This window comes from Neoarius graeffei, chromosome 21 (assembly GCF_027579695.1).
Source record: "Neoarius graeffei isolate fNeoGra1 chromosome 21, fNeoGra1.pri, whole genome shotgun sequence".
NCBI lineage: Eukaryota > Metazoa > Chordata > Actinopteri > Siluriformes > Ariidae > Neoarius > Neoarius graeffei.
The window spans coordinates 54404764-54693121 of NC_083589.1; the positions used below are offsets into that span (position 1 = coordinate 54404764).

Below are 288358 nucleotides of genomic sequence, written 5' to 3' on the forward strand. Positions count from 1 at the left end.
TTCAAGTCAAATCAAGTCAACTGAAGGGCAGTCAAGTAAAGTCAAGAGAAGTTACAGGAAGTCAAGTCAAATCAAATCAACTGAAGTCAAATCAGCTGAAGGGAAGTTACAGGAAGTCAAGTCAAATCAAATCAAGTCAAGTGAGGTCAAGTCAAGTTAAATCTGGTCAACTGAAGTGAAGTCAAGCAAATAAAAAAAAAAATCCAAGTCAAGTCAATTTTCATTTATTTATTTATTTATTTATTTATTTTACATTGCTTGAGAAACATAGTATGACATGCAATATAACAGCATAGCACACAGGACTAAATGAAGTGCAAATACATGACAGTGTGAAACAAAGATAAAATATACAATAAATCTAGAGAACAATAAGCAAAACAGGGCACACTAACCAGACATGACAATAAGATAATACTAGATGGATGACATAGTGTCACACAACTGAAAGGAACTGAACATAGTTTGCATTTGTGTCGTCACAGCAACATATGACTCAAAAAGCATGCAAATTTTGTGTAAACTGTAGGCTATCCACCAGGAGGTCATTTAACTGGAAAAGCCATGGCAGTGATGCACGAGGAAAACTTCTCGATTAGAAGTAGGATGGAAAAAAGCCCCCAAATAAGTACGATTTGGAAGATTGTGGGAAGATGTTAAGTTTTGGTGGGTGGTATAGTGGAGCAGCAGGTTCAGGTTGCCTCACAGCTCCAGGTTTCTTTTTGGGTTCTCTGGTTTCTTCCCACCTCCCAAAACATGCCAGTAGGTGGATTGATGAGTCTGAAATCAAATGCCTTTGTAAGAATTCAGTCACTGAATTGCACAAATGGGGAAACCATTGGCTAAAGGTTAGTGAAGTAGCTTTAGGACCAAAATGTTACCGGTTTGATTCCCTGGACCAGCAGGATTGGCTGACGTGCCCTTGAGCAAGGCTGTGGGTATCTCAGGGTCCTGCTGTACGTTGCTCTGGATAAGCGTGTCCGCTAAATGCCTGTGCTGTAACTGGATGATTCTTATCAACATCTATGAAACCTCTCATTCATTATGATGAACGTCCAACAACTGCATTTCAATGAAGATTCTTCATTTATGTTTTGAAATATTTTGCGTTTCTCTATTATCTCGCTTATTTTATCAAACAAACCTGTGCACAGAACTGCGTATGAATAGACTCCTCTTGTACTCTTTCCTAAAAGCTTGCAGGTGCAGGAATAAGACCTGGCACGGCACCAGTAAAAGCTCCTGAGGGCAACTGGATATGGCGACAGTCAAGCTGTATACAAGACTTCATTACTGCAAATACTTTTTTCCCAAGGTAATGCTGGAAACCTGATCACAGTGTGTGCATTGTTGAAATGAGAAAGCATGTCCCAGGTTTATCCTTTCTTTCTCATTCTGTCTGATTAATTTCCTCATCTTTAATTAAACTTTTTGGACCACTGCACATCGCAGTTCTTCTTCTGTATCCCTCGTGAAATCGGACGTGTCTCTCAATCGCATGCATTTCTTGTCCAGTCACTTTTTACACTGTCTGTAGCACAATCAGTGTTTGCTGACTATGGGATCACTTGGGCTATTAGATTATGGTTGATTGCTGTCCCAGTCTCTGTGCTACTGGAATGACAAACAAAACAAACAGCAAGAAGTTAGTGAAAGTAAATGCCTCCAAATACACATAGTCATTTATAGCAATGCATGGTGATTGGGGAATGTTTACATTCCTGGCGCGATAAGTACACTGGGTTAAAGGACCTTCTACACAGGAAGTGCTGGAATTCGTTCAGAAATATTTGACAGGCAAGGACGCAAGCCTCTGATTCGAAGGATATCCGGAGGGGAGTTTCAGCCTTTTCCTCTCATGCAGGACCAAGACTCTGACACCTATGTAAAGCATTTGTGGTGTTGCTTTGCCTATGTTTCCAGAGAACGACACCAAGCATGGCACGAGTTCCTGCAGTTGCTTGGTGCACTGGTGTGTATGTGTGTATATGTCTGTGCGGGGTTGATGACATATCACAACATCTACAAAGTCTATGTCACCTGAGGTTATTTGTTCGTTTATAGAAGGACCACCTAATTGTGGGGTCCAAAGGTCTGATACCACACTGAAAATCTGGGATTTTTATTTTCATCTAAACTTGGAAATTAACAGAAGGTTTTAGAATTTTGAAATATTTAAAACAAAGAAAATAAATATTAAAGATCTTGAATATTTAATATTCTGCACTATTTCTAGGTCCCTATGTAAACGTATGCAAATGTATGATACTGAACAGGTTACCGGTAACTGCTTTCTACAAAAGATCAGATTTCCTTCTTGTTTAATCTCTTCTACTGAAGCGTGTGTTCAGATATCATGCCAATTGATTTGATCTAAAACGGATCACCGGGTTTTGCACAAACTTGTAGAGTTCATGCCAGTTCAAGTGCACACTGTCATTAAAGCAAAAAAAGGGAACGTACCAAATACTAAAAAACTCAGAAATTCATGTAAATACTTCTTAGATTCTACTTTTCAAGTTCTGATCTCATCATCTCTAGCCGCTTTTATCCTGTTCTACAGGGTCGCGGGCAAGCTGGAGCCTATCCCAGCTGACTACGGGCGAAAGGCGGGGTACGCCCTGGACAAGTCGCCAGGTCATCACAGGGCTGACACATAGACATAGACAACCATTCACACTCACGGTCAATTTAGAGTCACCAGTTAACCTAACCTGCCTGTCTTTGGACTGTGGGGGAAACCGGAGCACCCAGAGGAAACTCACGCGGACACGGGGAGAACATGCAAACTCCGCACAGAAAGGCCCTCGCCGGCCACGGGGCTCGAACCTGGACCTTCTTGCTGTGAGGCGACAGCGCTAACCACTACACCACCATGCTGCCCCTTTTCAAGTTGTTAATGATGATATAATTTGTAATCAAACATCTTGTACTGAAGCTAGGGTAGGTAATTTTGGAGGGTAACCAGGAAGGGTAAGATAGATTTTGAAAGTATCTAACCGAAAAATCCCACCCTCCCTTCAGCCCTCCCTCCAAAGCCACTCCTCCAAAACACATTTTTTTTTTATTTTGAACATGTATAAAAAAAATGTATGTAACTATTTGTACATACAAAAGAAAGAAAACGAGAAAGTGACAAAAAAATAAATAAATAAAATAACATAACGAGCTAAGACATTACAATACACCGCACATTGTTCGAAAAAGGAGTGGGAAGAAGTACAATGAATACGAGTGTAGTCACTGTCATATCCAACTACAAAGACAACATATCAAATGTTGAAACTGATACATTTTATTGTTTTGCAAATAATATATGCTCATTTTGAATTTGATATGAACAACATATTTCAAAAAAGTTAGGACAGGGGCATGTTTACCACTGTGTTGCATCATCTCTATTTTTAACAACACTCTGTAAACGTTTGGGAACTGAGGAGACCAGTTGCTGTAGTTTTGAAAGAGAAATGTTGTCCCGCTCTTGCCTGATATACAATTTCAGTTGTGCAACAGTTCAGGGTCTCCTTTGTCGTATTTTGCGATTCATAATGTCCCAAATGTTTTAAATGGGAGATAGGTCTGGACTGCAGGCAGGCCAGTTTAGCACCTAGACTCTTTTACGACAGAACCATGCAGTTTTAATACTGTATCTTGCTGAAAGAAGGAAGGCCTTCCCTGAAAAAAGATTTTGTCTGGATGACAGCATATTGCTCTGAAATGTAGATATATCATTCAGCATTAATGATGCCTTCCCAGATATGCACGCTACCCATGTCATGTGCACTAATGCACCCTCATACCGTCACAGATGCTGGCTTTTGAACTGTGCACTGATAACAAGCCGGATGGTCCAGTTTGTCTCAGTCCATCGTAAAAGAGCTCAGGCCCAGAGAAGGTGGTGGCGTTTCTGGATATTGTTTATATCTGGTTTTAACTTGCATTTGTGCCTGCAGTAATGAACTGTTTGCACAGACGATGGTTTTCTGAAGTGTTCCTGAGCCCATACACTGATTTCCACTACAGGCATGTGTCTGCTTTTAATGTAGTGTGTCCTGAGGGCCTGAAGATCACAGGCATCCAGTGTCAGTTTTCAGCCTTGTCTCTTGCATTTCTCCAGATTCTCTGAATCTTTTCATGATATTATGTACCGATGTGGGTGGCACGGTGGTGTAGTGGTTAGCGCTGTTGCCTCACAGCAAGAAGGTCCTGGGTTCGAGCCCCGGGGCCGGCGAGGGCCTTTTTGTGTGGAGTTTGCATGTTCTCCCCGTGTCCGCGTGGGTTTCCTCTGGGTGCTCCGGTTTCCCCCACAGTTTCCCCCAAAGACATGCAGGTTAGGTTAACTGGGGACTCTAAATTGACCGTAGGTGTGAATGGTTGTCTGTGTCTATGTGTCAGCCCTGTGATGACCTGGTGACTTGTCCAGGGTGTACCCCGCCTTTCGCCCGTAGTCAGCTGGGATAGGCTCCAGCTTGCCTGCGACCCTGTAGAAGGATAAAGCAGCTAGAGATAATGAGATGAGATGTGTGCACTGTATGGTGAAGCTTTAAATCTCATTGTACTTGTATAATGACAATAAAGGCTTTCTATTCTATTCTATTCTATTCTATTCTACCATAGACAGCCTTGCAATGACCTGGCGACTTGTCCAGGGTGTACCCTGCCTCTCACCCATAGCCAGCTGGGATAGGCTCCAGCTTGCCTGCGACCCTGTACAGGATAAGCAGCTACAGATAATGGATAAATGGATGGATGGATGTACCTGTACCATAGATGATGTGATCCCCAAATTCTTTGCAATTTTACACTGAGGAACGTTATTCTTAAATTGTTGCACCGTTTGCCTTTCACAGAGCGGTGAACCCCTCCCCATCTTTACTTCTGAGAGACTCCACTCCTCTGGGATGTTCTTTTTATATCCAATCATGTTATTGACCTGTTACTAATTTTTTTTTAAGGATATTTTTTTGGGCCTTTTTCACCTTTATTGGATAGGACAGTGTAGAGACAGGAAATGAGCGGGAGAGAGAGACAGGGAGAGATCAGGAAATGACCTCGGGTTGGAATCGAACCCGAGTCCCCGGATTTATGGTATGGCGCCTTATTCACCTGCAAGAAGGTCCGGGTTCGAGCCCCGTGGCGGCAAGGGCCTTTCTGTGTGGAGTTTGCATGTTCTCCCCATGTCTGTATGGGTTTCCTCCGGGTGCTCCGGTTTCCCCCACAGTCCAAAGACATGCAGGTTAGGTTAAGTGGTAGCTCTAAATTGACCGTAGGTGTGAATGTGAGTGTGAATGGTTGTCTGTGTCTATGTGTCAGCCCTGTGATGACCTGGCGACTTGTCCAGGGTGTAACCTGCCTTTCGCCCGTAGTCAGCTGGGATAGGCTCCAGCTTGCCTACAAGCCTGTAGAACAGGATAAAAGTGGCTAGAGATAATGAGATGAGATGAGATGAGGTTTTGTTCAGCTTGCGCAACTTTTTCAGTCTTTTGTTGCCCTGTCCCAACTTTTCTGAAACGTGTTGCTGACATCAAATTCAAAATGCACATATATTTTTCAAAAAGCAAAAATTTCTCAATTTCAACATTTGATATGTTGTCTTTATACTATTTTCAATGAAATATAGGATTTCCATGAGTTGCAAATCTTCTTTTTTTTATTTGTTTTACACAGTGTCCCAACTTTTTTGGAATTGGGGTTGTATCTTATGCCTTGGCGGCACGGTGGTGTAGTGGTTAGCGCTGTCGCCTCACAGCAAGAAGGTCCTGGGCTCGAGCCCCGTGGCCGGCGAGGGCCTTTCTGTGTGGAGTTTGCATGTTCTCCCCGTGTCCGCGTGGGTTTCCTCTGGGTGCTCCGGTTTCCCCCACAGTCCAAAGACATGCAGGTTAGGTTAACTGGTGACTCTAAATTGACCGTAGGTGTGAATGTGAGTGTAAATGGTTGTCTGTGTCTATGTGTCAGCCCTGTGATGACCTGGTGACTTGTCCAGGGTGTACCCCGCCTTTCGCCCGTAGTCAGCTGGGATAGGCTCCAGCTTGCCTGCGACCCTGTAGAAGGATAAAGCGGCTAGAGATAATGAGATGAGATGAGATCTTATGCCTCATTTACATGTACCGTAAGAAAACACCTACCTTTGTCATAATGAATGTTATTGTTAGTATTCACAACTTTTGGCTAGCTTGCTAGCTTTAGCAATATGGCTACAATATGTCTGCTGGCTAAAACAGAAAGGTGTCAGCGTTAACTTTTTCAGCAGTTTGTGCTACAGTAGCTCTTCTGTGGGATTGGACCATATGGGCTAACCTTCGTCCCCCATGTCAGTCAGTGAGTCTTCGACACCCATGACCCTGTCACCGGTTCACCGGTTGTCCTTCCTTGGACCACTTTTGGTAGGTACTAACCACTGCATACCAGGAACACCCCACAAGATGTATCATTTTGGAGATGCTCAGACCCAGGCATCTAGTCATCACAATTTGGCCCTTGTCAAACCCTGTGTCCGAAATCACTCACTCGTTCACTACTCCCTACTCACTATATAGGGAATTACTATATAGAGGACTATATAGTGAGCTCATGAAAAAACACTTTCGGACACTACTTCATCACACCTTTATTTACGTCATTACTGTGGTACAATTAAAACATGCCAGATCGCTAGCCGTGCTTCCTGCCATGATGGTGTAATGTTTAGTACATTAAAAACAGTTAAACAAAATTCAAAAATACTCAGCATAATCATCAAAAGTAAAAAGAAAATTTACTTACATTTATACATTATATTCTCTCATTGCTGCACTGGTTGCTCCTCTCTGTCATCTGCCTTTTTTTTTTCAGCATGACTGCAATGCATAATGGTATATATTGCTTGGTTAGTGACCATCGGTTGTACACTACTTTTTGTGATGCATTGTGGGATACTTTGCGTGCACTATATCCATCCATCCATCCATCCATCCATCCATTTTGACATATCACAACAGTGACGTGGCCGCTCTGACAGCTTCAGCCATCAGAGTCTCTAGGGAACATTACAGTAGTGGTTTCCCGTTGCCTTCTACCAGATTATTATAGAGATTTTCTCCTCTCAACCATTCACACCCACATTCACACCTATGGACAATTTAGAGCCACCAATTAGCCTAACCTGTATGTCTTTGGACTGTGGGACAAACTGGAGCACCCGGAGGAAACCCACTTTTTGAGTATCTGTACTTTACTTGAGTATTATTTTTTTTGGAAACTTATGACTTTAACTTCACTACATTTGAAAGACAAATATTGTACTTTTCACTCCACTACATTTCTATCAAGGTCCTCGTTACTCGTTACTATGAAGCAGCTTTGAAAGTGGATGATTTTTTCTTTTCTTTTCTAAAACGTGATTGGTTTTTTCGCAGGTGACACTGAGACGGCCTATCAGTAATCACTAGGGTCACGTCACGTCCATAGACTGCATAAAATAAAGTTCAATGATTTCTCAACAGCATTATTTAACACGATCAGTTGATGGCAGAATGGAAGGAGGCGGTTCTTCTGGGGAATGCACGCACCCATGGCCCATGAACCCATGTTTCAGTTTTCTGAAAGGAATAAAGATTCGTTTCGTTTTAAATGTTTGCCGAAAACAAACCACATCACGGCCTACAAAAACTCCCCCTCCAACCTGTGGAAGCATCTCATCTCATTATCTCTAGCCGCTTTATCCTTCTACAGGGTCGCAGGCAAGCTGGAGCCTATCCCAGCTGACTACGGGCGAAAGGCGGGGTACACCCTGGACAAGTCGCCAGGTCATCACAGGGCTGACACATAGACACAGACAACCATTCACACCTACAGTCAATTTAGAGTCACCAGTTAACCTAACCTGCATGTCTTTGGACTGTGGGGGAAACCAGAGCACCCGGAGGAAACCCACGCAGATACGGGAGAACATGCAAACTCCGCACAGAAAGGCCCTCACCGGCCACGGGGCTCGAACCCAGGACCTTCTTGCTATGAGGCGACAGCGCTAACCACTACACCACCGTGCCGCCCCTTTTCAAGTTGTTAATGATGATATAATTTGTATTTGTAACATCTTGACAGGTGCCACTGTAATGAGTGATAGATGTTATTCACTTTGTTTTAATTTTATGGCTGATCGGTGTATATGGGTCTGTCTCAGAAACTGGGTACTGTGGGGGTCCCCCACTAAATATACTCACAGTCAATAAACTATACGGTTTTGAATGGTGATGTTGGTTTTAATATGAAATACAATGATGAAAGAAATAATACAGATAAAACTAAATCTTTGATGTGAATACTCTATTCGGAATTTGGCAAAAATTCTGCAAATTTGTGGAAAAATGGCGGCTTGATCTGGGACATGATAAATGGTCGACTACATCGCATTCCCTTAAAAAGGTTGTAGTCCACTGAAAAGTCTACAGTTATCACTAATTGTATTTTAACTTGTAACTTTATACACCTAAGGATTGGTGCGCTCACAGAATAATCATAACCAGAATAAAACATCATGCAAAATATTTGATCACCGTTGTAACTCCATTTTCTGCAGACCCAAAACTAGTATGATCGTGTGTTTTGATCTAAACGGAAAGCCTCAGGGTCGAGGTCACTACCTCACCAAAAGTAGTAACTTAAAATCACTACGCCGTATAAACATTTAGTTATAAATCTGCGATTTTGTTTTTTAAAACGAAAGCTGAAAGTTCGGGGTAGAATATGTTTCTTACAGAATATGTTACAATGGTAGCTGGTCTTGTATGAATTTCTGAGCTATAAAATGAGTTGTGGTCTATTTTTTACCGTAGCGTGTTATTTGTGTGCGGGGAAGGACACACATTAACAATTTGCATGTGTAGAATGGAATTTTCCACTCCAACAGTTAGAAGTTGATCGTGCTTCCATTTGCGGTCTTTCTGTTACGCGAGTGATCTGTTCGGACGTTATCGCTGAAAAGGTGAGTTTTGACAGTTTTATTTTGTTTTAGTCTTGCAGTATAAGGCAATAGAATGTTTCTTTTTCATCTTACTTTCATATTTCGTAGTGTTTGCGTATTTTTGGCCAATATTTTGCAACCATGGTCAATTTAGATTGAACTTTTGATAGAATCTACGGCCAGTCATTTTGCCCCACCCCCGCCTCGTGCTCCGTCCGGTGCGGTAGCGATGTCCCGTTGCTTGCGCGCCGCAGCAGAGACCCGCGCGACCTTCAGCCGGTACAGTCGCTGTTCTTTTACCACCGCCGTTATTCTCATCTTTCCGGTGTATTCTTGATTTTTCCATTGTGTCCTATTTCGCCGTATCAAATACCCAAAATGTATCATATTATTCATATTTAAGTGAATAATCAATTCAGTCATGGGCGGCACGGTGGTGTAGTGGTTAGCGCTGTCACCTCACAGCAAGAAGGTCCAGGTTCGAGCCCCGTGGCCGGCGAGGGCCTTTCTGTGCGGAGTTTGCATGTTCTCCCCGTGTCCACGTGGGTTTCCTCCGGGTGCTCCGGTTTCCCCCACAGTCCAAAGACATGCAGGTTAGGTTAATTGGTGACTCTAAATTGAGCGTAGGTGTGAATGTGAGTGTGAATGGTTGTCTGTGTCTATGTGTCAGCCCTGTGATGACCTGGCGACTTGTCCAGGGTGTACCCCGCCTTTCGCCCGTAGTCAGCTGGGATAGGCTCCAGCTTGCCTGCGACCCTGTAGAACAGGATAAAGCGGCTACAGATAATGAGATGAGATGAGAATCAATTCAGTCATCATAACTTGCCATTTTTAACCCAAGCAATCAAAAAGAGGAAATTTATTCAATATTTTCACTCATCTGTGAAGGAGGGGCTTTAGTTCAAGTTCAAGTTCAAGTCAGCTTTATTGTCAGTTTCTTCATATGCACAGGTCATACAAGGAAATTGAAATTACATTTCTCTCTATCCCATGTAAAGACATAGACAAACATAGGACTGACATTAACAAGACAAACATTAAAGCGCAAGACCGGACCAATAACAGTGTAACAAGCAATAAGTAATAATAAAGTAATGATTTAAAAAAAAGGGGGGGGGGGAATTGAAACATTTAACATTTAGAAAAAAATAATCTAGGCTAAAGACAGGAAGATAAGAACAACAGAACAAGACTAGTATACAACTTTAATTCTTCATGCTGTAGTTATCTCATTATCTCTAGCTGCTTTATCCTGTTCTACAGGGTCGCAGGCAAGCTGGAGCCTATCCCAGCTGACTACGGGCGAAAGGCGGGGTACACCCTGGACAAGTCACCAGGTCCTCACAGGGCTGACACATAGACACAGACAACCATTCACACCTACGGTCAATTTAGAGTCACCAGTTAACCTAACCTGCATGTCTTTGGACTGTGGGGGAAACCGGAGCACCCGGAGGAAACCCATGCTGACACAGGGAGAACATGCAAACTCCGCACAGAAAGGTCCTCACCGGCCACGGGGCTCGAACCCGGACCTTCTTGCTGTGAGGCGGCAGCGCTAACCACTACACCACCGTGCCGCCCTGCTGTAGTTATTTTATATGTAAATCAATTTTACAAAAGCATTTGAATTGTAATCAAAAAAATTTCCACAGTGGAGGCCAGATAAAGCAAGATACTATCTTCATTCTTATTAAACATGACAAAAGAAACATTGAGTGTTAGGGAAATGCAAAAAAAAAAAAAGTAAAATTAGAAATTTTATTTTTTGACCATAATGTCCCAAATGAGAGACCAGCTTCTGAGACGGACCCATATATGTGTTTCATATGTTTATGGCAGGAGGCACGGTGGTGTAGTGGTTAGCGCTGTCGCCTAACAGCAAGAAGGTTCTGGGTTCGAGCCCAGCGACCGACGAGGGCCTTTCTGTGTGGAGTTTGCATGTTTTCCCCGTGTCCGCGTGGGTTTCCTCCGGGTGCTCTGGTTTCCCCCAAAGACATGCAGGTTAGGTTAACTGGTGACTCTAAATTGACCGTAAATTATCCTGTTCTACAGGGTCGCAGGCGAGCTGGAGCCTATCCCAGCTGACTACGGGTGAAAAGCGGGGTACACCCTGGACAAGTCGCCAGGTCATCACAGGGCTGACACACAGACACAGACAACCATTCACACCTACGGTCAATTTAGAGTCACCAGTTAACCTAACCTGCATGTCTTTGGGGGAAACCAGAACACCCGGAGGAAACCCACGGGGAGAACATGCAAACTCCGCACAGAAAGGCCCTCGTCGGCCGCTGGGCTCGAACCCAGAACCTTCTTGCTGTGAGGTGACAGCGCTAACCACTACACCACCATAATAATAATATATAGAATAATATAGAATATTCTATAGAAAATAGAATAATACAGTATAGAATATATATATATATATTATTCTATATAGAATAATAATAATCTGCTCGTTCATTCTTGTCATGCTTCCTGTGAGCGTGTTAGTGCGCATGCGCAGGTGGGGCTGCTGTCAGGGCACGGCTGAGCTCGAGTATGGCGGCGAGCTGCTGCTGGAAGGATGCTGCTGCCGCCCAGCCTGCTGTCCGTGCCGCGTTCAGAATGTGAAGGGAAAATCTACCGCGCACGGAAAGTGGACAACAAGAAGGGCCTGTAGCCGCGGAACCGAGCATGGCCAGGCTTGCGGATTATTTCGTCGTGGTCGGCTACGATCTCGATAAGAGAGGTGAGAGAGAGAGAGAGAGACTCTGAGTCTGACTGTTTTTCCTTTCCTCTATGCTAGACTGGTCCGTTGCTATGCTAACTATGTAGCTGTGGCCGAGTGCCAAAAAGCCCTTTACTCCCTGTACAAGCGCGCTATATAGGGAGCGTCTTAATGACGTGTTTAGTGCACTAGGTTTAAAATGCGGAGGGATTTGGGATTGTTGTTAGCTAATAGCTTCTGCTCTGGAGCAGGAGGTGCGGATGGACGGAGCGGCCCGGGACAGAGCTGCGGCCCGCGCTTGCTGATTCATTCTCCGGCGGCTTGTTTAACTCTAGTCCGGGGATGTATAAGGCCTCATGGGGCTTTGAGAGAGATTGCCTTGTTAAAACGACTTTTTAAGCTTTTAAGAATGTTTGAGACGGCTGTGAGACTTGTCTAATACAGGTTTATCAACCTGCTTTTGTGTAAAATTTATAGAAATAAATAAATAAATAAATAAATATAGAAATAAAATAAGTAAGGTTTAAATGATATGCTTGTTTTGGTTTTACACTGATCTGACAGGATACTAATTTCTAAGTTCACAGCTTTGGAGAGAAAGTGCTGAATTGTAGTGAGAAATTTGCACTATTTCCCTCCCCCCCCCCCCATGCATTTGATTGATTGATTGATTAATCAGTCAATCAATCAATTTAGATGAAACATTCCTGCAGCCCATCCATCTTCCTCTTTCTGAAGCATCTCTGTTATTTTCTTCCTGTTTTTGTTGTTGTTCAGAGGATGATTGGACCGTTCAGCAATAAATAATTCACAAGCCCTCATTCGGACATGTAAATGGAAACTGTTTCCACTTCTATCCAGGTTTGTGCCTGCAGCGACTCGAAGCCCCTGTGATCTGTCGTTTTCTCTTCACGCTCCTGTCTGAAAGTATATGGCTGAAGCATGTGGCAGGATGTTACACGGCCTTGCCTTCCTGTTTCGAGTCGACAGACTTGTTTCCACACAGACCACACTACATCATTTGCACAGCAGACTTTTTTGGGGGCGTAGATCAACAACCAAGGTGTCACGAAACAACAAAACGGTGCCGATTTTCACTTTAGTTCACTCAAGGGACGTTCCTAGAATAGCAGCTGCGGCGTAGGGAAATCAGGCCCTCCGTAATCAAAGCAGACATCTGACATGCTGTAAGGCATCGTTTTGTTTGGCTTTGCTTTTTTATTTTTACATGCTGGTGTTACTAAAACCACAAAGGCTGTGCATCAGCATTGAGCGTCTTGCGCTGATTCTGCTGTTGCAGAGAAAATAGTCGTTCAGCGATCAAAACAGTAACTGTGTCTGGTACGGTATGTAGGAATAAGAGTGACTGACTGATGAGAGATGGTGCGCTCATGTTTGTCACTCCGGTCACCGTTTTTTGATGTCTGAGCCCTGGGTATCGTTCGTCAGATGATACTGATCTCACATTGATGTCGTTTCTGTCTCTTCAAGAATTTATTGGAGTGTGTTAAGGCAATTTGTGTCAGTGTGTATGTTTCAGAAAAGTGTTTGCTTTATCATCAGGGGGTCACGAGATCAAACCCCGAAGATGTCGCAGCCATCCGCGGCCGGGAGCCTAATGGAGCAAAATTGGCTGTGCTCTCAAGGACGGTGGGCTGGTTGTCTCTCTACTTTGTCAGTTACAGAAACATGCGACATTAGCCAATCATGGGCATCTCTGAGCTCATGCATGTGGAAGTAGGCGGAGAGCGTTTTCCTCTAAGTGTGTTACGCTGCCACCGAATCAGCGTTCGAATATGTCAGATCTAAGCCAATACTGACCTTATGTTCAGCATATATATTGGCTGTTACATGACTGCATGAAGATATGAAGTTTATCTTCGAGTGGTGAACATACTCATGACTGAGTCAAAATATTTTCAAGATGAGAAGATAAACTTTATCTTTGCACCACCGTGTAATGGTCTTCATGTTATATGGACACATCCAAAAAAAATGCGCAAGTTAATCAGAAGAATTTTAATTTTGAACCAGTTTGCCATTTTGACAACGCTCGTCCTTTTAGAAGGAAAACACTGGGAGTGACATCATCTGAGTGAAATATCGGGAATTGTTATACAACCCCAATTCCAAAAAAGTTGGGACAAAGTACAAATTGTAAATAAAAACGGAATGCAATAATTTACAAACCTCAAAAACTGATATTGTATTCACAATAGAACATAGACAACATATCAAATGTCGAAAGTGAGACATTTTGAAATTTCATGCCAAATATTGGCTCATTTGAAATTTCATGACAGCAACACATCTCAAAAAAGTTGGGACGGGGCAATAAGAGGCTGGAAAAGTTAAAGGTACAAAAAAGGAAGAGCTGGAGGACCAAATTGCAACTCATTAGGTCAATTGGCAATAGGTCATTAACATGACTGGGTATAAAAAGAGCATCTTGGAGTGGCAGCAGCTCTCAGAAGTAAAGATGGGAAGAGGATCACCAATCCCCCTAATTCTGCACCGACAAATAGTGGAGCAATATCAGAAAGGAGTTCGACAGTGTAAAATTGCAAAGAGTTTGAACATATCATCATCTACAGTGCATAATATCATCAAAAGATTCAGAGAATCTGGAAGAATCTCTGTGCGTAAGGGTCAAGGCCGGAAAACCATACTGGGTGCCCGTGATCTTCGGGCCCTTAGCCGGCACTGCATCACATACAGGCATGCTTCTGGATTGGAAATCACAAAATGGGCTCAGGAATATTTCCAGAGAACATTATCTGTGAACACAATTCACCGTGCCATCCGCCGTTGCCAGCTAAAACTCTATAGTTCGAAGAAGAAGCCGTATCTAAACATGATCCAGAAGCGCAGACGTCTTCTCTGGGCCAAGGCTCATTTAAAATGGACTGTGGCAAAGTGGAAAACTGTTCTGTGGTCAGATGAATCAAAATTTGAAGTGCTTTATGGAAATCAGGGACGCCGTGTCATTCGGACTAAAGAGGAGAAGGACGACCAAAGTTGTTATCAGCGCTCAGTTCAGAAGCCTGCATCTCTGATGGTACGGGGTTGCATTAGTGCATGTGGCATGGGCAGCTTACACATCTGGAAAGACACCATCAATGCTGAAAGGTATATCCAGGTTCTAGAGCAACATATGCTCCCATCCAGACGACGTCTCTTTCAGGGAAGACCTTGCATTTTCCAACATGACAATGCCAAACCACATACTGCATCAATTACAGCATCATGGCTGCGTAGAAGAAGGGTCCGGGTACTGAACTGGCCAGCCTGCAGTCCAGATCTTTCACCCATAGAAAACATTTGGCGCATCATAAAACGGAAGATACGACAAAAAAGACCTAAGACAGTTGAGCAACTAGAATCCTACATTAGACAAGAATGGGTTAACATTCCTATCCCTAAACTTGAGCAACTTGTCTCCTCAGTCCCCAGACGTTTACAGACTGTTGTAAAGAGAAAAGGGGATGTCTCACAGTGGTAAACATGGCCTTGTCCCAACTTTTTTGAGATGTGTTGTTGTCATGAAATTTAAAATCACCTAATTTTTCTCTTTAAATGATACATTTTCTCAGTTTAAACATTTGATATGTCATCTATGTTCTATTCTGAATAAAATATGGAATTTTGAAACTTCCACATTCCGCATTCCGTTTTTATTTACAACTTGTACTTTGTCCCAACTTTTTTGGAATCGGGGTTGTACATACGGGATGCTTTTTCGATGGAATAAAAACGCGTGTTTTATTCCATTCTAGCAGGTTTCATTCATTTGGTTCGAAAGCATGCAATATTGTTAGCATATCGCTTATCCTGCGTGTATTATGTCGCTCTACCCAATGGAGAACGAGCGTTGAATATGGTTTTCGATATTACATGGTTGTCAAGACAACATGACGTCACACGCTGGAGACGTATAACTTCTTCCGCGCTAGCGAGCGATCGGGACAATTTTTAAACAAACGTGGATGTCAGGTTTGTTTAATTTAAATACAGAAGATTTTGAGAGAATTTCGAAAGAGAAAGACGTGTTGAACACCCGAAAGGAATGTGTACAGTATGTTTAATATAATATTGGCTGGCTTTTTTTCATGACGTATCAGATATATTCCATTCAGCTACTCGTCTTCGACTCGTTCAGCATCATGCTAGCCGAATGGAATATATCTGATAGACCACTCGACATCAGCCAGTATTATTTAAATATGTCACTCAGATCTGTGATGTATTTCGTATGAAAAATGCAAGTTTTCCAACACGAGATTTGGTTTTCTTTTTATTATATCGATACATTCACAAACAAAAAGTTGAGGGGATTCCCGAGCAAATAATGTGCATGAAATCGCTCGGTTTGCGCAGTCAAGCAGACAGAGTAAGGCCCAATCCCAATTCTAATTTCTACCCCTCCCCCTTCCCCTCCCCCTTCCCCTTGGCCCTTCCTCTTGAAACTGAGCTACAAGGGATAGGGCTTGAAATTCAACCCCTACGTATTGGGATAGCCCTTCAACGATCGCATACGTCATCGCGTACCTCCGTCAGCGTTTACGTTAGCAAAACGCGACCAAATGCGTCATTGGCTGCGACCAGCCGCTACAGTCAGAGCCAGAACCAGAAATCTCTGCTGGCAGGGTGTGATTTGTTAACTAACACCACTGAATGGGATATCTTTGGCGCTTCGTGCACCACATCCGACAGAATGAGGTGTCAGAACACTCATGTAAACAATAAAAGCGAGAATAACAGAACAAAACGTACGCAGTCAAGCAACCGAAAACAATACTCACTCCCAAAGCTTTTTAGCAGCAGCTTGGATTTCAGAAATTGCTGCTCATTCTCAGCTCGAAAGCGAATCAAGCGGCGTGTTTCCTCTGGATAATAACTTAAAACACGTAAATAATGGAGAAAATACATTTATGACAATCTTTCGCCGCGGGAACCGCCATCTTTCTGAAATCCGCATGAAATCTTGCTGAAATCCGCATGGCATTGTGGGAAATCACTCAAACCCCTTCGTTCAGAGTCAGCTCCAGGAAAATCTCCGTTTGGAGGGGTACAGAAGCCCTACCCCTTCCCCTACCCCTCCGCGTTAACTGGGATTGGGATACCCCTTCACGTGAACGCGCAAAATGGAGGGGAAGGGCCAAGGGGTTGGTCCAAGGGGTGAAATGGGATTCGGCAGAAGTCCATGTGTGTGTACGCATGTGTAGGTTTCCCTTTGAGCGTGCACTGACCGTTCCATCATTCTGTCGCTAAACGAACAGCTGATCACACCGAGGTGCTCGCCGAGCGCCGATATTTATTAGTTCGGTCCTGCGTTTCCTCTCCTTTGTGTCTAACATAACGTCTTTTTCTTCTCGCTTTCCGTTACCGTTACCAAAACTCACTTTCCGTTTCACGTCTCCTGTTTCAAATTTGTATCCCATAATACCTTGCGTGAATGCGGAAAGCAGACCACGTGATGCATGACATCGTATCTTGAATTGGGTCATGGTGAAGCAGGAAAAAATAGCGGAGAATTTAGGGCCATGTGGCTCTAAATTCATTAATTGTTCGATTAAAAAAATAATAATTAAAGTTGGAAGTCTGCGATTCGAATTCAGTCGCTTTTGGTCCACTAAACAAAAATAATTGCGTGTCGGGGAAAATTCTTTTTTTATGACCTCCACTTGAAAAATCTGAAAGGCAGTCTAGCTTTAATAATTTGGAGATGAAGATGAAATTTAGAACTAACTTTTGGAAACACTTTTCTGGTGTTTAGATATATATATTTTTTAATAAATGGAATATAAATTTTAATCATAATAATATGTTTGTCTCACTATATTGTATATTACTTATTTTATTAGTTCTATATATTTTATGCATTTTATAATGTAGTTATAGATTATTAGCATAAGTTTATGCACATCTCCAATGGAAACCAGCGTCAGCTGAGTGGATCTTGCGTTTAATAAAGCTACGGATCCATCTCGAAACATGAACATAATAGAACAAGCACATTTAATTTAAAAACAAACAAACCTGCGATCTGAAATGTTTAAAACAACACAAAACCCAACATTTCTTTCTGACCAATCGGGTTAGAGAATTCATTTTTACGATATGTCTCATGACGTATATTCAGGTCGCCTAACAAACTGTCCGGAAAAAACATCTGGAATACATGTTTGCGTTTATAGCTTGTGAGGGGGAGCGAAGATGTTTTCAAAAGATATATCACAATTGCACCTTAATGCACCGCGATACAGGTGTTGTATCGTCACGTCTTTCCTTAAGCGTCATCGTTAAATGTTTCTTCATCTCTTTACTCGCCTGCATGACATCACAGGCTAGGTGATGTATGGAGGTGATGACGACTCGAAGAGCGAAACCATGCTCTTGGCTTGTTTCTCGGAATAGTCGCCGTGTTAGGAATTACTCGGCGTCTAACCCGAGAACGTGTCCACATCTGTGCTGCGATGAGCATAACCGGTTGTCGTCAGCGTCTCAGCTGACTGCCAGAATGGTATCGCGATAACGCATCAGATTTCTACTATTTCTATTTCTCACGGCTGGTCTACGCTCGGCGAGAACGCGTGGTCAGGGTGTAAAAGTTGTGAAACTGCAGTGTTGTTTGAGCCTCCATTCTCCAGTGCAGAATCGGATCCTCCGACTGAGGGTCTCGCAAACAGGAAGTGAGTGAGAGAGAGAGAGAGAGAGAGGGCGAGCTCTGGGGAAGGGAGAGTTAAGCAAGCCTCGACATTGTCTATATAACTCCCGGGCTGTTTCGGGTGGGGACCCAAAAATACCGCGAGCCGAGCTTGGAAGTGATGATGAAAAGCCTTTTGGGGTTTTGTTGCGCTCTTGCCCCACCCTGACCCTCTCCTCCTCCTCCTCCTCCTCCTCCTCTTTCTTCCTTCATAAAGGCTCTGAACAGTCGAGGGCTGAATAATGATAAGGACAATGGCTTTTTCGTCCAGAGCTTTTATTCTTCCCCAGACCACTCCTACTGTTCCTTACAAACACCAGTGCGGTTTTTGTGTTTCACGTAGACCTTCGCTGAGCCGGAATAATAATAATAATAATAATAATTTACTACAACGTTGTTGACTGCTTGGTGGTGCGGCGAACTTCAGCCCATCTCCCAGTCCACACTTCCTCAGACTTTCTTTCTTTCAGCAGCGAGTGAATGGACGAGAGAGCTGTGTGGCATGATTATGGGGTCCGTGCTGCGTTGCCATGGTACTCGAGTCTCTGTAACGGCACCCGGTCTGGCCTGCAGCGGATGGATGAGGCTTTTAGCATCTGCCAGCCGTCTGCTCGATGAATGCTCCTTATTCATCCGGGAATACAGGGCACTGGACGATGGCCTTGTTCTGAGAACGGATGGTGCTCTGTCGCTCGCTCGCTCGCTCTCTCTTTCTCTCTCTCTCTCGCTACACAAACACGCAGATAATGTCTAGTGATGAATGTCTTCATAAAGCTTATTTAAAGTTAAAGGCTCGCCCAGATCCGTTTAAGCACCTCGGCACTAATTGTCGTGTCGGTTGCAGGTTTGATGGTCGGTTGCAGTGCCGCAGGTGGCGTCAATCCTTTCATGGTCTTCCCTGGAATTTAGACTATGTGCTCTCCCCCCCCCCCCCCAGAGCCCTCAGGGGACACACTGAGGCAGTCCAGTTCTCACCCCTGCATCACATTATGGGGCATTCTGTGTTCAAATGCTCTTAGCACCACCCCCTTTCATTCCTAAGCTGCTACATCACACACACACACGATTTATACATTCAGAACCAATGTTGGATGTCCGAGACGACTGATATTATATGATGATATAATTTCACCAGTCATCAATCCTCGATACGATAAAACTCCACAGGTTCACATTCTGGTTACGGATCACGAGCCCGACTCTCAGGATCTCCTGTCGGCAAACAGGATCAAAACAAACCTGGCAGACAAAAGCGAATGGAAAAACACGACCCGAATAAAAGCATATGGTTGGTTTTGCTGTAACTCCACAAGGCTGGCTGTCCATCTCTTTTGTTCCATCAACGTTTCTGTTTCGCCGTCATGCTTTTGATGACTTCTGTGCATGGGAATAACGTGCATTAAGCTTCACAGGCTTTCATGCCTAGTTTTCCTGCCTTCTATTTTATCTTGCACCAGAAATGTATTTGGGGCGGCACGGCGGTGTAGTGGTTAGTGCTGTCGCCTCACAGCAAGAAGGTCCGGGTTCGAGCCCCGGGGCCGGCGAGGGCCTTTCTGTATGGAGTTTGCATGTTCTCCCCGTGTCTGCGTGGGTTTCCTCCGGGTGCTCCGGTTTCCCCCAAAGACATGCAGGTTAGGTTAACTGGTGACTCTAAATTGAGCGTAGGTGTGAATGTGAGTGTGAATGGTTGTCTGTGTCTATGTGTCAGCCCTGTGATGACCTGGCGACTTGTCCAGGGTGTACCCTGCCTTTCGCCCGTAGTCAGCTGGGATAGGCTCCAGCTTGCCTGCGACCCTGTAGAACAGGATAAAGCGGCTACAGATAATGAGATGAGATGAGAAATGTATTTGATTTAAGTTGCCGTATTTCGGCTACAATAAGCCAGGAGAGAAAGACTGGCAAAAAACCCCCCAAACAATTCAGTTCAGTGTAAAAGGACATGGATTGCACCTAAAAGGGAATCCGGTTCTGATTCCGGTCGACTTTTACCCTGTAGATTTGCGAGCTTCGGAAGGAAACCAGCAATTCGATGCCAGCCATTCTTTAAGGAAAATAAATAAATAAGCAGTTTGTAATTCTTAAGCACTGGTTGCGTCTTTATTTCTGTCCATCTGCATGAGGTTATAAATGTTCCGGGTCAGATCTTCAGTTCGAGCTGAGTGAGAGCCAGTGCGGCTGTGAAGGTGTGCTGACTGGATAGTAAAGAGCAAGAAATGCCGGGGGGGGAGAAATTCTTCGCAATTTTCAACATGAAGGTGGAATGTAAACATTGCAGATTTACGACGCTACGCTGTTAAACAGTGTTGTAGCAGAGTCACTAAACCTCGAGTCCAAGTCCAGTCTCGAGTCCCCAGTGTTCAAGTCCAAGTCGTTTAAAAAAAATGTCGAGTCGGAGAACAAAACTCCAACCGCACCATTTGACGGTGGCTGTTTTAGCACCATTACCTAACATGGCGTATGAACAGGTGAACGTGCTTCTCTTTGTCAGGGAGTGTGAAGTATTCTGTCAGGGATGGTTGGGAGACGGATGTAAGTGCAGAAGGTGTGTTTATTAATACAAGTGAAGATGGTAAACAATCCAGAACGGCAGACAAAACGATGAAACGGGCGATAGGTCGAGCGAGACACAAACAGGCTATCGTAGACTCGGCAGGATCAAAGACGAGAAACAGGAAATCAGGGATCAGGAACCCAAACAAGGAAATAAGGCTCGGTAATGTCTCAGCAGTGCAACTCAATACTTCGCAAAGTAAGTGTTTGTTTTTTTACGGTTTTTATATAGGCGCAGTGATTAGGCCTTAATCCTGTGCGGGTATGAGTTATTTACGGCACGCGCGAGAGTCCGCTTGGCACGCGCGCTGTCCGGAGTGCGTCCGAGAGTCTGTCTGATGCGTGCATCACGGCACGCAGGTGTGACAGTCTTGCGCGAAATTAGTACAAAATTAACGTCGATATAAATATCTTATGGCAAATTTATTATGGCATGTTACAAAAAATAAAGAAAAAAAATCAGTCTCCTCGTCTCCAATTTGTGAGTCCGAATGCAATTAATGCACGAGTCCAAGTCGGGTCACAAGTCCTTAAAATTAGGGCACGAGTCGGACTCAAGTACTACAAGCCTGCTGTTGAACATGAGAATTTCAGTATGGGCTCGCAGGATCATGGATTGTTTTTGTTTTTGCGCTCATCTCTACAACTTTCTAAATGAAATAATTGAAGTGACGGGTGATTTTTATTAAAAACGAAAACTGATTTTATTTATGCATTGATGCTGTACCTGTGTGGCTAAGTGAGAGCACGTTATATTCGGGCAACTCTGAGCAAGTGAACGCTGCTGAAGTTCCAGTACAGTACTCGCGTAGGTGTGTGTCAGATGTTGTCATCTACAGGCGATATGAGTGCAATTAAACACGTTCCTTACATCCTGCTGGTGTTTATATTATATTTGTTTCCCCCTGTTCATTAACAACATCGACACAAAATCTATAGTTGCAGAGAATCTTCCTCCTGCTGTGCTAAACATTCTGTGGCAGGAAGTGACACGTAATCTTTGACAAGGGCCAGTTGTGATGGCTAGATGACTGGGTAAGAGCCTCCAAAATGATGCATCTTGTGGGGGTGTTCCTGGTGGTCCAAGGAAGGACGGGGAGTGAACCAGCGACAGGGTCACGGGTACCCAAGGCTCAGTGATGTACAGATTGCTGAAAATGTTCATGCTGGATATGATAGAAAGGTGTCCAGATCCTCAGTGCATCTCGGTTTGCTGTGTATGGGGTTGCGTAACTGCAGACCGGTCAGTGCACCCATGCTGACCCCTGCCCACCACTGAAGGTGCCTACAGTGGGTACATGAGCATCAGAACTGGCCCATGAAGGTGGTCTGGTCTGATGAATCATATTTTCTTTCACAGCATGTGGTCGGCTAGGTGCGTGTGCATTGTTTACCCGGGGCACAGATGGCACCAGGATGCACTCCAGGAAAAAGGCAAGCTGGCAGAGGCAGTGTGATACTCTGGGTAATGTTCTATTGGGAAACCTTGGGTCTTAGCATTCACGTGGATTTTACTTTGACATATAACACCTAGCTAAATATTGCTGCAGACCAAGTACAGCTCTTCATGGCCACGGTATTCCCTCGAGGAGGTGACCTCTTTCAGCAGGATAATGCTCCCTGCTACACTACAGACTGGTTCAGGAATGGTTTAAGGAACATGACAAAGAATTCAAGGTGTTGAAATTCCCCAGATCTCAATCTCACTGAGCATCTGTGGGATGTGCTGGACAAACAAGTCCAATCCATAGAGGCCCCACCTCGCAACTGACAGGACTTAAAGGATCTGCTGGTAATGTCTTGGTGCAGATATTACAGCACACCTTCAGAGGTTTGGTGGAGCCCATGTGTCAACGGGTCTTAGCTGTTTTGGTGGCATCAAGCAGGACCTGCGCAGCAGTAAGCAGGTGGATTTAATGTTATGGCTGATGTTTAGTGCAGCCTTGGCTCTGTTGTGAGTAACAAATATCTGACATGTGACTGACTGACTGTCTGTCTGCATGAATGACTGACTGTCTGCTTGACTGACTATCTATGCAATTGTCTGCCTGCTTGACTGACTGACTCTGCCTGCTTGTCTGCCTGCTTGACTGACTGACTCTGCCTGCTTGTCTGCCTGCTTGACTGACTGACTCTGCCTGCTTGTCTGCCTGCCTGCCTGCTTGTCTGCCTGCCTGCCTGCTTGCTTGCCTGCCTGCCTGCTTGCTTGTCTGTCTGCCTGCCTGCTTGCTTGCTTGTCTGCCTGCTTGTCTGTCTGCCTGCCTGCTTGTCTGTCTGCCTGCCTGCCTGCCTGCCTGCCTGCCTGTCTGCCTGCCTGTCTGCCTGCTTGTCTGCCTGCCTGCTTGTCTGTCTGCCTGCCTGCCTGTCTGCCTGCTTGTCTGCCTGCCTGCTTGTCTGTCTGCCTGCCTGCCTGTCTGCCTGCCTGCCTGCCTGCTTGTCTGCCTGCCTGCCTGCCTGCTTGTCTGTATACCTGCCTGCCTGTCTGCCTGCTTGTCTGCCTGCCTGCTTGTCTGCTTGTCTGTCTGTCTGCCTGTCTGCTTGTCTGTCTGCCTGCCTGTCTGCTTGTCTGCCTGCCTGCCTGCTTGTCTGTCTGCCTGCCTGTCTGCTTGTCTGTCTGCCTGCTTGTCTGTCTGCCTGCCTGCCTGCTTGTCTGTGTGTCTGTCTCTGCCTGCCTGCTTGCTTGTTTGTCTGTCTGACTGACTGACTGACTGACTCTGACTGACTGACTTGACTGACTGTCTGTCTGACTGACTGACTGACTGACTCTGTCTGTCTGCCTGAGTGACTGACTCTGTCTGCCTGACTCTGTCTGTGTGTCTGACTGACTCTGTCTGCCTGACTGTCTGTCTGTGTGTCTGTCTGACTGACTGACTCTGTCTGTCTGCCTGCCTGCTTGACTGTCTGTCTGTCTGACTGACTGACTGACTGACTGGCTGGCTGAATGAGTGCCTGAGTGAGTGACTCAGCTACTGACTGAGTGTCTGATTGTCCAGTTGTCTGATTGACGAACTGACTCTCCGATTATCTGCCTGAGTATGTGATTTAACGTCTGTCTGTCTGTCTGTCTAAGTGACACTGCCTGCTTGAGTAAGTGATTGCGTTTCTGATAGTCTGACTGAATGTCCAACAGTGCTGTCTAATGCTGTTTAGTGGATAATCACTAATATAGTTCTGCATTCTACAACCCCAAATCGGAAAAGGTTGGGACGGTCTGTTGAAATTAAAACTATAAACACTGATTTTTGCACATCTTTGACCTCTATTGTACTAAAAAAACAATATAACAGCACATTATTTGATATTTCACTTCGTAATTTTTTTTATATATAAACACTTTTCAATTTTGATTCTTTTAACACATTTCAAAAGAAGTTGGGACGGTAAAGCATTTACCACTTTATAATGTTGCCATTCCTTCTAATAACTCTTAGCCCATGTTTACATTAGACCATATCAGCGGATCATCAGATTAACGTTTTTAAAACGATTAGTGTGCACACAGCAACACCAATACACGATTCGCCTGCACACAGCAACGCCAATACACGATTCGCCTGCACACAGCAACGCCAATACACGGATACGCTCGGCTCCGCAGGCATCCTGCGCTCCAAATCACTCCGCCCTGAACAGCGAGTGCTCTCTGGAGGGTGCGCACTCCGGCCCTGCGCAGCTCACACAGCGCGCGAGTGAAGTGCACGAGCAGTGATTCGGGACTGAGCCGCTGTGTGTGTGATCCCAGCGCATATCACTTACCACTTGCAAGTGGAAGGATGGCAAGCCTAAAGACAATCATAACTACACAATGGGCAGTATTTGCATCAGTATTTGCAGTATTTTCATACTTTTATACTCTTTAATGAAAGGTGATACAAGGCGGAAGTCCGCGCCGTTTTTCAGCAGTCGCGTCACATGACCAACGCCAGCGAATCAGGAAGGTGGATGTCACAGTGACGTTGTCCAATAACGACGCCAGCTAGAGCTCAGCACAGCGTATCCGCGTATCTCAATGTTTACACAGCACCGGAGCCGACACGATCTGGATTGAATACGTGGACGCTGGCGGATTCCCGTTTCCCGGCGTTTCCAGGCGGTTTAATGTAAACGGACAGTGCATCCGCGAAGAAAACGAGACAGATACGGTCTAATGTAAACTTGGCCTATGTGTCAGCCCTGTGATGACCTGGCGACTTGTCCAGGGTGTAGCCCGCCTTTCGCCCGTAGTCAGCTGGGATAGGCTCCAGCTTGCCTGCGACCCTGTAGAACAGGATAAAGCGGCTAGAGATAATGAGATGAGATGAGGTCTGAATCTGATAACGTAGCTCACACACGACACCCTGTAAAAGTCGATGTGCAGAATGTTATAGCCCGTGTGTGTGTGTGTGTGTTAGGGCTGTGCCGATAGACTATGCCATCGTCCATCGACGATGGTGGTCATCCATCACGATGGAGAGCCACCATCGTGATACCACGCCCCCTCCTGTCATAAACATGCATATACGGTATCATCTGGGCCTATTTAACCTAAAAAGTTAGTTTTTTGTTAGTTTAGTTAGTTAGTTTTGTTTAATATATAAATATATTATAACACGTATATAAAATTATATAAATCATTATAAAGTAATATCCTATTACCGCTTGTTCACGTAGGCTATGGTGCAGGGACGTGCTAGTGAACATAACGTGGTTACACAAATACAGTATGCTACTAATAATAAATTTTGACTTCATTTTTTAGCCTACACTATACTTTTAATGTAAAATTTGTCATGTTGTTCAAACAAATAGCCACTATTAACGACTTCAGTCGGGAAATATTGCACCTTATCAAACGGCAGTGAAGCGCAGACTTCGGCAGAAGTCAAATAACTTTAATCTGGTAAATAGGCCTACTTTCAGACACAAAATGGTCCACTCTAAGCCATAATGTCAAACCAAAGGGAAGAATGAAGGTGATTCTGATAAATGTAAAGACAGTAAAAAAAAAAAAACAATATTAAATCATGATTTTAAAAGCTGGTGCAATAATTCAAACACTAATAAATTGGAAAAATTAGCGCGTTCAAGTGCGCACTAAAGGCCGAAACGCATCTTCAATTGATATGGTGTAAATAAACAATGAGTAATAGCTTAAGTGTAGTTTCTTCTCATAGTTTGAATACTAGTCTTTCATTGTTAGAGCAGATTAATATCTTGCCGTGATCAGTGAGTGCTCGGGGAGGTTCGTTTCCACCTGCGCTTTGCGCAGCTCATTTCTCCGAAGCCAGCTGTGCGCAAACGCAGTGTTGACTGCTCGACAAACTCCAAACGCTCGGTCTGTACTGGCCCTCTGTTGCGCAAGCCAGTTGGTTATGGCCAGGTTCAAATTGTGCCCAAAACAACTTAACCACGGCCATTTCAATTGCCTGATGGCTGTGACAATATTCGCCCCGTTGTTATGCAGGCGATCTTTTTCTCCTCTATTTTCCATTCGGCAAGTGTCTCGCGCAATGCGTCTTCTAAATTGTCCGCTGAATGTGTCTCTGGCATGAAACTCGTCTGCAGGCATTTGGACTGCATTGCCCACTCTCGGTCCACATAATGTACGGTAGCTGACATATAGGGCATCATGTTGCAGCTGGACCACATATCCGTTGTCAAGGCCAAATATTCCACATCACCTAGCGCTTTTTTTTCCTTTACGTGCCAAAGCCTCGGATGAGTATCTAATACTTTTAATAATAATATATTTAATAACGTGGTATTAAAATCCCCCCCCCGCCCACGATATCATCGTCCATCACGATGTTTGCACTGTAAACATCGTCGATGCCAATTAAGGGGACATCGCACAGCCCTAGTGTGTGTGTGTTTACTCATCCGCTGCGAAAGTTTTAAGAAAGAAACACTGACTGACTGGAAAAATACCCACAATCCTGGATCATTCAATAACATCTTACTGATGACTAATCCACTGAAAACGTTGTGAGATGAAATGAGCTGTTATGGTGATGATGATGATGATGATTAAGTGCTGACTAGTTTTCTGGCTGTGTTTAATTGAAGCCTATCCTGTGGGAAAATGTGAGGAAAATAAACACACACCTTCACTTCTCTGACCTGTTAGAGAGGAAAGGGCCAGGGAATTTTTTGGACTTTTCCCTAAACTCTAGTAAACGGACGTATTGGGTGTTGATTGCTTTTCTATTGTTTTTCCATTTCCTGAAGCTCACTACAGGACTCGAGATCGGGTCTACGTGTCTCAAATGCACGAGTACGTTGCACAGAAACTCCTCAGGAGATAATTCGGTAATGAACGTTTTCCTTGATTGTGTTTTCCGAGCACGGTCTGAGCGCCGAGGCTGTGCTCTTTGAGCTCGTGAGCGTGCCGATGGTTCGGGACAAGGAGCAGAGAGGTTGCACTTGCATTGGCTAGAAGTGCAACAGGCGAGATAAAATGCACGCAAGCCTGCATACCACTTGTATAAAGCAGCAGCAAAGCATTCTGATAAGATAACGAAGGTCACCTCTGATGTGTTTCTGTAATTCAAATCTACAGTCGGCTCCAAAAGTAATGGCTCCCCTTCAAGAAATTAAGTAAAATGAATAAGAACTCGTATGCCTTTGGCTCGAATTGGTTTGAATGCGAGGAAGGCGACAAACGGAGAACATACAAGAAAAAGGAGCGAGATGCAGAAAACACCTTCGCTATCCAGCGACGTAGGGCATTTACAGGGCGAGCAGAGGGAGAAATAACAACAGTAACGACACATTAGCAACGCCGTACAGAAATAACGGTTTATGGCACAGACCCTTTTGGTTCTCGCTCATCTAGCTGCTACAATGACTGCTTAGACTGCAACAATAATACCTAACACACATTTAAGTATCCGTCGTAAAGACGTGAAACTCGTCGAGTGACGAGTGTGTTCATTGATAAGCTAACACAATCTAAAAGTAGACATACCATCACACTGCCCTGGCGCTGTGTACAGTTTACCTTCTATGGTTTGTGCACTCACTATTTGCCATTACTTTCTCCAACTGTTGTTAGAGATTACAGGGAGCGGCCTGGATTTAAGAGACAAATACATGTTCCTCTTGTTTTGAACACTTAGCCCATGTTTACATTAGACCGTATCAGCGGATCATCAGATTAACGTTTTTAAAAGCGATTCGCCTGCACACAGCAACACCAATACACGGATATGCTCAGCTCCGCAGGCATCCTGCGCTCCAAATCACTCCGCCCTGAACAGCGAGTGCCCTCTGGAGGGTGCGCACTCCGGCCCTGCGCAGCTCACAGAGCGCGCGAGTGAAGTGCACGAGCCACGATTCGGGACTGAGCCGCTGTGTGTGTGATCCCAGCGCAGATCACTTACCACTCGCAAGTGGAAGGATGGCAAGCCTAAAGACAATTGTTTTTTTTTTTTTTTTTTTGTTACATAGTCAAGAGAGGTGTCGGATCACTGTATCCAGTGTAAATAGCTGCCGGAGCCAACGCCCGAGGTTCCGGAGCGCGCTCCAGCTTGCTCCCCCTCAAATTAAGCGCTGTTTGTAGGACACTGCCTCTGATCTGTCCTACAGTCTACCAACAGCAAAGGAACACAACGCTAGCTAATGTCATTAGCTAATAGCTACGACAGAAGAACAAAGAGGTTACAATGGGTTATTTTAGCCTATTTGGTTACACACTCGCCGCCACAGAATGTTAACAGCAATGTAATGCCTTTTCTGGCTAATTTTATTCGTCTTACCTCCAACAAAGTGGTCACTGCACAAGCGTTGGTATGCCGAGGGCTGCCAATCTTTCCTGTTAATGGCCGCTATCCATCTTCTCCGTCGGGATCCGATAAAATGATAACCCTTGCCTTGTTTGTTGATGGTTACTACATCCAGGTGCACAACAATATAGTGGCATGATGGAAGTCTTGCTGAAAATAAACACTTTCTTTGCTGCCGTTCCTCAATGCTGGCTGTGGTAAACTACTGGTAGTACATGTCCAAAATGGCGGCCGCGTTTGTCGTGACGTCACGTGAAAAGGGTCCATACCAGTAGGATAGTGGTATAACTGTATCGATACAAAGTATACCGGTACAGTTTAGTGCATCTGTCCACATATAGCGAGAAATGTTTGCGGTTTTCTTTCACGGTAGTTGAAATGCGCGTGCGAGAAATGTTTCCGTGGTTACCGAGTAACTTCCTTCCAAGAATATAATGGCATCCGTTATTTCGAGATCTTGAGAAAACAAAACAATTATTTCACGATCTCAGCTGGATCACTGTATCTCCGTCGGTAGAGACGAAGCCGGGCCAGTCTTCTGCGGAGGTGCCGCGGACTAATTTTGAAATTATCCCTTATTAAAAGACTTAATGCAATCTCTCCCCGTGTCAACCCCTGATCGAAATATTGCCTTATTAGGTGATCGATTATTCCAGACATTCTAATGACCAAAGTTGCGTCTATACAGAATGAGAAACAGCCCCAAAGTCAGCATATCACAAGTCTCTTGGCGTACCTGAATGAACCATTTCTCAGCTGTTCACTCGAGATCATGAAATAATTGTTTTGTTTTCTCGAGATCTCGAATTAGTTGTGTTGTTTTCTCGAGATCCTGAATTATGTCGTTATCTCGGGATAACAAGGTGAATAAAAAAAAGGATTATATGAAGGGCCTCTCTCGGCTTCCGTACGGATGAAACGACGTGTGTGTGTGCTTTTTGTTGTCAATGTACAGTCTGTATTTCTGATGGTCATTTATTCAGTCGAATCGTATAAAACGCGCGAGGCAGTTGAGAAAGAAACGAAGAAAACGAATCTCCGTTCTTCACTATTTTATTCAGCGAAGACATCGATTGAGGTGTGTGACTTTGCGCATGCGCATTATATTTGTATCGATACAGAGCCGCTTCATCTGTCCAAACTACAGCGAAGCGCTACAGTACCGGTACGAAACCCATACATTTGTGGGTTTCGTACCGATACAGTTATACCGCTACAGTACCACTATAGTTGCTAGTGTGGACAGGTGTTGCGGTACGAAAGTAGTTTCGTATCGGTACAAAATCCCTAGTGTGGCCAGGGTATATGTGTCAGCCCTGCGATGATCTGGCGACTTGTCCAGGGTGTACCCCACCCCTCGCCCATAGTCAGCTGGGATAGGCTCCGGCTTGCCCGCGACCCTACACAGGATAAACGGTTACGGATAATGGATGGGGCAGCACTGTCACCTCACAGCAAGAAGGTTCCAGGTTCAAACCTCATGGTAAACGGAGTTTAAAAACTTCTGTCAAATCAAATATGTAGATCATGACGATCCGCTGTGGCGACTCCTAACAAGCAGCTGAAAGAATAAGAGTTATTAATCAATTTCTTGGATATGAAGTTGATTGTTAATGTGAGATGCTGTTATTTAAATCTTTCTTTATAAGTCATTCATGAATATGAAGAAATGAATAGTTAAAAATACAAAGGGAAAAGTTTTAAGAAAGTATGCACTTGTTGAAAGAAAAAAATTGCCCCGAGTCTCTATTGGAGTCTGTATTTTGATGAAACGATGTCCACAAACGTACATCCATAATTAAAACAGAAATACTTGTGGCGAATAAAGGAGTTTGAAATGTTCTGCATGAACGACTTGTCTAAGATCTCCAATCAGTCTTGTTCACCAGTACATTAAAGTGCATATCCTGGACCAAATTCGTTTATTTATTTATTTATTTATTTATTTATTTATTTATTTAATATATATGAAAGTATGTCGCTTTACACACTCATCCAGAAGGGTAATTTTGCGCAAGGCCATCTGTCTACAGCAGAAAAAAAATAAAATAACAAGACACGTCTGGAAAAATCCCAAAGGAGTCTGGAGCCAGATTCGTGACGTCACCTGCGGAAGCGCCAGCAGGCTGCGAGAGCTTGCACGGTTTCAGTGCACAGCCTGTATAGACCAAGTTTAGCAGCTAGCGATTTTGCATTGAAATATGGAATTGTCACCCGAGCGCAATATGGGAAACGATGAGCACTAATCCCATCACGATTGGTGTTGCTACACCCTCCTACGATACATCTGTTAACCATTTTAATAATTACGCGATAACGTTGAAGAAATGTGCAGAAAACCACCAGGTCGTTTTCTCATAAACAAACCAGCGCTGACGTAGGATTCAGAGCGAGGCGTCCCGCACGCGACGTCACGAAAATCAATGACTACGTTTACATGCACGTCCAAATCGAGCTGCTGTTGGTAATCGAGCAAAGGGTCCCAGCAGGGGTGCCAGAGAAATCCAATCCTACATGCACAAGTGAAATCGGGCTATTGTGCAAGGTGCATTGTGCACCCGAGCCACACGTGGCGCTACACGCCCCATCGTGTTGGTACACTTCCGGTTGTCGTCATGAAGAAGAGCTATAGTGTTGCCAGATACTGCTGACGTATCCCAGCCCAAAACATGTTCAAATCCGCTAAAATGCACTTAAAACACCCAATCTGGCAACAGTAGTAGTTCCGTGTTCAAGCTGTTAGGCTTGCTCTAACAGACTGTATCGCTACAAACTGTTTTGTAAGACAACTTATTTTGCACAATAATATTTTTCTAAAGTCCATTTTTTGCTTACAATTTAACTTATGTTTTAATAAACACACAAAAAGTTCAGTTGTTTTGTTTTTATTGACATTCTTCAGATGTTGGACATATATACACACACAAATACAATGACTTGTTTATGTACACAATTCACAGCTATGCAACAGCTGTACAGATGTATTTGGTGATACAGTAAGTGAGCTAAATTTTAACAGTGCAAACAATGCCACAAAAAGAAAAGATTCATGCCGTTGTCATGCTGACCGAGGCTGTTGTGTTTCCCGCTTGTGGTCTCGTCACTCGTCACTTCCGGAAGTAGCTCGACAACTAGCTCGATAGGGTTTACATGCACAAAGTAGCTCGGCAGAAATCGCATAAACTAGGTCGTGTAGCTCGATTCCGAGAAATCAAGTTCGGTTCAATTTCAGCCGAATTAAGGTGTATACATGGCATTTTGAACTTCGATTTCAGTCGAGCAACGGCAGAAATTCGATTCTCTCTATGTGCATGTAAAGGTAGTGAATGTTTCCCAGGAAATCCAAATGCCGAATTTTTTCAGAGGCGGACCAATTCGCCTCAAGGGCAATTCCATGTAAATGTCAACCTCACCATGCAAAAATAAAGCAACATGTAATACATCAAAACCACTCCCAGAGATATCACCTAGGCCTGTATTTTACAGATGTGAATAAGTTGAACCAATTTGTAACCAACCTAATGTGTCACTGTCAGTCTTTCTTTCTTATAATGTAAAACCCAAGCTAAAACCAACTTTGATCATGTACAATTCTATATTATTGCCACAAGCCACAGAAATGTATGCTAAAATCCACAAAACAGCAAAACAATAGCCATCCTAAATATTATTTAAAAACTTTGATAGTTTTAGCTGATATTTAGAGAGTTTTTCAAAGGGTTATGGTGGTTAAATTGCTGATTTTCTAAACATACGCCATGTCTATTTCAGACGCGTCACATCCATAACGGAATCTCGTCGCATCCATAACGCTGACTTTTCCTTCCGAAACTCTGCATGAAATACAAAATATTTTAAACAAAGATTTTTTAATATTCACCTTGGACCCCTCTATCAAATGGATATCTCCATTTCGACATTAGGTTTACAATTTCACAGAGTTTGATAAAAATGTACAGTCACCCAAGAAAAGTGATACTTTTTCTGTCACGTCCATAACGCATCTTTTATTGGCGTTTTCTGGCATGCCCTAGATGTACTATGGGAATTGTTCTTGTTCTATCACTTCTCCAGTATGGTACAGCCTTAAAATATGCAACACCTGTTTAAATACTGGGAGACAATAAAACATGCACTGGGTCATTTGTTGCCATTTTGAGTTCAAGTGTCACATCCATAACGCTGGAATTGCTCTCAAATGGCTTGATTGCAACTGGATTTTTCTGGTATTGTGCACGGTAAAAAAAAAATTGCACAAAATGTTAGATATTTGACCAACGTTTGATATAAAATAGGAGAATTACATTGATCTCGCTCCTGAATTTACCCGCGATATGCACTTTAAGCTGTGTTACACTATGCCATTATTCTCCCCTGGGGTGCCAATAATTTTGAAACCAGGTTTTGGCTGTGAAAAAATTGCCTTTTGTAAAATTGCATTAATAGAACAACTTCTAATGTTGAAAACATCATTTTGTCCAAATGTGTTTTAAGATCAAAATTCCACTCATTAGACGATTTGGTTATTTTTATTCGTGATTATTTTTGGTTCTTTTGTTTCGCCTAATGTTTATGCCGATGCGTTGGAGCAGAAGAAATTGCACTTTGGCAGGTTCTTCGCGTCATGTTGTGTCCTTGAATGTCTTGCTGAAGTGACCAGCTCGGTGTGTGGTTTAAAAATATCAAGCTATGTTTTTTATATCGCGCAGTGGGTCAGGGAGGAGCTCGGCTCAGAGCAGTTGCTTCACCGGTGTGATCTCGGACATTTTTACACTCGACGAACTTTAACTTCTGTTTTCTCATAAACTAATGATGAAACTCTGCGTCTTTCCTCGGTATCTGTGCTTTCGTGTCCTGCTGTGTGTGTTCGTGTTCATACGCTACAGGAAGGATGTGAGTTTGAGCCCTTTTTTTTTTTTTTTGCACAAAGAAAACGTCACTCATGGTCCTCCCAAACAACAGTGAGATTTCTTTCGCAGATGCTCTCTCTCTCTCTCTCTCTCTCTCTCTCTCTCTCCAACCACCCAGAGAGCCAGGGCCAAGCAGAAGACGATGGGGTGGTGGATGGGGAGCTTTTGAGGGGCCAGTGAGGAAACTGGTGAGAGAAAGGCGAGAGGCTGTTAGAGTGATCCAAGGAGTAGATCGAAAAGTCAAGCATGGAGTGATAGAAGATGGATAGGAGAAGATTGGGGGGCTGATATTGGGCTGTTGGATAATAGGAAGGGTGCTTTGGAGGGGGTGATGAGGAGACATGAAGATCTTCTCAGTAGGTGATGGAGATGCCAGTTGGGAGACTGATAAGGCAAATGGGCCTGGTGGTGACCTGGAGACTGATGGGACGACTGTCGGGGAGTGATGGGGTGACTGATGAGGGGCGTGATTGGGTTGGGCTGTGAAGTGGCTAATGGGAAGACTGACTGGGGTGGGGTTTACATTAGACCGTATCAGCGGATCATCAGATTAACGTTTTTAAAACGATTAGCGTGCACACAGCAACGCCAATACACGGATACGCTCGGCTCCGCAGGCATCCTGCGCTCCAAATCACTCCGCCCTGAACAGCGAGTGCCCTCTGGAGGGTGCGCACTCCGGCCTTGCGCAGCTCACAGAGCGCGCGAGTGAAGTGCACGAGCAGTGATTCGGGACTGAGCCGCTGTGTGTGTGATCCCAGCGCATATCACTTACCACTTGCAAGTGGAAGGATGGCAAGCCTAAAGGCAATCATAACTACACAATGGGCAGTATTTGCATCAGTATTTGCAGTATTTTCATGCTTTTATACTCTTTAATGAAAGGTGATACAAGGCGGAAGTCCGCGCCGTTTTTCAGCAGTCGCGTCACATGACCAACGCCAGCGAATCAGGAAGGTGGATGTCACAGTGACGTTGTCCAATGACGACGCCAGCTAGAGCTCAGCACAGCGTATCCGCGTATTCTCAATGTTTACACAGCACCGGACCAGACACGATCTGGATTGAATACGTGGACCCTGGCGGATTCCCGTTTCCCGGCGTTTCCAGGCGTTTTAATGTAAACGGACAGTGCATCCACGAAGAAAACGAGACAGATACGGTCTAATGTAAACTTGGCCTATGTGTCAGCCCTGTGATGACCTGGCGACTTGTCCAGGGTGTAGCCCGCCTTTCGCCCGTAGTCAGCTGGGATAGGCTCCAGCTCGCCTGCGACCCTGTAGAACAGGATAAAGCGGCTAGAGATAATGAGATGAGATGAGGTCTGAATCTGATAACGTAGGGTTACTCTTTAATGAAAGGTGATACAAGGCGGAAGTCCGCGCCGTTTTTCAGCAGTCGCGTCACATGATCAACGCCAGCGAATCAGGAAGGTGGATGTCACAGTGACGTCGTCCAATGATGACGTCAGCTAGAGCTCAGCACTGCGTTTCCTCGTATCTCAATGTTTACACAGCACCGGATCAGATACGAACTGGGTTGAATACGTGGGCCCTGGCGGATTCAAGTTGTTCCGCCTGTGGAGTCGTTTCCCGGCGTTTTAATGTGAACGGACAGTGCATCCGCGACGAAAACGAGACGGATACGGTCTAATGTAAACACCACCTTAGGCAGTGATGGGAAAACTGGTAGAGGGCAATGAAGGGGCTAACGGGGAGGCTGATAGAGTGCTGACAGGGCTTAGCCAGGACCAAAGGCAAAGCTGGGGAAAATGTCGGGGTGAACAGGAGGCTGATGGAAGGGTTAATGGAGCTGATGGAGAGGTTTCTAGGGGGCGATGCGGAGGCTGCTGGGGTCCTGACAGCGATTGGGTCTCTCACTTTGTTGGGCTTTTTAACTGTTTGCTCTGCTTTTAATCAGCATGAGTGCTGGAGGACCGTCAGTAACTTTCAGCACAATTGCTGTCTCATTCCTTCACTGCGAGTGTCAGAGAGAGCAAAAGAGTGAAGGAACGAGCATGAACGGCCACTTTTTTTTTTTTCCCCCTTTCAGAAACACAGTCATTGTGTCCAGATACTCATAAATATGCATGTCGCTTTGCAGCATGCTGCTTGTATTTTACTCTCCGAAGCCTATTTGATGTCATGATTGGTCAGAAGGTTTTGATCGGTTTTCCATAACCGCTTTGTTAGGAGTTCTGCCGTCTTCTCATCTCATCTCATTATCTCTAGCCGCTTTATCCTGTTCTACAGGGTCGCAGGCAAGCTGGAACCTATCCCAGCTGACTACGGGCGAAAGGCGGGGTACACCCTGGACAGGTCGCCAGGTCATCACAGGGCTGACACATAGACACAGACAACCATTCACACTCACATTCACACCTACGGTCAATTTAGAGTCACCAGTTAACCTAACCTGCATGTCTTTGGGGGAAACTGTGGGGGAAACCGGAGCACCCGGAGGAAACCCACGCGGACACGGGGAGAACATGCAAACTCCGCACAGAAAGGCCCTCGCCGGCCACGGGGCTCGAACCCAGGACCTTCTTGCTGTGAGGCGACAGCGCTAACCACTACACCGCCGTGCCGCCTCTGTCGTCTTATTTTTATTTTTTAAATTCTATATTAATACGCATTTCTGCTACGGCATTGGTTCCGTCATCATTGACAACGAAGAACCAAGACGTTACTTCGAGCTGTACAGAAACGCTTTTCTGCCGTGAAACGAAGCCGGTTACCACGGCCGACTCGATTCACGCAAACTAACGTACCTCGTTAGTGCACTTGGTTTAAAATGAAGTCGCTAACGTGATAAAGAAATCTCTTACGGTTATGAACATGCACGTGTGCACGTTTCATGGAAGCTTAAATGGAGGTCAATAAAGCGTCTCTGATTAAAAACAAATTTCAGTTTCGATGATTAATGTTCATTTCCCCAAAATAACCATGCATGACATTCATACTCGGCATCCTTAGTGTTAAATCGCTATAAGTCTCCAACAGTTTTGTGTTATTATTGAATTGTGTTCAGCGATTTAACTGGATCACGTTACGTCTTATCATCATACAGTATTTAAAATGTAAATATTGGCTGTTATCGGATGACACTTGATCTGACTTGTATATGTGCTGTGTGATTATCAGCTCAGTGTTACACAGCCTGAGTAATAGATTGAGATTTCCTGTAGGTCTGATCATCAGGAAGTTGCGTCCAACCAAGCAGAACTCGTCAAGACTGGCTGGGGATTTTTATTTTTTAAAATTAAAAAAAAAAAATTTATATACACCAAGGCCAACGAGGATGCATGCCATGGCTTGTTTTAATGCTTCCCACGATATTGTAATGCATCAGAGTACTTTCAGTTTGAAACCACACCTGACTAGACTTACAGGTTTCTCATCCTCTATGTTCATGTGATTTTTAAATGAGAAGCCATGTGGCAATAAATTTTATTGTTATTATTTGGAGGATCTGAGATGAGGGGAAAACCCTGCTGGGATCAGAACAAACCTCGTGGCTGGCCTGTACACACACACACTTTTGGTTCATGGTCATTGTAGGCAGATCATTCAGCTATTATTAACGGCAGTTATAGAGCAACGTACACCAAGACCCAGTTGGGGGTTAAGTGCTTTCCTCAAGGGCACTTCAGCCATTCTTGGTACAGGGAATCGAACCGGCGACCTTTTGGTCCCAAGCTTGCTTCTCTAACCATTAGACCAAAGTCACCCAGTTATGTCTATCCACTCATGACTTAGCCTGGAAGTGCGAAGTCACATGCTCATTCTCAGCTCCGAGGAACCTTGGACTTGAGGAGCCCTTCCTGATCTCCTGACCAGGAATTTCCAGTTGAAGAGGTTTTTTTGTTTTATTGTTTAAGTAATTACGAGTTACAGCCTTCAGTTGAACGCAGCCTTACTTTCAGTCCAGAAAATCAAAATGGTGCTGGTTAATTTGGTTCAACAAGTGGCTGCTCATTCAGGGCTCTACGTTAACTTTGAGACATGGTTGCCCATTCGGTTAACCAGCTGTAGAAATCTGGTTGCCCGAACTCAGAACATGGTTGCCCAAATATTACACATTATTATTTTTTTTTATTTATTATTCAACCTTCTCAGACGCTGTCTGTATCAACAAGCATTGACACTAGCGCCCTGTGCGAGTAATGCGGTAATTAGTCATGTAGTGAAGGACATACCAATAGACAGTCCCCCCAGGATTCCGCGGGCCTTTTTTGTGATTGTTGCGGGCTAAAATATCTGATGCTGCGGGGGGTTTTCCAAAAAATTGCGATGAAAGTTGCGGTGTTTTTTAGGTTTTTGTTGCGATTACATTGCGGGAGGAAGTGAAAGTTGCGAGACTTGCAAACTCCACACAGAAAGGCCCTCGCTGGCCACGGGGCTCAAACCCGGACCTTCTTGCTGTGAGGCGACAACGCTAACCACTACACCACCGTGCCGCCCCTTAAATATTAAGTTATTACCGAAAAACTATTGATTAAAAAAACAAAGACACTGAGAAATGGTCCTATAAACAACTTTACCAATATAAAAGATTACCAGGACTACAAAAATGCAGAAAAAATAGGCTTTACTTATCCAAATGCACCTGTTGGTTCAAAAGTTAAAGTGCAGAGAACCTCACAGCACAACATGAAGTTACCTTAAAATATAAATGCCTCAGCTTTCATGTAAGAAAAAAAACACTATTAATACTAGTACTGTGTGCAGGCAGTCTCTCCTGAAGACTAAGAGCCTCTGCATGCTCTTGCGACAAGGCTTTCGCAGATAGCTTTGCGCAGACAGTTGTAATTTATCGTTGAGCGGGGAGTAATAGGCGTGCGCGATGTTATTCACCGCCACAACGCAAGGGGGCGCGAAGTTGCGAAATCGCTAGGAGTAGTTGGTGGGTGTGGTTAGTGGAGTGTTTATCCTCCGGTTACTTATAATGACTAGAACTGGAGTCGTATAGATGTACGTACTTCCTCACTTCCTCGATCACCCGCTCTTCGTGCTGCTCCATCTTCGCTCGTGTTTTTAAAAATGGCGGTCGTGAAAACAAAACAAACCGGGAAAGTAGGGAAGCGGAAGTGCGTGTACAGCGGATGTAGAGTGGACCAATCAGAGCCCTCTTGTCTGCGACGCTGTCTGCGAGGCTTCTGTGGTGGTCACAATTTTTGAGAGGTGCGCGCAGAGCGTCTGCGAAGGGGAGGGGGCTACGCAGACGCCATATGCGACGCCATCTGCGAGGACTGTGTTGTCAGCATAAATTGGCCTTAAATTAAACAATAATTATAAACTAATGAAATAAATGGCTCAGGCTTCATAGAAGAAAAAAAACAATTTGAACAGAATCTCACAGTATGATGCTGAAGCTGCGTAAACAATGGAAAATAAAATACCATTTTGGCAAAAAGGTTGGCATCCATTAATTTCTTGTATTAAGTAAAAAAAAAATAATGTAAAGTGCACACAGTCCTTCACTGTAAACATAACACACTTTCAGAATTTAAGCCTACATAAACACTGACTCGCACATGCAGTGTTGCCAGATACTGCTGACGTTTTCCAGCCCAAAATATCTTCAAACCCCGCCAAAATGCACTTAAAACCGCCCAATCTGGCAACACTGCGCACATGCTGCTTCTCTTGAACATATACACGGAAGTAAGGCGGAAGGTAGTTTGTCGACGTCACCTCAAGACGACGCCAACGATTGGTCAAATTTGCGGGAAAGTTGCGGTGATAGGATATAATTGCAACACCGCCCTGAATTCGCGGGGATTGGTTGAATTTGCGTTGAAGTTGCAAATCGCAACATCGCGAAATCCTGGAGGGTCTGAATAGAACACCGAATATGCACTACGCAATAATTATTAGCAATGGGAAACTGCATTGCGAGCCTGCGACGTGCAAATGTGAATTCCGCTAGTTGTTGAACATCCTGTAATGATAACATGGGCGCAGTCTTTCGGAGTCAAAAAATTGCAAATCGTGATGGAATTTCATCATAATATGAATGAATAAACATCGTTTTTCACGTAAGTTGACATATATTTGGGTAGTTGCCCGATCGGGCAAGCATTTGTGAGAGTCTGGTTGTTCAAATCTATTGAATGGTTGCCCCGGGAAATCGGGCTACTGTTAATGTCGAGCCCTGCTCATAACTAGAAGTTTTACGGATGGGGGCGGAGATCCTCCAATACTACTAGGCTCATGAAATCGTATGCAATCTGTTGTGTTTCTGATTTGACAGTAGTGTTACAGGCTTGTAGTACTCGAGTCCAGGACTCGGACTTGATTCCGACTCATGTCCTGATTTTAAGGACTCGTGACTCAACTCGGACTTGAGCACTGATGATTCGGACTCGTAAATTGGAGACTCGGGTTTTTTCTTCATTTTTTTGTAGCATGCCGTAATAATTTGCCGTAAGATATTTATATCTGCGTTTAATTTTGGACTAATTTCGTGCAAGAGTGTCACACCTGCACGCCTTGACGCATGCATCAGATAGTAGACTCTTGCGCGCGGTCCGGACAGCGTGTGCACCAAGCGGACTCTCACGCACTCTGTAAACGACTTGCACCTGCACAGGATTAATTTGCAATCAGCGGACTGATGTGAAAACGCACTTACTTTGCGAAGTATTGAATTGAGTTGCGTTGCTGAGACATTACCGAGCCTTATTTCCTTGTTTGGTTTCCTGATCCCTGATTTCCTGTTTCTTGCCTTTGATCCTGCCGAGTCTACGATAGCCTGTTTGTGTCTCACTCGACCTATCGCCCTTTTTATGGTTTTACGATTTTGCCTGCCGTTCTGGATTGTTTACTGTCTTCACTTGTATTAATAAAAACGCCTTCTGCACTTAGATCCGTCTCCTAACCGTCTCTGACAGAATACTTCACACTCCCTGATAAAGAGAAGCACTTTTTTTTTTTTTTTTTTTTTTTATGGCTTGGACTTGACTCGGACTCGAGGTTTAGTGACTCGACTACAACACTGTCGTATTACTTGTGCCTTGAGTTTAACCTGCTTCTGTGAGCTTGCTGTAGAGACGCTACGTCAGGGCAAAAAGGGGGCGTGGCCAGACATGCATAAACGCTACGTCAGTGCAGCAAAAATACCAGAACATGGCTCTAGCTGCTAGTTACTAGTATTTGCATATACATTTTTTTAATTAATTAGCTCTTAACAGGGTCACAGATGCTTGCAAGTCTGAAGTTGGGACTGTAAATAAACCCCGTGGTCTGTCGTGAACAGCATCGCTTGTTTTATTTTTGTTGAATTAAACCCCCGGTCATGTTTTATCTGTTTAGAAAAACATGGCCAATAGTAGCGAAGATGCATCAGAGAGAGAAGTTTTGTTGCTCTGCTCGGACATCAGGCGATTTTGATATTTTTACTGATGAGAGAATTTATTGATATTTTTGTCAATCTTAAAGCCGCAGACACCACATTTTTCCAACAGATATTTAAATCATCCGACTTGATAACCTTCACCATAATCAGAACCCCTCAGCGATTCCTGATACTAAACGCCGATCATCGGAAATGTGTTGCGCTTGGAACAAACACGCAAAATGAGGAAATCTGGCTGCTGTCGTAGAGAACCGAAAGCTCCAGTCTTTCACACCTGTCGGGCTGATTTTAACGTTCTAGTGACCACTTTAAAACCTGAGGGACTCTCTGATCGTTCTGTGTTCCTCATTGCTCTTATCACCAGATGGACCTTGTGACCTCCAGCTCTGTAATGACTTCGGTAAGTTAATCATCAGCCCACAGTTTCACTTCAGCTGCTGTACGGTGAGAGGAGTTGCGTGGCCGGTGTCTCTCTCTCTCTCTCTCTCTCTCTCTCTCTCTGTATTTGAAAGTTCCTCAGCACTCATATGACTCACTAGCGCACACCAGAACCAAGGGTACGCTCTTTAACCCAGCTTTCTTAACCCTTATCCAGCTGGGGAGCTTTAAAACTCCTGTAGCTTCTTGGAGTTTTAGTGCGCAGATAAAATGTTTATGATGCGCGAGCAAAAGGTTCAGGGCATGGTGTCGATTTTCTCCGTTTAATTGGAAGAGATTAAATGAAGTAGCTGGCAGGGGCTTCAAAGTTTGGGAGAATAGGAGGGTACAAATAATTTACAGCAGGGTGCAAAATGGTAAAATGTCTGCCAGCAGCAGACATAATGCACGCAAAGCGTGCAGGGATAGATAGATAGATAGATAGATAGATAGATAGATAGATAGATAGATAGATATGCAAGTACGAATTTTTCATGGGGTGGGATGGTTTGGAACAGGCCATCTAAAATTGGGATAACATTTACCCGGGACGGGTATTTGAGGCGGGTCGTCTAGCTTAAGCTTGATTAGCGTTGTTACGCACGCCAGTGTTTCCCACAGAAATTTTGGAGACTATGGGGGCAAGCCATGGGGGAGGCGTGGGGGTTGTTTAAAATTGAGTGATATGTTAAATATTAAGTTATTACTGAAAAACTATTGATTAAAAAAACAGACACTGAGAAATGGTCCTATAAACAACTTTACCAATATAAAAGATTACCAGGACTACAAAAATGCAGAAAAATAGGCTTTACTGATCCAAATGCACCTGTTGGTTCAAAAGTTAAAGTGCAGAGAACCTCACAGCACAACATGAAGTTACCTTAAAATATAATATAAATGCCTCAGCTTTCATGTAAGAAAAAAAATATTAATACTAGTACTGTGTGCAGGCAGTCTCTCCTGAAGACTAAATTAAACAATAATTATAAACTAATAAAATAAATGGCTCAGGCTTCATAGAAGAAAAAAAACAATTTGAACAGAATCTCACAGTATGATGCTGAAGCTGCCTAAACAATGGAAAATAAAATACCATTTTGGCAAAAACGTTGGCATCCATTAATTTCTTGTATTAAGTAAAAAAAAATATGTTGCCAGATACTGCTGACGTTTTACAGCCCAAAATATGTTCAAAACCCGCCAAAATGCACTTAAAACCGCCCAATCTGGCAACACAGGTGGCAGTAATGGCTGCACTCATGTCGAGGATGTAAACACAATCTGGCAACACAGGCGGCAGTAATGGCTGCACTCATGTTGAGGATGTAAACACAGTTGACGCGGCAACGGACATACATGACATAGTGGATGTAATTTACGTTCACAACTTTTTTGCTGTCAGAAATATTTAATATTAAATTTTGTGACTCGACTGACAATAGCCGGCGGCATAACAAGCCATAGCCGGCGATTTGCCGCCGGTGACCAGCTACTTTTGAGACCGCTGAGCTGGGAGATTCAGAGGCTGTTGTAGATGTAGCGTACTATCTACAGCTACAGAGATCTAGTCTGGAGTGTTTCAGAGACTCAGATTGTTGGCGCGCCCGCGTCTAAGACGCACTATTTCGAATAATGAATGCATTGTCGAGAGGGGCAGGGGCCAATATGGACACGAGCATTTTATACCCTATTTGGAACGTTTCGTGGCGTATTACTTGACTTTATGGTCTCAATATCGAAAATCTTGCACAAATATGCAACTTCCAACATAATTATCTGGATATTCAACAGATTTCAGCATCGGATGAATTTGTTTTGACTGCCGCCATATTGAATATACGTCGGACCCATTCGTGTATTTACGCCGCCCCGTTTGTAGCGTCCCAAGCGAGTAAAACCTGATCCAAGTCTTTTGCTAGGTGGCGTCTTACGGTCTATGTACGAATATTCGAAAGAGACAAGAAAACATGGATAAGAAAAAAAAGAAAAATACATCTATTTTGTCATTCTTCGGCAGAAAGAGAGTACATTCACCTGAAAAAACTGATACCCCTGATACCCAAGGTAATTAGTCATACTAGATTTACAACAACAACTACTGCAACATCAACTACTGCAACAGCAACCACTACTACTACTGCCACTACCACTGGTAACTACTACTACTACCACGACTACTGGTTACTACTACGACTACTACCACTGCCACTACCACTGGTTACTACTACTACTACTACCACTGCCACTACCACTGGTCACTACCACTGGTTACTACTACCACTGCCACTACCACTGGTTACTACTACTACTACCACCACCACCACTGGTTACTACTACTACTACCACCACCACTGGTTACTACTACTACCACTACCACTGGTTACTACTACTACTACTACCACCACTACCACTGGTTACTACTACCACTACTACTACTACTACTACTACCACCACCACCACTGGTTACTACTACTACTACCACCACCACCACCACTGGTTACTACTACCACTGGTTACTACTACTACCACCACCACCACCACTGGTTACTACTACTACCACTACCACTGGTTGCTACTATTACTACCACTACCACTGGTTACTACTACTACCACAACTGGTTACTACTACTACTACTACCACCACCACTGGTTACTACTACTACCACTGGTTACTACTACTACTACTACTACTACCACAACTGGTTACTACTACTACTACCACCACCACTGGTTACTACTACTACCACTGGTTACTACTACTACTACCACCACCACTGGTTACTACTACTACCACTGGTTACTACTACTACTACTACTACTACTACTACCACCACCACTGGTTACTACTACTACCACCACTGGTTACTACCCCTACCACTGGTTGCTACTATTACTACCACTACCACTGGTTACTACTACTACAACTGGTTACTACTACTACTATAGACCTACACCAAACTGAAAACAAGTTAATAAATTAATGAAATTAGAAGTAGAGATGATTAGAGACGAGCAGAATTAGACTGTCACAGCATGCAAAAAACAAACCCATTCTTGTGCTATAATTTACAAGGAGGAGATAATATAGATGTGATATATAGTGGCCTGTGGTTGAATTCCAAAATATTGCCACTGATTAAACAATATCTCAATATATTTGGTTGAAGTATTGATTTTTGTCATCTACATTGCTTCATATGGCTTCTAATACCAAAAAAAAAAACAGAATTGAGAAGAAAAAAACAGCCCCTGGGCTGCCCCAGCTGTTCATTGGGCTCGCTTCGCTCACTAGGTTCGCTTCAACTGAAGGATAATCACTGGGCCCCCCATTGTAGAAATGGGGCCCCTGTTTTTTCCCAGGAGGGGCCCTGTGGGCCCCTTGACTTGTAAAACAATCTGAGTCTCTGGTGTTTAATCCATTTGACTATAACCCTGGTGTGATTTCCTGATTAGTGCGGTTCTTTCAGGAAGTGAGAATGAAGGATCGCATTCATGCTCGGATCGAGTAAGGTGGTCTTTGAGTTGAGTTGGGGAAGCCATGGCCTAATGGGTAGAGAAGCAGCTTTGGGACCAAAAGGTTGCTGGTTTGAGTCCCTGGACTAGCAGGAATGGCTGAAGTGCTCTTGAGCAAGGTACCTAAACCTCCAACTCCTCCCCAGGCTGTTCTGAGTATGTTGTACGTCGCTCTGGATAAGAGCGTCTGCTGAATGCCAATAAAGTAAGAAGTAAAGGTTTGGGTTGCAGTATTTTATTTATTTATTTATTGATTGATTGATTGAGGTTAAAACCTGAGAGTTGCCCTGAGCTCTGTGGAATCTGAGCTGTCTCTAATTTAACCTGCAGGTTGTTTCTGTGTCCCTGTGTGTGAGAACCATTTGCATGCCTTTTGCCGGAATCTTAAGTGTTCCCGGGCATCCTGCCAACTCAGCAGTGATATTTGGGAGTTGAAAACTTTTCAAGTGGAGTGAAAATGAAAGCTCGTGTCCTAGGGTTCTGGGAACAGGGTCCGGTTCTGGGATTGGGAACACGAAAAGAAAATGAGAATAAGATGATTGGTGAGCCCGTTGAAATGATGTTACAGGGTTCACTGCTGCATTGAGTCGTTTCTCAGAAAAGAGACCAGCGAAGCAACAGAAACGGCCTGAGATGAGACAATACCGTCCAACATCCAGTGTCCAGCCTCACGTCTCTCTCGGCCTTATCTTCAGCTAACCCCAGCCATGACCTGCACTCGAGAATATATTTTGTACATCAACACCCTCATACACTTGCTGCCCAGTTGCAGTGACCCCCCCCCCCCCCCTTTCTCCACTGGAGCCTCAACTTCCTGTAATTGGCTGACAGGTGGAGAACATCTGAGCCTGTTGAGATGCTTTTCTGTTCACCATGGTTATAAAGAGTGGTTATTTGAGTTCCTTCGTGTCAGCTTGAACCAGTCTGCCTTTTTGCCTCTGTCCTCGGTCTCGTTTCCGCCCACGGAACTGCTGCTTACTGGATATTTTTTGTTTTTCGCACCATCTCTATGTGAAAATCACATGAAGTCAGCCCTTTCTGACCGTAAACCAGCCCATGTTCAAAGTCACCAAGATGAGTTTTTTTTTTTTCTCATTCAGATATTTGATAGCGTTTGATACGTTGACGCGTACCTGCGTGATTTTATTTTATTTTTTAAATATTATCCACTGCTATATGATTGTACATCTACATCCACAAGTGGCCGATCAGGACCGCTCCTATGATTCCTATGTTCTTCCCAGCGTTCACAGAAGCGAGCGTGATCTGTGTCATTGACCCAGCACTGGGACACAGTGGAATTTCCTGCCTTTGAGTTCTGGCTCGAACCCAGTGATCATCCTTACCCTCGCAGATTTCCTCACTTATTACACAGCACTGAGGTTTATCTCCATGCATATGAATCATCTCCGACATCTTCTGGAGCAATCCAACCCCTAACCACACATCCATCATCTCCCCAAGGTCAGCGTCTCCTCTGAATCACAGCTGTTGATGATTATTATTTATTTATTTTATTTTTATTTGGTCACGTTCCAGAGGGACTTTCTCTGTTTGGCAGGCGTAAAATATTCTTCTTCTTACTGCACAGGGTGTGGGTTTTTGGCTTGGGTTTATGGAGATGATCGTAATTCCAGAGCATCCAGCAATCGAAAGAGAGGGAACTCTCATGTTCCGTAATCACGGATTAAAAAAATTACAGTGATGTATATTTTTGCTGTCTTAGTGAGACTTCCAGACAAAAAGAATTTTGCGGATCAGCTGTACTGCTTCTGGGAGTCGGACCAGAAGGTGCTGGATGTGTCAAAAATAGAAGGAAATGGGAAGTTTTGGCGGAAGAGTATTGAATGTGAGAATCTTTATATGTGAAAAAAAAGTAGAGGTGCCCGAGAATGACTCATAGTGAAAGAAAGATAGCGTTAACCACAGATGCCAAATATACTTTGAGGAAGAGGTTTTTTTTTTTTTTAACTTTTGTTGTTCAAACGGTTTATATACGTAGCGGTGCTACTGCTGTTACAACTGCAAATGCTATTAGTGCTAACACCGCGACTACTGCTAATACATCTCATACTGCTTTTGTTACGGCCACTATTTCTGTTGCTGCTCACTACTGTTAATACAGCTGCCGCTACGTCTATTACTGCTGCAGCTGCTGTTAATACAGCTGCCGCTACGTCTATTACTGCTGCTGCTGCTGTTAATACAGCTGCCGCTACGTCTATTACTGCTGCCGCTACTGTTAATACAGCTGCTGCTACGTCTATTACTGCTGCTGCTGCTGCTGTTAATTCAGCTGCCACTACGTCTATTACTGCTGCTGCTGCTGTTAATACAGCTGCCGCTACGTCTATTACTGCTGCAGCTGCTGTTAATACAGCTGCCGCTACGTCTATTACTGCTGCAGCTGCTGTTAATACAGCTGCCGCTACGTCTATTACTGCTGCAGCTGCTGTTAATACAGCTGCCGCTACGTCTATTACTGCTGCTGCTGCTGTTAATACAGCTGCCGCTACGTCTATTGCTGCTGCTGCTGTTAATACAGCTGCCGCTACGTTTATTACTGCTGCAGCTGCTGTTAATACAGCTGCCGCTACGTCTATTACTGCTGCTGCTGCTGTTAATACAGCTGCCGCTACGTCTATTACTGCTGCTGCTGCTGTTAATACAGCTGCCGCTACGTCTATTACTGCTGCAGCTGCTGTTAATACAGCTGCCGCTACGTCTATTACTGCTGCTGCTGCTGTTAATACAGCTGCCGCTACGTCTATTACTGCTGCTGCTGCTGTTAATACAGCTGCCGCTACGTCTATTACTGCTGCTGCTGCTGTTAATACAGCTGCCGCTACGTCTATTACTGCTGCTGCTGCTGTTAATACAGCTGCCGCTACGTCTATTACTGCTGCTGCTGCTGTTAATACAGCTGCCGCTACGTCTATTACTGCTGCTGCTGCTGTTAATACAGCTGCCGCTACGTCTATTACTGCTGCTGCTGCTGTTAATACAGCTGCCGCTACGTCTATTACTGCTGCTGCTGCTGTTAATACAGCTGCCGCTACGTCTATTACTGCTGCTGCTGCTGTTAATACAGCTGCCGCTACGTCTATTACTGCTGCTGCTGCTGTTAATACAGCTGCCGCTACGTCTATTACTGCTGCTGCTACTGTTAATACAGCTGCCGCTACGTCTATTACTGCTGCTGCTGCTGTTAATACAGCTGCCGCTACGTCTATTACTGCTGCTGCTGCTGTTAATACAGCTGCCGCTACGTCTATTACTGCTGCTGCTGCTGTTAATACAGCTGCCGCTACGTCTATTGCTGCTGCTGCTGTTAATACAGCTGCCGCTACGTCTATTGCTGCTGCTGCTGTTAATACAGCTGCCGCTACGTCTATTGCTGCTGCTGCTGTTAATACAGCTTGATGGATTAAAAAGTGTGCGTGATTCATTCTAGTTTTTGAACAGAATTAGAAATAAAATTTGAGGTGATTTATTTATTGGACAGAATTTGCGGGTGCCGGTGTATCACCTGTGTGTGGGAAATTCCATATAAACCGGAGTCCGTGCAGGAAAAGGAAGTACTTGATGGTGAGGTTTATTTGGTGAGTAGTTAAGCATGGCCAGACATAACCTCGAACAAGATCACATGCCTGGAGCCATGAGAGAGAAACTTTGGTTTTCGGAGGGGTGGGAACATGTTTGGCCGCAAACTCCGGTTTAACCTTCTGTAGGCGGAGCTTAAAGCAGGAATAGCTTTTGTCAATGAGAGTAAACATTACATCATTCAGCCAGGACGGCTGAAAATTTTCCAAAGGAGTTAAAAGCCAATCGCAGCAATTAAAAACAATGAGGTAATCGAAATGAATGCCAATCAAGCGTAGACACGAGCGCTTTGTACTCAGACTGCATTTCTGAATGATGACCTTGAAGTTGAAACCCATTTTCCCATGGTCAGATTGGCATAATTATAATAAACCTTTGATGGTATAAGATACAGGGATGTAATTTTAAGGAGCTTTAATTTGATGGAACTGTGCTTGGGCAAATTTAATACTTGGCCTTGAGTTGCGGTAAATCGCAGAGTAGCAGCTAAATTCATCCGTTCACACTGACACATTGTCCGTACGTAAATACATGAAAGTTGAATGAAATAAAGTCGCTTGACATTCCAGGCCTAAAGAGTTCATTTTCCTCAAAGATAATGATTAATAATGAACTGGATACCAACTGGAACTCTTAGGCCCTGTCTACACAGCAACGGATTCAGGTGAATCCGATACAGTTGTTTATCGTTTCGGCCTGGCGTCCACACGGCACCGGCGTTTTGGGTGCCCCAAAACGCAATCTTTTGAGAACGGGTTCCAGAGTGGAAAGATCTGGCAACGTTGCCATTGCAAAGTCGTCTGGATGAGTAGAACGGATTTGTTTACGATGACGTCACAACCACATGACTGTGAGTGCTTCACGCCGGGTAGAAGTGTAACGAACTCGATGCGAGTTGTCAACAAAACCTATAACTTGGTTCATGAAACGCGCTTACAAAATATTTTCACTGTGAATATTTGTGTCATGGTACAAAGTGAGAGAGAGAGAGAGAATAGCCCTTAGGGCAGAGTCAATCCCGCCAGCAAAAATAGGGAAAAAAGGAGCGATCTCACCTCTTCAGATGTTGGTTTAAGTCCTACAATACATTCCTCAAAAAGGGCGTAGAAGAACAAATTAATCCATCAACGTGTAGCATTCAATTTATTCCGGACCATTAAAGACGCCGCCTTCCGCGTAGAATCGTACGTCATCCTCGCCGCCATATTGGATGGGTCAAAGCGGAGAATAAAGATGCCTCATTCATGTGCTGCGTTTAACTGTACCAACAGGTTTGCCATCCAAACGAGATCACATGGGATTACCTTTCACAGGTGAGACTGGAAAAATACTTTTCATTGTATTTGGTCATTATAACGTAATTTTACGAACAGATTTTTCTGACTTTGTGGCTAATATGAAGTCTCGCGCATAATAGTTTATGCGCATGCGTCCTTACTTCTATTGTTCTGGTGTCTCCGAAGGGACCGTCTTACAGCGCCCCTAGAGGTGTGGCATGTGTATTGCATCGTTTTCAGCAAGCGTTGCGTTGCCATATGGACCTGATATTTTACTGATTGTTGCCCATGTGGACGCGATATTTTTTTAAATAACATCTCGTTGCCGTTGTCGTGTGGATGTAGCCTTAAACTTGCCTGGAAGAGGACCCAGGTTTATTTTGTTCCAACGTCTATGTGTCAGGCCTGTGATAACCTGGCAGCTTGTCCAGGGTGTACCCTGCCTCTCGCCCGTAGTCAGCTGGGATAGGCTCCAGCTTGCCCGCAACCCTGTAGAACAGGATAAGTGGCTACAGATAATGGATGGATGGATGGAGGGTACAGAGAGGGAAAGGATAAGAGAATCAAAAAAGATCTTCAAGGATGACTGTTGGTGAATTATTATAAGAAAAAGTAAAATCTTGGGGTTTCCAACTCTCCGAAACCTCCATCAGACTCCACCTTCATGCCAACAGATTATTTGGAAGGTGCTAGAACAAAGCCTTTTCTGTCAGTTGACCACAAACGTAAGCACCCGAAGTTTACAAAACGCGACCACAGTTTTGACTGGAATCGCGTTCTGTGGTCTGATGGAACAAAAATGGAGCTTTGTGGCAATAAACACTCAAGGTAGGTTTGGTGTGTAAAGAAGGATGGCGGTCATGAAAAGAACCCCATCCCAACTGTAAAATATGATGGTGTGGTGTTTTGGGGCAGTTTTTTTTTTTTTTTTTTTCCTCCAAAGGCCCTGGAAACCTTGTTAGAGTACACGGCATCATGGACTCCATGAAACACCAGGACATTTTAAATCAAACTCCTATCCGCCTCCGTCAGGAAACTAATGCCGCTTTTCCACTACCAACGCGGCTGAGTCGGGCTGAGCCGTGCCGTGCTGAGTTGGGCTGAGTCGAGCTGAGTGGGGCTGTTGGAGTTGCGTTTCGACTACAACCGCGCTGAACCGTGCTGGCTGGAAGTGGGTGGACACATTGGGTGGAGTTAGCGAAAGTGGGTGGACGTCAGGTGATGTCGTTAGGCGGCGCAAACAGTGACATCAGTGATCTTTTAAGCGGTAGTCTCACGACCCGGATAGTAAACAATAAACATGGAGGACATGGAGTCGTTAGTGTTGCTGGTCTTGGTGCTGTGGCTTGTTGTCGCCGACAACGCCAACAGATACTGGCAAGAGCGTATAGATGAGGCGAGGCGCATAAGGCTTCAGAAATTCTCGTAATTCTTCTTCTTCCGGGTTTACGGTGTTTACAGATCCCAGCGTGCTTGCGGGGCGTGTGTGGGCATGTGAGGACACGCCTCCTCACCAATCAGTGTACAGGGGAGTGTCTGCTCACGCCCCTAGCCTCACTCAGCTCGGTTTGGCTCGCTTCAGCCCCACTCCAAAACCGTGCGAGTTTTGGGTGCTGAGCAGGGCTGAAGCGAGCTGAGTCGTGCTGTTCTGAGATAGTCGAAACGCGAGCCGTGTCGGGCTGAAGCGAGCTGAAAAAAGGTAGTGGAAAAGGGCCATTATTCAGTCAAATCGTATAAAACGCGCGAGGCAGTTGAGAAACAAACGAATCTCCGTTCTTCACTATTTTATTCAGCGAAGACATCGATTGAGGTGTGTGACTTTGCGCATGCGCATTATATTTGTATCGATACCGAGCCGCTTCATCTGTCCACACTACAGCGAAGCGCTACTGTACCGGTACGAAACCCATACATTTGTGGGTTTCGTACCGATACAGTTATACCGCTACAGTACCGCTATAGTTGCTAGTGTGGACAGGTGTTGCGGTACGAAAGTAGTTTCGTATCGGTACAAAATCCCTAGTGTGGACAGGGTATTAGCCTAGATACACAAAATAAATTTAGGTCAGAAAATACGGAAAATCCGTACGACTTTGTTTGTACGCCCTTGAAATGAGCTAAAATCCGTATCATTTCCGGACAATCCGTATAGGTTGACGTATGCATCATCAAGTATAATCTCGGTGAAGCAGACTTCACACTAATGAAAGCACCATCAATATTTTGTTTTGAAAGAAGTGAAGGGATGGATGATGTCACTTCTCTTACTTTATGTTCACTAGTTATTCAGCATAGTGAAACACTTCCTTTCGAACATCCCATTTCCTTGCTTCAGGGCTTTGACCGGGTAATTTCCTCTCTCACTCGACTGCTCGTCGACTGCTGGGGACGTGTAAGCGCTCGAGTGTCTCGGTGACAGACAGACTGCACGTCTCTTCCTGCTTCGTGTGACTGAACGCTTTACGGCATGCCTGACTCATGCTTGAGTAAATAGCGCTTGCTACACGATCAGGATGATTTCACAGACTTCGAGATGGCGCATGACTCATATTGCTGCTCGCCACCTGTTGTCAGTAAACATACAACTATATACGTGTGTTTCTGACATGCGTCGGTTTTTTTCCTCTCCGGATTTCATTCCCTGAGGATTTGAGGAGGTGTGTTTTATTATGATGCTGTGGATTACGTTGTGCTCAACACCAGTGTGTGTGTGTGTGTGTGTGTTGGCTCAGTGAAACAGAGGCCTGTGCGTCCACCACACCCTACACCACAGCTGTAACACACACACACAGATGCTCACTGTTCCTCTACACACAACGCAGGCCTTTCAGCAGCGTGCTCAGTAACACGGTCGTCAAAATAAGCCGTGAGGAGAGATCTGCAGTCTGGTGCAAAAATTTGCACCCCCTTCCTTAGATTTTTAGTTTCGGAGACTATACAGTGGTGCTTGAAAGTTTGTGAGCCCTTTTTAGAATTTCTGCATAAATATGACCTAAAACATCAGATTTCCACACAAGTCGTAAAAGTAGATAAAGAGAACCCAGTTAAACAAATGAGACAAAAATATTATACTTGGTCATTTATTTATTGAGGAAAAAGATCCAATATTACATATCTGTGAGAGTCAAGAGTATGTGAACCTTTGCTTTCAGTATCTGGTGTGACCCCCTTGTGCAGCAATAACTGCAACTCAGCGTTCCCGGTAACTGTTGATCAGTCCTGCACACCGGCTTGGAGGAATTCTAGCCCATTCCTCCGTACAGAACAGCTTCAACTCTGGGATGTTGGTGGGTTTCCTCACATGAACTGCTCGCTTCAGGTCCTTCCACAACGTTTCGATTGGATTAAGGTCAGGACTTTGACTTGGCCATTCCAAAACATTAACTTTATTCTTCTTTAACCATTCTTTGGTAGAATGACTTGTGTGCTTAGGGTCGTTGTCTTGCTGCATGACCCACCTTCTCTTGAGATTCAGTTCATGGACAGATGTCCTGACATTTTCCTTTAGAATTCGCTGGTATAATTCAGAATTCATTGTTCCATCAATGATGGCAAGCCATCCTGGCCCAGATGCAGCAAAACAGGCCCAAACCATGATCCTACCACCACCATGTTTCACAGATGGGATAAGGTTCTTATGCTGGAATGCAGTGTTTTCCTTTCTCCAAACATAACGCTTCTCATTTAAACCAAAAAGTTCTATTTTGGTCTCATCCGTCCACAAAACATTTTTCCAATAGCCTTCTGGCTTGTCCATGTGATCAATGCACACCATTGTTGTTCAGTGTTCTCCTGAAGGTCGACTCATGAACATTAACATTAGCCAATGTGAGAGAGGTCTTCAGTTGCTTAGAAGTTACCCTGGGGTCCTTTGTGAACTCCCCGACTATTACACGCCTTGCTCTTGGAGTGATCTTTGTTGGTCGACCACTCCTGGGGAGGGTAACAATGGTCTTGAATTTACTCCATTTGTACACAGTCTGTCTGACTGTGGATTGGTGGAGTCCAAACTCTTTAGAGATGGTTTTGTAACCTTTTCCAGCCTGATGAGCATCAACAACGCTTTTTCTGAGGTCCTCAGAAATCTCCTTTGTTCATGCCATGATACACTTCCACAAACATGTGTTGTGAAGATCAGACTTTGATAGATCCCTGTTCTTTAAGTAAAACAGGGTGCCCACTCACACCTGATTGTCATCCCATTGATTGAAAACACCTGACTCTAATTTCACCTTCAAATTAGCTGCTAATCCTAGAGGTTCACATACTTTTGCCACTCACAGATATGTAATACTGGATCATTTTCCTCAATAAATAAATGACAAAGTGTAATATTTTTGTTTCATTTGTTTAACTGGGTTCTCTTTATCTACTTTTAGGACTTGTGTGAAAATCTGATGCTGTTTTCGGTCATATTTATGCAGAAATATAGAAAATTCTAAAGGGTTCACAAACTTTCAAGCACCACTGTATCCGTTTTACAAAACGTCATGACTGAAATGTGGGCGTGGACCACAATAAGACATTTTAACAGTTATTCCAGGAAATCGAGTCGCACATGAGCTGATGGCTCATAGACTGTATATCGTATACAAGCCATGTACAACGAGTTTGTGGAGAGAATAAAGGTTATTTCACTCATTCACTGGATTTTGAGAAACGGAGCGTTTATTTTTATTTTTTGCAAATTCGATAAATAAAAACTTTTTACAAAACGTCTGACAAAATCATTTCCATCTTAGAACGTAAACAAACCAGCAAAATGACAGGAGCAATTTCCCAAAAACGTTCTTACCATGAAATATTTCATTCCATATTTTGTTGGCTTTTTTTTTGTATTTTTTGGGGGGTTTTGTTTTGAAGTAGTTTTTATTTCGTCCTCTGTTGGTTCAGCAACACACGCCGCCATTTTTTTTTTCTCTACTCATGGTACTGTATATGAGCTGATATCCTAGTAGTAGAGCAGCCAATCAGAGCACGTGAATGTGAATAGAATAACGAGAGATTTCTGTCATATTCAGAAAAAGGGACGCATACTTATTATTTCTGACTCTTCATGTTCAAACATTACGGTTTGACCGTTTTTTGTTACTTTTAAGGGAGATCTACAGTATGAACTTTAACACTATTATAAATGATTTTGTCCCGACCCTTTGTTCACACTAGGAAACACTTGACTTTTTGTTGTGATGAGAAACATGGCCAGGTGATGTGGTGATATTGCGATATATAATATTAATCTCATGATTAATTGTTGTCGTCACAGTACGGTTTTCTGAAAGATCACGGGCATCCTGGTGACTTTTATGTTTATTAAATTTTTAAAGATTGAATTACAGACTGACTAGAAGCAGCTGATGTGATGTTAAAGTGCATATCACGGGTAAATTCAGCCGCGAGATCGATGTAATTCTCCTATTTTATTTTAAACTTGGGTCAGATATCTGTCCCATTTTATGCATTTTTTTACCTTGCGCAATACCAGAGAAATTCAGTTGAAATCAAGCCATTTGAGGCGAATTAGTCCACCTCTGAAAAAACTTGGCATTTGGATTTCCTGGGAAACATTGATTTTCGTGACGTCGCCTGCGGGACGCCTCACTCTGAATCCTACGTCAGCGCTGGTTTGTTTCTGAGAAAACGATCTGGTGGTTTTCTGCAAATTTCTTCAACGTTATTGCGTAATTATTAAAATGGTTAACAGATGTATCACAGGAGGGTGTAGCAACACCAATCATGATGGGATTAGTACTCATCGTTTCCCAAAAGACCGGACAATGAGAGAGAAATGGGAGCACTTGGTCTACACAGGCTGTGCACTGAAACCGTGCAAAGCTCGCGCAGCCTGCTGGCGCTTCCGCAGGTGACGTCACGAATCTGGCTCCAGACTCGCTTGGGATTTTTCCAGATGCGTTTTATTTTTTTCTGCTGTAGACAGATGGCCTTGTAGCCTAGTAAACTAGACCCACCCGCCTAGCGGCCAAAAATATTTTTTGCCTAGCGAGTGGGTCTATCCTCGCACCATATAAACAAAAACACCCCGGGCATCAAATCATGCCCGCCAATCACAACGCAAGGTTTTTGTTTGGATTCTTTGGGTGGGCTTTTGCAGGAGTGACAAGGCTGCGCGACGCTGGAGAAAGCACAGCAGGAAAGATGGCTACGGCTAGTGAACAGCTCGCGTTTGAGTCCACTTTGGAATCAGTTTTAGAAGAATTAGACTTGGAGTTTTCGTTGAAACATGAGCAGGAAGAGGCTCTCCGCTCATTCCTTTTCAAGAAGGACGTTTTCACTGTTTTGCCGACCGGCTATGGCAAAAGTCTGATCTACCAGCTGGCTCCGCTCGTAGCCAAAAGGATGGGGCTAGTTTGTGCAGTACGAAGAATTAATAAACAGCTTTGAAACATTACTTTTTGATTGTTTCTTATTTTCCCATTATTTTAAATTTAAGGGAAATTATTTCACCAAACACCACTAAATAAAAACTCTCAAAAACAGTTTAAGCAAACCCTTGAAAAACACTTGGAAAAAAAATGAGTGTATGTGGTACAGACTCCAAACTTGTGGTCATTACCTCCAAACTTCTTAATATCTAGAACCTGTTTATTAATTAATACGCATTTTGAAAAATTACTTAATTTCAAGGCCTCCCCCACTGCTTTCTGTCGCTCTGACTACGTCACAGTCACTGTTGCGCTGATTGGTCAGAGCGTTGGCCTATACGCACAGAGACAGTTTGAAAGACAGCGGTTTGTTCCTCCTACCCGCTTCGGAAATGTCTACGGATCGAGGCCAGACTAAATATTCACATTTAGTCTGGCTTGCCAGGCTAATGGCCTTGTGCAAAATTACCCTTCTGGATGAGTGTGCAAAGGGACGTACTTTCATAAAAAAACAAAACGAAACTGGTCCAGAATATGCCCTTTAAAATATGCGTACATGATGATGATGATTTTATTTCCTGCTACGACACGTACAACCTGCAGTATTTTTTATAAATTACGTACAAAAAATAACCGACAGGAATTTGAGTTACGATTTTTAAATAAATAATAAATACTGCAGGTTGTACGTGTGGTAGCAGGAAATAAAATTTGGGAAATAAAACGAGCGCTGTATCGTGGCTGATGTGTGTTGGGGCGAGCTGTAGGGAACACGTCGTGTCGTCTTCCTAACACGTCCACGAAGTGGTGTTTTCGCTAAAGGAAACCTCGTGACGTCACTCTTCTTGCTGCTGTTATCACTTCACATCCGTCTGCATGCGTATCTGTAGACACGTCAGATTTGTGAAGCATTGTTTATGACTGTAAAGCACTTGGAGCATCTGTCTGATTGTGTGTGTGTGCGTTTTCAGGGGGAAGTGAAGGTCAAGGTCGGATTCTCCAGCGATTCCCAGAGAAGGACTGGGAGGATAACCCCTTTCCTCAGGGCATCGAGCTGGTGAGTGAGTACACACACACACACACACACACGCACATCTAAAAGCATACTGCTTCACTTCTGATCCACAATCTCAGAGCCTAATCTAGGGCACGTAATACGTGTTTTTTTTATCTGTCTGTTGCACATCCACTTTTTGGGCGCGAGAGTGATATGGCGTATCTATTCATTTTGTCGCGCATTTATAAGTAGAGAGCGTGTAGTCGCGTTTTACTGAATCTTGTGCGTATCAATTTGTCAGCACTCGCTAGCAAGCACTGCGGTAAATACAGCGTTGTTTACACACCAATCGGAAAATATCGGAAAGGACCGAAGTATTCCGAATGGTTTATTTAGCGGGTAAAGCAGTTTTGTGAACAATTATATCATTGGTCACTGAACCGGAAGACAGTGTATCTCAACCAATCGTGTGAAGTGTTTTAAAAATACCCAAAAGCACATGGCATATCATTCTGTCTCATCCAAACATTACATTCAGACCCTCCAGGATTTCGCGATTTGCAACATCAGCGCAAATTCAACCAATCCCCGCGAATTCAGGGTTAGAAGGTACTAACACCTTCCGCGCACTTCGGCAGCGCATTGATATCTGAGCTCCGTATCAATGCTCTGCCGAAGCGCGCAGAAGGTGTTAGTACGCCTGTCATTATAGTGCGCACTTTCCATAGCATAGAAAATCTCTACGTTTCAATTTGCGTAACTGAACTTGTTTCATGTCACTGGTCATATAAACCTATGTAAACAGGAAAAACGCGGAAGAGTTTGGTCGCATCTAACTACAGCCCCAAAAAATACCATTGGCCATGCTGAGCCTAGCTACATTGCTAACAGGAGTGACAGCGCGTCTGACTGACTGGGAGGTCGCGCAAAGCTCGGAGAGGTACGGAGCAGCTCGTCTCAATTCAGATAAGAGCATATTTCATTATGGAAGTACGGTGGACTGTTCCTTTAATATTTTCTGTCCCCTGTTTCTACAACTAGTGAGGGATCTGTCCCCTATTTTCAAATTCCTAGATTAGGCTCTGAATCTAATGAGAACTACTGGGATTGTGCTCTTTCTCACAATTTAAATAAACCTCCTAAATGATTTATTATTACACTAATATAAGAGGATTTTTTTTTAGGCTTCTACAAAGCAAGTGCAGTGATTTAAAGCAGCCAGTGCGATTGCATTCGCTGTTTTTTTTAATTCATTTATTTTGAAATTATAGGTCAGGAAAAAAAAAAATCCTAGCTCCTGGTGGTACAAATAGTCTGAAATTATGTTCCACTGAGAAATAACGGCGATATTAAAGCTCGGACGCGTGATACGCACAATATCTCAGATACCATCCCCCCCCCAATTTGTATCATCATGAGCTGTGTCTCAAACGGTGTACACGTCTTTGTCCAAGTAGTGTGTTCTTAACGTGCTGTAGTGTTAATTACTTCTTACTACTTCTTAATGCTTGGATGAAGTACGAAAGCCGGTGAAAAATCAAGAAGTGGGCGGAGCCATCAGAGGGCTCTGTGGTTTTATCTTTCAGAGAATGAGAACGCTGGTACATCGCGAACTCTTTTCGACCAACAAGGAACGGGTTCTTGAACCGCTTCCGTTCAGGATTCGTTGAATCTCTGTGCCTGGTGGCGAACCGGCCCGTATTTCCTCCGGTTTTGAACGAAAAATTTGTAATCAAGGCTGGGGAAGCCATGGAAAGCTAACGGTTAGAGAAGCAGCTTTAGGACCAAAATGTTGCCGGTTCGAGTCCCTGGACCAGCAGGAATGGTTGAAGTACCCTTGAGCAAGGCACCCAACCCCCCACCCAGGGTGTGTGGATAAGGGTGTATTCAGACCAGGATAGTTCGATAGTTCACTTGCTTTGGTCCGAACCAAATGTTGTTTTTTTATTTTTTTCATTTTGGTGCGGTTCGCTTTCACACTGTACATTTTAGTAAGCGGACCAAAATCTGTCAACAAAGCCACGCGCCCTGAGGTCGTTCATCTATTGGTCAGAGACGACACGCGCACAAAGCGTTAAGTTCAAAAGTAGTCATGGAGGCTTTCCGTGCTGTTATTCTTAAAGCTATATGTTTTTTCCAGTTTTTACTGTTTTCACAATTGTGTGATTACTATGCTGTTGTACAAGTAATTTATCAACGACGACTTCAAAGGGCAAGGCGGCTACGGAGGATAGCGCTGATGAGCGCACATCATGTTGTGACAGTTCTGGCTCTTCACGCAATAGATGACTTTCTTTTTTGCGTCGCTAGTACCGCCACTTTTTGAAAGAACGTCCCTGATTTTAATGTAGGTCTGACGGAGTTTCCTCACTTTTAGCCGACATTGTTCTGGGGAGCGCGTGAACCCCTTCTCCTTCATTTTCTCACTGAATACAGCAAACACGTCGGCATTTTTGTGTGTTCTCTCCAAAAGCTCAGATATGTGGACATCTGCCCAGATATCCACAAGGGTACACGTTTCTTCCTCGGCCCACGTTTGCCCCCTACTCATTTTTTGTACTCTGTAGTCTAGCCTACCACTGGTCTGAATGACGGAACGACTGTTGTAAGGTTCCCTTGACAACCGAAACAGTGTTTGCACTTTGCGGTGGAGTGTCAAGACTCTGTTTCCCATAATGCTCGACAAACGACGGAAGCTCCCGAGGTACAAAAAAGCAAAACTGTCGGATTAGGTCCGGTCTGCTTTCACACCTCCAAAAGGTCCGCACCAGGGTTCCTTTGGTCCGGACCGAGTCCGACCTTGCAGCTCGGTCTCGGTCCGCTTGTTTGGTCCGGACCGGAGTTCGGTGGTTTGTATTCAGACCGACCCAAAAGGTCCAGACCAAGGGAAATTTGGTTCGTTTGGTCCGGACCAAACAACGTAGGTGTGAATACACCATAAGAGCATCTGGTAAATGATGTAATGTAATGATTCATTAATGGAGGGTGTTACGCAATGCACAACGGAAGTGAACAGTCGTAGCAAGGAGGCGGAGCGCACTGATTGATTGCCTGTGAGCTTTTGTTCTGTTATTGCAAATATTATTTGTTTTCATTCAAAAATGAACTTTCCGAACTAATGACGCCCAGTGATGTCATCACGTATCACAGCGGAAAAAAACTGCCGTCTTTTGGGAACCAAGTTTTCAGATTCTGGGCTCGTTTGCTTTTGGTCGAAACGTTCTGAACGGTTCAATATTCAGTGCTTGAACCAGAACAGAATCCGTTCTTTGTTGGTGGAAAAGAAAGAGGTGTGAAGGGTACCGCGGTGCTACGTGTCGTTTCCTGCCCGTGTGAAAGGTGACGCTGGAGCACTTCCACAGAGATTACATGGCACATACAGTGCTGTACTATTTGTGCGGTACACAGTGTGAGCTGCAACTTCACTTCTCATTATCGTCACTGTGCAGTGTTTTATCGGAACACAGATAACGTTGTGTGTGTGTGTGTGTGTGTCAGTTCTGTCAACCCAGCGGATGGCAGCTGGTCCCCGAGCGACAGCCTCCCTCTTTCTTCGTGGCCGTCCTCACAGACATCAACTCCGAACGCCATTACTGTGCCTGCTTCACCTTCTGGGAGACTGTAGATAACCCTCAGGTGAGAGAGAGATGGAGGAAGAGCGACAGACACTGAGATAAAGAGAGAATGAGTGAGAGACTGAGAGAACAGAGAAACGGAGACAGTGACCGAGAATGAGAGACAGAGAGCAGAAGTGAAATACAGACAGTGATGGAGAGTGAGAGATAGACAGGGAGAAAGTGGGAGAGGGAGAGCAAAAGAAAGAGAGATGGAGAGAGAGCATAAAAGGTAAAATGAGGCAATGAGAAACTGAAACAAAGGCAACAAAAAAAAGAGAGACAGTGGGAGAGCAAAAGAACATAAAAGGTAGACTGAGGCAGTGACAAACTGAGATGAAGGCAACAAAAAGAAAGACGGAGAAAGTGAGAGAGGGAGAGCAAAAGAAAGAGAGATGGAGACGGAATGAAAGAGAAGTGGGAGAGCGAGAGAAGGAGACAATGAAAGAGAAGTGGGAGAGAGAGAGATGGAGACAGAATGAGAGAGATGGAGACAGAATGAAAGAGAAGTGGGAGAGAGAGATGGAGACAGAATGAAAGAGAAGTGGGAGAGAGAGATGGAGACAGAATGAAAGAGAAGTGGGAGAGAGAGATGGAGACAGAATGAAAGAAGTGGGAGAGAGAGATGGAGACAGAATGAAAGAGAAGTGGGAGAGAGAGATGGAGACAGAATGTAAGAGAAGTGGGAGAGAGAGATGGAGACAGAATGAAAGAGAAGTGGGAGAGAGAGAGATGGAGACAGAATGAAAGAGAAGTGGGAGAGCGAGAGATGGAGACAGAATGAAAGAAGTGGGAGAGCAAGAGATGGAGACAGAATGAAAGAGAAGTGGGAGTGAGAGATGGAGACAGAATGAAAGAGAAGTGGGAGAGAGAGAGAGAGATGGAGACAGAATGAGAGAGATGGAGACAGAATGAAAGAGAAGTGGGAGAGAGAGATGGAGACAGAATGAAAGAAGTGGGAGAGCGAGAGATGGAGACAATGAAAGAGAAGTGGGAGAGCGAGAGATGGAGACAGAATGAAAGAAGTGGGAGAGCGAGAGATGGAGACAGAATGAAAGAGAAGTGGGAGAGAGAGATGGAGACAATGAAAGAGAAGTGGGAGAGAGAGAGATGGAGACAGAATGAAAGAGAAGTGGGAGAGCGAGAGATGGAGACAGAATGAAAGAGAAGTGGGAGTGAGAGATGGTGACAGAATGAAAGAGAAGTGGGAGAGCGAGAGATGGAGACAGAATGAAAGAGAAGTGGGAGTGAGAGATGGTGACAGAATGAAAGAGAAGTGGGAGAGAGAGAGAGAGAGATGGAGACAGAATGAAAGGGAAGTGGGAGAGAGAGATGGAGACAGAATGAAAGAAGTGGGAGAGAGAGAGAGATGGAGACAGAATGAAAGAAGTGGGAGAGAGAGAGATGGAGACAGAATGAAAGGGAAGTGGGAGAGAGAGAGAGATGGAGACAGAATGAAAGAAGTGGGAGAGAGAGAGATGGAGACAGAATGAAAGAGAAGTGGGAGAGAGAGAGCTGGAGACAGAATGAAAAGTGGGAGAGAGAGAGTGAGCATGAAAGGTAGAGTGAGGCAGTGAGAAACTGAGACAAAGGCAACAAAAAAAAGAGAGCCAGCGTGAGAGGGAGGGAGAAAGTGGGAGAGGGAGAGCGAAAGAAAGAAAGAAAGATGGAGACAGAATGAGGGAGAAGGGGGAAAGAGACAGAGAGAAAGAAGCAGCAGTAGGAAAATGTCAGTCCTTCACACTTCGTGATTCAGCTTACCTCATATAGTTCTCATGAACACGTGTGTGTGTGTGTGTGTGTGTGTGTGTGTGTGTGTGTGTGTGTGTGTAGTTGCAGAATGAAGAGCCCAGCGAGGCAGATGAGGATGAAAGCCCTGATGTGGTACAGCCAGCTCTGCTCTATGCCCCCAAGAGCCTGGTGCTGGTGTCCCGCCTGGACCACACCGAGGTGTTCAGGGTGAGCACACACACACACACACACACACACACACACACACACTGTGCTGTGTCATGTGGAGCTGAGCTGTGACTGTGTCTCTGTGTACAGAACTGTCTGGGACTCATCTACACCGTACACGTGGAGCACGTCAGCGTTCCACTGGAGACCGTCATCGGGAATCTCCTGACCTGCACCATTCCCATCGCTGGGGGGTCTCAGGTGGGGCTCGATGTGTGTCTCTCTCTCTCTCTCTCTCTGTCTCGCTCTCTCTCTCTCTCACACACAGTGTTTATACACACGTACAGTATGGTGTGTGTGAATTGCACTCCACAGCTGCACCAGCATGTGAGTGATGTGTCGTGCTGCACAGCTGGACTGCAGCTGGCAGGTGCTGGAGATGATCAGTGTGAACAGGACGAGTGCTGTGGTGTTACTTCTGCTTCTCCTCTTCCTGAAGTCATTCAGCCAGAATTTAAGAATTTATCGTGCCTTGCACAAGTATTTACACCCCGACCTGGAGCTAGTGGGGCGTGAATACTTATGCAAGGCACTGCAATTTTTAAAAAACCTTTTTTTTAAAAAAAAATATTTAAGTTTTTAAGCTTCACAGTCGACCAATCAGCAGCTCTGCTTTAACCTCATCCTGCGCAGGTGCCTTCGCTCCCTCACTCTCTACTCTTCATTACTTTCTATCTTTCTTCTCTTTTCTCTTCTTTTTTCATTTCTCCTTTCTGTACATTTCACATTTTTCTATTTATTTTTTTCCCCACTGTTCCTTCCTTCCTTCCTTCCTTCCTTTGTTAGTTACGTTCTTTCTTACTGAGTTACTGATTCTTTCTTTCTTTCTTTCTTTCTTTCTTTCTTTCTTTCTTTCTTGCTGTTACTGTTACTGTTACTCTTTCTTTCTTTCTTTCTTTCTTTCTTTCTTTCTTTCTTTCTTTCTCACTGTTACTGATCCTCTCCCTCCTTTTCTTTCTTTCTTACTGATACTCTCTTGTCGTTCCTCCCTGTCTTCTTGTCTCTATTCCTTCCTTCCTTCCTTTTCTTTCTTGTTACTGATCCTCTCCCTCCTTTTCTTTCTTTCTTTCTTTCTTTCTTTCTTTCTTTCTTTCTTTCTCACTGTTACTGATCCTCTCCCTCCTTTTCTTTCTTTCTTTCTTTCTTTCTTTCTTTCTTTCTTTCTTACTGATACTCTCTTGTCGTCCCTCCCTGTCTTCTTGTCTCTATTCCTTCCTTCCTTCCTTCCTTCCTTCCTTCCTTCCTTCCTTCCTTCCTTTTCTTTCTTGTTACTGATCCTCTCCCTCCTTTTCTTTCTTTTTCTTTCTTACTGATACTCTCTCGTCTTCCCTCCCTGTCTTCTTGTCTCTATTCCTTCCTTCCTTCCTTCCTTCCTTCCTTCCTTCCTTCCTTCCTTCCTTCCTTCCTTTTCTTTCGTTACTGATCCTCTCCCTCCTTTTCTTTCTTTCTTTCTTTCTTTCTTTCTTTCTTTCTTTCTTTCTTTCTTTCTTTCTTTGTGTTACTGATCCTCTTTCTGATTTTCTCCCTTTCTTCCTCTCTATACCTTGTTCTTCTTTTTTGCCCTCCCTCTTTCTTTCTTTCTTTCTTTCTTTCTTTCTTTCTTTCTTTCTTTCTTTCTTACACTCTCGTCATCCCTCCCTGTCTTCTTGTCTCTATTCCTTCCTTCCTTTTCTTTCTTGTTACTGATCCTCTTTCTTTCTTTCTTTCTTTCTTTCTTTCTTTCTTTCTTTCTTTCTTTCTTTCTTTCTTTCTTTCTTTCTTTCTTTCTTTCTTTCTTTCTTTCTTTCTTTCTTTCTTTCTTTGTGTTACTGATCCTCTCTTTCTGATTTTCTCCCTTTCTTCCTCTCTCTATACCTTGTTCTTCTTTTCTGCCCTCCCTCCCTCCTTCTTTCTTTCTTTCTTTCTTTCTTTCTTTCTTTCTTTCTTTCTTTCTTTCTTTCTTTCTTTCTTTCTTTCTTTCTTTCTTTCTTTCTTTCTTTCTTTCTTTCTGCTTTGAAGTGAAATGCCTTTGTTATCTGTGTGTTTGTGCATGTGCGCACGCAGACTCTAAAGCACACACACGCTAATCTTGAAGAATGTGAATAGTGATATTGCACACTTTTAATCTTGCCATTTGTTTGTTTATATAATGAATATTGGAACTTGTACAAATGTTAGTGGAACACCACTATACTGTATACCACTGCCATACTCCATAGTACACGTGTGTATATACAGACCATTTTCTCATTAATATTGGCCCCCTCTTTCACTGATGACATGTGTATGATGTGTAAATTGGCTCCTTTCCTCACTTTTGTGACTCATAAATGAACCGTTCCTGGTGTGTGAAGTTGAAACCCTCCTCCTGTGTGTTACAGATAAACGATCCCCCAGTCTGTAGTTTATCTGACTGGCTGCTGGGTTGTTTTCAGGTAACGGCGACCTTTTCTTCGCAGCTTTAGCCAATCACGATTCTGTCTTTTTCGATGATCAATCAATCAATTTGATTTTTTTTTTTTGGTTAATTATTTCCTGTTTATGTTACACTTGTCCAATCAGCCAATCAAAACTTGAACTCATAATGTATGGATTTGCATTGTGTGAGCTGTAAAAATGAGCTCAAAACATGTGCAGTATTGCAGAGGGCTGATTTAGATCTTGGCCTGGCAGACAGTAGAGGTGAAAGTATGGGACGGTAGATGGTTGATGAAGCAGGATGACAAACAGCCTCGGAAACACCCGCGCACAAACACACCCACACTCGTATTAGTTATTTTCCAAGCATTGGACGTCATGGCACACCCCTCTACCTCATCCATGAAGACAAAGCAGATTAGGTTAGTGGACCATTTGTTTCTAAACCCAGCATCAACGCTGAGGGGTTTTAAAACCCCGGATTCACTATTTACCCTGATACACTCGTACCTGAGCATGGCCTGACTTCATTCTCTCCTGTGAATGTTCCCACAAAGACATCCTAAAGATTTCCATTCTGCAAAACCAGTCCATCTTCAGTGGATAATCTCACCAGATACCGTCAACTTATCCGCAAGTGCTGCTGCTGTAATCGTAAAGACTCTTGTTCACAATCGGCTCATAATGAGCATCCTGGAAACACTCTTAGTACTCATCCGTTATCTGTAGCCGCTTTATCCTGTTCTACAGGGTCGCAGGCAAGCTGGAGCCTATCCCAACTGACTACGGGCGAAAGGCGGGGTACACCCTGGACAAGTCGCCAGGTCATCACAGGGCTGACACATAGACACAGACAACCATTCACACTCACATTCACACCTACGCTCAATTTAGAGTCACCAGTTAACCTAACCTGCATGTCTTTGGGGGAAACTGTGGGGGAAACCGGAGCACCCGGAGGAAACCCACGCGGACACGGGGAGAACATGCAAACTCCACACAGAAAGGCCCTCGCCGGCCACGGGGCTCGAACCCGGACCTTCTTGCTGTGAGGCGACAGCGCTAACCACTACTTCCGTAAAGCTGCTTGATGATGATGATGATGATAATTGCCGTCCCCAAACATATAAAAAAGTAGTAATCCCTTTCCAGTAAGGAAGCAAACTGTTTAGGTTGAGAAGTTATGAAGATGTTGGAACAAATCTAGCTGTATAAAAAGACTTCAGGGTTCAAACCTTTGTCTTATACAGAAGCCTGTTGCAGAAACCGTCTGCATTTTTCCAGCTCGCGTCTCATTACACACATCTGCTTCTACTTTAAAAATGGAAAAATAAGCAGTTACTGAATGAGTCATATGAAGGAGAGATAAGTGAGAGATAAAATGGGGGAAAAGATGTGAGTGTGTGTGTGTGTGTGTGTGGGAAAAGGAGACTAAGAGAAAGTGAAAGAGAGATATTTATTGGCATCATAACTTGACGGATCCATTTAGCCTCCATTGTGTTTCTCGGCATGTTGTTATTTTTCCCCCCTCTGTTCCACGGCCAGAGCTGAGGAGTTAAGAGATCTGTTCTTCTTCTTCTGTACATTTTCCCCGACCCTGAAAATCACAGCTTACTGAAAGTTCATTTTAATACCCGTAACCATTATTGTGCAATCCTGAAGAGTCATCCAGCTCTCAGTCATGTCAAACCATTTATTTAAGGAATAAAACACTACCCGATGTGCTGTTCTAGGAAAATAATCGACGACAGGCAGCCCCACACGAAGCAGAGTTCCTCTTACCATCCTGAATGATCGATCGATCGATTATTTTCCAATAACAACACACCCTAAAGTGATTTATTGCTCTTATACCACAGCAATTTTCAAGCGACTTTGTATTTTTAATTGGTTTATAAACAACATTGTACTTTTTTAAAAAAAATCTGTAGAGTTCTTTTCCAAAGTGCTATAAATCCATTTTGATTGTTTTCAGAAAAATGACATTTATTTACCCAGACCCATAAATTTTGCAAATACACTACTGTTCAAAAGTTTGGGGTCACTTTGAAATGTCCTTATTTTTGAAAGAAAAGCACTGTTCTTTTCAATGAAGATCACTTTAAACTAATCAGAAATCTACTCTATACATTGCTAATGTGGTAAATGACTATTCTAGCTGCAAATGTCTGGTTTTTGGTGCAATATCTCCATAGGTGTATAGAGGCCCATTTCCAGCAACTATCACTCCAGTGTTCTAATGGTACAATGTGTTTGCTCATTGCCTCAGAAGGCTAATGGATGATTAGAAAACCCTTGTACAATCATGTTAGCACAGCTGAAAACAGTTGAGCTCTTTAGAGAAGCTATAAAACTGACCTTCCTTTGAGCAGCTTGAGGTTACATCCACACGACAACGGCAGCGAGATGTTATTAAAAAAAATATCGCGTCCACATGGGCAACGGATCAGTAAAATATCAGGTACATATGGCAACGCAACGCTTGCTGAAAATGATGCAATACACATGCCACACCTCTAGGGGCGCTGTAAGACGGTCCCTTCGGAGACACCAGAACAATAGAAGAAGTAAGGACGCATGCGCATAAACTATTATGCGCGAGACTTCATATTAGCCACAAAGTCAGAAAAATCTGTTCGTAAGATTACATTATAATGACCAAATACAATGAAAAGTATTTTTCCAGTCTCACCTGTGAAAGGTAATCCCATGTGATCTCGTTTGGACGGCAAACCTGTTGGTACAGTTAAACGCAGCACATGAATGAGGCATCTTTATTCTCCGCTTTGACCCATCCAATATGGCGGCGAGGATGACGTATGATTCTACGTGGAAGGCGGCGTCTTTAATGGTCCGGAATAAATTGAATGCTACACGTTGATGGATTAATTTGTTCTTCTACGCCTTTTTTGAGGAATGTATTGTAGGACTTAAACCAACATCTGAAGAGGTGAGATCGCTCCTTTTTTCCCTATTTTTGCTGGCGGGATTGACTCTCTCTCTCTCTCTCTCTCTCTCTCTCTCTCTCTCACTCACTTTGCACCATTACACAATAAATATTCACAGTGAAAATATTTTGTAAGCGCGTTTCATGAACCAAGTTATAGGATTTGTTGACAACTCGCATCGAGTTCATTACACTTCTACCCGGCGTGAAGCACTGACAGTCATGTGGTTGTGACGTCATCGTAAACAAATCCGTTTTACTCATCCAGACGACTTCACAACGGCGCCGTTGCCAGATCTTTCCACTCTGGAACCCGTTCTCAAAAGATTTCATTTTGGGGCACCCAAAACGCCGGTGCCGTGTGGACGCCAGGCCGAAACGATAAACAATTTTATCGGATTCACCTGAATCCGTTGCCGTGTGGACAGGGCTTGAGTTTCTGGAGCATCACATTTGTGGGGTCGATTAAATGCTCAAAATGGCCAGAAAAATGTCTCAACTATATTTTCTATTCATTTTACAACTTATGGTGGTAAATAAAAGTGTGACTTTTCATGGAAAACACTAAATTGTCTGGGTGACCCCAAACTTTTGAACGGTAGTGTGTTTAATTTATCCAGTTATAATAGATAGTTGGTTCAGTCTGAACATTTTCAACAATAATTGACAAATCTGACAATGTTATTGATTATAAATCCAAAGTTTATTATATATATTTTTCAAAACGCTATAAATCCATTCATTTTTTCTGTCTTTCTGTTTTTAAAACAAGAGAACATGCTGTAGGTATATAATATCAGGAACTTTCATCATGCAGTTTATAATAAAATCAAATAAATTATATAAACACTTTCATTCATTTATGTTTAATCTTACCTTTTAAGACTGTCCACCACAGAAAACAACTAACTAAATAACAAATGGCCAGTTAGTTCAATTCTTCAGAACCATCAAAAGTGTTCACAACCACCATTTGCAAAAGTTATTTGTGCTCGAGAAGCTACACAAGCAAACAAAACTCCTCGCTTCAGGGCGCCGCCATGCGGGATAGTGTAGAACGCTGACCGAACTCTGATTGGTCTAGAGCAGTGGTTTTTAAAGTGGGGGCCGCTAGGGGGGCCTCAGAAAGTTGGAGGGACGATAACAAAAAAATTGCGAAAAAGAATATATACTTTTTAAAAATAATTATTATTAAATATATTGTAATTAGTTTTTAATCATTATTATAAAATATATAATTATTAATAATAATACATCATATCGAAACGTTGTTTGCCATGCTCATCTCTCCAATTGCCTGTGACATTGCGGTTTGCGCCATTTATCAAACTGCTTTGCTCCTCAAGCTAGCGTATTGCTAGCGCAAAATGGACAGGTTTTTGAAGAAGAGACCGAAAGAACAAACCAACAGCCCTGCTGTGGAGGACACTGCTGCGAAAAAAAAACTAAGAAGTCCTGGCCAACTAAAATCCGAAAATATGAGGCAGCATACATTAAGTATGGCTTTACAGCCATACAGATAAATGGCCATGATTGCCCGAAATGCGTCCTCTGTCTGGAGACCCTGTCAAACGAGTGCTTAAAACCTTCGAAACTTCAGCGCCACTTGGTACAAAAACATCCGACAGATGCCGAAAAAACAGTAGATTTCTTCAGACGCAAAGAAGAGCATTTGGTCAGGCAATCTGCTGCATTCACCCAGCAAGCTACTGTTCCCGAGCGGGCCCTGAAGGCATCATTTTTAGCCTCGTACCACATTGCTCGAGCTAAAAAACCTCATTCAGTTGGAGAAGGTTTGATTTTACCAGCCACCAAAGACATTGTCCGAGAATTGCTTGATGAGGATGCTGCCAAAAATAATCGATGCTGTCCCACTCTCTGATAACACCGTGAGCCGACGGATTGGTGACATGGCTCAAGACGTATCTGCTCAGCTGTTGGAGCAGGTGAGAGCCAGCGAATACTTCGCACTTCAGCTGGATGAGAGCACAGATTTATCCAATGAGGCCCAACTGCTTGTGTACATCAGATTTATTTCGCAGGAAAGATTTGTGGAGGAAATACTATTTTGTAAAGCACTTGAAAGAAGAACTACTGGGAAAGACATTTTTCAAGTTTTGGACGATTACATCGAGTCTAACGGATTGGACCGGACCCGTCGTGTGAGGGTGTGTTCGGACGGAGCTGCGGCAGTGACCGGGAAGATCAGTGGAGTGACCGCGCTCATTAAGCAGAAGGCCCCGCATGTAGCGGCCACACACTGCATGCTCCATCGCGAGGCACTGGTCGCAAAAAGGATGGATAACGAGTTGAATCAGGTACTACAGGAGGTTATACAGTTTATTGTTCAGTGCGAAAAAATTTGTGTTGAAAACATCTCATCTCATTATCTGTAGCCGCTTTATCCTGTTCTACAGGGTCGCAGGCAAGCTGGAGCCTATCCCAGCTGACTACGGGCGAAAGGCGGGGTACACCCTGGACAAGTCGCCAGGTCATCACAGGGCTGACACATAGACACAGACAACCATTCACACTCACATTCACACCTACGGTCAATTTAGAGTCACCAGTTAACCTAACCTGCATGTCTTTGGACTGTGGGGGAAACCGGAGCACCCGGAGGAAACCCACGCGGACACGGGGAGAACATGCAAACTCCACACAGAAAGGCCCTCGCCGGCCACAGGGCTCGAACCCGGACCTTCTTGCTGTGAGGCGACAGCGCTAACCACTACACCACCGTGCCGCCCGTGTTGAAAACATGTTAGTTAATAATATTCTTATGCTAAACAAATGTAACAATTATTGAATATTGAATAAAAGTAAGAGAAAACATTCTAAAAGTTGATGTTTCTTTACATTTTTTGTAGCATTGGCTGTGGGTTTGCAAAGGGGGTCCCCGGCCAGAAGCTAATGCCGTTTGGGGGGCCTTGGCATGGAAAAGTTTGGGAACCCCTGATCTAGAGGAAATGTCGCACTCAGCCAAAAAACAGGTGTAGCGCCTATCACGTTTTGGAGAGAAACTACAATTTGCAGCACATATAAACAAGGAAATATAGCGATTTGGTATGAAACATTCATGGAGCAGTGAATAGGCTCAGTACACAGCAGAATAGCGCGACGAACTCGTTTTTTTTACATTTGGCGTTTATCGCGTTTTGGAAAAGAGCTCTTCATCTGTTTATAGTTACGTTGAATGTCCACAAAACACGTTAGTTCCTGTTATCACTGACGTTACTGCAGATATAACCAGGTGTTCCACCACCGGTTTTTTTTTTTTTTTTTGTCTTGAATGTGAAGTAAAAAACCAGAAACCGTTACCTGAAGACTTTCCCATGGGGGAAAAACTTACTGACGCTGGAGACTCCTTCCATAAACGTCCTCACAATTCAACAGTGTGTACAGCTTGGTTGTTTCTTACGTAATACTGTTATTGCCTGTTTTATAGAATGTTAATTCTTCCGATTAATCAGATTCAGCTGTGGTATAACAAAATATTTATTCATTTATCAGCGCTTTTTTTTTTTCCATTAATACTCCCATCTTGTCTTTTGTCTTCTTGACTCGTTTGAGTGTCATGTCGCTTTCATGTCGTATTTGTTTGTGTTTCTTGGTCATTTCTAATGTCATGTTGGTATTTCTAAAGTGTGGTGTATCTAACTCCTGTGTTTTCTGTGGTGTTTTTCGGTGGTTGCGTGTGTGTGTGTGTGTGTGTGTGTGTGTTTGTATGTGCGATGTGTGTGCACCTGTGTTGCTAACCTAGCCAGGCGAGGAAGACAGAGAGGACAGCTTGGTACGACCAGTTTGCTTGTTTTTAGCTCTTTCTGTCACTGCCAGTGCTGCTGCTGCCTCTCTCAGGCTTGCACTCCTCAGATTAAAAGGCACCCTCGGCATTATGGGAACCAATCGGATCCCTTCACATCACATGTAGGAGATCTGGAGAAGGTCTTGAGCGTCACTGTGGCATTGCGTGCATGCGCTGCTGCTGCTGCTGCTATTGCTAGCTAACTGGTCATGGCCACAACAACCACAATACTGCTACGCTGTGTCTGATAGATGGACATGGTGGTGTGTGTGTGTGTGTGTGTGTGTGTGTCTGTCTAAAGGTCACATGGGCTTCTCATGAATTATTAGGCTGAATGAATTTCAGTCTTAGTACAATGTTAGCATAAAATCCTGCTAATTTGTCCCCATATTTCTACCAAAACTAACATTTTTAAAGAGTCTTGACGTTCTTTTGGTTTACTTTCTTTCAGATAAGCTGCTAAACTAACAATACGCTCTAAATTTTCATGTTTAAATGGTTGAGGGGGGAAAAAAAACCCACACCAAACAAAACAGATTAATGGAGCAGAGCTGGTGCGTGAATAACGCGGCGTTCATGTGCTATGGGAAGATGATATTTTCCAGTTGGGAAGTGGTATTTACCAGTGTGTTGTGTTCACATGCTTTTGTTGTTGTTGACAAATTAAAGATGGTGGACCAGATTCAGAATCAGGCCTGTTATTTGGCTAAAACAATTATAGATTGCCTTGTTCATCAGCTGCAGCAGGAATATGAGTTATCAAAAGTCAAAAGGTAAATAATGCTGAATATTTCCTCATCATGACAAGTAGAGATTTTCTTAACACATTGAATGCCACGCAGTTTTTGGAAATTTGGCTGGAGCCACAATGAGAGTAGCCAGTATCTAGATCATTGTTGGCGTTCTTTGGACAGCCAGAGAATATTTTGTATTAGGCTATAATATACATATTATAATATACATAACATGACTCGTTTAAAAGGTGAGAGTCAGCTTTCCGTAGGTGAAAACCACTTCTTTCTTGGTTCATAAGCTAGTCTTGTACCGCTCGCCGCCATGTTGAAAAGGTTAAAGTTCATCTCATCTTGGCAACTCGCGTATCAAAATTTTCTACAAGTTGCCCAGTGGAAAATACCACAAGAGGGGGCGTTCATGTGTGCTTTCCATGTCGGCGTTTGGTATTTACCATAATTCCCATAGCACATGAACGCACCATGAGTACTGCAGTGTTTTGGACCTCAGTGCTAGACTAGCTAGCTGGCTAAATTACTCAGGCTGCTAAAAGTTATTGTACATTTTGATAAATGTACTGTATATTGAGAATCATTAATAATAAAACTGTTTGTTTGTTTAACTTGTGACTTGACTGAAATCGCATGCGTGGCTAAATATGAGCTAGTTTATAAACAGTTAGCTGGCTGTCTAGCTAACTGTCTTAGCAAGTGGTGGTTATTTTTAAAATTTAACTTCTGTAATTGTTATATTTAGTATATTTTGATAGCTTTTTTTAAAACATAAATCAGTCCTTTTTGAGAATGTGTACATATACGGTAAATGGAGACTTGGCTACTGAAATTAACTGTGTGCTTGTTAGCTAGTGGGCGAGCTAACGTACAGTATTTACCTCAGGTTATGCTATATTTTGACGTATTTGCTTGTGTTAAATAAATGAATAGCTCACAGTATGCTTTTACTAATGGAGATACTGAAATCCAGATCGAATCTACTTGTGGTAAACTTTAGCTAGTTCGCTAAGAGTTGGTGAATGCTAATAGCTAATATGAGGTGAGCTGGAACAAAATATCATTTATGGTTACTGGCGTTTCTCGTGAGGGTAAATGTGTAGACATGCCCCCTAGAGCTTTTCTAGTATTTTAATTAGCATTAAAAAACAACAAGAACAAAAAAAAAATGCTGTGTAATTTGTAATGGATTAAAGTACCATGTTCTAGGGTTTAGTTTAATAGTGAGCGTTGAATAATTAACAATTATTCACCGAAGGCGAAGTGAATGTCGGTTACTAATTATCGAGACGAAGTCGAGGTTATTGTTGATCGATATTCACTGAGCCTGAGGCGGAGAATTTGTTTTAGTATAAATACACAGGCGATTTTATTTTTAAAAAATCGTATTTAAAAAAAAATTGATTTCACTCTTCAAGAGCGTCATGCAAACGCGCTACTTATCTACGCCAACTCGCATTAAATACGTTTTGAAATCGATAAAATAAATCATAATGCCACTTTACCTTTGAATAGTTTTAGAGCAAACTTCATAGCGTCTGTAGTGCTTTTAGGAACAACGTTTTCTTTCATAATTTGGAATTCTTCCTCGCTTATAGTGACGCAGTAGTCGCCAGCCATTTTGCCGACTCGCTCGAAGTGATTGGTCGAGAAATTTGAATCATTTCTCGATAATCAGAGCGTGAGGTTTTCTCTCCTCACCTCTGTATTTATACTATTATTGGACGAGGTTGAACAAAATATTGTAATTTGTTAGCAGCAAGCAAGCAATTACTGTAATTATTTGCTGACGCCGAAGGTAGAGACGCTAAGAAATTACGATATTTTGTGAAAACCGAGTTCAATAATTGTTTTATCATTCAAATTTTTTTTTTTTTTTTTGGAAATGCTGATTTATAAAGTTTGCATGACGAGTCAAACGATGACAAAAGTGCGAAGTAACTGCGCATGAGCAGACCATTATTTGGAGGCTGTTATTTGCAGTTCGCTCAGCCAATCAAAACGGCGTAAAAAATAATTTGAATTATGAAGCTCGTACGCAGCGGAAATGTTCTGTCCTAAATTAGCACTACCGAAGAGGGTTTTTGTTTGTTTTTTTTAGCTATTGAAACATTGTAATTTGGCTAATAATTATTAATATTATTTATTTATGAACAGCTGAGGATGCCGATCTAAAATTATGTACATAATTATGTTGGGAAAGAATGGTTTTAATGGAGGATAAATTAACGAATTCATGAGAACGTAAAAAAAAAATTAAATTGAGCTGAAATAAATAATTGTTGGTTTCAACTTTTTATTTATTTATTTCATGTCTGGCCTTAGTGAATTTATCAGGTTAATAGTGACGTTTGTGGTTTTCTTTTTCAAATCATGTAAAACTTTTACTCACTGAGTTTTGCTTAATATTCTCTTAATAGCCACTAAATGGCCAAAAGTTTGTGGACACCTGAGCATTCCAGGTTTAGTCCCCCTTTGCTGTTGTACTACCCTTCACTCTTCTGGGAAGGTTTTCCACTAGATTTTGGAGTGATGCTGTGGTGATTTGTGTTCATTCGGGAACAAGAGGTCAGGCACTGATGTTGGACGAGGTCGTCTACGGTTCATTCAAAGGTGTTCAGGGCTCTGTTACCCCTTTTCCACCAAATCAGTTCCAGGGCTGGTTCGGGGCCAGTGCTTAGTTTGGAACCGGATTTTCTGTTTCCACTGACAAAGAACTGGCTCTGGGCCAGAAAAACCGGTTTCAGGGTAGCACCAACTCTGCTGGGCCAGAGGAAAGAACTGCTTATGTCAGCGGGGGGGGGTGGAGTTGTTAAGACCAACAACAATAGCAAGACCACGAAAAGGTGCCATTTTTAAATAAGCGACGAGATATCATGGATGCAGTAAAGCAGCAGTCATCCATTATTGTTGTTGTTGCTGCTACTGCTGCTTCTTCTCCGTGTTGTAGTTGCTTCGATGTTCGCGCCAAGGTTTATGCAAACGCAGTAACGTAACTGACATATACAGTGACGTAATGACGTGGCTCCCCTTAGCACCCCGAGCTATGGAAAAGCAAACTGGTTCTCAGCTGGCTCGCAAGTTGAACGAGTTGTGAACCAGCACCAGCACTGGCCCCGAACCAGCCCTGGAACTGATTTGGTGGAAAAATAATAATAATATAATAATAAGTTAAATTTATATAGCGCCTTTCAAAAAACCCAAGGACGCTTTACAATATAGACAAGGAAAGGAAAAAAAAACATAAAATAAATAAAAAGAAAAAAGTCCACCAAGTAGGGGTCAGGATGTAATTCCCGTGGTGTAGCAGCCACAGTCCCACCAAAAGGTGTACGAAAACAAGTCCCACATCTCCAGCACCGCCGCTGTGACGCCGTCGCAACATCGCTCGAACACCACGCCATGGATCCACAAAGCGAGCAGAGAAGCTCAGCCACGCAAAGCGCTGGTGTGTCCCAAACCGCCTGCACAGCCGCCGCGACACCACCAAGCAACATCGCTCGGAACATCACGCCAAGCGTTAAAGCGCAGAGCGCTGGACAACCACGATGTAAAATGAGCAATGAGCTCACTGCAGTCCACAGCTGGGAGCACAGGCATCACCCACAGCGAACCAAGGCCTGGAGGGAACCGATGCCCAAAACTGGGTCTGGAGCTACACCACCACCGGCGGACAAAACACTCAAACATCAGACTACACAAACAGAAGAAAAATAGAAAAAGAAATAAAAAAAAATAAAAAAGCTCTGGTGAGAAGCGGCAGCCAGAACGCGCACGACGTACTCTCAACCGGAAACGAAAAAAACCCCCGTCATGATTCAACTTGAACTCATGGTTCCAAAAGGGGTATGTGTAGGCCACTTAACTTCTTCCACTCCAGCTTTGGCAAACCATGTCTTCATGGAGCTCTGTTTGTACACAGGGGCATCGTTATGCTGGGACAGGTTTGGGTTCATGTGCTTTCAAGTTTCAACTGTGGCAGCAGTTTGGATGGAGAAGGCCCACAAATGGGTGTAATGGTCAGGCGTCTACAAACTTTTGGCCATTTGGTGTATGATGGTTTTGAACTGATAGATGAACATGACGAGTTTACTTTCACCATTTCAATCATTGAAGTCGGTTTGGATGGAGCCGCTTTTCTCTTCAAGGTGCTTCTTATAGAATCAGTGTTCTGGGAACCTGAGTAACTTGTGCCAACGTTTTTGAAATGAGTTACCAATTAAAGTTGGGGAAATTGGTTGAGAAGTGAGCTCCGAGTAAAAAACAAAAGCCTCTGATCAAACTTCCCATTTGGCAGTAATAATGTGCGTTATTTTCAGGGAAAAGTGAGATCATCTCCATCCCAGCCAACATTTCAACACATCGTGATGAAACTTAGACTTTCACTTATCACACATTGCTGTTCTGAAACCGTGACTGTTCGGTGCTTTCCGAAGTTCATTTTCAGTTTTTCGGCTGAATATTCAGATCAGCGAATTAACAAAGCCTTGACGTAGAACGGATCATCCAGTGAAATGCTCTTTCTGGATGATTGCGGTTTAATTATTTCATGGACTTCACTGAGACCTCAGCATGAAATAAATAAATGAATGGAATAATTGTTGCAACATGCAACCAAATAATACATTTAGTTGAGATTTTTTTTTATTTTGGCACCCTCAGTCCTGTGTATTTATGTATAGGATTATTACTATTTACCTTTTGTCTTAAAAAAAAAAAAAAGTCCTGCTTTTTTTCAGCAAGTTGAATAATTTGTGTTGTTGGAATGTAAACTAATCTTGCATGGACCTGCTGTGTGCTGAAGATCATAATCCAGAACCGAGGCTGCCCATGTATTTCATGCTTCAAAACAGATTTGCTGATTTTATAAGCAGTGAATGGCATGGCTTAACATGCTGTGTGTAGCATAGCTGCTAATCCCTCCACTGTGTGTGTATGTACACACACACACACACACACACACACACACTAACCTGGAGCTCTTGGAACCATGCTGTCATGGGCCTGTTAAACCTCATGTGCTTTTGCTTAATACACATTTCTCATTTTCTCTCTTTCTCTCCTTCTGTCCATAAAGAGGACCATCACCTTGGGGGCGGGAGACAGGCAGGTAATCCAGACGCCCATTAGCGACTCCCTTCCTGTGAGCGGCTGCAGCGTGGCCCAGCTCTTCAGGCAGCTCGGTAAGTTTGTCTCCACCCACGTCCTGAACCTAGTGCCTAGCATTTTGCAACCTGCAAGAAACCTGTGCAAGACTGGTTATGACTAAGAGGCAAATGGCAGCAGGTGCTTCCTGTGGCTTGTTCAGATGACCAGAATAGTGCTCCACTGAGCACACTCCCTGAAAGAACTGAGCACATTTAATCACTTTTGAGAACATTTATTTTCTGAATAAAAAAAAAAATGCACTTCAGTACAATAAATCGTAGTACTGCACTCGCTATCCACTTTATTAGGAATACTTGCGCGTTTATGCGATTATCTAATCAGCCAATCATAGCTGCAGTGCAATGCATAAAATCATTCAACTGCAGGTCAACACCTTCAAACTAGACGGCCTTTCAGTTTCATAAAATCAGTGAAATTTAGTTCTCTTTGAAATTTGGTCAGTGTCAGAGCTAGAGCTGTGGTCAAAAAATCGATCCACGATTCGATATCGATTCACGCGAAAAAAAACACGATATCGATCCAACAACATGTGAATCGATTTCTTCCAGGTGCCTATAACACTATTTTCTCCAACGCGCAAGGAGCACTATAAAAGCGGGTGCCGGCAAAACGAAACTTATAAAGAAAACAAGAAGATGGACGAAGCTGCCCGGTTAAAAACACCGCCGGGGATGAAGTCGGATGTGTGGAAACACTCCGGCTTCAAACGGTATGAGGACAGAGACGAACTGGACAAAACGAATGCAGTTTGCAAGTTGTGCCAAATAGAAGTAAAATATCTAGGCAATACCACCAATCTAAAGAAACCATTTATCCAGGCACCACCCCGAGACAGCTAGTGCTAAACCTGACGCGAAGCAGACGGCACTTGAAAATGCATTTGGTGTGAAATTTCCCCCACAGTCCAAGCGTGCTATGAGCCTTACAGAGGGAGTCGGGATCTTTATTTGTAAAGACCTCTGCCCCTACAGCGTAGTCGAAAATGCTGGGTTTAGGCTACTAGTAAAGAGGTTAGAGCCACGCTACGTCTTGCCCAGCCGAAAACATCTAAGCGAGACAGTAATTTCTTGACCGATGAGCTATTTTTTTTGTGTGGTCAGAAACCCAGACCTGGGTATGTTATTTAACTAGAAGAGGGCCACCAAATGTCATAGTTTGTTACACTCTGAGACTTATCAGTCAAACATAATTTCGTGACTGATGAGCTATTTTTTTGTGGTCAGAAACCCAGACCTGGGTATGTTATTTAACTAAAAGAGGGCCACCAAATGTCATAATTTTGATTTAGACTTCAAATAAAACCTGGATATGTTTCATTCCAAAATAAATAAGCTTTCTTTCAAACTTGAACTCTTGTCTCTCTGTGTGTCCCTCTTACACATACACAGATACAAGCACAAACAGACGTGGAGCTGTTTGTCAATAGGGTCAGTTTTTATTTAAAAGTTTTAAAGTGACAATACAGCAATATGTACATGAATCGATATCGAATCGGATCGGATCGAATCGTGGATCGAATCGGATCGTGACCTAATGAATCGAAATCGAATCGATCCAGGAAATCCGGATCGATTCCCAGCCCTAGTCAGAGCCAGCGCTCGAAACTAACGGTGTCCCGACGTCCCGGGGACCATAAAAAATGTCATCGGGACACAAAATTATCATATCTGGGACAATCCCGGGACAATGGAAAAAAATAGATCTAGAAAAAAAGTTCTACATGGGGGAAATTGTGAGAGTGATGCAGTGCGCGTAGCAGTCACAATTGCAGGGCCTGAGCTGCACTCTGTGAATGAATGATTTGCGTTGAGGCGACAAGCCTGTGTGTGTCTGAGAGGGAGCTGTGTGTGTGTGTGAAAGCAAGCAGCCCCTCCCCCACCCGCACGCTGCGCTGAGAGACACAGAAAGGGCAGTAATTGCTCAGAGCGCTCCCTCCAAACAACGGGGATTTACACGAAAACGAAAGGAGATAGTCACAAAATTCTTTCACATTGAGTGCCACAAGGCTCTCCTGAACACGATGTAATTTTTTTGTCTGTAGTGTAAAAATTGAGGTCACTAGAGTGAGTTAAAAACGAGTTTTTGCATGAGAAGGCTGAAAGTGAGGAGAGGACGGGCGCTCAGCCCCATAGACTGCCATTATAAACGTGGCTGCGCTGTGACTGCAAAATCAGAAAAGTCACTGTAAATAATGTAAATGATTTCTATGACTAAAGGTTACAATAAAAAAAACTTGCATTACATTGCTTTGTTTGCACTTATACGATATGACACTTTTATCCAAAGTGACTTTACAGTTTTTTACAGTGTTACAGTCCCTGTAGCAATGTTGGGGTAGGTGCCTTGATCAAGGGCATTTCATCCATTGATGGTATGGCTGATGGCTTTCAAAACATCTCTGAATGGGGCAACAGGTATATTACATAAAAATGGATAACGGTAATGGTGAAAATGATAAGTTGGCCTTATATATGCCAACAGATATTCAAGGTATAAGTAGATGAAATGAACATAAAAGGGGTCTTATTTTCAACTAAAGTGTACTGCAGATGTAGGGAGTTGAAACATTTTCTGAATGAGCTAGTTGGCCCCGTTAAATAAACGGGTATCTATTCATACAGTGAGATCGCCAAAGTTTAATAAACTGAAAATGCAATAACTGTAATTTTGAAGTAGATGATGTATAGGACATGTGTCACTTGTGTTTTGTGACTTATTGTAAAAATGATCTAAAGGGTTCAAAATCGCATAGTTACAAATATAATAGTAACTTCATATGATAATATTAACCACTGGTTATTTCAGAGAGGAAAAAAATGGGGACACTATTGCTTCCATTCGGGACAATACAACACAGAATTCGGGACCACTGGGGGACACAAAGAAAAAAGTTAATTTCGAGCCCTGGTCAGAGCCTAATCTAGGGCGCGTAATACGCGTTTTTTTTTATCTGTCTGTCACACATCCACTTTTTGGGCACGAGAGTGATATCGCGTATCTATAGAGTGCTTCGAGGTCAGCGCGAACCCAGCGGCGGCCATATTGGAAGTCAAAGCTCGCTGTGTCAGTGCATTGTTGTTGTTCAGCGAAGCAAAAAGGGGTGACAATGCCGAATACGTGTGTCATTGTTGGCTGTAGTAGCCGGGGGGAAAAGAGTAGCAAAAGCTTCCACAGACTCCCTAAAGTCGTGACTAACCAGGGAATTGCAGCACAGGAGAAAAGCAAACGGAGGAGACGACAGTGGCTGGCTGCCATCAACTGATCAAATTTAGGACAACTTGACTGTATCCGGATTTGTTCTGATCACTTTGTGACAGGTAGGTTAATATTGTCTTGAATTTCATAGTTACTAAAATAAATGTGATACAAACTATTATCTTTTCTATGTACTTTCAGCAATGATTAATGGATATACCGTATTTTCTGGACTATAGAGCGCACCTGTATATAAGCCGCATCCGCTCTATTTTTTTAAAAAAATTTAAAAAAAGATATACAAGCCGCACCGGGCTATAAGCCGCAGATATCTATGTTGATATTTACTGCATGTACAGAATGATTTTGTACTGTAAATGTACACGTATGTACCTGAACAGATTCTTTCCGAACAGTGCCTTTTAACACGGCAGCAACTTTGCTGATTAAAACGGAACAGAACCAAGAGAAAATAACCGGTATTTATTTACCTTCATTTCTCCTGTGTTTGAAACCACAAGTCACTTTAATCATCTTCGCTGGATTTGAAAATAATTACCAGTTAGTAATTTGTCGTGCGTGTTCTATCTGCTAAAGATCTGCTAATTCTTCTTTGCATTGATTTTTCGTCTATCTTATTTTTGATTCTACTTCCGGTTAGAGCGCCCCTAGCGGTGGAAGAAAAATCCACAGAATAGCCGCACCTTTGTATAAGCCGCATGGTTCAAAACCTAGGAAAAAAGTAGCGGCTTATAGTCCAGAAAATACGGTATTTGTCACATTAGGTAGCTTATGTCTACTGCAGTGCATTGTTGCATCAAATGGCATTTAAGATCTAGGCCTAGTAATGCTTATGTACACATGCTTTAGTTCACAAAATGGACTTGGGTGAAGCACTAGATAGTTCACAAGATCGATGTATGTCACATGCGGCAACAAGCTGGGGTCAGCTTTCCATTCCTTCTCACTAACAGTGTATGGATCTACATTCCCAATGAAACGTACCTTCTCAGCATAACGCTCCCGTGCCTGCTTATCTAAACTTTCACAGTAGTGCTCCATCACTTCAGATGTCTAAATTCTTAAAAAATCCAAGCTTCTAAGCCCTCTAACGCGGAAACGAATCGGCGAATGTGTACTCTATGATGTGTACTCTATGAGCGCTCTGGAGCGAGTGACTTCCAAGATGGCCGCGCAGACCGCAGTGTTACTATTTTTAGCATCATCTCGGAGCACTCTATTCATTTTGTCTATATAGGGATCTGTCCCCTATTTTCAAATTCCTAGATTAGGCTCGGAGTGTGATTGTTTTATTTCTGTAATATCTAAAAAACAAAACAAAACAGGCCATTCTGTGGCTGGGAAGTTATTTAAATTGAGGGGATTAAAGCAAATAATGTGCATGAAATCGCTCGCTTCGCGCAGTCAAGCAGACAGAGGAAGTCCGTGTGTGTGCGCATGCGCAGGTTTACCTTTGAGCGTGCACTGACAGTTCCATCATTCTGTCGCTAAACGAACAGCTGATCACACCGAGGTGCTCGCTGAGCGCCGATATTTATTAGTTTGGTCCTGCGCTTCCTTTCCTTCGTATATAACGTAACGTCTTTTCTTCTCGCTTTCTTTCCGTTATTGTAGTCGGTCTTTCACGTTTCATTCTCATACTCACGTCCTCCATTTTTCTCTCCTGTTTCAAGTTTGTATCCCACAATGCCTTGTGCGAACGGGGAAAGCCCACCACGTGATGCATGATGTAGTATCTTGTATTGGGTCATGGTGAAGCAGGAAAAAATAGCTGAGAATTTAGGGCCACGTGGAGAGAAATTCATTAATTGTTCTATTTTTAAAACAAAAACTAATAAAATTCAACTCACCGGAGCGTTTTTAATTTTATTTTCTCTCCTTTTTTATTTTAATTTTATTTCTTTTTTCTGTGTTTGATGATTGTTTGAGTGGTTTTGGCCGCCGGTTGTGGTGTAGGTCCGGACCCAGTTTTGGGCGTCGGTTCCCTCCAGGCCTTGGTTCGCTGTGGGTGCTCCCAGCTATGGACTGCAGTGAGCTCGTTGCTCTTTTTTTTTTTTTTACATCGTGGTTGTCCAGCGCTCTGTGCTTTAATGCTTGGCGTGATGTTGCAAGAGATGTTGCTCGGTGGCGTCGCGGCGGCTGTGCAGGCGGTTTGGGACATGCCAGCGCTTTGCATGGCGGTGCTTCTGTGCTCACTTTGTGGATCCATGGCGTGGTGTTCGAGCGATGCTGCTGGCGGCGTCACGGCGGCTGTGCTGGAGATGTGGGACTTGTTTTTGTGCGCCTTTTGGTGGGACTGTGGCTGCTACACCACTGGAATGATATCCTGACCTCTATTTGGTGGACTTTTTTCTTTTCTTTTTCCTGCCTATTATTGTAAAGCGACCTTGGGTTTTGAGAAAGGCGCTATATAAATTGAACATAAGTCTGTGATTCGAATTCAGTAGCTTTCGGTCCACTAAACAAAACTAATTGGCTGTCGGGGGGGAAAATTCTTTTTATGACCTCCACTTGAAAAATTTGAAAGGCAGCCTACGTTTAATATTTTTAAGAATGATTGACTAATACGTTTTGTATTTGTATTTTCCTTAAATGTTCAGAAAAATATCAGAACAGTAACCCTTTCATTTCTGAAGCAAATTTGATCGAAAGTGAGGTTGAATTAGAAGAGAATAATTATAATGAAAGCAATTAAAGAACGAAAGAAACTCAATATAACAATTTAAATGCTGATATGTTTGGGCTTCTCTGAAGGCCTCGGAAGCCCTGACAGTTCCCGTCTGTGGCCAAGCCAATTTCTATACACAAAATATCCTTCACGTTTGTTGTTTCTCTGTCTGTGTGCAGGTATCGTGAACGTTCTCTATCTGTTCTGTGCCGCTCTAACGGAACACAAGATCCTGTTCCTGTCCAGGAGCTACCAGCGGCTCACCGACGCCTGTCGAGCTCTGCTGGCCATCATGTTCCCGCTCAAATACAGGTGTGGGTCCACTTTCGTGAGTTTGGGGATTTCTTCCATTTCCATGAAACCTCTTGAAATTGCTTCTCAAAGGGGAGATGGTTTGCTTTCATTTATTTGCATTGATGAAAAATCCCCACACTCATGATTCTTGGCATCTGGTATCCATCTGTTACGGTAGTTAGGGAATAAAACGGTTATAAAATACTGATTGATGGTTGAGTGAGACTTGGAAGTCATAATGAAACCAAAAATGATTATATTTTACTGTAACTTCAGCGTTCTGTGTTTTTTTTTTTTTTAATGAAATGCACCATTTGATGCATCTTCAAAACATCTCACTGTTCTTTTTTTTTTTTTTTCTTCCTCAGCTTCACGTATGTCCCCATCCTGCCCGGGAAGCTCCTGGAAGTCCTCAGCACCCCGACACCGTTCATCATCGGAGTCAACTCGTTCTTCCGCTCCGAGACTCAGGAGCTGGTACAAAGCTGCTCGTCCTTCTCCGTATCGAAAATCTAATGTCCATATCGATCGGTCATGAACCTGAAAGAAAGAGCTGCATGTTATGGACAAACTGTTTGATTTGAAATGGCACACGATTAATTGCTCTGGCTAATTTTTAAATTCTCGAGTATGTCCGTGAAGTGATGATTAACATCAGTGTGTGTGTGTGTGTTGTGGTTTGTCCAGTTGGACGTGATCATTGCAGACCTGGACGGAGGCACCGTGACCATCCCGGAGTGCGTCCACATATCTCTGCTGCCTGAGCCTCTTCTGCAGCACACACAGACGGTCCTCTCCATGGTAACGCATCATCACTGACATCTTCATATCGCTAACACACAAACTCCGAGTGTCTGTTATAACACACAGTACAGTGCAGAAGGACACATCAGTTCATGTCCAGGAAATTCATTTTCTATTCATAGTTCAGTAACAAGAAAATGTTTATTTGGTGTGTAGCAGTGTTTAAACTTAGTGCTGTAATTACAGTGTGCGCTAGTCGTTCCCGGTCTCACCACGTGCTCCACCACACACGTCGAAGGGCTTTTTTTTTTTTTTTTAAATATATCCCCGGGCGTCACGGTGGTGTAGTGGTTAGCGCTGTCGCCTCACAGCAAGAAGGTCCGGGTTCGAGCCCCGGGGCCGGCGAGGGCCTTTCTGTGCGGAGTTTGCATGTTCTCCCCGTGTCCGCGTGGGTTTCCTCCGGGTGCTCCGGTTTCCCCCACAGTTTCCCCCAAAGACATGCAGGTTAGGTTAACTGGTGACTCTAAATTGACCGTAGGTGTGAATGTGAGTGTGAATGGTTGTCTGTGTCTATGTGTCAGCCCTGTGATGACCTGGCGACTTGTCCAGGGTGTACCCCGCCTTTCACCCGTAGTCAGCTGGGATAGGCTCCAGCTTGCCTGCGACCCTGTAGAACAGGATAAAGCGGCGAGAGATAATGAGATGAGATGAGATAAAGCTCTAAAGGAGAGGGGAATACTGGTTTACCTCTGTCCATCCGTCCGTATCTCCGTATTTCCATCCATCCGAAACACCCCTTTTTCTCATCCACCACAAATCATAGCCACTTGGTACCAAATTTCAGCTTGGAGTTCTATACCGTGTTTTCAGGTCTGTCCCCTCATCGACTTCCTGTTTACCGACTGAATGTATTTACGAAACATGTAACATGGATTTACAAAATTTTCCTCACGCTTTTCTCAGCAGCTCCAAATCACAACTGCTTGATATTTGGTACGGAGCTTCAGCTTGGGGTTCTATACCGTGTATACCGTTTTCGGGTCTGTCGCACATCGACTTCCTGTTTACCGACTGAATGTGTTAACGAGATATATGGCGTGGATTTAAGAAATTTTCCTCACACTTTTCTCAGCAGCTCCAAATCACAACTGCTTGATATTTGGTACCGAGCTTCAGCTTGGGGTTCTATACCGTGTATACCGTTTTCAGGTCTGTCGCACATCGACTTCCTGTTTACCGACTGAATGTGTTAACCAGACATATGGCGTGGATTTATGAAATTTTCCTCACACTTTTCTCAGCAGCTCCGAATCACAAGTGCTTGATATTTGGTACCGAGCTTCAGCTTGGGGTTCTATACCGTGTATACCGTTTTCAGGTCTGTCGCACATCGACTTCCTGTTTACTGACTGAATGTCTTTACGAAACATGTAACATGGATTTACAAAATTTTCCTCAGCAACTCCAAATCACAACTGCTTGATATTTGGTACCGAGCTTCAGCTTGGGGTTCTATACCGTGTGTACCGTTTTCAGGTCTGTCGCACATCAACTTCGTGTTTACCGACTGAATGTGTTAACGAGACATATGGCGTGGATTTAAGAAATTTTCCTCACACTTTTCTCAGCAGCTCCAAATCACAAGTGCTTGATATTTGGTACCGAGCTTCAGCTTGGGGTTCTATACCGTGTATACCGTTTTCAGGTCTGTCGCACATCGACTTCCTGTTTACCGACTGAATGTGTTAACGAGACATATGGCGTGGATTTATGAAATTTTCCTCACGCTTTTCTCAGCAGCTCCAAATCACAGCTGCTTGATATTTGGTACAGAGCTTCAGCTTGGGGTTCTATACCATGTGTACCGTTTTCAGGTCTGTCGCACATCGACTTCCTGTTTACTGACTGAATGTCTTTACGAAACATATAACATGGATTTACAAAATTTTCCTCAGCAACTCCAAATCACAACTGCTTGATATTTGGTACTGAGGTTCAGCTTGGGGTTCTATACCGTGTATACCATTTTCAGGTCTGTCGCACATCGACTTCCTGTTTACCGACTGAATGTATTTACGAAACATATAGGGTGGATTTTGACGCTATTTCAAGAAGCAAAATGCTATTTCAAAATAACAGTTTAGCAGGATGCTATTTGAAATCCCTGGGGAGAGACACTGCTCTTTACTTACTCGTTTCAGGGTTCATTATTTGTTGAAGTCATCATTCATAATAAGTGTCCTATTCCTTCGATCGCTTGCATTCTGATATAAGCGAGAAGGGGGGGGGGTACGGAAGTGAGCAGTAGCTGACAGTCGATCTTGTTAGTACCTACTACGAGTCGTTTCAGTGTTTTTTTTGCAAATTCACACACCCTATCGAACGAAACAATGCAGTGCACCCTGTTTTATAGTCTATTCATGACTCTGCAGGTTTCACAGGAAAAGAAATGTTTTCTTGTATAAACACTCATCTTGATAAGCACAGAGGCTTTGTGCCAACTGCAATTAAACTCCACGGCACGTGACTCGGCTCTTTCTTCCCGCATAGGATTTACTGTAAAAAGATAACTCGCTGGGGTTTTTTTTTTATGGTGGTGATATAAAGTTCACTATACATTTTGAACTCGTGTACAAACAAGGAACAGTGGTAGGAGAGTTTTTTTTTTTTTTTTTTAAATATAAACATGGGGAATTTTTTTGGGGATTCATTTACCATCCAGAGCAGGAAGATTTAAGGAAATAGTTTAAATTTTATTGCCTTAAAGCAAACACACTACAGATAGAAAGGACCATTTGGTCATAGTCATATAAATAAATATTTGAAGTCTGTATTCATAATGTATGGCTTACATAACTGCATTAAATAGATTTTTGTATTTATTTCGTATACGAATGTATGCATAGTTAATGAGTCTTAAAGCCTCATTTGTGTAAATTAACATGCGTTTTTGGAAAGTGTTCAATACAAAAAAAGTATGTGTAAGAATCTGAGCAATTTATTTGTTATAAACTGCAACCCTGCTAAAATGAACTCATTTACTGCAAATTTTCATCGATAACAAATTAAGTTCATGGTCCCCTACCTTTAGTGACAAGGATTCGGAGTCTTAAAAAAATAAAATAAATAAATAAAATCACTGTCTCACATCCATGAGTGTTGGCAGTTGGAGCGTGCAACGCTGTGAGGCCTAATTACCATGCGCCTGTTCCAGATTAGAGCACAATCACAGCGTGCGCTTATAAGGACTTTCTAAACACACACTTAGCGAAGTATACATGCGATACCTAGTGTCTCACATTACCAAGCAGAGATGTCCACAAGCACCAGTGGTTTTCTGCGCCAGCTACTTGATCCCATAAAAAAATAAAAACTTGCCTTTCACTGTTCAAGTTTTTTATTTCTATCCTCTCCACTGCCCATAATTTGCTGCAAATCCAATTATTCCACCACAAAATTGTCTTCGACTTGGGTCTGGAAGCGAAACCATATTTGTTGATCGATTCTCGCGCTCTGATTGGCTGAGCCGGACCACGTGACCACGCCATAGCAGACGGTAAAGACGCAGTTGGTGGTAGTTGCAGTCTATTCCACTCAGTTTTCACAAAATGCCACCGAAGAAGAACCTAAAACCTTCCGTAGGCCAAATAAATGTAAAGTCCATGTTTTCTGCAGGTTTGTACATATAAATCATAATTACTATTTTCATATCGAGGAATTGTTATTTTCATATCTGTATTGAGCAAGCTGAACACCATGGTTGAAGTGTAGTTCTTGCCAGCACACTTCGAGACTCTTGGCAAACGTAAGGAATGACGGTGATGAACGTTATTGATAGTATAGACTCGCCACTGGAAGTCGTCAGTGGTAACCAAGTGGAAGAAAGCAATATCAGTCAGCTTACTGACTCTAATGACGGAACTTCGCCAAACCTGCAAAGGCGCGAAATTCCTGATGCGCTGCTAGTACCAGCTTTTTTTAATAAAACCAAAAAAAAAAAAAGACTTTAAAAATAGCAACCTTTAACAGGCTAAAGACAATTGGAGAATCCATGAACTCATACATGACATGGACAAACACGACATCTGTATTATAGCCACTGGCGCCATCTGCGGGGGGGCACGGACCTTTTTGACCCCCCAAAGATAAAGTTGGGGGGGCAAAAACACCCCAATAATGAAACGTGAAAAAGTAGTAAACAGTACAGATGAATTCATGTTAACTGACGATTGAAACCAACTAAACAAATAATAGCCTAGCTTTGAATGCAAAATAAGTAATCTATAGAAACGTCACCTAAAATGTTATGATCGGACATGACCCGCCCCCTTTTCCGCTTGCAATATTCCAGTGGCTGGCAGTGAGTGATTGACAGGTTGCACTCCGCAAAATTTACACTGCGTAGCACTAGGCCTATGCGGCCCAGGCAAAAAAAAAAAACCATAAATAAAATGGTTCGTTGCGTAGCAACCAAGGCAGCACTACTGAGGCGAAAAGTTCTGTGTGGCCTCCCGCAACCGTTTTCACTGAACAGTGAACATAGAAATGAAGCAAAATGGACAAGTGGATTATCCGAACCAGTAGGCCGGCAGCCACCAGCAATGAAGGTGATCATGTTGTGCAGAATTTGGACACTGAAGTCTGTGTTAAAGCCGATGAGGATATATGAGTTTAACGCGCTTAAGCCTTTTTATGGAGTATGGTGCACGTTTTTTTTTTTGCACTATTCTTGTCAGTTGTCTGCCGAATTCATCTCAAAGAAAATTGCATTAAACTAAATTTGTTTATTGAATAAACTGTGTTTCATACAATGTTTAAAGTCGTGAGATTTTTTTAATGCATCATAAGTTATCGTTAAAATGGGCGCTTCCCACTTGCAACGGTGAATAGTAATGAATGAAAATGACTTACAACTGAGTCTTTGATATTCAACTACATACACTGCCGACGTCATGACGTCACGGTGCAAGAACATAATTCTGACCCCCCAATGTTGGCATGAAGTTGGCGCCTATGATTATAGCAATACAAGAACATTGTCGTGTACATAAGGAGGAGATTAAATACGAGTACATCGCTGGTGGACATCTTCTAGTCACCTCCTCAGCATGGAGAAACAGTTCCCAAGCTTCAGTCAGTGGAGTTGGTTTTGTTTTGAACAGCAAAGCAGAAAAATCCCTCTGAAGTTATCAAAGTCTCAGAGTTATTAAAGCCACTTTTGCTGGAAATCCCAAGGTCACTTTGGTATCAGTTTATGCACCTACAACCAGCAGGTTAAACCAAGAGGCAACAGGTTCCTTTCATGAACAAATCCGAAACACCGTGGACCAAACGCCAAAGCACAACTTCCTTTCACTGATGGGTGATTGGAACGCCAAGATAAGTGTCTGCCACGTGAGGTTCGCCTTTGATAAAAAGACGAATGAGAATGGCAGCAGGCTTGTAGATCTTGCTTGTGAAAAGAATTTGTGTATTACAAATACTTAGCCTAGTAAACTAGACCCACCCGCCTAGCGGCCAAAAATATTTTTGCCTAGCGAATGGGTCTAGCCTCGCACCATATAAACAAAAACACCCCGGGCATCAAATCGTGCCCGCCAATCACAACGCAAGGTTTTTGTTTGGATTCTTTGGGCGGGCTTTTGCAGGAGTGACGACAAAGCTGCGCGACGCTGGAGAAAGCACAGCAGGAAAGATGGCTACCGCTAGTGAACAGCGCGCGTTTGACTCCGCTTTGGAATCAGTTTTAGAAGAATTAGACTTGGAGTTTTCATTGAAACATCAGCAGGAAGAGGCTCTCCGCTCATTCCTTTTCAAGAAGGACATTTTCGCTGTTTTGCCGACCGGCTATGGCAAAAGTCTGATCTACCAGCTGGCTCCTCTCGTAGCCAAAAGGATGGGGCTAGTTTGTGCAGTACGAAGAATTAATAAACAGCTTTGAAACATTACTTTTTGATTGTTTCTTATTTTCCCGTTATTTTAAATTTAAGGGAAATTATTTCACCAAACACCACTAAATAAAAACTCTCAAAAACAGTTTAAGCAAACCCTTGAAAAACACTTGAAAAAAAATAAGAGTGTATGTTAAGTATGTGGTACAGACTCCAAACTTGTGGTCATTATCTCCAAACTTCTTAATATCTAGAACCTGTTTATTAATTAATACGCATTTTGAAAAATTATTTATTTCAAGGCCTCCCCCACTGCTTTCTGTCTCTCTGACTATGTCACAGTCACTGTTGCGCTGATTGGTCAGAGCGTTGGCCTATACGCACAGAGACAGTTTGAAAGACAGCGGGTTGTCCCTACCCACCCCCGTCGGAAATGTCTACGGATCGAGGCCAGACTAAATATTCACATTTAGTCTGGCTTGCCAGGCTAACAAATACTACTTTTGAAAAGAGAACTGGTAAGCTTTGGACGTTTGAGGTCCCTAAAGGGAACCGTTATCTTGTTGACTACATCCTAGTAAACCCGAAGTGGAGGAATAGTGTGCTAAACTCGGAAGCTTATTCAAGCTGGATCCGACCATAGAATCGTTACAGCAAGGATTCGTCTTTCCTTAAGGTCAACCAAGTCTCCAACTTTCAAAAAGCGACATGACTGGAAAATCCTGAGACATGACGAGCATGCCCGTTCGAGTTTCACTATCGAACTCGGGAACAAATTCAGCTTGCTTTACAATGAAAATGAGTCGGCAACTAACCAACGTCAGGCCTTAATCGATGCTAAAGATCATGCTGCTGAAGACAAAAGCAACGTACTTCAATGTGGATGTTCAACCATTGCACACTATGGATGGGTTGCAAATAAATCAAGCCTTGACTGAGTGTGGCGATCAAGATTTTAAATACCTTGGCTGTTGGTGCAACAAAGAGAGAAAGAGAGAGGTCTATACTTGCAAAGCCCTTGCCTGGAAATCTCTACACAAGCTCAACAAAATCTGGACTAGTGATATGCCAAACAAGATAAAGATACAGTTATTCCAAGCAACTGTTGAAATGATCCTTCTGTATGGAAGCTCCACTTGGTCGCTGACCAATCAGGAAGAGATGTCTCTAGATGGCACCTATGTTATGCATGTTGAGGAAGGTTCTAAATTTTACCTGGAGGGACAGAGTTGACAACAAGACGCTATATGGTAAACTACCAAAAGTCTCTGATACTATTCGAATCTGTCGACTCAATCTTGATCACGTTTTCAGAGACAAGTCATCGCCTGCCCACCACACAGTCACTTGGCAGCCAACCCATGGTCCCTCGTCACGTGGAAGACCACAGTCAACATTCGTCGACACGCTCCTCAGAGACACAGGTGTGCAACACATCGACGAGCTGGAGTCTAGCATGTTGGATAGGAACGTTTAGCGTTATCATTCCTGTTGTCCTGAGACATCGACCTGAGTAGAGTAGTCGTGGTATATCCAGAAGCTACCCAGTGCCGAAGTTCCCATAGCGATGTCTGGTCCCTTAGCTAAGGCTTCATACTTATAAAGTGCAAATAATGAATTGTGTGCTGAAATTAAAACTATACAACACTCAGAAGCACATCAAGTCCATTACACATGCACCAAATAAGCTCACCATGTAGTTATGTTACAGAGCCAGGCAGCGTACTACAGAGGGGAACTGAGAAAGCCAAGCGCGTGCACATCTGGAGGGAAATTTCATATGTATTTTACAAGGAAATGGTGAGTAATTTATGAGCAGAGAATGCACCAGAAGCCAAGAGAAGGCATGTCTCATCTCATTATCTCTAGCCGCTTTATCCTGTTCTACAGGGTCGCAGGCAAGCTGGAGCCTATCCCAGCTGAGTACGGGCGAAAGGCAGGGTACACCCTGGACAAGTCGCCAGGTCATCACAGGGCTGACACATAGACACAGACAACCATTCACACTCACATTCACACCTACGGTCAATTTAGAGTCACCAGTTAACCTAACCTGCATGTCTTTGGACTGTGGGGGAAACCGGAGCACCCGGAGGAAACCCACGCGGACACGGGGAGAACATGCAAACTCCGCACAGAAAGGCCCTCGCCGGCCCCGGGGCTCGAACCCGGACCTTCTTGCTGTGAGGTGACAGTGCTAACCACTACACCACCATGCCACCCCAGAGAAGGCATGTAAATTTAAAAATTTTCTGGGCGGAGGCATGCCTCTAGACACCCCCCGCCCCCAGCATTAGCGTGCTGGCTACTTCAGATTTTCTGGAGAACCCTGACCAAGCCTTATATATATGTGTATTTCCTTTCTGGTTATTATATAGTTATACTCGTTGACCTCTGTCTGTCCATCCGTCCATTCGTCTGTCCGAAACACCCTTTTTCTCAGCAACCACAAATCACAGCCACTTGGTATCATACTTCAGCTTGGGGTTCTATACTGTGTATACCGTTTTCATGTCTGTCCCACATCGACTTCCTGTTTACTGACTGAATGTATATACGAAACATATTGGGTGGATTTTGACGCCATTTCGAAATGCCAGTTTACCAGGATGCTGTTTGAAATCCCTGGGGAGAGACACTGCTCTTTACTTACTCGTTTCAGGGTTCATTATTTGTTGAAGTCAACATTCATAATAAGTGTCCAATAGATAGTTTTCACTGACGTCACAGCATTCCAGGGAACGCCCCCTCAGCCGCCATCTTGGGGGGGCAAACAAAACGGACCATCGCCACTACCGGCTACGTTATCTCGGACGAATTTATGAAGTTATATAGTCAGTTTTCTAAAATAAAGATCAATGTCGACAAAATCAAGCAAACAGAAGAAGTATATAGATACATTAGACGACATCTCACGACAACGGTATGCAGCCAAACTGGCCTTGATTGGGGGAATTGACCCCTACGAAGTGGACAAAGATGTGTTTTCAAGTGACTATGCAGGGCTGCCAAAGCCTGAAACTGCCAAAGCCTGCTCCAAAGCCTGAAACTGACTTCATCAAACTTTAAAGGCTGTCTGATATATACAACTTTATATATTCACAGCGCGCCTTTTGGCGGATGCCGCCTTTTTCACGGCTGAATCGTGCAGATCCGATTTTTTTTTTTTTTTTTTTTAGGGGGGGCGTTGGAGTGTCTGATTATGATTTCAAAGTAAATTCTGTATTAAAATTACTAATTAAGCAAATCCGTCACAGTCCATGAAACAGGAAGTATAAGGATGAGAAAAAAAACAGTTTAAATCGTAAAGCTGCGCACATATGCGCAGTCCTGCACACCGCTCGGGCTGCGCAAATGTGCGCAGCTTTCCGATTTAAATTGTTTTTCTCATCCTTATACTTCCTGTTTCATGGACTGTAACGGATTTGCTTATTTAGTAATTTTAATACAGAATTTACTGTGAAATTATAATCAGACACTCCAACGCCCCCCCTAAAAAAAAAAATCGGATCTGCGCGATTCAGGCGGCATCCGCCAAAAGGCGTGCTGTTTGCATCCCAAACACAAATCAAATCATACAGAATAGACCTAAAATGTTTTTCAAAAATGACCCTTGCGTGAGTGAAGTGACAAGTTTCAAATAGAAACGTGACAAACGAGCGATATTAAGTGTACATTACAATGTAAACGTACACTCAGCGGTTCCAGGTAGGCATTCTCCAGAGATTGTTCACATGATGTTTTGGTTTCCAAAAACAAACTTAAACACAATTGATTGTTTATTTAAACAACTTATCACTTATAAAATGATCAGAGCAGACTTTGCTGTGTTTGGAAGGCTGATAATCCTTGCGGTTGATTCTCGCAAGCCATAGATTTCTCCTTTGTATGCTGAGTTTGTTTGCTCGCCTTCGTGCTCCTGTACAGTGGGAATTCCATAAAAGCTCCGCTTGACTTCATCATTTGACCTATTACGACAGCCGTGAATACAACAGGTGTGCACCATTGCTAGCTTTAAATAGCCTGCTTGGGTTCTTTTGAAGACTTTGTCCTCGCGCGTTACAATGTGTGCTCAGTGACCCGTACGGTAAGCTTGACCCCCAAGATGGCCGCCACTAGGGAATCCCCGACTCTGTGACGTCATGTGAAAACTATCTATTCCTTCAATCGCTTGCATTCTGATATAAGCAAGAGCGGAGGGGGGGATACGGAAGTGAGCAGTAGCTCACAGTCGATCTTGTTTTGACGTTTTGTGTATTTGTCCTCTGCCTTTCATCTTTGTCTCCGCCATTCTGTTTGTCTCATCTGACCATTGCCCGTTTCGCGACCCTGACTTTTGTCTTATGTTTTTGAACCGTTTGCATGCCCGTTTGTAAATAAACAAACACTCTTCCCGTAGTTACATCCATCATTCGCCTGCTTACATACACACTAAGCAATTAGCTCCTCCTCCTACCAGAGACAAACAATAAGTACACTACCGTTCAAAAGTTTGGGGTCACCCAGACAATTTTGTGTTTTCCATGAAAAGTCACACTTTTTTATTTACCACCATAAGTTGTAAAATGAATAGAAAATATAGTCAAGACATTTTTCTGAGCATTTAATCGACCCCACAAATGTGATGCTCCAGAAACTCAATCTGCTCAAAGGAAGGTCAGTTTTATAGCTTCTCTAAAGAGCTAAACTGTTTTCAGCTGTGCTAACATGATTGTACAAGGGTTTTCTAATCATCCATTAGCCTTCTGAGGCAATGAGCAAACACATTGTACCATTAGAACACTGGAGTGAGAGTTGCTGGAAATGGGCCTCTATACACCTATGGAGATATTGCACCAAAAACCAGACATTTGCAGCTAGAATAGTAATTTACCACATTAGCAATGTATAGAGTGGATTTCTGATTAGTTTAAAGTGATCTGCATTGAAAAGAACAGTGCTTTTCTTTCAAAAATAAGGACATTTCAAAGTGACCCCAAACTTTTGAATGGTAGTATAAATAAGTCAGCCAAGTTAACAATACGTCTTGATGCCATAAAACAAAGGCTTAATGAGCCTCACTTGGGTGTCGGTCACTAACAATTATCGAGAACGGTGATCAAAGGATCGGTAAAAGAACAAAATGACTGCCGACACCGCGAAACTTAACACCTAGTTAAAGCGTCCCGGCGGTGTTTTTATACCCCCCTGCCTCGGCCAGCCCTGCGGTGCGACATAAATGACATCATCTGTGATTTGCAACACATGAATGAACCGAATGGTGAAGGTTTAGAAAACAGAGCGAGTCAGCGGGTAGACATTGACAACAATACACCGGTCACCTCCGTCGTTTCCATAACAGATGATGAAATCTGTTTGTGATCCTTTAACTCAGTCAATGAACTGTGATAATGACTCAGAAGTTTGTGATCAGGAGAATGTGCATAAAATTTTGTGTATAACATGACAAGTGGGTCCATTTCGGTATAACAAACTATTTGGATGTCACCCATGGAGTTTGTTATAGCGGGGTCGTAGTGTATCTACTTTCTACAAGAATTTCCCTGTTCACGTGTAGCGTCATGTCTTAACTCCGGAGTAAGAGGATCTCCAGCTTGTTACTTTTCACGGAGCGGCGAGCTAATGAGCATGAACGTCATTATGGATGCATAGAAATGCTTAAAGCAGATACACAGCACCTTTATTTTTAAACCCATTTCTGAGTGGATAGTATCTCCATCCTTGACTCTTGTATGCTGTATAAATGGGAATAAAAATATATTTGAGAGTTAAAATCGACCGCAAAGTTGGCATTCGAGCTGCCCCGCTGAGCCAGCCAGCCCTGAGTGCGTGACGTCACAGCGGTAACCGGTTTTAAGGCCGAGGCCTTTGACAGCTATAGACCAAAGTCATATAAATAAAAATTATGGTGAAAGTAAGAAATAGCGTTACCGACTTGCTCAACTAAGACTGATTTGACTTCATTGATTGTGGGTTGACTCTCATTAAAACAGGATGGGTGTTATAACTTATGCAACATACATGTACATGCATGCATTTTCACTGATAAAACGTAAAAGGCTCATTAAATAATCAGATGAACTGAGACGATCACATTCTGAAGCAAATTAAATAATCTTATACCGCTAACTTAAACACACAATACAAGTTACATGGATTAATCTAAATGCGGGTAAACAATGTGTTTGTTTTTTGTTTTTTTTATCCAAATGAGAGTCGCATCTTACCCGTCTGCGTTCTCGCTTCTTGAAGGCTGACCTTGTGGCCGATTGTTTTGAAACAATCTGACTTTCAGTTGTTCGTTCAGTTCTGTGTTCATTTGCTTCTTCCACGTAAGGGCGAGATATTGCTGCTGAGGCGAGCATATCCAGCGGAGAAATCAGACGGCTGGTCCACTCATTCTCCATTTTCTCCATACTGAGTACTCCGCCATTACTGCTCGGCTCAGGCAATTACTAAAACCCGGGACGGAACGTCACCGGTTTTAGCAACAACTGCAGAAAGGTCACTGCCTGAGCGATGTCACATCCCGTTCCATCCTGGGTTTTAACAACAACCCTCGGCTCACGCTCCGGGAGAACTGGTGCAACTGAACTTACTTTCCTTTCCTTGTAGTTTTCTTTAATTGTTGGTACTGCACCCTCTTTCAGTCCGGGTGTATAGCCAACGCTCCTCAACAGATCGGAGGTCTCATACGAGTCTTCAGTAAAATGTGCAGAGCAGAGGAGAGACCACTTCGTAGGCGCCCAATGTTCCCGTGAACTTCTCGTGTTGCTGCACCCGCCACAGGCTTTCGTCTAAACCGGGGAACAGGGGCGCTGCGCCCTCTTACTCTCGGCGTGCGCCCCCTTACCGAAATGCCGATTGAACCCCAAGTCACACTTAGGCCATGCACTTATATGCTACTGCACAACATGCAATCTTTCTCAAAACGATCTTTTCTCTGTGAAAACATCCCAGCAACACCACGTGACAATGTGTCTGATCATCAAATACGTTATAATTACTCCAAAAATATTCCAGTCATAGTAGATACACCGCCAGACGGTGCAAAAACAATCCGAATTGGCGTTTTCCAGACTGAGGCGCCATGTTGTTTAGTTGTTTACTTGTCGCAGCTGCTCTCGCGAGATTTGACATGGGTTACATACAAGGTCAGCTGACTTGTAGAGCGAGATTTCTCGAGACTGAATGACCTTTCACCCACCGGCGCGGGAGCTTTTGACAGAAGTAGTTCGCGAGTTGTTTTTGTTGACACTTGGGCATTTAAAGATGTCATCCCGCGGCACGAAACGGAAGAAAGCCAAAGACTGTCCGAGGCAGAAGATGATTACTTCTTTCTTTTTCAATGTTGACAGACAATTTGTTACAATTTCCCTCTCAGATAGCCTCAGAATGTCCCATTGTAGCCTCAATTTTTCAAAGGCTTCGCACGGCGGGGGGGACGGACGGACAACCGGCACCACCCGCTTCGCTCCCTTGCCATGGTGAGCGCCCTCGTACTAGATTTTTCTCGAAAAACCCCTGCGCCAGCAACACATCTAAGTGGCATGGTGATAAATTAGCTCAAAATGGAGGATCTGCGTTGCAGTCAGCTCTGTGTTTTAGGTGGGGTTTACGTTAGACCGTATCAGCGGATCATCAGATTAACGTTTTTAAAACGATTCGCGTGCACACAGCAACACCAATACACGATTCGCATGCACACAGCAACGCCAATACACGGATACGCTCGGCTCCGCAGGCATCCTGCGCTCCAAATCACTCCGCCCTGAACAGCAAGTGTCCTCTGCAGGGTGCGCACTCCGGCCCTGCGCAGCTCACAAAGCGCGCGAGTATAGCGCACGAGCAGTGATTCGGGACAAATAGCAGGAAGTGAAAGTCCGCGCCGTTTTTCAGCAGTCGCGTCACATGACCAACGCCAGCGAATCAGGAAGGTGGATGTCACAGTGACGTTGTCCAATGACGACATCAGCTAGAGCTCAGCACAGCGTATCCTCGTTCCTCAATGTTTACACAGCACCGGATCAGATACGAACTGGGTTGAATACGTGGGCCCTGGCGGATTCAAGTTGTTCCGCCTGTGGAGTTGTTTCCCGGCGTTTTAATGTGAACGGACAGTGCATCCGCGACGAAAACGAGATGGATACGGTCTAATGTAAACACCACCTTAGTATAGCGGAAATGGCGATCAGACCGATAGACTTCCTGCTGTGATGTTACGGACGTCATGGTCATTCACTCAGACCGCTACCTATACGAATCACTTTAATCGTAAAAATGACTATATTAGATATATTGTCAACGCTTAAAACTATTCCTGTGCCATTCTTGAGGTCTCAAGGCGTTTATAAACAAAAAGTCAGGCCATGGTTCTGCGTATCTGCTTTAAGACAGACGCAGGCCTGAAATCTCAGTGTTTCGACTTTCTCAGAAATCTCATCAGCGGCATCCTCGGTTCCGATGGGTCACATTTTGAAGCATCGCAATTGTGTTGTTTAGAGCCGTGGAATGAAATGGCTTCGCTTTTTTAGTGTCAGCGCACCGATGGGAACGAGCACGCTTGCGCAGACGGGTTTTTCTGACGTGCATCGGAGCGTGTTGTGGCGATGGGAATAGACTTTGGTCTCATTTGGAGGGAATGATCTGCTTTCATATGCCAGTTAAGTGCCGTAATTGGTGCTTTTACTGAAGACGCACTGCGTTTCGTCTTGTATGTGGTCAGAGAAACTGAAAGAAGGAGTACGGAGGAGTGCTAAGTGCTTTTCGAGTTCAGAATTAGGGCCTCTGAGAGAATGGTGTGTGTACGTGTGTACAGCAGTGCAGTGGTCTGTTCTTTCTCTCACTAAACCTCTGGCAGGAGTCACTGCACTGTTATTTCTCTCTCTGGAGAAACAAATGGAAACTTTTGTTTTCTTTTTTTATTTATTTTCTCTTTTCGTTTTCATGCAAATGAGTCAAGTTGTGTTTTTGTCGTTTCTGAATACGTCATTCGAGAACAAGTAGCTCTAGAATTATTGGCACCCTCAAAAAGCGCGTTTTTCTTCAGTATTTTTCCCCCCCCCACACACACACACACACACACAGGTGGTAAAAGCCAAATGAAAAGATCGCTATGTAAACTGGTGCAAAAATCTTTTGTCATTGATCATCATGATAAACCAAATCATGTTCAATAACAAATCAGGGAGCCACACAAATCAGCAGGGTGTCCGCGGATCCTGAAAAAGTCTGATATACAGTATATGGCGTTTAAGGCCTTAAATAGCCTTATATTTTGATAATATTTCGAAGTGTGGCGTTAATTTCCATATGGGTGGCATTAAATTTCATCGGGGCACACAAATATATGTTTGTACATATTTTTTTTTTTTTTTTTTTTTCCCGTGCTAACGTTGTTCAAACAGCGCACATCAATGTGTAACAAGAAGATGGCAAAAAGACCGCTCTGTACCTAAAAGTACAGGCGTCACACAACACTTAGGGGGCAGTGTTTTCCTTATAGTGTTGTGGGAAAAGACGAAGAAGTGGTTTCTTTAGCGTGGCAGACGTGTAGGATGGGGAAGTGTAAGTTTTGGGACAAGTGGCTTGAGGACCAGAAATATAGCGGTTGGTTGTCAAAAGCAACGTCCGAAAATGAAGCTCGGTGTAAACTCTGCAAGAAAGACATAAAGTTGGGAACAATGGGCTGTACTGCCCTTGACGCTCACATGAAAGGGGAAAAGCATAAACGCTTTGCCGCCAGTCAGGTAACAACAGTTCCCATGCAGATGTTTGCAGCACCCGTTGCAAACGTTAGCGCAAAGCCCACTTTCCCTTCGGTGCCTACTTCTCCCAGCACAAGTGCCTTCGGTGCTTTCGCCTCGACCGCTACACTTAAAGGAACAGTCCACCGTACTTCCATAATGAAATATGCTCTTATCTGAATTGAGACGAGCTGCTCCGTACCTGTCCGAGCTTTGCGCGACCTCCCAGTCAGTCAGACGCGCTGTCACTCCTGTTAGCAATGTAGCTAGGCTCAGTATGGCCAATGGTATTTTTTGGGGCTGTAGTTAGATGCGACCAAACTCTTCCGCGTTTTTCCTGTTTACATAAGTTTATATGACCAGTGATATGAAACAAGTTCAGTTACACAAATTGAAACGTAGCGATTTTCTATGCTATGACTTGAAAGTCCGCGCTATAATGACAGGCGTACTAACACCTTCTGCACGCTTCGGCAGTGCATTGATACGGAGCTCAGATATCAATGCGCTGCCGAAGCGCGCAGAAGGTGTTAGTACGCCTGTCATTATAGTGCGCACTTTCCATAGCATAGAAAATCGCTACGTTTCAATTTGTGTAACTGAACTTTTCATATCACTGGTCATATAAACCTATGTAAACAGGAAAAACGCGGAAGAGTTTGGTCGCATCTAACTACAACCCCCAAAAAATACCATTGGCCATACTGAGCCTAGCTACATTGCTAACAGGAGTGACAGCGCGTCTGACTGACTGGGAGGTCGCGCAAAGCTCGGACAGGTACGGAGCAGCTCGTCTCAATTCAGATAAGAGCATATTTCATTATGGAAGTACGGTGGACTGTTCCTTTAAGGCTGAAATACTGTGGGTTCTGCAAACGATTGACCGACACCACTCCTACAATTCGAACGAAGACGTGGGCACCGTCTTCAGGGCAATGTTCCCTGATTCTGAATATGCAAAATCGTTTACTTGTGGGAAAGACAAGATTCTGTTCGTAAACTGGAGATGCACGGATTAAAATATAAATATGCTTTGACCATGATAGCCTAGAGTCTGATTTTTTAAAAATATTTTTTCCCCGCGGTAGTGGTCTTATTTTTTTATTCTCACAGGTCTTAAAATGGCCTTAAAAAGTATTATTTTTGGTTATCAGAAATGTGCAGATACCCTGATCAGGCAACCGATATTACAAATACCTAAGATAAATTGACAGCAAGCACATCCAGAGTTATAATGAAAAACAATGCACATTACTCACACTCTGTGTTTGTTTGTTTATATGGAAACTACTCTTTCTTCTTTCTCACAAATGTTCTGTAGTTTTTAATTCCAGACTCTCTTTAACTGTCCAGTAGTTCGAAAGGCTGCGTAGACAGTGTTATTGTGAGAGATTTATTTAATTAATTAATTAATTTTTGCATTCATCACTATAAAATCACTAGAAATCATTTTATTGTGTAGAACTGAGAACCTAAAAGAGAGAGAGAACAAACAATTTCCACTGTCTCAGGTTTAATGAGTGCGCATGAAGTGTAATAATATCGACAGCTGTGCAGTCGGGAGCTGCTTGCAGGCAGTGGCAGGAAAACAATAGGAAAATGGCAGAACTTTTCTTTAATCGCTTTTAATCACCATGAATATTAACTGTTGTGTATTAAATATGACCCTTCATTCTAGGTGTAGTGACTCTTCCTTTAGATCAAAACGTTTTTTTTGACGGAAATTTTTGGTAGCACCTTTTATAAATGCACCTAATTGACATTGAACAGTTATTCCACGAAATCGAGTCGTACATGAGCTGATAGCCGACGAGGCGCATAGCACCGAGTCGGCTATAATCCATGTACGATGAGATTGAGTGGAATAACTGTTTTATTCTATCCACATCCACTGGATTTTGAGAAACGGCGCCTTTTTTATTTTTTGCAAATTCGATAAATAAAAACTTTATATAAAACGTCCGACAAAATAATTTCCGCTTGGAATGTAAACAAACCGGTGAAATGACCGGAGCAATTTGTGAAAAATGCGCTAATAATAATTCTTGAAAAAAAAAAAGTTTTTACCATGAAATACTTTTATTCCATATTTTGTTGCCTTTTTTTTTTTTTTTTTTTGTATTTTTTGGGGTTTTGTTTTTGAGTCGAGTTTTTATTTCTTCCCCGGTTGGTTCAGCAATACATTCCGCCATTATTTTCTTCTTTGTCTTCTTCTTTAGGGTTTTTTTGATGGTTGGCAAACCAACTTAAAGGTGCATTACTGCCACCAACTGGACTGGAGTGTGAAACAGGAGATGTTGGGGGGGAACTATGTTCTTTTAGCTGTTTGTTTCTTTTAAATACTTAATAAAGTGTTATATCTGACTTGATGTGCTCCGCCATTTTGTTTTTCTCTACTCATAGTATATGAGCTGATAGCCTAGAAGTAGAGGCAATCAGAACGCGCGATTGCTCATATCCAGTGAATGTGGATAGAATAAATTAAATATATACAAGTGATGAACTCAAAGCGTTCTCTCTCTAACAGAAAGTGAGGGCTTCTTGAGAGGCAGAAGGGGCGGGGCTTCAGGGTTATCACCAGATTCACATGCTGGTTGGTTCATCTCGTGGCTTACTGGGGAGAAAAAGAAATGTATCTTTGAGGGAAAACTCAACTCATCGTTGCATGCTTCGATGTTAAATTACAGTGCTGTCTGTGCAAATCGCGTAAAGGTTGTCAGACGTGGTTCTGTAATATAATATCCGAGTGCATGCCCCTGGATGTTCGTGGTGTTGTCGTTTATAATTGTATAGAGAAGATTAAATCATAGCTATCTCACACAAGCCGAATAAACAGCGCAAATACAAATACTGAGATTTTGAAAGTCGTGATGTTTATTAGGCATCGGTGTTGGTTTGTATGTGTGGCGTTTTGATTCGGATTGGATGTGTTTGTGTTGTGTAGGTGTTGGATCCGGAGCTGACGGTGGCAGATCATGCCTTCCCTCCTTCCTCAACACAGCCTTCTGCACTAAAGATCCTGGTACAACACTTAACGCTCATACCTTCAGACATACAGACTCCAATAACACCGGTTTCTTCTCTTCTTCAGACAAGACAGACAGACAGACAAGTAGAGGGAGAAAGAAAAGACAAAGAGAGACAGAAAGACACACAAGTAGAGAGACAGACATAGAGACGGAAGAAGATCGATAAATAGACAGACAGACCAGAAGAGCGAGCGACAGACAAAGATGGACAAGTAGATAGATAGACAGAAGACGACTGGTAAATCAAGAAGAAAGACAGACAAGTAGAGACACAGAAGGAAAGACACAGTGGAGAGACGGGCATACAGACAGACAGAAGATCATCGGTAAATCGACAGACAGACAAGAAGAGCGAGTGACAGACAAAGAGACAGAAGTAGAGAGACAGGAAGATAGAGACAGACAAACAGACAGAGAAAAAGATTGGTAAATCAAGAAGAGAGACAGACAGACAAGTAGAGAGACACAGAAAGAAAGAAATGCAGAGACGGAAAGACACACAAGAAGAGAGAGACAGACAGAAGATCAATACATAGACAGACAAGTAGAGCAAGTGACCGACAAAGACAGAAGTAGAGAGACAGGAAGATAGAGACAGACAGAGAAGATGAATGGTAAATCAAGAAGAGAGACAGACAAGTCGAGACACACAAAGAAAGAAATGCAGAGACGGAAAGACACAGAAGTAGAGAGACGGACATACATAGAGACAGACAGATCGTGAGTAAATAGACAGACAGAAAGACGGACAAGTAGAGAGACCAGAAGATAGATACAGACAGAGAAGATTGGTAAATCAAGGAGAGAGACACACAAGTAGAGAGACGGACACAAAGACAAACAGACAGAGACAGGAAGATGGACAGACAGAGAGAAGATCGGTAATTATATAGACAAGAAGCACGACAGAAAGACAGACAAACAAAGACGGCCTGCGAAGACAAGAAGAGCGAGTGACAGACAAAGAGACCGAAGTAGAGAGACAGGAAGAGTCTCAGGAAGACTACACATGCTAGCTCAGTTGTAAAGCCTTGATGGATCTCCATGAAACTGACAGTCGTGTCCTGCGTCCTGTAGGATAAAGAGATCCGTGCCGTGTTCCTGTGGCTCTTTGCACAGCTCTTCCAGGGATATCGCTGGTGTCTGCATATCATCCGTATTCACCCAGAGCCTGTCATTCGCTTCTATAAGGTGCTGCAGCGTTCACGCGCTTTACTTCAGACAGCTTATGAATCATTCCCTGTGTTTACTTGGTGTTTTTTCTTTCTTTCTTTCTTTTTTTCACGCAGGCTGCCTTTCTGGGCCAGCGAACGCTCTCTGAGGATGACTTCCTGATGAAGGTGCTGGACGGTATGGCGTTTGCGGGCTTCGTGTCCGAGAGAGGCCCTCCGTACAGGTCCACGGATCTGTTCGATGATGTGAGATTCTGAACGAGCGCTAGAAAGTAAGATCTGACGTGGTGGTGCGATATATGCGTGTTTTGACGCTCTTCTCCTTCGCTCCCGCGTAGCTCATTGCCAACCAGGTGGAGAGGATCCGTCAGGAGCAGAACAACGTGCACAAAGTGTTGAACCACGTCAAGGAGTTGGCCGAGCAGCTCTTCAAAAACGTGCGTCTGCATTTCTAACTCCTCGATGTGACTGGCTCATGTTAGCGTAATTAGTGAATTAGTACAAATGGTAGTGTAGTGAACTTAACACTAGGTGATTGTGTTCAAGAGAAAAATCTCATGTTAATCATAGTAATAGTGTTAGCACTTGGATATTATTATTATTATTTTGTGGTGAGGTAGAGCGCTGAAGAAAATGGCCTTTATTTCCACTCTGTGACTCATGCCCCTTTTCCACCAAAGCAGTTCCAGGGCTGGTTCGGGGCCAGTGCTTAGTTTGGAACCGGGTTTTCTGTTTCCACTGGCAAAGAACTGGCTCTGGGGCCAGAAAAACCGGTTCCAGGCTAGCACCAACTCTCTGCTGGGCCAGAGGAAAGAACCGCTTACGTCAGCGGGGGGCGGAGTTGTTAAGACCAACAACAATAACAAGACCGCGAAAGATCGCCATTTTTAGGCGACGAGAAGCAGCAGCTGTACAAATGCAAACGCGAAGTCATCCATTATTATTGTTGCTGCTGCTTCTTCCGCGTTGTTTTTGCTTCGATATTCACGCCAAGGTTTATGCAAACGTAGCGACGTAACTGACGTATACAGCGACGTAATGACGTGGCTTCCCTTAGCACCGCGAGCTATGGAAAAGCAAACTGGTTCTCAGCTGGTTCACAAGTTGAACGAGTTGTGAACCAGCACCAGCACTGGCCCCGAACCAGCCCTGGGACTGATTTGGTGGAAAAGGGGTATGAAAGAACCTTCAGGATGATTAAAGACCATCTGTTTCACATCGGGGTCCTGCATCACCGCGTCAGGGTTTACTGAGCGGTAATGACCGGCTCACTGTCCCTTTATCCTTTACATCATTTTCCTTGTACCAGCTAAAATAGATTTATTCTGCGTTTGCTCTCTAACCTCATGGGGGGGGAAGGTACCCTATGGGTCCATGTGGCTACTGCTTATAAATGAAATTGTTTTCTGATCTCATGTCCATACAGTAAATATAGCGCATATATATATATTTACTCTGAGTCAGTAGCTGCAAAAATGAAGCGTAATCCAAAAATGAACAATTTAGAAATCACAGAAGTAAAATATACCAAGTGTCTGTACTTTATATTATTCTACTCTTACCTCTTACAGTTTTTGAAACTGAAACCTCTGAACCGAGGCTGACATACACACGCTGTCGCCATGACCCAAACTCTTATTTCCCGGAAATGGCCCGGCGCTAGAGCTCAGTGGTCTCAATACTCTTTTCAACAACTTCCTGTAACAACTCGGAAGTGCGTCACATCTACATGACACATGGGACCACTGGCCGAAGAAGGCGAGGAAAGGGGACGACCTGGAGTATATTTTAAAACAGGAACGCACTTTCCCTCTGTAATGAGCATAAACACGGCTGAAAGCGATTTCTTTAGTCTAGTCCATTTATTTCGAATGATGAACCGAATTGTATTCACTCACCGGCCATTTTAATCGGAACACGCGTATGTGCAGTGCACTATTGTTACACGCTTGCATTCTTACAGCACGATGGCCTAGTGGCTAGCGCCTCTATATGAGGCAGTAGACACAGCAAAAGGAAGCTTTATTTTATTTTTTGTTTGTTTCTAATCTGTCTGTATATCCATCTATCTGTCTGCCTGTTTGTCTATGTAGCTGTTTGTCTAGCTTCCTGTCTCTCTACTTGTCTGTCTTTTTCAGTCTGTCTTCTTGTCTTTGTCTTTCTGTCTCTCTACTTCTTTCTGTCTATTTACTGATCATCGCTCTGTCTGTCTCTATCTTCCTGTTTCTCTACTGTCTGTCTTTCTGTCTCTCTACTTCTTTCTGTCTGTCTGCTGCTCTTCTTGTCTGTCTGCTGGTCTATTTACCGATCTGCTTCTCTGTCTGTCTGTCTACCTATCTTCCTGTCTCTCTACTTCTTTGTCTGCTCTTCTTGTCTGTCTGTTTACCGATCTTCTCTCTGTCTGTCTGTCTGTCTGTCTGTCTGTCTATCTATCTTCCTGTGTCACTGCTGTTGGCTGTCGGTCGGTCGCGCTTCTTGTCTGTCTGTCTGTCTGTCTGTCTGTCTATTTACCGATCTTCTGTTCTCTTTCTTGTCCTATCTATCTATCTATCTATCTATCTATCTATCTATCTATCTATCTATCTATCTATCTATCTATCTATCTATCTATCACTGCTCTTTGTCTGTCTGTCTGTCTGTCTATTTACCGATCATCTGCTCTGTCTGTCCGTCGTCCCATCTTGCTACTTGTCTGTCTGTCTGTCTGTCTGTCTGTCTGTCGATTTACTTATCTATCTATCTATCTATCTATCTATCTATCTATCTATCTATCTATCTATCTATCTATCTATCTATCTATCTATCGCTGCTCTTTGTCTGTCTGTCTGTCTGTCTGTCTGTCTATTTACCAATCATCTGCTCTGTCTGTCCGTCGTCCCATCTTGCTACTTGTCTGTTTGTCTGTCTGTCTGTCGATTTACTCTATCTATCTATCTATCTATCTATCTATCTATCTATCTATCTATCTATCTATCTATCTATCTATCTATCTATCTATCTATCGCTGCTCTTTGTCTGTCTGTCTGTCTGTCTATTTACCAATCATCTGCTCTGTCTGTCCGTCGTCCCATCTTGCTACTTGTCTGTTTGTCTGTCTGTCTGTCGATTTACTCTATCTATCTATCTATCTATCTATCTATCTATCTATCTATCTATCTATCTATCTATCTACTTGTCTGTCGCTCTTCTTGTATGTCTATCTATCTATCTATCTATCTATCTATCTATCTATCTATCTATCTACTTGTCTGTCGCTCTTCTTGTATGTCTGTCTGTCTATCTATCTATCTATCTATCTATCTATCTATCTATCTATCTATCTACTTGTCTATCGCTCTTCTTGTCTATCTATCTATCTATCTATCTATCTATCTATCTATCTATCTATCTATCTATCTATCTATCTATCTATCTATCTATCTATCTATCTATCTTCCTGTCTGTCTGTCGCACTTCTTGTCTGTCTGTCTATGTACCGATCTTCTGCTTGTTCTATCTTTCTGTCTGTCTATCAATCTATCTTCCTGTCTCTCTTTCTGTCTTTCTCTCTCTACTTGTCTGTCTGTCTATTTACTGATTTTCTCTGTCTATCTTCCTGTCTCTCTACTTGTTTGTCTATCTATTTACCCATCTTCCTCTTTGTCTGTCTGTCCTCGTGTCTACCTACTTGTCTGTCAGTCTATCTATTTACCCATTTTCCTCTGTCTGTCTGTATGTCAGTCTTTTTCATTTTATTTTTGTGGACACACACACACACGCGCACACACACACACACACACACACACACGCACACAGTCTAGCCGTTTTACAAATCACCTGAATATTTTGTAGCCAGAAATATGTGGAACTTTCCGCACGCATTTATAGATTTTAACAGCAAAGAGACACAACGGAAAACAGACCTTCTGACTCGGTGATCTGGTACACGGCAACTTAAAATGGAGTTATTTGGTAAGAGAACCCACTCCTCATTAAAAGGCTTGCCTTCTCATTAACGTTTTATCTGCTGATGTTTAAGAAACCTGGCTTTTGAAACAGCAGCCGTGCTGCATCTATAAGGTTTTGGTAACGTCCTCTCTGATGGACTGGTGCAGTATTACCGCCTTCCTTCTCTCTCTCCCTCCCTCTCCTTCAGGAGAACCCATACCCTGCAGTAACCATGCACAAAACGCAGCGGTCAGTGGACAGTCCTCAGCCTTCTGTCTCCCAGACCCCGTTCCCGGTCCTGGACGAGGTCGCTGTCCAGCTGTTCATCGATCACGCAGCTGCTAAACTCAAAACGGCCCCTCCTGTGGTCAAACCTGAGCTGAAGGAGATGGTGCCCTCGGGACCTCCACTGGGTGAGTGTGAGCACCGGATACAACTCCACATGACACCAGCTCATTCTTGTCTGACCCTAACTGACCCCGCCTTCCATCACACCATCCTCTTCACATTTTCAGGTTCTAAACCCAGTAAGCAGGGATGAGAATTTTCTGCAGATATGCAGAATTCTGAGTTTTTCCCGCTGAAAATGTCATTTTTGTGAAACGTGTAAATCCGTTGAGAAAATTTCGGGGGGGTCGGCGCGAGGCGAGGCTTGTGGTAGCACAAGCAGGCAGGACCGACCGACCGCCAGCATCTTTCAGCAGCGCTCATCGCAAAATTAGTTGCAGCTGTGATAACGGAAATCGTCCTTGCTTTCTTCAATATTTATGCTAATGACAACTCACAACGATTTCCGGCAACCTTTTGGCGCTAGTTTCATCTCACTTCTACAATTCGCGGAGAAACAAGCTATACGTAGACGGTTTTGATCACTTCTTAAGTTCTAGTTATTTTGGTTAGTTTTCAAAGTTACTTCACCAATATGGCGAAAGTTTTGGACCGCAAAAATGAGGATCATGCCAGGGAAATCAATAAATCAAACGGGATAAAGAACTGTTTCCGATGGGCATGGCTCGATAGTAGCGTTACCGTGCAGATAGGGACACAAACTGTGACGACGTGCCTGACGGAACATATCCAAAAAGTGGCCGTGCCGGGAAAGGTTCTGTGTATTCTGTGCTCAGATATGATCAATTATGGAAACAGAGGAGCTAGAAACATCCAGGAGCACATCGAAACAAAAAAGCACAAAGGTACATTTTACTTAAATTGTCAAAGATGGAGTCAGGAGGAATCTAATATATCGTTACGGTTACCTCCATTATTATATATATATGAGTGATTCCACGCTTATGGGTACTGAAATGGGGACATGAACTTATTTTTAAAAATTCACCTAAAACCATTTCTTTTTTTACCATCAGGTCACAAAACATGTAATCTTTAATGAATGATATGTTAAAAGATAACTTTAATTTTCTGAGATGTAATAAAAACATATTTATATGCCAAAGTCAAGCCTATGAGTTCCAAAATGATGTCTGTTACATTACTTCTGTTACGATTGTCCATCTCGCGTCTGTTACAAATTAATTACAATCTAGCTATATACCATGTTAATCTTATTGAAAGAATGTGTATGTTTATTCTACTACACATGTTTATTAATTATATTTGCTAAAACATCACCTTCCTATGTTTCAAAAAGTAATTCTACATTGTTAAAATTGAGAATATATATGTCCACAACACTTCTGTTACGTTCTGACTTTGGCATATAAATATGTTTTTATTACATCTCAGAAAATTAAAGTTATCTTTTAACATATCATTCATTAAAGATTACATGTTTTGTGACCTGATGGTAAAAAAAGAAATGGTTTTAGGTGAATTTTTAAAAATAAGTTCATGTCCCCATTTCAGTACCCATAAGCGTGGAATCACTCATATATATACACACACACACACACACGTGTGTGTGTGTGTGTGTGTATATATATATATATATATATATATATATATATATATATATGTATATGTGTGTGTGTGTGTATGTGTGTATATATATATATATATATATATATATATATATATTTTATAAACGTTTTAAACCATCATTGAATTTGAAAACATTCATATATATATATATATACACAACCCCAATTCCAAAAAAGTTGGGACAACGTACAAATTGTAAATAAAAAGGGAATGCAATGATGTGGAAGTTTCAAAATTCCATATTTTATTCAGAATAGAAATAGATGACATATCAAGTGTTTAAACTGAGAAAATGTATCATTTAAAGAGAAAAATTAGGCGATTTTAAATTTCATGACAACAACACATCTCAAAAAAGTTGGGACAAGGCCATGTTTACCACTGTGAGACATCCCCTTTTCTCTTTACAACAGTCTGTAAACGTCTGGGGACTGAGGAGACAAGTTGCTCAAGTTTAGGGATAGGAATGTTAACCCATTCTTGTCTAATGTAGGATTCTAGTTGCTCAACTGTCTTAGGTCTTTTTTGTCGTATCTTCTGTTTTATGATGCGCCAAATGTTTTCTATGGGTGAAAGATCTGGACTGCAGGCTGGCCAGTTCAGTACCCGGACCCTTCTTCTACGCAGCCATGATGCTGTAATTGATGCAGTATGTGGTTTGGCATTGTCATGCTGGAAAATGCAAGGTCTTCCCTGAAAGAGACGTCGTCTGGATGGGAGCATATGTTGCTCTAGAACCTGGATATACCTTTCAGCATTGATGGTGTCTTTCCAGATGTGTAAGCTGCCCATGCCACACGCACTAATGCAACCCCATACCATCAGAGATGCAGGCTTCTGAACTGAGCGCTGATAACAACTTGGGTCATCCTTCTCCTCTTTAGTCCGAATGACACGGCGTCCCTGATTTCCATAAAGAACTTCAAATTTTGATTCGTCTGACCACAGAACAGTTTTCCACTTTGCCACAGTCCATTTTAAATGAGCCTTGGCCCAGAGAAGACGTCTGCGCTTTTGGATCGTGTTTAGATACGGCTTCTTCTTTGAACTATAAAGTTTTAGCTGGCAACGGCGGATGGCACGGTGAATTGTGTTCACAGATAATGTTCTCTGGAAATATTCCTGAGCCCATCTTGTGATTTCCAATCCAGAAGCATGCCTGTATGTGATGCAGTGCCGGCTAAGGGCCCGAAGATCACGGGCACCCAGTATGGTTTTCCGGCATTGACCCTTACGCACAGAGATTCTTCCAGATTCTCTGAATCTTTTGATGATATTATGCACTGTAGATGATGATATGTTCAAACTCTTGGCAATTTTACACTGTCGAACTCCTTTCTGATATTGCTCCACTATTTGTCGGTGCAGAATTAGGGGGATTGGTGATCCTCTTCCCATCTTTACTTCTGAGAGCCGCTGCCACTCCAAGATGCTCTTTTTATACCCAGTCATGTTAATGACCTATTGCCAATTGACCTAATGAGTTGCAATTTGGTCCTCCAGCTGTTCCTTTTTTGTACCTTTAACTTTTCCAGCCTCTTATTGCCCCTGTCCCAACTTTTTTGAGATGTGTTGCTGTCATGAAATTTCAAATGAGCCAGTATTTGGCATGAAATTTCAAAATGTCTCACTTTCGACATTTGATATGTTGTCTATGTTCTATTGTGAATACAATATCAGTTTTTGAGATTTGTAAATTATTGCATTCCGTTTTTATTTACAATTTGTACTTATATATAAATAATGTGGCAAAGTTGGCAGACATTTCAGAGTTTTTTTTTTTTTAAATGTCCCATTCTCATCCCTGAGTAAGGCCCAGTACATTTTTAAAATTGTGTCCACATTACCCGGTGCGCAGTGCTGCTTGGCTAAAAATAGTCATTTTGGTTGTTTGTTGTTCTGGCCATGTGATAATCACCGTGTTTAATAAAGTTAACGACGTGTGAGGAGCTGCAGCAGAGGTAGAAATGCGTTTCCTGCTGTTTCATTTGATTTGTTCTCTTCTCGTCCGATCCTCAGCTGATATCGTGGACAGAAACGGCAGTGTCCTGGTGAACAGCGCCCGGAGACTGGAGGTAGTCAGGAACTGCATCATGTACATATTCGACAACAAGCTGCTCGAGGCGAAGAAGGTACATTACACATCACATCTCATCTCATCTCATCCTGCTGAAAGTTACATCAGAACAGCTTTAGGGCTATTCTGACGTGTGTGTGTGTGTGTGTGTGTGTGTGTGTGTGTGTGTGTGTGTGTGTGTGTAGTTGTTGCCGGCAGTGTTGCGGGCGCTGAAAGGGCGTGCAGCTCGGCTGTGTTTGACTCAGGAGCTGAACCAGCACGTGCTGCAGAACAGAGCTGTACTGGATGACCAGCAGTTCGACTACATCGTGCGCATGATGAACTGCGCGCTGCAGGTGCGGCTGCACGTTCACTCTCCTTACAGATAAAACCTCATGGCTCTTTGGTCGAGACGTGTCTGAGCGGTAGATTAAATTAATGCATCCTGTGTAACAGTTTGCCTGATGTAACTGTGTGTGATATTAGGACTGCTCTCACATGGATGAACATGGTATTGCAGCAGCTCTCCTTCCCCTGGTCACGGCTTTCTGTCGGGTGAGTTCATCACAGCAGCACGGCTCAGACTGAGGCATGTTCCTAAAAAACAGTAGTGCAGACGTGTGACTTCATGACTCGAGCAGCAGTCAGACAGATTGTCGAGGACGACGTGATTCCGATGGGAACACGGTGTTACTGTGAGCTAATGATCACCAAGTGACAAAAATGTCAACAGTGAGCAAGAGTCCAGCGCGGCCACCATTTAACCATGATCAGTTCTTATTTTACTTTTTTTGTTTGTTTTTTTTTCCTTCCTTTCCTCCATTTGTTCCTTTGATTCTTCCTTCCCCTCTTCATCCCAGACTTCCTTGATCCCATCCATTACATTAGAAGCATTTAGCGGATGCTCTTATCCAGAGCGACGTACAACCAGAGCGTACATGACACAATGCTCCTAGCGCAGACAGGGTTAAGGGCCTTGATCAAGGGCTCAACAGTAGCAGCTTGTCAGTGCTGGGGCTTGAATCAGTCCTTCCTTCCTTCCTTCCTTCCTCTCTCTCTCTCTCTCTCTCTCTCTCTCTCTCTCTCTCCTTTCTTTCCTTCCTTCCTTCCTTCCTTCCTTCCTTCCTTCCTCTCTCTCTCTCTCTCTCTCTCTCTCTCTCTCTCTCTCTCCTTTCCTTCCTTCCTTCCTTCCTCTCTCTCTCTCTCTCTCTCTCCTTTCCTTCCTTCCTTCCTTCCTCTCTCTCTCTCTCTCTCTCCTTTCCTTCCTTCCTTCCTTCCTTCCTTCCTCTCTCTCTCCTTTCCTTCCTTCCTTCCTTCCTTCCTTCCTTCCTTCCTTCCTTCCTTCCTCTCTCTCTCTCTCTCTCTCCTTCCTTCCTTCCTTCCTTCCTTCCTTCCTTCCTTCCTTTCTCTCTCTCTCTCTGTCTCCCACATTTCCTTCCTTCCTTCCTTCCTTCCTTCCTTCCTTCCTTCCTTCCTTCCTTCCTCTGTCTGTCTGTCTCCCACCTTTTCTTCCTTCCTTTTTCTTTTCCTTCCTTTCTCTCTCCTCCTCACCTTTCCTTCCTTTCTCTCTCTCCCCCTTCCTTTCTTTCTCTCTCTCCCCCACCCACCCTTCCTTCCTTCCTTCCTCTTTCTTTCTCCTCACCTTTCCTTCCTTCCTTCCTTCCTTCCTTCCTTCCTTCCTTCCTTCCTTCCTTCCTCTCTCTCTGTCTGTCTCCCACCTTTTCTTCCTTCCTTTTTTCTCTCCCCCACCTTTACTTCCTTTCTCTCTCTCCCCCACCTTTTCTTCCTTCCTTTTTCTTTTCCTTCCTTTCTCTCCTTCCTTCCTTCCTTCCTTCCTTTTTCTCTCCCCACCCTTCCTTCCTTTCTTCCTCTTTCTTTCTCTCCCCCACCCTTCCTTCCCCTCTCTCTCCTTCCTTCCTTCCTTTTTCCTTTCTCCTTTCCTTCCTTTCTCTCCCTCCACCTTTCCTTCCTTCTTCTCTCTCCTTCCATCCTTCTCTCCTCCCTCCCTTCCCTTTAGTCCTTTCTCTCTCTCTCTCCTTTCCTTCCTTTCTCTCCCCCCACCTTTCCTTCCTTCTTTCCTCCCTCCCTTCCTTTTAGTCCTTTCTCTCTCTCCTTTCCTTCCTTTCTCTCCCCACCTTTCCTTCCTTCTTCTCTCTCCTTCCTTCCTTCTTTCCTCCCTCCCTTCCCTTTAGTCCTTTCTCTCGCTCTCCTTTCCTTCCTTCTTTCTCCTTCCTTCCTTCTTTCCTCCCTCCCTTCCCTTTAGTCCTTTCTCTCTTTCTCCCTTCCCCCTCTTCCTTTTGTTCTTTCTTGCTTCTTGCCTAAATTTCTTATAGTCCAGCTTTTCACAGCGTGCTGTTTGTGGGGTTTTGGGGCCTCGCTGTGTTAAAGCTCTGTATCTCTTTAAGAAAAGTGTGCACGTGGCTGTTCTGGTGTCACTCTGAGCAAACCACAGAGAACTACAGAGGACTTTCTGAAGTCGTGTAACTTAACTATGTGTATTATCCTGATATTATTCTGTTCTTGAGAACAGTTTGTGTAAAAGTGTGTGTACATGGATCCGTTTAAGCACTTAGCAAGTTAGTATTTGTTGCTTTTTTATCCGAACCACCAACCGCAGTTTCTTCATCCTCCTGCTTCCTCACATACTGGAGTCTGACTGAGTCAGCAGCTTTACTGAGACCCTTACTTTTTACACATCTGTTTCTAATTGTGTGTGTGTGTGTGTGTGTGTGTGTGTGTGACAGAAACTTGGTGGAGGCATCACTCAGTTTGCCTACAGCTGTGTGCAGGAGCACATGGTGTGGACCAACATGCAGTTCTGGGAGGCCATGTTTTACAGTGATGTGCAGAATCATATCAGAGCTCTGTATCTGGAGACAGAAGACCGAGCCGTAGACGGCCCTGTAAGAGCATAGTTTCAGCTCTACACAATAATTAAACGCATAAATAATATAGAAGTAAATTAAAATAAAAACACATTTCTAACACTCAATACAGAAAAAATAATAATAATAATTCACCAAAAATATTCAACTTCGTTTGTTGTTGCTAGTGTTTAGCTGATGTTAAATGTAGCTGCAGTTTTACAGATTACACGTTAATTCAGTCTAATAGTGAATAATTGGTTCATTAATTCGTTATAGTTAGGATTAGGGTCAGGCTAAGAAGAGATGCAGTGTATTATTCTGTCCACACTGACTGGATAGGAACAATCGCATGCTCTGATTGGCTACTGTACTACAAGGAGATCAGCTCATATACCATGAGTAGAGAGAAACAAAATGGCGGAGCGTTTTGCTGAATCAACCGAGGACGAAATAAAAACTGTACTTGAAAACAACCCCCCCCCCCCCCCCAAAAAAAAGCAACAAAATATGGAGTAAAAGTATTTGATAGTAAGAGCTTTTTTTTTTCTTTTTTCAAGAATTATTATTATAGCATTTTTCACAAATTGCTACCGTCATTTCGCCAGTTTGTTTACGTTCTAAGCGGAAATGGTTTTGTGTAAAGTTTTTATTTATCGAATTTGCAAAAAAAAAAAATTGAGGAATCAGCTGAGGTGGCTCGGGCATCTCTTTCGGATGCCTCCTGGACGCCTCCCTGGGGAGGTGTTCCAGGCATGTCCCCCCAGGAGGAGGCCCCGGGGAAGACCCAGGACATGCTGGAGGGACTATGTCTCTCGGCTGGCCTGGGAACGCCTCGGTGTTCTTCCCGAGATGCTGGCCGAGGTGTCTGGGGAAAGGGAAGTTTGGGTTTCCATGCTCAGACTGCTGCCTCCGCGACCCGGCCCCGGATAAAGCAGAAGAAGATGAGACGAGACGAGGCAAAAAAAAATGCTCTGCTTCTCGAAATCTAGTGAAAGAGGATAGAATAAAACCGTTATTCTGCTCAATCTCGTCGTGCGACTCGATTTCGTGGAATAGCTGTTAAATCGAGCTAGCACCAACCCAGATTAGCACATTATCATAATAAACTGTAATTGTGTGATTTAAAGATTATGGCTTTTATATTAATTTGTGTCTGACTCACTCTTTTAATCACTCCACTTGCGTTATTGACTGTAAGGCTACGTTCACACTGCAGGCTGAAGTGACTCAAATCCGATCTTTTCGCCCATATGTGACCTGTATCCGATCTTTTATTGACAATATGAACGACACAGATCCGATTTTTTTCAAATCCGACCCAGGCCGTTTGGATATGTGGTCCTAATTCCGATTCCTATCCGATCTTTTCATATGCGACTTCAGTCTGAACCGCCAGGTCGCATTCATCCGACTTACACGTCATCAACAAGCCACAAACGTCACTATTCTGCGCTGAAGTAGGCGGCGGGTCTCTCAAAAAAGTTACAACAACATGGCGCATAATCACGGGCGCAGATAGAGGGTGGGACGGGGGGGATTCGTCCCACCCAGATTTAAATTCACTTCGTTCGGTCCCCCCCACTTATAGGGAGGAAAAAACGTCTATGCTGTCTTTCTTTGCATAAGGCAAACCTCACGGAAAAATCAAAAGACTAATTACCATTCGGTTTATTGAGGTGCACAGCAGTACATACATAGTTGCAACAACTCACATAAAACAAAACAAAGACTGATATTCGGTTGGTTGAGCTGCGCAGACTGCACAGGTTGCGAGCTCGAGCTTGGTTGCTATGGTAACCCATAACAAGTTTGACAGGCATATCGGGGTTGGGGTTGGTTTGCTGGCAGCTTTGTCCCCCCCAGTTCAAAAAATGTATCTGCGCCCCTGTGCATAACATCAATGCGAGGGACGCTTCGGGCTGTGAAGGTTCTGAATCTTCTCAATGGAAGGACGCAGAGGTTAGGGAGCTGATTTCCATTTGGGGGGATGCAGCTATTCAAGCTAGATTGGATGGGTCATACCGCAACCGGGCGGTTTTACTTCCGTAAACACTGGCCATGCTCACTGCGTGTGACGTCGTCGTATCCTGCAATGCGCATGCGGAACACTTTTAGGTCGCTTTTCGTTCATACAGAGGATCACATACAAGTCGCATATATTTGTTAATGTGAACGACCTCACAAAAAAATCGGATTTCACAAAAAAATCGGAATTGAGCATTAAGCCTTGCAGTGTGAACGTAGCGTAACTGTGGATGTCTGACTCTCTCTCTCTCTCTCTCTCTCTCTCTCTCTCTCTCTCTGTGTGTGTGTCTGTGAGGATGAGGATGGTGCGGGCAGGCCGGAGCAGGTCAGTGCTCTGGAGTTGGCGTCGGAGCAGACGCGCCTATGGCCCACCCTGAGTAAAGAGAGTCAGCAGGAGCGTGTGCAGAAGGAAGAGAGCACCGTGTTCAGCCAGGCCATCCACTACGCCAACCGCATGAGCTACCTGCTGCTGCCGCTCGACACCAGCAAGAACCGGCTGCTGCGCACCACCGGCCTGGCCGACGTGGAGAGCGTCAGTAACAGCTTCGTTACTAACAGGTGTGAAGTGAACAGCATGCTGAAAGATACATTTAACAATTATTCAATGAAGGTGAAGGGAATATCGGTGAATTGATCGATTGATTGATTTTTTATTTGACATTCTCAGTTCTTGTATAAAAAATAAATACATGATTTAGTTTCAAATAAACCACACCACATACTTAAACTAAAAACAGAGAGTCAGGATAACACAATAAAGCTCGAAAGCTTATTTCCATTGTGGTCCTTTGATGTTGGATGGCGGCAGATGTAAAAATGACAAGAGTGGCGCTGTGACGTTACTAAAATTGTAAAACAAAATTCTATAGACGGTACACACATCAGATTAGCATTGTATACATTAGGGTGCATCAGTTGCCGTCACTTTCATAAAATCTGATGCATTTTTGTTCGGGTGTTCCTTTTCACCAATAAAGACATCCTGTAAAATTTTTTGACCATATTCAAAAGTCTAATGGTGGCACCATGAGGTTCATTTTTTGCCAAAAAACACTTATTTTATGTTTCTTGCGTAAGGTTTGAATCACAATGTTGGACTCCGTTTATTGATTTCTTGTGAGCCAGAGATCATGTTAAGAACCTTTGCAAGGGATTGAGAAGCATTAATGTGATTCATAATACATTTGTATTGTTAAAAAGCAGTTGAACAATGATTCAATGAACAGCTAAAACTCAAACTGTGCTTGAGAATATATTTAGAATATGGACTAAAAATGTGTATCTAAGATATTTGGTATACTCCAGGGCTTTTCAAAGTGTGGGGCGCGCCTCCCCTAGGGGGCGCCAGAGTTCTTCAGGGGGACGCAACGTGAGGAAAAATAAACCAGAATAAGTTACTATTGCAGACATTTAGTGAACTTCAGCTAGCCTTTGCCAGAGACAAAATGGATCGATTTTTAGTACCTAAAGCTACAGTGAGTGAGGAGACAGAGTCTGGGCCAAGCAAAAAAAAAAGAGAAGTCTGACCACGATTATTTAAAGTTTGGATTTTCATGGACTGGATCTGAAGATTCTCCACTGCCACAGTGTGTTGTCTGCCAAGAGGTGCTAGCTAACGATGCTATGAGATGTTAAAAATGTGTAAAACAAGATGTTTAAAAAAAAGCACAGATCTTTAAAATGTGTAAAAAAAAAAAAGAGGTTTTAAAAAGCACAGATGTTTAAAATGTGTAAAAAAAAAAGGTTTTAAAAAAAGCACAGATGTTTAAAATGTGTAAAAAAGAGGTTTTAAAAAAGCACAGATGTTTAAAATGTGTAAAAAAAAGTGTTTTAAAAAAGCACAGATGTTTAAAATGTGTAAAAAAAAGGTTTTAAAAAGCACAGATGTTTAAAATGTGTAAAAAAAAAGGTTTTAAAAAGCACAGATGTTTAAAATGTGTAAAAAAGAGGTTTTAAAAAGCACAGATGTTTAAAATGTGTAAAAAAGAGGTTTTAAAAAGCACAGATGTTTAAAATGTGTAAAAAAGAGGTTTTAAAAAGCACAGATGTTTAAAATGTGTAAAAAAGAGGTTTTAAAAAGCACAGATGTTTAAAATGTGTAAAAAAAAAGGTTTTAAAAAGCACAGATGTTTAAAATGTGTAAAAAAGAGGTTTTAAAAAGCACAGATGTTTAAAATGTGTAAAAAAGAGGTTTTAAAAAGCACAGATGTTTAAAATGTGTAAAAAAGAGGTTTTAAAAAGCACAGATGTTTAAAATGTGTAAAAAAGAGGTTTTAAAAAGCGCAGATGTTTAAAATGTGTAAAAAAAAGGTTTTAAAAAGCACAGATGTTTAAAATGTGTAAAAAAGAGGTTTTAAAAAGCACAGATGTTTAAAATGTGTAAAAAAGAGGTTTTAAAAAGCACAGATGTTTAAAATGTGTAAAAAAGATGTTTTAAAAAAGCACAGATGTTTAAAATGTGTAAAAAAGAGGTTTTAAAAAGCACAGATGTTTAAAATGTGTAAAAAAAAGTTTTAAAAAAGCACAGATGTTTAAAATGTGTAAAAAAAAGTTTTAAAAAAGCACAGATGTTTAAAATGTGTAAAAAAGAGGTTTTAAAAAAGCTCATATGTTTAAATAAAAAAAAATGTGTACAACAACCATTTTTTAAAATACGAATGGAATATTAAGTATAGCAACAATAAAAATTGTAAGGGGGCGCTGTTGTTTCTTTGCTCTCTGAGGGGGGCTGACTCTCCCACACTTTGAAAAGCCCTGGTATACTCTATAAGGTGCCATAATGTTTCATGAAAAGTGATTTGAAATTTTGTCATAAAAGTCATATAATAGCAGCTTTTTCCATAACTTTGAGCTCCTGGTGCCACCATTAAACTTTTGGATTTTATCAAAATATTTCACCCAGTGTGTTTTCTTACCAAAAGGAACATAAAAACAAAAATGCATCATGATCGGAGGAACTTTTCATTTTTAGGGGGCAACTGATGCACCCTAGAATGCATACTATATACAGTAAGTGCAAGCCCTACACTATCTGATCTCTAAGCCATGTTTTCACAGCACGTTTAAACCCATCCAAACTAATGATTACCTTAATATTACCTGGTAACTTATTCCACAGACTAGTTGCAACATGTAAAAAGGAATCCTTCTCTATTTTAGTTTGCACTCTTGGAGGAACAAAATCTGTGGAACACCCCCTAGTGAAGTAACTATGAACGTCCCTCACTCTACAAAAAAAAATTATTTAAATATTTAGGGACATCTCCATTTGCAATCTTATATACCATGCTCAATTCAATTTGAGAGACTCTATCCTCTACCCTCAACCATCCCAGCCTCTTAAAATGATGAGGATCAAGGTATAATAACCGAGATGAAGTCGAGATACCAATATTCACTTATCCTGACGCGGATAATTGTTTTAGTATAAATACACAGGTGGTTATTTAAAAGTGTCATATAAAGGTGATGATACACGGGGCAACTTTTTGGGCAATGTTGCCGAGCAATGTTGCTGGGCAATTGCATTTTGACTCTTTTCTATTGAGATTGGGCAACATTGTTTCTTTCTGAGGGGTGTTCACACAGCAACTTTTACTCCGGTGTAGCACCGGGGCTGCCCCGGTAGAGCGTTCACACGGTACAAAGCTGAAAGCTGCTTAAACTGGTGCAAATCTAACTCTGCTCGGGAGGTGGTTTAAGAAATTTACTCTGGAGTAAATGCTAGTTTGCGGGGCAGCACCGATATAAAATGGGCCGTCTGAACGCTACGGGGTAGACTCGCTACGCGTGAGGAGAGTTGATTACATACGGGCATTGCATAATTTGCATCCTGGTATTTTGCGCTTCCAAAATGGCGAATATCAACAACAACAGAACTGCGTGTCTTCCAGTGTTGCCAGATTGGGCGGGTTTAAGTGCAATTTGGCGGATTTGAACATATTTTGGGCTGGAAAACGTCAGCAGTATCTGGCAACACTGGTGTCTCCATCCACGTTGTTTTTCCTGGCGCTTAGTGATGCCATGACAACCAGGAAAAGGAAGTACATTTTCACGCATGCGCATATTTCATTTCCGCATTATTACTATCGTATAGCACGGTCGCAAAAACTGCCGTGTGAACGCAAGTGGGGCTGCACCGGTGCTAACACGCTTCTCTCTAGTAAGCAGGGTTGTGACGTGTGAACGCTCCACAAAATGTACACCGGTGTAAGATACGGTATATCGCAACAAAATACATCGGTGCAGCATGGATGCAAATATGTGCCGTGTGAACACCCCTATAAAAAAGTGTTGCCAGGCAAAACAAACCTCACCCAGCAGCACTTATTTTATACCTATATGTCGATAATGGTAATATTTCTCAATCATCAGCTGTCCGGTTATAGTCCTATGAAAATCCATGACCTTGAGTTTGACATTTCAAAGTCATTCAAGGTCAAACGTCATGGCGGCAACTGAAAGCCCATATGGGACTTCTGATATGTTGATAATGGTAAACATCTGGCTATCATGAACCATTTTAAAGTTATAGCCCTTTGAAAACCCATGACCTTCAGTTTGACCTTTCAAGGTCAAAGATCATGGTGCCAAATGAAAGCCCGTATGGCCCTTCTTATAAGTTGATAACGGTAAATATCCGTCTACCATCAACCGTTTTCAAGTTACAATTTTCTCTGAAAATCCATGACCTTGAGTTTGACCTTTCAGGGTCACTCAAGGTCAAAGATCATGGTGCCAAATGAAAGCCTATATGGGAGTTCCTATACGATTCATAATAGTAAAGATCTGTCTCTCGACAGTTGTCTTTGAGTTATCATGGAAAAAGTTATTTTGATCAAAAAGTTGACCTTTCCGGTGACCTTGACCTGATTAAATTTTGGGGGGTAATCTACGTATCATTGCCCACCTCCCCTGAAAATTTGAAGTCAATCAGTGCAACTGTCTAGACGCTAGATTGCTAATAGACAGACATGCAAACAAACCGCACTGATTGCAATACTTCGCCACACCTACTCCGTCACGGGCGAGGTAAATTATTTATTTCAGTCTTCAAAAGTGGCATGTAAAAGTAATAAAGGCACACAGGCTTGTGTCACTTATTGACACCAAGTCACATAAAATACTTTGTTTTGAAATCGATAAAATAAATCACAATCCCACCTCGCCTTTGAATAGTTTTAGACCAAACGTCGTAGCATCTTTAGCGCTTTTAGGAACAGCGTTTTCTTTCATAACCTGTAATTCTTCCTCACTTACGGTGACGAAGCGATCGGCCGCCGTTTTGCCGAGTCGCTCGAGGTGATTATCGAGAAATAGTCTGAATTTCTCGACCAATCAGCACGCACGATTTTCTATAATCACCTGCGTATTTACACTAAAACAATTATAATTGCTGCCAAATTGCTGTGATGTAAGAGAAAAAACACTTCAGGGTGTCCATGTATGGGAAAGTAATCAGTTTCAGTTTGGTACCAGTAACTAAGCTAGTGTTGGGACACATCTTATCGCCTGATTGATTGATTGATTATAAGGGTTTAATTCTTAATTTAGTTTAGACATGAGGTCAGATAAGGAGAGTTTGGCTCCTTTGTCACGTTCTTCTGTGTCCTGAAACACACCAAAACAAATAGATATTGCCAGCTTAGCTTAGGTCAGGATGACTGGAAAGAGACGCATGACTGGCGGGAACACGCACACATACACAAATGTCTCACGTGGACTCAAACGCTTATTCATAACACACACAGATCCACGCCTCATGAGCTTTATCACGCTAGAGCACTGTCACACTGATGTGTCCGTTCCTCCTGTGTGTGTGTGTGTGTGTGTGTGTGTGTGTGTGTAGCATTGCTGGCAGTATGGCCGAGAGCTACGATACAGAGAGCGGCTTTGAGGACGCCGAGAGCTCAGACGTGGCTAATTCAGTGGTGCGCTTCATCAACCGCTTTGTGGATAAAGTGTGTAATGAAAGCGGAGTGACCAATGAACACCTGAAGGCCCTTCACATCATGATACCAGGTAGAGACCACACAGCGTGCAACCTAAACCCTGTGGTTAGTCGGCTGAAACTGACGAGTGATCAAAGGCTCGACCTACAGTGTGTTCCATACATACCGGTTAAAAACCTTAACAAACACAGCAGCCGCATCAGACGGTTTATCAAGTGCTCAGAATTACGTTTTCTCTCAGAATATACTTAATTTCTCAAAATCATTCAAAAGTTAAAGTCCAGTCAATATGACAGTAATGTGTGTGTGTGTGTGTGTGTGTGTGTGTGTGTGTGTTATTTACCAGCTGGGAGGTCCGTATGGTGAAATACCGTGACCGAGGTCTTGAAAGTACTGAGCGAGGCCCTCTGGGCCGAGGTCAGTATTCAAGGCCGAGGTCACGGTATTTCACCATACGGACCGACCTTAAGCTGGTAAATAATATATTTATTTTTTTCTTTACCAAATTCTAACAGAAAACGAGAGCGCCCGAAAGGGAAAACCGAGCCGAGCTGCCATTTTGAATCCTCATTCACAGCTGTAATGCAAATGGCTTCCTCCTCGGTATACAAGTGCACTTCCATGGCAGGAAAAACACTACATTTTGCCGCCTATGTAGTCCCCTATTTATACAAATAGGAGTCATTCAGGATTCAGCCATGTTTTTGCTCGGTGTTAGCAACAGTTAGAGGTTTTTAGCTTTCTCCTGAAATGTTTTCTTTTATTTCTTCTTCCTCAGGGTAGTAAAACTCGCTTTTGCTGTGAACACTGTCGTTATCGCTATCCATGCTGTAAAATTAATTCTATTCTCCTGAGAAATGCTGGCAAAAATTTTGGATAATCTTATAAATAAATCTTATTAAAAAAAAAAAGGTAAATGTTGACAAAAAATGCTACTATGTTTGTTGTTGTGAAAGAGCGAGTCGCCAGAGGTTCGTAACCGGGGTCCAGAGCGCAGGATTTGATGGAAACCGGACCACAAAAAAAAAATTAACAGTTATTCCACGAAATCGAGTCGGACATGGCGACAAGACGCGTAGCACCGAGTCAGCTATAAGCCATGTACGACGAGATTGAGTGGAATAACTGTTTTATTCTATCCACATTCACTGGATTTTGAGAAACGGAGCATTTTTATTTATATTTTTTGCAAAATCACTAAATAAAAACTTCATACAAAACGTCCGACAAAATCATTTCCACTTAGAATGTAAACAAACTGGCAAAATGACAGGAGTAGTTTGTGAAAAATGTGATCATTCTTGGAAAAAAAAAAGATATGCTCTTCATATCAAATAGTTTTATTCCATATTTTGTTGCTTATTTTGGGGTGGGTTTATTTTCAAGTAGAGTTCTTATTTTGTCTTCTGTTGGTTCAGCAGCACGCGCTGCCATTTTCTTCTTCTGCTTTAGGGATTTTTGGTGGTTGGCAAACCAACATAAGATAAGATAAGAAGACCTTTATTATCCCATAATGGGGAAATTTCCTGTTTGCAGCAGCACAGTGGATACGGTAGCAGCAGAAGAGGACATATCAAGTCACACAAGTTTAAAAAACAAAAACGTACATACACATGCATTCCTTTAGCTATTTCTGTTTCTTTTAAATACTTGATGACAAAATGATATCTGACTTGCTGTGCGCCGCCATTTTGTTTTTCTCTACTCACGGTATATGAGCTGATATCCTACAACCCCGATTCCAAAAAAGTTGGGACAAAGTACAAATTGTAGATAAAAACGGAATGCAATGATGTGGAAGTTTCAAAATTCCATATTTTATTCAGAATAGAACATAGATGACATATCAAATGTTTAAACTGAGAAAATGTATCATTTAAAGAGAAAAATTAGGTGATTTTAAATTTCATGACAACAACACATCTCAAAAAAGTTGGGACAAGGCCATGTTTCCCACTGTGAGACATCCCCTTTTCTCTTTACAACAGTCTGTAAACGTCTGGGGACTGAGGAGACAAGTTGCTCAAGTTTAGGGATAGGAATGTTAACCCATTCTTGTCTAATGTAGGATTCTAGTTGCTCAACTGTCTTAGGTCTTTTTTGTCGTATCTTCCGTTTTATGATGCGCCAAATGTTTTCTATGGGTGAAAGATCTGGACTGCAGCCTGGCCAGTTCAGTACCCGGACCCTTCTTCTACGCAGCCATGATGCTGTAATTGATGCAGTATGTGGTTTGGCATTGTCATGTTGGAAAATGCAAGGTCTTCCCTGAAAGAGACGTCGTCTGGATGGGAGCACATGTTGCTCTAGAACCTGGATATACCTTTCAGCATTGATAGTGTCTTTCCAGATGTGTAAGCTGCCCATGCCTCACGCACTAATGCAACCCCATACCATCAGAGATGCAGGCTTCTGAACTGAGCGCTGATAACAACTTGGGTCGTCCTTCTCCTCTTTAGTTCGAATGACACGGCGTCCCTGATTTCCATAAAGAACTTCAAATTTTGATTCGTCTGACCACAGAACAGTTTTCCACTTTGCCACAGTCCATTTTAAATGAGCCTTGGCCCAGAGAAGACGTCTGCGCTTCTGGATCGTGTTTAGATACGGCTTCTTCTTTGAACTATAGAGTTTTAGCTGGCAACGGCGGATGGCACGGTGAATTGTGTTCACAGATAATGTTCTCTGGAAATATTCCTGAGCCCATTTTGTGATTTCCAATACAGAAGCATGCCTGTATGTGATGCAGTGCCGTCTAAGGGCTCGAAGATCACGGGCACCCAGTATGGTTCTCCGGCCTTGACCCTTACGCACAGAGATTCTTCCAGATTCTCTGAATCTTTTGATGATATTATGCACTGTAGATGATGATATGTTCAAACTCTTTGCAATTTTACACTGTCGAACTCCTTTCTGATATTGCTCCACTATTTGTCGGCACAGAATTAGGGGGATTGGTGATCCTCTTCCCATCTTTACTTCTGAGAGCCGCTGCCACTCCAAGATGCTCTTTTTATACCCAGTCATGTTAATGACCTATTGCCAATTGGCCTAATGAGTTGCAATTTTGTCCTCCAGCTGTTCCTTTTTTGTACCTTTAACTTTTCCAGCCTCTTATTGCCCCTGTCCCAACTTTTTTGAGATGTGTTGCTGTCATGAAATTCCAAATGAGCCAATATTTGGCATGAAATTTCAAAATGTCTCACTTTCGACATTTGATATGTTGTCTATGTTCTGTTGTGAATACAATATCAGTTTTTGAGATTTGTAAATTATTGCATTCCGTTTTTATTTACAATTTGTACTTTGTCCCAACTTTTTTGGAATCGGGGTTGTAGTAGCAGAGTTGCCAATCAGAGCGTGCAATTGCTCATATCCAGTGAACATGTTTAGAATAATTTATATTTGACCACCGTGCTGGTGAAGTTTCTAATCGGTTTGGTTAGAAGGTGTTGATTTTGTTTTGTGTAGCAGCAGCTTTGACAGTAGTGCTAACTGTAAGGCAAATGCTGGTTTATATGAATTCACCCGTTCTAATAGATTGTTTCTTTAGTAACACAATAGGCCATTTGCAGGAATTGGTCACGTGTCAATTTTCCCCATCGCAACAAGCCCGTGGTGGCCAAGCTAACGTGACATTCCTTGACAACCGTAAGAGTTTGACTGGCGATGCGAAGTGATCCATTTCTATAATAGCTGTTTTTACCTTTTCTACTGTCTTTTTTTTTTTTTTAACCCGAATTTTCGTGTGTACTTGGAAAAAGTTTGTGGTTTTAACTTCTGTCATAAGTCAAAAGGGGTGTTCACACGGCACATATTTGCATCGATGCTGCACCGATGTATTTTTTTGCGATATATCTTACGTCGGTGTAAATTTTGTGGAGCGTTCACACGTCACAAACCTGCTTACTAGAGAGAAGCGTGTTAGCACCGGTGCAGCCCCACTTGCGTTCACACGGCAGTTTTTGCGACCGTGCTATACGATAGTAATAATGCGGAAATGAAATATGCGCATGCGTGAAAATGTACTTCCTTTTCCCGGTTGTCATGGCATCACCAAGCGCCGGGAAAACAACGTGGATGGAGACACCAGTGTTGCCAGATACTGCTGACGTTTTCTAGCCCAAAATATGTTCAAATCCGCCAAAATGCACTTAAAACCGCCCAATCTGGCAACACTGGAAGACACGCAGTTCTGTTGTTGTTGATATTCGCCATTTTGGAAGCGCAAAATACCAGGATGCAAATTATGCAATGCCCGTATGTAATCAACTCTCCTCACGCGTAGCGAGTCTACCCCTGTAGCGTTCAGACGTCCCATTTTATATCGGTGCTGCCCCGCAAACTAGCATTTACTCCGGAGTAAATTTCTTAAACCACCTCCCGAGCAGGGTTAGATTTGCACCGGTTTAAGCAGCTTTCAGGGGCTACACCAGTATCACTTTGTACCGTGTGAACGCTCTACCGGGGCAGCCCCGGTGCTACACCGGAGTAAAAGTTGCCGTGTGAACACCCCTATACATTCAGGGTGGATTTTCTTATTAATGCTTCAAAATCTCAGATTCCTAGATTTGAATCGTTGAAAAGTGCATGAAATGACGTTTAATTGCCATGGATTTTTAGTAGTATTTTAATACAGACTTTATCCAGTGAAGGAAATAAAAAAATTTTTTTTAACATTTTCCTGAATGGGGCACTTATGTATTTTTCTTTTTGTTTTTGCAACAGTGAGTTGCTAGGGATAAATTTGATAATTCAAAGTATGCACAATTTAAATATAATTTCCATAAAGCTGCTTTGAGATATTGTTCATTGTTAAAAGCGCTATAATTGAATGATTGTTGCACACTTGAAAGATTACACAACACTGGCAGCCGCGAGATCCGTTCGGCCCCGGTCACACTGCAGCTCGTGACTGGTTTGCGAATACTTGGCGATGGAAAAACTGGTCGCGTCACCACCAATCGTGTAATGCATAACGAATGTTCTCCGAGCTTCGCGAGTTGTTTTTTGTTGTGTCTCCGCCTTGTGAGTGGCCAAAAATGTCGTGAAAAATTTCAGTGCATGCGTTGAAATTTGGTGGCGATATTTTTGCCAGGGAAAACTAACCAGCGAATACTGGCAGATGGGTTTGGGAATATTTCCCGAAGCTGGGAGAATCTTCATCGAGCCTCTTGAGATGTCTCGAATCCATGTCCCCGATGCTCGCGGAAGCATGATTAACACAGCGGCTTGGCATCGCGTCATCTTCGCCAAGACTTAAAGTGCATTTACATTCGGGCATCCTTTGGCGCGCATTGTGTGTGCTCTTGAGACCCAGTCGTTATGGGAAACACCTGATGCTGACTTGAGTGCAATGAGCACGCGCATATAAGGACGCTGTTTTCACAGAGACTTTGTGAATTATTGTGCAGCGATAGATGGATCCGAGTGCAGGAAGAGTGTTCATTTACTATCAGGCGTGATTATTTACTAAAACAAAATGTCAGGCGAGGCGAGAGTAATAAAACACAAACGAAGCCAAAAGCAGAACAGAAAGCAGAGGATTTCACCAGAGTCGTAAACATGGCGAGAAACAAACATGACCGTGATTATGATAATACTTCGCAAAGCCTCTGTGTCCTTGTATGCATGTGCTGATCGCACTCAAATCAGCATCAGGTGTTTCCCATAATGACTGGGTCCTGTGAGCGCCTGTAAATCGCCATCAAAATGCCTCATTTTCATCGATAACCCATCGCAAAGCATCACGAATTATAGTGTGACCATAGCTTTAGCAGTTTGTGTGTTCAGCGTGTTGACACTGTTTTTTTTTTTTTTTTTCCCGCACAGATATCGTTCAGATGCACATCGAGACGTTGGATGCGGTCCACAGAGAGAGCAAGAGGCTGCCTCCTATCCAAAAGGTAACCAACTCAAAATTTTACATTGGGCTGGACTCAACAGGCAAGCTAGAACCCCAGCCAGGCAGGCATGCCCACTCCCACCTATAGCACGCCCACCACAACAGAGTGCCACAGCAGGTACGTCTGTGTGACGGCACACTGAGCGGTGCATGCTGGGTTTCGTAGTATTTCCACCCTTCTCTCACTCTCCCACCCTGCTGGAATGAACACAATCTGACTGACTCTTCAATCTGCTTCTGAAACTCGGTGATTTAAAGGAAGGATTCATCCCCCCCCAAAAAAAGTGTGACACCACTAACGCTTGTGTACAAGTATGTGGAATGTGGTTGGAGCCCACCTGGTTGAAGTTTGCGTCTGAGAATTCCTCCATAAGTCGTTGCACAGCCTTGGCTGTGAGTTTGGCTGCTCTGCTAGACGTCGCATTAACTGTCCAACCCCGGACTGAACACAACACACATCACGCTCAGTCTCGTCTTTCCAAATACTATGACGAGTTTGTATTGTGTGTGGGTTTTTTTTTTTTTAATGGCAAAGGATTTCCTCAATAATCTGCTTTATACTTCACCTTACTAATCAACCAGTCATTCAAAAATGTCGATTAGTTGTTTTACAAAGCAAAAAACGCTGGATTTTGTTTTAGGTTGTATTATTTGTGCAGCAAAGATCGCAACTCAAACCACACTTCAGTTAGCAGGTGTACACAGGCTACAACATCATCGTTACATACAGTCTCAGAAAATAAAGTCCATTATTTTGTACCTTCGGTGTACCGTGAGTTGGCCTAGTGGTTAGCGTGTCCGCCTCTTGATCGGGAAATCACGAGTTCTACTCACGGGCGGGTCATACCAAAGACCACACTGCAAAAAATGATCTCTTGTTGAGAGAAAATATCTTTAATATGGGTGAATTTATCTATTATTTCTTATGAGAAGTTTACTAGAACTCAAATATAAGATCATTTAGCTTACTTTGAGACGCTTTTACTAATTTCAAGCCTTAAATTTTCTTATTCTATAGAGATCTTGCAGTCACGTGACCGGAAAGTACACAGCCGCCATCTTGTCGGTATAAAACACAGCTGAATATTGCTGCACTCGTGTACAGAATGGATCAATTTCAACCGACGGACTACACGGCTCATTTTTCTAATGAACAGATAACTAGATATATGTCTAAAATAAACGATCTACAGATTAGTGACCCTTATGGCTTACCGGACGGAGTTTTCACGACCGTGTCAGTGGATTTTGAACTGCCAGCGGAATACCCAGACGTGTATAATTACCTCATCAACTTTCCCTCGCTGTTCAGTGGAAGTGCTTATAAATCTCTGGACAGTTATCTTTACAGAAATTCAGGATTTGTCAGCCCCCCTCAGATGTGGCATCTTGTAAACAAGAAAATAACAATCCTCATTGGATGGGTAAGTCACTTAAGTATTATCTAGTATAGCACTGACCAGCCGATTATAGAATAGAATAAGGTAATTCCAGCTGTAATTCCAAATCGTCCGTCCTGTTTACCATGGATCTGGCGTTGGAGAGGTAGAGGCGGCAGTGGAGATTTGAGTGGCTGTTTTCTGAGCTTAGTCAACAGGCCGGCTCTGCCTGCAGCCTCGCTTTTGCTTCCTCTCCCGACGCCGCCTCCTTCGCCTGCCAGACCCGATAACAATCCACGGAGACCCCGCTGGTCTCGCTATCTCGTCCGGAATGTTGTGCATGCGATGGAAATCGCTACAAACCGTCATTTTCTACTGGAAACCAATGTCCAGTAAGTCCATACGGTTATAGTGGATATTGAAGTCTGGTACAGACGAACAACACGCAAAAATACACACAAAAAACATAAAAAACGTGCACAGGTAGGGAGAGCTTGTAGCCGCAGCCGTTGTAGTAGAATTGTAGTAGGGTTTCCAGAAGAAAAGGTAGAAGTAGAAGGCGGAAATATGGCGTTTGACCGACAAGATGGCGTCTGTCACAATCTGGATCGGCTGTGACGTCACATGCAAGTGCTCCATTGGCAGATAATTTTGCTTCTTTCTAGAATTGAATGCTTAAAATGAGCAAAGTTATCTGCCTATAGAATAAGAAAATTTAAGGCTTGAAATTAGTAAAAGCGTCTCAAATGCCGCTTTTCCACTACAAACGCGGCTGAGTCGGGCTGAGCCGTGCCGTGCTGAGTGGAGCTGAGCGGGGCTGTTGGAGTTGCATTTCGACTACAACCGCGCTGAACCGTGCTGGCTGGAAGTGGGTGGACACATTGGGTGGAGTTAGCGAAAGTGGGTGGACGTCAGGTGATGTCGTTAAGCAGCGCAAACAGTGACATCAGTGAGCTTTTAAGCGGTAGTCTCACAACCCGGATAGTAAACAATAAACATGGAGGACATGGAGTCGTTAGTGTTGCTGGTCTTGGTGCTGTGGCTTGTTGTCACCGACAACGCGGACAGATACTGGCAAGAGCGTATAGATGAGGCGAGGCGCATGAGGCTTCAGAAATTCTCGTAATTCATAATTATTATTCTTCCGGGTTTGCGGTGTTTACAGATCCCAGCGCGCTCGCGGGGCGTGTGTGGGCATGCGAGGACACTCCTCCTCACCAATCAGTGCACAGGGGAGTGTCTTCTCACGCCCCCAGCCTCACTTGGCTCAGTTTGGCTCGCTTCAGCCCCACTCCAAAACGGTGCGAGTTTTAGGGGCTGAGCAGGGCTGAAGCGAGCTGAGTCGTGCTGGTTTTTGGTAGTCGAAACGCGAGCCGTGTTGGGCTGAAGTGAGCTGAAGCGAGCTGAAGTGAGCTGAAAAAGGGTAGTGGAAAAGGGCCAAAAGTAAGCTAAATAATCTTATATTTGAGTTCTAGTAAACTTCTCATAAGAAATAATAGATAAATTCACCCATATTAAAGATATTTTCTTTCAACAAGAGATCATTTTTTGCAGTGCATCGTAAAAATGGCACCTACTGCCGTCTGGAAAGACGAGTGGGGAGTCAAACTCTTGCAGTTACCAGAGGACCCGCCCCCCCGACTGTAACCATAGCTATGTAATAGGTCAGAGGCCGAGGGCTACGGAAACGGAGATCAGCGCCGCCCTATGCACCACATGGCGTGGGAAGGACTTTGATTTGATTGTACCTTCAAGGGTACAATGGCTCATCACTGGGGTACTTATTTGTACCATTTTTCTGATTGGCAACATATTGCTGGGTTTCACGTGACATCACATCTGCCTCATTAGTTATTCAAAACTTCAGCTGGTGGTCTCCCAAAGCTCAGTTGACAAAGCGTTTGTACGGAGAAGCTGCATTGCTCGCATGAAAAACGCCTTACGCTGATAAGTTTCTTCAGGGTTCCCCGTGAACTAATAAAAAGAAAAAAACCTTCCAGGGTTATAACTGCTGCTGTTTTCTTAAGTTTAATAGTTCTCATTCAGGATGGTTCCAGAAACCTTTTTGTTCCTCAAAAGGTTTGTGGACCTCGATGAAAACGTGCCTGATGTGTGTGTTTTCATTTCTTTTCGTGCTGTGTGTGTCGTGGCGCGCTTGTTTTAGAGAACTCATTGTGTTTAACATGTCTGAGTATGCTTATGTTTAATATATCATGCTAGACCTTGGACCATGACGAAATATAAAATGTCTAATTGGTTAAATGTTTTTAATAAGTAATTTAAATGAAAAATTAGATCTCTCTCTCTCTCTGTCCAGCCCAAGCTCCTGAGGCCGACTCTGTTAGCAGGCGAGGAGTTGGTGATGGATGGCATGCGCGTGCACCTCCTGTCAGACGGCCGAGACGAGGCCACGGGTGTGATGGGTGGTCCACCTCTCCTGCCCGCCGAGGGTGCCATCTTCCTCACCACCTACAGAATCATCTTCAAGGGCATGCCCAACGACCATCTAGGTAGGAGAGGGTTACTCTTACAGACTCTGCTCGATGCTTCACACATACTTAAACCAGTTTAACACGGCACTCTCAAATGTAGCAAGCACACAATACTCTGTTTGAGATTCTCCATCAATATTTATACTGACATGGTGTAAAAATTTTCTTATTAGTAACCTGTTGTGCCCCATTAGCCAATTTTTTTTTTTTAACATAAAATGTGTTAATGAGCTCGTGTGAGTTTTGATTGAAAACCTATATAACGTTCAGAAATTATTAAACTGACTCTTGGGTTATGATGCAAGCAATAAAACATAACTGATGTCAAAAAACTATCAATGACGAGGCGGTGTGATTTAGAGCTGCAGAGTTAAACTTACCGCTCCGTTATCCATTTAGAATTGCATTTAAAGTCGTGAGTTTTGTAAAGTGCTCACTCTGGAGGCTCCTTCTGTCACTGTGAAATCACTCTGGTAAATAAATAGGTTGTGTTGAGCGAACGCCATGCAAGTTCCTGTGTATGATTTGGTTACTATAGAAACCATACAGTAGGAGAATGATGTCATGTCTGTCAGAGTTGCTGTTATAGAAAATTAATCACTGTGGAGACGGAGCAACGTGCACACACTCGACTTTTAGAGATGAGGAAGAATTTGAGTGTGTGTGTGTTCATTCAGCACAACATTAACCGTGTGTGTGTGTGTAGTTGCAGAGCAGGTTGTGACGCGGTCCTTTCCCATCGCTTCCCTCACGAAGGAAAAGAAGATAAACTCGAACGCTTTACCCATCGACCCGTCATATCAGGAAGGCATGCAGCTCCGCTCCTGCACCTTCCAGGTACTGAACATGAGCAACACCATTACTGTGACAGTCCCAGTGTTTCCTCTCACTTCACTCACTGATCATGTCCTCTCTCTCTCTCTCTCTCTCTCTCTCTCTCTCTTTGCTCCTTCCTTCCTTCCTTTTTCCTTTCCTTCCTTTCTCTCTCTCCTGCCACCCTTCCTTACTTTCTACCTCCCTCCCTCCCTCTCTCTCCCACCCTTTCTTCCTCCCTCCCTTGTTCTCTCTCCCCCACCCTTCCTTCCTTCCTTCCTTCCTTCCTTCCTTCCTTCCTTCCTTCCTTCTCTTTCTCTCCCCCTTCCTCTGTCTCTCTTCCCCCCACCCTTCCTTCCTTTCTCTCTCTCTCCCTCTCCCCCCACTCTTCCTTCCTTCCTCTCTTTCTCCCCACCCTTCCTTCCTTCCTTCCTTCCTTCCTTCCTTCCTTCCTTCCTCTCTCCCCCTTCCTTCCTTCCTTCCTTCCTTCCTTCCTTCCTCTTTCTCTTTCCCTTCCTTCCTTCCTTCCTTCCTTCCTTCCTTCCTTCCTTCCTTCTCTTTCTCTCCCCCTTCCTCTGTCTCTCTTCCCCCCACCCTTCCTTCCTTTCTCTCTCTCTCCCTCTCCCCCCACTCTTCCTCTCTCTCTCTCCCTCTCCCCCACTCTTCCTTCCTTTCTTCCTCTCTCTCTGTCTCTCCCTCTCCCCCCACTCTTCCTTCCTTCCTCTTTCTCCCCACCCTTCCTTCCTTCCTTCCTTCCTTCCTTCCTTCCTTCCTTCCTTCTCTTTCTCTCCCCCCTTCCTCTGTCTCTCTCCCCCCCACCCTTCCTTCCTTTCTCTGTCTCTCCCTCTCCCCCACTCTTCCTCTCTCTCTCTCCCTCTCCCCCACTCTTCCTTCCTTTCTTCCTCTCTCTCTCTCTCCCTCTCCCCCCACTCTTCCTTCCTTCCTTCCTTCCTTCCTTCCTCTTTCTCCCCCACCCTTCCTTCCTTCCTTCCTTCCTTCCTTCCTTCTCTTTCTCTCCCCCTTCCTCTGTCTCTCTCCCCCCCACCCTTCCTTCCTTTCTCTCTCTCTCCCTCTCCCCCCACTCTTCCTCTCTCTCTGTCTCTCCCTCTCCCCCACTCTTCCTCTCTCTCTCTCCCTCTCCCCCACTCTTCCTTCCTTTCTTCCTCTCTCTCTCTCTGTCTCTCCCTCTCCCCCCACTCTTCCTTCCTTCCTCTCTTTCTCCCCCACCCTTCCTTCCTTCCTTCCTTCCTTCCTTCCTTCTCTTTCTCTCCCCCCTTCCTCTGTCTCTCTCCCCCCACCCTTCCTTCCTTTCTCTCTCCCTCTCCCCCCACTCTTCCTCTCTCTCTGTCTCTCCCTCTCCCCTGCTCTTCCTTCCTTTCTTCCTCTCTCTCTGTCTCTCCCTCTCCCCCTACTCTTCCTTCCTTCCTTCCTTCCTTCCTTCCTCTTTCTCTGTCTCTCCCCACCCTTCCTTCCTTCCTTCCTTCCTTCCTTCCTTCCTTCCTTTCTCTCTCTGTATCTCCCTCTCCCCCACCCTTCCTTCCTTCCTTCCTTCCTTCCTTCCTTCCTCCCTTCCTCCCTCTTTCTCTCTCTTCTCTCTCTCTCTCTCTCCCTCTCTCCCCACCCTTCCTTCCTTTTTCTCTCTGTCTCTCCCTCTCCCCCACCCTTCCTTCCTTCCTTCCTTCCTTCCTTCCTTCCTTCCTCTCTCTCTCTCTCTCTCTCTCTCTCTCTCTCTCTCTCTCCAGCTGATGAAGATAGCGTACGACGAGGAGGTGGCGTCAGACCTAGCTGAGGTTTTCCGGAAGCACATGCACAAACTGCGCTACCCCCAGCACGTACACGGCACATTCGCCTTCACCGTGGGTCAGTCAGCTAAGATGGTGGTGGAGCACAAGACCAAGGACAAGAACCAGTCTCTAAAGTGGGTCTCGCACGTCTCTGTCTTCATTTGTGTGAACATTTCTCTCACACACACGCGCACACATCAGATAAATCAGTAGAGCCTTCAAAAAGCTTCACGCTAATCACTCACCAGAGAAAGGAAAGGAAACGCAGGACCAAACTAATAAATATCGGTGCTCGGCGAGCACCTCAGTGTGATCAGCTGTTCGTTTAGCGACAGAATGATGGAACTGTCAGTGCACGCTCAAAGGGAAACCTGCGCATGCGCGCACACACACACGGACTTCCTCTGTCTGCTTGACTGCGCGAACCGAGTGGTTTCCTGCACATTATTTACTTTAATCCCCACAAATTAAATAACTTCCCAGCTACAGAATGGCCTGATATTTTGTGAGATATTACAGAAATAAACATATATCACAATGACCAAATTTCACCAATTTTATGAAATCGAAAGGCCGTCTGGCTTTAATGGACTAATTCGTTATTTTAAGCATCAGCAACATGTCACACTTGATCCAAAAATTCACTTCCTGTGTGTACGTTTACTTGTTAGACACACAACCCACTTTGAGTGCGTGTGTGTGCGCGCTCATTTATTTCGTTTTCTTGTTTCCCCCTCTTTGGTTCTTTCTTCAGTCAGTCAGAGCGCTTTGTCCCTCATGATGATGCATTAGAGGAAGGAAACGGAGTGAGCGCTGAGTAATTTAACACTGGAGACTCTGTTTTTTATCACATCCCCTGTGGTTGTTACTTCACACCTTTAATACAGCTAGACATCAACCTGTTTCATCATTTCTGCCAGAGAATAAGCAGCTTGCTCTCTCGCTCGCTCGCTCTCAGTAACACACTCGACCTGCCTGTTTTCATTTTCCAAGAGAAAAAGCAGCTCTACGTTCCTAACCAGACTCCAGGGAATCTCAGGATGATTTATGGTTTGAAATATTCACCGTATGATAAGTTCGACTGAAATTTCAGTTTCATGGTGTTAATCAACCATTAAAAAAAGCTATTTATAGTCAGAGGGAAAACACTGGGAGTGACGTCATCGGAGTGAAATATCGGGAATTATTATACATACAGGACACTTTTTCAATAATAATAATAAGTTAAATTTATATAGCGCCTTTCAAAAACCCCAAGGACGCTTTACAATTATAGACAAGGAAAAATAAATAAATAAATAAATATATAATAAGTAAAAAGTCCACCAAGTAGGGGTCAGGATGTAATTCCCGTGGTGTAGCAGCCACAGTCCCACCAAAAGGCGCACAAAAACAAGTCCCACATCTCCAGCACCGCCGCCGTGACGCCGTCAGCAACATCGCTCGAACACCACGCCGTGGATCCACACAGCGAGCAGAGAAGCTCCGCCACGCAGAGCGCTAGTGTGTCCCAAACCGCCTGCACAGCCGCCGCGACGCCACTGAGCAACATCGCTCGGAACATCACGCCAAGCGTTAAAGCGCAGAGCGCTGGACAACCACGATGTAAATTGAGCAACAGGCTCACTGCAGTCCATAGCTGGGAGCGCAGGCATCACCCACAGCGAACCAAGGCCTGGAGGGAACCGACGCCCCAAACTGGATCCGGAGCTACACCACAACCGGCGGACAAAACACTCAAACACCAAACTACACAAACACACAGGAAAGAAAAAAAAATAGAAAAAGAAATAAAATAAGAGCTCCGGTGAGAAGCGGCAGCCAGAACGCGCACGACGTACTCTCAACCAGAAACGGAAACGAAAAAAAAATGGAATAAAAACGTGTTCTATTCCCTTCGAGCGGGTTTCATTCATTTGGTTTGATAGCATGTAATATTGTCAGCATATCGCTTATCCTGCGTGTATTGCGTCACTCTACCCAGTGCAGAATGAGCGTTGGATATGGTTTACGATATCGCATGGTTGTCAAGACAACATGACGTCACAGGTCGGAGCTGATGCGAATATCCAGCGAGAGAGTTTTCTGCTGCGCATGCACACAAGCATTTCCGCGTTCGCCGGGAAAGAGAAAGACATGTTGAACACCCGAAAGGCTACCGAAACTTCATTAGATTGTCTTCATGCATATTTACAAGAGAAAAACATACCAACGGACATCGAAAAACTGGAAAAGAGTGTGTATGTATAATAATAATAATAATATTGGCTGGCTTTTTTGGTGGTCTATCAGATACACTATATTGCCAAAAGTATTCGCTCACCTGCCTTGACTCGTATATGAGCTTAAGTGACGACATCAAATTCCTAATCCGTAGGGTTCAATATGACGTCGGTCCACCCTTTGCAGCTAGAACAGCTTCAACTCTTCTGGGAAGGCTGTCCACAAGGTTTAGGAGTGTGTTTATGGGAATTTTTGACCATTCTTCCAGAAGCGCATTTGTGAGGTCCCACACTGATGTCGGACGAGAAGGCCTGGCTCTCAGTCCCCGCTCTAATTCATCCCAAAGGTGTTCTATCGGGTTGAGGTCAGGACTCTGTGCAGGCCAGTCAAGTTCATCCACACCAGACTCTGTCATCCATGTCTTTATGGACCTTGCTTTGTGCACTGGTGCACAGTCATGTTGGAAGAGGAAGGGGCCAGCTCCAAACTGTAAAACCAGTCTGCATGCCTAAGTGCTTGATTTTATACACCTGTGGCCATGGAAGTGATTGGAACACCTGATTCCGATAATTTGGATGGGTGAGCAAATACTTTTGGCAATATAGTGTATATTCCATTCAGCTGCTCGTCTTCAACTCATCCAGTATCATGCGAGCTGAATGGAATACATCTGATATACTATGAAAAAGCCAGCCAATGTTATTTAAATACGTCACTCAGATCCGCGATGCATTTTGTATGGAAAAAAATACGAGTTTTTCAACACGAGAAGTAGGGCTGTGCGATGTCCCCTTAATTGGCATCGACGATGTTTACAGTGCAAACATCGTGATGGACGATGATATCGTGGGCGGGGGATTTTAATACCACGTTATTAAATATATTATTATTATTATTATTATTATTAAAAGTATTAGATACTCATCCGAGGCTTTGGCACGTAAAGGAAAAAAAAGCGCTAGGTGATGTGGAATATTTGGCCTTGATAACGGATATGTGGTCCAGCTGCAACATGATGCCCTATATGTCAGCTACCGTACATTATGTGGACCGAGAGTGGGCAATGCAGTCCAAATGCCTGCAGACGAGTTTCATGCCAGAGACACATTCAGCGGACAATTTAGAAGACGCATTGCGCGAGACACTTGCCAAATAGAAAATAGAGGAGAAAAAGATCGCCTGTATAACAACGGGGCGAATATTGTCACAGCCATCAGGCAATTGAAATGGCCGTGGTTAAGTTGTTTTGGGCACAATTTGAACCTGGCCATAACCAACTGGCTTGCGCAACAGAGGGCCAGTACAGACCGAGCGTTTGGAGTTTGCCGAGCAGTCAACACTGCGTTTGCGCACAGCTGGCTTCGGAGAAATGAGCTGCGCAAAGCGCAGGTGGAAACGAACCTCCCCGAGCACTCACTGATCACGGCAAGATATTAATCGGCTCTAACAATGAAAGACTAGTATTCAAACTATGAGAAGAAACTACACTTAAGCTATTACTCATTGTTTATTTACACCATAACAACTGAAGATGCGTTTCGGCCTTTAGTGCGCACTTAAACGCGCTAATTTTTCCAATTTATTAGTGTTTGAATTACTGCAGCCGCTTTTAAAATCATGATTTAATTTTTTTTTTTTACTGTCTTTACATTTATCAGAATCACCTTCATTCTTCCATTTGGTTTGACATTATGGCTTAGAGTGGACCATTTTGAGTCTGAAAGTAGGCCTATTTACCAGATTAAAGTTATTTGACTTCTGCCGAAGTCTGCGCTTCACTGCCGTTTGATAAGGTGCAATATTTCCCGACTGAAGTCGTTAATAGTGGCTATTTGTTTGAACAACATGACAAATTTTACATTAAAAGTATAGTGTAGGCTAAAAAATGAAGTCGAAATTTATTATTAGTAGCATACTGTATTTGTGTAACCACGTTATGTTCACTAGCACGTCCCTGCACCATAGCCTACGTGAACAAGCGGTAATAGGATATTACTTTATAATGATTTATATAATTATGTATTTATATATATACATGTTATATAATATATTTATATATTAAACAAAACTAACTAACTAAACTAACAAAAAACTAACTTTTTAGGTTAAATAGGCCCAGATGATACCGTATGCATGATTATGACAGGAGGGGGCGTGGTATCACGATGGTGGCTCTCCATCGCGATGGATGACCACCATCGTCGATGGACGATGGCATCGTCTATCGGCACAGCCCTAACGAGAAGATAAACTTCATATCTTCAAGCTAATGTGCGATTTGTCTTTTTATTATATCGACACATTCACAAACAAAAAGTCCCCAAATTTATCAAGACAATTCATCAATTTCCTCCTGAGTGAAGATACTGGAAAATATCACTCAAAGTCCCAGATATAGTTTGTGTGAAAAATACAAGTGGCGTATTTCCCAGTAAAACACTCTTATCTATTTAACATGTACAAAAACCACAAACCACAATGAAACAGGAATATCAAATACTTTTGGACATGAGCCAAAAAAAAAAATCCAACTGGCTTTTGATGATCTGTAGCGCTGCTTAGCTTTAAAAAAAAAAAGTTCTGGTCAGCGATGGTGTGTTTGGTAGCAGTTGTGTGTGATGAAGTCATGAATGTGTTCGGCGTGGCAGCAGATGTCGACTCTTTAATCCACTGAAAAGCCGTTTCGTTGGTTGTCCTAAAACGAACGGGATTTAACTTTGTTTCAGAACCCTCTCTAAAAACCTGGTGAAGAGCGCCAAGAAGACCATCGGACGACAATACGTGACCCGGAAGAAGTACACTCCTCCGACCTGGGAGCACCGGAGCAGTCTGCAGTCTGAAATGGACGAAGACGAGATCTCCGGTATCTCACACACCATCTTACCCTTCATACACACACGGTGGTGTTTCTCTTTCAGGGTCTGATCTCGTTTAGTCGGTTTGCGTTTTTGATGTTGAAGCGGCGCCGTTTCTTTTTAACAATATATTTGGTCTTTGAGTTCATTGTGCAGATCGATATGCACCGTATTCTCCTGCAGAGTCACGTACACGAGAACTGAGGAATGAAAAGATCCCCATTAATGTCATTGATTTTGTTTGTTTATTTAGATCCGTCACAGCATCATGTCATTGCTACGGGTTTTACTTTACAGGTTTTCAGCTAATAGAGAGAGAGAGAGATGGATAAATGGATAGATAGATGTTGTTGTTGGCTCCTTCTATCTCGAAAGATCATGGTGATCTGCACCAGGGGTCAGCCATCAGTTATTGAGTTGCAGCGCCTAGTATGACTGTATAGGCCGATGCGTGAGCCACACGGTCTGCTGCAGGTGAAGTTGCTTGGTCGGGTGTCTGTTGGTGTCGTCTGCAGTCTCCGCTCTCTCCTTTCCTCGGCTTCCCCAACGACGGCCTTGGTGGTGGACCGCCAGCCGGCGCGGTCTGAGGCCGCCGTCTCCAGGTCTGCGGGGTTGAAGCCACCTGCCTTCAGGTAGCGCTTGCACACGTCCTTGTAGCGTAGTGTGGGTCGTCCTGTGGGTCTGGAGCCTGTGGCCAGCTCACCATACAGCACGTCCTTTGGGATGCGGCCGTCGTCCAGTGAGTTTACGCCAATCCGCTCTAGGCTTTGAACTCGTAACTGCTGTCTTCCCGTGTTGTTGCTGCCGCTAGTAGCGACACTGGAGTGACCTCTCCAGGGCGCAGGCCTGGGCGATGATATGGAGATCCTGGGATGCCCAGTCGTCAGGATCCCCCTCTCGGCTTCGCTGGCAGTCTCCAACGGAAAGGACGAGCCGATACGGTTGGCGCCAGCACAGCTGCAGGAGTTGCCAGATGGTGACGCGGTGCGATGACCATCCGCCTTCGGGGCTCCACTCCGAATTTTTCTGTCGGGGTTGTCTCCCTTAGCCTTGTTCACTCCCATGACAACCACAAGGCAGTGGTGCTATCTGCCCATAGCTGGGGGTTTGGTTTGTGGGCATCAGGGCGTGTTCAACCATAGAGATGGGCCATGCATGCCGCACATCAAGGGGGCCAGACCTCCTCGCCTCGTCCCTGTAGTACAGCCAGTGTCCGATAGGTCACTGTTACCAGGGATCAGCTGCTGGTGAGAGGCTAATATGCTGACAGGACAAGACTTGCGCACTCTGCTTGCCTTTTCGCAGCGTTGCTAGTCAACGGTGAGGGCTGAAAGCAAGACGTGACAAGCACATGCACACTTCACCAACACACTAGACGCATCAACCAACCATTTCATACCTATAGATAGATGCATAGACAAATAAATGGATGGATAGATAAATAAATGGATTGATTGATCAATGGACAGACAGATAAATGGATGGATGGATGGATAAATAGATGGATGGACAGACAGATGGATAGTTGGATAAATGGATGATGAGACATAAATGGATGGCTAGATGGATGGATGCATAGATAAATGGATGGATAGATGGATAAATGGATGGATGGATAGACAGATAAATGGATGGATAGATAAATAAATGGATTGATTGATCAATGGACAGACAGATAAATAGATGGACAAATGGATGGATAGTTGGATAAATGGATGGATGATAAGACAGATAAATGGATGGCTAGATGGATGGATGCATAGATAAATGGATGGATAGATAGATGGATGGATAGATAGATGGATGGATAGACAGATAAATGGATGGATAGATAAATAAATGGATTGATAGATAAATAAATGGATTGATCGATGGACAGACAGATAAATAGATGGACAAACGGATGGATGGATAGATAGATGGATAGACAGATGGATGGATAAATAGATGGATGGACAGATGGATGGATAGTTGGATAAATGGATGGATGGATAGACAGATAAATGGATGGCTAGATGGATGGATGCATAGATAAATGGATGGATAGATAGATGGATGGGTAGATAAATGGATGACTGGATAAATGGATAGATGGATGGATAGACAGATAAATGGATGGATAGATAAATTGATGGACAGAGATGGATGGATAGATAAGACTTATAATGTAAGTATTTAACTCGCACAGGAAGGTGGTGATAAATTTTAAACTTGGTATTAAATATTTAATTTGAATGTTCATGTGTTACTTTCCTGCTTTATCTACTTTTGTATTGCTGTTTTTTTTCCATAATGACATAATTTGTTTAGTTCATTATTATTTTTTGAATGATTAATTCTTGGCCTTTTTTACATTTTTATTTTTGTATTTTCTGCTTTTTTTCTCTATGCTGCCTTTTCTGCCTTTTGCTCTTCATTCTTTCATTTCATTAAAATGCCTTTTAGCTGCGTATTGGTTAAACGTGCTATACAAATAATTTTATTTTTCTATTAATATGAATAAATGCTTTTGATTGACCATCATGGTTTCTCTGCGATGACTGACTTGTCTTCTCTTGTAACTGTGCTGTCCTGATTGCTCAGTGTCTGAGGAGCTGGAGCAGAGCTCGCTCACGCTTTCCTCCACCATCCGATCGTCCGACCGCCAGACCATGAGCAACGTGGTGGAGCGCGCTTGTTGTCGTGACTACCAGCGGCTGGGTCTGGGCACGCTCAGTAACAGCCTGACGCGCTCGAAGAACGAACCTTTCCGCATCTCCACTGTCAACCGCATGTACACCATCTGCAGGAGGTGAGGCTCGGGTAGAACAGAGATGACTACATGTTTAATCCTGTAATCAGGGTTTGCACAGGGCACTGTTTTCCAGAACGACCGGATAAAATCTTATTTCTCTTTTGTTTGCACTTCTTTAACCGTCTCTCTCTCTCTCTCTCTCTCTCTCTCTCTCTCTCTCTCTCTCTCTTATGACTGTTTGTATTAATCCACCTGTGTGTGTGTTTGTGTCAGTTATCCGGGCCTGCTGATCGTACCTCAGAGCATCCCTGACTCGACACTCCACCGCATCTCTCGCTGCTACAGACAGAGCCGCTTCCCCGTGGTGTGCTGGAGGAACTCGCGCACTAAAGCCGTGCTCCTGCGCTCGGCCGGTCTGCACGCCAAGGGAGTCGTGGGATTCTTCAAAACTCCCAACGCCCCCAGTGCAGGTCAGCAATTCTGACCAACATCCAGATTTTATAGACAAATCATAACTTTATTAGCCGTCACAGGGCAGGTCAGTGCTCCAGTGTTCCGTGTCTGTCGCTTACAAAACACTGACACTGGAGACTCCTTCCATGCGTGTTCAACAGCTCGACATTAGAAGTGCTTCCTGTCTGTGTTCCTAACTGAATTTAGTTGTTGTTAAATTCTGTGATTTAAAATATCAATGCAGAATCTTTTGAAGGAATTTTAATAATTATTCAGTACAGCCATAAGTAATGGAAGAGGGTTTGAAGTGAAGAACACATCCTAGCCTGACTCGTGTGTGTGTGTGTGTGTGTGTGTGTGTGTGTGTGTGTGTGTGTTTTTCAGGTCCTTCTCAGGCTGATTCTACCAGTCTGGAGCAGGAGAAGTACCTGCAGGCCATCATCAGCTCCATGCCCTCTTATAGCGAGGCCAGTGGAAGAAACACACTGAGCAGCTTCTCGTCCATGCACATGAGCGCCTCAGGTCAGCAAAACACACACTCGGGAATCTCAGTGTCATTCTTAATACAGGGACTAGCCGAGAAATTCGCCAGATTAATACCAAGTGTGTGTGTGTGTGTGAGAGAGACAGCGAGAGCGCGCATGTGTGTGTGAGACAGCGAGAGTGTGTGTGTGTGTGTGAGACAGCGAGAGCGTGCGTGCGTGTGTGAGACAGCGAGAGCATGCGTGCGTGTGTGAGACAGCGAGAGCATGCGTGCGTGTGTGAGACAGCGAGAGCGTGCGTGCGTGTGTGAGACAGCGAGAGCGTGTGTGCATGTGTGAGACAGCGAGAGCGTGCGTGCGTGTGAGACCGCGAGAGCGTGCGTGCGTGAGACCGCAAGAGTGTGCGTGCGTGAGACCACGAGAGTGTGCGTGCGTGCGTGCGTGTGTGACAGCGAGAGCGTGCATATGTGTGTGACAGCGAGAGCGTGCGTGCGTGCGTGTGTGAGACAGCGAGAGCGTGCGTGCGTGTGAGACAGCGAGAGCGTGCGTGCGTGTGAGACAGCGAGAGCGTGCGTGCGTGTGAGACAGCGAGAGCGTGCGTGCGTGTGAGACAGCGAGAGCGTGCGTGCGTGTGAGACAGCGAGAGCGTGCGTGCGTGTGAGACAGCGAGAGCGTGCGTGCGTGTGAGACAGCGAGAGCGTGCGTGCGTGTGAGACAGCGAGAGCGTGCGTGCGTGTGAGACAGCGAGAGCGTGCGTGCGTGTGAGACAGCGAGAGCGTGCGTGCGTGTGAGACAGCGAGAGCGTGCGTGCGTGTGAGACAGCGAGAGCGTGCGTGCGTGTGAGACAGCGAGAGCGTGCGTGCGTGTGAGACAGCGAGAGCGTGCGTGCGTGTGAGACAGCGAGAGCGTGCGTGCGTGTGAGACAGCGAGAGCGTGCGTGCGTGTGAGACAGCGAGAGCGTGCGTGCGTGTGAGACAGCGAGAGCGTGCGTGCGTGTGAGACAGCGAGAGCGTGCGTGCGTGAGACAGCGAGAGCGTGCGTGCGTGAGACAGCGAGAGCGTGCGTGCGTGTGAGACAGCGAGAGCGTGCGTGCGTGTGAGACAGCGAGAGCGTGCGTGCGTGTGAGACAGCGAGAGCGTGCGTGCGTGTGAGACAGCGAGAGCGTGCGTGCGTGTGAGACAGCGAGAGCGTGCGTGCGTGTGAGACAGCGAGAGCGTGCGTGCGTGTGTGTGAGACAGCGAGAGCGTGCGTGCGTGTGTGTGAGACAGCGAGAGCGTGCGTGCGTGCGTGTGAGACAGCGAGAGCGTGCGTGCGTGTGTGTGAGACAGCGAGAGCGTGCGTGCGTGTGTGAGACAGCGAGAGCGTGCGTGTGTGAGACAGCGAGAGCGTGCGTGCGTGAGACAGCGAGAGCGTGCGTGCGTGAGACAGCGAGAGCGTGCGTGCGTGTGTGTGAGACAGCGAGAGCGTGTGTGTGTGAGACAGCGAGAGCGTGTGTGTGTGAGACAGCGAGAGCGTGCGTGTGTGTGACAGCGAGAGCGTGCGTGTCTGAGACAGCGAGAGCGTGCGTGTGTGTGTGTGAGACAGCGAGAGTGTGCGTGCGTGTGTGTGAGACAGCGAGAGCGTGCGTGTGTGTGAGACAGCAAGAGTGTGCGTGCATGCGTGTGTGAGACAGCGAGAGCGTGCGTGTGTGAGACAGCGAGAGCGTGCGTGTGTGAGACAGCGAGAGCGTGCGTGTGTGAGACAGCGAGAGCGTGCGTGTGTGAGACAGCGAGAGCGTGCGTGTGAGACAGCGAGAGCGTGCGTGTGTGAGACAGCGAGAGCGTGCGTGTGTGAGACAGCGAGAGCGTGCGTGTGTGAGACAGCGAGAGCGTGCGTGTGTGTGACAGCGAGAGCGTGCGTGTGTGTGAGACAGCGAGAGCGTGCGTGTGTGTGAGACAGCGAGAGCGTGCGTGTGTGTGAGACAGCGAGAGCGTGCGTGTGTGAGACAGCGAGAGCGTGCGTGTGTGTGAGACAGCGAGAGCGTGCGTGTGTGTGAGACAGCGAGAGCGTGCGTGTGTGTGAGACAGCGAGAGCGTGCGTGTGTGAGACAGCGAGAGCGTGCGTGTGTGAGACAGCGAGAGCGTGCGTGTGTGAGACAGCGAGAGCGTGCGTGTGTGAGGCAGCGAGAGCGTGCGTGTGTGAGACAGCGAGAGCGTGCGTGCGTGTGAGACAGCGAGAGCGTGCGTGCGTGTGAGACAGCGAGAGCGTGCGTGCGTGTGTGAGACAGCGAGAGCGTGCGTGCGTGTGTGAGACAGCGAGAGCGTGCGTGCGTGTGTGAGAGACAGCGAGAGCGTGCGTGCGTGTGTGAGAGACAGCGAGAGCGTGCGTGCGTGTGAGAGAGACAGCGAGAGCGTGCGTGCGTGTGTGAGACAGCGAGAGCGTGCGTGCGTGTGTGAGACAGCGAGAGCGTGCGTGCGTGTGTGAGACAGCGAGAGCGTGCGTGTGTGAGACAGCGAGAGCGTGCGTGCGTGAGACAGCGAGAGCGTGCGTGCGTGTGTGAGACAGCGAGAGCGTGCGTGCGTGTGTGAGACAGCGAGAGCGTGCGTGCGTGTGTGAGACAGCGAGAGCGTGCGTGCGTGTGTGAGACAGCGAGAGCGTGCGTGCGTGTGTGAGACAGCGAGAGCGTGCGTGCGTGTGTGAGAGACAGCGAGAGCGTGCGTACGTGTGTGTGAGACAGCGAGAGCGTGCGTGTGTGTGACAGCGAGAGCGTGCGTGTGTCTGAGACAGCGAGAGCGTGCGTGTGTGTGTGAGACAGCGAGAGTGTGCGTGCGTGTGTGTGAGACAGCGAGAGCGTGCGTGTGTGTGACAGCGAGAGCGTGCGTGTGTGTGACAGCGAGAGCGTGCGTGTATCTGAGACAGCGAGAGCGTGCGTGTGTGTGTGAGACAGCGAGAGTGTGCGTGCGTGTGTGTGAGACAGCGAGAGCGTGCGTGCGTGTGTGAGACAGCGAGAGCGTGCGTGCGTGTGTGAGACAGCGAGAGCGTGCGTGTGTGAGACAGCGAGAGCGTGCGTGCGTGAGACAGCGAGAGCGTGCGTGCGTGCGTGAGACAGCGAGAGCGTGCGTGCGTGAGACAGCGAGAGCGTGCGTGCGTGAGACAGCGAGAGCGTGCGTGCGTGTGTGTGAGACAGCGAGAGCGTGTGTGTGTGAGACAGCGAGAGCGTGTGTGTGTGAGACAGCGAGAGCGTGCGTGTGTGTGACAGCGAGAGCGTGCGTGTCTGAGACAGCGAGAGCGTGCGTGTGTGTGTGTGAGACAGCGAGAGTGTGCGTGCGTGTGTGTGAGACAGCGAGAGCGTGCGTGTGTGTGAGACAGCAAGAGTGTGCGTGCATGCGTGTGTGAGACAGCGAGAGCGTGCGTGTGTGAGACAGCGAGAGCGTGCGTGTGTGAGACAGCGAGAGCGTGCGTGTGTGAGACAGCGAGAGCGTGCGTGTGTGAGACAGCGAGAGCGTGCGTGTGTGAGACAGCGAGAGCGTGCGTGTGTGAGACAGCGAGAGCGTGCGTGTGTGTGACAGCGAGAGCGTGCGTGTGTGTGAGACAGCGAGAGCGTGCGTGTGTGTGAGACAGCGAGAGCGTGCGTGTGTGTGAGACAGCGAGAGCGTGCGTGTGTGAGACAGCGAGAGCGTGCGTGTGTGTGAGACAGCGAGAGCGTGCGTGTGTGTGAGACAGCGAGAGCGTGCGTGTGTGTGAGACAGCGAGAGCGTGCGTGTGTGAGACAGCGAGAGCGTGCGTGTGTGAGACAGCGAGAGCGTGCGTGTGTGAGACAGCGAGAGCGTGCGTGTGTGAGGCAGCGAGAGCGTGCGTGTGTGAGACAGCGAGAGCGTGCGTGCGTGTGAGACAGCGAGAGCGTGCGTGCGTGTGAGACAGCGAGAGCGTGCGTGCGTGTGTGAGACAGCGAGAGCGTGCGTGCGTGTGTGAGACAGCGAGAGCGTGCGTGCGTGTGTGAGAGACAGCGAGAGCGTGCGTGCGTGTGTGAGAGACAGCGAGAGCGTGCGTGCGTGTGAGAGAGACAGCGAGAGCGTGCGTGCGTGTGTGAGACAGCGAGAGCGTGCGTGCGTGTGTGAGACAGCGAGAGCGTGCGTGCGTGTGTGAGACAGCGAGAGCGTGCGTGTGTGAGACAGCGAGAGCGTGCGTGCGTGAGACAGCGAGAGCGTGCGTGCGTGCGTGAGACAGCGAGAGCGTGCGTGCGTGTGTGAGACAGCGAGAGCGTGCGTGCGTGTGTGAGACAGCGAGAGCGTGCGTGCGTGTGTGAGACAGCGAGAGCGTGCGTGCGTGTGTGAGACAGCGAGAGCGTGCGTGCGTGTGTGAGACAGCGAGAGCGTGCGTGCGTGTGTGAGAGACAGCGAGAGCGTGCGTACGTGTGTGTGAGACAGCGAGAGCGTGCGTGTGTGTGACAGCGAGAGCGTGCGTGTGTCTGAGACAGCGAGAGCGTGCGTGTGTGTGTGAGACAGCGAGAGTGTGCGTGCGTGTGTGTGAGACAGCGAGAGCGTGCGTGTGTGTGACAGCGAGAGCGTGCGTGTGTGTGACAGCGAGAGCGTGCGTGTGTCTGAGACAGCGAGAGCGTGCGTGTGTGTGTGAGACAGCGAGAGTGTGCGTGCGTGTGTGTGAGACAGCGAGAGCGTGCGTGTGTGTGAGACAGCGAGAGTGTGCGTGCGTGTGTGTGAGACAGCGAGAGCGTGCGTGTGTGTGAGACAGCGAGAGTGTGTGAGACAGCGAGAGCGTGCGTGTGTGAGACAGCGAGAGCGTGCGTGTGTGAGACAGCGAGAGCGTGCGTGTGTGAGACAGCGAGAGCGTGCGTGTGTGAGACAGCGAGAGCGTGCGTGTGTGAGACAGCGAGAGCGTGCGTGTGTGAGACAGCGAGAGCGTGCGTGTGTGAGACAGCGAGAGCGTGCGTGCGTGTGTGAGACAGCGAGAGCGTGCGTGCGTGTGTGAGACAGCGAGAGCGTGCGTGCGTGTGTGAGACAGCGAGAGCGTGCGTGCGTGTGTGAGACAGCGAGAGCGTGCGTGCGTGTGTGAGACAGCGAGAGCGTGCGTGCGTGTGTGAGACAGCGAGAGCGTGCGTGCGTGTGTGAGACAGCGAGAGCGTGCGTGCGTGTGAGACAGCGAGAGCGTGCGTGCGTGTGTGAGACAGCGAGAGCGTGCGTGCGTGTGTGAGACAGCGAGAGCGTGCGTGCGTGTGTGAGACAGCGAGAGCGTGCGTGCGTGTGTGAGACAGCGAGAGCGTGCGTGCGTGTGTGAGACAGCGAGAGCGTGCGTGCGTGTGTGAGACAGCGAGAGCGTGCGTGCGTGTGTGAGACAGCGAGAGCGTGCGTGCGTGTGTGAGACAGCGAGAGCGTGCGTGCGTGTGTGAGACAGCGAGAGCGTGCGTGCGTGTGTGAGACAGCGAGAGCGTGCGTGCGTGTGTGAGACAGCGAGAGCGTGCGTGCGTGTGTGAGACAGCGAGAGCGTGCGTGCGTGTGTGAGACAGCGAGAGCGTGCGTGCGTGTGTGAGAGACAGCGAGAGCGTGCGTGCGTGTGTGAGAGACAGCGAGAGCGTACGTGTGTGCGAGACAGCGAGAGCGTGCGTGTGTGCGAGACAGCGAGAGCGTGCGTGCGTGTGTGAGACAGCGAGAGCGTGCGTGCGTGTGTGAGACAGCGAGAGCGTGCGTGCGTGTGTGTGAGACAGCGAGAGCGTGCGTGCGTGTGTGTGAGACAGCGAGAGCGTGCGTGCGTGTGTGTGAGACAGCGAGAGCGTGCGTGCGTGTGTGTGAGACAGCGAGAGCGTGCGTGCGTGTGTGAGACAGCGAGAGCGTGCGTGCGTGTGAGACAGCGAGAGCGTGCGTGCGAGACAGCGAGAGCGTGCGTACGTGTGTGAGACAGCGAGAGCGTGCGTGTGTGTGAGAGACAGCGAGAGCGTGCGTGTGTGTGAGACAGCGAGAGCGTGCGTGTGTGAGAGACAGCGAGAGCGTGCGTGTGTGAGAGACAGCGAGAGCGTGCGTGTGTGTGAGAGAGCGTGCGTGCGTGTGTGTGTGTGAGACAGCGAGAGCGTGCGTGCGTGTGTGTGTGAGACAGCGAGAGCGTGCGTGCGTGTGTGAGACAGCGAGAGCGTGCGTGCGTGTGTGTGTGAGACAGCGAGAGCGTGCGTGCGTGTGTGAGACAGCGAGAGCGTGCGTGCGTGTGTGAGACAGCGAGAGCGTGCGTGCGTGTGTGAGACAGCGAGAGCGTGCGTGCGTGTGTGAGACAGCGAGAGCGTGCGTGCGTGTGTGAGACAGCGAGAGCGTGCGTGCGTGTGTGAGAGACAGCGAGAGCGTGCGTACGTGTGTGTGAGACAGCGAGAGCGTGCGTGCGTGCGAGACAGCGAGAGCGTGCGTGCGTGTGTGAGACAGCGAGAGCGTGCGTGCGTGTGTGAGACAGCGAGAGCGTGCGTGCGTGTGTGAGACAGCGAGAGCGTGCGTGCGTGTGTGAGACAGCGAGAGCGTGCGTGCGTGTGTGAGACAGCGAGAGCGTGCGTGCGTGTGAGACAGCGAGAGCGTGCGTGCGTGTGTGAGACAGCGAGAGCGTGCGTGCGTGTGTGAGACAGCGAGAGCGTGCGTGCGTGTGTGAGACAGCGAGAGCGTGCGTGCGTGTGTGTGAGACAGCGAGAGCGTGCGTGCGTGTGTGAGACAGCGAGAGCGTGCGTGCGTGTGAGACAGCGAGAGCGTGCGTGCGTGTGTGAGACAGCGAGAGCGTGCGTACGTGTGTGAGACAGCGAGAGCGTGCGTGTGTGTGAGAGACAGCGAGAGCGTGCGTGTGTGAGAGACAGCGAGAGCGTGCGTGTGTGAGAGACAGCGAGAGCGTGCGTGTGTGTGAGAGAGCGTGCGTGCGTGTGTGTGTGTGAGACAGCGAGAGCGTGCGTGCGTGTGTGTGTGAGACAGCGAGAGCGTGCGTACGTGTGTGTGAGACAGCGAGAGCGTGCGTACGTGTGTGTGAGAGACAGCGAGAGCGCGTGTGTGTGTGTTAGACAGCGAGAGCGTGCGTACGTGTGTGTGAGAGATAGCGAGAGCGTGCATGTGTGTGTGTGTGAGACAGAGAGAGAGAGAGGGCGCGCTCAAAAGTGAGAGTGAGTGAGAGAATGTGAGAGGGAGAGAGAGAGCGCGAGAGTATGAGAGGGAGAGAGTGTGCGTGAGAGAGAATAGTTTTTTGCACACTTCTGGCCACGAGCTTCACAATTTGAATCTTCAGAATTTACACACAGTCTATGTGCCAACTTCTAATGGATGCACAAACTTTTGCACACACAACACTAAACTTTTATGAGCAATTCATAGAGCAACAATTAGAAAAGTTCACAGCTTAATGTTTTTTTTTTTTTTTTATTTATCAAAGAAACTTAGCAGCAGGTTCCAGGAAACGGTTGTGATTGGCTGGTTGTCAGTCACATGACCTTTTCCTGAGGCTGTAGGTGATTTTTGGCCACGTTTAGTGACGAAACTAACGCAGAAGCGAGAGATCTGCATTGTGAGACGACGACAGATCTAACTGGTGTAACGTCTGTGTTTTAGACTCGTCTGACAAACTGAGACAACCGAAAATCGGAGCTCTTATGAAGCAAGTTATGGGCACTAAAGAAGATCTGCCTGGAACCTTCAGTCGAGGAGGTAAGGGAGCGCTTAATTAGTGTGCGTGAGAACCAGAAACGTGGGTTCTGTCTGGAACATCCACTTGAGTTTCATATAAAGTCTGTACTAGCATAGTTGACCCAACCTCATAGAGAGAGAACAGTAGCGATAGCGTAGTTCTATTTCGTTTCTACTGACCGCCAGAGGCGGTGCTTTCAGCACATGGATATCCATCACACGAACGTGCAGGTCGAGTAATAGTAACAACAAAGTCACGTGTGACCTGGGTGACGTCACCCCGTGACCCCGGCATAAAAGACCGGTAAACCCAGGAAGTGACCTCTTACATCTTCTCGCGTTTGCAGGTTGCGAGTTGGATTGAAATTTGGACAAAGCGCTGTGGTAGTTTCGTTACCCGTAGGGTTGGGGCTGTGCTTATGCACCCTCCAAGAAACTGCGCTAAGTCCACCAACTCTTTTCTTCTTGTCGTTATATTCGTATTGATTTATTACTCCGTAAGCTGAGCGCTCTCGCTCGGTGGAGTTAGCTGATTAGCCCTCCGGGGCGGTGTCCTCACCGCTGGAGGCCGGCTTGTTTTCGCTTCAGGTAAGCGGGTTTCATTTATTTAAATTAAAGCGGCGTTCCTCTCGCCGCTGTTTATCAGTTCTGCGGCGCTCGGCGCCTATCCTTGTTAATATTATTAACCACCTTGTTTTGTGTAGCCTCGCCGCCGGCCTGTTCACAGGCCGGCTGTCTTGTGTGTTGTATTCGTATTGATTTATTACTCCGGAAGCTGAGCGCTCTCGCTCGGTGGAGTTAGCTGATTAGTCCTCCAGGGCGGTGTCCTCACCGCTGGAGGCCGGCTTGTCTTCATTCAGGTAAGCGGTTTTCATTCATTTAATTTAAAGCGGTGTTTCTCGCCGCTGTTTATCAGTTCTGTGGCGCACTGCGCCTATCTTGTTAATATTATTAACCGCCTTATTTTGTGTAGCCTTGTCTCCGGCCTGCTCACAGGCCGGCGGTCTTGTGTGTTGTATTGTTTGTTACTCCGTTAAGCTGAGCGCTCTCGCTCGGTGGAGTTAGCTGATTAGTCCTCCGGGGCGGTGTCCTCACCGCTGGAGGCTGGCTTGTCCTCATTCAGGTAAGCGGTTTTCATTTATTTAATTTAAAGCGGTGTTCCTCGCCGCTGTTTATCAGTTCTGTGGCGCACTGCGCCTATCTTTGTTAATATTATTAACCGCCTTATTTTGTGTAGCCTTGTCTCCGGCCTGCTCACAGGCCGGCGGTCTTGTGGGTTGTATTCGTATTGTTACTCCGTTAAGCTGAGCGCCCTCGCTCGGTGGAGTTAGCTGACTAGCCCTCCGGGGCGGTGTCCTCGCCGCTGGAGGCTGGCTTGTTGTCGCCCAGGTAAGCGGTTTTCATTCATCTAAATTAAAACGGTGTTTCTCGCCGCTGCTTATCAGTGCTGTGGCGCACGGTGCCTATCCTTGTTAATATTCCCGACCACGGGTGTGTTCGCCCGGTCGTTTTTCATTACCGCCTGATTGTTTATTTTGGGCTGCTTACTTGGGGTGTTCTCGCCCTATTTTTTAAGTTCCCTTCTGCCAGCCAGGCGTCATGGACCTCTTCTCTCGCTGCGCCAACTGCCGGTCCCCCTCGAACCGGAGGACGGCCACCGCGAGTGCCCCTCATGCCTGGGTATTGATCACCTGCGGCAGGGGCTGACGGACATGGCCTGCGCAGACTGCATGTGCCTGAGCGTGGCTGCGCGGACCGCCAGGCTGGCTCGGCCGGATTCTCCGTCTGACATCCCCCGGGCCTCGGGGGGACAGGACACGGTGTCGGCTGCAGCAGCGGGGCCCAGCAAGCGCCGTGGGTTCCCCCACACGTCTTCGCTTCTAAGGCGAAAAAGAAGCGCTCGGGCGATTTGGCTCAGAAGGTGGAGGTGATGTCCACCGAGCTGGAGGAGATGAAGGCCCTGCTGGCGAATCTTCAGCCTCCGCCACAGGGGGCAGTGTTCCCGCAGCCACCCCTTCTGCCTGGCAGCCCGACTGTTCACCATCACCACCGCTTCTGTCACCGGCCGTTGATGCACGCGGCCTGGATGAACTGTCGATCCGGGCTTCGGAGAGCCTTGACTGCGGTGGGTCCGATGGTCACGGCTCCACCTCTCCGGCCGGTTCCCAGGTCACCAGCCATGGCACCGTGGCAGCGTCGGAAGGCGGATGCTCATCCATCCAGCCAACGCTGAGGGCTGCATTGGCCCGTCTGAGGTTGGACACGCCCCGGTGGCCCAGCATCAGAGTGCTTTCTTCAGAGGTCCCACATAGCCTTCCTCGTTGTCTGTTCCGCCCTCGGCCTCATACATCGAGGAGTTACAGAGGTGTTGGGCGGACCCTAGATGCCTTCCCACCTCCCTAGTGACTGCAGGGCCCTGGCGGCAATGCAGGACACCCCTACCTATGGCCTCCTGCAGATGCCCAACATTGAGAAGCGGCTTTCATTCATTTAAATTAAAGCGGTGTTTCTCACCGCTGTTTATCAGTTCTGAGGCGCACAGTGCCTATCCTTGTTAATATTATCAACCGCTTGTTTTGTGTAGCCTTGTCTCCGGCCTGCTCACGGGCCGGCTGTCTTGTGTGTTATATTCGTATTGGTTGTTACTCCGTTAAGCTGAGCGCTCTCGCTCGGTGGAGTTAGCTGACTAGCCCTCCGAGGCATGTCCTCGCTGCTGGAGGCCGGTTTGTTGTCGCTCAGGTAAGCGGTCTTCATTCATTTAAATTAAAGCGGTGTTTCTCGCCGCTGTTTATCAGTTCTGTAGCGCACGGCGCCATCCTTGTTAATATTCCCGACCACGGGTGTGTTCGCCTGGTCGTTTATTTTTTATTTCCGCCTGATAGTTTATTTTGGGCTACTTACTTGGAGCGTTCTCGCCCTATTTAAGTTCCCTTCTGCCAGCCAGGTGTCATGGACCCCCAGACGCTGGAGGGGACGAGCGCGGCATCACGGGAGCTGTGTGACGCGGCTCCAGGCCTTTGCCTACTCGTCGCGGGAACTGGGCCGGCTGATGTCGTATCTCACCCTCGGTCGCCAGCAGATATGGCGGGCACAGTCCCCTCTGGCCGAGCCCGACCGGCATGTGCTGCACTCTCTCCCTGTTGTCCCCGGGGAGCTGTTTGGCGAAGCCACTCAGCAAGCCCTGGATCGGAGTGCCCAGGTCATCTAGGCGTAACAGCAGTTCGCTGGCCCCCGCCAGGCCCACCACCATGGCAATGCTGCCCAGTCCTTCAGGGGGCCCACACCGACTCTGTCTCGGCCACGCACCCGCCAGGAGACCAGATGGGTTGATGACTTTCGCCGCCCCACTACCTCCCGAACCCGCGGTGCCGCCCCCTACACCCAGTCCACTCCTCGTCGCCCCCATGGTGACCGACGGGGGCGCTCTGGACGGCGCTGACATCAGCGCGCCGGCGGTCGGCCGCTTTTCCAGCGAACAGCTCCAAAGCTGGAGAGCGTTGACCCCTGGGTGCTGGTGACCCTCACCGAGGGTTACCGCATCCAGTTCTGCCGCCGTCCACCACGTTTCATGGGGTCAAACACACCACCGTGAGCCATCCGGGGAAGTCTCTCGTCCCCTGGCAGGAAATCACCACCCTCCTGGAGAAAGGAGCAGTCTCTCCCGTCGACAGGCAGAGACAGCAAGGTGGGTTCTACTCCAGGTATTTTCTGGTTCCGAAGGACGGCGGTATCCACCCGATCCTCGACCTGAGGTCCCTCAATTCCCACTTGAGGACCATGAGATTCCGCATGCTGCGTACAGTGGATGTCTTACACCACATCCAGGCGGGCGACTGGTTTGTCACCTTCGACCTGAAAGACGCCTACTTCCATGCTCCCATTGTGCCACACCACAGGCAGTTCCTGCGGTTTGCCTTCGAGGGCCAGGCTTTCGAGTTCAATGTTCTGCCCTTTGGGATATCGCTGGCACCCCGTGTGTTCACCGGGTGTGCGGCAGCGGCATCAGCACTACTTCAGGCAAGGGGTTTGCGTGTCCTGCCTTACCTGGACGACTGGCTTGTCTGTTCACGGTCAGCAGCTCAGGCCCGCACCAACATCGCGACTGTGCTCTCGCATGTCGTAGAGCTGGGGCTCAGGGTGAATTACAAGAAGAGCTCGCTGGTGCCCAGCCAGGAGACGACTTTCTTGGGCATGCACCTGGATTCGAGGTCGTTGATGGTAACTCCCTCCCAGACCAGGATCCACAACATCCGCCTACTGCTTGGCCGCTTCGGACGGGGTAGGTCACTCGCCCTGAAGACCTTTCAGCGCCTGCTGGGCATGCTTACGGCAGCCTCCTCTCTGGTCCCGCTGGGACTTCTGGACTTACGCCGCTTCAGAGGTGGTTCAACGGTCTCCACCTCCACCTGGTGCTGCACGGGCGCAGCACATGAACGTGCTGGAGCTACGGGCTGTGTTCCTCGGCCTACAGCACTTCCTCCCAGGCCTGACCGGCAGACACGTTCTGGTGCGGACGGACAATGCTACGGTAGTGTACTACATCAACCACCAGGGAGGCACAAAGTCCCTCCAGTGCTTGGAAGTGGCTGGCCAACTTCTGCGGTGGGCCCATCGACATTTCTTGAGCCTGCGTGCCATGTACTTGCCAGGCACTGCCAACAGGGCAGCAGATCTGCTGTCCCGCCAGGACCCCGATCCCGGGGAATGGAGACTCAACCCAGCGGTGGTCCTCGCCATCTGGGAACGTTTTGGCAGGGCAGAGGTGGACCTCTTTGCCTGCCAGGAGTCGACACACTGCCCTCTGTGGTTCAGCCTCCACGGCCCCAGTCCCCTGGGCTAGGATGCGCTGGCGCATGCTTGGCCAAGGCAACTGCTGTATGCCTCCCCCCCTCTGCTGCTGATCGTGCCAACCCTACACAGGGTTGCGATGGACCACCACGGGCTGCTGCTTGTCGCCCCCCCGGTGGCCGGGCCGAGTGTGGTTCCCAAGTTGCTGCAACTTCTGAACAGCGACCCCTGGTGCCTGCCAGTGAGGACTGACCTGCTATCACAGCTGGGAGGGCAGATCTGGCACCCGGATCCAGCCCGTCTGCAGCTCTGGGTATGGCCGCTGAAGGGCCGGACCCCCTGCGAGGTCCTTGTGAGCCGGCAGTGGTCAATACCATTGCAAGCTCTCGGGCACCCCCCACCAATGCCCTCTATGCCAACAGATGGAGGCTTTTCTCCAACTGGTGCTTAACTCGGGGGGAGGAGCCTACATGCTGCCCCCTGCCGACCATTCGACTGTTCCGCCAGTCTCTGCTTTGATAAGGGTCTTACCCCCGCCACCATCAAGGTCTATGCAGCTGCCATCTCTGCTCAGCATGCCAGAGTTGGGGGAAGGACCGTGGGGTCCCACGCCTTGGTGGCACGTTCTTGAAGGGTGCTCTCCGGTTGAGACCCCCCCGACGGAGCCGGGTACCCACATGGGACCTTCACTTGGTGCTGCAGGCTCTCTGCGACGCACCGTTTTGAGCCCCTGCTCACGGCAGACGTTTCAGGGCTCTCCCTGAAGACTGCCTTTCTTCTGGCCATTACATCAACGAGGCGCGTCGGGGAACTACACGCGTTGTCAGTCAGTGGGGAGTGCCTGCAGTGGCACTCTGGCGACAGTGGGGTCACCCTGTGGCCTAACCCCTCTTTCCTCCCGAAGACCCTCTCTGCTACCTTCGTCAACCAGCCCCTTAGCCTTGCGGCGTTCGAGGCGGGCCATGGTGAGAGGTCGGAACTTTTGTGCCCAGTTCGCGCCCTCAGGGTGTACGTGTCGCGTACAGAGGGCTTCCGTAGGAGTGACGCCCTGTTTCTGTGCCACACAGGACCGACGAGGGGTCTGGCGCTCTCTAAGCAGAGGCTATCCAAGTGGATAGTCGAGGCCATATTACATGCCTACAGGCACAGTGGCTTCCCGATTCCTCCGGCTGTCAGGGCGCACTCTGCACGGGGCGTGGTGGCCTCATGGGCATCACTGAAGGGCGTGCCCCTTTCAGACATATATATGCAGCGCAGCCTCCTGGGCTTCCAGCTGCACCTTCACCAGGTTTTACCGTCTTAATGTCGTCCCACATAATCCTGTGGCGACGGCTGTCATTCCAGGCCCGTCGCAGCAGCACTGGGTACGGGTAGGCACTCCTCATGACCTGGTTGGTATTAGTCATCCATGTGCTGAAAGCACCGCCTCTGGCGGTCAGTAGAAACGAAATAGAACGAGGGTTATGTATATAACCGCGGTTCTATGAGTTTCGGATGACCGCCAGAGCTTGGCAGTCACTCGGAGTGTACACGAGAAGATTTGCCAAGAGGTCACTTCCTGGGTTTACCGGTCTTTTATGCCGGGGTCACGGGGTGACGTCACCCAGGTCACACGTGACTTTGTTGTTACTATTACTTGACCTGCACGTTCGTGTGATGGATATCCATGTGCTGAAAGCACCGCCTCTGGCGGTCATCCGAAACTCATAGAACCGCGGTTATATACATAACCCTCGTTGTCCGACAGCATAGCTGTGCTCTGTGTAAGGTGTAAAACACTTCAGGGCACGCTGTTATGGGAAAGTAATTAACAATATCGTACAGTTAGTCTTACCATCCCGAAGTGAATTATTTTCTCTCTTCTTTTTTTTTTTTGTTGTAATATTCCTCTTTTACCACAGCAGTTTTACAACTTTTACTTTATTAATGAACGACACGTTTGCATTTTATCCGTTTCTAGTTACACCTCATGTTCCCTCACCAGCCTCTCACTTCCTCTCTTTCCTGTGGCGCAAATCTCGCTGACTGTTCCAAAGCACTAATGCCTCGGTCACAGCCGGCCGTACGTGCTCCTACAGCCGGTCTACGTGCAAGAAACGCACGGAGGGCGCGCATGTGACGTGCTGATTTTCGAGCCGCAGACCGGCCGCAGAGATTATTTGTCATGTCAAACAAACTCTACGGACGCTTACGTTTTTTCAGGTTGCAAGACAAACTTACGGCCAACGTGCGTCTTTCTCCACGAACAAAAAAAAAAACGCAGCGATTTGGGAAACGCCAAAAATCGCACGTCCGGTTGTGACCTAGGCTTAACACTGGTGACTCCTTCCATAAATATTAAATAAACATCTTTTATCGACTTCAACACACTTGTAATCTTCATCTCACTACATCATAGATGAGTTGTTACTATAGAAACGATAACGATCCTTCAGCAGAGGGTCATTTATGCGAGTGTAGTGGTAGTTGTAGCGGAGCTGTGCTAGAATATGTGCCGACAGTAACGGGTATCTCTTTATTCTCTGGCCCTAGCACGGGGTCAGAGGGCAAAGGTCATCTCCCTCTCTCAGCCTAAGGTTTCAGTCAAGGCCCGAGGCTCACCCCGAGGTACAGTACAGTCCGAAACAGCCTGACCCCCTGCTCTCCAATCTAACCAATCAGGTTTCTTAACAGTGATGTCAGCGTGTGTGAGCTAGCGCCCACCCAGGATCGCTGTCCTTTCCCCTGGGCTAACCGTTCACTTTGACATTCTGTGTCCTAGTCCTCATCTCTGTTTTTGTCCGTCTAGCCTGGCATCTCTTTGCACGTCACCCACTGTGTTCTGAAACTCTGGCAGTGCTCTTGTTGTCTGACATGCTGTTTGATTGATTGATTGATTGATATGTTCTGACTGCATCGAACAAACCATTAATTTGCAGCTGATATGTGAATGTAATGAAATGCAGTCGATCTTTACGTCAGCACAGCCTGCATGTCCTGTCCGGTGAAGTAAGAAGTGTATCGCCTTTGTGAATGCGTTGTGTGTGTGTGATTCAGGAAAATGGGGCAGTATCCGGGGCAGCGGGCGACTCACCGGCTATAATCCTGAAGTGGGGAACCGGCTAGCAGGAAAAGACCCCCCTCAGGCAAACGGTGGGCCGGCTGAGCCGTACTTCCTCCGCCAGCAAAGAGCGTATCTCTACATCATCGGGGACAAGAACCAGCTCAAGGTATTGTGAAAACGCTACACAATGGGCTGAAATGACTTGAGCATTCTGTTGTGCTGTATGGTGAGCCAAAAATTGCGACTCTTAATAAGACAAGATTTATCCTGGAACATTCTGGAATAAAACACGTCGACATGTACTGTTATAGGAAACTAATCAGTGACCACTCATGCAGTGCTGTCTGTCAGCATTATTTAACGATTATTCACAGGAGGCGACGTGATTATCGGTGAATAGTATCCGAAGTCGAGGTTATTTTTTAAATAATATTGTCTGATGTTGAGTGGTCTATCAGATATATTCCATTCAGCTAGCATGAGACTGAACGAGTCGAAGACGAGTAGCTGAATGGAATATATCTGATCGACCATGAAAAAAAGCCAGCCAATATTATTATTATTATACATACACATTCCTTTCGGGCGTCTTTCAAAATTCTCTCAAAGTCTTCCGTAGTTAACGAAGCAAACCTGGCGGCCATGTTTGTTTACAAATTGTCACAGTCGCTCGCTCGCTAGCACAGAAGTTTTACGTCTCCGACGTGCGACGTCGTGTTGTCTTGACAACCATGCAGTATCGGAAACCATATTCAACACTCATTCTCCATTGGGTAGAGTGATGTAATACACGTAGGATAAGCGATATGCTAACAATATTGCATGCTATGAAACCTGCGAGAGGGGACTAGAACACATGCTTTTATTCCATCGGAAAAGTGTCCTGTATGTGTAATCACCGATGTTCACTGAGCCTCACGCGGATAATTGTTTTAGTATAAATGCACAGGTGATTTTTTTTTTTTAAACTAATTTATTTCAAACTTCAAAAGTGGCATGTACAACCCCGATTCCAAAAAATTTGGGACAAAGTACAAATTGTAAATAAAAACGGAATGCAATGATGTGGAAGTTTCAAAATTCCATCTTTTTTTCAGAATATAACATAGATGACATATCAAATGTTTAAACTGAGAAAATGTATCATTTAAAGAGAAAAATTAGGCGATTTTAAATTTCATGACAACAACACATCTCAAAAAAGTTGGGACAAGGCCATGTTTACCACTGTGAGACATCCCCTTTTCTCTTTACAACAGTCTGTAAACGTCTGGGGACTGAGGAGACAAGTTGCTCAAGTTTAGGGATAGGAATGTTAACCCATTCTTGTCTAATGTAGGATTCTAGTTGCTCAACTGTCTTAGGTCTTTTTTGTCGTATCTTCCGTTTTATGATGCGCCAAATGTTTTCTATGGGTGAAAGATCTGGACTGCAGGCTGGCCAGTTCAGTACCCGGACCCTTCTTCTACGCAGCCATGATGCTGTAATTGATGCAGTATGTGGTTTGGCATTGTCATGTTGGAAAATGCAAGGTCTTCCCTGAAAGAGACGTCGTCTGGATGGGAGCGTATGTTGCTCTAGAACCTGGATATACCTTTCAGCATTGATGGTGTCTTTCCAGATGTGTAAGCTGCCCATGCCACACGCAGTAATGCAACCCCATACCATCAGAGATGCAGGCTTCTGAACTGAGCGCTGATAACAACTTGGGTCGTCCTTCTCCTCTTTAGTCCGAATGACACGGCGTCCCTGATTTCCATAAAGAACTTCAAATTTTGATTCGTCTGACCACAGAACAGTTTTTCACTTTGCCACAGTCCATTTTAAATGAGCCTTGGCCCAGAGAAGACGTCTGCGCTTCTGGATCATGTTTAGATACGGCTTCTTCTTTGAACTATAGAGTTTTAGCTGGCAACGGCGGATGGCACGGTGAATTGTGTTCACAGATAATGTTCTCTGGAAATATTCCTGAGCCCATTTTGTGATTTCCAATCCAGAAGCATGCCTGTATGTGATGCAGTGCCGTCTAAGGGCTCGAAGATCACGGGCACCCAGTATGGTTTTCCGGCCTTGACCCTTACGCACAGAGATTCTTCCAGATTCTCTGAATCTTTTGATGATATTATGCACTGTAGATGATGATATGTTCAAACTCTTTGCAATTTTACACTGTCGAACTCCTTTCTGATATTGCTCCACTATTTGTCGGCGCAGAATTAGGGGGATTGGTGATCCTCTTCCCATCTTTACTTCTGAGAGCCGCTGCCACTCCAAGATGCTCTTTTTATACCCAGTCATGTTAATGACCTATTGCCAATTGACCTAATGAGTTGCAATTTGGTCCTCCGGCTGTTCCTTTTTTGTACCTTTAACTTTTCCAGCCTCTTATTGCCCCTGTCCCAACTTTTTTGAGATGTGTTGCTGTCATGAAATTTCAAATGAGCCAATATTTGGCATGAAATTTCAAAATGTCTCACTTTCGACATTTGATATGTTGTCTATGTTCTATTGTGAATACAATATCAGTTTTTGAGATTTGTAAATTATTGCATTCCGTTTTTATTTACAATTTGTACTTTGTCCCAACTTTTTTGGAATCGGGGTTGTAAATACAGTTAGGTCCATATATATTTGGACACTGACACAAATTTTGGTTTTTTTACCTGTTTACTGAAACATATTCAAGTTATAGTTATACAATGGACATAAAGTCCAGACTTTCAGCTTTCATTTGAGGGTATCCACATTAAAATTGGATGAAGGGTTTAGGAGTTTCAGCTCCTTAACATGTGCCACCCTGTTTTTAAAGGGACCAAAAGTAATTGGACAATTGACTCAAAGGCTATTTCATGGGCAGGTGTGGGCAATTCCCTCGTTATGTCATTCTCAATTAAGCAGATAAAAGGCCTGGAGTTGATTTGAGGTGTGGTGCTTGCATTTGGAAGATTTTGCTGTGAAGAAAACATGCGGTCAAAGGAGCTCTCCATGCAGGTGAAACAAGCCATCCTTAAGCTGCGAAAACAGAAAAAAAACATCTGAGAAATTGCTCCAATATTAGGAGTGGCAAAATCTACAGTTTGGTACATCCTGAGAAAGAAATAAAGCACTGGTGAACTCATCAATGCAAAAAGACCTGGGCACTCACAGAAGACAACAGTGGTGGATGATCGCAGAATAATTTCCATGGTGAAGAGAAACCCCTTCACAACAGCCAACCAAGTGAACAACACTCTCCAGGAGGTAGGCGTATCAATATCCAAATCTACCATAAAGAGAAGACTGCATGAAAGTAAATACAGAGGGTTCACTGCACGGTGCAAGCCACTCATAAGCCTCAAGAATAAAAAGGCTAGATTGGACTTTGCTAAAAAACATCTAAAAAAGCCAGCACAGTTCTGGAAGAACATTCTTTGGACAGATGAAACCAAGATCAACCTCTACCAGAATGATGGAAAGAAAAAAGTATGGCGAAGGCGTGGTACAGCTCATGATCCAAAGCATACCATATCATCTGTAAAACACGGCGAAGGCAGTGTGATGGCTTGGGCATGCATGGCTGCCAGTGGCACCGGGTCACTAGTGTTTATTGATGATGTGACACAGGACAGAAGCAGCCGGATGAATTCTGAGGTATTCAGAGACATACTGTGTGCTCAAATCCAGCCAAACCGATTGGTCGGCGTTTCATAATACAGATGGACAATGACCCAAAACATAAAGCCAAAGCAACCCAGGAGTTTATTAAAGCAAAGAAGTGGAATATTCTTGAATGGCCAAGTCAGTCACCTGATCTCAACCCAATTGAGCATGCATTTCACTTGTTAAAGACTAAACTTCAGACAGAAAGGCCCACAAACAAACAGCAACTGAAAACCGCTGCAGTAAAGGCCTGGCAGAGCATTAAAAAGGAGGAAATGCAGCGTCTGGTGATGTCCATGAGTTCAAGACTTCAGGCAGTCATTGCCAACAAAGGGTTTTCAACCAAGTATTAGAAATGAACATTTTATTTACAATTATTTAATTTGTCCAATTACTTTTGAGCCCCTGAAATGAAGGGATTGTGTTTAAAAAATGCTTTAGTTCCTCACATTTTTATGCAATCATTTTGTTCAACCCACTGAATTAAAGCTGAAAGTCTGAACTTCAACTGCATCTGAATTGTTTTGTTCACAATTCATTGTGGTCATGTACAGAACCAAAATTAGAAAAATGTTGTCTCTGTCCAAATATTTATGGACCTAACCGTATAATAAAGGCGCGGTGCAGACTTGTCACTTATCTACGCCGAGTCACATAAAATACTTTTGTTTTGAAATCGATCAAATAAATCACAATTCTTTGAATAGTTTTCGACCAAACTTAATAGCATCTGTAGCACGGGCGATTGCTCTAAGACAACGAGGGAGGCTCAGCCTCCTCTAAAAATGACGAACATCGTGTAGGATGAATTGCGCTAGGCTTATGTTATAGCCGACCTTATAACATTGCTATTTCAGATCCAGAATCATAGAAATATATGTGCTGAACCCACTACAGTGCGAAATCATTCCGTTATAACTTTCCCCAGTTCGCCTAATGTGTGCGTGAGTTTCTCCCCCTCGTGACAGCGCGATGCAGCCCAGCCTCAGTGGACTTCAATGGCATTTGGGAGCTCTGCGCTTTTCAATATCAAAATGCAAGATGATTATTGGACAAATACTGCGAAAATGCCCGCCTACGGACTCCGAGCCTCACACTGGGAGGGACATGGCAGTTTCCGCGAGGAGACTGGTGATTGGTGAAAGCGGCCGGATATTTTCTTTGATTGACAGCTCGTTTCAAATATAGACAGGCAGCGGTGAATTTCAGTTCAGTCCCATGCAGATTCGCAAGAGCTGTGGTGTATTGTAAGAGATCAGCTTACATTTCGTTTTCATTCATTACATACGGTTTCTACCAGCTTTTTTAGTTTGTATATATTTTCATTGTAAATAAAGTGTAAATATAGTGTTGTCAAGTTTGCTATCTTAGTTCCAGAAATTTCGTTTATTCGAGTGACTGAACTTGAACTTGAGGGGGCTAGTCAGCTAGCAAGAAAGCTGCGCACGGATGCCAAGCATTGCTGATTTAATTTTGGCGAAGCCATTTGCCAGTCTTCCTTTCGAGGAAAAAATTAAAATTAAAGAGCAGCGTAGACCAACGCCTCAAATTGACTTGGTGAAAAAGGTAGGGAATAATACTCGTTCCTTTCAGCTCTCCTGGTACGAGAAAGTGAATTGGCTAACAGCAAGTGACCCACATCAACAACAGTAAATAGGCTACTTTAGTAATATGTCATGGATGGACCAAAAATATAGAATCTATTTAAAATGTTTATGCTGAGTATATTATATTGGAATATATATTTTTCTGGATATGAATTAAACACAGCTACAATTTGGAAAACATTTTTAAACAAAAACACAGCCGAGAACATTTCACACTACAGACCTGGATTAAAAGTGAAGGGTTATCAAAATTGTCAATAAAACATTTCTCAGTCAAAATAAGTAAAATATAGGGAAAGTGTCATTGAATGAAATGTGTGGCACCCAGCTCCATGTTTGGCTCCCCAAGGTCAGTGCTTGTGCCTATTCCAGAACACTCTGCTGTTACTGCTGAGGGTCCTGACAAAGAGATGCTTTCAATAATGATCAATTTTTAAACAACATGCCACAATTTTAAAATATAAAATGTTAAAATATACCCCCCCCCCAACACCACCATCATGTATATTGGACAGTAGGCTAATGGGCCAAAAGAACCTGTTATTTCACAGTTTGTGACGCTGTCAACAATCAGCCAGATCAGAGGCAAGAGTATGGGCAAAATTGATGTTTTTTTCTTTTAAAATCTGGAAATATCGTAACCGACCAGCCTCCCCTGTTTGAAAGACTACCAGCCGCCACTGATCTGTAGTGCTTTTAGGAACATTTTCTTTCATAATTTGTAATTCTTCCTCACTTACGGTGACAGCGATTGGCCGCCATTTTGCCTATTTGCTTGAGGTGATTATTGAGAAATAGTCCGAATTTCCCGACCAATCAACACACGCGATTTTCTATAATCACCTGTGTATCGATATGACCAAAGGAAGGCTGTCTGTCTGTTCACCTGTGCAAATCGTCATGGTTGGACACACGTACTCCATACTTGGCAGATGGATTGGTGACACCCCAGAGGGGCCCAAGACACCATTCTCGATTTTCCAAAACATGCTAATCCAACACACTATTCATTTCCCATAGGCTACATGCTCGCACTAACACACTGCGCGTAGCCTCAGCAGGGAATCCCCTCCCCCACTCGCCCGGGAGCTTTGATTGTACGGGACCTCACAATTCTGCTAGGGCCAAGTCTCCGTGTCCTCCGTGACGGGCGATAACTGCTAGTTTAGACTAAAATAAAATAACCTTGAGCTCGGGTGTGTGTGCGCAGGGAGGAAAGCAGGACTCGTTCCAGCAGTGGGAGGTGGTACCCATCGAGGTGTTCGACGTGCGGCAGGTGAAGAACAGTTTTAAGAAGCTGATGAAGGCCTGCGTTCCTTCCTGTTCTTCCTCTGAACCCAATTTGTCCTTCCACCGCTGCTTAGAGGAGTCTGAATGGATGAATCTGGTAAAGCACTCACGCACTTTTCATACGGTTACGTATGTTCTTAACCTTTTATTTGTTATTTTTATTTATTTGGTGATTTGTTCTAGAATGTAATTTTTGTTTCAGGAACTTTTTATACAGATTCAGTTCAACTCTATTTATTGTGTTTGTGTTGTAGCTTCACAGGCTCCTTCAGGTGTCCGTTCTCGTGGTGGGGTTATTGGACTCCGGTTCCTCGGTCATGGTCAGCTTGGAGGACGGATGGGACGTCACCACTCAGGTACGGTTGAAGCAGTGGTGCTGTGTTTGTAGCGTTTCAGCATTGTGTCGGTGCCGGATCTGAGCTCTGTGCGCTGTTCTGCGTAGGTGGTGTCTCTGGTGCAGTTGCTGTCAGACCCGTACTACCGCACGTTCGATGGCTTCCGGTTGCTGGTGGAGAAGGAGTGGCTGTCGTTCGGCCATCGCTTCAGCCACCGCGGCGCTCAGACGCCAGCTAGCCAGAGCAGCGGCTTCACTCCAGTCTTCCTGCAGTTCCTCGACTGTGTACACCAGGTACTGTTAAATCCTTTAACGCTTTTCCGGAAACAAAGTCCTGGACTTCAGGCAGGTCGGGGTCCTGAAACATATGGACCGTGTACAGTCAGTTAAAGAAGCTTGTTATTTTATTTTAAAAGTGCTTCACACTCTGCTTTTTCCAGATCCATCATCAGTTCCCGATGGAGTTTGAGTTCAGTCAGTACTATCTGAAGTTCCTGGCTTATCACTATGTCTCGAATCGCTTCCGGACCTTTCTGCTGGACTCTGATTACGAGCGTATAGAGCTGGGTGGGTCTCAAATCCCCTTTACCTAAACCTTCATCATTCTACTGAATAGGAAATGTTTTGAAGTCGCTACTTTTTTTTTTTTTTTTTAAGGCTCATTTCAGACTGGAGAGCTGAAGTGAAATTTCTGAGCACCAGGGCATCAGTGTATTTTGGAAACGATATCTTACCATGTTGTGAAAGTGAAAATACATCAAATTAAAATTATGTGAAATCAGTGACCTTAAGTGTTAAATAGTCTTATTATATGACATGAGCTACTTCCTGTAAAATCGTGCGCTCTGATTGGTTCCTTGGCAGGCAGAATTTTCCCATAATGCCTGTCGGCGTTTACGGACTTTCCTTCCAAGGCGCCGTCTTTCAACGTTGCAAAAAAAAAAAGACAAAAAAAAGATTAATTGGAAATCAAAACGGAATCAAAAACAGCCAAAAGACAAACGAGTCATTCAAGAAATGAGCAACGAAGAGCATTATCTATATTTTATACATAAGAGCATTATCTATCTATCTATCTATCTATCTATCTATCTATCTATCTATCTATCTATCTATCTGTCTGTCTGTCTGTCTGTCTGTCTGTCTATTTATCTATCTATATATATGTTATTTACCAGCTGGGAGGTCCGTATGGTGAAATACCGTGACCGAGGTCTTGAAAGTACTGAGCGAGGCCTTCTGAGCCGAGGTCAGTATTCAAGGCCGAGGTCACAGTATTTCACCATACAGACCGACCTTAAGCTGGTAAATAATATATTTATTTTTTCTTTACCAAATTCTAACAGAAAATGAGAGCGCCCGAAAGGGAAAACCGAGCCGAGCCGCCATTTTGAATCCTCATTCACGGCTGTAATGCAAATGGCTTCCTCCTCGGTATACAAGTGCACTTCCATGGCAGGAAAAAAAAAAACTACATTTTGCCACCTATGTAGTCCCCTATTTATACAAATAGGAGTCATTCAGGATTCAGCCATGTTTTTGCTCGGCATTAGCAAATTGGAGGTTTTTAGCTTTCTCCTGAAATGTTTTCTTTTATTTCTTCTTCCTCAGGGTAGTAAAACTCGCTTTCGCTCTGAACACTGTCGTTATCGCTATCCATGCTGTAAAATTAATGCTATTCTCCTGAGAAATATGAAAATGTGTTGACAAAAATTGCTACGATGTTTGTTGTGAACGAGCGAGTCGCCAGAGGTCCGTAACCAGGGTCCGTATCGTAGGATACGGACCCGCTCGCCAGCCAATCAGAGTGCAGAATTTGGACCGCGAATAAAATAAAAATATATTTTTTTTCCTTTTTTTAATGTAAATATTTTTATCTGATTTTAGAAGTAAGGTGAGAGAGAAACGGCATTTCGATTCTCCTATATGTCCTGGATATATAGTGAATTGACACTAAAAATCTTTGAATTCAGAAACCGTGAACAGAAATTCAGTTTTGAAACCGCTAGCCGTTTATTCTGCATGCGTGACTGAACTATGCTACAAATATCTCGTGACTGAAAGCAGCGTCACGCCTTGTTATAATGACTGTTTATTTTAATCTTAGAAAATTTTTTTTTTTAAAAAGCCAGATAATAAACTCCTTATTAACCTCGCTTGCTCGGTCTTTATGGGAAAATATCAGACCGAGGTCTTGACAGTACGGACCGAGCCGTGGGCGAGGTCTGATATTTTCCCGTAAAGACCGAGTCGTTATTCGTGTGGAATTTACACAATTTTTTTTTCCCTTTTTATTCTTAATCTGTTGTTTGAATCACATACAAAACCAAATCAATCAGTTTGATGTTATTTTTCACCTAATGATTTAAATCTCTGCACCCAGGGATGAGAATTTTCCGTGGATCTGTGGAATTCCGAGTTTTTCCTGCTGAAAATGTCATTTTTGTGAAACATGTAAATCCGTTGAGAAAATTTCGGGGGGTCGGCGCGAGGCGAGGCCAGGGTTCCCGTGGGTCCTTAAAAAGTCTTAAATACAACTTTCGGTTTTCAAGGCCTAAAAACGTCTTAAATTGTTTGTAATGACTGGAATTTTCGAAAGGGAGGTATTAAATTTAATATTGACCGAACGAGTGAAATGTCTCCATCCGGTTTGGGGTATTTTTTTTAAACTGTAATTTTAAAAGTGACCAGCGTACCTTTTGGGGGCAGCATTGGTTCTGTGCGTCTTCTGTGTATTCCGTAGATCAAAAACTAACGTTAGGAGGCTACTGGAGGCAGTGTGGTGTGGTGTGGTGTGGTGCGGTGGTTGTGAAGAGTGAGAGATGCGCAGGTAGCTTACATGGGTGCTATAAAGCGTTGATAATTATGGAAAGATGTCTGTTTAACAATAAGTGGTTGGGGGATGACAAATACCCCCAAAATAAGGAGAAGAATCGTTTGCGATAAAAAGCGCTGGATCGCACAAATGTGTTTAAAGCCGGTACCGCAGCGCTGGGGACACGCCCACTGGGAAACTGGTTTTTCATGGACACGAGGCGCGCGTGTTAGAGGTCGAGCACTCCGGAGTGAAACGCAGGGGGGTTCGCGCATCCGCACAAGAGTCAAGTGGAAAATGGGGCTCAAAGGAAATAATAATAATGATTAGCATCATTTTTTTTTTACATAATTAACATTTGTTTATTGTACCAAGTTTAATATAAATATATAAACAACCTTTATTTCAAAACTCAATTAAAAAGAACTCCAGAAAATACAATAATCCTAAATATAGTACAGTATAAATAATTTGTACAAAAAGTTTGTTTTATTACTTATCGTCTACAACAGTGTTTTTAATATGATAAGAATAATATTAACAACCACTAATAATAATTAGTAGTAATAGTAATTATTATTGATTATTAATCATTACTACTTATGAATTAGTGATTAATAAGTACTAGGGATTATTAAATGTTATAAAAGTAAGTTTATAAAAATTTTAAACCATCATTGAATTTGAAAACATTCATATATATATATATATATATATATATATATATATATATATGGGAAAGTTGGCAGACATTTCAGAGTTTTTTTAAATGTCCCATTCTCATCCCTGTGCACCGAATGCTTCATGTCCTCTCTATAGGTGTTATGTATGAGGAAAAAGGAGAGAGGAAGAACCCTCAGGTGTGTAAGTCCGTGTGGGATTACATCGACCGTCTCCACAAGAAGACCCCCATCTTCTACAATTACATGTTCTCTCCAGAAGAAGAGGAGGTAAAGATGTTCAGATGATACGCACGCCTTCGAAGTGCCACGTCTTTCAGAGAGCAAGCCTAACTCTCGCCACCTTTTCTTACTCCCCTAGGTCTTAAAGCCCTACAGTTTCATCTCCAACCTGAAGGTGTGGGACTTCTACACGGAGGAGACGCTCTCGGAGGGGCCGTCCTACGACTGGGAGCTGGTGCAAGGCAAAACCGAGGCGCCGGATGAAGAAAGAACCGAGACGGCCGCTCCTAAATCACAGAGGCAGGTGGTGTGGCCCTGTTACGACAACCTGAGCAAGGTGCTGCCGGACGCCATCACCAAACTGCTGCAGGTTTGTTCTGAGATCAGGGAGATCAAGTGCTCATGGGACAAGGACGACACTGTTGGATGTGCAGCCCTGATGTATGTTGTATTTTCATGTCCTTGTGTGTGTTTAGGATGTGCAGAGCCTTGAGGCTGAGCTTGGACACACCTCTGAGAAGTGGAAGGAGACGTGGGATAAGATAAAGACCACGCAACGCACCGAGACCAGACTGGAGAGTCGGGTACGGAACAAAGACGTGCATTAGGGAGACTATTCAGATAGGATATGTTTGCATGAATCACAGAGTTGCTCACACACACACCTGGACCTTAATACGTCATCTTTTCTCCCCTCTGGACCATCAAAAGCATATAAAACGCACACGTTTTATGTAAACAGTCAGAATGCAACAATATAAGTTGATTCTGTATATAAGTGCACTTTATCACGACTTGCACGGTCCAGCTACTCACTTTATCACTTTGCTCATGCTACGTTACTTCCTGATTTCCTAAGCTACGGGGGAGGGGCACAGAACATACATGAGTTAATCGTGCATCAAAAAAAAATTATTGGTGTTAAAAGGAATTTGCGTTAATGCGTTATTATCGCATTAACTTTGATATTGATTGATATTCATACAAACTGACTGGTCTTTAAGAGTTTGTTGTAACTCTGGCAGACGCTTCAGTTTGCGCTTGATCGTTTGTAGGTCACATGACCATAACGTGTCTGTAGGTTTTACCTGTTTATCTTACCTGAACCTCCCAGAAGCATCACTTCTCTGACCGTTCCTTTTAAACATCCTTTTTAAAGATACAGTGCTGTCCATGTTGTGCACTTTCATGTGAACAAATATCATTCGGGTCCATCAGGGAATTCTAGATCCTGTCATGAGCGGAGTCTTGAGTTAAATCGGGCGGGAAATAAAGTGCAGCGGAAAAGAGCACTTGTGGGGAAAAAAGTGCAATAGAAGAGAAATCATTCTCTCTCTCTCTCTCTCTCCCTCCTGTCTGTCTGTCTGTCTGTCTTTCTCCCTCCCTCTCTCTCTGTCTGTCTATCTGTCTCTCTCTCTGTGTCTCTCCTCCCCTCCCTTTTCTCCCTCTGTCTCTCCCTGTCTATCCGTTTGTCTCCCTCCTCCTCTCTGTCTGCCTCTCTGTCTCTCTCTCCCTCTCTCTTTGTCTGTCTGTCTCCCTCTCTTTCTATCTGTCTGTCTCCCTCTCTTTCTGTCTGTCTCTCCTCCCCTATCTCTCTCTCTCCCTTCTCTCTCTTCCCCCTCTCTGTCTGTCTCTATCTCTCCTCTCTCTGTCTCTTCTCTCTCTCTCCCCTTTCTCTCTTTTCTCTCTTTCCCCCTCCTCTCTGTCTGTCTGTCTATCTCTCCCTCTCTCTCTCTCTCTTGCTCTCTCTTTCCCCCTCCTTTCTGTCTGTCTGTCTATCTCTCCCTCTCTCTCTCTCTCTTGCTCTCTCTCTCTCCCCTCCTCCTCTCTCTTTTGCTCTCTCTCCCCCTTTCTCTGTCTCTTCTCTCTTTCCCCCCTCCTCTGTCTGTCTGTCTGTCTGTCTCTGTCTGTCTCTCCCCTCCTCCTCTCTCTTTTGCTCTCTCTTCCTCCCCCATCTGTTCCTCTCTCTCTCTCTCTCTCTCTCTCTCTCTCTCTCTCTCTCTCTCTCTCTCCTCCTTCTCCTCTTCCTCTCTCCCCCCAGCCGTCGTTCTCCAGCTCGCTCCTCATGTCGTCCAACCTTACCCACCAGAGGTGCACTCAGGGCGTGTATCTGCAAGAGAGCGGCGTCGGCTCCTCCATCAACCTGGCGCTGGAGTGTGAGGCCAGCGCAACCTCCACACCCGCCACCAGCCGCACCAGCACCAGCGCACTCTACTCCCAGTTCAGAAGCACTGAGAGTGAAAACCGGTGTGTAACCTGCTGTCCAGACATGTTTTGGTTTACTAAATATAAATAACACCATGCTTTCACATTCGCTTCTCATTAATCTGAGACGATGTGGAGCATCTTGCATATAATTCACTGTAGAAACGAGTGCTTTAATATAAACCCCCGATTTGCGGTCAGAACTGTTGTCCGAGCTGCTGTTTTAGAAAATACATCAACACCTTCTGTCCAATCAGAATCACAAATTCAAGAACGTAAAGTCAGTTCTCAATATGTAGCGAAGTTCGGAGCTCCTATGTTGGCTACGTATTCATTAACGTTGTCGTGACTCTTGAACGTAACTCTGATCCACCATTTTGTCCCTGTGTTGCTTTTATTCTCAGGAGCTTTGAAGGAATTTTATTTAAGAAAGGAGCTTTGTTGAAGCCTTGGAAGCCACGCTGGTTTGTGCTGGACAAGACCAAGCACCAGGTACGTGCAGCATGTTAGAAATGTCAAGATGATTGGTTACTGATGACATGAAATCAGGAAATGGCAGGAATGCCAACTTGGACTCACTGTCTTTTTTTTTTTTTTTTCCCCCCCGTCACTCTTCTTTACTTTGATCAGTTGAGATACTACGACTCGAGGCAGGATAAAGAGTGCAAGGGGGTTATTGAACTGGCCGAGGTGGAGTTCGTCATTCCGGGTGCTCCTGCCATGGGAGCTCCAAAAAACATAGAGGAAAAAGCCTTCTTTGATGTGAGTATTTCTGGTTGTCAGGAACTGATTTTGCACTCAGGGCCGTATTCGTAGTTGGACAGAGTCCCACCCCACCCCAAATTAGGGCTGTGCGATATGGGGGAAAAAAATGAATATCCCAATACATTTTCTCCATTTCACGATATACGATATACATCTCGATATATTTAAATCTCCTCTAAAGGACCCCATGAAATCTAACTTTTACTCTTTACTGTTTTCACTACAATCCCTGCAGATTAAATAACATTCTTGGTTAACTTTACAGGTGGTTTTCAACAACACATTTTAAATTTTCATGTTAGTGATTTAATCACAATTGAATTGAAATAAGACTATTTTTTATTCAACAAAGATGTGGCACAAACTGCAAAAACAATCTTGAAAATTGCAACAAAGGGGCAACACAACCAGGGCTTTGAACCGGTTCAAGGAACGAAAACGAAAACCGGGAACTTTTTCTATTTCACATGGAACAGAAACGAAACCAGAAACTTTATTATTTTTTATGTTCCGGAACAGAAACGCTTATTAAAAATAATGGTAACCGGTTAATACCGGTTTTTATTTCGTTCCTCAAAGTTTCCGTAGCCTACAAATAAAGTCATTCTTCTCCTGCGCAAGTTTCTATGACCCGCTGGGTAGGGTTGGGCGGTATCCAAATTTAGATACCTTTAAACTGTCTCTGTGTTTTCCCGGGGTATACGGTATTACCGAGAAAAAAATAATATTTTGTTTCGGCCTACTGTGTAACGTGCGCCTATACCGGCGGACCTTGTCCAGACCTGCGCCTATGCCTCAAATGTACTATTTAAAAGCAGCATAACGAATTGTGTGCATTGTGGTATGGATTAAGCAGCAAAGCGAATTTTGTGCATTGATGAATGGATTAAGAGATATTTCAAAGCATCACGCAACTCTTCCTTCATCTTGAAAATAGCATTCAACTGTCGTTTACACATGTCTGCGTTGAAACGCCATTTGCAGCACTATTTCACCTACTCCATCAAAAAAAAGTACACGATGAGCAGGATCATACCCTTTCAAGCATGGGAAATAAAAAAAAGAAAAAGAATCAACCAACACCCAAGTCCGTTTAGACTGCGCGATAAACCATATTCTTCAGCGCAAATGAGGCGAACCTAATTCAAATGCGTGATAGCTGCACAAGGCAAAATCATATGGGCCCACGTCATGCCATGGCGGGGAAATTAATAATCAAATGGCCTTACCTTGCTTAAAACGTTGTCTTGATCACATAACTCCTTACAATTATTCCACTTAAATCCATACGGTTTAACACACCCAACAAAGATAGCAAGCGCATTGCTAATTCCCACCAGAAACCTAACAGTTTACGCTACGATGTTTTCTTCCGTTTCTTCAGTAGATGACATTTCAAACGTTTATTACCCACATCCCAAATGTCATACGTTATATTATTTTACCTTGTTGTTACTCATGTAACCTACTCAAAACACAACTCATTGGATCTCGTGGAAGTGGAGTACCCCAGGCTATGGGGTGCCTTAAAGGACATATTAGATTTTTTCGATTTTTCTTCTTACATACTTTACACACAGCTTCATCTGTGTTTGCTGGCTCTCCCTTTTCGTTTGGTTTGAAACCAAAATACTGCCACACTGCCGATGTTGTTTTTTTTTTTTTTTTTGCCACTAACTCGTTATCTTGACTTGCCATCTTTCAACCGCGGTCTCAGTCTCTTGCGAAGCTTTCTGTCAAACTCCAAATGTCACGCAGGGTTGCCATGGTAACGACATAAACAACCCTGCACGCGATGAGAACTTCTTTAGGAAATTGGTAGAATTAGTGAAAATACGATCACACAGTTATTCGGGATGATCTTCAATTTATTATTTTATATTATGACCTCGTACTCCATATTTATTTAGATATTATATATTTTTTTTAAATGACGGTAATGAGACCGATACCGTTGGTACTTTTGGATACCTCGGGATACCTTCTTACCGTAATACTGCCCAACCCTACCGCTGGGGTTCACTTCCTGTGTGACGTTCGCTGACTGAATGGAGAGAGCGGGAGGGTGGACTACTATCACGTCTCCACATCTTAAATAAGAGGTAAATATTGCAGTCTATCGTTATTCAAAAACATCAATTTCAAACACGATATCAATATATTTGTCCACGTTAATGAGAGGCTCGCGAACATTAAATGACGTTAACCTCTGTTAGCCTATCAATGCATAGGGCCTGACTAGCCTTTGGTAACACACTAAACGAATTCTCTTTCATTTTTGGCACTTTTTCTGTTTGTGTAGATGGGAAGACATACTGAGAATCCAAATCGCCAACATTTGAAATAATAATTGTTTTGAATTATTTCTTGTCTTATTTAATGAAGGTTGTAATAGAATTAGCCTACATTTGGCTTAAGCCGGATGAGACAGAGACATAATTTTATAGCCATTTGTTAAACAGCTGACAGGGAACGTAATTAACCGTTCCAGGAACGAAATTTTTTTGTTCTAGCCGGTTCGGGAACGTCTGTTTAATGGTGGAACCCAAAACCGGAAACGTTAAAATTCCGTTTCTGTTCGGAATGAACCAATAGGAAAAAAATTCTGGTTCAAAGCCCTGAACACAATACAGAGCTGCTCAGAGCTCAAATCAATAAAGTGCAGCTCAACACTGAGAAAGACATTTAGCCTAAATAAGAAAAGTGCTCATTCATTAAATTATTTTTAAAAAATAGATCTCCAAGCTATTAACCTGACTACTGAGAACCACTGGAACATTCACAATAGAGAGAGAGAGATTGAGGGAGAGAAGAGAGAGATCTGCAAAACATTTTTCTCTTTGCACACTTTTGAACTGAATGTTTTCTGGCTCTGCCTCTCAGATGTGTATAATTCCGGAATTGCCTTCTCTGTAAAATGTCTGCGACCAGGCAACTCATATTTGGGATCGAGTGTGTTTAGTAATTTTTGGAAGCCTGGTTTTTCCACTATACTAATTGGGATCATGTCTTCGGCAATGAAGTTAGTGATTGCATCCGTTACAGCTCTCTATCTCTGACTCGTTTTCTCCTATGGGGTGGCTTTGGAGAGCGAGGCCGCTATGGTCATTTGTTTAGCTCGTGGGCAAGTAGTTCGGAGTTTAAGAGACTCTTCATACTGTACCGGGTGAGTTTTCAGGTGATGGAACATATTTGTAGTGCTGCTGCCTTTCGTGATGACAGGTTTTTTTTGCACACTTTACAAATTGGCATTTGCTGTTCCACGTCCTCCTCGCGATATCCAAAAAAATGCCGGATGACTGACCCCTTACTAGTTCTTTTAGGAACCAATTCGTCCGCTTCCATTTTTAATTTGTCGCTGAAATTGACAGAGCTTACACGGTAGCCTATGCAGCACCAGCGATTGCACGAACTGAGTCAGCGCTGTAAACCGGAACCAGGAAATCTTCCCGCAAGTTCCTTTCAGCACCGAGATGTCGCCCGGGATTGGTTGGCGAGTGCGTGACGTTATTGGTTTTTTGTTTTTTTTTTTACCCTTAGGCAGCCTCACGTTACTGCCTGAGGGACAGGGAGAAAACCACCGGGAAATGTTTTAAACAAACACGAAACAAACGCAAGTCGGAAGATGACCATAAAATACTCAATAGTTACGATATAATCATTTTATGTATCTCACACAGAATTTTCGGAGATATATCGAGTATATTCGATATATCGCACAGCCCTACCCCAAATCAAATCAGAGGCGCGTCTCAGTTACTCATGCTTCTGAAGCCTATTTTTCTTGCACGATATCAACTTCAGCAGGGTGCAGTATTTAGGTTAGCGCCTTTAAAGTGCACGAAATGTTTTCCACACAGTCATCAGAAACATCGCTCATCTCAAAGACGATTCTTTTTATGGCTAACGTTATGAACAACACTCAGGGTGTTTTCACACTTAGTCCCTTTCAGCCATCTAACCGAACTCAGATCGATGACTCAGCATTTTTTGCGCATATGTGAACACTCCAACCGTACCCAGACCCCTTTAAAGCGAACCGAACTGAGACCACCTCAGGAGGTGGTCTCAGTACGGTTCGCTAAAAATCAACGGTACGGTTTGCCTAATCTGCGCATTGTGAACAAAAAGCGCACCGGGTTCACGTCGCCTTTTTCACTGTCGTTTAACCTTCTTCGTTTGCCGTAGTTGGTCATGTGACTGTAGCAGGGAAACTCAACTTCCTTTTGGAACTTACCACAGCCGCTTTACAGTTCTCTGAACTTACTGACTGACGAGTCGGCCACAATAATATAACTATATTATAAATAAATAAATAAATATATATATATATATATATTTTTTTTAATAAATATACAATATAATAAATTTATTTTCCTTAATCCGCACTATTTTGATCAAAGAATACAGCAGGGCAAGCATGGCAGCAGACATTTTGATTCAAGAGAAAATTAGCCAGAATTCCGTGCACTGGGGGTCTGAGGGCTCTAGAGGACCTGGTGTGAACAGAAAGAGGACTGAGGCCCCATCAAAGCTTAACTGGACCAGAAAGAGAACCCAGTCCTCTTTGTAATAAATTCACAGTGTGAACACAAAAAGAACTGAGTTCTTTTTCTGTTGGTCCACTTTTTGGTCCACTTAAAGAGGACTGAGTCTGGTTCCTTTAAAGGGGACCAGGTGTGAAAACACACTTAAAGAGACCTGTGAGCACACGAGTGTTTGATCGGTTTATCCTTTAAACTGTCTGCATGTAGCCTGGGAAATCCCATGCTGCTTTGCACAATCGTTCCGATCTGAAAAGACAGCATGGAAACTATGGTCTAAAGGCTCGCCTGAGTTAGGGAGCCAATCAGAGAGTGGGGAGGGGTGGAAAGACGGTGACGCGTACTACTCGACAAACGGAAGCTTGTAGTTTATTTGGGACTGTTTACGGATCACATTTAACATGGCGGCGAGCGATACGAACCAAACTAACCAAACCAGCTTCTCTCATATTTGTCTTGCACAAACGGCAGTAATCGTTCGGTGCCATTGTTTTCCTATTTTTGTTTTGCCTTCTCTTTCCTTCTCTTCTTCTCCTCTTCGTCGCTCTAACTACGTCACCGGGTACAACTGCCATGATTGGCCATGGGCTACGTATACGCCAAATGATAGACATTTGCAACGTCCAATAAACGGCCGTTGACAATCGTAAACCACACCTCCCCTACGAGAAATTCAATAGGCGGATTCCAGACCATATTTCACTTGTGATATGGTCTGGTGTTAACCAGACTAGTCTGCATGTGTTCCTTACAGGAAAGAACTGTGTATGAACAAAAACACTATTACTCTATTCATTTGACTCAAAATAGCAAATTAACAGCACGATAATTAAAAAAATACCATTTCATGACCTAGATTCGTATCCTGTGTGAACAGTTAACAAAATATAGGACTAATTTTTTTAAAAAAATGCTCGATCAAGTACTATTTTATACGCTGATGAGGCAGGAAGCCGCCATTTTGTTCAAGGTACTGACTGCAAAGTCATCTGAAATTCTTAAATCGTTTTAATCTGCATGGTATTTTCCTGTCTCGCAAGAACAATATCATGCGGACGAGATGTGATCATTTTGATGTCCCGAGGTTCGCTTTTCTCCATTTTGGGACCGTTTTCGTCCCTCTTGAGGTAAAACCGTACAATCCTGCGGAAACAGCTGAACACAAGGAGCTTTAATTATGGAACTGTGTCACATTAAGATGGCGACGCACGGAAATCATCGTAACTCTGCTTCGACCTCGGAGAGTTTTGAGTCGCAGGGATGTAATCTGTGGTTGACGTTCGCGAATAGATCCGTCAAACAAAAGACGAATATACTGTATCTTTTCTCTGTTACTGCTTTTGTGTTCTCGTTTCTTTCTCTGTAAGATCAAAACATTCTGTGTAGAACTCCATACTCGCCACCGTGGAATCGAGACCATGCATTCTGAGGCGAAGATAGCTAAGCGCTAGCTAGAATGATTTAGTTATCGGTCCAGAAAAATGACACGTCATGTAACCTTGCTGTATCTTGCAGTCGCACTCACTAGGCAGGCTTTCCTTTTCCTTTCCGCTGGCTGTTAGCTGGAGTGAGGGCGGAGTCCGCCACGTTTGCCCACGCCGACTTGTTTTGGTTAAAAGTAGGTCAAATACGCCCCACGGTGGTCACGTGATATTGTTGCTCACTTGCTTCGGCAAACTCCGGAATCGTAAAACATGGGACGCTTTTTATCTCAGCAGAACATTTACACGCAGGATACACGGTGTGTGTGTGCGCAACAGCGAAACATCTCGAAACTCCAGCAGCAATAGAAATAGAACATTTTTGCCCAGAATTCAACTTTGCACTCAGAACTTTTAAATTGAACCAGATTTGCAGTGATTATTGTGATAATTGCAATAAAAGCATTACAGTCAGCAGAACGGAGAATCGTGATCTCGCGATACGAACGGTTGATCTCGCGTTACCAAAGGTACACAAGAACGAGTGGCGAAGCTACGATGTCATCGTGTTGGAAGAATGAGCGTAACAAGAGTGAAACTTCGTAACTAATCAGCACTTATCCTGATCAAGTTCGACCTTTTTTTAACGAACATACACCGTAGAAAACAGCACTGTCGCCTCACAGCAAGAAGGTCCGGGTTCGAGCCCCGTGGCCGGCGAGGGCCTTTCTGTGCGGAGTTTGCATGTTCTTCCCGTGTCCGCGTGGGTTTCCTCCGGGTGCTCCGGTTTCCCCCACAGTCCAAAGACATGCAGGTTAGGTTAACTGGTGACTCTAAATTGAGCGTAGGTGTGAGTGTGAATGGTTGTCTGTGTCTATGTGTCAGCCCTGTGATGACCTGGTGACTTGTCCAGGGTGTACCCCGCCTTTCGCCCGTAGTCAGCTGGGATAGGCTCCAGCTTGCCTGCGACCCTGTAGAACAGGATAAAGCGGCTACAGATAATGAGATGAGACACCGTAGAAAACAATGAACAACAGTGTGTGAAAAACGAACCAATCCATTTTTGTGGCTACTGCCTCATAGAGGCAAAGCGAGGCGGTAGCCGTTGTGTCACTGTGTTGTAAGAATGAGTGTAACAATAGCGTGCTGCGCATGTGCATACCGTACGCATAAGCATTACAATAACCAGAACGGCGAATTGTGATCTCGCGATACGAACAGTTGATCTCGCTTTATCAAAGGTACACAAGAACGAGTGGCGAAGCCATGATGTTATCACGTTGTAAGAACGAGTGTAAGAATAGCGAAATTTCATAACCAATCAAGCTCGATTACCCGTTCTACTTCTTGATAAACTTCGGAACCAATCAGAACCAGAAACGAAATAAGAGAAACCTCGTTATAACTTCATAGTATCGGAAGATAATCGGCAGATAAAAAGATAAACGAAATTCACCTCGTGGTTCGCCAAGGCTACTGATTCGATATCAAGTATGTGGTGTTTATTTTAAGAAAATTGACCTTTTGATTATCACAGCTTTTGTTTGGTCCTTCTGAAAGGTCAGATGAAAGGTTTTGTAAGTGTTGGGTGGTTGTTGTTTTTTTAAGCTTTTTGGCAGATATATTGAAAAGCCGATATCAAACTTCTGCTATTCGCGTTAATTTTTTAATCTTATTTTCGAGTCTTTACACTACACTTGTGAAACAAAATGTGGTCATTAGTACTAAATAATGCTTCTAAGACCATTCATGAACAAGTGCTTGCTTTCTTACTATTTTGAAAATAGATCGAGTTCACAGCACTGTATTTTGAACAAAACACAGTAAATAAAATTAGTAACCAAAATACTCCAAGCCCTGATGCTGCTCACAGCTTGGTGATGCTTGCAGGAGATGAGGCGAGTATAAGTGATAACATGTATACGGGTCCGTCTCAGAAACCGGTCTCTCATTTGGGACATTATGGTCAAAAAATAAATTTTCTAATTTTACTTTTTTTTTTTTTTTTGCATTTCCCTAACACTCAATGTTTCTTTTGTCATGTTTAATAAGAATAAAGATAGTATCTTGCTTTATCTGGCCTCCACTGTGGAAAATCTTTTTGATTACAATTCAAATGCTTTTGTAAAATTGATTTCCATATAAAATAACTGCAGCATGAAGAATTAAAGCCCCTCCTTCACAGATGAGTGAAAATATTGAATAAATTTCCTCTTTTTGATTGCTTGGGTTAAAAATGCCAAGTTATGATGACTGAATTGATTATTCACTTAAATATGAATAATATGATACATTTTGGGTATTTGATATGGCAAAATAGGACACAATGGAAAAATCAAGAACACACCGGAAAGATGAGAATAACGGCGGTGGTAAAAGAACAGCGACTGTACCGGCTGAAGGTCGCGCGGGTCTCTGCTGCGGCGCGCGAGCAACGGGACATCACTACCGCACCGGACGGAGCGCGAGGCGGGGGCAGGGCAAAATGACTGGCCGTAGATTCTATCAAAAGTTCGATCTAAATTGACCATGGTTGCAAACTATTGGCCAAAAATACGCAAACACTACGAAATATGAAAGTAAGATGAAAAAGAAACATTCTATTGCCTTATACTGCAAGACTAAAACAAAATAAAACTGTCAAAACTCACCTTTTCAGCGATAACGTCCGAACAGATCACCCGCGTAACAGAAAGACCGCAAACGGAAGCACGATCAACTTCTAACTGTTGGAGTGGAAAATAGAGGTTTGCGCGGGTCAGATTTTTCAGTCCCGCCCGCGCCCGCATTGTGCAGTCCCGCTCCCGCCCGCGCCCGCAAAGAATTATGATTTTCAGTCCTGCTCCCGCCCGCACCCACAAAAAAATTATGATTTTCAGTCCCGCTCCCGCCCGCGCCTGCCATATTTTGTCCCGCTCCCGCCCGCAAATCCCGCATGATGCAGACGTTTGCGTTATTTCTCAGGAAAGTTCTTGTCTTGACACAGCGTGATGGTGCCCCGCCCCCTACTTTGAGTGGATTTGAGCATAAATATCTACAGCTCACGTTTGTTACTGTTTACCTTGTTTCTGAATTCAGCATGTAGTATCTCTAATAATAATAATTAGTGCTGTCAAATGATTAAAATATTTAATCGCAAATCACACTTTTATCATATGAGAAACCATTGTAATTCTCTGATCAGCATAAAAAAGTGAATGGGCTTGCTTTGTACCAATGTTTTTTTTTTTTTTTATTGCAAAGCAGAGCTAGTAAAAGAAATGAATTGATTTACTGCTTGCGTTAGTCTACAACTTTAATCAGAGAGACATGTTACACAGTGACGGTAGGCTTGACTCAGTGCTGTCCCAGAAATCCTTCCTGTAATATGCAAATTTGGCTGTCCAATCAGAGGCGGCCAAATTTGCATATTACAGGAAGGATTTCTGGGATAGCATTGAGTCAAGCCTACCGTCACTGTGTAACCTGTCTCTCTGATTAAAGTTGTAGACTAACGCAACAATTAAATCAATTCACTCATGGTTCTCTTGCTAGCTGGGTGTGAACTGCGAGTCATTAGAGTGATCAAAGAATTTCCCCTTAGGGTGATCAGTGGCAAGTTTAAGATGCCATTTCTCACTCAATCTGGCAATCTGACTCTCTCTGCAAATTTAGGCATTTTAAAATGTTTTTATTAATGCCAAATAAAATATCCAGCACAAATTATATATGATAGACATAAATTAATAATTTATAAATTTTATTTCAAGCACGTTTTTAGTTAGCGGGACTGCAGCTTATCACCACTCCCACCCGCGCCGCATATGTGCACTCCCGCTCCCGCCCGCGCGCGCATATGTGCACTTCCGGTCCCGCCCGCGCCCGCAATGAGCTTTCAAAATTTGTACCGCGCCGCACTGCTTTGCGGCGGGTCCCGCGGGACTCCCGCGGGAGTGCAGGGCTCTAGTGGAAAATTCCATTCTACACATGCAAATTGTTAATGTGTGTCCTTCCCCGCACACAAATAACACGCTACGGTAAAAAATAGACCACAACTCATTTTATAGCTCAGAAATTCATACAAGACCAGCTACCATCGTAACATATTCTGTAAGAAACATATTCTATACCTAACTTTCAGCTTTCGTTTTAAAAAACAAAATCGCAGATTTATAACTAAATGTTTATACGGCGTACTGATTTTAAGTTGCTACTTTTGGTGAGGTAGTGACCTTGACCCTGAGGCTTTCCGTTTAGATCAAAACACACGATCGTATTGGTTTTGGGTTTGCGGAAAATGGAGTTACAACGGTGATCAAATATTTTGCATGATGTTTTATTCCGGTTATGATTATTCTGTGAGCGCACCAATCCTTAGGTGGATAAAGTTACAACTTAAAATACAATTAGTGATAACTGTAGACTTTTCAGTGGACTACAACCTTTTTAAGGGAATGCGATGTAGTCAACCATTTATCATGTCCCAGATCAAGCCGCCATTTTTGCCAAATTCTGAATAGAGTATTCACATCAAAGATTTAGTTTTATCTGTATTATTTCTTTCATCATTTTATTTCAAATTAAAACCAACATCACCATTCAAAACCATATAGTTTATGGACTGTGAGTATATTTAGTGAAGGACCCCCACAGTACCCAGTTTCTGAGACAGACCCATACGCGATATTTACTGCATGGACATGGGATCAGAAAACAATTTTATTTATAAGCAGTAGCCACATGCACCCATAGAGTGAGTATTTTTTTTTTTTTTTTTAATTGTCTTGTTTCTGCTGTACTATATTACATTTGAGGAATTTGCAAGGAGGAAAAAAACTGATTTGCTTCTTAAGTCTGTATTTTCTATCCCTGAATTTTTGGGGGGCTTAAAGGCAAGTGCTGGTGTTTTAAAGGTGAGATCTAGACGCTATTGGAAAAACTCAGTCTCGGATACTTTGTACTTAAGAAAAACCTGGCAACCACTGAGGCATACACGTACAGGTCCTCGTGTAAATACTGACTTAATTATTGAACTGGAATTGAACTCTGAATACTAAACGGAGTGTGTTATTGTACGTATTCCAGGTTTATGTGAATCTCATCAGCTCTTTTCTCTTTCCTCAGCTAAAAACGACCAAACGAGTGTACAACTTCTGTGCGCAGGACAGCCAAAACGCACAGCTGTGGATGGACAGTATTCAAAGTTGCCTATCTGATGCATAGATGAGGGGTGTGTATGTGTGCGTGCGTGTGTGTAAGAGAGACTTTACTGTGATTGGACACATGGGTGATGGCCATGGCTCTCAGCCGACGATGGAGTAGAGAGAAAATGATGTTGCTGATGTATAAAAAAAAAAAAAAGTTGCACCTCACCACATTTCAGTGTTTTGTTTTTTTTTTTTGTACAAAATAAATGACAAAAAGAAGAATTCCCTGAAAGACTGACATGGACACGAGTAGTCTAACCACTATACACACCTCCTGGATGTTCTCTTGTGCTCTGTGGATACAAGGCATGGCATCACTAATAAAAATCTCTCGCTCCCTTTCTCCCTTCCAAACTACTGCCAGATAAACGAATGCTATGCAGGGGTGTGAGCATGCCCGGTCCAGCACCTCACCCAAGCAATGACTTTTTATTATACTGGTCGCATCACTTCTTCAGCTCTACACTGTCATATTCCACTTCACGTTTAAGACACGCCCATTTCCCTCGAATCACGGTTCTTCTCCGCACTCGGATTCCTTTTCGCTCATCACTCCTCGGACGATGCCGAAGCGCACAGAAGCACGACGTCCTTTCAACGGTTCATGAAGGAGCTTTGATTTCGTGTACAGTGATTTAAAAAATGATCAGTATATATCCAATGTTAGTCATTAATCCCTCCACATGCCAGTTCTCACATTAGCGTGTTTACAAAAAGCATCTGATACCAATAAGAACCACTATTAACTTAAAAAAATGTAAGGATTTGTTGTGTTGAGGTGATTAACTTATGCTTAAAATATATATATATATTTTTTTTTAATATGACATGCACATTAGAAGGTTAAGTGGTCTCTTAATGGATGTCCATTTCAACAAGTTTACACCGGTTACGGGATCCACAACCGTCTATCAGCTGATATTTACCAGTTTTAAAAACATTAGAAAATTGAAGGAAGTTAGCCAGAGTTGCAAATTTGGATTTTTTTTTAAATGATCTATGTGGATCTAAAGGTTTAATAACCTTTTTTTTTTGTTTGAATTGAACTGACGCCATCATTACAGTACGGTGGAGTTTTAATAACTCTGGCAACCTGCTCTTATTTTCTCTATGGACCCTACATTAAAATAGCAGTTTTTTTTTTTTTTTTTTAATTAGAATTGTTAATCGGAAGCTTGGGGTCACCTGATCTCTAATCTCACACCCTGTCATTGTCAGAACTAGTGTTTTTAGCTACAGTCTGTTACTTTCTCTCGAACCCTGTACATAGAGGAGTTTCCATCTGTATTATTTAGAAAGAGTTTATTTCGTTGGTCTTGGTGAGGATGCAAATAAGTGTCACTTTTTTTTTTCCCCCGTTTTTTATACCGAATACAAAATACAAAACTAACACACCCACATATATGTATGTATGTATGTATGTACACACACATACAGTGTAAAATAGGGTAATACCGCTGTCATGTTGAACATAAAATTTGAATTGTAGATTTATTTTTTTTTGTTCTGATAACTCCCTTTGTACATAATATCCAGATTTCTATGTTTGTTAGTAATTTATTTAACTTTGTCTCCTCAAAACACCACTTAACGTTTTGAATTAGAAACTCCAATATGTGCCATTTGTTTATTTCTGTATTAACTATTGACTAATGCAGTTTTTTTAAATCCTCCAGATATGATTCAAATAAATCCTCAGTGTCTTTTTTTTTTTTTTTTCCCTTTTTCTTCTCCCTCTGCCATGGTGGTCCTCTTGTAGTACAAGTCTGTCCATTGTGTGAGACCGTACACCTTCTCCTGAGGTGGACTGGTGTTATATGAATGGGATTACAGAGGATGTATTGTTCTCATAAACAGTACACTAATCCATTCATAGGGGAGAGCGGGGAAACTTGGGACACGTTTTCAGCTTTTGTAGACTGTGTGAAATTCTTTGCAGGTAGCGTCACATTCGTATTGCATTAGAGAGGATTTACTCGACTCTCTTACCACAACGTTAGTTTCTCAGCTCGTCACATATCCTGGCCTTCAGGACTCGCCTTTTTTTTTGTTATTTTGTGCAGGGAGACATGAGACGAAAGCAAAATACCTCGCTTAATCCGACAGGTTTCACTTTTGTTTATCTTGTAAACTTGTAACATCTGAACTGTATGAGCACACAATGCTGGTACGGCGACGGAAAAACGTCCGTTTACCCAAAACCTGACTCGACGAAACGGTTCCATTCTCAAGAAGGAATTAAATAAGTTTAATCCTCATGCAGGGACACGCCCACATTTTTCACAAACATTTTTGAGCTATTTTATATTTGTAAACCATAAGAAAAAACTGTAATATGATGAACTGTCCCAACTCTCCCTGTCTGGACATTTAGAAAGGGGAAAAAAAAAAATCCTGAAATGTTTTTCCCCTACGGAAGCCGCGAGAGGCCCTTCATATAATCTTTTTTTATTCAGCTTGTTATCCCGAGATAATGACATAAATAATTCAGGATCTCGAGAAAACAAAACAATCATTCCGTGATCTCGAGAAAACGACAATTATTTCATGATCTCGAGAAAACAGCTGAGATTTCTAGCAGAGCTGCGCCCCCTGTGGGTCAGACAACGAAGACCTAAGGCCAATTTATACTGACAACCCAGTCCTCGCAGATAGCGTCTGCGTAGCCCCCCCACCTTCGCAGACGCTCTGCGCGCACCTCCCAAAAATTGTGACCACCGCAGAAGCCTCGCAGACAAGAGGGCTCTGATTGGTCCACTCTACATCTGCTGTACACGCACTTCCACTTCCCTACTTTCCCGGTTTGGTTTGTTTTCACTACCGCCATTTTTAAAAACACGAGCGAAGATGGAGCAGCACGAAGAGCGGGTGATCGAGGAAGTGAGGAAGTACGTACATCTATACGACTCCAGTTCTAGTTGTTATAAGTAACCGGAGGATAAACACTCCACTAACCACACCCACCAACTACTCCTAGCGATTTCGCGACTTCGCGCCCCCTTGCGTTGTGGCGGTGAATAACATCGCGCACGCCTATTACTCCCCGCTCAACGATAAATTACAACTGTCTGCGAAAAGCTATCTGCGAAAGCCTTGTCGCAAGAACATGCAGAGGCTCTTAGAAATTGTCGGACATGTAACAGAGCAGAAATGGCTTTTTACGATGCCTTGAGAGAGAGGGGGGCCAGTCTTCTGCGGAGGTGCCGCGGACTAATTTTGAAATTATCCCTTATTAAAAGACTTAATGCAATCTCTCCCTGCGTCAACCCCTGATCAAAATATTGCCTTATTAGGTGATCGATTATTCCAGACATTCTAATGACCAAAGTTGCGTCTATACAGAATGAGAAATAGCCCCTAAGTCAGCATATCACAAGTCTCTTGGCGCACCTGAATGAACCATTTCTCAGCTGTTTACTCGAGATCTCGAAATAACGTTGTTTTCTTGAGATCCTGAATTAATTATGTCGTTATCTCGGGACAACAAGGTGAATAAAAAAAGGATTATATGAAGGGCCTCTCTCGGCTTCCGTATTCCCCAGAATTGAAGTGTAATCAATTATCCTATCCCTGATAACTCCAGGCTTCTAAACTTCTTTAATTCCTAACAAATCCCTGATTCACCAGCGTACATTATACCGTAGAATGGAAATGGAGGCGAAGTAGGAAATACAAGTTTTGGTTGGGAGAAATATTGACCTGCACAAACCTTACTGCAGTGTCCAAAGGAACTCGGTTACTCTCAGTGGCGACATCGAACCTCTGATGTCATCTTAAATCTGATTGGTTGAATTTATTTCTGGGAATACAAACTATCCCAAGTCTCCCATATCTCTCAGTTCTCCCCGACTGTTGCAATAAATCATATCCAGCTCAAAGAATCCCCTTAAAGAGAGGTTTCAGGGGGCCAAGCACAATGTATTGGGAAACCAGTTTCTAATTATTTTTATGCCTTTTTTTAAAATACATTTTTCTCCTTCCAAGCTAGGTTCTGTTGTTAATCATGTAATGTTCTATAGGATTAAATCAAGAAACACTGGGTTTCATTGCCCCTTGATTTTGCTAATTATTCATTTGGTTTGTGCTGTGGGTGCAGGATATTTGTATACATCTGGGAAGTCTGGGAACACAATGGAATTTCATAGTATTGGTTAAATATGTAAGTTTAGAAAATGTTTCTGAAGCAGGAATAGACATTCTTTTGTCAAAGATAGCTGTAAAATTTAAAAGTCAATCAGAAGTTAGAGTAATTAACTGTTTTGGTTATTTATTGGTCACAAAGTTCACTGTTACAATATTCCTGCAGCTTGCGACCAATAAATACTGTCAAGACACGACGGTGAGAATGAAGTGAAAATGGCAAATAACATGAGAAAATAATCCTGTTTCAACAACTGTCCAAAACAGAAAGGAAGTATTGTACAGCCTTTGTGTTGGTATAATAATGATGACGATGATGATGGATAGATGGAAAGAAAGGAAGAAGACCTATACGAAAAAGAAAAATACACTGTATAAAAGAAAAACTGAAATGATCTATGTAAAAATAACCATAGTAGTAAAAGTTCGAAAAAAATGATCAGAGACTGGACTAGAAAAGGGAAAAACAGAACAGGGAAGGAGAGCGCTATAAAGATATGTAATGAATGTAGGTAAAGTTGAAAAAAATAAGATGAAGTAATGAAAGGGAAAAGAAGTCAGATTACTACGTTTCTTGGGGTAAGTTTGATCGGATATAACGGTTTAACACAAGCCAAATATGGGCGGCACGGTGGTGTAGTGGTTAGCGCTGTCGCCTCACAGCAAGAAGGTCCGGGTTCGAGCGCCGTGGCCGGCGAGGGCCTTTCTGTGTGGAGTTTGCATGTTCTCCCCGTGTCCGTGTGGGTTTCCTCCGGGTGCTCCGGTTTCCCCCACAGTCCAAAGACATGCAGGTTAGGTTAACTGGTGACTCTAAATTGACCGTAGGTGTGAATGTGAGTGTGAATGGTTGTCTGTGTCTATGTGTCAGCCCTGTGATGACCTGGCGACTTGTCCAGGGTGTACCCCGCCTTTCGCCCGTAGTCAGCTGGGATAGGCTCCAGCTTGCCTGCGACCCTGTAGAACAGGATAAAGCGGCTACAGATAATGAGATGAGATGAGATGACAAGCCAAATACACGCGATGCGAGTGGTAAGATGGCGGACAGATGGCTTCACTCTGACGAGCCTATAAGCTCTTCAGATTTTATATACTAGTGCATCTCAAAAAATTAGAATACCATGAAAAAGTTCCCTTTTTTCATAATTTAATTCAAAAAGGTAAACTTTCATATATTCTATATTCATTACATGTAAAGTGAAATATTTAAAGCCTTTTTTGTTTTAATTTTGATGATTATGGCTTATAGCTCTTGAAAATCAGAAATCCAGTATCTCAAATTATTAGAATATTCCCTAAGATCAATCAAAAAAAGGATTTACAATACAGAAATGTCCAACTTCTGAAAAGTATATTCATTTATACACTCAATACTTGGTTGGGGCTCCTTTACCATGAATTACTGTATCAATGCGGTGTGGCATGGAGGTGATCAGTCTGTGGCACTGCTGAGGTGTTATTGAAGCCCAGGTTGCTTTGATAGTGGCCTTCAGCGTATCTGTGTTTTTGGGTCGGGTGTTTCTCATCTTCCTCTTGACAATACCCCGTAGATTCTCTATGGGGTTCAGGTCAGGCAAGTTGGCTGGCCAATCAAACAGTAATATCATGGTCAGCAAACCATTTGGTCGTAGTTTTGGCATTGTGGGTAGGTGCGAAGTCCTGCTGGAAAAGGAAATCAGCATCTCCAAAAAGCTCGTCAGCAGATGGAAGCATGAAGTGCTCTAAAATCTCCTGGTAGACGGCTGTGTTGACTTTGGACTTGATAAAATACAGTGAACCAACACCAGCAGATGACATGGCACCCCAAATCATTACAGACTGTGGAAACTTCACACTGGGCTTCAAACACCTTGGATTCTGTGCCTCTCCACTCTTCCTCCAGACTCTAGAACCGTGATTTCCAAAGTAAATACAAAATGTACTTTCATCTGAAAAGAGGACTTTGGACCACTGAGCAACAGTCCATATCTTTCTGCCCTTAGCCCAGATAAGACACTTCTGACATTGTCTCTGGCTCAGGAGTAGCTTGATATTAGGAATACTAAAGTTGTATCCCCTTTCTTGAAGATGTCTGTTCGTGATGGGTCTTGATACACTGACACCAGCCTCAGTCCACTCCTTGTGAAGCTCTCCCAAGTTCTTGAATCAACTTTTCTTGACAATCCTCTCAAGACTGCGGCCATCCCTGTTGCTTGTGCACCTTTTCCAGCCACCCTTTTCAGCAATGACCTTTTGTGGTTTACCCTCCTTGTGCAGGGCATCAGTGATCATCTTCTGGACAACAGTCAAGTCAGCAGTCTTCCCCATGATTGTGGTTGTGTGTACTGAACTAGACCGAGAGATACACTGTGTTCATACTGTTTTACTCAAACTCGAAATGAAATATTCTAATATTTTGAGATGGGTTTTTTATGTTTTTGTATTGTATGCCATACTGATTAAAATTAAAATAGAAAAATGCTTGAAACATTTTAGTTTATGTGTAATGAGTCTATAATATATAACATTTTCACTTTCTTAAATAACTGATGGAAAATATTGAACTTTTTCACAATATTCTAATTTTTTGAGATGCACTAGTAGAGCTCAGTGGGGGCACATCAGGGCACTTGCCGTGATCAGCAAACTGCATTTATTTTTGGGGTTTGTTTGACTTTAATGATTTTCTCTGCTCGCTTCCTGGTTTGTGAGATGTAGAAGTCCTGGAGGCTGGGCAGGAGCGCTCCAGTGATTCTTACTGTTGGCTGGAGTTTGTCCCTATCCTGTTTTGTGGCTGCTCCAAACCAGACTGTGATGGATGTGCACAGTATGGGTTCAGTGATTACGGTGTAGAACAGAGTCAGCAGCTCCTGTGACAGACCAAACTCTCTGAGTTACTGCAGAAAGTACATCCTCTGCTGGGCTTTTTGAGGATGGAGTTGATGTTTGACTCCCACTTCAAGTCTTATGATTATCATCATCATCATCATCATCATCAGATTTTTAAATCTTGGAATATCGAAATTGGTCTCTGTCTTTAAAAATCCCAAATCAGTCTGACTCGAGGCGGCACGGTGGTGTAGTGGTTAGCGCTGTCGCCTCACAGCAAGAAGGTCCTGGGTTCGAGCCCCGGGGCCGGCGAGGGCCTTTCTGTGTGGAGTTTGCATGTTCTCCCCGTGTCCGCGTGGGTTTCCTCCGGGTGCTCCGGTTTCCCCCACAGTCCAAAGACATGCAGGTTAGGTTAACTGGTGACTCTAAATTGAGCGTAGGTGTGAATGTGAGTGTGAATGGTTGTCTGTGTCTATGTGTCAGCCCTGTGATGACCTGGCGACTTGTCCAGGGTGTACCCCGCCTTTCACCCGTAGTCAGCTGGGATAGGCTCCAGCTTGCCTGCGACCCTGTTGAAGGATAAAGCGGCTAGAGATAATGAGATGAGATGAGATGAGATGAGTCTGACTCGAATATATTATACACTCACCGGCCACTTTAAGAAGAACAACTACTTTATTCATCACACGCTTGTGAAATTCCTCTCTGCATTTAACCCATCTGAAGCAGTGAACACACACATGCCCAGAGCAGTGGGCAGCCATGCTAACAGCGCCCACGGAGCAGTTGGGAGTTAGGTGTCTCGCTCAAAGGGTGCCGTCCCATATTAACCTAACAGCGTGTCTTTGAACGGAGCTCCTGGAGGAAACCCACGCAGAAAGGCCCCCACCAGCCACTGGGCTCGAACCTAGAACCTTCTTGCTGTGATGCGACCGTGCTAACCACTTACACCACCATGCCACCCAGTGGAAACAGGAACATGTTGTTGATTCTAAGATTTCTGTTGTTGGCTGCAGGACTGGAACCCAATGTGTTGTTCTGCTGTTACATGCTGAGATGCTTTTCTGCTCACCATGGTTGTAAAGAGTGATTATATGAGTTGCTATATTTTTCCTTCCTGGCAGCTCGAACCAATCTGGCCATTTTCCTCTGACCTCTCTTATCAACATGGCGTTTGTTTCCACCCACAGAACTGTCGCTCGCTCACTGTGTTTTTTTTGTTTTTCGCACCATCCTGCGTAAACACTAGAGACTGTTGTGTGTGAAAACCCCAGGAGATCAGCAGTTTCTGAAATACTCGAATAAACCAGTCCATCCGGCACCATGTTTCTGATGTTTGAAGAAGTGAACATTCCAGCTCTTGATTTGTATCTGTATGATTTTATGCACTGTGCTGCTGTCAAGGCACTGGGTGATTAAAGAACCGCATAAAAAAAAAAAGAAAGAAAGCACAACTTTATTCATCACACACTTGTGAAATTCCTCTCTGCATTTAACCCATCTGAAGCAGTGAACACACACACATACCCAGAGCAGTGGGCAGCCATGCTAACAGCGCCCGGGGAGCAGTTGGGAGTTCGGTGCCTCGCTCAAGGGCACCTCAGCCCAAGGCCGTCCCATATTAACCTAACCGCATGTCATTGGACTGTGGAGGAAACCCACGCAGACACGGGGAGAACATGCAAACTCCACACAGAAAGGCCCTCGCCGGCCTCGAACCCAGAACCTTCTTGCTGTGAGGTGACCGTGCTAACCACTGCACCACCATGCAGTTGGGTGATGGATGGGTATTCCTGTGTATACTTTAGAGAGAGAGGAGGAGAGAGAGACAGACAGAAGAGACAGAGAAAGAGGGGAGAGAGAGAGAAATACAGAGAGAGGAGGGGAGGGGGAAGAGTGTGTGAGAGAGAGGAGAGATACAGACAGACACAGGAGGAGGAGAAAAAGAAGGGGAGAGAGACAGAGAGGAGGGGGAAAGCGAGAGAGAGAAAGACGGGGAGAGAGAGAGAGAGAGGAGAGATAGAGACAGACAGAGAGGAGGGGGAAAGAGAGAGAAGAGACAGAAAGGGGGGAGAGCGTGAGAGAGAGGAGAGATACAGACAGAGAGGAGGGAGAGAAAAAGAGGGGAAGAGAGAGAGATAGAGAGAGGAGGGGGAAAGAGAGAGAAAGGGGAGAGAGAGCAAGAGAGGAGGGGGAGAAAAAGACAGGAGAGACAGACAGAAAGGGGGAAGAGAGAGTGAGAGAGGAGAGAGAAAGAGAGGAGAGATAGAGACAGACAGAGAGGAGGGGAGAGAGACAGACAGAGAGGAGGGGGAAAGAGAGATGCAGACAGAGAGGAGGGGAGAAAAAGACAGGAGAGAGAGAGGAGGGGGAAAGAGAGAGAGAAGAGACAGAAAGGGGGAAGAGAGTGAGAGAGAGGGGTGAGAGAGAGAGAAGGGGAAAGAGAGAGAAAGACAGGGGGAGAGAGAGAGGAGAGACAGAAAGGGGGAAGAGAGCGAGAGAGAGGGGGAGAGGGAGAGACAGACAGAGGAGGGGGAGAAAAAGATGAGAGAGAAGGGGGGAAAGAGAGAGAGAAGAGACAAAGGGGGAAGAGAGTGAGGGAGAGAGAAGAGAGAAAGGGGGTGAGAGAGTGAGCGAGAGAAAGACAGGGGAGAGAGGAGAGCAGGGGCGTATCAAGCTTTCCAAAAGTGGGGGTGTTCTGGAATGGGGAAGCCATATCATTAGAAATGGGTTTATGGCTCTATACACGCCCGGCGTGGACACTGTGATGGACTGTCAATGACCGATATGGAACTTTTTCATCCCCATGGTCCACGGATGCAAATGAAAGGGAGGACAGCAGAAAGCCTATAAATCCAGTTGACTCCAGCCAAGTTCTGCATTTGATGCAGAGATCTATCATGTTGGGTTTTGGTGTTGTTACTGCCAGGGCTATGCAATTATTCAGTAAGTGAAGGCAAAAAGTATTGAGTGATAATTCTAGGTAACAGGATACTGTTCTATAACAGAGATGTCAGTATTGCTGCCTACACTGGTATACACTGATCTAAACAAAACCAAAAACTTCACATAGCCCAAGAAGTCATACACAGTGTATAGATCATACACCATCATGCATAACAGTTTGGACTGGGATCGCTTTGTGTGAGCAGGAGGCATGGCTCATCAGTTCATGTTGGAGAAGCGCAGCATCCTGGAAGGACCTCTTTAGTATAGCATTCAAATAAGACGGGGCAGTTCCTGCTTTTAATGTCTTTAATTATTCAAACTCGTGTACAAAACTTGTTTGCATCATGCATTACATCAGGTTTAATGCATAAAATTTGAAAATGATGCGATAGACTACACATACAACAAACACTTAATGGCCAAATAACATTACTGTACAACATTTATTGAACATTCATTCGATTTGAAATGCCTTTAAATCTCAATTGAAAAACTCTTCTAAAAAGTGATAAGCAGTTATAATGCATGAAAAGTAGACTTGGTACAAACACACACACTCGTAACAAAAAACTTGCCTCAACTGACTTTACAACTAGTAACTACTATTAACACAATCTTTTAGGGCATGGCACCTGGGACAACTGTTTGAACGACGGCATCGCAAGCGCTTTGAGAAGGGTCTGTCTGCAGAGCCGCAGAGCCAGGCACAGTAAGCACCGCATGCGACGTCAAACCTGGAACGGTGAATCAGGAGCGGGAAAACTGGGGTTGGCTCTGCAGCTCTGCAGACAGATAGAGTGGGGGAAAAAGCCCCCGTGGGGTAATACGCCCCCGACCTGCTTTACCCAAAATAACCACCAGATGGCGCAAAGTTACATTTCTATTGTTGATATGGACTGGCTTGACAACGGGGATATACAAATATCCACTGTGGATCGCATATCAGCAACGCAGGGGAGAGAAATCAAATTTCATGGTAAGTGATATAATTTTCAGATATCAGTAAAACTGTAGGGCGGCACGGTGGTGTAGTGGTTAGCGCTATCGCCTCACAGCAAGAAGGTCCTGGGTTCGAGCCCCGGGGCCGGCGAGGGCCTTTCTGTGTGGAGTTTGCATGTTCTCCCCGTGTCCGCGTGGGTTTCCTCCGGGTGCTCCGGTTTCCCCCACAGTCCAAAGACATGCAGGTTAGGTTAACTGGTGACTCTAAATTGACCGTAGGTGTGAATGTGAGTGTGAATGGTTGTCTGTGTCTATGTGTCAGCCCTGTGATGACCTGGCGACTTGTCCAGGGTGTACCCCGCCTTTCACCCGTAGTCAGCTGGGATAGGCTCCAGCTTGCCTGCGACCCTGTAGAAGGATAAAGCGGCTAGAGAATAATGAGATGAGTAAAACTGTATTTAGATAGCTGCTATTTCGTCAGATATCACAGCTGTGTATGTGGTACTGGATGAGTAGACAAGTCAGTACGTCAAAAAAATACATTAGGTATAAAAAGTTGAATCACATTTTGAAAGTAAGACCCTTTTTTGTAAAAGTGTAGTCTGTGGGGTAAAACGCCCCCTTAATGGCGGGGTAAATGGCCCCCAGGGGGCATCGTTTCCTTTTATCATACACTGTAAGAAGTGATTTTGGAGAGTGGTAAATATAATCTAAGCAAACCAGATAAAATTTACTCGATTATTGCAGTCAGCCAAGGAATATTTAGGAATTATTGCAGTCAGCCAGGGAACTCTCGGACTGCCATCTTCCTCTCTCCGGCTGTTACGGTAGTTTAGTGAGCTACGGTATACCGTAAAACAGGTTCATTACTTGAAATGTTGTGTGAAGCTGTTGTACTGCACTTTATTTTGTGTTTTTTGATCATTTGGTGCATCATTGCTGCATATAAACAAGGCGGTTCAGTTATTTGTTGTATAAATGCACCTGGACTGCAGATTTGGTCAGTCCAGAAACAACATTTGAAGCTGTTAGTTAGTGAGTTATAAAGCAGGTTCATTACTTGAAATGTTGTGTGAAGCTGTTGTACTGCACTTTATTCTGGTTTTTTTATGATTTTATGGATTAAAAACATTGAGATGATGAACCATCTGAAAGTCTTTTTTTGGGGGGTACATCTTACCTTCTCCGAATAAGTAATGGTTACTAAGTGATATTAATTACATTTGATTAGTAATTATCAGGTATTACCTACTAGCAAACAAGATAATTTTACCCAATTTCAATGAGAAAGTAGCTGTTGAATTGATACATATAAATGTGAGGTAAATTTTACCCAATTTAAGTATTTCATAGCTTTTTATTTCAGTTATTTTATACTCAATATATGGAATTAAATCTACCCCAAACAAGTCAATGCAAATTGTTACCTCAGATTTATTGGGTAAATTCTATACGGTAGGTTACACTTTTCAGTGTAATTACTGTATTTCATACATTTCTGAATAGCAGATACATAGTTTTTAATAACATCTCGCTTACCTGATTGAGTAAAGCAAGTAATTTGAACTTAATATTAAAAAAAATTAATATTAGCATTATTTATTGATGCACTTGTTCTTTGTTAATTCATGTTCAATCCACACAAAATTATATTGAAATTAAAATGCGAAATATAATAAAATAATGCATCTATTCATTAATTCAGGGATATTTTCTTGTTTCTTTCACATTATAGGCTTAAGTAAACACTTTTGCTATCCAAACAGCTTTTTTTGAGTGAGGGGGCCTATTGCACCACCTCAGGGAGCCTTTTACCCCACTGGGGGGGTAAAAGGCCCCCTTGGCACAATGTTTGTTTTTGTTAAAAAAAAATTAAGTATTAACTTTAGGCAAACTTTAGGTGGCATTATTGTTCATGTCACTGTTGTCAAAAACTATGATAAAAGTAAACACATGGTTCATTTCAACTTGGAGAAAAACTGAATTTTCCTTAAGGGGGGCTTTTTCCCCCACTCTACTCTACTGTATTATTGAGCGCTTTCGGCACGCTACGCAAACTGGCTGTTATATTCACGCAACTGCTGATTGGTCGGGTGAGAAAAACTGTTTTGAGTCCGTTGCGTGGCTGTTTTTTGTCTAACGTTATGGCAATAGTAGCCCTGTGATGACCTGGCGACTTGTCCAGGGTGTACCCCGCCTTTCGCCCGTAGTCAGCTGGGATAGGCTCCAGCTCGCCTGCGACCCTGTAGAACAGGATAAAGCGGCTACAGATAATGAGATGAGATGAGTTATGGCAATAGTTTACTTCCTTGTTACACATTTTATAGTAGCTGTATAATTTTCATAATGATGTCATTTTAATCTGACAAAAGTGCGGGGGATGAAATTGTGTTTCAACAAAAGTGGGGGGGATGAAACGTACGCATCCCCTGCGGGTGATACGCCCCTGGAGGAGAGGGAAAGAGAGGAGAGATAGAGACAGACAGAGAGGAGGGGGAGAAAAAGACAGAGGAGAGACAGACAGAGAGAGGAGGGGAAAGAGAGAGAGAAGAGACAGAAAGGGGGAAGAGAGCGAGAGAGAGAAAGACAGGAGAGACAGAGAGAGGAGGGGGAAAGAGAGAGAGAAGAGAGAAAAGGGGAAGAGAGCGTGCGAGAGAGAAAGACAGGATAGACAGACAGAGAGAGGAGAGAGAGAAGAGACAGAAAGGGGGAAGAGAGCAAGAGAGAGAAAGACAGGAGAGACAGACAGAGAGGAGGGGGAGAGAGAGAGAGAAGAGACAGAAAGGGGGAAGAGAGCAAGAGAAAGACAGGAGAGACAGACAGAGAGAGGAGGGGAAAGAGAGAGAAGAGACAGAAAGGGGGAAGAGAGAGAGAAAGACAGGAGAGACAGACAGAGAGAGGAGGGGGAAAGAGAGAGAGAAGAGACAGAAAGGGATAAGAGAGCGAGAGAGAGAAAGACAGGAGAGACGGGGGAAAGAGAGAGAGAAGAGACAAAGGGGGAAGAGAGCGAGAGAGAGAAAGACAGGAGAGACAGACAGAGAGGAGGGGAAAGAGAGAGAAGAGACAGAAAGGGGGAAGAGAGCAAGAGAAAGACAGGAGAGACAGACAGAGAGAGGAGGGGAAAGAGAGAGAAGAGACAGAAAGGGGGAAGAGAGAGAGAAAGACAGGAGAGACAGACAGAGAGAGGAGGGGGAAAGAGAGAGAGAAGAGACAGAAAGGGATAAGAGAGCGAGATAGAGAAAGACAGGAGAGACAGACAGAGAGAGGAGGGGAAAGAGAGAGAGAAGAGACAGAAAGGGGAAGAGAGCGAGAGAGAGAAAGACAGGAGAGACAGAGTGAGGAGGGGGAAAGAGAGAGAGAAGAGACAGAAAAGGGGAAGAGAGCGTGCGAGAGAGAAAGACAGGATAGACAGACAGAAAGAGGAGGGGAAAGAGAGAGAGAAGAGACAGAAAGGGGGAAGAGAGCAAGAGAGAGAAAGACAGGAGAGACAGACAGAGAGGAGGGGGAAAGAGAGAGAGAAGAGACAGATAGGGATAAGAGACCGAGAGAGAGAAAGACAGGAGAGACAGACAGAGAGAGGAGGGGAAAGAGAGAGAGAAGAGACAGAAAGGGGGAAGAGAGCGAGAGAGAGAAAGACAGGAGAGACAGAGAGAGAGAGGAGGGGAAAGAGAGAGAGAAGAGACAGAAAGGGGGAAGAGAGCGAGAGAGAGAAAGACAGGAGAGACCGAGTGAGGAGGGGGAAAGAGAGAGAGAAGAGACAGAAAGGGGGAAGAGAGAGAGAAAGACAGGAGAGACAGACAGAGAGGAGGGGGAAAGAGAGAGAGAAGAGACAGAAAGGGGGAAGAGAGAGAGAAAGACAGGAGAGACAGACAGAGAGGAGGGGGAAAGAGAGACAGAAGAGAGAAAGGGGGAAGAGAGAGAGAAAGACAGGAGAGACAGACAGAGAGAGGAGGGGAAAGAGAGAGAGAGAGAAGAGACAGAAAGGGGGAAGAGAGTGAGAAAGACAGGAGAAACAGACAGAGAGGAGGGGGAAAGAGAGACAGAAAGGGGGAAGAGAGCAAGAGAGAGAAAGACAGGAGAGACAGAGAGGAGGGGAAAGAGAGAGAGAAGAGACAGAAAGGGGGAAGAGAGAGAGAAAGACAGGAGAGACAGACAGAGAGAGGAGGGGAAGAGAGAGAGAAGAGACAGAAAGGGATAAGAGAGCGAGAAAGACAGGAGAGACAGACAGAGAGAGGAGGGGAGAGAGAGAGAGAGAGGGCTGACCCAGTGGCCGGTGGGTGTATCTCACTCACAGGTTTGGTTTGGTTATGTTCAGCTGAAAGTGGGATTTTTTTGTTTATAATTGCACCATAATCATTCATCATCATTCATCACCACACAGCCGGGATTCCGCGCAGATCATCAGATTATTAATGTAAATCAGGAAAATTGCGGTTTGCTTGTATTTTGATGAGGTAAATAATGATGGCAGCCATTTTGAAATTCTCTTCCTGTGCCTGCCTTCACCCTCTCTCTCTCTCTCTGAAAACAATAGACTCTCTTTGCTTTCATTTGGGCAGAAGTTGAGGAGGATAAAATGTCCATCTACTCGCGGGTTATCCTCCACGCCACCAGCATTCTGTGCAGCCATAAGGGCTCGCTGGAGCTCTCTCAGCTCTACAGGAAGGTCTACCAGCGCTTTGATATCGATGATGAACATTTCCTGTACATCCTGAGAAGATGTTCGAGGTTCGCCATGGTCAGGACCAAGCTGGGTCCAGAAAAAGGCGAGACAGGTTGTACTGTAGTGGCCAAAACCTCTCTGTGCCTGTGTAAGAACTACGCCAAGGAGAACTGCTTCGGCTGTCAGGACCTGCATCTGTGCAAATACTTCGTGTACGGAAACTGCCGCTATGGGAAAGGGAGGTAAGAACAGGAGATCAGCACACACCACCCGGGAGCCAATACTTTTAGAGCTGCACCGCCTGGTTTCCATTAAATAGGACTGTAATAGTGTTAGAGAGATTTTATAAAACACATCATGAGCTGTTTGTTAGAATTAAAGGATATTCTTCAGTTCAGAGTGGAATTAAACCACAAGGTCCTCTTTTAGGGCCCCTTATTGTTCTCCCAGCTCCTCCCTAACCCTGACAACACCCTCCAGATGTGCCCCTGTTTCCCATGGAGGTTTCCTATGCAGTATGTCGTAAAAGATATGTTATTATCTCATCTCATTATCTGTAGCCGCTTTATCCTGTTCTACAGGGTCGCAGGCGAGCTGGAGCCTATCCCAGCTGACTACGGGTGAAAGGCGGGGTACACCCTGGACAAGTCGCCAGGTCATCACAGGGCTGACACATAGACACAGACAACCATTCACACTCACATTCACACCTACGCTCAATTTAGAGTCACCAGTTAACCTAACCTGCATGTCTTTGGGGGAAACTGTGGGGGAAACCGGAGCACCCGGAGGAAACCCACGCGGACACGGGGAGAACATGCAAACTCCGCACAGAAAGGCCCTCGCCGGCCACGGGGCTCGAACCCGGACCTTCTTGCTGCGAGGCGACAGCGCTAACCACTACACCACCGTGTCGCCCATGATGGGAACATTTATCTCATAATTCTGAGATACGAAGTCATAATTATGATGTCATGATTACAGTAGGATTTCATTATTATGAGATTGAAACTCATAATTATGATGAAGTCATAATTGTGCAAAAAATTCTCATTATTATGAGATATTAAGTCATAATTATGAGAAACCTTCATTATTTTTGGTAGCAGAAACAAGCTTCCATAGTTTCCTGTCTTTTCAGTATGAAAACGTTTATTTGTCCAGACCTTAACAAAGAAAAGCACACCCAGAACTAAAGGGACCAAACTGTAGATTTCCTTGTTGCTGATTTGTTACCACCAATGGTAGGTACATAATTTGTACCTTCAGTTTGTACCTTTTATACTCGTATAATTTAAGGTATATAACAAGAATGTAAAAACCAATTATGTACATTAGGAGTAATGGCAGGTTGAAGTCGGTACAACGGAGTAAAAACTCTGCTGCCGTGATGTTGGGAAACTGCCGGTGCTTTTCTTTTTGAGTCATGGGAAAGCGGTCAGGCTCTCTCTCTCTCTCTTCTGATCGGTTTCCGACCGGGTTACTCGTCAATATCAATCAGATAACTTTTATAGGGACGTTCTCTCGCTCTCACTCTTTCTGATGAAGGATTCGGCAAAATTTTCCGTCTGCTAGTTTTGATGTTATGATTTACGGGAGACTTTTGAAGTGGGTTTTCATAGCTTTACCTACTTATTTTTTCCAATTCAAACTGATTCATGTCAATAAATAACTATATTTTAGAATATAACTGTAGTTGTTTTGATGAAAAATATTGAGATCTTAGTGGTCGGAATGAGATTTAAAAAAAAAACCGCAAGTCAGAAACGCGAGCGTCAATTTCAGTTCAGTTAATGTGAATTGTTTATTGGATGTGGATCAGACAGGTTCTCCTTGAAAGCTGTGAATATTAATCGAAATAATAACTTATATTCTTTTATATAAACACTAGTACACCCGACTTTTGAGAAATACAGAGCACAAAGAGGGGATTAGAAATAATCTTTTATTGTTTTTTTTTAAATTTTGATAGAGAATGGTAGATGTGAATGACGTTCAATGCTTATTTATGCATATTTTAGCATTAACATTGATTTCTCCTTCTTTGTGATGTATAAATGAGAGTTAAGATCAGCTTTATATTGCACAAATAAAGCCATTTGGTGAAACTTTTGAAGAAGAGAGTGGACCGATTTAACGTTTTTACCTAATTAGCATCATTAATTTGCACAATTTGTTTTTGTTCACTCTTCAAACTTTGTATTCGGTATACAACCATCTACGTGCCTGCAAATTTCCATGTAAATATCTTGGAAAAAAAAAAGTTATTAAGAAAAAACATTTGATCTCATTGGTTAATGAGGCCTGTCTTGGACCATGTGATCCTCATACAGAATATTACGGCCGTTTTCTAAAAATAAAGCCATTTTTTCAATCTTTGATTTGTAACATCTCAAGAACGGATAAACAGATTTTAATTCCGTAAAAAGTACGTTGTTTAGCGTTCAATTCTGAATTCAGTGAGTGAGAGCAGTTTCAAGCAATTTGGATTGAGTTTGAATATTCATCTGATATGCCTACATGAGAAACCAACTATTGCATGTATTTTACATACTGAATAGGAATATGGAGTTGCGACCGCATGATGAATTATAAAACGTTTCTGGTTCCCTGTTTTTGTGCCGCATGTCCTACTTCATTTCCCCTTTTTGGATTTTCCACATGAATCGAGAACAAAACAGCGCTCGTTGTAATATATTATAGTGTCTGTAGGGGCGTACACAGCAACTTGTACGGCAGACACGCCACATAAACAGATTTTTAAGACAAAAACATTATGGAATTGTTGATCTGGTGTGTATTATTTCAGCATTTTGTTCTCGATGTTAAGCTGTAACTTTAAATTTTCCACCACAGGGTAGGGCTGCACAATATATCGAAAAAGTATCGATATCGCGATATCATAGTTTGCGATACACATACCGCAAAAATTACTTAAATTTCGATAAAAGGCACATTCTGTGCCGTCCAATCACATTTGAATGTCAACAAGCGCCGCGGGATAACTCCGCCCCCTATTGCAAAACAAGTAAAAGCCTCGTGGTGATGGCGGAAGGTGGGAGCGGTAGCAAGTGTGGTGAGACAAACTTGTGTGAGGAGGAACTGGTTTCCAAAAAAAAAAATGCACGTCTGCTATTTGGAAGTACTTTGGATTCAGGAGGGATGACGTACTGCAAACTCAGGTACTTTGCAAGACATGTAAAACAGTGGTGGGGCGGCTCACTGGGACAAACACTGCTGTACAGCAGCATAAAAACATAAAACCGCGCTCTCTCTCTCGCACACACAACCGCTCTTAGGCTACGTTTACATTACGTCGAATCAGCAGATCATCAGATTAACGTTCTTAAAACGATTCACGTTTACACTAAAACCGTTAGCCGTGCACACAGCAACGCCAATACGCGGATACGCTCGGCTCCGCAGGCATCCTGCGCTCCAAATCACTCCGCCCTGAACAGCGAGTGCCCTCTGGAGGGTGCGCACTCCGGCCCTGCGCAGCTCACAGAGCGCGCGAGTGAAGTGCACAAGCCACGATTCGGGACTGAGCCGCTGTGTGTGTGATCCCAGCGCATATCACTTACTACTTGCAAGTGGAAGGATGGCAAGCCTAAAGACAATCATAACTACACAATGGGCAGTATTTGCATCAGTATTTGCAGTATTTTCATAAATTTAATACTCTTTAATGAAAGGTGATACAAGGCGGAAGTCCGCGCCGTTTTTCAGCAGTCGCGTCACATGACCAACGCCAGCGAATCAGGAAGGTGGATGTCACAGTGACGTTGTCCAATGAGACGCCAGCTAGAGCTCAGCACAGCGTATCCTGAATGTTTACACAGCACCGGAGCTGACACGATCTGGATTGAATACGTGGACGCTGGCGGATTCCTGTTTCCAGGCGGTTTAATGTAAACGGACAGTGCATCCGCGAAGAAAACGAGACAGATACGGTCTAGTGTAAACGTAGCCTTACTCTCTCTCTCACACACACACACACACTCACACACTACCGCTCGCTCACTCACACACACACCACTGCTCTCTCACCCGCATGTGTTATTAACAGATTGTGTTTGAGTTTATGGTGAATCTGTGTCGCTCATCTTCATCTCCCGGGAGCCGCTGAAATTGCCATTTTGAATGCTTTATGTTAATGTAATGTAGTTTTCAGTTTTTTGTTTACTTCAACTTAAGACATTTTCTGCTGCGCTCAGAAAAATTAAGAGATTTAAAGATGATTGATGGACACCATTGCAGGTGTAGCCATGTTTTTCCAATAAAAAATAATGTTGGAATGGAAGCGATGCATTGGGTGTTTTTTTTTAAATGCTAGATACAGGGCAGAACGGCGAGTAGAGGTAAGAAAAACATTATATATTTAATTATCGTGATACATATCGATATCGAGATATTCAGTCATGTTATCGAATATCGCATATTTTTCTGATATCGTGCAGCCCTACCACAGGGTAGTGTTTAGTGTGGAGGGCTTTCTGGTTTCTGTGTAACACGACAAGCTGCATTTTTGTCTTGTCGTCTTGAAGAGATTGAAAAAAATACAGATTATTGAGAGAATGACTGAATGTTTATAGCTCCTGCAACAGAACTGATAACAAGAACAACTTTTTGTGGACGTTTTACACCATTAAATGGACTTGTACTTGGATAAAAGCATGTTCTTTAATTAATTAAATGTCATCATTGGCGAATTGCTGTTGGAAAAGAGCAATAAAACCTGCACGTCCTGAAGCGTACAGGAACATGGTCCACTTGTACAGTAGATCCGAATGCCTCACTTCGTTATTGATCATTTTCCTGTAGCTATGCATCCCATTGTGTTTTATTCCTTACCTAGTTATATACAGAACCAGTCAAAAGTTTGGACACGCCTCCTAATTTCATGTTTTTTTTATTTTTATTAATTAAAGTAGACTTCATGTCTTAAAGTAATGATGGATGGACATAATATGGATTACTACAGTTGTAGAATAGGGCTATTTATTTGTTTTGTATTTTTATTAATTACTATTTACGGTTTGATCTCGGACACATAAAGAAGGCAAGAAATTGATTCGCTAATAATTAACTTTTGACGAGGCACAGCTGTTAATTGAAAAATGTTCCAGGTGACGACCTCATGAAGCTGGTTAAGATAACGCCGATAGTGTGTAAAGCATCATCAAGGCAAACGCTGGATACGCTGAAGAATCTAAAATATGAAACTTTGGGGGGGTTAACAGTTTTTGGTTTGTTTACCTTATTTTCCAGATGTTATTTCATAGTTTTGATGTCTTCAGTGTTGTTCTACAATGTAGAAAATACAAAATACAGGAAAACCTATGAACGAGTAGACCATGATACTTTGTGAATGTAATGTTGAAGTTGAAATCTAGAGTCATCTCGAATGTTGTTGTTGTTGTTGTTCTTGTGTGTATGATTTAGACAGAGAAGTGCTTTCATCTTATTTGACAGACCGTTTCCTGTTTGTTTGATTCAAGTGAGATACTTTTGAGCCTTAAGAGTGCAGTGTGGTGTCCCACAAGGTTCTCTTTGAAGCCCTTTTTTGTTGTTGTTTTATTTGAAGCTCCTTGGACAATTCACAAATATTATATGTACAATATTTGTGTGTGCGCGCACCATTTAGGAAGGAGTGCAAGTTCTCCCATGACATTCAGTCTGAGCATAACTTTCCCATTCTCCGCGACTGCACGCTTCACGAGCTTCATGAGGAAGATCTTTTCCTCCTCCTGCTACAGAATGACCCTGCGCTACTGCCTGAGGTGAAGGCACACACACCGTTCAAACAAAATCTGCATGTTCGTGCGCACACACACACACACACACACACACACAACCAACCTGTGTAACTAGATCTGAGTTACAGTAATTCTGTTTTGACTTCACTGCTCTTCTTCTTCATCATCACTGTTGCACTCAGAAGTTTAATGACTCACTGAAGTATTCCTGGCTCTCTGTCCAATTTGCATATTTGTACCTAAACTTCAACGAATGAGCGCTTTTAAAGTACACCATTGTCCATATCTCAAATATTGCTTATACAATCGAGTGCAAAAGTTTGCATCCCCTCAGGTCAGGGCAAAATCTGAAGAAGAAGGAAATGACGTTTTTAGCACCGCCACAGTGAGCGTGTCAGGTTTTACAGATGCTACTTTACTATCGCAGGTAATGAACTGGTCGAAATGAGATATTAATAGTGAAAGGATATCACTTCAGAGCTTCATGTCTCTTTCTGAATGTGATAGAAATGTTATCTGAATTGTATGAACGCCCTTTGCTTTTATACCTTCGTTTATATCTTTTGGATCATTTTATTAGCTCATCCGGCTGATGAGTTTAGGCCAGCGTGCGTTGTCCGTCGTCCACATTTCATGAAAATCGCTGCTTCTTCTCTCTTAATTCTTCACCAATTTTTATCCTCCACTGGCTGAAAGGCCCGAAGGGGGATTGTATCGTGGCGATGTCCGTCCGTCCCGCCCTCCCTCCCTGCCGGGATGGGCGCTCACCTTCTGAAATCGACTCCTCTCACAATTTTTAGAGGAATTTCACAAAACTTGGTAGGATTCTTTGTTCTATGTCGGTAATACGCATATTGTAATTTCGTTAAATTGGGTCACATTTTACCAGAGTTACAGCCCTTGATTTAACAAAATTATACTTTGACAATTTCATGAGGGCATGTTTTCCTTCTGAAATCAACTCCTCTCACTATTCGTGGAGGAATTTCACTAAATTTGGCAAAAGGCATTGTTATATGTCGGTAGTACGCAGATTGTTGCTTTCACAATTCCATGAAGGTGTGCTCGCCTTCTGACATCAACTCCTCTCACAATTTTTGGACGAATTTCTCGAAGCTTGGCAAAAGGCCTTGTTATATGACGCATATTGCGATTTGATTTCGTTTGTGAAAATTTTCCCAGAGTTTTGACCCTTGATTAAATAACTTGTACTTTGACAATTTCATGAGGGTGTACGTTCTTCTGAAATCAACTCCGCTCACAATTCGTGGATGAATTTCACCAAACTCAGCAAAAGGCTTTGTTATATGACAGTTATACGCAGATTGAAATTTCATTTAATTTGGGCAAATTTTCCCAGAGTTATGCCCTTGATTATTAACAAACTTGTACTTTGGCAATTTCATTAAAGTGTGCTTGCTTTCTGAAATCAACTTCCCTCACAATTTTTATCCCCCGCTGGCCGAAAGGCCCGAAGCGGGATTATGTCGTGGTGATGTTCGTCCATCCGTCCGTCCCAGGAAGGGTACTCACCTTCTGAAACGAACTCCTCTCACAATTTTTGGACGAATTTCACAAAACTTGGCAGGATTCTTTGTTATACGTCGGTAATACACACATTCCAATTTCATTCAATTCAGTCACATTGTACCAGAGTTATGGCCGAGTTACCAGCGGGGGATATTGCGCTAGCAGAGCACTTTTGTTATTCTTTTTTGGCAGGAAGGTAGGTCTGCCTGGGGTGTATATATGTAGCTTCTACCCAAATGTGCATAATTGCAATTAATAATGAAGATATGGAGTAATTAATCAATTCCTAACAAGCAGTTTCCACACAAATCGCTTGTTCTCCCTAAATTCTTCACCGATTTTGATTCTTTCTGGCATGAAGGTAGGGGGACCTAGGGTGCACGGAACTTCTACCCAGATTTGCTTGACTACAATTATTAATGAAGTAATGGACTAATTAAGCCTTAATGAGCAGTTCAACAAAAATCGCTTCTTCCTGGTCAATTCCTCACCGTTTTGGATTCTTTCTGGCAAATAGGTCGGTCTTCCTAGGGTGCATATCGCTTCGATATATAGCTTCTCACAACATTCATTGCGCTTTAGATCGTTCCTTCTGGACTAGACGGCGCCGGAGTGAGCTACAGTACGCTGTCATCGATGGTCTCGTTTATAATAATAACGCTGTTGAATTCATGTGCAGAATACAAACTATTGAGTGCAACACTGATGCTAAAACAGATGATGATGATGATGATGATACACTAAGTTGCATATGACTGAATGTGAGGACATTTAGACACACTTACAAGGCGGGACACCTGAATGTGTTGCTGGTACTGGCTAGGAATTCTCCCCAAGTGTAAAAGTAAATTGCTGATATTTGCTGTGTGTGTGTGTGTGTGTATATATGACTGAACTTTGGGCATTATTAAAGTTTCATTTCAAGATGAGCTATTTCTGCATTCTAGGTACCGCCCCTGCTGTTCGAAACGCCTCTCTCAGTGCTCTCAAATGAGAAACGGTTTTCAGAAAAGGATAAAATACAACCAGTTTTATAACAAGAGTTACACTTTGATGTACAGGTGTAGATTGTAACCTGTTGCCAATGCATTGGTGTAAAGATGGCGAGTTACCCTGCTGAATTTAAAAAAAACAAAACAAAAAAAACCAAGGTTCCCGTTCCAGTCGCTTGTGCACCCAGTGACCGTTTCTTGTGATTTTAAATAGAAGTAAAACAGACCAAAAAAAAAAATACAAATGAAGGAAAACAAAACCAAAAGAAGGAAGGTGTGTCCACTTGGATGAAGAGTTGCAGATGAACGGATTTTGGTGGATGTGTCAAAGTGAAGAAGCCCCAACCTGTGCAATGTGTGGGAGATGACTTACGACGCATTTAAACCAAAAAAAAAAAAAAAAGACCTGTTGAAAATATTGGAGATGAAAGCCCTGTAAGTCTTGAGGTAAAGTAGAGGTTTGGAAAAGAACTTTGTAAGCATTGTGGTGTAAATGGTAATATGGTAATGAATTTACTTTACGATGTGTGTGTTTGTGTGAGAGTACGTGCATGTGCGTCTCTACTTCCTTTTTCCACTCCTGTTTTCCGTTTCGTGTCTTGACGCCGCTTTGTCCGTGTGCAGGTGTGCTCCCACTACAATAAGGGTTCAGGGATGTTCGGGGCCTGCACCTTTAAGGAAAACTGCACTAAAGTGCACCTGTGCCAGCACTTTGTGCAGGACAACTGCATCTTCGGTACCAAGTGCAAGCGGCTTCACCACGTAGACGAGTACAGCCGCAGGATGCTGGAGGAGCGCGGCCTCGGCAGTGACCTCATCGACGACTTGCCCTACCTCTACCAGAACGTTTACCGCCTGAACGCCATCGCTGCAGAATCAGGTGCGTGTGAAGATCCGGAAGGGCTGAGCTTGTGGTTTTCTTACGCAAGTAGGTAAATAGTGAGGGTTATTAGTGCAGACAGACGTACAAGTGCACGTACAGCAAACTGATGGCAGCATTTAACACCATTAATCATGATATTTTAATGACATGGCGTGAGAATGTGGCAGGTTTCGACAGACACGAGGTCTGCTTTAGGTGTTAAATGATAAATTATTTAGCTCGTATTAATGGAGATGAATAAAAGAGCCTAGAGAATGAAATATAGTCGACGGGTTTTGTGTTTAGGCCCCTTTTTATATCCAGCCCTCTGGCTATATATTCAACTTCCAGACTTGACATCTTCTATGCATTTTTCATCGGAGCTTCAGCTTTTATTATCGCAGTACGCTGGGACGAGTTATCACTAAAAAAATGCATGAAAAGTGTCCAGAGTCGGGAAACCTGTTCATCAGGAGATCGCAAGTTTGAATCCCAGTGAAGCCAATGGAGAAAAATTGGCTGTGCTGTCTGGGTGGGAGGGATGGCGGCATCTCTTCTTCTTCCTTCTTATCTCTTACTTTTTTCTTCTTATCTCTGCTCTCTTCTTCTTCTTCCTTCTTATCTCTGCTCTCTTCTTCCTTCCTTCCTTCTTATCTCTGCTCTCTTCTTTTTCCTTTCTTCTTATCTCTGCTCTCTCCTTCCTTCCTATCTCTGCTGTCTTCTTCTTCCTTCTTATCTGTGCTCTCTCCTTCCTTCCTTCCTTCCTTCCTTCCTTCCTTCTTATCTCTGCTCTCTTCTTCCTTCTTACGGTATCTCTTCCTTTCTTCTCTTCCTTTCTTTTCCTTTCTTCTTCCTCCTTTCTTCTTATCTCTTCTTATCTCCTTCTTCCTCCTCCTCTTCCTTTTTCCATCTTCTCTCTTGTCTTTTCTTCTTCTCTCTTCCCTCTTCTTTCCTCTTCTTCCTCTTCTCCTCCCTTTTCCTCCCTCTCTCCTCTTTTCTTCTTCTTTGTCTCCTCCTCCTCCTCCTCTCTTCTTCCTTCTCTTCCTTTTTCCTTCTTCTCTCTTCTTGTTCATCTCTCTTCCCTCTTCTTTTTATCTCTTCTTCTCATCTCTTCTCTCCTCTTCTTCCTCTTTCTTCTTCCTCTTCTCCTCCTCTCTTCTTCCTTTTCCTTCTTCTCTTCTTCCTCCTCTCCTCTCTTCTTCTTCTTCTTATCTCTTTTTTCTTATCTCTGCTCTCTTCTTCTTCTTCCTTCTTATCTCTGCTCTCTTCTTCTTCCTTCTTATCTCTGCTCTCTTCTTATCTCTGCTCTCTCCTTCCTTCCCATCTCTGCTGTCTTCTTCTTCCTTCTTATCTGTGCTCTCTCCTTCCTTCCTTCCTTGCTTCCTTCTTATCTCTGCTCTCTTCTTCCTTCCTTCTTACCGGTATCTCTTCCTTTCTTCTTCTCTTCTTCCTTTCTTCTTCCTCCTTTCTTCTGATCTCATCTTATCTCCTTCTTCTTCGTCCTCTTCCTTTTTCCTTCTTCTCTCTTGTTCATCTTCTCTCTTGTCTTTTCTTCTTCTTCTCTCTTCCCTCTTCTTCCTTTTCCTCCCTCTCTCCTCTTTTCTTCTTCTTTGTCTTCTCCTCCTCCTCCTCTCTTCTTCTTTCTCCTCTTCCTTCTTGTTCATCATCTCTCTTCCCTCTTCTTTTTATCTCTTCTTCTCATCTCTTCTCTCCTTCCTCTTCCTTCTTCTCGCTTCTCTTTTCTTCTTCCTCTTCTCCTCCTCTCTTCTTTCTTTTCCTTCTTCTCTTCCTTTCTTCCTCCTTTCTTCTGATCTCATCTTATCTCCTTCTTCCTCCTCTTCCTTTTTCCTTCTTCTCTCTTCTTGTTCATCTTCTCTCTTGTCTTTTCTTCTTCTCTCTTCCCTCTTCTTTCCTCTTCTTCCTTTTCCTCCCTCTCTCCTCTTTTCTTCTTCTTTGTCTTCTCCTCCTCCTCTCTTCTTTTCTCCTCTTCCTTCTTCCTTCTCTCTTCTTCTTGTTCATCATCTCTTCCCTCTTCTTTTTATCTCTTCTCATCTCTTCTCTCCTTCCTTCTTCTTCCTCTTCTCCTCCTCTCTTCCTCTTCCTTTTCCTTCTTCTCTCTTCTTCTTCCTCCTCTCCTCTCCTCCTTTCTTCTTTCTGCTCCTCCTCCTCGGCTGCCACAGCAGATAACATCCCTCCATCTCCTCCTGTCCTCTGTATCTTTTTCTGTCGCACCAACTGTCCTCATGTTCTCCTTCACCACATCCATAAATCTCATCTTTGCTCTTCCTCTTTTCCTTCTACGTACTTGGCAACTCCAACTCCAGCATTCTTCTCTCAATATATGCGGATCGCATCCTCTCTGTCGCTTGTAACTCAGTGACATGAGCTAATCCTGAGTGTGTGTGAGCTCATGCATGTAGAAGTGGTAGTGTGTGTGTGTGTGTGTGTGTTATTGCACTGTGACGCAGCATGAACAGCAAGCTGACAAAAAGAGCAGTTTAACCCCCCCCCCGACTGAGAGTTGTGTGGGTGTTTTAAACCCTCTGACATGAACTGACCCTCGAGAAGCCATTCTTTGACCGAAAGAAAAAGTAGATAATTAATTTGTACTTTGTTTGTTTGTTTTTTAGGGGCGATTTCTGAGCCAGCAAGCAGATCTCTGGAACTGGCAGAAGAGAAGAATGAAATTTGTCTCCACTTCATCAGAAGAAACTGCAGATTTCAGGGTCTGACTCAGACTTTTGCCCTTTCAGTCTGATTTTCTTCCCCCTTTTTTAATTCTTTAGTCCTCTTTTGGTTTCGTGTCGTAAGAAAATAATCGTCTGATCTGTGTTTAGATCAGTGCAAACTGGTGCATTTTAATCTGCCGTATAAATGGGAGGTGAATGAGGGGGACGGATGGAGGGATCTGCGAGGGATGGAGGAGATTGAGCGAGCCTTTTGTGACCCTAAGAATGCATTTGGGTCAGTAAACACACACAAAGATACACAAACTCTGTCGTTTTTATTGCAAGTTATTTTTGTTTTCTGAACTTCCCTCGTCTTCTGCTCGCTGCTCCAGTCCAGGCTCGAAGCCGGTGGATTTTCAGACAATGACCAGGTCTAGGTATCCAGTGCGCCGTCTGTCCACGGTCTCGTCCATCACTAAACCCTCCCACTACGTCCTGACCACACAGTGGCTGTGGTACTACAAGGGCGACCATGATAACTGGATCGAGTACGGCAAGCCGGTGAGGGACGACAGCGAGGTTAACAAAGCTGTAGTGTCCTGCTGTGTGCTTATGATTGTGTGTGTGTGTCAGGACGATAAGGACCGCGTGACATCTGTGAAATCCGCTGATCTGGAGGAGATGTTTCTGAAGGACAGCAAAGTTGAGGTCGAGGTTAAAAAGGGCAACAGAAAATACTATCTCAGTTTCGAAGGTAAACACACACACACCACACACACATCATGTGTTCAGATTGTAATCAAAACAGGAACAGCTTAGCATCATCTCATTTGCATGATCCTGTCTACTTGTATTTATTTATTCATTTTAAAACGTATCCTTCAGTCATTAGGGGTGTTCACACGGCACATATTTGCATCGATGCTGCACCGATGTATTTTGTTGCGATATATCTTACGCCGGTGTAAATTTTGTGGAGCGTTCACACGTCACAACCCTGCTTACTAGAGAGAAGCGTGTTAGCACCGGTGCAGCCCCGCTGGCGTTCACACGGCAATTTTTGCGACCGTGCTATACGATAGTAATAATGCGGAAATGAAATATGCACATGCGTGAAAATGTACTTCCTTTTCCCGGTTGTCATGGCATCACCAAGCGCCGGGAAAACAACGTGGATGAAGACACCAGTGTTGCCAGATACTACTGACGTTTTCCAGCCCAAAATATGTTCAAAACCGCCAAAATGCACTTAAAACCGCCCAATCTGGCAACACTGGAAGACACGCAGTTCTGTTGTTGTTGATATTCGCCATTTTGAAAGCGCAAAATACCAGGATGCAAATTATGCAATGCCCGTATGTAATCAACTCTCCTCACGCGTAGCGAGTCTACCCCGTAGCGTTCAGACGTCCCATTTTATATCGGTGCTGCCCCGCAAACTAGCATTTACTCCGGAGTAAATTTCTTAAACCACCTCCCGAGCAGGGTTAGATTTGCACCGGTTTAAGCAGCTTTCAGGGGCTACACCGGTATCACTTTGTACCGTGTGAACGCTCTACCGGGGCAGCCCCGGTGCTACACCGGAGTAAAAGTTGCCATGTGAACACCCCTATTAAAGTGGGAAAAGGGTGTAGTTATGAATCCGGACCCCCACACACACATCCTGAGCGTGTAAGAGGTTAAGTATTTTATGAAAAGTATTACATTCTTAATTTTTGTTTGTTCTGACCAAGCAGCAGTCTCCGCTCCTGAAAAGTGAAGTCAATGCGGAAGTGGTAATTTCTGCAGTTCCTCAAATGGCCACTTGAGGCAGGCTCCAAAAGCGAGTCACTTCCCAAAGACCCCCCCATGTTAAAATGTCCAAGTTTACAGCAAAAACAAACATGATTACAGTCTGGTTCAAAAAACAGTTTCGGTTTCTATAGCTAGTTTCCCCCTTCAGGACAACCGTGTTTGCGGGGCGAATTTTTATATCATTCAACAGTTTCAATTATATCGAGCCGTACATTTTATGCATAATTAGGGGCGGGGCCGATTTGACTGGCAGCTGGGTTTGTGGCCTCTTGTTAGCCGCTAGCTGGCGTTACATTACCTCAGAACTCAAGCCAAATTCACCACAGGTGATGGATTTATGGAAATAATTTACACAACCACGACTTTTACACACGACTACACCTGTAAGTTACTTTAATTTGCTTTATTAGATTGTACTCGCCTTTCAATAATTTTGATGTAGTTGCTGCCGATGAAGTTTATCGGGGTCTCCCCTTCTGTAAATCAGGCTCAGATTCAGACTGACAATTTGACAGCTTAAGTGACTAAAAAAAAAATTACATTTTGGAGTTTGACATAGAAATAATATCCATTCAGCATGAAGATTCACGTAGCAACAGTCAGTCGTTCACCAAGAGACGCATCTCTTAACTAAATCACGGGTTTGGTCAGTTGTTTCATATCAAATCCACTGACCATCTAACAGTAGCTGCTATCGACCTCAGTCACTATATCGCCAGCAAGCTAGCTATTAACCAAGCTAACGCTAGTTATCTAAGCTATCAGGGGAAATATTCTCGCTTATGTTGTTTTTTTTATTAACAGTTGTGGTTACACGCTTAGTGATTATTTATTTATTTATTTATTTATTTGGGTAAACTGGCTGTTGAGGTTATGGTCTGTATCTTATGGAGCAGCTTCTTTTAGTTTAGCCAGTAGCTTGTTGGCTAGCTTGCATAGCTAGCTTGTTAGCTTTGAGGTTAGTAGGCATGTTCCAGCCATACTATTCTAGCAGCCAGGCTTCACTATCCCCGCCCCTTTCTCCATTTATGGACTAGCTGGGAGTTAGGCGGAGTCAGGCGCTTCCAAGATGACAACACCTGTAGCCTCCTTATTTGAGTTTCAAACCCGCTTTTCAGAAATCCTACGAGTGACGTCACAAAGGCTTTGTCCGTCTATGGTTTTGACCACAACATAATGCGTAGGTGTTTCCATCAACGTTCTCATTTCACCAGGAAAAAAAAAAATGTAAGAACAAAAATACTACTCGGGGGGGTAAACTTTTGCACAATGCCGTAAACATGAAGATACTGCAGCAAAGTAGCTAACAGCACTTATTATTATTATTATTATTATTATTATTAATACCACTTGTACCATATTTTGGATTTCTACTTTCTGATTGGTCAGATGGTGTTGATTAATTTCCTATAACAGCAGCTCTGACAGTAGTCAAACCACAGGTTTCTATCAATGCATTCCTCCTTATACATTATTGTTTCTGTAGTAATAAGTTACACACAGACTTGTAAGTTGGACACTTCAACAGTAAATGTAACCGTAAACAGAATAAACAATATGATTGAATCATGTTAATTTTGGCAAATTGTTGCGGTTGAAGAGGAATAAAACACTTCGACACGCTGTTATAGGAAAATAATCCACTGCATGATTAACATGGTAGCAGTAATTCTGTTCTATATTAACCCACATCACAACACCGTCACTGATTAATTAAAGCTTTCGATTTCATCAAATCGGTGAAATTTAGTTCCTTCTGAAATTTGGTCATTGTGATTTATGTTTATTTCTGTAATATAAAAAAAATCAAGCCATTCTGTGGCTGGGAAGTTATTTAATTTGAGGGGATTAAAGCAAATAATGTGCATGAAATCGCTCAGTTTGTGCAGTCAGGCAGACAGAGGAAGTCCGCGTGTGTGGGTGCGCATGTGCAGGTTTCCCTTTGAGCGTGCACTGACAGTTCCATCATTCTGTCGCTAAACGAACACCTGATCACACCGAGGTGCTTGCTGAGCGCCGATATTTATTAGTTTGGTCCTGCGTTTCCTTTCCTTCGTATCTAACATAACGTCTTTTCCGTTACTGTAGTCGATCTTTCACGCTTCATTTGCACATTTTTCTCTCCTGTTTCAAATTTGTATCCCACAATGCCTTGCGTGAGCGGGGAAAGCCCACCACGTGATGCATGACGTAGTATCTTGAATTGGGTCATGGTGAAGCAGGAAAAAATAGCAGAGAATTTAGGGCCACGTGGAGAGAAATTCATGAATTGTTCTATTTAAAAAGACAAATAAAATTGGAAGTCTTTGATTCGAATTCAGTCGCTTTCGGTCCACTAAACAAAAATAATTGGGTGTCGTGGGGAATAACCTACACTTGAAAAATCTGAAAGGCCGTCTAGCTTTAATTTCCTCCAGCCGCATGCCTCAAAGTGGTTTTTTTTTTTTTTTAAAGATTTTTTTGGGGGCTTTTTTCATCTTTATTGGATAGGACAGTGTAGAGACAGGACAGGAAATGAGTGGGAGAGAGAGACAGGGAGGGATCGGGAAATGACCTCGGGTCGGAATCGAACCCGGGTCCCCGGATTCACGGCACGGCGCCCCAGCCACCCAAGCCACGACGCCCCGCCTCAAAGTGTTTTATTCCTTCCATATTTCTGATAGAAACACATGATCAGGAAACTTGTGATTTTTATACCGGAGCTTTAAAATGCTGTATTTAATTTACAATAAGGACTGATTACAGTTTTAGCACAAATGGAATTAATTTCCTGTGGATTTAAATTAAATCTGGCCCGCTCTTATTAACACTAAAAACTCTGTGTTGCAGATATGTACCAGAGAAACCCCAAACACAACACCAAGAGGAAAGTACGCCGGCGGCCGTACTTCATTTCCATCAGCGAGGTGGAAAACCAAGTTGCACAGTGAAATCACACACACACACACACACACGCGCGTATCTCATACTGATATGATTCTGTCGGGCACTGAACAACACTCCGTGGTGTTTCCTTATTCTTTGAGTACTTTCTCAGTGCACAGTGACTGACTATAACGGTAATGACGTACATAACAATTTACAATAAAGATGTTATTATGAGCCATGAGGTAAGTCCTGTTGAAGTGTAACTGTCTTTTCTTGGTGCGGTTTAGGTTGGAGTAGCACTGATCTGAAGTGTGCCAAAATATTACACTACCGTTCCAAAGTTTGGGGTCACTTTGAAATGTCCTTATTTCTGAAAGAAAAGCACTGTTCTTTTCAACGAAGATCACTTTAAACTAATCAGAAATCCACTCTATACATTGCTAATGTGGTAAATGACTATTCTAGCTGCAAATGTCTGGTTTTTGGTGCAATATCTCCATAGGTGTATAGAGGCCCATTTCCAGCAACTCTCACTCCAGTGTTCTAATGGTACAATGTGTTTGCTCATTGCCTCAGAAGGCTAATGGATGATTAGAAAACCCTTGTACAATCATGTTAGCACAGCTGAAAACAGTTGAGCTCTTTAGAGAAGCTATAAAACTGACCTTCCTTTGAGCAGATTGAGTTTCTGGAGCATCACATTTGTGGGGTCGATTAAATGCTCAGAAAAATGTCTCGACTATATTTTCTATTCATTTTACAACTTATGGTGGGAAATAAAAGTGTGACTTTTCATGGAAAACACAAAATTGTCTGGGTGACCCTAAACTTTTGAACGGTAGTGTATATGATCAAACTTTAAAAAAAAAAAAAAAAAAAAAAGTATATTTTAAATGGTGTATGGGTTAAACCAAACATTTATTGATGCAAAACTGAGTCACTGCCCTGTTACAGGTCTGAATCATTGTGTTACTAATGAGTAGAAATAGTTAGATGTATCAGTATATGATAATTAAAGGATCTTGAGTGGTGCAACAGAAAAAGCATACGTCTGTGGACTCGAGCAAAAGGAAGCAAAGTTGTGCTGGGAGGGATGGGATGCTGTCAATCACAGTGACACGAGCCTGTTGTGGCCTTCAGTGAGCTCAGGTATGAGGAAGAAGGCTGACTGCACTTAGCTCTGACACGGCATGAGCAGCAGGTTGAAAAGATCCGGTTGGCTGGCTTCAGGTCTCGGAGGACACAAGTTTTAGCCCTCACCCTCACTGATGATTGGTAGCTGTCTTGTGATCGATGGATGGGAATTAGCAGGTGATTAATTCGGAAGAGAAAATGAGGGAATGCTTGCATTGTGGGAATTTTCTGGTTGTTTGTTTTTTTCTTTTCTTTTTTTTTCTCCTCAACTTACTGTATCACAGGTCAAATCGCTATGTCAGGTGAACGCAGAGTGAAATACTGTTATGTTGCCGAAATAAGTTGATGCTTTGATTTGTAAGAATGCGTTGGGGTATTTTTAATGAGCAATCTTTCATTTTCTTTACTCTGTAACCATCAACAATAAATTTTTCCTGCCATGATTGACTCTCTCTCTATTTATTCAGTTAAATTGAATTTTATTTGTATAGCACTTTTAACAAAGGACAGTGTCACAAAGAAACATGTAAATTCCAGATATACATTTTACATATCTCTTTTTCTTTCAGCTGTTCCTGTTTTTTCTTGGTTTTTCTTCAAGCTAGACTGCCTTTCAGATTTTTCAAGTGTAGGTCATAAAAAGAATTTTCCCTAGCACTCAATTATTTTTGTTTAGTGGACCGAAAGCTACTGAATTTGAGTCACAGACTTCCAATTCTATTAGTTTTTTTAAAAATAGAACAATTAATGAATTTAGAGCCACGTGGCCCTAAATTCTCCGCTGTTTTTTTTTTCCTGCTTCACCATGACCCAATTCAAGATACGACGTCATGCATCATCACGTGATGGGCTTTCTCCGTTCGCTCAAAGCATTGTGGGATACAAATATGAAACAGAAAAATGGAGGACGTGAGTGTGCGAATGAAACGTGAAAGATCGACTACAGTAACGGAAAAGACGTTATATACGAAGGAAAGGAAACGCAGGACCAAACTAATAAATATCGGCGGTCAGCAAGCACTTCGGTGTGATCAGCTGTTCATTTAGCGACAGAATGATGGAACTGGCAGTGCACGCTCAAAGGTAAACCTGCGCATGCGCACACACGCACGGACTTCCTCTGTCTGCTTGACTGCGCAAACCGAGCGATTTCATGCACATTATTTGCTTTAATCTCAAATTAAATAACTTCCCAGTCACAGAATGACCTGATATTTTGTGAGATATTACAGAAATAAACATGTATCACAATGACCAAATTTCAGAGGGAACTAAATTTCACCGATTTTATGAAATCGAAAGGCCGTCTAGCTTTAAAGCATGTACAGTGGTTACCCATCAGAGTGAGAATTGATTTCAAGAGCCTTCTCTTAACCTACAAGTGCCTCCACGATCAAGCACCAGAATACATTGAAGAACTCTTGACAAGTTACAAGCCTCAGTGTAACTTAAGATCATCTAACCAAAGTCTGCTCACAGTACCATCATCAAATTCAAAGAGCTACGGAGACGGAGCATTTATGGTTTGTGCCTCAAGACGATGGAGTTTGGGCGGCACGGTGGTGTAGTGGTTAGCGCTGTCGCCTCACAGCAAGAAGGTTCTAGGTTTGAGCGCAGAGGCCAATGAGGGCCTTTCTGCGTGAAGTTTGCATGTTCTCCCCATGTCCGCGTGGGTTTCCTCCGGGTGCTCCGGTTTCCTCCACAGCCAAAAGACATGCAGGTTAGGTTAACTGGTGACTCTAAATTGACCGTAGGTGTGAATGTGAGTGTGAATGGTTGTCTATGTGTCAGCCCTGTGATGACCTGGCGACTTGTCCAGGGTGTACCCCGCCTTTCGCCCGTAGTTAGCTGGGATAGGCTCCAGCTCGCCTGCGACCCTGTACAGGATAAGCGGCTACAGATAGTGGATGGATGAGATGGACTTTGGAATTCAATTCTAATTAACATCCGCACTGCGGAGAGTTTAAACAATTTTAAATCCCGACTCAAAACATTTCTGTTTGTAAAATCCTGTAGATTTTGAGTTTCTTTTACTTTAAGTTTGTAAGAGCACTGAGACTTAGTGTGGAGCTCCTAAAGCAATATTATTATTATTATTATGTCCCTCCATCTCCTCCATATCTGTTTCTGTCACACCAACCGTCCTCATGTCCTCCTTCACCACATCCATAAATCATATCTTTGGTCTTTCCTCTTTTCCTTCTACCTATTTATCTTTTCTAAATTTTACATATATGAATTTATATAAATTTGCAGCATCCAAATATCCCAGTTTACCAAATTACTCTGTCCATGAACCCTTTAGATCTGATTCATTACCTAACAGAGCTATTTACACAAGTCTCATCTCATTATCTCTAGCCGCTTTATCTTGTCCTACAGGGTCGCAGGCAAGCTGGAGCCTATCCCAGCTGACTACGGGCGAAAGGCGGGGTACACCCTGGACAAGTCGCCAGGTCATCACAGGGCTGACACATAGACACAGACAACCATTCACACTCACATTCACACCTACGGTCAATTTAGAGTCACCAGTTAACCTAACCTGCATGTCTTTGGACTGTGGGGGAAACCGGAGCACCCGGAGGAAACCCACGCGGACACGGGGAGAACATGCAAACTCCACACAGAAAGGCCCTTGCTGGCCACGGGGCTCGAACCTGGACCTTCTTGCTGTGAAGTGACAGCGCTAACCACTACACCACCGTGCCTCCCTACACAAGTCTTGATTAAGCAAACATGTTTTCAGCCTAGTCTGAGTCTTAAACACTAATTGGAAGGCTGTTTCATAACTGTGGAGCTTTGTAAGACCCCTGCTGTTGCCTTCATTATTTAAGGTACCAACAAGTAACCTGCACCTTTTGATCTAAATCTTTTATTTTAACATTTATGCCTAATTAACATTGCCACTGCTCTTTAATTATGATTCTGACCCATTATTTAATTAGTCAGTATTCATGAGATGGCTCAAAATGTCATACCATAACCACTAGGTGGCGTTGGTGCACAGATTGAAGAAAGCAGACCAAGATGGTAGAAATGAACACATGCTAATACTGGAAAGTGGAATTTCTGTTAACACTGATGGTCATGATTTTTGTCTAAGATGTATTTGGTTTACAAATGCAGAGTGAGGACATTGTAAAGGTTGGCATTTTGGGAAGTACAAATCTGTAAGGTTTTTCTTTTTATTTTATATTGTATACTTTAAAAAAAGTGTAATTTAAACCATTATTTTTTAAAATGCAGCATGAATATTAATAGGGATTTGTTACCTAGCCTAAATATTGCGAGTTGTACATCGTGACTTTTTCCCCCCATTGTATTATTATCAAGTATTGTGACGACGTTTCCCAATATCATTCCTCTACAAAAAATTATTACTTGTGGTAGCAGTTGCTTCTCAATCACTCACTCTCAATAATCACTTGATCCTGGTCAGGGTCATGGGAGACACCGCAGGAATACACCTTGAATGGTACGGCAGTCCATCACAGGGCACCACATACACACACACACACCATCCATCCATCCATCCATTATCTGTAGCTGCTTATCCTGTTCTACAGCGTTGCAGGCAAGCTGGAGCCTATCCCAGCTGACTACGGGCGAAAGGCGGGGTACACCCTGGACAAGTCGCCAGGTCATCACAGGGCTGACACATAGAGACAATCAACCACCCACACTCACACCTACAGTCAATTTAGAGTCACCAGTTAACCTAACCTGCATGTCTTTGGACTGTGAGGGAAACCTGAGCACCCGGAGGAAACCCACGCGGACACGGGGAGAACATGCAAACTCCGCACAGAAAGGCCCTCGCCGGCCATGGGGCTCGAACCTGGACCTTCTTGCTGTGAGGCGACAGCGCTAACCACTACACCACCGTGCACTCATTTACACCTAGGGGCAATTTATTTGAGCTAATTGACCTAATGGCATATTTTGGGAGATGGGAGGAAACCAGAGGACCTGGAGGAAACCCATGGTTGCTTCTTAGAATGCTAAAGAACTAATATTAACTCTTTTTGAGTGGGCATGCTTCCACCCATAATGACAGTTTTTCTGAAAGTGATGATACTCCAAACTAAAAGTTTGTCACAGATGTGGTGTTCTTCAGGATCAGGGTTGGGAGCTATAGAACTGCAGAGGAAACTACAAAGATGAACAGCTGATAATAATTTCAAGCAAGTTATCAAAGTCAGAGCAGGGTGGTGCAGTGGCACATTGGATAGTGTTGGTGTTTCACTGCCAGGGTCTTTGGTTCAATCCCGAGCTCAGGTTAACCCAGTCTGTACTGAGTTTTTGGGCATGTGGTTTTCTTTTGGGTTCTCGGTTTCCCAGAGGTGGACAAAGTACCCAACTTCATTACTTAAGTCAAAGTACAGATCCCACTGGTCACATGTTACTCCGATGCAAGTGAAAGATGTCCAGTCAAATTTTTACTTAAGTTAAAGTACTGAAGTACTTGCTTTTAAAAATACTTAAGTATTAAAAGTACGTTTTCTGTCAACGCATCGTTGTATTATTGCTACAATGCTTACAAAACCTAACGCTGTTACCAAGGACAGAAGTGTGAATTCACAAAATGAACGCATGCTGTGCCATCATGGTGGTATCAGTGATGCTCCACCTGACATGCTAGCAAACTCTTTTCAAACTTGAAATCATATCGGGTAGCTAATGTTACGAGAAAAGAAAGATTTCTACATTCTGTTTATTTGGCAAGATTATGCTAAAACATATTTCTGAAAGGACTCCAGATAAGTTAATGTTATTCATGTTAGCGTAACTCCATTTTTACATGCTAAGTGACAGTGTCCAAGTTAACTCACTATGTGTAAATGTTAGCCGTGGACAAGGCTACGACAACTTGGCAGGCAAATCCATAGAAAGTCATTTGACTAACCAGACTGCATAGCTATTGCAATGTTATCGCTATCTCTAAAAGCGCAGACAACTTCGTTGCAAGCTTTCTCTTGGAATAAAACCTTTACAGTATATACCTCAATATGCTTCCGCAGGTTGGACGGCGAGTTTTTGTAGGCCGTGATGTGGTTCGTTTTCGGCAAACAAAGCAAACATTTAAAACAAAATGACACTTTATTCCCTTCAGAAAACTGAAACATGGGTTCATGGGCCATGGAGGCGTGCATTCTCTAGAAGAACCACCTCCTTCCATTCTACCATCAAATGATCGTGTTCACATAATGCTGCTGAGAAATCATTGAACTTGATTTTATACAGTCTCTGGACGTGACGTGACCCGAGTGTCACCTGCAAAAATACAATCACGTTTTAGAAAAGAAAAAAAACCCTCCACTTTCAAAACCGCTTCAGAGTAACGAGGACCTTGATAGAAATGTAGTGGAGTGAAAAGTACGATATTTGTCTTTCAAATGTAGTGAAGTTAAAGTCATAAGTTTCCAAAACAAACAAAAACCTCAAGTAAAGTGCAGATACTCAAAAAGTGTACTTAAGTACAGTACTCAAGTAAATGTACTTCATTACTGTCCATCTCTGCTGTTTCCCCAAAACATGCATGGTGGATTGGCGAAGATAAATTGGTGAACCATGGCCTAATGGTTAGAGAAGCAGCTTTGGGACCAAAAGGTCACTGGTTTGAGTCCCTGAAATGCCCTTGAGCAAGGCACCGAACTCCCAACTGCTCCCCAGGCTGCTTTGGGTGTGATGTATGTCACTCTGGATAAGAGCATGTGCTAAAAATGTCATTAATGTAATGTAGATGTGAATAAGTGTGTGCGCGCATGGTACCTTGTGATCAGAGCATTTTTTTAAGGATTTTCCACTAGGAGACCAACTGGTCTGGGCAATACAATCACAGGCCCCAGAGTCCATGCGGCTGCACTGCTGCGGCATATTCTGTGATGCAAAATGGTTCACCAATCACCATACAGACAAACCCACTACAGTGACTACACAGCTATCAAGAGCAATTACCAAGCACAAATGTTATGTCAAAGACACTCAAAGTTACGGAGTAATGACATCGGATTCTGACATCAGCCATCTCAGTAACCAAATTTTAGTTTTGTTTTTCTTAACCAACATGATCTTGTGTGTATATCTTATAACATAGATCTTCATTTTCCTTGTTAAATGTATACTTACATGGTACTTGGTTAATTAATTGCAACTGATTGAACCAAGGCGGCACGGTGGTGTAGTGGTTAACACTGTCGCCTCACAGCAAGAAGGTCCAGGTTCGAGCCCCGTGGCCGGCGAGGGCCTTTCTGTGCGGAGTTTGCATGTTCTCCCCCTGTCCGCGTGGGTTTCCTCCGGGCGCTCTGGTTTCCCCCACAGTCCAAGACATGCAGGTTAGGTTAACTGGTGACTCTAAATTGAGCGTAGGTGTGAATGTGAGTGTGAATGGTTGTCTGTGTCTATGTGTCAGCCCTGTGATGACCTGGCGACTTGTCCAGGGTGTACCCCGCCTTTCGCCCGTAGTCAGCTGGGATAGGCTCCAGCTTGCCTGCGACCCTGTAGAAGGATAAAACGGCTAGAGATAATGAGATGAGATGAGATGATTGAACCAAATGATAAGACATAACTTGGTTTAAAATTTGGTCTCCCAGTGAAGCTGGTTTGGCATTGACTAGGAGACCAAATCTGGCAATGGTCTCCCAGTAACTATGTTAAAAAATGCTCTGCTTGTGATGGACGAGTATCCCATCCAGGGTGTAGTCATGCCTCAAGCTCGGTGTTCCGGAATGGGTTCCAGGTCCACTGCAACAGGATTAATTAACTAACAGTAAAGGTTAGTAGTAATTGAGTTCTATAACGAGTGAGTCATCTGGATTACAAGAAGAAACAAAGGTGTGCTCTCTCTAGGAGCTCCAGGCGCTTTTGACTGACGCTCCTGAGAGCCAATCAGAGCAGCGCTCTATTCTCTACCCTATAATGAACAGGGTAAAGGGGCGGGGCCAGGCAGCCAGTCGGTGGAATTTGAGTATACGGAGGCGATGCCGTGTTTCACCGATTTCCCTCGATCGCGTGCTGAAATGGACCGGACCGGGTCGCGTGCGTCCTTTCTCAGGGTTGAGTGAAGCGCGCGTGCGCGCATCGTGGTTTTTTTGGGAATAACGGAGAGCGCGGTACCGGGAGAGCGCAGATTGATTGTGTGACGTTTACAATCCTGTTTTTGGAAAGCCTGGGAGGGAACCGTGTGGAGACCAGGAGGTGTGTGATGATGCTGATGATGAAGATGATGATGCTGGCCCTCTGCTGCATCTCCAAATGACAGGTAACGGAAATACCATTAGTGGCCTGTTCATTCCTACATCACATGATCTCCATGAATATTATTTACTCTGTGTGTGTGTGGCTTTGAAGGTTAATGTGTTGGAGAAAAAGCATCTCTGGTCCACAGTGTATCATCTGTATGCGGGTCGGTACACCTCCTCTCCGCCCTTCTCTGTCTCTCTATCTCATGATGCTGTGAATCTGATCGAAATTCACATACAGTAGATGTCTAACCCCTAGGCCTTGCGCACACCATTTTCCGTACAACTCTAGTCAATATTTCTGTCACGAGGCTTTGCTTCATTTTTCCTGAATGAAAAGATGTAACATCGCTTCCACTCCTGAAGTAAGCTTTCAACCATTCTCCTTTCCATTTTCTACACCGTTTATCCATTGTGGGTCGTAGGTGAGCTGGAGCCAATCCCAGCTTACGTTGGGTAAGAGGCAGGGGACATCCTGGACAGATCAGCAATCTGTCACCATTCACACTCACGGGCGATTTCGAGTAGCCAGTTGACCTCATCTACATGTCTTTGGACTGTGGGGGGGAAACTCGAACATCTGCAAGAAACCCACACAGGCTTGGGGAGAACATGCAAACTCAGCAGAGAAAGGTCCCAGTTGACCAGCGGGTTCTAACCCAGAATCTTCTTGGTGTGAAGTGACCGTGCTAACCACAGCTCCACCGTGCCGCCCCATATCAAGTTCTAAGTTGTGATAGATTTAAATCCTATTCTGACGTTCCAGCATTGTAGAAATTTTTACCAAATCCCTCAGGTATCAGGAACGACCGAGTAACTATGAGAATTATAATTGGTGCACATATTGATGTTACTCTTTCACTTCGTTTACAAATGAGGTGACAAAGGAAAAAAATGTAATAAACACCATGAACGTCACCACTAGTGGGTCGTGGGCCACCACTAGCAGCCAAAACATCAATTTGAAGCCCTTGGAGTGATGATAAACACCGTTCTTCCACAGGATCTGTCCTCAGTTGGTGGTGGACAGCGCTGTCTAAGACATCACATAAAAATATCCCGTAAGTCTTCGATTGGGTTGCGATCTAGTGACTGTGAAGGCCGTTGCATGTGTTTTTACATCAGTTTTATCCTCATCAGACCATTCAGGGAACCCTTGTGCCCTGTAGATGTGGGCGGAGTCATCCTGGAAGAGACCACACCCATCATTATAGAAATGTTTCATTACAGGATAAAGGTGATCATCTTGATTTGCTTGGCTTCTCTTGAAGGGGACAAGTGGAGATACAGTGGTGCTTGAAAGTTTGTGAACCCTTTAGAATTTTCTATATTTCTGCATGAATATGACCTAAAACATCGTCAGATTTTCACACAAGTCCTAAAAGTAGATAAAGAGAACCCAGTTAAACAAATGAGACAAAAATATTATACTTGGTCATTTATTTATTGAGGAAAATGATCCAATATTACATATCTGTGAGTGGCAAAAGTATGTGAACCTCTAGCATTAGCAGTTAATTTGAAGGTGAAATTAGAGTCAGGTGTTTTCAATCAATGGGATGACAATCAGGTGTGAGTGGGCACCCTGTTTTATTTAAAGAACAGGGATCTATCAAAGTCTGATCTTCACAACACATGTTTGTGGAAGTGTATCATGGCACGAACAAAGGAGATTTCTGAGGACCTCAGAAAAAGTGTTGTTGATGCTCATCAGGCTGGAAAAGGTTACAAAACCATCTCTAAAGAGTTTGGACTCCACCAATCCACAGTCAGACAGATTGTGTACAAATGGAGGAAATTCAAGACCATTGTTACCTTCCCCAGGAGTGGTCGACCAACAAAGATCACTCCAAGAGCAAGGCGTGTAATAGTCGGCGAGGCCACAAAGGATCCCAGGGTAACTTCTAAGCAACTGAAGGCCTCTCTCACATTGGCTAATGTTCATGAGTCCATCATCAGGAGAACACTGAACAACAATGGTGTGCATGGCAGGGTTGCAAGGAGAAAGCCACTGTTCTCCAAAGAGAACATTGCTGCTCGTTTGCAGTTTGCTAAAGATCATGTGGACAAGCCAGAAGGCTATTGGAAAAATGTTTTGTGGATGGCTGAGACCAAAATAGAACTTTTTGGTTTAAATGAGAAGCGTTATGCTTGGAAAAAGGAAAACACTGCATTCCAGCATAAAAACCTTATCCCATCTGTGAAACATAGTGGTGGTAGTATCATGGTTTGGGTCTGTTTTACTGCAGCTGGGCCAGGACGGCTTGCCATCATTGATGGAACAATGAATTCTGAATTATACCAGCGAATTCTAAAGGAAAATGTCAGGACGTCTGTCCATGAACTGAATCTCAAGAGAAGGCGGGTCATGCAAACAAGACAACGACCCTAAGCACACAAGTCGTTCTACCAAAGAATGGTTAAAGAAGAATAAAGTTAATGTTTTGGAATGGCCAAGTCAAAGTCCTGACCTTAATCCAATCTAAATGTTGTGGAAGGACCTGAAGCGAGCAGTTCATGTGAGGAAACCCACCAACATCCCAGAGTTGAAGCTGTTCTGTACGGAGGAATGGGCTAAAATTCCTCCAAGCCAGTGTGCAGGACTGATCAACAGTTACCGCAAACGTTTAGTTGCAGTTATTGCTGCACAAGGGGGTCACACCAGATACTGAAAGCAAAGGTTCACATACTTTTGCCACTCACAGATATGTAATATTGGATCATTTTCCTCAATAAATAAATGATCAAGTATAATATTTTTGTCTCATTTGTTTAACTGGGTTCTCTTTATCTACTTTTAGGACTTGTGTGAAAATCTGATGTTGTTTTAGGTCATATTTATGCAGAAATATAGAAAATTCTAAAGGGTTCACAAACTTTCAAGCACCACTGTAAATACAAACCATGCCAGCAAAATAAATAAATAAACGCCCCCTACAGCGAGAGCGATGATATTTTTTCCTATCAATTGTCAAGTCAAAGTCCTTCTCATGCCAGAATCTGGTCTTTCCAGGCAGTCTCCCAGTTAGTCCCAGGACTAACCAGCTCTTTAAGGCATATGGGTGTGGCACTGATCTCCGTTTCGATAGCCCTTAGTCTCTCGTGTATACAGCTAGGGTTACAGTGGGGGGCGTGTCCTCTGGTAACCACGAGGGTTTGACTTCCCCATTCACATCTGTATTGCAGCGTGCCTTGCCAGATGGTAGTAGGTACCATTTTTATGATGGTCTTTGGTATGACCCAATCACAAGTAGAACTCGTGATCTCCCGATCAAGAGGTGGACACACTAACCACTAGACCAGCACGTGGTTATAAATTGTCACTCGTTTGTAATTAGATGGTGCCAGGCCTAAGTGTGTTCATGGCCCTCTTTTACCATCCCTGAAAACTGGACACTATGCTTCACTCACTACGTTCATTGTATGGCTCCAACAGTCCCTTTTTTTTTTTTTTTGTATTGCCACTATAATTTGTGTACTAATATCTGATCCTGATCCAATACTGAGGTCCTCGCAGTTACCGGTTCAGACTGACTGACTGTTAGCTTCTGCAAGCAATTTAACATCAAAACATTACAGGAATGATAGAGAGCTGCTTTAAGATTTTGTGCTCAGGATCTGTGCTGTCTCATTCCATGTCCCATGTGTTCATAACATAAAATACGTTCATAAGTGAATCGGACTGGAAAATAATTCAAATCCAGTCTTATACCTTTCCTGTGTTGGCATCCTTAGTATGCATTAGGTATATGGATACACGGGGCAGCATGATGGTGCAGTGCTTAACACTGTCGCCTCACAGCAAGATGATTCTGGGTTTGAACCTCACGGCCGATGAGGGGCCTTTCTGTGTGGAGTTTGCATGTTCTCCCTGTGGGTTTCATCAGGGTGCTCCGGTTTCCTCTCACTTGTCCAAAAACACGCAGTTAGGCTAATTGGCTACTCTAAACCGTCCATGACCAAAAGCATTGCAGCAGAGGAGCGGCTAACTGGCTGGACTTACTTGGCCAAGAAACCCGAGGAAAAGGGACACAACCTAGAACACACTGGATGGGTGAAGAAGAAGAAAATATGAATATATTACTCAGATTGGACAGGTAATGAATATAAATAAAAATAGGAGGTGCACTACTTCTTTTTTTTTTTTTTCTTTTAGAAAACTTGCCTGAAAGGTTCTCTGGGCACCTGAGATTAGATGCGTGCACCAAGATTAAAAATATCATCTCGCACGTATCTCTAGTTGAGACCTGTTATGAACTGGAGTGATGTAGCTGAGGTTGAGGAACTGTCAGAGCCAGAATTCGCACACTGTGCTGACAGTGTTGGTGTTTCTGACTCTGGGATTTTTCCATTGTTTCTGGTTTCTTTTTTCTTTCTTTCTTTTTTTTTTTTAATCTTCTGGTTTAGGCCACGCCCACTTAAGGATTAAATCAGATCGAGCTATTTGATTCACTCAACAGATCCAGATCCAGAGACTGGCATTGCATTACACACCTAGTATGTGTCCCTAGACTACAGATTCATATTCTGACGGACTGTTAAGGTTTTTGAAATGAAATGGGTCTTTATTTATTTATTTTTCCAGAGATGCCTGAAACTGGAAGGTAGTCACTCCAGAAGATGGATGGCTTCCCTGGAGGAAACGCATCAGGTTCATGCATTATGTCATAAAAGGCGAGCAGGATGGAGAAGTCCGAGGGAGAGAGCGCAGGTTTGAGGGCGGTGCCAGCGAAGGCTCGGCATCTGATTGGCTGCTGCGTACTCCTACTCTTGGCATTGATGCTTGTCTCCATCGCGACCACAAGCACACCTGTGTCAGGTATGTCTCTTATTCAGGTAGTCATATATATATATATATATATATATATATATATATATATATATATATATATATATATATATATATATATAATTTTTTTTTCACACATTTGTCCATTACTTTGAAAACCCCTGGGCTACATTCCATACTGTAGTGCACTACATTATTAAATAGTAAAAACAAATAATGTCAAAGTACAGCAAAAACCATACACCGAATTCAGTTGCCTGTGGCAATGTCATGGTTTGATATTTTGCTAAAATGGTAGACCTTTTGCTGAAATTTGTATTTATGTACACTTCTGTCCCTGAAGCATGAACTGGGTCAGACTGTGTGTGTGTGTGTGTGTGTGTGTGTGTGTGTGTGTGTGTGTGTGTGTGTGTGTGTCTGTCTGCAGGCCCTCAGTGTCAAATCAGGATTCCAAGAAACAACAACAAAAAAAAATCAATTTTTTTTGTATGTTTCTGATTTAAAGATGGTTCATTCCAGGCACCTGGTTATTCCTCACTGTGTGAAAGACACAAGACGGACTCGAGTCTGGGGGGAAAAAGGAGCCAAATGGTGTTTGGGAGTGTATGTGTGTGTCTGACGAGAAATTCAGAAAGAGTTTAAAAAAAAAAAAGTCAGTATTGATGACGTAATGAAGGGCAAGCAAGTCTGAGCTTGTGGTTTGATGTCTGGTCCTCCTACTCCGGTTATAAATAAGCATCATGAAGTGCTGGAGTCTATGAACGGGGTTTTTTTTGGAGGGGTAAGGAGAGCATGAGACTGCCTAGAGCGAACACACACACACACACACACACACACACACACACACACACACAGACAGACAGACAGAGAGAGAGTTCTAAAGATGGTTGAGGAGAGTGAGAATAAAAGAGGTGCCTGGAATGGTGAGAGCTTTAGACCTGTGGCTGTGTGAGAAGTCGGAATGGAAAATAGGTATATATATATATATATATATATATATATATATATATATATATATATATATATATACACACACACACAGTGGTGCTTGAAAGTTTGTGAACCCTTTAGAATTTTCTATATTTCTGCACAAATATGACCTAAAACATCATCAGATTTTCACCCAAGTCCTAAAAGTAGATAAAGAGAACCCAGTTAAACAAATGAGACAAAAATATTATACTTGGTCATTTATTTATTGAAGAAAATGATCCAATATTACAGATCTGTGAGTGTCAAAAGTATGTGAACCTCTAGGATTAGCAGTTAATTTGAAGGTGAAATTAGAGTCGGGTGTTTTCAATCAATGGGATGACAATCAGGTACGAGTGGGCACCCTGTTTTATTTAAAGAACAGGGATCTATCAAAGTCTGATCTTCACAACACATGTTTGTGGAAGTGTATCATGGCACAAACAAAGGAGATTTCTGAGGACCTCAGAAAAAGCGTTGTGTGATGCTCATCAGGCTGGAAAAGGTTACAAAACCATCTCTAAAGAGTTTGGACTCCACCAATCCACAGTCAGACAGATTGTGTACAAATGGAGGAAATTCAAGACCATTGTTACCCTCCCCAGGAGTGGTCGACCAACAAAGATGACTCCAAGAGCAAGGCGTGTAATAGTCGGCAAGGTCACAAAGGACCCCAGGGTAACTTCTAAGCAACTGAAGGCCTCTCTCACATTGGCTAATGTTAATGTTCATGAGTCCACCATCAGGAGAACACTGAACAACAATGGTGTGCATTGCAGGACTGCAAGGAGAAAGCCACTGCTCTCCAAAAAGAACATTGTTGCTCGTCTGCAGTTTGCTAAAGATCATGTGGACAAGCCAGAAGGCTATTGGAAAAATGTTTTGTGGACGGATGAGATCAAAATAGAACTTTTTGGTTTAAATGAGAAGCGTTATGTTTGGAGAAAGGAAAACACTGCATTCCAACATAAGAACCTTATCCCATCTGTGAAACATGGTGGTGGTAGTATCATGGTTTGGGTCTGTTTTGCTGCATCTGGGCCAGGACGGCTTGCCATCATTGATGGAACAATGAATTCTGAATTATACCAGCAAATTCTAAAGGAAAATATCAAGACATCTGTCCATGAACTGAATCTCAAGAGAAGGTGGGTCATGCAGCAAGACAACGACCCTAAGCGCACAAGTCGTTCTACCAAAGAATGGTTAAAGAAGAATAAAGTTAATGTTTTGGAATGGCCAAGTCAAAGTCCTGACCTTAATCCAATCTAAATGTTGTGGAAGGACCTGAAGCGAGCAGTTCATGTGAGGAAACCCACCAACATCCCAGAGTTGAAGCTGTTCTGTATGGAGGAACGGGCTAAAATTCCTCCAAGCCGGTGTGCAGGACTGATCAACAGTTACCAGAAACGTTTAGTTGCAGTTATTGCTGCACAAGGGGGTCACACCAGATACTGAAAGCAAAGGTTCACATACTTTTGCCACTCACAGATATGCAATATTGGATAATTTTACTTAATAAATAAATGACCAAGTATAATATTTTTGTCTCATTTTTATGACTGGGTTCTCTTCACCTACTTTTAGGACTTGTGTGAAAATCTGATGATGCTTTAGGTTATATTTATGCAGAAATATAGAAAATTCTAAAGGGTTCACAAACTTTCAAGCACCACTGTATATAAAAAATAGTGTATGTCAAAAAAATTTGATATTATTTGAGATGCAAATATCCCAGAAACTACATAGTCTAGGCAAATGAAACTGAACAGGCTTAATGTTGAGTGATACAAGATTTATTTCTCAAAATTTGAATGAGAAATTCAAAGGTATGTGGATATCTTGAATGATTTCACAAATTTTCGTCTTGTTCGACTGTGTTGGAGCATACTCTTGCACACACAATGCCTTTTCTTTTCCAGTCAATGGCATTTCTATACCTAAAAAGATGAAGGCAAAAAAAACATTAAACATAAAATTTTGATGATGTTTCCACATAAGCTGTTAAAATTTGAAGTCAATTTAACGAGATTTGACAGTTATTAGATTGTGAAATTATATCATTTTTGAAACACCCTGTGTGTGTGTGTGTGTGTGTGTGTGTGTGTGTGTGTGTACAAACAAAATATATACACACAGTGGTATGCAAAAGTTTGGGCACCCCTGGTCAAAATTGCTGTTACTATGAACAGTTAAGCAAGTTGAAGATGAAATGATCTCCAAAAGGCATAAAGTTAAAGATGACTCATTCTCTTTATATTTTAAGCTAAAACAATTTTTATTTTCATCTTTTATATTTTCAAAATGACAAAAAAGGAAAAGGGCACGAAGCAAAAGTTTGGGCACCCTGCATGGTTAGTACCTAGTAACACCCCCTTTGGCAAGTATCACAACTTGTAAACACTTTTTGTAGCCAGCTAATTATCTTTCAGTTCTTACCTGGGGGATTTTCACACATTTGTCGTTGCAAAAGGCTTCCAGTTCTACAAGTTTCTTGGGCTGTCTTGCATGCACTGCTCTTCTGAGATCTATCCACAGATTTTCAATGGTGTTTAGGTCAGGGGACTGTGAGGGCCCGGGCAAAACCTTCAGCTTGTGCCTCTTGAGGTATTCCATTGGAGATTTATTTTGAGGTGTGTTTTGGATCATTGTCTTATTGTAGGACCCATCCTCTTTTTAACTTCAACTTTTTTACAGATGGTGTGATGTTTGCTTCCAGAATTTGCTGGTATTTATTCGAATCCATGCTTCCCTCGACCAATGAAATGTGCCCTGTGCCACTGGCTGCAACACATCCCAAAGCATGATCGATCCACACCCATGCTTCAGAGTTGGAGAGGTGTTCTTTTCCTGGAATTTGGCACCCTTTTTTCTCCAAACATACCTTTGCACATTGTGGCCAAAAAGTTCTATTTTGATTTCATCAGTCCACAGGACTTGTTTCCAAAATGCATCAGGCTTATTTAGATGTTCATTTGCAAACTTCAGACGCTGAATTTTGTGGCTCGGATGCAGGAAAGGTTTTCTTCTGATGACTCTCCCATGAAGGTCATATTTATTCAGGTGTCGCTGCATAGTAGAACAGTGCACCACCACTCCAGGGTCTGCTAAATCTTTCTGAAGGTCTTTTGCAGTCAAACAGGGGTTTTTATTTGCCTTTCTAGCAATCCAACGAGCAGTTCTTTCAGAAAGTTTTCTTCATCTTCCAGACCCCACCTTGATCTCCACTGTTTCTGTTAACTGCCATTTCTTAATAACATTACAATCTGAGGAAACGGCTACCTGAAAACACTTTGCTATGTTCTTGTAGCCTTCTCCTGCTTTGTGAGCGTCAATTATTTTATTATTCAGAATGCGAGGGAGTTGCTTAGAGGAGCCCATGGCTGTTGATTTTAGGGGCAAGTTTGAGGAGTCAGAGAATTTATACAGCTTTGAAATCTGCATCATCTGACCTTTCCTAACGAAGAATTTGAACAAGCCACAGCTCAATAAGCTAATTAAGGTCTGGAACCTTGGTAAAAGTTACCCGAGAACTCAAATGTATTGGGGTGCCCAAACTTTCGCATGATGTTCCTTTTTTTTCACTCTCCAATTGTACAAAACAAAAATAATGCATAAATATTGCAGAAAATGCTGAAAAGAAATGTCGTCTTTACCTTTATGCCTTTTGGTGATCAGTTCATCTCCTGCTCACTTAACTATTCACAGTAACAGACATTTTCAGTAAGGGTGCCCAAACTTTTGCATGCCACTGTGTATACACACACACACACACACACACACACACACACACACACACACACACACACAGAGTAATGTGCAAAAGTCTTAGACACATGTAAAGAAATGCTGTAGACTCAAAACGGCTTAAAAAATAATGAAGTGTTTCAACATAAAAAAAAAAACACTATAAACAACAGTAAGCCATAATAAATGAAACAAAGTCCATATTGGATTCTTCTCATCCACCCAAATCTCCGTTCCTTTGAAACAGTCGAGCTGAGAGTCATAGGAAATCAGTCTTTCCTCCTCAGTCACGCAAAATAAAAGAATCAAGCATTTAGAGATTTTTAACTACATTTCTCAGAATGCACTGCAACCAGGAAACATGGGATTCCTGTTTCAGGAATTTTTTTTTTCTTGTAAATTTAAGACTTTAATTTCAGAAATTCTGAGTTTTTTCTCAGAATATTATCCACTCACTCAGCTCTGTATTTTTTTTTTAAACCTACAATGACCCTAATATACCGTCATATAAAAGTGTTATACCTTTATTTTATTCGTAAAAAAAATGCAGGCGGCACGGTGGTGTAGTGGTTAGCGCTGTCGCCTCACAGCAAGAAGGTCCGGGTTCGAGCCCCGTGGCCAGCGAGGGCCTTTCTGTGTGGAGTTTGCACGTTCTCCCCGTGGCCGCGTGGGTTTCCTCTGGGTACTCCGGTTTCCCCCACAGTCCAAAGACATGCAGGTTAGGTTAACTGGTGACTCTAAATTGACCGTAGGTGTGAATGTGAGTGTGAATGGTTGTCTGTGTCTATGTGTCAGCCCTGTGATGACCTGGCGACTTGTCCAGGGTGTACCCCGCCTTTCGCCCGTAGTCAGCTGGGATAGGCTCCAGCTCGCCTGCGACCCTGTAGAAGGATAAAGCGGCTAGAGATAATGAGATGAGAAAAAAATGCAATCGTGGGCAAATTTCAAAACACTTTGCTTCGCATAGGGCCACACCACACTCCAAAATAATTTATTCTTTTCCAATAATAGCACACCCCCAAGTGTTTTTATTCCTTATATATACAGTTATGTATTGTCACAGGCCTGGTGTTTATAAAGTATATTGTCATATTGAATCCTTTAAAAAATTAATAGTTTTCTAATAGTATTGTAGGATTTATCAACATTATCAAAATAATTTTCTTTCCTTATTGTTAATTTCTTTTTCAATTCATATCTCTCTCTCTCTCTCTCTCTCACACACACACACACACACACACACACACACACACACACACACACACACACACACGTTTGTCTCACTATCCTTGTGAGGACCTTCCACTGACATAATTATTATTACAGTTAATTAAAGGAGAACTGAAGGCAAATTTTTTAAAAATCAAAATTCTATTTATCTCATTTTATTAAATATCGGAACGCATTTTTGATCGCTATTTTGTCACTGCTATAGCAAGTTCTGAGTGTTTGAAATATGCTCTGTAATATATCAGTCCATATGTCAAAGCAATGGCTGTAAACGAGATTCGTTGAGACCTGCGCGAGACGTCGTAGGACGGAAGTAAAACGTACAGCGGAAATCAAAGTGACCAACATCTGCCAACGTTGTCAAAAGAAACGCGCGCCCTCTTTTGAATGCTGATGTAATCAAGCCGAAAGTCTTGTTTGTTTTGATAGCAATCAGGAAAGTTTGAAAAAAGTAGGCAGTAATCGTCATTTAAACTCATTTTTGTGCAATATTTCGTTTGGAAAACAGTTTTCAAAATGGCGGCACTGACACCTGGCTGACGCTTCACGTTTCGAAGTCTCGCACAAGTCTCGTGAAGATCGCGCGGATAAGCGACGCCTGCCGTGGACCAAACGAACTCAATTCAACACGGCTAAAAACCGAACAGGCCGATAAGTATAATATTTAATTGCAATTAGTTACTAATACGAATCACGATATAAGGTTACTAAAACCGAAAACGTAAATGAATAACACGTTAATTAAGAAATAAAGCGAGTTTAAAATTGACTTCAGTTCTCCTTTAATGCTGTGCCTGCACATAAACCTAACCTTTACCTCAGTCATGAAAAATAAACTTTTTGGCTCATTTATTTATTTACTTACTCATCTCATCTCATTATCTCTAGCCGCTTTATCCTGTTCTACAGGGTCGCAGGCGAGCTGGAGCCTATCCCAGCTGACTACGGGCGAAAGGCGGGGTACACCCTGGACAAGTCGCCAGGTCATCACAGGGCTATTTACTTACTTATTAAAAAAAAAAAACCTCACAACAACAGCAATTTCCCTGTGGGGACCATCCAAATGTTCACGCAAGTGTGAAAATGTCAGATTTTACCATTCTTGTGGGGACACTTTGTCCTCAGTAGTATATAAACACCACACACACACACACACGCACGCATACAGAGACTGTATTCATATGAGATGAGTTTGTGAGGTTGTATTTGTGGTCCCGTGCTCTGCTTTACCCATGCTGTGGATTTCTGCCCTGTAGTGCTCCAAGCCGGCTAGTGATGCTTGATGCTTGTATGGATGACTTGAAGAAACAGTATGACTAGCTAATTAGATGAGTCTCTCTCTCTTTCTGAAAGCTGCCATTGATCAGATTTATCAAAGCAATTGGACGACAGACAGTAAGGATGCCATTATGTGGTGCTATTCTTAGAGTCTCTTCTGGAGGTTTTCTCTCTACACCTGTGTGTGTGTGTGTGTGTGTGTGTGTGTGTGTGTGTGTGAGATCTGAATCTGCCAGAGTGAGAAATGCTGTGAGCTTGGTCTACTGTGTCTCTGGAATACTGATGAAGCAGTCGACACGTGATGCATTACTGCAACACGTACACACATACGCACTTGTGCATGCGCGCACACACACGGTATTGCCATGGAAACCACGACACAAAGCTGTCTCAGATTTTGATTCCTCAGTTCATTATGGGGTGTGTGTGTAGTACTATTCTCCATAAGGAATGTTCAGATAGTTAAGTAAGACGGATGCTAATTACCGGAGTTATTCCATGCTGTGCTGGAGACGTTCTCATTCGTTCTTATCTGCTTCACTCACACTTGATTATGATTGTTATGATCATTATGATTTGTTTCACTGTTCAAACCAGACCACATATTTTGACTCTTTGTTTTTGAATGTGACCTAAATCTGGCACTAGTCTCAACAAATCATGCTCTTGAATTCAGTCTGCAGAAGGGAATGTTGAATTGAGGTTTTTTTTTTTTTTTTTGGAGCAGCTTTTCAGAAATCCAGATGGAGATTTAATAAGACTCCCTGAGACAACATGAGGATGAAACCTGGAGGGGAACCAGGCTCAGAAGGGAATCAGGCTAATTGAAATGCCTTGTAAATTTCTGACTAAAAGTCAGATCTTGTCCTTGGTGTGTATGCTTAGAGCAGTAGGTGTCATGATTCAGAAAAACAGTTGTGCACGCAACAGCTCTGAGCAGTAGATAAACAAACTGTAGTGTTCCATTTAACCAAGCATATCAAATGAAATGTTTTCTTTTACGAAAGTCATAAAGTGTCATAAAACCTCTTTCGAACCCTGTTGAATAGCTAATGGACAGTTACAGTACGTTGGCTTAAGGCCCCGGTCCCACAACACCGATAACTAATAACTAAACCTATAACTACAACTCTGACAGTCCCTCTGCCTGAATTTAGTTCCAGCCTGGAGCAGAAACACCACAACTATAATCCCGACTATAATATCGCTTGGTCCTGACACTCAGGGAAATAAACACATGCAACTTAGGAATAGTCATGGAAGTTTTTTCCAAGAAGTAGGATTACATTATTCCGGGTCGTACTGTACAGCTTGGACTTCAAAACAACCCATGTACACACTCCAGTGGTTGATATACACTACCGTTCAAAAGTTTGGGGTCACCCAGACAATTTTGTGTTTTCCATGAAAAGTCACACTTTTATTTACCACCATAAGTTGTAAAATGAATCGAAAATATAGTTGAGACATTTTTCTGGCCATTTTGAGCATTTAATCGACCCCACAAATGTGATGCTCCAGAAACTCAATCTGCTCAAAGGAAGGTCAGTTTTATAGCTTCTCTAAAGAGCTCAACTGTTTTCAGCTGTGCTAACATGATTGTACAAGGGTTTTCTAATCATCCATTAGCCTTCTGAGGCAATGAGCAAACACATTGTACCATTAGAACACTGGAGTGAGAGTTGCTGGAAATGGGCCTCTATACACCTATTGCACCAAAAACCAGACATTTGCAGCTAGAATAGTCATTTACCACATTAGCAATGTATAGAGTGGATTTCTGTTTAGTTTAAAGTGATCTTCATTGAAAAGAACAGTGCTTTTCTTTCAAAAATAAGCACATTTCAAAGTGACCCCAAACTTTTGAACGGTAGTGTAATACAGATAGGTTACGGACTACGGAAATGTAATAAAAAATGATACAAAATACAGAGTGGTTATGGATTTTAATACGGATGCATCACAGATGCTGATAATTTACGGATTGGTCATGGACGTGTCGGTATATTACAGATTGGTTACGGATTTCATACGGATGATGCATCACGGATAAAAAAAAATTAAGAAGTCTAAAACAAATGTTTGGACTGCCGAAGTTCATGATTAAAATATCTTACCTGCGTTTATATGTTTACTTTATTGTTAATTTACTGTTGATATTTCATTGAAAATCACAGATCCGTGAATAAAAGATCCGTGCTTTGTATTATATTTTTTATTTTCCATGAATCCGTATTCCGTGACTTCATAATGCAACCAAGATGTAAAAAAAGAAGAAGAAGCCTTTATTTGTCACATGCACACTCGAGCACAGTGAAATTCATCCTCTGCATTTAACCCATCTGAAGCAGTGAAAACACACGCGCACGCGCACACACCCAAAGCAGTGGTCAGCCATACTACAGCGCCCGGGGAGTAGTTAGGAGTTAGGTACCTTGCTCAACAGCACTTCAGCCCAATGCCGCCCCATGTTAACCTAACTACATGTCGTTGAACTGTGGAGGAAACCAGAACACCCAGAGGAAACCCAAGCAGACACGGGGAGAACATGCAAATTCAAAAAAGACGCCCAGGGAAAAATAGCACATGCTCAGACAATGTCACAGGGAAACAATTACCTGATTGGTCGGATGTTTTATCGGATTAGGTCCAGGCCTGGAAAAATTGCTCCAGAATCGATCTCACTGATGCAGATAAACCCAGGCCTTGGCTATAGAGATCATTATCGGTCTGGTGTGAGCACCAACCACATAAACTGCAGGGGACTGATTTATTTATAGTTCTAAGTATTGTGGGACCGGGCCTTAAATTGTTGCATTTTTAATTTTAAGATCGATTCTTTAAAATGAACTGGCTCACACATAGACTCTCTAAAGGAGAACTGAAGTCATTTTTAAACTTGCTTTATTTCTTAATTAACATGTTATTCAATTACATTTTCGGTTTTAGTAACTTTATATCGTGACTTGTATTGGCGACTAATTGCAATTAAATATGATACTTATTGGCCTATTCGGTTTTTAGCCGTGTTGAATTTAGTTCGTTTGGTCCACGGCAGGTGTCGCTTATCCGCGCGATCTTCACGAGACTTGTGCGAGACTTCGAAACGTGAAGTGTCAGCCAGGTGTCAGTGCCGCCATTTTGAAAACTGTTTTCCAAACAAAGTATTGCACAAAAACGAGTTTAAATGACGATTACTGCCGACGTTTTTCAAACTTTCCTTATTGCTATCAAAACAAACAAAACTTCTGGCTTGATCACATCAGCATTCAAAAGAGGCCGCGCGTGCCTTTTGACAACGTTGGCAGATGTTGGTCACTTTGATTTCTGCTGTACATTTTACTTCCGTCCTACGATGTCTCGCACAGGTCTCAATGAATCTCGTTTACGGCCATTGCTTTGACATATGGACTGATATATTACAGAGCATATTTCAAACACTCAGAACTTGCTATAGCAGTGACAAAATGGCGATCAAAAATGCATTCTTATATTTAATAAAATGAGAAATAGAATTTTGATAATAAAAAAATTTGCCTTCAGTTCTCTGTTACGGGGATTCCAGCCATCATGGTTTCAATAAATTGTGGATATTCAACTCGAACCCTGGAGGAAACTGAAGAATAATTTGAAGTGCAAGCAACCCAAGATCCTTTATATCTTTTGAAAAGCTTCTTCATTTAGAAATAATTCCACAACTATAAGAAATATGTTAGGAAATTCACTAGATAGTAAAGTTTTTGTTCTAGTTGTTGATTGAGTGACAAATTAAAATTCTGGTGGCTGTTGTTCACCGTCCTGTGAATTTAAAAAAAAAAAAAAATCCATATCCATAACCTGCTTATCCTGAACACATGGGCTTGTGATTTTTCTATCACTTTCTTTAGACCTTTGAGAAAGGAATGGAGTAACAGGACCTTTCTCCACAGTGAAGCTCTGAAGCAGCGAGATTTTGCATGTTGTTTATGGACACTATTAAATACTGAAGTTCGGCTGCGTTCACACAGCAGGCAAAAGTGGCTCAAATCTGATCTTTTTCTTCAAATTGGACACAGATTTGTTACTTGCATGGCTGTGGAAGAGCAAAAAAAACCCCAGTGAATCTGACATTTGGTCACTTTGGCTGCATTCATGTTACAAGTCTTATTATTAGCTTATATGGCCTATAAGGCTGATGAGCTGTTGCCGTGGCGTCCGTCCATCATCTGTCTGTCGTCCGCAATTCAGTTAAATCGTATCCGTCAGTTCTCTATGGGTTTCTGTTCTGATTGTTTTGTTTGAAAGAACTCGTCACTCTGCACAAAACTTGGTCATTGTTTTGTCAAATGTTTTGCTTATGAGTAGGTAATTAAGCCAAATTAATGAATTTTCCCGGTCTCTCACGAAAATTGTATCTCCTCTCTCAGTTCTCATCCGATTCCAGTTCTGATCGATGTTTTGGGTTGATCTTCCCTCGACGAACAAAACTTGGTTGTTTGTTTATTGATTTTCCTGTTGTAAACAATTTGTTTATCTCCTCCAACAGATTTCAGTTTTGATTGTTTTGTTTGAAAGAACTGGTCCTTCTGTACAACACTTGGTCATTGTATTTCAAATTTTGCTAACAAACTGCTAATTAGGTCCATCGACAATGCGGGCGGCACGGTGGTGTAGTGGTTAGCGCTGTCGCCTCACAGCAAGAAGGTCCTGGGTTCGAGCCCCGGGGCCGGCGAGGGCCTTTCTGTGTGGAGTTTGCATGTTCTCCCCGTGTCCGCGTGGGTTTCCTCCGGGTGCTCCGGTTTCCCCCACAGTCCAAAGACATGCAGGTTAGGTTAACTGGTGACTCTAATTTGACCGTAGGTGTGAGTGTGAATGGTTGTCTGTGTCTGTGTGTCAGCCCTGTGATGACCTGGCGACTTGTCCAGGGTGTACCCCGCCTTTTGCCTGTAGTCAGCTGGGATAGGCTCCAGCTTGCCTGCGACCCTGTAGAAGGATAAAGCGGCTAGAGATAATGAGATGAGATGAAACTGCTAATTAGGTCACCTTAACGAATTTTGAGACTTCTTATTATTAGAATTGTATCTCCTCTCTCAGTTCTCACCCGATTCCAGTTGGAGTTGAGCTCCTTGCGAGCCAACGGCCAACATGCAATGGCGGTTCTGACAGCCAATTCGACTTCAGTTCCGTCAACAAGCAACGAGCTGCTCTGCGACCATCTCAGCGACGCTGTGTTGTCGATCAACAGGGGACCTCGCCAAGGGACGCTGCCCATGCGCCAAGCAGCGTCGTCATCATAGGTGCAGCTCCAGTTTTAATGGAATAGAGAACTTAATCTGTGGTTTTTACCCGTTTGCGGGTTATGGCGTGTGAGAGAGTTCCCTCGGGGAAGAAAACTTGGTCGTTTGTTTGTTGACTTTCCTGTTGTAAACAATTTGTTTACAAATTTGTTTATTTTCAGTTAAATTGTGTCTCCTCCCTCCCTCAGTTCTCAGTGGATTTCAGTTCTGATTGTTTTATCTGAAAAAACTAGACCTTCTGCACAAAACTTGGTCATTGTATTGTTGATGTTTTGCAAACAAATTAGTAATTAGGCCGACTTGACACATTTTCTTCTGACTAGAATTGTATCTCCTCTCTCATTTGTCATGCAAATTCAGTTCTGATCAATGTTTTGGGTCGAGACCCTTGGCAAATAAAATTTAATCCTTTTGTTGATTTTCCTGTTGTATACAATTTGTTGTGGAGGTTGGTCTCCTCTCATGTTGTCACATTTCAGTTCTGGTTGATGTTTTGGTAGTCATGGTTGTTTTGATGGCAGGCCAGATGAGCAACTATTTCCTTGACGTTCTGGTCCGATTCCGATTTTTTGCTCAAATTGGATTTGCCTATTTTAACGGTTCACATTCATATTTAGAAGTGACCTGTATCTAACTGTAATGTGAACGCGTTTGTCCTCTGAAAGAGCACATGTGCATGTTAATACATTTCTACGTGATTCATCTGTCACCGCCAACAAAAAAGTCATATTTATGGATGACTCATGGTATTAAAATGGACTAATTATACGCACTAGTAGCTAATATATGCATCGCGTTTTGTTCTGGAGGACAGCAAACAGTTCGTCAGCCGTGCATGATCAAGCTCTCGCTGTTTTCGCAGCTATTGTAGATCCCCTCCATTGTTGTTTTGCTGTGCTCAAGTCTGATTTGAAAAGATTTGTGTCCACACAGCCCAGAAAACATCAGATCTGTGTCACATTAAGGCAAAAAAAATCAGATTTGAGTCACTTCAGCTGGGTAATGTGAACATAGCCTTTGAATAAATCTAGGTTACACATGACACATGAAAAGATTAGACCCGTAGATCGGATCTGATCTGTTGTCAAATTACTAATGTGAACTGTTAATGTAAAGCCAAGAATCTGGGGGTGTTGTTTTTTTGATGTTTTTTTTTAAACCCCATATCACCAGTGACGTTTTCATGCACATATTTTTTTCATTCAGAATGAATTCATTCCAATCAATGATTCTGAACATCCCGTTTGCATTAAAGTGATCAGATAGATCTACATCTTTGTGTTCCAAGAGTACAGTTGGAATAGAAATTCTAACATGCACACAATCCCGCACAGCTGGCTTACTCTATTATGTAAAAATGGACGTTGTGCCACCACGTTTTTCCTGTCTATAAAACGTCATTACAGGTCCAGAAGGTCATCGAGGGTTGACGTTGTGTTTACACTGCTAATACTTTCCTATCAAACGGTTTATCACAGGTCTACACCATCTCTTTCAATCCAATTAAATTCCCAATCGGAATGGAGTATTTCATTGCGATTGCTGTTTACGTCAAGAAATTTGATTCTGACGGAGTTTGAAGTGGATTATTAGGGTCCGTGTAAACGTAGCTGTTGTGATCATTTCAGATTCAGCAGTACATCGACAATGCGGGCGGCACGGTGGTGTAGTGATTAGCGCTGTCGCCTCACAGCAAGAAGGTTCTGGGTTCGAGCCCAGCGGCCGATGGGAGCCTTTCTGTGTGGAGTTTGCATGTTCTCCCCATGTCTGCGTGGGTTTCCACCGGGTGCTCCGGTTTCCCCCACAGTCCAAAGACATGTAGGTTAGGTTAATTGGTGGCTCTAAATTGACCGTAGGTGTGAGTGTGAATGGTTGTTTGTCTCTGTGTGTCAGCCTTGCGATGATCTGGCAACTTGTCCAGGGTGTACCCTGCCTCTCACCCATAGTCAGCTGGAATAGGCTCCAGCTTGCCCATGACTCTGCACAGGATAAACGGCTACAGGTAATGGATGGATGGATCAATAATGAATTATTTCTTTTAAAAAATATCGGACAACCTATAGCATAGTTGCAAAAAGAGTGAACAGGTTTCACTATTAAGAGCACTCCTTTGTCAGTTTTGCCATTTTGTGGTCATGTTTGAAATCATACTGGAGAATATTCAGTGCAGTGCATAGGATTGGTGGAAGCCATGGCCTAATGGTTAGAGAAGCCACTTTGGAACCAAAAGGTCACTGGTTTGATTCCCTGGACCAGCAGGAATGGCTGAAGTGCCCTTGAGCAAGGCACCTAACCCCCAACTGCTCCTTCAGATTCAGCAGTACATCAACAATGGGGGACAGCACGGTGGTTAGCACTCTCACCTCACAGCAAAAAGGTTCTGAATTCGAGCCCAGTGGCCAACGGGGGCCTTTCTGTGTAGAGTTTGCATGTTCTCCCCGTGTCTGTGTGGGTTTCCTCCGGGTGCTCCAGTTTCCCCAACAGTCCAAAGACATGCAGGTTAGGCTAATTGGTGGCTAATTGAAATCATACTTGAGAATATTCAATGCAGTGCATAGGATTGGTGGAAGCCGTGACCTAATGGTTAGGGTAGTATCTCACTGGGCTGCAACAGCCTGCGACTAGTTGGAGACACGACAATTGCGATAAAATATGCAAATTAGTGACAATTTTCACTTGGAATCACACTGAATTGATATTAGCATATTTTATCGCAATTGTTGTGTCTCCAACTAGTCGCAGGCTGTCGCAGCCCAGTGAGATACACTCGCACTTCCTGTCTCACGGAAACTGACTTGAGACAGGTTCGTGACAGCTTTGTGACACCAGCGACACATTTGCGGCTATTTTGAGAGAACTTTTGTCGCATGTATTTTTTGAACATGTTCAAAATTTCAGCAATGAAAGAGCGACACTTTGCGACTTGAAACTCTCTTGCGAATGACGTTTGCAATTTGTCGCAAGCTGTCGCAGCCCAGTGAGATACAGGCTTTAGAGAAGCAACTTTGAGACCAAAAGGTCACTGGTTTGATTCCCTGGACCAGCAGGAATGGCTGAAGTGCCCTTGAACAACGCACCTAACCCACAACTGCTCCTTCAGATTCAGCTGTACATCAACAATGGGGGCAGCAACTTTGGGACCAAAAGGTCACTGGTTTGAGTCCTCGACCAGCAGGAATGCATGTTGTATGTCGCTCTGGATAAGAGCGTCTGCTAAATGCTGCTAATGTAATGATTAACCCCAAAATTATGTAAAATACCCATATGAAACCTTTTCTATATCGCTGTGTGTATGGAATACGGAGAAGGATATATTTAGACACAGGGTTTGTCTTTTTTTTAATTAATTAATTAGTTAGTTAGTTATGTAGTTAATCAATTAATCAATGAATTGATTTAGTTAATTTAGAATAGATTTTATTTGGTTTATTGTATATTGCTGCTGATACAAACATGGAAAGCTAATCCACTTTGGCATAACTACCTGCCTTGGATATAATATCTGTCTAAAGACTTTCTGACAATCCAGAGAAGACAGATGAGTTTGAGGCTGGCTGGCCGTCCCTCCTGTCTGAAGATGGAATCAGAATGACACACTGGCCCACAAACCATGCACAGAGCTGCCAGCTTCCTACATGCTGCCTGTTCCATTTATGCAGCCGTCCAACCCACTGAGCCTCAGACTCAATTACTGCTCTACTCTCAATGCTTCAATATCACATCGAGGAAAAACATGGATGATTAGCCCACTGCTGTTACAGCTGATATACTGTTAGTGTATTCTAGGTGTACAGTAACTCAGAGAGAAACTCTGAGTGCATCTCTCTACTATGCATTAACATTCAGGGCTAGAAGAAATTGACACTGAAGTTATGCAGAAGTGCTGGTCTAGGTTTTAACATAATTATGAATGTCTCAATGAAATTGAATCGAATGCAACTGGACTTGGTTTTAAGTCTTTGAAGATGTTTCACCTCTCATCCAAGAGGCTTCATCAGTTCACTTCATCAGCTTGTCTGACTAGACTGGGTGAGTCTGACCAGCTGGTGTGAGTACCCAGGTATTTAACCTCTGTGGAGTTGTTCTCAAGGCCACTGATGTCATAGTTTCTTTAATGCTCCAGGGTGTGATAGTCTTTGGAGTCAACTTCATTAGTGCTTCATTCTGTTGTAACGACAGTCTTTTGGGGTCATTAGAGTTGCTGGAGTCATATGAGGCCATTTGTGAATAATCGTTGTTCTTGGAGGTTAATGCCGCTTTTCCACTACCAACGCGGCTGAGTTGGGCTGAGCCGTGCCATGCTGAGTTGGGCTGAGTCGAGCTGAGTGGGGCTGTTGGAGTTGCATTTCGACTACAACCGCGTTGAACCGTGCTGGCTGGAAGTGGGTGGACACATTGGGTGGAGTTAGCGAAAGTGGGTGGACGTCACGTGATGTCGTTAGGCGGCGCAAACAGTGACATCAGTGACCTTTTAAGCGGTAGTCTCACGACCCGGATAGTAAACAATAAACATGGAGGACATGGAGTCATTAGTGTTGCTGGTCTTGGTGCTGTGGCTTGTTGTCACCGACAACGCCAACAGATACTGGCAAGAGCGTATAGATGAGGCGAGGCGCATAAGGCTTCAGAAATTCTCGTAATTCGTAATTATTCTTCTTCCGGGTTTACGGTGTTTACAGATCCCAGCGTGCTCGCGGGGCGTGTGTGGGCATGTGAGGACACTCCTCACCAATCAGTGCACAGGGGAGTGTCTCCTCACGCCCCTAACCCCACTCGGCTCGGTTTGGCTCACTTCAGCCCCACTCCAAAACCGTGCGAGTTTTGGGTGCTGAGTAAGGCTGAAGCGAGCCCAGTTGCGCCGCTCTGAGGTAGTCGAAACGCGAGCCGTGTTGGGCTGAAGTGAGCTGAAAAAGGGTAGTGGAAAAGGGCCATTAGGTGTGGAATCTCCTGGGTAGGGATGAAAGGACAGCATTATAAGTGGGGGATAGGTGGTGTCACAGACCTCCTCCTCTGTTGAGGGATGGTTTTTCCAATTTCACATATGCCCCTTTTCCACCAAATCAGTTCCAGGGCTGGTTCAGGGCCAGTGCTTAGTTTGGAACCAGGTTTTCTGTTTCCACTGACAAAGAACTGGCTCTGGAGCCAGAAAAACCAGTTCCAGGCTAGCACCAGCTCTTTTCTGGGCCAGAGGAAAGAACCGCTTACATCAGCGGAGGGGTGGAGTTGTTAAGACAAACAACAAGACCGCGAAAGGACGCCATTTTTAAATAAGCGGCGAGATATCATGGATGCAGTAAAGCAGGAGTCATCCATTATTGTTGTTGTTGCTGCTGCTGCTTCTTCTCTGTGTTATTGTTGCTTCGATGTTCGCACCAAGGTTTATGCAAATGCAGCGACGTAACTGACGTATACAGTGACATAATGACATGGCTCCCCTTAGCACCCCGAGCTATGGAAAAGCAAACTGGTTCTCAGCTGGCTCGCAAGTTGAATGAGTTGTGAACCAGCACCAGCACTGGCCCTGAACCAGCCCTGGAACTGATTTGGTGGAAAAGGGGTAATAGATGGCTTCCTTTACTCCTCTTTCAAACCATCTGTCTTCCTTGTCCAAAATGTGTACATTGCTGTCCTCAAAGGAGTATGCCTTCTCCTTTAGGTGTAGACAGACAGCAGAGTCTTGGCCTGAAGAGTTGGCCCTCCTGTGTTGGGCTGTACATTTGTTTAGTGGTTGGTTGGTTTCACCAATGTACAGGTCTGAGCATTCCTTGCTGCATTGGACAGCATACACCAGATTGCCGGTTGCGTTATTCCTGACTTCAACCTATCCGATTATGAATGAATTACTAGAGTTTCATGGATTGGCTCTGGACTTTATGCTTTTCATTTTTTGTCACAAGGGTAGCATTGCTGTACAGTGGGTAGCAAAAATGCATTGCAGCTCCAGGGTCTGCAGATTGATCCCGTGCTTGGGGGTTACTGTCTGTGTGGAGTTTTGTATGTTCTCACCATATTCACATGGATTCTCCAGTTTCCTCACACCTCTCTTGGAGGCCTCCATTGGAGACCATAACTTGCCCCTAGTTGTCGTCCAGAGTGTATTCTGCCTTGCCCCCAGTGTTCCCAGGATAGGTTAATAATCCACCATGACTGTAACCAAAACACTTAGTAAAAATGAATGAAGGACACAAATCCTTCTATTCCATTTCAGGAACCACTGAACCCTTGAATATCTGATCATTTAATATGTTTCTCAGCAACTGTTTCCTTTCCATTACATGTGGATCTCTGGTGGATCCCACTTAATGCCTTTAAGAGAATAAAACCTTTTATAATACCTTGGTAAAAGGCTAATGAAAAATCTTATTGGCCATAAAAGTGTACTCAAGAACCTCTTTGAAGTAACCCTTAAAGGTTTTATGTAGAACCTACTGGGGGGGGGTATTTCAGAAACTATGCAAAGTATAACCTCTTTAGAAAGCAACAACCCTCTAAAGATCCCATGTGGAATAGTTGGCGTGGATTTGAGCTGTCACGGGTTCCATAAATTATGGGAGGTCAACAAGAATCCTGTAGTTTGTACAACCATCTGAGGTGCAAGTAAGGTGCCCTTACTTAAGAAAGTTCTTCAATTAGAAACTGTTCAAGCTACAAGATTACTCTTAGCTTTACAAGGAGTACTTTAGGAACCAGTGTGGACAGTGACTGTGTGACACATTTAATTGGATTACTTTGGGCATATTGACAAATTCTACTCTGTTTAATTTATGTACCATGCTTGTTTCTTTCTTTGATTTCTCAGAGAAACTCCCATCCAGTCTAACCAAACGGGACTTTGGTTTCTTCCCGACACATGCAGGCTTACAACAAGCTTCATTATCCTTATCGCAATACTCAGAAAACCCCAGACACAAAGTTCATACATCATCAGATGCCAAGCATCCTGCACACCCTGTTCGCCATAGCAATGCATCCAGCATAGCTCCCACCCCATCCCTAGGTGCTGATGGTGGGTCAGGTAACCTAGGTGATAGTGCCCATGGCATTCACCTGCTGCTACGCCCACCGGACCTTCTCACACCAAGTCAGATGCCTCCTCTTCATGGTCACAGCCCACCTACACCAGCTCCTCCTACTTTGCTCACACATGAAGACTTGGACCCTGCTCAGTCTACAGAAGTGGACTGGGGTTCTGGGGATTACCTGGAGACTTTAACCTTCATGGGCTCTGATGGGGAGGACTTTTCTCTGGTCACCACCCTTCCCACACATGGATATGACTTGTATGAATCTGAGGACGACAACGCTGGAGTCCGCTACGACACCGACTTTCCATCCCGGCCCGTTCTAACCCTCTCCTCTAGGCATCTCCTCCCAAGTGTAACTCTTGGATATGGAACTAGCCTAAGGACTGCCCACCCCTTTGATCCCCGCCTCCCCCATGTCCCCAATACTCCCCAGGATGATCTGGATTTTGACTGGGCAGAAATGTACCCTATTGAGCCCACTGAAATGCTGCTTCCTGATATGAACAGTATGGAGTACTACAACACGCTACTGGCCAAAGAGAATGCTAGTGCTGCTCGTAACCAGACACACCTGACTCCCCCTCATATCACTCCTACAGCAACCCACACACAACCTTCAGGTTCCACGCACACACTTGCCCCTTCTCTGGGTGTGGACCCTCGGACAGTAATAGACCAAGTGGATACACCTCATCCCATACCTGGAGTTACCCCCACCCCTCCACAAAAACCAACTATACACAGAATTTCTCCTACAGAGCATCAGCAACCTGCTGAAGTACCTTCTTACCCAGGGAAGGAGTCTCCTTATCCAGCTTTACCAGACACTAAGACAGGTAGTGAGCAACCCTCAGCCCCACCAGTTGTCCCACGGGGTCCAGTCATCCAGGCTGTAACAGTTAAAATCCCTTCTGCTCACAAACCGCAGCCACCTACCAGAGCCACAACTACCACTACAACTACAACAACCACTGTGTCCACCAAACCAATACCCCCTGCTCCTAGAATCCCTCTTTCCATTGCACCCCGGCAATATGTCTGCAACATCACTAAGCAAGACATGTACCTGGTCAGAGTGGGTGAGTCTATATATTTTTTTTTTTGATGCAGAAAGGTACCGTTGTTGTGCCAAAGGTGCATGGTGGTTAAAGATGCTGTCTTTTTCTTTGGCCAGCTTATTAGTTATATACTGTACTATAATTAACAGCAAGCACACAATTACTTTAAGGTTATATGAGGAAACCTGCCTTTCTTGAGATTTCATTAAAATATGGAAATATGTGTCTCTTAAATGTAGAAATGTCTATATTAGCCTATATATCAAAAATTCAATATTTTAGAATATTTGTTTAACACAAACTTTTGTCAGCAGACAGTGAAGCCTGTGTTAAAATCTCCTTTGTAGCCCATGGAAGCACCGCCCATGCAACTCCACTGAAGCATGGTTTCACTGGGATTCTATGGCAGATTAGAGTACATTGGGTTTTAATGGGAGCTTCAGATTAATGCTTATTGGACCACAGGCTTTTAATGCGTCATTTTGGGTCACCCAGCTGCATGGCTTTAGTGGGAGTCAGATTGTGTGTGCAGGTTGGTTTTGCATCAATAAGATATCTGACCATTTATTGAACAATGTGCTCCTTAGTTGTCTTGCCCAGAAGCATGGCTTCTCCATATCATGATTGGGAGACCTCTCAAAGGGGCCGAATCTTGTAACCAAGTACTAATCATTGAACATGACTGACATCCCTAACGTAATGACATAACGGTGCCAGTCAAACTTGTAGAGTGTCCGGTTTTGCAATAGTGATCAGTAACCTAATCGTTAACAGTTTTATGCAACTAGTATAGCTTGATATTGTAATCTTTGTAATTGGTAATTGTTGGAAATTAATTGTAAGTATAAAGTTGTGTTCGATGATTTTGTGTTTTGTTTCAGAATTTTTGGTTTATTTATAGTTCTAGCTACTTTCTTCAGTGAAATTTAGCTAGCTAATTAGCAGCTAAGATGTTTTTTTTTTTAGCATGACATGGCAGACACTGCTAATTTTGTTGACCTGATTAAGTATGCTCATACTTATGAGGTGAGACTGAGACTTAAATAGGACGGCAGACCAATAGATGACGGGAAGTGATCCTCTATGGCTGTCAAATAATTTATGCTTGCACATGCAGCTCATATAAGAGTAGGCTTTGCTAATTGAAAACTCATCATGTGTAGGTTTGAGCAATTTATCATACTAAAAACTTTCTTCCCACACCAATGCTTCAGTCAGTGTAGTGTACTGTAGGCATAGCTAGTTTCCTTGGTCAGAAATCAGTCATCTGCTGCTTGTGTAGAACAGAACTTCCTGTTGGAGGTGAGCAGCATCATTTATAGTAGCTTTAACACCACTAATTCTCTATAGTCGCCTGAAGTGATTGGAGGAATTTCAACCTCTTATTGACCTCTGATCCCTGAAACTGCAGGCATGCCAAGTACAACCTCGGTGGCATTTGCAAAAGCTCATGTGAAGGAGATTTTGAGATGGGAGCTCAACCGGACAGTAGAGCTGCAGGTAGGTCCATTTCACTTTGACTATTTTATATTTATACTGTATTTACTCATATACACTTGCCAGATGCATTTATCTAAGGAATGTATGTGCAGCTGATGGAAAAGGTTTGTACTCAGGCTGTAGGACTGGAGTCTAATCTCAAGATATTTTCTGTATTGACTTGGACTTTTCTCAGATTTACTGGCATTTGTTCTTGGAAATGTCTCAGTCTTGGAAACTGGTCTTGCTCAGTATGGTCTTGGGCTTGACCAAGAGTTTGGCAAAATAATGTTTGTTTTTTCTTTTCATTTAGTATTCATAAAATATTAACGAGACCGTCAATGACAGCATAGCTCACTCCGGCCCCGTCTAGTCCAGAAGGAATGATCTAAAGTGGGCCACCTTGTGCAATAAATGTTGCAAGCTATATACACTATATACAGTACAAGCTATATACAGAAGCTATATCCACCCTAGGAATACCAACCAATTTGCCAGAAAGAATCCAAAATGGCGAGGAATTGACAGAGAAGAAGTGATTTTTGTTGAACTGCTCATTAAGGCTTAATTAGTCCTCCATAACTTTGTTAATAATTGTAATTAAGCAAATCTGGGTAGAAGTTATATGCACGCTAGGTACCCCTACCTTCATGCCAGAAAGAATCAAAATCAGTGAAGAATTGAGGGAGAAGAAGCGATTTGTGTGGAAACTGCTTGTTAGGGCTTAATTACTCCATATCTTCGTTATCAGTTGCAATTATGCAAATTTGGGTAGAAGCTATATGCACCCCAGGTGGATCTACCTTCCTGACAAAAAGAATAAAAATTGGTGAAGAATTGAGAGAGAAGAAGCGATTTTCATGAAATATGGACGATGCCAGATGGACAACACATGATGGCATAAACTCATCGTCTGTTGGCTGGATGAGCTAGCAAGAAGTAATTCCTTATTCCAGAAAACATAGCATAATCGTTGGTGCCATGCCCAAATGAAGGCAACTAGATGAAGTCAAGGTTTCAGTCTCGATCTTGACTCAGTCTCGCTTTCGTTTGGCCTCAAACTTGACTATGCTTCATCCCCCTTTAGGCTCAGTCTTGACTTGTTCTCAGCTAGTCCTGCTATTAGACAGTATTGATCTTACAAGGCTGTAGTACCCGAGTCTGGTCCTGGACTTGACTCTGGACTTGAGACATTTTTCTATTGTCTTGGACTCGTTGGTATTTGCACTTGGATTTGTCTCGATGTTGGATTTTGTTCTTGCCAACTCCTTTGAAACAAAATCATTGATTGGTCTCAAAGATGTTTTTTTTTTGTGTGTGTGTGTCCCGATCTTGTTTGCACCCCGACTTTCTAGATATCGGGGTACAAAAGAGGTTAGAAATCAAGCTTTTACACTTAGATTGATGACCTCTATCTGTGTGTTTTTCAGGTCCTTAAAGCTCCGCCCAATTTTGTTTTCCGGGTCGTGTCTGGCCCACTCATATACACTGCTGTGTCTATCATCAACATCCTCCGCCAATCAACACGCAGCACCTCGTCCTCCACCATCCTCACTGTTACACCCATATACCCCGTACCTGAATACATCAATCAGGTCCACTCAGGTAACTACCATATTTTCCAGGATTAAAAAATACAGCTTCTTGTGCTTCCGCAGGTGCTGTAGCTTCCTCAACCAAGCAGAAATCATGCAGCGTCAAACAAAGACATGCAGAGACAGTATGTTGGAAAAACCATGGCTGAATGCCAGCTGCCAGAAGGCTACGCTGTAGTCATCTTATGAGCAAGCTGAAAAGCTGTGAAATAAAATGCATGAGGCGACTTGTCTAGCAAAAGCTTCTATAATCCACTCCAGGATTATTGGCACACCAAGAAAATGAGCACAGATTATTGCATAAAATAAACATCACATGCGTTGATTTTGTCGGCATATGAAACGTTGCTCAAATACCCAAACGTTAGGTGAACATTCATACATTTTCTTAAATATAAATTATTCTCTGGAAAACCTTTTCTCAGAATGTGATATTTGCTTAAAAAAGGGCAAAAGTATTTACACTCCTAAAAGAAGTCAAATAAACCTAATTAAAGTGTGATCTGTGAAAAAAATCTTTATTAGTTTGAACTTATTCTCCAGATATTCCAGAAATTCATGTTCATAGAGATGTAAGCAGCTTGCTTTCTACATGAGAAAAAAAAAATTAAGCACAAAGGAGACAAATGCACAAGTAACTACACATTTTCAATGCTGTTGGAGGGGTGCGGAAATTTTAAAACCAGTATTTCCTGAAAAAAAAAAAAAGGTTGAAAAGAATTGTGTTCAAATCAAACTGTGTTATGTTGCCTGTGTTATTCATTTTATATACACTACCATTCAGAAGTTTGGGGTCACCCAGACAATTTTGTGCTTTCCATGAAAAGTCACACTTTTATTTCCCACCATAAGTTGTAAAATGAATAGAAAATATAGTCGAGACATTTTTCTGGCCATTTTGAGCATTTAATTGACCCCACAAATGTGATGCTCCAGAAACTCAATCTGCTCAAAGGAAGGTCAGTTTTATAGCTTCTCTAAAGAGCTCAACTGTTTTCAGCTGTGCTAACATGATTGTACAAGGGTTTTCTAATCATCCATTAGCCTTCTGAGGCAATGAGCAAACACATTGTACCATTAGAACACTGGAGTGAGAGTTGCTGGAAATGGGCCTCTATACACCTATGGAGATATTGCACCAAAAACCAGACATTTGCAGCTAGAATAGTCATTTACCACATTAGCAATGTATAGAGTGGATTTCTGATTAGTTTGAAGTGATCTTCGTTGAAAAGAACAGTGCTTTTCTTTCAAAAATAAGGACATTTCAAAGTGACCCCAAACTTTTGAACGGTAGTGTATTCATTTCTATTCAGTGCCAATAATTCTGGAGTTGTTTTCCTTCTTGTATAGGTGCAGTAAGAATGTATGCGTTTGTGTCCAGTTTTGCAGTTTGTGCCGAGCCACGTGGACGTGCGTGTGTGCAGCTTCAGTGAGCGTGTGGAGAGGGGGCTCCTCATGGCTTATTCAGAAGTGTGCAAGAGACTGCAGGAGAACAGAAACTTCACTGTACATGTGTGTATCGTGCGTTATATTCCATCACTAATTTAAAATGTGCCCAGGTTAGATGAAGATATCTCACTGATGATGGTGTGTTATCTTCTGGTGCAGATCTTGAACATCACCATCAGTTTGGCAAAAGGCCAGAAGCAGCAAAAAACTCCAGTGGACATCACGTTCGCCATCCGCGACTCTCACGGCTACATCAGGGGCGCCGACGTCAGTGCTCACCTGAGACAACTGCATGTGGTGGAGTTCAGCTTCTACTTGGGGTTTCCTGCAGTGCAGATTGCAGAGCGTGAGTGTGTATACACACACACACATGGTATATACAGTGGTGCTTGAAAGTTTGTGAACCCTTTAGAATTTTCTATATTTCTGCATAAATATGACCTAAAACAACATCAGGTTTTCACACAAGTCCTAAAAGTAAATAAAGAGAACCCAGTTAAACAAATGAGACAAAAATATTATACTTGGTCATTTATTTATTGAGGAAAATGATCCAATATTACAGATCTGTGAGTGGCAAAAGTATGTGAACCTCTAGGATTAGCAGTTAATTTGAAGGTGAAATTAGAGTCAGGTGTTTTCAATCAATGGGATGACAATCAGGTGTGAGTGGGCACCCTGTTTTATTTAAAGAATAGGGATCTATCAAAGTCTGATCTTCACAACACATGTTTGTGGAAGTGTATCATGGCACACACAAAGGAGATTTCTGAGGACCTCAGAAAAAGCGTTGTTGATGCTCATCAGGATGGAAAAGGTTGTAAAACCATCTCTAAAGAGTTTGGACTCCACCAATCCACAATCAAACAGATTGTGTACAAATGGAGGAAATTCAAGACCATCGTTACCCTCCCCAGGAGTGGTTGACCAACAAAGATCACTCCAAGAGCAAGGCGTGTAATAGTTGGCAAGGTTACAAAGGACCTCAGGGTAACTTCTAAGCAACTGAAGGCCTCTCTCACATTGGCTAATGTTCATGCGTCCACCATCAGGAGAACACTGAACAACAATGGTGTGCATGGCAGGGTTGCAAGGAGAAAGCCACTGCTCTCCAAAAAGAACATTGCTGCTCATCTGCAGTTTGCTAAAGATCATGTGGACAAGCCAGAAGGCTATTGGAAAAATGTTTTGTGGACGGATGAGACCAAAATAGAAAATTTTGGTTTAAATGAGAAGCGTTATGTTTGGAGAAAGGAAAACACTGCATTCCAGCATAAGAACCTTATCCTGTCTGTGAAACATGGTGGTGGTAGTATCATGGTTTGGGCCTGTTTTGCTGCATCTGGGCCAGGACAGCTTGCCATCATTGATGGAAAAATGAATTCTGAATTATACCAGTGAATTCTAAAGGAAAATGTCAGGACGTCTGTCCATGAACTGAATCTCAAGAGAAGGTGGGTCATGCAAGCAAGACAACGACCCTAAGCACACAAGTCGTTCTACCAAAGAATGGTTAAAGAAGAATAAAGTTAATGTTTTGGAATGGCCAAGACAAAGTCCTGACCTTAATCCAATCTAAATGTTGTGGAAGGGCCTGAAGCGAGCAGTTCATGTGAGGAAACCCACCAACATCCCAGAGTTGAAGCTGTTCTGTACAGAGGAATGAGCTAAAATTCCTCCAAGCCGGTGTGCAGGACTGATCAACAGTTACCACAAACGTTTAGTTGCAGTTATTGCTGCACAAGGGGGTCACACCAGATACTGAAAGCAAAGGTTCACATACTTTTGCCACTCACATATATGTAATATTGGATCCTTTTCCTCAATAAATAAATGACAAAGTATAATATTTTTGTCTCATTTGTTTAACTGGGTTCTCTTTATCTACTTTTAGGACTTGTGTGAAAATCTGATAATGTTTTAGGTCATATTTATGCAGAAAAATAGAAAATTCTAAAGGGTTCACAAACTTTCAAGCACCACTGTACATTCTAACATCTAAAATAGCTCTCTTCAGTTCAATTTAATTCAGTTAATTTCTTCTCATCTCCTTTTATCTCATCTCTCCTCATTTTTCTTTTCCTCTCTTCTCCATTCATCTCTTCTCCTTTATTCTCCTTTAATCTCTTCTGTTCTCTCCTTCTCATTTATGTTTTCCTTTCCTCTCATTTTCTCCTCTTTTCTTCTCCTTTCTTCCCCCTTCATCTTTTATTTTCCCCTTTCTTCTAATTCCTTCTCTTCTCTCCTTCTCATTTTTCTTGTCTTTTCTTCTTTTCTCCTTTCATCTCCTCTTCTCTCCTTCTGATTTTTCTGTTTCCTTTCTTCTCTCATTTCTTCTCTTCTCATTTTTATTCTCATTTCATCTCATCTCTTGTCTCCTCATTTTTCTTTTATTTTCCTTTCTTTTCTTCTGTTCTTGTCATTCTTCTCTTCTCTTCCCATCTCTTCTGTTCTGCTTTCATCTCTTCTCATTTTTCTTTTCTTCTCCTTTCATCTCTCCTTCTCATTTTTCTTTTATTTTCCTGTCTTCTCTCCTTCAGCTTTTCATTACCCGGAACTGAATGTATCTCATCATTTGCGGTCGTCCTGGGTGAAGACAGGTACGAATGGATCAGATTAATTAGATTTGGCTGCACTGCTATTGTGACGTGTTATTTGTTTTTGGTGTTCTGTTTTCTTTTGGTTTTTTTGAGCATTCAGATGTTTCTTCTTTTGTGTGATACCCAGTGATATATTTATACTTGCATCTGTTTGTGTGTGTGTGTGTGTGTGTGTGTGTGTGTTGCAGTGTTACTGGGTGTGTTAGATCAGCGTGTGAGTGAGAGGACGTTCCAGGTGAAAATGGAGAGGAGACTGGCTGTGTTGGTGGGGGAGGGGCTTGGATTCAGCGGTGGGCGTCGCTGGAGACGAGCAACCACTGTGGGCAACAACAGCGTACAGGTAATTCTGGAAATCCAGAAAGGCCATGCATTATTTCTTTTCTTTTTTTTTGTGATCTCAAGTTGTTTTACATAATGCATGACCTTTTGTGGGTTTCTGTAGGTATCCTTCAGAAACAGGAATATTTGTTCACACACACAGAAATCTGTCCTCACACTCATGTGTACATGAATGAGACGTCTTACAGTTTGTATCTCTGTTTATTTGCGTGTTTGTGTGTTAGATTGTACAAGCTTCACGCCTGGATGGGGCAGATAACCCTCTCGAGCTGGTGTATTTTGTGGAGGCGGGGTCAGGAGAGAGGCTCTCGGCCCAGGCCACTGCTGCCATGCTGAACAGACTTAACCTGCAGAGGGCAGCCATTGTGTTGGGCTACCGCGTGCATGGAATACTGGCTACACGTAAGCCACACACACGCACGTGTGCGCGCGCACACTAACTCACAGTATTTGTATAGCTAAAATATGTATTCAGTCTGCCAGTTGTACACACACAGTGTGATACACACAAGAGCAACACCCAAACTACTCTATCATGGAGAAAAAAATATTATATATCCATCTAATATAATTGTTTTCATCTTAAAGGTACAATTCATAATTTCTAGAAGTCTTTCTAGATATGTGTAGTATCTAACCAGGTGGGTGGAGCACAGAAGCATGGCAGGCCAGAACCGAGTTCTCAAAAACACTTTTTATTTTTAGCTTTTCAGCTTTTCACACTCTCCCAGCCACACACGCGCGCACACACAAGTGTTCTGGTTGGGGAGAGAGCTCCCTTTCTCTGCTCCCTCTCTCCTTTTAAAGGGAGCTGTCACTGGGGAAGACACACAAATATAGGTTAATTCCCATCAGGTGCAATGATTCCACCACTTACCTTCCCTGACTCCGCCCTCCATTCACAGACCGACGCTTGGCCATGCCCCCGCTGCCACATACCCCCACCGCCCGACTCAGGCCGGGGAGCCATCCGGCCTGTAGCTGACTCCCCCCCCCCCCCCCCCCCCCCCCGCCCCTTGAGGGGAGAGGAAATCCGCCACGACCATCTGCGTCCCCGGCCTGTGGACCACCTCGAACTTAAACTGCTGGCGTGCCAGATACCAACGGGTGATCCGTGCGTTGGCATCCTTCATGCGGTGGAGCCACTGCACGGGCGTGTGGTCCGAACAGAGGGTGAAAGGGCGCCCCAGCAGGTAGTAGCAGAGGGTGAGGACCGCCCACTTGATGGCGAGGCACTCCTTTTCTATTGTGCTGTATCTGCCCTCATGCACCAACAGCTTCCTGCTGATGTACAGCACTGGACGGTTCTCCTCCTCCACCTCCTGGGACAGAACGGCCCCCAGCCCCCTGTCCGACACGTCCGTCTGCAAAATAAAGGGGAGAGAAAAGTCAGGGGAGTGTAACAGTGGCCCCACACACAGTGCAGCCTTTACCTCAGAGAAAGCCTGCTGGCATTCCTCCGTCCACTGGACCGGATCTGGTGCTCCCTTTTTAGTGAGATCAGTCAGCGGGCTGGTGATGTCCAAATAATTAGGTATAAACCTACGATAGTAGCCAGCCAGTCCCAGGAACGGTCTCACCCCCTTTTTGGTCTTGGGCCTCGGACAGGCCGCAATCGCTGCTGTCTTATTAATTTGGGGACGCACCTGCCCATTGCCCAAGTGGAAACCCAGATACCGTACTTCCAACAGTGTCGAATAAAACCGAGCCATGCCTAGTCGATCGAGCAACTCGTCAATACGAGGCATTAGGTATGCGTCAAATTTAGACACCGCGTTGACTTTTCTATAGTCCACAGAGAAATGGACCGACCTGTCAGCCTTGGGAACCAAGACCACCAGGCTGCTCCAGTTGCTGTGGGACTTCTCGACGATGCCCATTTCGAGCATGGCCTCGAGTTCTTCCCGAACCACCTTTTTTTTTGTGTTCAGGCAGTCTGTAAGGGTGGCTGCATACTACTACCCCCGGGGGCGTTTCAATGTGGTGTTCTATGAGGTGGGTGTGGCCGGGCAGCGGCGAGAACACGTCAGAAAATTCTGTTTGCAACTGGGCGACCTCCGTGAGCTGGGTCGGGGAGAGATGGTCTCCACAGGGGACCAGAGCGGTGGGCGATGTCAATTTTCTTTTTTGAACCTCCAGCCCCAGCTCCGCCTTCTCCGGAACCACCGACACCAACGCCACGGGGACCTCCTCGTTCCAAAGTTTTAGTAGATTGAGGTGGTAAATCTGTAACACCCCACCCCTGTCCGTTTGCCTCACCTCATAGTCGACATCCCCGACTCGCTGTGTGACCTCAAAGGGTCCTTGCCACCTGGCGATCAATTTGGAACTCGACTTGGGCAACAACACGAGTACTTTATCTCCCAGTGTGAATTCCCTAAGGCGCATGCCCCTGTCGTATAGACGGACTTGACGTTCTTGGGCCTGCCGCAAATTCTCTTGGGTTAGGTGTGTGAGTCTGTGGAGTTTGGCGCGCAGGTCGATAACGTATTGAATTTCATTTTTACTCGTTGAAGGTCCCTTCTCCCAATTTTCCCGTAGCACATCCAGAATGCCACACGGCCTATGCCCGTATAATAATTCGAACAGGGAGAACCCCGTGGAGGCTTGCAGGACCTCTCGCACTGCGAATAACAGGGCCTTGAGCCATTTATCCCAGTTGCGTGCGTCTTCGCTTACAAATTTTCTAATTATGTTTTTGAGCATGCGATTAAACCGTTCGACTAAGCCATCCATTTGTGGGTGATAAATGCTGGTGCCGATAGGCTTAATTCCCAGTAACCCATACAGTTCGTGCAGTGTGCATGACATATAAACGTAGTGCCTTGATCAGTCAGAATCTCTTTGGGGATTCCGACCCAGGAGATGACGCGGAAGAGTGCTTCTGATTCCACCACTTACCTTCCCTGACTCCACCCTCCATTCACAGACTGATGCTTGGCCATGCCCCTGCTGCCACAATATGTAATAATCCTACTCTCATTAATACATTTAGGAAATCTGTTACTTTGCATTATTGCCCTCTGGCTAGTTTTTTCAGTTTAAGTTTAAAGATTTATTTACATTTTGCCAGCCATGAAAATTAGCTCTGCCCACAGTCAAAACAGTGTTTGCTTATTTCCTTAAAAGGCAAATTACAAGACAGGTTTATGCTGCGTTATGCTGAGTTTAGGTCAGAATTTGGAATCTGAAATACAAAATGGGAATAAAACATAGACACCTCTATGTTTGTCTTTTGTCAGCAACAAGCTAGTCGGCTAACTGTGATGAGTTATTTACACTGATTAGCTATAACAGTAAAACCACTGACAGATGGCGTGAATATTTAACAGTTATTCCACAAAATCGAGTCATACATGAGCTGATAGCCAACGAGGTGCATAGCACCAAGTTGTCTATAAGCCATGTACGATGAGACTGAGTGGAATAACTGTTTTTATTCTATCCATATTCACTGGATTTTGAGAAACAGATAATTTTTTTTATTTTGATTTTTTTTGCAAATTCGAGAAATAAAAACTTAACACAAAACGTCCAACAAAATCATTTCCGCTTGGAATGTAAACAAACCGGCGAAATGACGGGAGCAATTTGTGAAAAATGCGTTAATAATAATCCTTGAAATATAAAAAAAGATACGTTCTTACCAGCAAATACTTTCATTCCATATTTTGTTGCTTTTTTTCTGTATTTTTGGGGGGTTGTTTTCAAGTAGGGTTTTTATTTTGTCCTTGGTTGCTTCAGCAACACGCTCCGCCATTTTGTTTTTCTTTACTCACCGTATGAGTATATGAGCTGATAGCCTAGTAGTAGAGTAGCCAATCAGAGCACGTGATTGCTCATATCCAGTGAATGTGGGTAGAATAATATTGATTATCTCATTACAGTGGCACCTGTCAAGGGGTGGGATATATTTATTAGGCAGCAAGAGAGCAGTCAGTTCTTGAAAAAAGTTAATGCTGACACTTTTCTGTTTTCACCAGCATTAACTTTTTCAGCAGTTTGTGCTACAGTAGTTCTTCTGGATTGGACCGTATGAGCTAGCCTTCTGCTCCATGTGAATCAATGAGCCTTCGACACCCATGACCCTGTCACCTGTTCACTAGTTGTCCTTCAGATCCTTGGACCACTTTTGTTCACTACTAACCACTACATACCAGGAACACCCCACAAGATGTACCATTTTGGAGGTGCTCAGACCCAGTCATCTAGCCATCACAATTTGGCACTTGTCAAAGTCGCTCCTTTCACTTGCCCATTTTTCCTGCTTCCAACACATCAACTTCAAGAACCGACTGCTGTCTTTCTTGCTGCCTAATATAGCCCACTCCTTAACAGGTGCCACTGTAATGAGATAATCAGTGTTATTCACTTCACCTCTCAGTGCTTTTAATGTTATGGTTGGTCGATGTATTTACCTCCTCAAAACAGTGAACTGTGTCATCAGTGTTATGGATGTCATCACCTTATCCTGCCTTGACCCCAGTCTACAGGATGCCAAACCTGCACCCTGACCACAACACCAAAGAGCCAGGCTCGTTGGTATGGCCGTCAGAGCACATACTCAACTGTAGCGACGGGCACGCCGTCACACTGCCCTCCCCTTCAGGAGGCGCACCTGTGCACTTCATGCACACAGGCATCCCTCATACATCCACCAGCTATACTTCTCCCATTCCAGGGTGCCCCACCCACTTGTGCTTCACCCATCTCTGGGGTCCCTCACACAGGGGCCACCTATTCTGGGGGTCCCTCATATGGCTCACACACAGGGTACACCTCCGATGGCCTCCCGGCAAGCCATCCCACTTCTGACACCATCTGTAGCAAAGCAAGAGAACAGTCACCTTATCCTGCCTTGAACCCAGGTCTACAGGATGCCAAACCTGCACACTGACCACAACAAGGCTCGTTGGTATGGCTGTCAGAGCACATACTCAACTGTACTGACGGGCACTTTGTCACAGAAGTGTTTTACAAAAGTTTATTTACTGCTGATGCTGTGAGCAGCCATGTAGATTTGACATCACATGTTGAACACAGAGGTGAGGACGACACCTTCCTGAGTTTTTAAAGACGAGGGTGTTTTCTGGGGACTGGTGTGTTTTCAGTCAGAGGAGTTATGAGTTTTAGTCCAGGGTAGCATTAGTTTCAACATGGGGGCTGGGAGTCAAATTTTTGGAAATGTAAAACAAGGCTTATCTTCATTTGCATTCCAGTTTCAACTCACCTAAGAGAGGAATTTTTATTTTGAAAAAAGTGTGATCGATCGCTGCTACGAAGCTTGTTTAAGTGGATAGCACAGGATTACGCAAAACTCACCGGACAGTTAGAAATACAGTAGTGGCAATGGAGATATATATGAAACATGCTAATGGTCAGGAAGAACATCCTTCTTACCTCATGAGCTCATTAGAATGTTTATGCTAATCACACGAATCTCTCATTAGTCTGTGTGACTGCTGAAATCAAACCGACTTCACTCGGTTTCTGTGTTGTGTGTATATCAGCGGTGGAGAAGTTATCCTTGACCCCCTCTGAGACACAGCCCAGTAATGTGTGGCTGATCGTTGGGGTGGTGGTCCCCGGGGTGGTGGTTCTCATCATCATCATCATCCTCTACTGGAAATTGTGCCGCTCTGAGAAACTGGAGTTCCAACCAGACGCCATGAGCACCATCCAACAGAGACAGAAGGTCTGGGTCGAACCATTTCACAGTGTATGTACAACTGTGTGTGTGTATGAGTGTGTGTACATAAGTGGCTCATTCATACTACGTTACATGTAGAGTAGGCACTTGACTCTTCATTCTAGCCACCCAGTTAAGTGTGTTTTAAGATTCATATGTTAAGTGAAATTTTAACTTTGCCTTGCTGTAATGGAACATTAAACAACATTGATCTGATTGTAATATCATCTGGAAGGTAAGAAGTCTCGCCCTTGTGTGTTTAGCTCCAGGCCCCAAGTGTGAAAGGCTTTGACTTTGCCAAGCTCCACCTTGGACAGCATAGTAAAGATGACATCATGGTGATCCAAGAACCCTCCCCTATGCCACCATCTGTCAAAGAGGCCACACCCTCTGAAGGCGGAGAACTGAACACACCCAAATCCAAAAGCTCTTCCACCAAAGTGTCACGTGCAGCTCAAAGGAGGAGCAGGTACTGGATGAGTGTGTGGATGTACACGTGCATATCTGTGTTTTCTTGAAGCATGTAAAAGGCCATTTGTGACGCGTGTGTGTGTGTGTGTGTGTGTGTGTTAGATTGTCTCCATCCGATGGTGATTCATTGGCTAGTGAGGCATCCAGTGGCCGAGAGTCAGCAGAGGAAAGCACCAGACCTGCAGTTACACCCAGTGACAGCAAACCTCATCACCGCAAGAGCAAACATGGTAATAGCTACTGTTTTTACACACACAAACACACACAGAGCACAGACTAAAGAAACATGGTCAAGGATATTTGAATTTTGAACAATGGCAAATAAACCTGAAGTTGAAACAAGGATGATGACGTTGCAGTACAGGCAATTATTTCAGTGTCTTATTTCAGCTACAACCCCTCCAGACATCTCATTCATCTCATCTCATTATCTCTAGCCGCTTTATCCTTCTACAGGGTTGCAGGCAAGCTGGAGCCTATCCCAGCTGACTACGGGCGAAAGGCGGGGTACACCCTGGACAAGTCGCCAGGTCATCACAGGGCTGACACATAGACACAGACAACCATTCACACTCACATTCACACCTACGGTCAATTTAGAGTCACCAGTTAACCTAACCTGCATGTCTTTGGACTGTGGGGGAAACCGGAGCACCCGGAGGAAACCCACGCGGACACGGGGAGAACATGCAAACTCCACACAGAAAGGCCCTTGCCGGCCCCAGGGCTCGAACCCAGGACCTTCTTGCTGTGAGGCGACAGCGCTAACCACTACACCACCGTGCCGCCCCTCCAGACATCTAATTAATTTAAAACAAAAATCGTTCAGGGGTCTCCAGAAAATCTGAAGTAGCCGGCTAAAAAAAAAAAAAGTAGCAGGCAGCTAATGCTAATGCGCTAATGCTAGGGGGCCTCTGAGGAAAAAAAAAACAATTAAATTACAAGCCTTCTGGTGCATTCTCAGTTAATAAATTACTAACCATTTCCCTGTAAACTACTTGCAAAGTATGTATGAAATTTCCCTCCAGGTGTGTGTGTGTGTGTGTGTGCTTGGCTTCCTCAGTTACCCTCTGTAGTACGCTGCCTGGCTCTGTAACATAACTACATGGTGTAACATAACTACATGTGCTATGGCATGGTCATATGGTCCGGCTCAGCCAATCAGAGCACGAGAATTGATCAACAAATATGGTGTTGCTTCCAGTCATGATAGACTTGAATCGAAGACAATTTTGTGGTGAAATAATTGGATTTGCAACAAATTATGGGCAGCGGAGATGATATAAAACGCCTGAATGTTTGAAAGGCAAATTTTAATTTTTTTCTGGGATCGAGAAGCCAGTGCAGAAAACAGTCTGTGCAGGCGGAGAAAACTGCCGGTTGCTGGCGCTTCCGGACATCTCTGTCTTTATACCACAACACTGTTGAATTTTTTTTATTCGAGTTCAGTGTTTCCCCATAAGTTTACTGGCTGGGGCGTAAGGTAAAAGGTCAAAAATTAAGTAATTTTCTATGGCTACCTAACTTGAAGATGTTGACAAAGTGATGTCCTATTCCAATATGATCTCACTATGAATAATTGTAACATAACATGTTGGCTAACATAATATAGAGTGTGTCTGAAGACGTCACTCACACTTTTTTTTTTCCCTGAAAAAAATGTCGTGTGGCCTCCATCTTTTGCCGCTTTGGGGGTTCTGAAATTGAATCGTTTTTTTGAGTGCACAAGAGGAGAGTGCAGTTTGAGTAGGGGCTGTTTCTGCATGGTCCTTGTGCCTGCACCCTCTGCTCTTTCTGAGCAAGGACACTTTCCGCATGGTCCTAGTGCCTTCACCCGTTTTTATTTATTTATTTGTTTGTTTATTTAAAACTTAAAATGTGTGTGGGGGGGGGGATTTCAAGTGTGTGTGTGTGTGCAGGATCCTGTTCAGAGAATTGGTCAGGCGGTGTTGATTTAATTTTCTTTAACAGCAGCTCTCGAAGTACGGTAGTTATGACTTTATATTAAGGTGCACATTCTAACGTGTTAAAGGGGAACCGAAGTCATTTTTAAACTTGCTTTATTTCTTAATTAACGTGTTATTCAATTACGTTTTCGGTTTTAGTAACCTTATATCATGACCCATATTAGCAACTAATTGCAATTAAATATTATACTTATCGGCCTGTTCGGTTTTTAGCCGTGTTGAATTTAGTTCGTTTGGTCCACGGCAGACGTCGCTTATCCACGCGATCTTCACGAGACTTGTGCGAGACTTCGAAACATGAAGTGTCAGCCAGGTGTCAGTGCTGCCATTTTGAAAACTGTTTTCCAAATGAAGTATTGCACAAAAACGAGTTTAAATGACGATTACTGCCTACTTTTTTCAAACTTTCCTGATTGCTATCAAAACAAACAAAACTTCCGGCTTGATTACATCAGCATTCGAAAGAGGGCGCGCGCGTCTTTTGACAACATTGGCAGATGCTGGTCACTTTGATTTCCGCTGTACGTTTTACTTCCGTCCTACGATGTCTCGCACAGGTCTCAACGAATCTCGTTTACGGCCGTTGCTTTGACATATGGACTGATATATTACAGAGCGTATTTCAAACACTCAGAACTTGCTACAGCAGTGACAAAATAGCAATCAAAAATGCGTTCCTATATTTAATAAAGTGAGATATAAATAGAATTTTGATAATGTTGCTTTCAGTTCTCTAATTAATTTATTGTACAACATTTAAATGTAACTATAAATGGATAAAAAAAAACTATGACGTCCTTTTAAAAAAATTTTAATCTTTGACGATTTGCTGTGACATAAGAGGAATAACACACGTTGGTGGTCTAATCCCAACACCTTATTTTTGCTGTAACTGCACACGTCATGTTTCTTCCGTACATATCAGATTATATCCGGGAAAAATCTCACTTTTGCTGGGGGTTTTTTCTGTCTTCATTTTTTTTTACTTTTTTATTTATTATATTCTACTTCGAATCAACAGCGAAGAACAAACTTGGTAAGCTGCTTTCTTTTCACTGAGCTCACCAGTCTCATTTGGAAACTTGTAAGAGTACTTTTGACCCCTGACCTTCTGTGTACCAGGTGCAGCATCGGGCAGCGGAGCTGATGAACAGTTATCTTCCTCCTCCATTTTTGACCATGTGGATCGGCTGTCGCGAGGTTCGTCTGATGGAACGCGCCGGGTCTCGAATAAGGTCCAGTTGATCGCCATGCAGCCTGTACCGAGCCCGCCCTCTCATTTACATAACCAAGCCCTAAGCCCCGCCCTCAGTGAAAGGATGCTGGATGGAGGCAAGGTTAGCTCGGAGGTAAGAACACCGTGTTAAAGGTGCACTCAGACATGCACTGGCAGAATTTTTTTCGAAGGGTATGGGTTTTGGTTCTGTATGCTTTCAGATTCAGGTTGCTCTCAGGCACAAGTCTGAGATCGAGCATCACCGCAATAAGATACGACTTCGGGCCAAGAGAAAAGGCCACTACGAATTTCCATCCATGGAAGACATTATAGCGGTGTTCGGGGACAGCTCAGAGCAGCACAGGGTGTACCAGCAAGCCCAGGAGCAAATACACAAGATCCTGCATCCTGATACACATACACATTCATCCAACGGAGAGCCTCACAGGAGGTAACAGTAATCTTTAAATGCTTTACGCAAATATTTCTGATGTTTATTTAACTAGACCCAAGAACTGTGAGCCAAGTTGAACAAGTCAGTGATAATCTGGATTTATTCCATCCACATTCACTGGATATGAACAATCACGTGCTCTGATTGGCTCCTCTGGTACTAAGCTATCAGCTCATATACCATGAGTAGAGAAAAACAAAATGGCGGAGTGTGTTGCTGAACCAACCGAGGACGAAATAAAAACTCTACTCGAAAACAAAACCCCAAAAAATACAAAAAAAGCGCAACAAAATATGGAATAAAAGTGTTTGATGGTAAAAACGTAGCTTTTTTTATTTTCAAGAATTATTATTATAGCATTTTCACAAATTGCTACTGTCATTTCGCCGGTTTGTTTACATTCTAAATGGAAATGATTTTGTCGGACATCTCATCGCATTATCTCTAGCCGCTTTATCCTGTTCTACAGGGTCGCAGGCAAGCTGGAGCCTATCCCAGCTGACTACGGGCGAAAGGTGGGGTACACCCTGGACAAGTCGCCAGGTCATCACAGGGCTGACACATAGACACAGACAACCATTCACACTCACATTCACACCTACGCTCAATTTAGAGTCACCAGTTAACCTAACCTGCATGTCTTTGGACTGTGGGGGAAACCGGAGCACCCGGAGGAAACCCACGCGGACACGGGGAGAACATGCAAACTCCGCACAGAAAGGCCCTCGCCGGCCACGGGGCTCGAACCTGGACCTTCTTGCTGTGAGGCAACAGCGCTAACCACTACACCACTGTGCCGCCCCATTTTGTCGGACATTTTGTATACATTTTTTTTTTAATTTATCGAATTTACAAAAAATAAAAACGCTCTGTTTCTCAAAATCCAGTGAATGTGGATAGAATAAAAGTTATTTCGCTCGGTGCTACGCACCTCATCAGCTATCAGCTCACGTACGACTCGATTTTATGGAATAACTGTTAATTATACAACAGAACTGCTGAAATTTCCAATCTGATTGGTCAGAAGGTGTTGATTTTTTGCTCTGAAAGTAGTTCCAGCTGCAAGGTTTATATTAATGCGCTTGTTCTAATGCATTTCTATGCTAACAGCTTTCATGGGGACTTGTGTTTACTTGATTTTAAAAATGTGTGTAATTGTTTATCTGGTAAAGTTTTCTGAGTTGAAGGAGTGTTTTTGGAAGAAGTCTCCAGTCGTAGCACTTTATAACAGTCAGCAGTAAAGCTGTAACTTTACGTTTTCCTGACACTTACAAGTCTTCAGGACAGATGACGTTCCCCTTCCTGATTTCTCAGTAACATAACAAGCTTTGTTTGTTTGTTTGTTTCTTTGTTTTATTAAATTCAAGAAAGGAAATAAGAGATTGGTGATCAATAGAAAGACCATTTACTGTATAGCTGCTCTATAACTACAAAAGGATAAAATGCACTCACCGGCCACTTTAATAGAAACTTGTTCTTGATTCTAAGATCCCTGTTCTTGGCTGCAGGACTGGAACCCAATGTGTTCTGTTGTTGCATGCTGAGATGCTTTTCTGCTCACCATGGCTGTAAAGAGTGATGATATAAGTTACTATATCCTTCCTTGAACCAGTCTGGCCATTTTCCTCTGACCTCTCTTATCAACAAGACATTTGTTTCCACCCACAGAACTGTCGCTCACGTGATGTTTTTTGTTTTTCGCACCATTCTGTGTAAACTCTAGAGACTGTTGTGTGTGAAAACCCCCAGGAGATCAGCAGTTTCTGAAATACTCAAATAAACCAGTCCATCTGGCTCAAACCAACACCCATGCCGCAGTGAAAGAAAGTCACACTTTGAGATCACTCCCCCCCCCGATGTTCGAAGAAGCGAACATTAATTAACTGAAGCTCTTGATTTGTATCTGCATGATTTGATGCATTGTGCTGCTCTCAAGGGATCGGCTGATTAGAGAGCTGTATAAAAGAGCGGGTGGATGGAGGGGTGTTCCTAATAAAGTGGCTGTTGAGTGTATGTCAGTCTTTTAATAACTAAAAATTTTTTAACATTGGCAAATTGCTGTGGTGGAAGAGGAGTAGAAATATATTGCAATTTTTAGGTTGTGAAAAATCTAGATCAATGCTCACAAGCTAGTACAGTAATTATCTGTCAAGTAAAATCTAAACCAGTCAAGAACTTATCGATCAGGAACAAAAAAGAAACGTCCTTAATCCGAGACAGGCGGTCAGTCACCAGTCCTCATTCTGTACGATGATCCTCAGCTTTCAGTAATTAATTGATTTAGAATCCATGTGATTTTTATTTTTACAAATCATTTTGACTTTGTGTGTGTGTGTGTGTAGCTCAAGAGGCAGACGTTCTCCCAGGCAGCATCAAAGGCAGAATATGAGTGGAAACAGCAGCCTGACTGATAAAGACCGTCTCATTACTGACGGCGATGCCACGTACAGGAAGTACCCGGGAGTCAACAATGTGGCCTACATGGTAAAATCACACATTTTTAATTAACACACTGTGCTTTCATTTCATGAGCATTTATGCTATGTTTCTTTCTCTTTGTCGGAGCAGTCAGATGCAGATCAGCTCCCTGATGTCGGTAGCCCCTCCCCGACTGATGAGGTATTTGTTGACCCGGGGTCTCCACCTCCTGGCCCCGCCCCTGCTCCGCCTGCTTATGTTCCACCTCAGCCAACCATTGAAGAGGCACGTCAGCAAATGCACTCACTCTTATATGATGCATTTGCGTTGGTCTCACCGTCCTCACAGAGTAGCTCCGCCCCATTGAACCTCACTGGGGTTACGACAGTTCCTGGAGTGGAAGGGGTCAGTCCTGGTCTGCCCTCTAGTCCACCTCCGCGTTCCGTCCGCCAGTGGGGCTCATCATCCTACCCAGCAGCCCCTGCACACAGTCCTTTCTCAGCAGTGAGTATAAGAGACTATTACCACGCAGTTACACTTTTAATCTTTTAGGGGTGTATATGAACAGATTATATGGAATGAACAGATATTGGGTTTGAAACAGATACAAATACAGATCGAGGTACGAGTACGAGACACTTTTTATAAAAATAATTTTCATAGGACAAGTTTTTACCTCCATGTGGATGCAAACAAGCCGTCAGATATGAGCTTGTAGGACAAATAAAGACTGCGTGATTAATTTACATTGTTCATTCATTCGTTATCAGTAACTGCCTGTTCAGGGTTGTGGTTGTTTAAATTCAGGGCTTTGAACCGGTTCAAGGAACGAAAACGAAAACCGGGAACTTTTTCTATTTCACATGGAACAGAAACGAAACCAGAAACTTTATTATTTTTTATGTTCCGGAACAGAAACGCTTATTAAAAATAATGGTAACCGGTTAATACCGGTTTTTATTTCGTTCCTCAAAGTTTCCGTAGCCTACAAATGAAAAAGTCATTCTTCTCCTGCGCAAGTTTCTATGACCCGCTGGGGTTCACTTCCTGTGTGACGTTCGCTGACTGAATGGAGAGAGCGGGAGGGTGGACTACTATCACGTCTCCACATCTTAAATAAGAGGTAAATATTGCAGTCTATCGTTATTCGAAAACGTCAATTTCAAACACGATATCAATACATTTGTCCACGTTAATGAGAGGCTCGCGAACATTAAATGACGTTAACCTCTGTTAGCCTATCAATGCATAGGGCCTGACTAGCCTTTGGCAACACACTAAACGAATTATCTTTCATTTTTGGCACTTTTTCTGTTTGTGTAGATGGGAAGACATACTGAGAATCCAAATCGCCAGCATTTGAAATAATAATTGTTTTGAATTATTTCTTGTCTTATTTAATGAAGGTTGTAATAGAATTAGCCGACATTTGGCTTAAGCTGGATGAGACAGAGACATAATTTTATAGCCATTTGTTAAACAGCTGACAGGGAACGTAATTAACTGTTCTGAGAACGAAATTTTTTTGTTCTAACCGGTTCGGGAACGTCTATTTAATGGTGGAACCCAAAACCAGAAACGTTAAAATTCCGTTTCTGTTCGGAATGAACCAATAGGAAAAAAATTCTGGTTCAAAGCCCTGTTTAAATTAGGATACTAGATAGATTGCTTAGATTTTGGGAAATAGAACCAACTAAATTTGTTAGAAAATGTCGGTACAAACAAAATGAATAAGTTTGTGCTCTAGTTGTGACAGATTAGGAAGCTGAGGTTGAGAAACTGTCAGAAATGGTTAAAGTTTAAATAAAATTCTCACATCCTGCTGATAGTACTAGCATTTCTAGCTCTGTTTGTATACATTTTCTCTCCACATTCACTGGATATGAGCAATCACGCGCTCTGATTGGCTACTCTACTATTAGGATATCAGCTCATATACCGTGAGTAGAGAAAAACAAAATGTCGGCACGTGTTGCTGAACCAGCTGAGCATGAAATAAAAACTACTCGAAAACAAAAACCCCCAAAATTAAAGGAGAACTGAAGGCAATTTGAAAAAATTTATCAGAATTCTATTTCTCATTTTATTAAATATCGGAATGCATTTTTGATCGCTATTTTGTCACTGCTATAGCAAGTTCTGAGTGTTTGAAATATGCTTTGTAATATATCAGTCCATATGTCAAAGCAATGGCCATAAACGAGATTCGTTGAGACCTGTGCGAGACATCGTAGAATGGAAGTAAAACGTACAGCAGAAATCAAAGTGACCAACATCTGCCAACGTTGTCAAAAGACGCGCGCGCCCTCTTTCGAATGCTGATGTAATCAAGCCGGAAGCTTTGTTTGTTTTGATAGCAATCAGGAAAGTTTGAAAAAAGTAGGCAGTAATCGTCATTTGAACTCGTTTTTGTGCAATATTTCGTTTGGAAAACGAAAGAGAGCACTTTTTAGATTAAAAAAGAAAACATAATGAAGGTTACTGGGTTTTGGTGCAAAATGAAGAAGCGAGTGTGACAGTCAAAGTGTCCAGAAGAACTGTGGCTGGTTCTGTAAGATGCTCAGTAAAACCTACAGATCATTTCCGCATAAAACTGCACTCACTGGACCTCAGACTACTTTTTTTTTTTTTTAAAGCAAAGGTTCGTCTCACACCAAATATTGACTTTGTTTCATTTATTATGGCTTACTGCTTACAGTATTTTTTAATTTCATTATTTTTTTAAGCTATTTTTGGTCGACAGCATTTCTGTATGTGCCTAAGACTTTTGCACAGTATTGTACATATTATATAAAAATAGAAAAAGAAAAAAAAAAGAAAAAAATCCTTACAGCGACACCCACTTAAGTTTTGAATCTACATCCAGATACTGAGACAGATATTTGGAGCACTAAACAAATACATATGAATCTAATCATAGAGATACTATATATATTTATACATTTGAGTTGTGTGTCATTGTGTTATCTTATTTGTGTGTTTGTAGAGGTATGCTGAATTAGGAATGTCTCCTACATCTGTGCAAAACTTATTGCAGAGGTGAGCTTGAGTACGAATTGCTCTGATAAAAATCCTGAAAGCTTTATCATGTCCTGTATCTTCCACTTTAGAAAGGTTTATGTACTTATCCAGGAATACTGACTATTCACTTCACTACCAGGATAGCTGCTTTATTGAAGCTTTGACAAAAAAGTGTAAATGCTGCTGTCATGTTTAGCACATCAAAATATTTTCAAAGATTTTAAAGTGATTGATATTTGCTTGACAGGCAGGCGCTGGGTTCTGGATACCTGGCATCAGGAGAGCTCCAGTCTGATCCAGGTTACTCAGGCAGGGGGCAGTATGGAGATGATATCCCATCCTCCTCCTCCCGACCACGACCTGTAGGGGGCAGCACAGGTAGGCATCTCTATTACCACTCAGGTCGCCAACCCCTCACAGGGGACTTTTAGGACTGTTAGTAAACACACATCTAAAGCTCCGCGAATTTTTGTGCTAGAAACATTCAAATAACACCACTAGAAACCTTGAATCTTCTAGTTTTCAAAAAAAAAAAAAAAAAAAAATATATATATATATATATAAAATACTACCGTTCAAAAGTTTGGGGTCACTTTGAAATTTCCTTATTTTTGAAAGAAAAGCACTGTTCTTTTCAATGGACATCACTTTAAACTAATCAGAAATACACTCTATACATTGCTAATGTGGTAAATGACTATTCTAGCTGCAAATGTCTGGTTTTTGGTGCAAAATAGGTGTATAGAGGCCCATTTCCAGCAACTCTCACTCCAGTGTTCTAATGGTACAATGTGTTTGCTCATTGCCTCAGAAGGCTAATGGATGATTAGAAAACCCTTGTACAATCATGTTAGCACAGCTGAAAACAGTTGAGCTCTTTAGAGAAGCTATAAAACTGACCTTCCTTTGAGCAGATTGAGTTTCTGGAGCATCACATTTGTGGGGTCGATCAAATGCTTGAAATGGACAGAAAAATGTCTTGACTATATTTTCTATTCATTTTACAACTTGTGGTAAATAAAAGTGTGACTTTTCATGGAAAACACAAAATTGTCTGGGTGATCTCAAACTTTTGAACGTGTGTGTGTGTGTGTGTGTGTATGTAAAAAAAAATCTCCTTCTCACCCCCGGCAGGGGTGGTGGTATCCATGTCATCCTCAAGCTCGGGTCCTCTACCAGAGGCCTGGGAGTTTGAGGGTTCTGCGCAGTATCTTCGATGTTCCTAGTACTGCGCTCTTTTGGACTGAGGCTTCAGATGTTGTTCCTGGGATTTGCTGGAGCCACACTCCCAGTTTGGGGGTTACTGCCCCAAGTGCCCCCACTACCACGGGGACCACGCAACCCTTGACCTTCCACATCCGTTCCAGCTGCTCTTTCAACCCTTGATACTTCTCAAGTTTCTCATGTTACTTCTTCCTGATGTTGGCGTCAGCTGGGATCGCCACATCTATCACCACCACCCTCTTCTGCTCTTTGTCCACCACCACTATGTCCGGTTGGTTAGCCAGGATCTGTTTGTCAGTCTGGAAGCTGAAGTCCCACAGAACCTTGGCCCTGTTGTTCTCAGCCACCTTCTGTGGTATGGCCCATTGGGACTTGGGTACTTCTATTCCATACTGGTTGAAGATGTTCCTGTATACTATCCCAGCCACTTGGTTGTGCCTCTCCATGTACGCTGATCCAGCTAGCATCTTACACCCTGCTACTATGTGCTGGACTGTTTCAGGGGCTTCTTTGCACAGTCTGCATCTTGGGTCTGATCTACTCTGGTAGATCCTGGCCTCTATGGCTCTTGTGCTTATGGCCTGTTCTTGTGCTGCCATGATTAGTGCCTCTGTGCTGTCTGTCAGTCCTGCATTATCCAGCCACTGGTAGGATTTCTTGATATCAGCCACTTCCTCTATCTGACGGTAGTACATGCCATGTAGGGGTTTGTCCCTCCAGGTTGTCTGTTCCTCCTCCTCCTCCTCTGCGCTCTCATCAGGGTTCTGCTGCCTGAGACATTCACTTAGCAGTTCATCCTTTGGGGCCATCTTTCTGATGTATTCTCGGATTTTCGATGTTTCATCCTGGACCGTGGTCTTGACACTCACTAGCCCTCGGCCTCCCTCTTTCCGCTTAGTGTATAGTCTCAGGGTGCTGGACTTGGGGTGGAACCCTCCATGCATGGTGAGGAGCTTTCTAGTCTTGGTATCTGTGGCTTCTATCTCCTCCTTTGGCCAGTTTATGATACCAGCGGGGTATCTGATGACTGGTAGTGCGTACATGTTGATGGCTTGGACCTTGTTCTTACCATTCAGCTGACTTTTCAGGACCTGCCTTACTCTCTGGAGGTATTTGGCTGTGGTTGACTTCCTTGTGGCCTCTTCATGGTTTCCATTAGCCTGTGGGATGCCAAGGTACTTGTAGCTGTCTTGGATATCACCTATGTTGCCCTCTGGTAGGTCAATCCCCTCAGTCCGGACCATCTTGCCTCTCTTTGAGACCATCTGGCCACACTTGTCCAATCTGAATGACATCCCTATGTCATCGCTGTATATCCGGGTGGTGTGGATCAGCGAGTCTATTTCTCGCTCGTTCCTGGCATACAGCTTGATGTCATCCATGTAGAGCAGGTGGCTGATTGTTGCCCCACTACGGAATCGGTACCCGTAGCCGCTCTTCGTGATGATCCGACTGAGGGGGTTCAGGCCTATGCAGAACAGCAGTGGTGAAAGCGCATCTCCTTGGTATATGCCGCACTTGATGTTGACTTGGGCAATGGGTTTTGAGTTGGCCTCTAGGGTTGTCTTCCACATTTCCATTGAGTTCTGGATGAAGGTCCTTAGGTTCCTGTTGATCTTATACAGTTCCAGACATTCCAGTATCCATGTGTGTGGCATTGAGTCGTAGGCTTTCTTGTAGTCAATCCAGGCAGTGCACAGGTTGGTCTGTCTCTTCTTACAGTCTTGGGCGACTGTTCTATCGACCAGTAGCTGGTGCTTGGTTCCTCTGGTGTTACTGCCAATCCCTTTCTGTGCCTCGCTCATGTATTGAGCCACATGCTTACTCATTTTTGCCGCAATGATGCCTGACAGGGCCTTCCATGTTGTGCAGAGACAGGTAATTGGCCCGTAGTTGGATGGGATGGGTCCCTTCTGGGGGTCCTTCATGATTAGGACTGTCCTGCCTTGGGTTAGCCATTCTGGGTGGGTCTCATCCCTCAGCAGCTGGTTCATCTGTGCTGCTAGGCATTCATGGACTGCAGTTAGCTTCTTCAGCCAGTACGTATGGATCATATCGGGGCCTGGTGCTGTCCAGCTCTTCATCTTTGACACTTTCTTGGATGTCTGCCATTGAGATGGTTACTGGTTCTTGTTCTGGGAGGTTGCTGTGGTCAGCTCCACTAACCATTGGGCATCGGTGTTGTGTGATGCCTTTCTTTCCCATATATCTTTCCAGTATTTTTCCACCTCAGCTCTTGGTGGGTCTGACCGGTTGTTGTTCCCCTGCCACTGAGAGTACACCTTGGCTGTTCAGTGGAGAACAGCTTGTTTATTCTCCTGGCCTCTCCCTCCTTGGTGTATCTCTTCAACAGTTTCGAGTGCATCTGGTATGGAGAGTGAGTTGTACTTCCTGGGTGCCCCTTTATTCACCATGTTCCCTTTCTGTAGTTCAGCTAGCTGGCTAACTTCTCTCCATGCTGCCTTTATCTTGGCCTCTAATCGTCTCTACTGTTTATGTCCCGAGCCCACCTTGTGTCCAAGCATCTCCATGATTACTGTTGCTGTACTGTGTATCAGCTTGTTGGTCTCAGTGATGGTTCTTGTGGAGACTGTCTTCAGAGCAGCATTCACATCTACTAGTAGATCTTCTGAAGGTACTTGGCAACTCAGCTTCGTTGGGGGCTCCAGGTTTCCAGTTGGGTCACGATCTTCCTTCTCAGGTCAGCAGCTCTTGTGTTGAGGCTGTTAGCTGTTGGGGCCTGTTGTGGGGATGATGATGACATCTCGCCGCTGACCTGTCTTCCTGGCTCCCCTTGCCGTAGCACTGGGCTAATAGCTGTTAGCCTTGATTGTGGGTTTCAAAGTATCCAATGGTCCCACATTCGCTGCATGTATCCCCTCTCTTGCTTGTATAGTAGCATTCCAGCAAATCCGTATTTTCTGTCCTCGTCCATCAATGTCTGTCTTGTTCCAGTAGCCCATTTCTCATCAGTTTGCCCTGGTTCCCTAGCAACTGACACAGACCTTGTTGACCTCTGACATCTGAGCTGGTATGACTCTATCAGTTATGTCTTCACTCATTCCTGAGGTAGGCTGATATATCATGAGGGGTCTTGCCTAAGGACCCTTACTGGATGATGTTTTGCCCCGACCGGGATTCAAACCCCGATCTCCTGCATCGTAGTCAGTGAGCATTACCACTGTACTATCCAGCTGATTGATATATAAAATGTATGTATGTGTATATATATAATGTGTATATATATATATGTGTGTGTGTGTGGGTGTGTGTATATATATATATATATATATATATATATATATATATATAATTTTTTTTTTTAAAGACAAACTATCTTTAGCACTTTGTAAAGAGAATAAAAGCAAATCTTACAAATTTCAGTACTTCAGCCAGCAGCAGCCTCTTAACGACACACCCATCAGCTATTCACATGTTAAGCACATGGAACATCAGTGTCGTCATTCGCTCATTGTGTAGCAAGGGGAGGTGAGAGCACGCCCCATTTCACTGGTATAAACAAGTGCACATGCTCACTTTTTTCCATACCAACTGAGAAACTTTGAGGAAGTTTCAACAACCAAGATGGTGCTCCCCAGAGGGCGACGTCACGAAGTTCTCAGAGTCAAGTTACTTCGTCTTCTTCTTTTTCTTACTTTTTTGTGCTGAGTTAAGACACACTCTGCTAATGTTTTCTATGATCAGGCAACCTTATTACAGCTGAGAGAGTGGAGTCATTTCGGACTTTTCAACCAGAGCGCGCTGGAATCCTACCCTGAGCTAACATGCTATGCTGACTCGACACTAGGCTGGCTCCCGACAGAGAGCTCTCCTGAGAACAACAGACCGAAGCAGAGGGGCGGCAGATGGGAAGGAGCTGACCAAAGGCTCCGGTGCTTGGTTAGCGATGGAAGGCTAACCCTCCCAGTCATATTGTTTGCAAATGTTCAGTCTCTGGAAAATAAAATGGACGAACTCCATGCTCGGATTTCCACGCAGAAGGACATTCAGGATTGCTCCATATTGTGTTTCTGTGAAACCTGGCTGGGGGAGAGGACACCTGATGAGGCAATAACATCAGATGGCTATACGGTCTTCAGAGAGAACTGATGTACTGCGGAAAGCGGCAAGACTCGCGGAGGAGGAACGTCCTCCCTCATCAAACAATCCTGGTGTACCGACTGTAAGATCATCTCAAAATCTTGTTCTGAAAATGTGGAATAACTGACTTTGAAGCCAAGACCATTTTATCTGCCCAGAGAACTGCAATGCATTATTGTGAGTGTCGTGTATATCCCCCCCTCTGCCAAGGAGGAAGCTGCACTGAAAGAGCTACATGACATGATCAATGAGCATGAAAACATGTATCCTGATGCTACCATTATTCTGGGAGATTTTAACCACTGCAATCTCCGAAAAAACATGCCTAAACTGCACCAGTTTGTGACTTTCCCCACCATGGGAAATAAAACACTGGATCACCGCTACAACAACATCATAAATACCTTCTCAGTTGAACCAAAACCCCATTTTGGAAAGTCTGACCACCTGGCAATCCGGCTCAAACCAGTTTATAACAAAAGGCTCAAGACAAAACCAGTCACAGTCAGAACCGTTAACACCTGGACTGAAGGTGCACAGGCTAGCCTGCAGAGCTGCTTAGAGGCCACAGACTGGAGCACTTTCAAAGAGGTCACTAATGACATCCACGAGTACAAAGACTGTAAGCGACTACATCAGCTAGTGCACGTCTATATGTGCACCTCCCAGGACTGTGTGTATGTTCCCCAACCAAAAACCCTGGTTTAATGGGGACATAAAACAGAAAATCAGGAAGCAGCAGGAGGCCTTCAAGTCAGGAGATCAAGTGGAGTATGAGAGAGCCCGGTACGAGCTGCAGAAGTCCATCAGAGCAGCAAAAAGGGCTCACTCCCAAAAACTTGAAAGCTACTACCTCAACCATAACACATGCAGTATGTGGCAGGGAATCCAGTCTGTCACAAATTATAGGAGAACCACAGTAACCACAGACCCCGAGATGCCACCCTGCTAGACAGCCTTAACACCTACGCCAGGTTCGACAGGCTGAATATGGACACACCCTCAAAAGCCTCCTGTAACCCCACGGACACTGCCTTTCAGGTGACACTCACACAGGTCCTGAAGGCTCTGAAGAAGGTGAACCCCCACAAGGCTGTGGGACCCGACAGAGTCTCTCCCAAAGTTCTGAAGGCCTAGGTGGAACAACTAGCTGGTGTGTATGCTGACATCTTCAACTTATTATCCCAGGCTGTAGTCCCCTGTATTTTCAAATCTTCCATCATTATACCAGTCCCCAAAAGACCAGATACATCCACCCTAAATGACTTCAGGCCAGTAGCACTCACACCAGTCGTCATGAAGTGCCTAGAAAAACTAGTCCTTACACACATCACGTACATGGTCGTGGACACTGTCGACCCCCCCCCCCCCCCCAGTTTGCCTACCGCCCCAATCGATCAGTGGATGACGCAGTAGCAATAGCCCTACACCACACTCTGCAACACCTGGAAAGCAGCAGAACATATGCTAGGATGCTCTTCCTGGACTACAGTTCTGCCTTCAACACCATCCGCCCAGGCAAGCTGATCGAGAAGCTGACAGACCTTGGCATCCCAACTCCCACCTGCAACTGGATTCTGGACTTCCTGACAGAAAGACCACAGGTGGTGAGAATGGGAGGACAGGTGTCTCCTGAGCTCACAGTCAGCACAGGATCCCCACAGGGCTGCTGTCTTAGCCCCAAACTCTTCACCCTGTATACCCATGACTGTGTCTCCACCCAGGACAGCACCATCATCATCAAATACACTGATGACACCACTGTCCTGGGGCTCATCAAGGGGGGAGACGAGTCAGGGCACAAGACCTTGGTAAACAACATTCTTGTCTACGGAGAGGAGAACGACCTCATCCTCAACACAGACAAGACCAAAGAAATAATACTGGACTTCAGGAAGAATCCTCCCCCTCTACAGCCTCTCATCATCAAAGGGACTGAGGTGGAGAGGGCCGACAGCTACAGATTCCTGGGGCTGCAGGTTACATCTGACATGAGCTGGACTCTTAACACCATAGCCACAGTGAAAAAAAGCCCAGCAAAGGCTTTATTTCATCTGGCTGCTCAGGAAAGCTGGTCTGAACCATCGCCCTCTCACCCTGTCCTACAGAGGACTGATAGAACATCCTCACCGCAGGCATCACTGTCTGGTATGGTAACACCACACAGGCAGAGAAGAAGGCTCTGCAAAGAGTCATAAAGACTGCGGAGAGGATCATAGGGACAAAACTTCCTTCCATGGACTATGTATGTGCAGCGTTGTTGGAAAAGAGCAGAGGGAATCATCAGAGACTCACTCCACCCAGCTCACTCTCTGCTCAGACACAAACACTGCACGTACAACTTGAGACACAGCAGAGTGGACAGCATCATCACTCATAGAACATGGTTCTTAAACAGCTTCTTCCCTGCCACAGTCAGACTGATGGCAAAACAAAGCTATTGGATAAGTGTAACAATAACCCATGACTACTTCACTTCACTTGTCATATGCAATATGTGATATATTATTATCTGTGAAATAGGATTGTGTTATATACCCTCTGATAAATGTGCAATATTCTAACTGTGCAATATCCCCACATAACTCTCATCCCCCTCCCAAAATGTACAATATTTCCATATAACTTTCCCCTCTTTTCATAATCCAGGAACAGCAATCAGGACTAGCCTTTTATTTTATTACTGTTGTTTAACATTTCAAGTCAAGTCAACTTTATTGTCAAATATGCTATACATGCTCGACATACAGCACAGATGAAATTTCAGTCCTCTCTGACCCACGGTGCAAACAGGCAATGGAATAAATAAAAAATAGAATAATTGAAATAATAAGAATAATTGAAATAAACAATACAAACAGTATAAAACACTCTAGATAAGAACTAGACACAGACTATATAAACAAGACATAGACTAAATAAACAATAAGACATGGGGCAGACAGTGCAAACAGGCAATGCAATAAATAGAAAACAGAATAATTGAGAATAAACAATACAAAGAGTATAAGGCACTCTAGATAAGAACTAGACATAGACTAAATAAACAATACAAACAGTATAAACACTCTAGATAAGAACTAGACATAGACTAAACACACATTTTATATATATATATATATATATATATATATATATATATATATATATATATATATAAATTGGACCAAAAAAATGGTCAAGGGCATAGCAGGTAAACATGAAATAAGCAATATAAACGACAATAAACTTATAGCTGTTAAGGTGAGGTAGTGCGGAATAGTGCAAATGAGCGAGGTAAAGTGAAATGTGCAGTCCCTGAGTTCAGTGAGTTAATGAACATTGAGAGTATGTGTGTGTTGGGGGGAACTGTGAGGGTGACATGTCAGATGCTGAAGCCCCCCTTCAGGGGTGTGTGTGAGCAGAATCTGTGGCAGAGGGGGGAGGAGGGGCAGAACAGGGAGGGAGTTGAGCCTCCTGACCGCCTGGTGAAAGAAACTGTCCATGAGGCTGCTGGTTTTGGCCCGGAGACTCCGCAGTCTCCTCCCCGATGGCAGCAAACTGAAAAGGCTGTGAGATGGGTGGGTGTGGTCACCTGCAATCCTGATGGCTTTGCGGGTGAGGCTGGAGTTATAGATATCTGATAGAGAAGGAAGAGAGACACCAATGATCCTCTCAGCTGCTCTCATGATGCGCTGCAGAGTCTTGCAGCAGGACATGGTGCAGGCGCCATACCACACGGTGATGCAGCTGGTCAGGATGTTCTCGATGGTGCCTCTGTAGAATGTGTGCATGATGGGGGCCGGGACTCTTGCTCTCCTCAGTTTGCGGAGGAAGTACAGACTCTGCTGGGCTTTTTTGGCCAGTGATGTGGTGTTGTTACTCCAGGACAGGTCTTCAGAGATGTGCACACCCAGAAACTTGGTGCTGCTCACCCTCTCCACTGCAGCACTGTCGATAGATAGTGGAGCATGCTGGGTGTACACTCTCCTGAAGTCCACAACAATCTCCTTCATCTTCTCCACGTTCAGGCGGAGATTGTTGTCCTTGCACCACATGGCCAAGTGGCTCACCTCACTCCTGTAGATTGTCTCATCACCATTGTTGATGAGACCCACCACAGTCGTGTCATCTGCAAACTTAATGAGATTAGAGCTGGATGTTGGCGTGCAGTCATGGGTCAGCAGAATGAAGAGGAGGGGGCTCAGCACACATCCTTGGGGGGGGGGCCCCCGTGTTCAATATGATGGTGCTGGAGGAGTTGCTGCTGACCCGTACAGCCTGTGGTCTCCCCATCAGGAAGTCCAGCAGCCAGTTGCACAGGGAGGTGTTGAGCCCCAGCTGGTCCAGTTTATGAATGAGCTGCTGAGGAATGATTGTGTTGAATGCTGAGCTAAAGTCTATGAACAGCATTCTGACATACGAGTCTTTTGTCTCCAGGTGGGTGAGGGCTGAGTGGAGGGGAGTAGAGATGGTGTCATCGGTCAAATGGTTGGACCGATATGCAAACTGGAAAGGGTCCAGGGTGGGGGGGGAGGGCAGACTTGATATGCCGCATGACTAGCCGCTCGAAGCACTTCATGAGGATGGGAGTGAGTGCGACAGGGCGGTAGTCATTGAAGCAGGAGGGAGACGGCTTCTTCGGGACCGGGATGATGGTGGTGGCTTTGAGGCACATGGGGACAACAGCCTGGCTCAACGAGATGTTGAAGATGTCTGTAAAGACATCTGTGAGCTCCTCGGCACAGTCTCTCAGGACACGACCAGGAATGTTATCAGGACCCGGGGCTTTCCGTGCATTTGTCATCCTGAGAGCTCTCCTCACGCTGTCTGGGGACAGCGTCAACACCTGGTTGCTGGGAGGTGGTGGTGTCTTCTGTGCCGTGGTGCTGTTGTCTGCTTCAAAGCGAGCAAAGAAGTCGTTCAACTGATTCAGCAGAGATGTGGAGTTGTCACAGGTCTGCAGCGAGGGCTTGTAGCCTGTGATGGTCTGAATCCCCCGCCACAGGTTTCTGGTGTCTCTGCTGTCATTGAAATAGTCAGCAATGTACTTGGAATACTGTCTCTTGGCCACCCCGATGCCTCATGACAGCTTGGCCCTAGCTGTCCTCAGGCCCACCTCATCCCCAGCCCTGAAGGCGGCATTCCGAGCCCACAGGAGCCTGTGGACTTCCCCTGTCAGCCATGGTTTCTGATTGTCCCGAATGGAGATGGTTCTGGTGACCGTAACGTCATCCATGCACTTCCTCATGTAGGCAGTGATGGTCTCCGTGTACTCTTGGAGATCTGTGGAGTTGTTGTAGGTGGCTGCCTGTCTGAACATGCTCCAGTCAGTGGTAGAAAAACAGTCCTGGAGTGCCTCTGAGGACCCCTCTGGCCACACATGTATCTGCTTTGTAGCTGGTTTGGTGACTTTAACCAGCAGCCTGTATGCTGGCGTGAGCATAACAGTGGAGTGATCTGAGGCCCCAAGGTGGGGGAGGGGGAGGGCTTTGTAGGCACCTTTGTGCATGGTGTAAACATTGTCCAAAGTATTGTTTCCATGTGTGGGAAAGTTGATATGTCCATAGAGTTTTGGAAACACGCTCTTGGGGTTTGCATGGTTGAAATCCCCAGCCAGGATGAGAAAAGCATCTGGGTGGGCTGTCTGCTGCTCACTGATGTGCTGATAGAGTTCATTCAGTGCTTCACTCCTGTTGTTATTGGAGCCGGGAGGGATGAATATTGCTACCAGCAATATGGCTGTAAATTCCCTCAGCAGATAGAATGGCCGGCAATTAATAATTATAAACTCTACCAGTGGTGAGCAGTGTTTGCAGACCACAACAGCATCGCGGCACCAGGCATCACTGATGTAAACACAGAGTCCTCCGCCACGAGTCTTCCCCCCCCCTCACCTAGCGCGCTGTCTGACCGGTAGCATGTTAGCCAGGCTAGCTGAATGGCACAGTCCGGGACGCTGTCGTTAAGCCATGTTTCCACAAACACACAGACACAACACTCACTCACAGACTTGAAAGATGAGCGGAGAAGGCGGACATAATCCAGCTTGTTGTCCATCGAGCATACGTTGGCCAGAGTGATGGTAGGGATAGCCGGCCGGTGAGAGCTAGCCACTAGCCTAGTCCGGATACCTCCGCGCTTGCCCCTCTTCCACATGTTTCGCATGTGGCACTTCCACTATGGGCTGGATGCAGGAGTGGGGGTCGGTGGTTGAGCAGGCCTCCGGAGCAAACCGTAGTCGCATAGCACTTCCACGTCCGCTGGATTTATATCCGTGAATATAGTTCTGTGGATGTCGAGCAGAAACTCACAGGAGTATGTGCGCCTTAAGACTGATGGACGCGACAAAGACGAACAGATACACGCTGTTTTAAAACACAAAAAACACCATTTTGTCAGGACAGAGAGGAGCCACTGCGTGTGTATGCGCCGCCATCTTGAAGCACTTTCTCCTTTCTTGCCCTCTCCTTTTGTTTAATACTTGTATTTTTTCTAATTTTGTACATTTTTTTTTTTTTTTTAAGATTTTTTTGGGGCTTTTTTCACCTTTTTATTGGATAGGATAGTGTAAAGACAGGACAGGAAATGAGTGGGAGAGAGAGACGGGGAGGGATCGGGAAATGACCTCGGGTCGGAATCGAACCCGGGTCCCCGGATTTATGATATGGCGCCTTAGCCACCTGAGCCATGATGTCCCCCTAATTTTGTACAAATTGCCACCTTTTTATATAGTGCTTTATATTTTATATTTTTATTATAATGTTCTATTTCCTAACATTGTATTTTTTTAAATAGTGTTTTATTTCCTAAACTGTTGACTCAGAGAGCCCTGCAGAAAAATTCCAATGTGTCTGAACTGTTGGTTTATGCACAAATCTCATCTCGTTATCTCTAGCCGCTTTATCCTGTTCTACAGGGTCGCAGGAAAGCTGGAGCCTATCCCAGCTGACTACGGGCGAAAGGCGGGGTACACCCTGGACAAGTCGCCAGGTCATCACAGGGCTGACATATAGACACAGACAACCATTCACACTCACATTCACACCTACAGTCAATTTAGAGTCACCAGTTAACCTAACCTGCATGTCCTTGGACTGTGGGGGAAACCGGAGCACCCAGAGGAAACCCACGCAGGCACGGGGAGAACATGCAACCTCCGCACAGAAAAGCCCTTGCCGGCCACAGGGCTCGAACCCGGACCTTCTTGCTGTGAGGTGACAGCGCTAACCACTACACCACATGCCGCCCAGTTTATGCACAAATGGCAAATAAAATCTAATCTAAGTGCCTGGTCAAGACTATCTGTTCCATGCCCCAAACCCGTGGTAGAGTGCAAGAAGTTCATGGGTGGTGTGGACTTGTCTGACCAGTTGATCCAGTACTACACAGCACAAAACTGAAGTGGTACAAGAAGCTTTTTCTTCACTTCCTGGACATTGCTGCAACAAATGCCTTCATCCTCCACAAAGAACTCGTGCAAAACATGCAGAAGAAAAGCCTGAGCCACAGAGATTTCATGGAGGAGCTCACTGCACAGCTATGTGGTGTGCCATTGTGTTTTGAGGCCCCAAAGGCGCCTCTGAAGAAAGTTGGCAAGGCTCACAAGCCAGTTTGTGGGATTGAGCTGAACACAAATGGGAATGGGGCCAGTGATGGATTGCAGAGCCTGTGTGTACTGCAGGTTGTAGGGAAGGAAACCAAAAACCCTGTGGAAGTGCAAAACGTGTGATGTTTTCCTTTGCCTTCAACCTGACAGGAACCGTTATGATGCTTGGCATCCAGATGAGGACTGCAATGAGGACTGACAGCAGAGAGCCACAATCCAGGGATGATCGTTAGCTATTGAACATTTGATTGATTGAGTATCTTACAGTTGAAGAGGGCATATTTATTATAATATTTTGAAGAAGCCAAAAATATTTAATCTGTAACTGTGATAGCTTTGGCTTTTAGGGCGGCTTTGCAGTAATTTTCCAAGCAGAGAGGTGTGGGTGTGGGGACAGGGAGGTACAATGGCCAGGGCCAGGGTCTTTGTCTTTTGACAAATGGACTATTGACAGTGATGGGGGGGGGGGGGGGGGGTTTACAGGTGAATTACACCTACCTCATCAATATTCATTTGAAAGGGCAACTGACTTTGGAGAAAACAAAGGTAGTCTGAAGTTTTTACAATTAGTATTGAAACTACATAACATTTCTGAATGCTGTTCTTACTTTTATGTAGCCAACAGCTATGTTTACAAGGTTTAGACTTTAAAAGTCTTGTGCAGATATATTTCTACTTTTTTTTTTTTTTACAGTGTTTGAAGACTGAAAATATTTTTTGTAAGGTTGTGTTTGCACTTAATTTAAAAAAAAAAAACAAATTTCATTACATTCACTTCATATTATTATTGCTGAGGGTGTCCATGTGTGTCACTTTTGCATGGATGTTTTTAGTTAGATGAAATACTTAAAAATGTCAAGGTTTATCAGACTGCCACAGAGTGTCTGACAGGCCCAGGACATCAGAGTGTTAACCTCTGACTGTTACAGATGATGTAGTATGCATGTGTTGATGATTTAATCTGTGTGTGTAGGTGCACATTTACATCAGCTGACACAGGTTGGCTTGTCCAGTCGGATTGGTGTGTACCCCGGAGTGGTGGGACGCAGTGTGTCTGGGCCCTCAGGATCCAGCTGGGCTCAGTACCGGCCAGATGATGAAGCCTCCAGACCTGGAAACAACCGAGAGCCTGTGAGTCACATATAAAATTCTACACTGTGTGCACAATTATTAAGCAAGTGAGTACTCTGACCCTGCCATTATTTCTATGCATATTTTCCAACCCCAAGCTATATACACTTGAATGCTAATTGGATTTATGCATTCTCAGGTGGTATTATTTGTGTAATGAGGGAGGGTGTGGCCTAAAGTCATTAACACCCTATATTAATGTGCATAATTATTAGGCAGCTTCTTTATCTCAGGCAAAATGGGCCAAAAAAGAGATTTAACAGACACTGAAAAGACAAAAATTGTGAAATGCCTATCAGAGGGATGCAGCACTCTTGAAATAACAAAGCTATTGAAACGTGACCACAGAACAATCAAACGTTTTGTTGCAAATAGTCAACAGGGTCATAAAAAACGTCTGGAGAAGAAAAGATGCAAATTAACCGCAAAAGACTTGAGAAGGATTAAACATGAAGCTACCAGGAACCCGTTATCCTCCAGTGCTACCATATTCCAGAATGGCAACCTACCTGGAGTGTCCAGAAGGACAAGGTGTTCGGTGCTCAGAGACATGGCCAAGGTAAAGAAGGCCGAAACACGACCACCACTAAACAAGTTGAAACGTCAAGATTGGGCCAAGAAATATCTGAAGACAGATTTTTCAAAGGTTTTATGGACCGATGAAATGAGAGTGACTCTTGATGGACCAGATGGATGGGCCTGTGGCTGAATAACTAATGGATACACAGCACCACTTTGACTCGGACGCCAGCAAGGTGGAGGAGGGGTACTGGTATGGGCTGCTATTATTAAAGATGAGCTAGTTGGACCATTTCAGGTTGAAGATGGACTTAAAATCAACTCCCAAACCTACTGCCATTTTATGGAAGATACAGTGCCTTGCAAAAGTATTCATACCCCTTGAACTTTTTCACATTTTTCCACCTTACAACCACGAACTTAAAAGTTTTTTTATTGAGATTTTATGTGATAGACCAACACAGAGTAGCACATAATTGTGAAGTGAAATGAAAATGATAAATGGTCTTCAAAATTTTAAACAAATAAAAATCTGAAAAATGTGGTGTGCATTAGTATTCAGCCCCCCTGTGTCAATACTTTGTAGAGCCACCTTTTGCTGCAATTACAGCTGCAAGTCTTTTGTGGTATGTCTCTACCAGCTTTGCACATCTAGACACTGAAATTTTTGCCCATTCTTCTTTACAAAATAGCTCAAGCTCAGCCAGATTGGATGGAGAGCGTCTGTGAACAGAAATTTTCAAGTCTTGCCACAGATGCTCAATGGGATTTAGGTCTGGACTTTGACTGGG

At 43.9% G+C, this 288358-nt stretch overlaps 3 protein-coding genes across 9 annotated transcripts in view; all 3 read left to right on the forward strand.

The window, feature by feature from the left end:
* Nucleotides 1-11471: 11471 nt before the first annotated feature.
* sbf1 (SET binding factor 1) lies at nucleotides 11472-185533 on the forward strand. Of its 5 annotated transcripts, XM_060903342.1 has the most exons (44): nucleotides 11472-11675; nucleotides 57110-57195; nucleotides 60634-60771; nucleotides 62583-62708; nucleotides 62799-62909; nucleotides 65069-65122; nucleotides 71816-71845; nucleotides 77678-77783; nucleotides 83833-83965; nucleotides 84316-84424; nucleotides 84635-84748; nucleotides 103273-103350; nucleotides 104435-104548; nucleotides 104647-104775; nucleotides 104868-104966; nucleotides 108665-108869; nucleotides 112414-112526; nucleotides 112657-112806; nucleotides 112937-113005; nucleotides 115195-115353; nucleotides 117638-117900; nucleotides 123191-123363; nucleotides 129126-129199; nucleotides 132895-133087; nucleotides 133776-133906; nucleotides 135625-135800; nucleotides 140616-140752; nucleotides 143328-143535; nucleotides 143752-143948; nucleotides 144316-144453; nucleotides 151967-152062; nucleotides 159362-159436; nucleotides 159866-160038; nucleotides 166329-166505; nucleotides 166663-166764; nucleotides 166851-167036; nucleotides 167183-167309; nucleotides 170377-170507; nucleotides 170599-170829; nucleotides 170936-171043; nucleotides 172501-172706; nucleotides 173069-173156; nucleotides 173295-173426; nucleotides 184498-185533. In XM_060903342.1, exons 1-44 carry the CDS (start codon nucleotides 11621-11623, stop codon nucleotides 184594-184596), a joined length of 5799 nt encoding a protein of 1932 aa, XP_060759325.1. In that variant the 5' UTR covers nucleotides 11472-11620; the 3' UTR covers nucleotides 184597-185533. The 5 variants fall into 5 exon arrangements, with proteins under 5 accessions (XP_060759325.1, XP_060759329.1, XP_060759327.1 ...); XM_060903346.1 differs by lacking the exon at nucleotides 159362-159436; XM_060903344.1 differs by lacking the exon at nucleotides 71816-71845.
* Nucleotides 185534-199673: 14140 nt separating this feature from the next.
* On the forward strand, nucleotides 199674-218127 carry parp12b (poly (ADP-ribose) polymerase family, member 12b). Of its 3 annotated transcripts, none has more exons than XM_060903348.1 (9): nucleotides 199674-199867; nucleotides 199948-200318; nucleotides 205724-205859; nucleotides 208982-209237; nucleotides 211850-211945; nucleotides 212057-212183; nucleotides 212281-212449; nucleotides 212522-212642; nucleotides 216512-218127. In XM_060903348.1, exons 2-9 carry the CDS (start codon nucleotides 199990-199992, stop codon nucleotides 216610-216612), a joined length of 1335 nt encoding a protein of 444 aa, XP_060759331.1. In that variant the 5' UTR covers nucleotides 199674-199867; nucleotides 199948-199989; the 3' UTR covers nucleotides 216613-218127. The 3 variants fall into 3 exon arrangements, with proteins under 3 accessions (XP_060759331.1, XP_060759333.1, XP_060759332.1); XM_060903350.1 differs by having other exon boundaries at nucleotides 199973-200318; XM_060903349.1 differs by having other exon boundaries at nucleotides 199674-199827.
* An 11432-nt stretch (nucleotides 218128-229559) lies between these two features.
* Nucleotides 229560-288358, forward strand: part of si:dkeyp-27e10.3 (UPF0606 protein KIAA1549) — a 70189-nt gene continuing 11390 nt past the window's right edge. Inside the window, exons 1-20 of the mRNA XM_060903351.1 lie at nucleotides 229560-229747; nucleotides 249020-250324; nucleotides 251715-251803; nucleotides 253213-253387; nucleotides 254762-254892; nucleotides 254989-255175; nucleotides 257370-257429; nucleotides 257618-257769; nucleotides 257993-258170; nucleotides 263279-263487; nucleotides 263721-263926; nucleotides 264031-264158; nucleotides 266917-266931; nucleotides 267018-267244; nucleotides 267333-267562; nucleotides 269914-270049; nucleotides 270134-270487; nucleotides 272970-273022; nucleotides 273252-273382; nucleotides 286891-287048. Of these exons, the coding sequence (XP_060759334.1) occupies nucleotides 229612-229747; nucleotides 249020-250324; nucleotides 251715-251803; nucleotides 253213-253387; nucleotides 254762-254892; nucleotides 254989-255175; nucleotides 257370-257429; nucleotides 257618-257769; nucleotides 257993-258170; nucleotides 263279-263487; nucleotides 263721-263926; nucleotides 264031-264158; nucleotides 266917-266931; nucleotides 267018-267244; nucleotides 267333-267562; nucleotides 269914-270049; nucleotides 270134-270487; nucleotides 272970-273022; nucleotides 273252-273382; nucleotides 286891-287048 (4260 nt within the window). The 5' untranslated portion in view covers nucleotides 229560-229611. The remainder of the gene's footprint in view (nucleotides 229748-249019; nucleotides 250325-251714; nucleotides 251804-253212; nucleotides 253388-254761; nucleotides 254893-254988; nucleotides 255176-257369; nucleotides 257430-257617; nucleotides 257770-257992; nucleotides 258171-263278; nucleotides 263488-263720; nucleotides 263927-264030; nucleotides 264159-266916; nucleotides 266932-267017; nucleotides 267245-267332; nucleotides 267563-269913; nucleotides 270050-270133; nucleotides 270488-272969; nucleotides 273023-273251; nucleotides 273383-286890; nucleotides 287049-288358) is intronic.

Excerpts from the sequence above, each read along its gene's own strand:
- sbf1 (XM_060903342.1), top strand. The coding sequence starts at position 11,621 with ATGGCCAGGCTTGCGGATTATTTCGTCGTGGTCGGCTACGATCTCGAT. Across the intron at positions 11,676-57,109 it reads CTACGATCTCGATAAGAGAG|GGGGAAGTGAAGGTCAAGGT; the intron begins GTGAGAGAGAGA and ends GTGCGTTTTCAG. Across the intron at positions 133,088-133,775 it reads CATGCCCAACGACCATCTAG|TTGCAGAGCAGGTTGTGACG; the intron begins GTAGGAGAGGGT and ends GTGTGTGTGTAG.
- parp12b (XM_060903348.1), top strand. The coding sequence starts at position 199,990 with ATGTCCATCTACTCGCGGGTTATCCTCCACGCCACCAGCATTCTGTGC. Across the intron at positions 200,319-205,723 it reads TGCCGCTATGGGAAAGGGAG|GAAGGAGTGCAAGTTCTCCC; the intron begins GTAAGAACAGGA and ends CGCACCATTTAG. Across the intron at positions 205,860-208,981 it reads ACCCTGCGCTACTGCCTGAG|GTGTGCTCCCACTACAATAA; the intron begins GTGAAGGCACAC and ends GTCCGTGTGCAG.